This window comes from Leptosomus discolor, chromosome 24 (genome assembly GCF_034619465.1).
Source record: "Leptosomus discolor isolate bLepDis1 chromosome 24, bLepDis1.hap2, whole genome shotgun sequence".
NCBI lineage: Eukaryota > Metazoa > Chordata > Aves > Leptosomiformes > Leptosomidae > Leptosomus > Leptosomus discolor.
Window position 1 is genome coordinate 7,858,507 of NC_141414.1, and position 259,880 is coordinate 8,118,386.

Here is a 259,880-nt window from a genome sequence, read left to right on the forward strand (position 1 = left end):
CCAAACCAACAGCGACCAGCTCATCTCCCTCCGCACAACGGGATGTCCCACACGGCAGAAAGCTAGAGGCACCCAAAACCTCCAAGGGATGAGGGTCTGGCTTCGCTACTACGCGCCTGAGAAGCCTCTGAAAAGCAGCATGTTAAGAAAACCAAGCAATTACCTAAAAGGCCTCAAGTTTACTTACAGACTCAGTCTCAATATCAAGTTACTGACTTCTGTGGTCTACCACAAGCCAGCTTTCCTCCTGGTAGTAATCACCGCAGGCGTGCTTGTCCGGGGCAGTTTTACAAGAAGCCCACAGCTATAAACAAACCTGAAGGTTGTCAGTTTTCCCTCAAAAAACCCAAAACCCATTAAAGGTAATTCAGCACCTTAAAATAACTTCTTGCCTCACTTACAACAGAGAACCTATCTGAGAGAAGAACGCAGCTCTGTCACATTTGGGTTTTATTTAAGGCCACAGCTGATGGCAACGGCCCAGGACAGAGGTAAATCCCATTCACCTGCTCCAGCACTGCTGAAGAAAATGAGCTGCAGAGATGAGGTACCAGCTCCAGCTCCCAAAACGGGCCCGTGACACCTCCCAGTCCCTACGCACCTACACGGCCCACGTTTCCCTTCCTTAACCTCCTAAAGGACAACCGCCAGCACCTGGCTTTTCACTCCACACACCCCTACTTGGAAGCGAGGAGCAGGAGACAGATTTCTCTCTTTGTCTGCGGCACCCACTTATCTCCTCTACTCCGCTCTACCTCAATAATACAGAAAATCCAGAAACTGCAGCTACCCCTCCTTTACAGAACCTGCGCACTGGGATTCACTAATGCCCCCAAGGCAGTGCCCAGAGCCGGCAGGCTACCATTACTATCCTTCACCAGCCATCAGCTCCTCCAGCTGCTTTCCCCTTCTCTCCGCAACCTCTCTATACCAACCCGCTGTTAACTCACGCCCAGAAAAACCAAGCAGATTATGCGATATTAGACCTTCCGACAAGCTTCCCAACCTCCTTTTATACCCTGAAAGAGGGTCTAGACCCCTTCCCTGTCAAGTCAGCCAACTTCCAAAGCGAGCTGGCGCTGAACCGCGTCTCTCAGCGATTACAATTCCCCCCTCTCGCCTCCTCCACCCAAAAGCCTGAGATGCCCCTCACCATCTCGGCTCCAGCCACACACCCTGCTGCCCCCCAGGTCCGTCACGACAGCCCCTTCCACGTAACCCTCCCGCTGCAGCTCACCCAAAGACCTCAGGGACCCCAGCACAATCCAGCACAGACCCTCTCTGCATCCACCCCAACAGACACCCCCAGATCACCTCCTCACACTGATCCTCATGCAGAAATTATAGCCCCCGAGCCCACCACCACTCTCCGAGCCCCATCAGGTGCCCTCCCAGCTCCTCATCCCTGTCCTTCACCCCTCTACCACAAGCTCCAGCACCCCCAGGACTCTCCTTGCCCCTTCAGGGCCTCTAAACCCCCACCCCAGCCCACCCCCCTGCCCCCAGCCTCCCCCTCTGACCTGCCCAGGGGTTCCCCTTCTCCCAGCCCCATACCCCAGGACCCCAAGCACCTTCTTAACCCCAACTCACCCCTTGTACACCACGGGATTCCCAGCAGCACCTCCAGGACCTCCCAAACCCTCCACCTCCAGCCCCAGCCCCCCAAAGGGCCTCGAAAATCCGCTCTGAAGCCAGCCCCCTTCCCCGGCCCCCAGCACCCCCCTCTAACTGCCCAGGCGCCCCTCACCGCCAGCCCCAAACCCTCAGGACCCCAGCACCCCCTCACCCTCGCACCCCCGACCCCAGCCCCCCTTTGGCGCCCAGCCCCTGCCCTGGGACTCCCCCATCTCCTTCACCGGCAGCCCCAGGACCGCTCCCCCCCACCCCCCCGCCCCGCGGCCCCTCAGGACCCTCACCCCCACCCCCAGCGCTCCTCTCGCCCTGCCCAGGGCCCCCTCCCGAGCCGCCCCCGCCGATCCTCGCCCAGTCCCGCCGCCCGGGCCACAGCGGCCCTGAAGGGGCCCCGGACAGGGCCGGGCCGGGGGCTCCGCCAGGCCGCGGCCTGCGCCGGCTGTCCCCACCCGCTCGCCGGGAGCCGTGTCCCGGTCCCGTCCCCGTCCCCCCGCCCCTCCCGCCCCGGTCCCCGCGGTGCGGGCGGCTCCTCACCGGTCTCGGCGGGGCCGGGGCACGGAGGGGCGGAGGAGCGGGGCCGCCGCCTCAGACACCAGCGCCGCCGCGCAACGCACCCTGCTGCCCAGCCCCGGCCGGGCGCGGGCAGGGCCGACCCCGCCCCAACCGCCCTGACTGACAGCGCCACCCGCCAATGGGCGCTGGCACCGCTGGGCGCGCGCGAGGAGGGGGCGGGGGGGGGGGGCCCGCGGGGAGCGGCCCGGCGGGCGAGGCGGGGCTGAGTGAGGCCGCCAAGTTCGGTTGCGACGGCGGCTCGGTGGGAGGGCGGTGAAGGGGAGGGGGCCGGCTGCGGAGCGGCGGGGAGGGGTTAGCAGCCAATCGGGGCGCGGGGCGGTGAAAGGGGCGGTCTCATGTAAAGCAGCTCATGAATATTAATGAGGGCGCCGCTGGTAGGGGGTCGCCCAGCGGCGGCACGTGGCACCCGGGGCCCGAGGCACCGGCCCCCGCCGCAGCCCCGGGGCAGCGGGACGGGACCCCCGGATCCCCCCGGACCCCCCCGGATCCCCCAGCCTGGTCCCCCCCGGCCCGCCCCGAGCCCTGGCTGTGCCCCCGCGGGACCCTGGGGACCCCCAAAAACGCGGGGTGCAGCGGTGGCCGCTGTCCCCGCGGCCCTGCGCAGCCCCGGGGGGGGGACACACGGCGGGGTCGACGCCCCGCGGGCACCCCCGGGCATGGCGTTACCACCCTGCCGTGCAGCACGGCCGTCTGGGTGGGCTGCACTGGGCCTGCGGCGGGGGTCCCGGCCCGCGGCATGTCCCGGTGCTGCCAGGGCAGACCCCGATGCGGGACCTCGTCTCCTGGCCGGGGTCCGGAACCCCCGGGTCCCCCCCTGCCATCGCCTCCCGCACCCACCCAGGACCCCCGGTGGCCGTGTGGCCGCGGGTCCCCAGCAGGATGGGCTGCAGGACACCGGGTCCCCCCTGACGACTCTTGCTCTGAGTCGCCCATGGCTGTAGCCCCCCCCTTCCCCCCAGAGCGGGGGCACTGAACCTCCGGCTGGCCTGGAACTCCCCTGCACCCCTGCTGCGGGACTCAGGGCAACCCAAGCCCCCCCCCCCCCAGGCAGAGCCTTGCCAGCCTGGGGCTGCAGTGCCCGTGGGGTGGGGGCAAGGGGACATCCTCTTGCCCCTGGGCAGAGCCCCCCACCCCGCTGTGGCCCCCTGGGTCCCCTCCGTGCTCTGGCGCTGGGTGCAGCAGTCCTGGGGCTGCTCTAGGTTACACTGGGGTGGGCCGGGCTCTGCCCAGCCCTGTCTGCTGGCGGGGTGCAGCCCTGGTCTCCCCCCACCTTGGGCCCCGGCAGAGCAAGGGGAAAATCCTGGGGGGATGAATCAGCAGCGGGTGGGAGTCACGCTGGCGGCGCCGGGGGGAGAAGGACATCACGCTCGCCGGCCCGGCATGGCCGTTGAATCGAGGCTTTGATTCCCCCAGCTGCCGCCGGCACGGGGTGAGCGCGGCCGGCCACGTCCCGGTGGTGCCTGGCTCCCATCTGCGGTGCCAGCGGGGTGAGGGGGGCACAGGGTCCCCCACGGGGGGTCACCGTTGTGGGGGGACAGAGCCACGTCCCCAGGGCAGGAGGGGCTGCGGCCGTCGCTCGCCGGCGGTGCTTCCCAGCACATCCCAGTGCCGCGCCGGCCTGCAGCAGGGCCGCACCAGTATGCACCAGTTGCAGCTGCAATCCCAGTATGAACCAAGATGGAGAAACACCGCATCAGGACTGTCCCCACCAGCTTGACCATGCTGGGGGGGGGGGATGTGGCCCCGCTGCCAGGCGCACGCCAGCCCTCGCTGGCGGCTGTGCCGAGCTTGGGCTGAAAACCAGTAATCCTGTTAGTGGGAAGAAGGCTGATTTTTCCCCTAATCCAGTTTGCTCCCATATGCCCTCGCCCGCGGTGTTATAAGCCTCTTTGGCCGCAGATGGGGCCGCATCAGGCACACACCAGGGCACGGGGACACCCCCCTGGTTTCAGGCCAGAGCCTCGAGGGGCGCAAGGGCCACAAGTGCTGCCAGGAGCCTCCCCTGCCACCCTCCCTGGGGGGGGACAAGAGGGATGATGTCCTCCGCAGCCACTGGGTCACAGCGTGACACATGGTGCCAGGAGCTGGTTTGGGTCCCAAAGGCTGGGTTTGTGCTTTTAAGCGGTTTTACAGCCGCAGGGCCGCGGCGATGGCTCCTCAGGGAAGCGGCTGCGCCGCGGCTCGTCCCGGCGCTCGGTAATTAGCGCTCAGGAACAGCTTGTTCAAAGCCTGGAGCCGGGGGCAGCCCTGGGTGCCCTGCGAGGATCATCCATCTCAGTCCTGTGCCGCTGCCCGGCCTGGGTCCCAGCTGTGGGTTTCGGGGGGCTCAGGGTGCCCCCAGGCCAGGTGGTCTGATGGATACTGGGTGCCAGGCTCGGGCACGGGGCGGCTGCAGTGGCCAGAGCCACCCAGACCCCTCTGGGATCAAGTGGCCTTTGCTGACAGCAAGAGCATCCCTAGGGACATCCCAAGGGACATCCTGAGGGACATCCTAAGGGACACCCCACGCTGCAGCTGGACCGTGGTCCCCGAAGAGCCTGTCCTGCTCTGCGGTGACTCGACAGGCATGGGTCCCCATCTGCACTGGCCAGGGTGGGGGGACACAGAAGGGAGGGAACAGAGATGGGGGATGGGAGACCTGGGAATGGGGGGGGCAGAGATTTTCTGTCCCCAAGCTGAAGAGCCGCTGTAAGCACCGGGGGGTGGATCTTGGAGCAGGAAACCTGAGTTTTGGTGTGACAGTGCCCGAAAGGGCCACCCCCGCCCCAAATGCTTGTGAGAGCCCAGCCTTGCCTGAGCCTCCTCAGCCCCAGGGGGTCCTGGGGGGTCCCTGCACCCGTGTGTGCTCGTCCCACCCTCCTGCCTCCATGCCCACCGATATCCCTAGCCCAGGGGAGGGACATGGGGAGAGAAGCGGTTCCCATGGCCGGTGCCAGGGAGCGGTGATACCCTGTGGAGCCATGAGCATCCCCATGGAGCCGTGATGTCCCCGTGGAGCTGTGACCGGCCCCATGGAGCTGTGACTGTCCCCACGGACCTGTGGCCCTCCCCATGGAGCCATGACCACCCCTGCAGAACCATGACCGTCCCCGCGGAGCCGTGATGTCCCCGCGGAGCCGTGATGTCCCCGCGGAGCCGTGCCCTTGCCGAGCCCTCGCCGCCCGCAGCAGCCCCGCTCCCCCCCCACCCCCCCCACCCCCCGCCCGCACCCGCGGTGCCCACGCAGATCCCGCGCCCGGGGAAGCAGATGGTTTCCATGGCAACAGGCATGATGACGCACACCCCGCGCTCCCACCCCCTCCCCACGGGGCTTCCAGCCCGCGCTGGCAGCGAGGGGCGGGGGGCACCCACCGGTGACGGGGGGCTGCTGGGGCACGCGGGCGCACACGTGTGCGCCCGCCACGGCACGTGTGCGCGCGCGGCCCAGGCACGTGCCGGGGCGTCGGCGCAGGCGCTTGCACACGCGTGTGCGCGCTTGCACGTGCGCCGCACGTCCGCCCTGGCGCGTGCACCCCGACACGGGCGCGCAGGCCTGCACCCGCGCACGCGTGCACAGACGTGCCCACGCGCGCACACCCCCCGCACACACGTGCACCCCCAGGCCTCCTCCCACCCCCCCCCCCGGGCCCAGCCGTGGGTCCCCCGCGTGGGCCCGAGCCCCGTTTCTCACCGCTTTATTGAGGAAGACTATTCTAGAGTCAAGGCTACATCGTCCCGTCGTGTCACCTCCTCCCTGGGCGCTCGGGTCGTGTTGTAAAAAGCCGGGGGTGCGGGGAGCTGGGCGCAACGCGGGGGGGCCCAGCCTGCCCGGGGACACCCCCTCGGGGACACCCCCTTAGGGACACCCCGTCGGGGCCCCGGTGGAGGGTGAGCGGGGCCAGAGTGAGGGGACAAACCCCGCTGGGACGAGGGGCTGGTGACAGCGCGGGGGGGGACACGGACCCCGCTCCGGCCATGGGGGAACAAGCAGGGTTGTACCAGAGCTGGGGGTGGGGGGTGGGGGGGGGGTCCCCGGGGTGTGGGGCCAGGCCACCCCGCAGCAGGGACTCTGTGGGAGTGGGGGGTGGGACGCTGACCACCGGTGGGGCGCTGCGGCGAGGACTGGCAGCGCCCACCACCGTGGCGTCGCGGCCCAGCCAAGCGGCGGGGCTCATCCTGCGTGGGAAGGGGGGCTGCGGGGCTGGGGGGGGGGGGGCTGGGGGCGGTGGGGGTCGGGTCCTCCCGCCGGAGCTCACCAGGATTGTGCTGGGTCAGGACCTCCCTCGGACCCGATGCTTTGTGCTTGGGCTGGTGGCTCCGGGCTGCGGTACCGGGAGAGGGGCTGGGGGGGCTGGGGGGGCTGCGGGGGCAGGAGGGGGCCACGGTGCCAGGACAGGGCTGGGGGCTCGGGGGCAGTGGGCACCGCGCGGGGGGGGGGGGGGGGGGGTGTCACTCCCGCCCCAGGTCTCTGCCTGCAGGAGCAGAGCGCTATGGCGTGGGGACGGGGGCACGGGGAGGGCCTGGGATGCGTGGGACTGTCCCCAAGGGTGACACCGATGCCCCCACGTCGCACCGTCCTTCCCACCCACGAGGGCCGACGCGGGGTCCCCCACTGGGGAGGGGACGGGGACCAGCCAGTGCCACCGGTTGTGCTGTGGAGCGTGGGGGGGGACGCGCGCGTCCGTGGGGTCCCCGGCAGTGCCCGGCCGCGTGTCCCCGGTCCCGCCGTGGCGGGCGCGGGGTGGTCGAGCATCCCTCGGCTCGGCGGGACGCCCCGTCTTCGCCCCCAGCCCCGGGGCGAGCGCAGCCCACGCCGCCGCCGGTGCGCCGCGGCGTCCCCGCACAGTCACAGTGATGGCACCACGGAGGACGAGGGGACGGCCCCGCTGCTGCGATGCCACGTCCAGGCGTGGGGGGGGAGAGGGGGGGACCGGAGGGGGGGTGCGGGCCAGTCCGGGGCTCTACATGATGCTGCACTTCCCCTTGATTTTGTCTGTCCTCTTCTGCTTGCTGGAGCGCTTCCCGTCGATGGTGAGGCTCACGTTCCTCCTCTTCTCCAGGTTCAGCAGCTCCTGGAAGAGCTCCTTGACGTTGTAGTTCATCTTGGCCGAGGTCTCCATGAAGGCGCATTTCCACTCCTTGGCCATGGCCTCCCCCTCCCTGCTCTCCACCTCCCGCTGGGTCTCGTCGCACTTGTTGCCCACCAGCATGATGGGGATGCTCTCCACGCTGCCCTTGATCTGCACGATCTGCTGGTAGATGGGCTTCAGCTCCTCCAGGGACTGCTTGCTGGTGACGGAGAAGACCAGGATGAAGGCATGGCCCTTGGAGATGGAGAGGCGCTGCATGGCCGGGAACTGGTGGCTGCCGGTGGTGTCGGTGATCTGCAGGGTGCAGACGCTCTTGTCGCAGCTGATGACCTGGCGGTAGGTGTCCTCGATGGTGGGGATGTAGGTGTCCCGGAAGGTCCCCTTCACGAAGCGCAGCACCAGCGAGCTCTTGCCCACCCCGCCGGCGCCGAACACCACCACCCGGTAGTCGTTGCTCTGCTCCGGCATCTTGCCCCGGAGATTTTGCCGCCGCTGCAAAGGAGAGGGCAGGGGGAGGCGTCACGCCGGGAGCGGGGGCTTCGGGGTGGACCAGTCTCGGGGGCCGAACGGCGCAGCCCCCCGGCCCCAGCTCACAGCCCTCTTTGGGCTGCGGCCCCCCCCTGCTCCAACCAGGCTGATGCCACTGGGGGGGTCCTGGGCCCCCCTCCCCCACGCCCTTGAGACGCCCTTGCCGGGCGGCCGGGGCACGACGGCCCTCGCCCCCCGCCTGGGGTGCAGCAGCCTTTGCTATTTTTACCAGCCGCCCGCTGTGGCCATATGGCCGAGCCGTGGCCACCGGCACAGCAGCTGCGGCCGAGGCTGCCGGGATGGCGTGCTGGCGGTGGCGGGGGGGGCCACACCGGGCACCCGCGGGACCCCCGGAGCCCCCTGGCAGCAGAAGCAGCCCTGGGGGGGGCAGCCACGGGCTCAGCGAGGACCCAGTGGCACCCAGAGCCCCCAGTTGGGCTCTCCCACGTGCGGCTGCTGAGCACGGAGGTGCCATTTCACACACAGACCTCGGCACCTGCCACGCTGCCCTGCCACCCCCGTGCCACCCCACGCTGTGCCCTGCCACCCTGTGCCACCCCACGCTGTGCCCTGCCACCCCGCGCCACCCTGTCCCGCCCTGTGCCGTGCCGTCCCGTGCCATCCCTCTGCTCCGTTCCCGCCCCAGGGATGCAGTGGGGAGCGGAGAGACGTGGGCACCGGGGCAGAGCGTGGCACGCCTGGGGGCTCGTGGCCTGCTTGTGCCCCCCTGAGCATTGCAGCCCCCCCGAGGGGACATAAAGTGCCACCAACGCTGAGCCCCAGGCTGATCATTGCCTTGGTCTGGCCCTGCCTCAGTTTCCCTGCAGAAAGCACAGGACTGGCAGCACCAACTCCGTCCCTGAGGTGTCCCCAGTGCATGTGGGAGCGTCACGGAGCCTCGGGGATGTTAAACCCGTCGTGGGACAGGGTTCCCAAAGGCACCCCGCCAAGTGGGAGGGGAGGGAAGGGGCAGATGCTGGAGGGGCTCAGGTCTGTCCCCGGCTCCTGCCACCCTCCACCTCAATTCAGGGACCAACAGACCTGGGGGGGGGGACACAGTGAAGCGCCTCGGGCAGCCCCACGTTGGTGGCCGCCCTGGGCACCGCAGCAGCTCCCTCATCCCCAGGCACCTCCGGGGGAACCAGCCCCTTCCCACGGCTGCTGCCTCCCCAGCCCGTGGCACAAGGGGGTTGGGGGTCCCACAAGCGGCCCCAATACCCCGGCACATCCCCAAACTCCCGGGCAGGGGCTGGTGCCTGGAGAGCCAAGCGAGCTGGGGAAGGAGCCCGTCACCGTGGCCTCGGGCACCCAAGGAGCTCGTCTCATCGCAGGGTCCCCGGGCACCAGGGCAGAAAAACACCCCTTGGATCCCACCGTGGCGGAGTCGCCGGCACACGGGGGCCGGAGCTGGTGCGTGGGGACACCAGAGCTCAGCCGGGGCTGGCGAGGGTCCTGCCCGTCCCACCCGCCCGTGGCACAGCGTGGGGTGCCGGGGCCGAGGGGCTGCGCTGGATGGGGCCTTCGTGGCACCCCGGGGGGTGCCCAAAGGCCCCGTGGCCTGTGCCCAGCAGCGCCCCAACCCCAAGCACCCCCCTGTGCCTGCGGGTCCGGACCACGGCCTCCCCTCAGCTGCCGGGGATGGGGCCAGCCGGGGGTACAGCCCGGGCCTGATCCTGCCGGGGGGCTCTGCACCACCCCCCCCCAGCATCCTCCCACTCAACCCCCAGCGCTGGAGGAGAAAAACAGCTGGTGCAGGGGGTGGGGATGGGGTTTGGGATGGAGGGGCAGGGGGAGAGCAGGGGCAGGAGAAGGGGCAGGATGGAGACAGAGGAGCAGGATGAAGGAGCAGGATGGGGATGGAGGGGCAGGATGGGGATGGAGGGGCAGGAGAAGGGGCAGGATGAGGATGGAGGAGCAGGATGGGGTCAGAGGGGCAGGAGAAGGGCCAGGAGAAGGGGCAGGATGAGGATGGAGGGGCAGGATGAGGACAGAGGAGCAGGATGGGGTTGGAGGGGCAGGAGAAGGGGCAGGAGAAGGGGCAGGATGGTGATGGAGGGGCAGGATGGGGATGGAGGGGCAGGATGGGGATGGAGGGGCAGGATGGGGATGGAGGGGCAGGACGGAGGAGCAGGATGAGGATGGAGGGGCAGGACGGAGGAGCAGGATGGGGATGGAGGGGCAGGAGAAGGGGCAGGATGGGGATGGAGGGGCAGGACGGAGGAGCAGGATGGGGATGGAGGGGCAGGAGAAGGGGCAGGATGGGGATGGAGGGGCAGGATGGGGATGGAGGGGCAGGAGAAGGGGCAGGACGGAGCGGCCGGGGCAGGATGGCGGGCAGGGACAGGCACCAGGGTCCCAGCGCCCCGGGGCCCCGCTCCCCAGCCGTGCCCCAGCCCTCGCCGGGGGCTCCCCCCGGCCCCGGCCCCGCTCCCCCCGGCCCCCCGCCGCGCCGGTCGCATTGCGGTGCCCGCCGCCTCACCGTGTCCTGCCCGGGATCCGCCCTTGGCTGCGGGCTGCGCGGCGGCCTCAGCGCATGGCCCGGCCCGGGGCGGTCCCGGTGCGGCGGCTCCGGTCCCCTCCGGTCCGCCCGGCGCGGTGGGGGCTCGGCTCGGTGCGACGGGGGCTCGGCCCGGTGCGGCGGGGCCGGCTCGGCTCGGCACGGCTCGGCACGGCTCGGTGCGGCTCGGTGCGGTGCGGTGCGGCCGCCGCAGAGCCGATCCCGCCCCGCCGCCGGCCCCGCCCGCCGCGCCCGCCCCGCCCGGGGCCGCCGGACCCCCGGGCCCAGCCCCGAGCGGCTCCGGGACGGGCGGGAGGGGGACGGAGGGGATGGGGATGCGCGGGGAGGGATGGGGACGGGGACAGACGGACGGGGATGTAGGCAGGGACAGGGACACACAGAGAGGGACAGACGGACAGGGATGGGGACAGGGATGTGGGGACAGGGACACACGGACAGGGATAGGGACAGACAGACAGGGGTGGGGACAGGGATGTGGGGACAGGGACACGGGGACAGGGACAGACAGACAGGGATGGGGACAGATGGACAGGGATGGGGACAGGGACATGGGAACAGGGACACGGCGGCAGGGACACACGGACAGGGATGGGGACAGATGGACAGGGATGGGGACACACAGATGGGGACAGGGACAGACAGACAGAGATGGGGAGAGGGACACACAGAGAGGGGCAGACGGGCTGGGGATGCACGAATAGGGATGGGGACACATGGGGTTCGGGACGCATGAACAGGGATGGGACACATGGACAGGGACACAGGGGGATGAGGACACACGGACAGGCGGGTGGACACATGGACAGGGACCACACACGGACAGGGACACAGGTGGGGACACGGACACACCTGGAGAGGAACACGGACGCACAGCCCGGAGACCTGTGGATGGGGACAGAGACCCACCGATGGTGACAGGGGACACGGGGACACACGGACAGGACAGACGGATGCCAACACCCCACGCTGGCAGTGGCGGGGTGTCGGAAGGCCCGTGGCAGCTGGGGGTGGCCGGGGCAGCGGGCTCTGGCTTTGGGGACACAGCTTCCGTGCCACACCAGCACAGGACGGGGACCGCGTGTCCCCACACCCACGTGTGCACGGTGGCAGCGCCGTGGCTTTGTCACCAGCCGCAGTGTCCCCTCCCTGGGCAGGGCCAGGAGCCCCCAAACCCCAGGGGTGCCCCAGCTGGGGGCAGAGCTGCTCCTCGCAGCAGCACCAGTGCCACAAACCCCCATTTCCACCAGCACAGGGGACAGCGGGGCTGGAGCCCGAGGTGGCCACGGGCCCTGGGAGGTCGAGGGTCCCCGCCAAGGCCCGGGGCTGCTGGTGGCCACCAGGCCGGTGGCCGCGTGACTCCCGCTCCCTCCCGAGCGGCAGCAATTAAAACCCACAGCCACTATTAATCGCCGCCGGTGGCGGAGCGGGGCCACGCTGGCACCCACGGGGCCACCAGCACCGGCCCCTCGAGGGGCCACGCTGGGCCCAGCGGGAGCTGGCGGGGGGGCTGCGGCCACCTCTCCCCCCGGGGGACACACCAGCCTTCTCCTTTGGGGACAGGGCCGAGGCCACCAGCAGCCCGCGGGCCGGTGGGGGGGCTGCAGCCCCCCTCCTGCCGAACAGCCCCGCAGCCCCCCGTGCCCGCAGCCCCCCGCAGCCGCTACTACTCGGCGGAGGCGATGAATGAGGTTCCCGGATCATTCCGGCTCCTCCTCCGCTCCATTCAGCCCCGCTCCGGCCAAGCCTGACGCAACGGGGAGGCTGCGCACGCAGGGCTGCGTCACGCCGAGGCCCGAGGGGCTGCGAGAACAGGGGGGGGAACCAGGGGGTCCTGCCCCCGCGTTCCCCCTCCCAAGCTCAGCACAGCTCCGTGGGGGTCCCGCCGGGAGGCCCCTGGTGCCACCCACCCCGTCCCCTCGGTGGGTTTTGCCTCCCCAATGCAGGGGGGTCACGGCTCACCTCGGGGACGTGCACGTGGGCCCGGCGCGTGACGTGGGTGCCGAGGAGGCGGCGGGGCCGTGGGGGACCCCAAATAAACAAGGGACACGCAGGGGAGAAGGGCAGCGCCTTTATTGGGAGCAGCAGCTGGGGCACAGTCACCCCCGGAGCGCTGGGCCCCGCCATGACGACCCCCCCTCAGGCGCAGGGGAGCACCCCCAGGGTGGTAGGAAGAGGGGTGACAGCTCAGCAGCTCGCGGTGCTTTGTGACCCCCCCTCCCTGCTCCCAAACCCCACCAGAAGGGGTGTAGATGGCAGCTGACACCCCCCCCCACTGCCCCCATCACCCTGACCACAGCCGCGGGAGGGGGGGGATCCCCACCCCCCTCTCGCCTTCGGGGATTAAGAAATCTCCCACCGACAGCTCAGCCCCCGGTTTGGAGGTGGGGCCAGGCAGGAGGATGAGGAAGATCACCAGTACTCGGGGAGATCCTCACTTTGCCCAGATCCAGGGGGAAAAAAAAACCCCCAAACCCAAACCCAAGACCTACAAGAAAAGCATCAGCCAGAGGAACTGGGAGGCAGGGGCTGTGGGGCAGAAGGGACACTGGGGGCTGTGGGGCAGAAGGGACACTGGGGGCTGTGCTCCCCACCCTGGCCTCACCCCTCACCTCTCCCCCCTCGTCCCCCCTGCCCAGGACACCCACCAGCACGGAGAAGCCAACGCTGCCTGAGCTGCCTGCGAGCAGAGAAATAACACCCAGAGGTTCACCACGTGGAGGCAGATGACATTCTCATCAGGCCCCGCTAATTTGTGTCATCAGAGGCCTAAAATAACCCACACCCCACACCCCCCCCTCCCTTCCACTCCAGGTTTTTCAAAGCAAGATTAATTGACTTTGGGCCGTCGCAGCAATTAAAAGAGCGAGCGCCGGGAACCGGAATCAGATGATGCTCAGCAGCCTCCATCTGCTGCAGCCGGGCCAACCGCTGCCTCCAAGATGCTGCTTCACAGCCTCCCTCCTCCTCCTCCTCCCGCTCCCAGGGACTGCACCCGGCTTGGGCCCCGCTCCCCCGCCTTGGCCTCCCCTCGGCACCCCCCAAAACTCCGCTCTGCCCGCGGAAGCTGCCGCAGAAGCGACGGCCGCGTCTCCCTGCAGCGCAGCCCCCCCAGCTCGGTACCCCGCGGGGCTGTGGAGGGGGGAGCCGCTCCCTCATGTTGGAGCCGCAGGGAGGGCTTGTTCCCAGCTCCAGCCTCTGATCCTGGCTCCTCACTGGGAGGGTGAAGGATCACGACGGGATCCGCAGGGGCTGAGCTTCCCCGGGGGCCGCGCTCTGGAGACAGCCGAGCTCTGCTCCTGCGCAGTCAGGGCGCAAGGGCCTCTGCTCAGCCCTTCCACCACCTCACCCAGCCCCAGGGAAGAGGTTTCTCGCCCCTGAAAACACCGACAAAAGGCCCGGCGAAGCCTCGGGAAGGCGGGATGGCCCCGGGAGCCGGGCGATGGCAGGAGCAGAGGCTGCAGGAGCAGCCCTGAAGCTGCAGCTGACGGTGACGGCGAAACCCCTTCCACCACGGAGCACTGAAACGCAAACACTTCCCCGAAATATTGATGCTGGAACTTGCTGCTGCCCCTTTCCTGGGCATTAATGGCCCTGTGAGGGCTGGGGCAGGGCCCCGGGGCAGCACCGGGGGGTTGGCCAACGCCACATGAACACCCGGGCAGAGGTTTTCTCCAGGGAACGCTCCACCTACGGCTGAGAGGCAGAGAAGGCAGGCGGCTCGGCCTCATTTCTTCTGTTAATCACTGAGAAACAAAAGCTCCCCGAGCCACTGGTGGGTTAAAATGGAAGCTCTGCTGGGGGGGGGAAGCTGTGGCACCGTGGCCCCAGCAGGGAGGTTATTTTTGGCAGCTCTTACAAGCAGGTTTTGCTCAAAACTAAGCTCCCGAAAGCGGCTTAGGGCAGCTGCGCCCTCCCTGATCCCACCTGCTTTTGGTTTCGGTTCTGTCACTGTTTCCTCACCTTCCCGGAGCCCCAGAGCGAAGGTTTCTGCAGGGGGGGGTGAGGGGAGGGAGGGAGGGGGCTGGTGGGGCAGATGAGTGGGGAGCTCCGGGGAGGCAGCCTCAGGACCAGGTTCTTAACGCTCCTGGCGACTAATCTCGGCACAAGCTGCTGCACCCGCAGCTCCGAGGGGCAGGGACAGCACCTTGTCACACCTCCGCTGGGACACGCCTCGGTTTTATCTCGCTCCGAGCACAACAGGGAGAAATTCTCCTTCCTCAGGTCACTACGGAAATCCCACGGGGACCACGACGGTTCCCGCGGCCCTTGAGCTTCAGCGTCCCCCTCGGCCGAAGGGGCGGCTCGGCGCCGTCGGCCAGGGAAGGGGGGCGAGGTTGGCTTCCCACGGCCGCCAGGCTCACCACTTGAAGAAGACCAGCCCTGCCAGAGCCGTGTAGCCCAGCACCAGGAAGAGAACCTTCAAGAGCCGGTCGTTCTTGTCTTCCAGCTCCTTGGCGAGGATCTCGAAGAAGGTGATGAACAAGAAGGTGCCCCCGGCCATGCCCTGCAGCAGCAGGGACGTGACGGCGCTGGCTGCGTTCCGGCTGCTCTCGATCCCCATCCCAACGCCGATGCCCAGAGGGATCATCAGGCTCACGGCCACAGCCATCTTCACGGCGTCCTTCAGCGGCAACGAGGCCTTGGCCATGCTGACGCCCAGGGCCACGGCCACCAGGGTCTCGTGAACGGCGACTCCCAGGAACAAGCTCACGACTTTCCCGCCCTCCTCCTGCAGGCCCAGGGCCAGCCCCTCGAAGATGGAGTGCGTGCACAAAGCGAACACCAGCCCGACGAGCCGCAGGGGGCTGGAGCGGGAGAGCTGCTGGACGTTCAGGCCGTGGGAGTGGTGGCCACGGTCACCGTACGAGGGGCGCCCGTGGGACGAGGCGATGAAGGGGCTCTCGTATTCCGAGTCGCTCCCCACATCCGAGCCGGCGTTGAAGGTCTCCAGGTCAATGAAGGAGGGTTTTTCCTTCTGGAAGGTCAGGACGAGCTGCTCCACGAACACAGTCACGAAGAAGCCAACCATCATGATGGTCTCGGCCACCGGGTAGTCCGTGGTCACGTTCCCCTGCCGGAGAACGTCATCGAGCTGGAAGGAAGCAAACAAGCCCCAGTGAACCCATTTCCTCTGTCCCTCCCAAGAGAAATGTTCCCTTCGTGTTCACACAGCTCTGGACAGGCCCTAAGGTGCTCCCTGTTGCCGTCACACCCTTGTGCCCAAGGGAGCCCAGTGCCCTTCCAGCGGAAGGGTCGTGGATCTCGGAAAGTTCGGAACACCCACTAAGCGGCCGGAGTTCCGAGCCTCCCACCCCTGGTGACGCTCAGGCCCCTTCTGTTACAGTCAGGTTTGAATTTTGAATAGACAATTGCTTTTCATTGATGACTCATTGCTTTTAATGGACAACTTAATTGCTTTAGTGAATAACTAACATTTTGTATTAATTTCCCGATTTGATCAGTTTACATGACGGTAAGAAATACCCCCAACCTCCCCGACGCTCAGAGCCAGCAGACGCCTTACGAAGGTGGCCAAAGCCAGAGCTGCTGCGGGGCGTGAAACTGTGCAGAACAGGACAGGGGGGCAGGGAGACAGGTACAAGGGGTGAAAGGGTACGTTCTCAGCTCGTTCTCTTATGGGATGAAACCATAAAAACAAGGAGGAATGTTGCTGTGAAGACCCTCCCATCCTCCCCATCCTGATTTGTAGATCAGAGATTTTGATCAGTAAGATAACCCGTCACTATATTAGTTTAGGAATATTAATAAGTCATCTAATAGGGTGGGCTAATCATTGTAAATGTCAAGATTAACAGCGGCCATAACATGCACGCTTATGTTAAAAGAGGTTAAAGATCGTGACTTTGCAGAAAAAGGATAAAAAATGTTGAATTTTCAATGTAGCTTTGAAGCACGTCAGGTGGAGCCTCCCCCCGTGCTCCCCAGCGCTGCAGTAAAGCGCCGGCTTCTCCGCCACGGCGGGGATAAGTCTGTGGTGACAGCGACCCCCCGTCAAGGCTTCTGTGCCAAAACCCCCCCATGACTCCCCCCGCGCAGTCGGCAGCAGCCAAACTGGGGGGGGGGGGGTGGCGCAGCTGGCCCTGGCGAGCCTGAGCTCCCCAGGCCTTTCGGAGGCGGCTTCATGGGCCTGGGCCCTTCCCCGCCCCTTCCAGAGGGGCAGAGGTCTGGGGGCCTGGGCTCCTGCAGGGGGGACGGGGGGGGGGTCTCCCCTGCACCGGGGTCCCCCCGCACGCTCCGCAGTGGCGAGCAGGGGGCTGGCCAGCGGTTACCTTCTCTCTCACGGCCGGCAACAAGGCGTTGAAGCAGGTGGCCAGGAAGACCCCTCCCCCGAAAGAGTTGCAGAGGGCCAGAACCTTCCGGGAGCGATGGGCTTTCTCGTAATCGGCCTCGATGAGCTTCACGGGGAGGAGGGACCCGGCCAGCATGAGGAGGCAGATGCCCAGCAGACACAGCACCTTGGCCACCACGATCTTCATGGCGCTCCCCGCCCCCCAGCCGCCGTCAGGGCGGGCTCATGGGCCTCAAGGGGACGGTGCTCCCGGGCTCGGCACCTGCAGGCGGGATAAAACAAGGGAGATTTTTTTCGGCGTGTGCCAGGCAGAGCGGCGCCGCGCAGCCCCGACGGCGCGGCAGGCGCTGGGGAGCCATCGCCCGAGCTCCCCCGAGGCCACGGGTGGAGCTGGGAGCCGCGGCACCTCACCCACCGGGTGGGGAAACCGGCAGGGAACGGCTGAACCGCAGCCAGCGGGACCCCAACCCCCTTGCGGGCGCGGTACCGGCCACACAGCACTGGCACGGCCTCCGTTTTTAGAGGTTTCCTGTGAAACACCCACGCGGTGACAGACACAACACTTGACCGCGCAGCAAGACCCACCCGAGCCCAACCAGGGGATCGAGTCTTTGGTTTGCAGCCTCGAGCACGTGGACTTGAGCCGGGGGCAGCTGCCACCCAGAAACGACCTCAACGATCTCCCTCCAACGCCCACACAGGGGTCTGTGCCGCCCCTGAAACCCCCCGACTCGCTCCTGCTCAGTTTCCCGATCCGCCCGCGCCACCTCCCCGGGGGGACGGGGGTTTGACTGGAGCTCAACAGCACGTCTCTAGAGGGAAACTCTGTGGGGAAAGTCACTGCAAGGTCCTCTTGTCCACAGGGGATGAGAAAAGAGGCGGCAGACGCTGGCTTCCTACGAGAGAAACGCCAGGATTGGAGTTGCCTCGGTCACAAAAGTTGACTCAGTCTGAAACGTAAAAGCGTTTCCCTCCAGGTTACGCGCAGCAGCAGCAAAACTCCTTTTCCTAAAACCATTTTACAAGATCATGATGTTGAATCGACCTATAAAAATCCCCAAGCGTGGTCCGGGGTGTGTGTCCCCCCAAGGTGAACACGTCCCTCCCCGGCCGTTCGCTCCCGCAGCGGCACGGCCAGCACCCCGGAGGGTTTCCCTGCCCCCTTGCACCCAGTTGACTCCTGATGTCACATCAACAGCGCCTCGAGAAGGTTTTCCTGCGGGTCACCCAGGGGGTGCAGGGTAACGAGCTCAGGCCCAACGCTGACACCCGCCCCCGCGATGGACAAGGTGAATCACTGGGTACCCGTTTGGTGGAGCGGCAAATTAATGCCGATACAAGAGATTCCTGAGGCTAAAGCCTCCCCCGAGAATGACAGTGTCAATCACCGTCACCATGGCTGCCCAAACGCCGCTTCTGATAGAAGGCAAGGGGGAGACTCAAGGGCTCTGCGCTTGGCAAGGGGGTTTCAGGCCTTTTTCTGCATCCGCAGGTCAAGCAGGAGCGAGCAGAGAGAGGTCGGGGCGGCCAGGCCATCCCCAGGAGGTTGGTTGTCCGTCCACAGGTAGGGATTCATCGGAGGAAAACCCCGGTGACACCGACTGACTCAGCCGTGGGTGAAGCCAGCGGAGCCAGGTCCGAGCAAGCCCAGCAGCCCGACATGGCGGCGCACGTCGAGGCAGCCCGTCACCGCGGCCCACGAGCGGGCTCCCCCCTCCAGAGCCGGCGACTCCGGGGCTGCCAAAGCTCGTCAGCGCGGTGCTGGCACCGCTAACGAGCCAGGCGCCTCCGCAAGGCCCGCACCGCGGCTTCGGCGTCAGCGGGACGACAAGGATCCCACCCCCCGCCTCGTTACGCTGAGCTTCTCCAACGGAATTTCTCAGAAAACCAGCGTTAGCAGCAACGCCCTGGGGTCCCCCACCCAGGGGTGCGGAGGCACCACCCCTGGCGGCTGCGTGAGGCGGCCAGACAGCTCCCAGGACCGGGCTGAGGAACAAACCCCTCCTTTTTCCAGAATTCACCCCTCTGGAACACGCCTGGCTTCTGCTCAGACATTCAGAACCCCCTTAAACCTCATTTCCCCCCCCCCCCTTTCTTTTCTTTTTCTCGCCCAGCCACAGCCCCTCACCACGCGTTAAGGCCTCAAGCTCCTGACAGCAGGAGCAGCAGCCGCCCCTCGGTGCCCCCGGAGCCGGGGTGGGAAGCAGCGCAGGGAAGAGGGAAGAGCAGGGAAATACCTCGTGTTTCTTCTCGCCTGCTCCTCCCGACAGCCCAGCGCTCGGGAGCCAGCGCTGCCAACGCCTGGACTATTTCACCAGCCTGAAAACTTCTGTAATACCGAATTCCACAAGGAAACGGTGAGAAATACTGTGTGAAGCGGAAGCGCTCTGTGGAAGGGAGAAACAATCAAAAAAAAAAAAAGGTTTTCTTTTCTGTGATTCTTTAAATCTCTGTTTTTCCGTTAAAAACACGCGCTCACGATGCCCCCGACACACCGAAGATGCTGAAACCGGGCTGGGTCCCCCCCAGGGCCGCACTTGTCCCAGCACCTGAAGCCACCTGGTCACCCTGGAGAAGGGGGTGCTGGCGGGAGGGGGGGGGGCGCTCCTCCAGGCCCCCAGAGCAGGCCTAAACCTGCTTGAGGCCCCCACAAGGGTGCAGAGATGGGGGGGGGTGCGGCGGCTAAGGGGGCTGCTGGGAGAGGGGGTGTCGTGTCGTCGTCGTCCCCCCGCGGGGCCGGGGGCCCGGCCGGAGCCCTCCCGCGGGCCCTGTCACCCCAAACCCCGCCACCGACCCCCCCCCCCCCCCCCGTTACCTCGGAAACAGCCCCCCCCCCCAGTCCCGGTGTTACCCCGTAACGCCTCCCGCCCTCCTCCCCCCCCCCCCCCCCCCCCGCTCCGCCATTACCTCACGAAACCGCCCCCCCCTCCCGGTTACCCCGGCAACGGCCCCCTCCCCTCCGCACCCCCACTCACGCACCCGCCTGCCGCTCGCTCCCCGCGCAGGCAGCCCTCACAACAGTCCCCGCCCACGACGCCTTCCCATTGGTCGCGGTGAAGAAGAGCGGCTGCTCATTGGCCGCCTGGCTGCCCGTCAGCCCTGTAGGCGGTGTGGTGGTAGTGGGGGGTTCCTCCCCCCGGTGCGCCGGCGAATAGCGCCCGCGGGAAACGCGGGTCGCGGCGGCGGGTTCCGGGGCGGCTCCGGCCCCGCAGAGCTGTCCGGGGCGGCCGGTGCTGAGCGGGCGGGGGGAGGGGGGGCCCGACCGGCGGAGGAGACACACAGCCGGGGAAGAGCATCCTCCAGCCCCACAGTCCCTCTCCCCGCGGGGATTTGGCTGCTTCTAGTTAAAGAAACATGTCAATTCGGCTAAAATTGCCCCAGGGAGAGCTGAGATGAACCCAAAATTCCACTTTTTTTGGCTGTCAGCACACTCCCCAGCAGAGTTCAGAAATGGGGGAGTCTGGAAGGAAATCTGCTCTGCCAACAGCAGGCTGCCAGCTCTCCCCTCCGAGCCCAGCCGCAGGCACAGAGGGGCAGGTGGCACCTGGAGCTGCCGTCACCAAACCCGGGGTCCTGCTCCTGCTGCCTCCACCGAGGACGGGGCACAGCCCTGCAGTGGCAGGAGCACTTACCCAGAGAGCTGCATGTTGGACTCAGTGTAAAAAGAAAACCAGACAGGAGGAAAAAGATCTACAGCTACAAAAGAACAAGCAGGGTAAGGAAAGGAAACAGCACTGAAATGATCTGAAAAAGGAGGGGGAAAAAGTAATCCCTGCAGTTTCCTCCTTTTGGACAATCCTCAATATTTTTTTCCTTTCCACACTGTCCTACAGTCTAGAACTTCCCCTTTTGTTAGTGCACAAAAACCAGCTGGGAAGAACTTAGAGGGAGTAGGGGAAGCAGCAATGGAAAGAAAGGGTTCCCACTGGTGCTGCAGGAATACACAGGAGGGGCATTTCAGCAGGGAAAAAAAAAACACTAAAGAAAAGGGGAAGAGGGAGATAAAACCCATCTGTAGGCTGCACCTCAGCCCCGAGGGAGCAGAGCCCTGACCCCCCACCAGCCTCTGCAGAAACAGGCACCGCAGCCCAACGTGTCCCCGAGTCTCCCTTCAGTCACCCGGGCCAGAGGGATAACAAAGAAAGTGTCCAAATATTTTATTCTTCACAAGTTACATTAACCACATATTACTTTATGGAGCATTTACAAATCTGTGTTTTTCTTGATATTAATCTTCAGCTACACCTGCTCACTCACACCACCAGCTCTCCTGAAAGGGCCTTTTCCACCCCAGACCAGACACTTGTCGCCCAGCGGCCCGGCCCTGAACACGCCCTCCCCCACCACAACCCAGTAACTACCACCAAAACCATTCTGAGGTCGACATAAAACTCTCTGGCCTCCACCAGTGACTTCTAGAGGAACTGGCCAGAGCCCTCCATCGCCCAAGGAAGGGCACAGGTGACTCGAGGGGCAGAGCTGCCGCTCGCTCGAGCCTCTCCCCCACCTCACGCCGAGGCACAGCCGCCCCCCGCCCCGGAGCAGCAGCCCCTCCGTCACTTACAACCAAGAGGCATTTTTATTCCTTCCTCTCTACCCAGGCACCCCCTACTCCTACCAGTAGCACAGCCAACCAGGTTGATTACTTACATGCATAAAAGACAGGTTAAAAAAGCAGAAGAAAAACAAAAACCCGACCTTTTAAACACCAAAAAACACCATATCCTTCTTACTGTCCACCTGACTAGTTCACAGACTGGATCATTCCAACAACATAGCCATAGTTACTAAACACTAGACAAAAGTTGTGTCAGGACTGAGGCAAGAACCCCGAGCAGCACCCCGAGAAGCGGTGGCGGGTTCCTCCTGGCCAGGCCTGACCCCCCCCACCCCACCCCACCCCCCAACACATTTACACTGACCTTTGAGAGGTGAGCACCGAGCTCCCGGGTATTACCGGCGCTGGCAACGCTGCGACAGCCCTGGGTGAGAAATGCAGTCACTAAATCAACACAAACCCTGCTCCTGGGGGCAGGAAGATCCCGTGATCTCCTGCGCCTTCCAACGCTACCGTCCCGTAACGGGCAAGAAGATCCAGCGGGGCAGGACAGGGGTGAGGGAGGACGGGGACACTTCTCTGAAGTGGCACGTGGGCAGGGAGGTGAAGAACATCCCGTAGTGACGAGTGCATCGTTCTTCAAAAACGGGTTAAAAAATTCCCATGTAGCAAATCACATAGAAATGTAACAGTGTCGATAATTTTCTGAGTTTCTGTAGAAAGACGTCGCTGCTGGTTTGTGTTCAGCTCGCTGGATCCTCCAGAAGAAAAAAAAAAAACTAATGGAAAGGCTGAGGGGGAGGAGCAGGGACGAAGACTAGGGAAAGAAAGCGTGAATCTGTCTTTAACATGCAGGTCAGAGAAAGTATTTTGTTTTTCCATTATTTCTTTTTTTTCCCCCCTCTTGGACACTTCCAACTCAAGAAATGGCAACACGCACATGGCTTCCAGTTTTTAAAGCAAAGAACAGAGTTCCCAGGGACTGCGCTGCAGAGACAGGAAGACAAGACATTCGCAAATTCAATCTCTAAGAAAACAAAGTCTCCCTTTAACCGCCACGAACGCACGACCATGAAATTCCCCGTCAGTCACAGCGAGGGGAGCTCCTACTCGGCCCTCCTCAGGGCTGAGCCTGGCAGCCGAGGCACAGCGCCGAGGCAGACACCCCAGCCTGACAGCGGGGGAGACACCCCAAACCGCTAAACTGAGGCCACAAGACCGACCTCGCAGCCAAATCCATCAACTCCCCCTCGGCTGGCAGCGGCACAGCAGGCCTCGGCCTCACCTGGAGCGCTCATTCCTGCTGGTCTTCGTTACTGGCGCTTGGAGTTCGACTCCGGATCTGGCTCCGCAGCTGCTCTATTAGTTCAGGATTCTGCTGCTGCATCTGCTGGGCGAACTGCTGGCCCCTGAAGGACGACAAGCAACGGCCCATCAGGGCACCCACAGGCGCAGTCTGGTGCCAGGGAACTCCGCAGCCGGCTCCCAAAGCTCTACTCCGACAGGCAGGTCCCATCACCAAAGGAGCCAGTGCTTCGCCCAACATTTAAGCCCTCCTCAACCGTCAATTTAAGGTCTGCTTTTGGTCAGAAACACCCCAAATCCATTGAGTGACCGAGGCAACGGGAAACGCCCGGCTCTACTCACGCTTGTATGAGGCTGGCGAGATCGTTCGTGGAGGGGCTGGTGCCCGCTGCTCCCATGGTGTTGTGGCCACCAGAAATCATCCCAGACATGCTGCAGAAAGAACAGCCACCGCTCAAAGCAGGGGAAAAAAAACCCAAACCAAACCAACCCCACACAGAAATTGCTTGGTTTACACCAGGAAAGGAACATCAGCACAAGGGATGCACCTTCCCACGCAGATCATGAAGTTACCCGCCAGGGAATCTCCTGCAACAACTTTTTGTTCCTTAACTGCAGACATTAAACTGCACAATAGCTAGAAATTTAGTTTATAACAGTGTCAGCTACTGCATTCCCAGAGATCCCCCCTTCTGCAGGCGAGTTCTGCGTCATGTTTAGTTAAAACACCGCCCTTCCTCACACGAGCGGTTTGCTGGCTCCGCGTCCCACGAGCTCTACCGCCAGGACGGCCGAAACGCTGATCCACCCGTGGTGAAGAGCCCAGGGTCCCCAGCCCCCTCCCTCTGGCAGCCCCCAGGCACAGCCCCTCAGCAGTGGAAGGAGCAGGAAGAAGCAGATCAGGCCCTTCAGCCAAGTTGTCCCATGGGGGAATCAGAGGAGGAGCCCCAGCTCCCCAGCTCACTGCCCACCTGAGCTCTGAGAGGATGGTCAGGACAGGTACGTGCCTTAATTTTATGACTGCATATTAGCTAAGCATCTCTCAAACATTGGGAATTGATCCTCACAACCCTGCAGCACAAAGAAGGGAAATACCCTCGTTCTACCTCAGAAGGAGCTGTGAAATCCTGTCTCCAGGTCACCTAAACCCTGTGCAGCAGAGCCAAACTGACCCCCTCCACTGCCACGCTCCATCCTGCAGTCGTTTACACCAAGACCCCTCCCCCTCAGCACAGTCCAGAGCACTCGAAACCCACCTGGGCTCAGGGAGCTGGGCTGGTTTAGCGGCCACCCTCCACACTTCTGGCCCAAGCGCCCTCCCGCTCCCCCCAGTCCAGACCTACTGCAAATGCCAAGCACATCAAAGGAGCAACTCAAAGAGGAAACACAAGATGGGATCAAACTTACAGCTGTTGTACTTGTGGATTGTTCATTAGGTTAGATGCCTATTTAAAGAGGGGAGAAAAAAAAAACACGACACCCCATTTAGCGAGAAATGACCGGGTAGACCCGCAGATGTTGTGCCATTCAGCTGCAAAGCGAAGGCAGAAACACTTTGAAACAGATCAACGGGACAAAAATAGCAAAGAGAAGCCCAGGGCAAGACACCAGACACGGCTGGCCATGCAGAAGGGCATCCTTCCCACGCCCAGCAGGGCCCAAGGAGCAGCCTGTGAGTCAGTCACCGGCTCTTCGCGTGACCTTGAGGACAGACAAGCGCCGTTTCCGCACGGCAACACGAACACGAAGTGAGAACCAACCCGCCAGAGACACCCAGGCGCTCCCCGCGCCACGGAGCGCCACGTTTCGGCCCCGGAGAGGCCAGTGGCCGGACTCACCATGCTCATGAAGCCGGGGTTGTTCAGCAGGCCGGCCAGGTCGAACCCTCCCGGACCTCCAGTCTGCAAGGAGAACGCAGCCACACGCAGATGACGCCATCCTCCCGCTCCCCAGCGAACGGGACTTTAACACTTTTCTCCCAGCGCTATCAGAACCCAGCCCTCCCGCCCCCACCAAGGGAAGAGGCTCTGCCCACACCCCGTCTGCAGAGTCAGTCTGCACTTACTGACCCCCCCCTCTCCCCCCCAGCTGAGCGAGGTACTGCTGGAGCTCCTTACAGCTGCCACATGAATCATATCCACTTGGTCACCTTCGCACTGGGAAAGCCTTTAGACAATTAAAATCCCCTTCAAAACGACAAACTAACACCTTCCTGCTCCGAGCACGGCAGCAGTGCAGCCACCAGCTTTCTGGCTGGGGAACCCCCAGGTTCCTTTTCCTCAGAAAAGATTCTCTGTAAGAAAAGCAGCCGCCTAAAATGGCCCTTTTGGTATTGCGAACGGGTCACGGGGAATTAAAAGAAACAAACTGGATTTTAGGAGCAGGGACTTCAATTAAGAAAGGGGCTTAAGGCAACACTGCTGTTTCAAAGCACTGCCTTTACTCCGTCCAGCTCTTTCAGACAAGCCCAAGGTGGCTGTGCCCCAGCAGCGGTCGCCCTCTCTGGATTTCAGGGGAGATGCTCCCAGCAGGACTCCCTCCCGACCTCCCCTCTGGCTGCACCCAAGGTTTGTATCCAAACACAAGCCAGGGCAGCGGGGCTCGGCCAGGCAGCGCCTGTTCACACTCACGGCGAAGCTGCCTCCTCCTGCCCCTACCCACACGGAGCAGCATCAGTCTCACAACTTACCGGACTGGGAGTCTCCTTCATTTTCTGCTCAGCTATTTTGAGGTTCGATTTGTACGTGTCATTGTCTGGATCCAGCTCCAGGGCTTTCTTGTAGTAAACAACAGCTTCTGTGTGTTTATTCAAGCTGGAGAGGGCCAAGCTATCCCGGGGGAAACAAAAAGCAAAAGCCCCAGAGTTAGATAAGCCCCCGCAGTCTCCCTCCACCCCCAGCAGAGGTGAAGCACTGGGTATTCCTGCGTGGCATTCTAGGGCAGACCACCCCGGCAGCGTCACCACCGCTGGGCATTCCGAGACTCGAATTCCAGCCCAGAAAAACCTGCTCCTCCTTACCCCATCCTGCCATAAGCTTTGCTGTAGTTGGGATCGATGCCTATGGCTCTTTCACAGTCTCTCACCGCTCCGGCATAGTTTCCCAGTTTACTGTACGCAGCAGCTCTGGAGGGAAGGGAGAAAGATGGGCAGAAAAGACTTAGATCAGCTTGAATCCGCTGATGAGGGAACAGGGGTGACCTCCTCTGCAGTCTCCCGCTGTACAAGGCAAAGTCAAGCGTGAACTTGACATCAGGCCAGGCCGCAGCGGGGCGAGCAGGCTGCTATCCAAACACCCAGCTCCACGTCCTGCTCCTACTGCAAATAAACCCGGGCTCTTACTTCTCCTTATGAACCTCCCAAGAGGAGCCTGGGCCCTGGGGAGGCAGGCAAGCGTGGTGCAGGCTAGCTCAGACAACCCCTCTCAGCTTCCCTTCAGCCTCGATTTCTTGGTTGTAACGACTGGTTCATCCACACAAGAGGAGAAACTGTTCTGGGAGCCATAACAGGCCCGTTCAAGCCTCAACCTCCCAGCTCTTACCGAGGGGCACCTGCCCAAAACCTCGTGGGACAGACCCTAAAGGCACCAGCTGGAGCCCCCTGCCCCAGGAAACCCCTCACCACATCCCCAGCACGTGGGCAGACACGTTATTCACGGACCCAGCTGCACCCACGTACCCGCCAGAAGCAGACAACCAAAGCAAATCCCGATTCAAAGTCTGTTTTACTCAACAATTGTCTTCCCACCAACTTCCAAACGCTTTTGCTTAGAACTGAAAACCAGGAAATTCACTCACATGCCCTGTTTTGCACATGCACCCACACACACACACCCCCCAACCGCAAGAATTCTCAGTAACGAGCCTTCAGCTTGTCTCCTTTCACTCCTTTGTCTTTATCATCAACCTCTCAAGCCTGGGCTCTCTGTCCCTCCTGGAGTTCACTGCACGAGAGCAGACGGTATTTCTTGGCATCCCTATATCTCCTCAAATGCCTAATGGAGTTTCTTTCCACACCCACATCCTATCTGGAGATGCCAGGGCCCAGAGTTGGCAGGAGGCACAGGAAAGCAGGTCACTGGGAGCTTCAAAACACCCCACACGGAGCCAGCAACAGACCACGCAGCCTCCAGAGTCGTGGAAACGGGATGATGCTGACCCTTGATCCAAGAGCCTTGGATCCGAGCAGGGAGAACAGAACCAGCGCACGAGGGCGGGGACAGACCCTCAGTACCTGTTGCAGAAGTACACGGCATTGGCTGGGTTTAACTCAATCGCTTTTCCGTAGAAGGAGACGGCAGCTTCAAAGTTCTCTGCCTTCATTTGCTCGTTTCCTGCAGAGGTGGCAGAAAAGCTCGTTAAACAACTGAGAAACGGGGATGAGCAAAAGCAACAGCCCTGGGCCCGGGTTCTACCTCGGGAAACAGAACAGGAGGGAAACCAGGCGCTTGCTGGTTCTGCCGGTCGATCAAAGGGCTGCGGCACGTCCAGCAGCGAGGCGGGGGACCCGCGTCTTCGCCATTCCAGGTTGCCCGAGCCCCCTCCCCAGCTGTCCTCCCCCCTCAGGGCACACCCGAGGCCTCCTCTCCAACAGCACCCCGTCCCAAAAAGCGCCGCAGCGCTGGGCTCTGGCGCTCACCCCGCTCCGGTGACCCCGTTCCGGTGCTGACCCCGCTGCCTCCCCAGGCCCTGCAGCACCTAAATGACACCAACCCACGCGCCCCCCTGGAGCGGGAGCAGAGGAACGAGCAGCAGGGGAAGAGCTGAAGCCATTTGCTTTTCCCCTGATCGAGGTGCCGAGTGAATTAAGCCCCATTATCACCTCAACCTCCCCGCACCCCCCGCTCCAGAGGGGGTTACCTTCAGTTTTGAGTCTTTCAGCTTCCGCTATGTCATCTTCAGAGGGGGTGATGGGCTCCGAGTTAGTCCTGAGGTGTTCAGGCTCCTTCGAGGGAAAGCGAGAACACCGCCATCAGGACTCTCCCCTGCCCCCATGTGCGGCACCTCCCCCTTCCCGAGCGGCAGCCCAAAGCGTTTTGCTCCCACATGCCTCCGAGGGGGCAGCATCGGCCCAGAAATCAAGCAGAGCTCGTTGCTTGGGCTGCTCGAATGGCAACTCAACCCCCCCGCCCCCCCGTTTTGGGGCGCTCGCTCACCTTCCCCGTAGCAGCTTCAAATATTTCGGGAAGAGTCTGGGACACAGCCAGGCCTTGGTCTTCCATCGAGACCCCGAACGCTGTCTCCAGGCACTGGATGGCCACTAGACCAGAAGAGGCAGGCCATTAGCTTCCCCCACTCCATCTAAATACTGAGCCTCCCCCCACAGCACCTCAGTTTCTCAGTGCTGGAACGTACCAGGGGAAAAAAACCCAGCCTAAACCACACAACTCCCAAACCCGACTCGATATTTGGGCCACATCCTCAAATTCTGCCAAAACCTCAGAGCTCGGCAAGCCTCGGCTCTGGAGATCAAGCTCCTGGATTGAGTCAGTCACAGCTCCCGTCCCCTCAGGTGACTCCAGAGCAGGGGCTGGGGGTAGGAGTTCACCAAACTGGGGCTTTCTCACCTCCCCACAGCTGCAGGTGGCAAAGGGCAAGGAGAGATCTGCCAGAGGGCAGCCGCCCTGCCAAGTGCTGTGGCCACGCAGAGGTGTGCGGCCACCGACCGCCTCCCCCCTCCTCGGGCACCCGGTCGGGAAGCTGTTCCAGCCCCGAGGGGATCCCCAGGGATACAACAGAGCCCGGTTGTACAGAGCTCAGCTTTACAGAGCGCTCGTGCCATGTTTTACAGCCCAAAAGCAGCAGGACTAACCCCCTCCTTCCACCCAACACCCCCCTCCCGCACCCTCCCTCCGTTCCTGCCTCGCCCAGGAATGTACCCGCCGCTCTGCAGACGTGCCTGTGCTCCCTTCCAGGGGGACAAACGCACAAGCCAAAGACCAAAGCGTAAGCTCCTTAAGCAGATCTGTTCAGACCAGCGTGCTCTCGTGGCAGTGAAGCCCTCTGGAAAAGCCTGGATAAATACTCCAGGGCGTGTTGTGGGAAAGGGTTTCGATAACAGAACGGGAAAAGCCCTTCCACACAACGACAGAGTTCGCTGCTACGAGCTCCTGACCCCACCTCATTTGAGGTAAAACTCGTACGTGTCAAACCCAGAGAGGCTTTTGATCCCAGGTATATCCCTTCCCTGAGCTAATCTGCTTGTGAAAGATCAGCAGGCAGCACCCCCAATGCACTGGACACCGCCCCAAGGAGACAAATCCATTTCAAATCTTGAGCAAGGTTTGGTGTTCGGAGCAGCCCAGGCAAGTAAGAGGCAGGAGGGAGTAACAGTGTCCAAATTCCCCCCAGTGTTGGGCTGATAGGCCTGAAGGCACAAGCAGGGACACACACACCACCACCCACCTTCCAAACTCTCCTGAGCATCTGGAGACAGACCCCCATTTTGTAGCTGGTCATGCAGAAACTGGATGATGGAGTAGGCGAGGCGCTTCTGGTCTGCCATTCTGTCAGGCTGTGAGCAATTTATTTCAACTTCTTGTAACTTTAAAAAAAACCCTGAAGAGAGAGAGAAGTTACATGACTTGATGGACAAGAAGTCAAAGAGCTTTTCTGCTGCTCTCCCCCCCAGGTGTGAAGGCAGAGGATAAGGGAGTTGTTCCGCCCTGGCCAAGGCCTCCAGAGCCTTCATGAAACTCTGCTGTCACCACGACCCCCTTCACATGAATTCTCTGGGCCTCAATTCACCCTCTTCAGGGTGAGCCACACAGCCCAGTCCCTACAAGGCTCCTGCCAAGGGGGCACTGCAGGCGCTCTGACCAGCCAGGACTAGACAAACGGTGTGGTGAGGAGCTCACCACGAAGAACCCCCCAAGCCTTCTGCTTCCGAAGCATCAGTGGATTCTGCAACAAAGGCAAAGGCTGAAGCCATTTGCCACCGGTAGCAGAGCTGGGCGTCAGGGCTACCAACCCCCTACGCTGCTTGCCAGCCTACCCTGCCAGGACGCCGACAGTAAAGGAGAGAGAGGACCCAAAGCCAAGCGACCCCCAGGAGCAGACCCCGAGGCTGGGGCTTCCCAGGGCAGGTCCTGCAAGCACGACAGATGCGCTGAAGCACTCCGCCTCCTCAGAGCCCTGAGCCGGGTCTGGGGCACAGAAACCCACCCAGGGTGATTGAACAGAGAAACGGTTTCAATGCAAACCCGGTGGAAGAGCCCACCAGCGCTAAGCTGGGCCCAGCCCACTGGAAGCCACCAGAGGGGCCACCGGTGCCGGCCGCAGACAGGCACCGCGGTGGGTGCCGTGGGCGAAAGCCTGTGCCGGGCTCACAGTACCAAGTGAGGCCACAGAGCCCCCGTGAGACCCGCCCGGCCCCCCGGGGCAGGCAGAAAGGAGGGAGGCACCGCTCCTCCGCCGTACCCCCGGGCCCCTGCCCGCAGCCCCCACCGGGCAGGAGACGGAAGACGGGCCCGAGGGGCGCGGTGGGCCCTGGGCCGCCGCCCCGCTCCCGGCAAGGCAGCCCCGCTCGCACGCCGCTTCCTGAGGAAACGGGAGCACCGGCAGGGCCTTCCCGCCCGTAACGGGGAACGGGCCCGCAGCCTGCCACAGCCCCGGCCCACACCCGGACCCCGGGCGAGGGAAGGGCCAGGCCCCGCTGCGACCCCCGGCCCGGCCGCTGCCCCCGCCAGGACCGGAGACAGACGGGTCCCGGCGGGGAGCGGAGCCGAACACAGCACGGCCCGGCCCGGCCCCCCCCCTCCACCACCGCACCCCGGCACCGGCCCGGCCCCGCCCCGCTCACCGGGCGCCCCGACACTCGCCTCAGCCGGGGCGGGCTCAGCACTGCGCATGCGCTGCGCTACGCCCCGCCCACCGCGCCTGCGCACGACCTTCGCCTAGGGCGCGCCTACGCTGCCTCCAGGCCCCGCCCGCCCCGCTTTTATAAGGCCGAGAGGGAAGCGGTGACGTAGGCACGGAGTCCTCAACGCATGCGCAGTCTGCGAGGCGTCGGGGGCGGGGCCGGAGGCGCAGCTGTCGCTCCGCCCTAATTGTTACCATAGAGAGGGGGGTGTTGCCATGGGAACGGGCGGGCGGGAGCCCCGGGCCGGGGTGCCGCTCTCGGTGGGGTCCCGCTCCCGCTGCCGGGCCCGTGGCGCCGCCCCGCAGCCGCCGGGGCTGAGGGCCGGGGCAGGGCCGGGGCCCTACGCGTGCGGGCGGATGGGCCGCTCCCCCCCCACTGGCCCGGGGAAATGGAGAGCGGCCCAGTCCTCCACGCTCCCACAATCCCTCGGCGTGGCCGCTCTCTCCGCCCGCCTCTATGGTTGGGGCACATGCTCCGTGCGTGGGGCCGGCGCGGTCTCCTCCCGGCCTCGTCAGCAGAGCGGGGCCTCCCGGCACCCCCGGTACCCCCGGCATGGCCCCCCCGACAGGTACCGGGCGGCGGCGGCGGCGGCGGTGGGAGCACACACCGGGGGAGGGGGGAGGGGGGGCGGCGGGGACCGGAGATGAGGGCAAGGGCGAGGGGCTGGCGCGGCGTGGGGAGGGGCAGGTGGAGGAGAAGGGGACGGGGGGCAGGAGGAGGGACACCCCCCCCCCCAAGGGCTGTGCGGGGAGGCCGCGGTCTCCTGCTTGTCCCCGTGATCCCCTCTTTGCTTCCCGGGCCGGGCAGGGGCCAGCCGCGTTCCCGGGCGGGGGCAGCCGCCCCCCTTCCTCCCGTGGGCAGAGGCACCTGCCAGGGGCACGGCGGAGAGTCGGGTTTCCGTGAAGGGCTTGTCGTGACCGAGAGGGTAAACACTGCCCGGAAAATAATCTGGCTGCTGATTGCCGCCAGCGCCCTGGTGCCTCGGGCCGCTCATCGGGGCGGTTTGTTTGCTGGGCCTCTCCTTTAAGTGCTTTTATCGACCTTCACCTGGATTTGCTTTCCAGCCCGTGCGAGGCTGTAGCTCACAGACCCATCTCCTCCCCAGGGAACGTGGTGGACAGCCAGTCCCCCAGGCTGCTGGCAAACCAGCTCAGATGGGACCTGACTGCCGAACAGATAGAGAACATGGCTGCAGAGCTCACGGAGAGGACCAAGCTGGTGTACGACCGGGTGGGCTCCCAGGAGCAGGGCGAGGTGTCCTATGAAAACACTCTCAAGGCGCTGGCAGATGTGGAAGTGGAATATACGGGTACGTACCCCGAAAGGGAGTACTGCCTTTCTGGAAATCAACACGTTATTAAGATTTTTTTGGTGTTTTTTTTTTTTTAATCTGTCCTGACATCTTTTTTTTTTTTAATTTCCTTTGGCTCCCTCAGCCCTACGTTGGGTTTTTTTCCAGTTCATGTTTGTGCAGGTAGATGTAAATACAGAGACTAGAGTAGCTTTGGGAGGGAAGAGCGAGTCTAAAACAAAGCCGGCGCTTCGGCAGCAGAGTGCTCTGCGGGAGGAGCAGCCAGCTTTTCCCGGTTGTCTCCTGCTTTTGTGTGTCAAGGTGCGTTAGTGGGAGCCAATTGTGTGTCGGTTCGGATGATCTGAGGAATCTTCAGCTCTTTTCTAACGTTTTTCCTTAAGGCAGCAGCTCAGTGTCGCTCCGTGTGCCCTGTCTGCTCACTCCCATCGTTGTCGGGGTTGTGTGTGAAGCAGGTGACGTGGTGGCATCGGGCTGGCAAACGATGCGGGCTGCCAGAGATCTCTGGCTAATGACTTACAGCAGCAGAGTGCCAAAGTCCCGCAGCCCTCTGCCTCGTGGCATCTGCTGGCTGCCCTGACCCGCCGTGCTCCCAGGTGTCGCGCCTGTGTGAAGCAGAAGCCGGCCTGCGAGCCTCTCCTTTCTCCTCTCTGATTTCTTTTGCCCAAAATAAGAGGAAAAGCCCTGACTCAGCAGGGGTGATGTTCACTTCAGCAGAACCGTCAGCACTTTGCCTGGGCCGCAGAGAGCAGCTGCCTGCTCACCTGCTGCTGGGTGGAGAGCTCTCGTGCCTGGAGGGCAGCGCCTTCCCGCTGCAGTTGTGTCGTGGGAGGTTTTGCAGAGGTGGTGGCGGGGATTGTTCTCCCGAGAACGGGACCACGGCAGGACAGGGCACGCCTGGGATGTGGTGTGCCTGCGCTAAAGCTGTGTCCCTTTTAGCCCGGTCCTCTAAGGAGAGGAGTCCCGCAGCGGGGCTGCCCCTGTGTCTGCCAGCAAAGTCCTGTGGTTCTGGAAACTGGATACCAGCTGGAGTTGGGGCAAAGGCACTGGGATCTCACAGGGGTGGATCTGTGAGAAAGCTGGGTTGTCGGGGGGAAAAGCCAGTGGACGGATGGGCTCGGCAGCGAGGAAGGGGCGAAGGGGCGCTGCCGGTGAGCGAGGGCTGGGTTTGGCTGAGGGCACCAGCTTGCCTTGCTCTGCCTTGAGGCGGGGGCCCAGGTCAGGCCGTCAAACTGGCTCCCAGTTAACAAGCTGTCCGTGCCCACTCCCATCCTGGGATGTGAAGCCGTGGCCCTCGCCATCCTCCTCCTCCTGCCTTTCCAGTCCGCCGGAACATGCTGGACTTCCCCCAGCACGTCTCGCCCTGCAAAGCCATCCGGGCGGCGAGCACCGAGGCCGACAAGAAGCTCTCGGAGTTCGACGTGGAGATGAGCATGAGGCAGGACGTGTACCAGAGGATCGTCTGGCTCCAGGTGCGTGCTGGGGGGGCGATGCTCCGTCAGCGCCGCCCCTGAAACCTCCTGGAGTGACCACAAACCCTTTTCCCTTGTCCCCACGCTTGGAAGTGAATGATATCGAGTCAGGTCCGGAACTGAAGTGCTGTGTGATCGTGGCAGAACGGGGCAGCTGTTAGTGAGAGCTGGGGAGTTGGGGTTTGAGGGCTCTGCCCCCCCCCCCCCCCCAGGGCCTTGATTACCCCTGTGCTAAGGTGGTGTTAGCGAGCCCAGCCGGCCTCCGGCGGGGAAGGGGCTGGGTAGTGCCCTGCAAAGTGCTGTAATTCGGCATTAAGGTGATGGGTTCAGAGCAGTCTGGTAGGAACTGATGCCAAAGCCGCCCCGTGGGGTGTTTCCATCTGCTTCTGGGTCACTGGTGGCGCAATAACGCACAGCTCCTGCCAGGAACCGACTTGCTGCAACACCTGATCCTGCTCTTCCCCGTGCTCCTGGGTTTTGTTTTACAGGAGAAAGCAGAGAGCGCTTCGCTGAAGCCTGAAGCAAAGAGGTACCTAGAGAGGCTGATCAAACTGGGAAAGAGGAACGGGCTCCATCTCCCTGAGGAAACGCAGGAGGTGAGATCCCAGGGCTGAAAGTAAGAGGGCCGTGCAGGGCCAAGGGGGCAGAGAGGCGTTGGAGCAGAGGACTGAGGCAGACTCTTGAGTTTTGCCCCTGATTCCTGTGACTTTGGGTGCGCTGGGTGACGTCCCCGTGCCCCTTTTGTCCCTTCCCCTTGAAGGGGGTGGCATTGACCCAGCGGGGTCGACACTGGGAGTGGAGGGAATCCCGAGAAGCTGAAATTGGAGGTGGTGCCCTGCAGGTCGGGAGTGGAAGCAGCACCCGGTCCCCACACGCGAAGGGGCGGTCAGGGAAGGTGCCCCCCTGGAGCTGGGGTCGGGGAGAGGGGGCTGGGGGGGGAGCTGAGCTGCTCAGGGTCTCGCCACGCGCCAGCGGCTGAGTGAAGGAGCCGGGTTAAACACAGCAGAGAAGGTGAAATGAAACGAGGGCGGAGGAGGTGGTTGCGTCAACACCCGCAGCTCCTGAGCTGGCAGGAGGCAGCTGGGGCCTTGCTGAGGCGGTTGTTTTCCTCCCAGGCATGGGGCAGAGGGAGCCTGGTGCGGGCCGAGCGCTCAGCACCTGCCCTCGCTCCATCCTGCAGCGGCGCAGCGGCGCGAGAGCGCAGCGCCGGGCGGCTGGGCGGGCAGGCTGCTGCCTGGGGGCGGCCCACGGTGCCCTTGGGGCTGATTTTTCTCTGTTGGCCCGTGTTTTCCAGAAAATCAAAGCGATTAAGAAAAAGCTGAGCGTCCTTTGCATAGACTTCAACAAGAACCTCAACGAGGACACCACCTACCTGCCCTTCTCGAAGGAGGAGCTCGGTACGGAGCGCTCGGGCTTCTCCCTCGGCTGCTGCGGCCCTGGGGGCCTGGATTGCTCTGGGCGAGGAACGAGAGGCCTGTTGCTGTGCTGGGTCCCAGAGGTGGTATTTCTGCATCAGTCCTGTCTCCTCTTTTCTCAGGGGGGCTCCCTGAGGACTTCCTCAACTCCCTGGAGAAGACAGAGGATGGCAAGCTGAAAGTCACCTTGAAATACCCGCACTATTTCCCTCTCCTGAAGAAGTGCTACGTGCCCGAGACGAGGAGGAAGGTGGAGGAAATGTTCAACTCGAGGTGCAAAGAGGTAGGTGGGCCTTGCCGCGGGGCCGGCCGGGGTGCCAGGTCAGGGCTGGGCGCTCGAGGGGTCTCGTCGGAGGTTTGTGCTTCCTTTCTCACCGATTAGTGTTTCGAGCCTTAGTGTCTCATCTCGAGCCTTAATGTGTTGTTCCTTCATGTCCCGAGCCTTAAAGTCTTGAGCCTTAGTGTCTCAATGACCAATGTCTTGTCCCTTAAAGTCTTGAGTCTCACTGGCTCATCCCTTAAGGTCCAAGCCTTGCTGTCATGAGCCTTAATAGCTCATTCCTTAATATCCCGAGCCATAATGTCTTGATCCTTAGTGTCTCATCTCAAGCCTTAATAGCTCATTCCTTGATGTCCCGAGCCTTAATTTCTCGAGCCGTAGTGTCTCAAGCCGTAACGTCTCGTCCCTTAAAGTCCTGAGTCCCACTGGCTCATCCCTTGGTCTGGCTCTGCCTTGCAGGAGAATTGCTTGATCCTCAAGGAGCTGGTGGACTTGCGTGCTCAGAAGGCCGGCCTGCTGGGCTTCCACACCCACGCCGACTTCGTGCTGGAGATGAACATGGCGAAGAGCAGCAAGACGGTGGCCACCTTCCTGGGTACGGCGCTGGGCCGTGGCCGGGGGGGGGAAGAGCAGGGGCGAGAGCTGGGCTGCTCTCAGCCCCCGGAGCCCTGACCCTGCCTGCCTTGGGTGTTCTTAGACGAGCTGGCCCAGAAGCTGAAGCCCCTCGGGGAGAAGGAGCGGGCTGTGATCCTGGACCTGAAGAAGAAAGAGTGCGAGAAGCGCGGCCTGGAGTTCGACAACCGCATCAACGCCTGGGACATGCGCTACTACATGAACCAGGTGGAGGAGACCAAGTACAGCGTGGACCAGAACCTGCTGAAGGAGTACTTCCCCATGCAGGTGGTCACCGCAGGCCTGCTGGCCATTTACCAGGAGCTGCTGGGGCTCACCTTCCAGCTGGAGGAGAAGGCTCAGGTCTGGCACGAGGACGTGCAGCTCTACACGGTGAAGGACACCTCCTCCGGCGAGACCATCGGCAAATTCTACCTGGACCTGTACCCGCGGTGAGGCCTTGGGCGAGGGAGGAGGAGGCGGGCAAGGGGAGGGGGGGGCAGAGCCTGCCTGGGGAAGGGGAGAGGCCGTCCCAGCAGCGCGGGGTCGCCGGCGGCTTCGGCTCTGAGCCAGACCGCGGTGGCTTGTGGCTGGCCGTGGCGGAAGGGTCCCGGTAACGCTCTCCTCTTCCCGGCCTAGCGAAGGGAAGTACGGGCACGCCGCCTGCTTCGGCCTGCAGCCGGGCTGCCTCTTGCCAGACTCCAGCCGGCAGATCTCGGTGGCCGCCATGGTGGCCAACTTCACCAAGCCCACGCCGGACGCGCCTTCCCTGCTGCAGCACGACGAGGTGGAGACGTACTTCCACGAATTCGGGCACGTCATGCACCAGCTGTGCTCTCAGGTGAGGCCTGGCCGGGCTGGCAGGGGCTTGGTTTGTCACTTTTCCCCCCCCTCGTCCTGCTCTCCTGCGGGGTTAAACGACGCCGGGCTCCGAGCTGGCTGTGTCTCCCAGGCGGAATTCGCCATGTTCAGTGGGACGCACGTGGAGCGGGACTTTGTCGAGGCGCCGTCGCAGATGCTGGAGAACTGGGTGTGGGAGAAGGAGCCGCTGCTGCGCATGTCCAGGCACTACAAAACGGGGAGCCCCATCCCTGACGAGCTGCTGGAGAAGCTCATTAAATCCCGGCAGGCAAACACGGGTGGGTCCCTGCGGCAGGGGGAGCGCGGGCAGAGCCTCGCCGTGGTGTCCCCCGTGCGTGGAGAGGGGAAGGGGACCCTTTGGGACCTGGCTGGGTAGAGGAAAGGCTTTGTCTTACCCCCCCGTCGTGCTGTGGGGACCGAGGGGGCTGCGGGGAGGAACCACTGCTTGCTGTTAATCCGGGAAGGGCGAGGGGCGGCAGGCTGGGGGGCAGCGGGCTGGGGGGCGGCACAGGGAGGAGAGGTGCCGGGGAGGCGGGGGTTTACCCGCAGGCGGGCCTGAGCGGGCGCTGCTGAACTGGGCTGGGGAAGCAGATCAGAAGTTGGGGAGGGGGAGGATGAGGACTGTGGGAGCCCCCCCCCCCAGCCTCCAGTGGCCTCGAGACAGGCAGGGGCTCACTTTGACCCCCTCCTTTTGGGCCCAGGGCTCTTCAACCTGCGTCAGATCGTCCTGGCCAAGGTGGACCAGGCGCTGCACACCCAGACGAAGGCCGACCCCGTGGAGGTGTTCGCCCGGCTGTGTGAGGAGGTGCTGGGCGTCCCTGCCACCCCAGGTACGCAGGGGCTCGGGGCGGGGGGGGGGGGGTCTCGCTCTCGCTCGCTCTCTAGGCCTGGCCTGCACGCTTGGCTCAGCAGGTTCTTTTCAAGTCTGGGGCTTCAGGCGGGCTCAATGGGGACCATTTCTGCTGGCTCCAGGGAAAAAACGGGGCTGAAACCGTACGAAAATAACTGGAAAGTTCTTCCCTGTTTCCCCTGGGATTGCGAACCAGCTGAGCCAGGGCCTGCTCTGACACGTTGACGGCGCGGAGGGGTTTTTCCCGCGCCCGCTGCGGCTCCAGCGGCCTTTTCCCCTTAACGCCCCTTCCCTCCCTTCGCCGCCAAGGTACCAACATGCCCGCCACGTTCGGCCACTTGGCCGGAGGCTACGACGCCCAGTACTACGGCTACCTCTGGAGCGAGGTGTACTCCATGGACATGTTCCACACGCGGTTCAAGCAGGAGGGGATCATGAACTGTAAGGTGAGGGGGTGTCCCGCGCCGCTGGGCTCGCGGAGGTGGTGGGAAGCGGCGGCGGGTGTCCCTACGTGTACCCCCCACCGTCTCTCTCTCTCTTCTCGCAGGTGGGCATGGATTACAGGAATTGCATCCTCCATCCTGGCGGTTCCCTGGATGCCTGTGACATGTTGAGGAAGTTCCTGGGCCGTGAGCCCAAGCAGGACGCCTTCCTGGCCAGCAAAGGACTGAAGGTGGAGAGCAACTCGCTGCCTTCGGCCTGCTGAGAAGCTGCTCCAGCCCGTTGCGAGTCAAGCGAGCTCCTTTGTCGACGCACCAGTCCTCTCAGGCCGAGCGGTACCCGGTACTTCTGTCACCAAACGCATCCTGGGCCAGCCCCTGCCTGGAGCTGTTCCTCCAGGATCCTGCTCCGAGCTCACCCTGGGCTTCAGGAGCCGGGTTCGGCCCCGCTCCGGGGCTCTGCGGTGACAGCTCTGCAAAGGGCGTTGAATTGCCTTTGTCACCCCCCACCCCCACCCCCCGAGGGGGGATGGGGCTGTCGGTGGCCCACCCAAATTGAACCTGGTTTCTGCACGAGGGTGAGCCGGGCAGGAGGGTGAGAGGAGTTACCAAACTTGAGTCATTGTTTTAAAATCCCTTCGTTTTAAGCTGGGCTCGGCTTGTTCTGGGCCCCGGGACAGCCTCGCTGCTCGGAGCACAAAACGAGCGGCCTGAGAAGCCGCGGTGGGCGTCGTGCTCTCCCCGTCTTTGGGCAGCCAGCGGCTGTGAAATAAAGACAGGGAGACCCCAGAGCTTAAACCCCCTCGGCTTTTACTGCAGCGTCCTGCCCCGAGCCCCTCGAACGTTCCTGCCGGGGCAGCAGGGCTGGGAGGCGGCCAGAGACGGCCGGTACGGCTTCTCCCAGAACAGGGGGGGGCTGGGGAGGGCGGCCTGGCCCCCGTGTGCTGCCAGGCGTCCTCGGGAGGTTGTACCTTCCCCCAGGCCGTATGGGAGCTGCTGGGACCCTGCGCCCCGGGGCCACCTTAGGGCAGCTGATGCCTTCTGGGGGTGTTGCTGTTGCTGTCACCTCTAAGCCCGGGTGGGACGGGGGAGGGCTGTGGAGATGACAACAACAAAAAAAAGCTTCAAACAACGCCGGGGATAAAAATACCGAGCGGGCTTTGGGCCAGGCCTCGGGCGGCCGGGCTCTGGGTGCGGCGCCGCGCCAGGGGACGGCAGCCAGCCCTTTGCCCAGCCTTGGGAGCGGCCGGGCTGTGCCACCTGCCCCCCAGCTGTTCCCTTGTCCTCGGAGAAGGCCTAAAACCGGTGCCCGAGCAGGCAGGAGGGGCTGGGGGTCGGCGCTGCCCCAGGGGAGCGCCGACCCCCGGGGCCGAGGCTGGTGTGTGGTTTTCCTCGCGTAGGAATCGCGCGTGGGCTGGGAAGGGGGTTTGGCCGCGGGTGTGCGGGGCGGGCGGCTTCCTCGGGAGCCCTGGGCTCCCACCGGCGTGAGGGATTTGTGGCGGTGGGGTACGGAGGGCAGGTCGCGTTTTTTGGGGGGGTCCCACCTCGCTTCACGTGACGCCGTTTGAGGGCTGCGGGGTTGATCCCGGCAGCTCTTCCTCAGTTTGAGCGCAGGGAGGGTGGCGGGAAGAGGCCAAGCGCCTGCGCTGGCATCCGCCGTCCCGGCCAGGGCGGCTCCGGGGAGCTGCCGACCCCCCCGAGGGTCTCGCCCTGCGGCTCCTTCCACGGCCGGGCTGTGCCCGTGGCGTCTCCTCTCCCCTGGGGCTCTGGAAGAAAGCTCGCCCCAAGTGCAGACAAAGTCATTGCTGTCGCCTCCCTCCCCTCAGACCCCCCCCCCTCGGTGACACGGGAAGGCCGGTGACACCTTCCCTCGCCGGACCCCTCTTGCGCTGACGCGCGGACGGGTCGAAGCGGCTGCTCGGTGCTTGCTGGGGCCACGTTGAGCATCTTGTCCTTGTCCCCCCCCCTCTGTTTTAGGCATAGGCGAGTGTCCGTCCCGGGTGCCGGCTGCGCAGGGCCGGGCGCTCTCGAGTTGACGCTGTGTCCCGTTTTACTGAGCTTTCAGCGTTTTCTTTCGGCCCTCTCGAGGGAGAGAACTGAAGCCGAACAGGGAAACCACCGCGCACCTTCCTCCCTCCTTCCCGGGCCCCAACTAGCCCCGATCCTCCCTCCGGTAGCCCTTGGGGCTGGCGGGGCGGTGAGAGGCGCTGCCTGCGGCCAGCCAGAGCTGGGGGGGACCTGGTGCCTCTCCGAGCGCTGCCCTTCCCTGTGTGCGGGCGATGGGCACCGGGCTCCTTGGAGCTGCCCCTTCTCCCCCCACCCCAGCTCCTCCTCCTCCCCCTCTCATCCCAGGCTGGCGGGGAAGAAAGATCCATTTTGGGTTTGGGTGTTGGGTTTTTGTTGCTTTTTTTTTTTTTTTTTTTCCCCTGTTAACCTTTTCCAAGGGCAAACGGGGGTGTGTGTGGGGGGGTGTGTGTGTGTGTGCCGTCCGTAATGGTCACGTCCCACCCCGCTTGTTTCAATGACTGGATTTTAGATGGTTCCTGACACTAATAAAGGTTTTCCTTAAGCAGACGTTTGCCTCCGAGGAAGCTGCTCCTTCCTGGAGGGGGAGATGGCTGCCCTCCGGGGTGGCCGGCCGGCGGCGGGGGTCCCTGCGCTCCCCCCACAGCCCCCCAGCGCCGCGGCAGCCCCCCGCAGCAGCCTGCCGAGTGGGTCCTGTCCCACGAAGACGGGCACCGAGCGGCAGGCGCGGGGCGGCAGCCTGGCCGGCGTGAAGCCCTGGGGAGCGAGAGGCAGTGACCCCCCCTGTCCCCCGCCGTGTCCCTGGGGGCTGTGTCATGTGTTGTTTCCCCCCCCCCCGCCAGCCCCGCACCTGGGTGAAGAAGCTGTGGTCCAGCACGTCCCGCAGGCTGGGCCGTGCCGTGGGCTCGGGGGCCAGCAGGAGGGCGATGAGGGCCCGGGCGTGGGGCGAGAGGTGGGGGGACGGCGGGTACCCCACCGCCCGGATGCGCCGGTACAGCTCCTGCCGCCGAGCCGCCTCGAACGGGGGGCTGCCCGTCAGCGCCGTGTACCTGGGGGGGGGGGGGTCCGGCTGCTCAGCGGGGCTGGGGGCACCCCCTGCCCTCCCTCCGGCTCCCTCCTTACGTGGCGCACCCCAGGGCCCAGACATCCGAGGGCACCCCGTGTCCCTTGCGGTCCAAAACCTCCGGCGCCAGGTAGCTGGGCGTCCCGCAGAGCGCCCTGGGGAGACGGGCAGGGTGAGCCCCAGCCTTGGCAGGACCCCCCCCCCCCACACACACACACGGGCAGCCCCCACGCCCCCCACTCACCCCCAGCGCCGGCCAGCCGGTGCCTCCCGCTGTGCCAGCCCCAGGTCCCCGATCTTCACCCGCATCTTCTCGGTCACCAAGCAGTTACCTGCGGAGGGAGAGGGTCCTCACCCTTCTCCCGGCCTGGATCACCCTCCCGCCGCCCGGCTCTGCCCCACGCACTCAGCTTGAGGTCCCGGTGGACGATGCCCTCTCCGTGGAGGTAGCGCAGCCCCGAAATGATCTGCCGCAGGTAATACCGCACCTCCGGCTCCCTCAGCCTCCCCCGGGCCCGCAGGATGTCGGCGAGGGACTGGGGGACGGAGCGAGGTGGCAGCTCGAGGCCTGGCGAAACCCCCGGCGTGGGGGTGCTTGGGTTTTGGGGTGCGGGCGCTCGCTCACCCCCCGGCTGCAGAGCTCCAGCAGCAGGTAGACGTGGCTGCGGTCGGCGAAGTGCCCGTGGAGGTGGACGATGTGCCGGTGGCGCAGGCGGCTGTGCAGCTCCCGCTCCCGCTCCACCTGCAGCGGTGCCAACCCCACCCCCCCAGAGCCCCCGGGGAACCCTCTGGATCTGGGGACCCCCAGCGTGCCCCCTCGGGGAGACAGGGATGGGAACCCACCCAGCGAGCCGGGAAGGAGGGAGAAGGGGCAAGGGCAGGGCTGTGGGGCTCTGTGGGGTCCCCGTGGGTGTCACCCCCCAGACTCACCCTCTCCCTGATGCCCCTCCCGCGCCCCGGGGGAACCCTCTGGATCCGGGGACCCCCTCGGGGAGATGGGGATGGGAATCCACCCAGCGAGCCGGGAAGGAGGGGGAAGGGGCAAGGGCAGGGCTGTGGGGCTCTGTGGGGTCCCCGTGGGTGTCACCCCCCAGACTCACCCTCTCCCTGACGCCCACCGCGGCGAGCCGGGCTAGCGGGATGACCTTTGCCGCGTAGACCCTGCCGCTGGCCACCTCGGCCAGCTGGTAGCAGCACCCAAAGGCGCCCTGGGAGGGTGGTCCCGCAGGGGTGAGCAGCCCAGCACCCCGGGGTGCGAGGCTGCGGGGTCCCGGGTGTCGGGGTGCCGTGTGCCCTCCTCCCCCCGGGGGCCAAGGAGCCCAGCGGACCCAGCTGGCTCTACCTCGGTCCCAGCGTGTCCCCCCGCTGCCTCAGTTTCCCCTTCCCCAGAGAGTGTGTGGTGGGTCCCCCGCGGAGTGGGGAGGGGGTGCTGGCCAGGTGGAGGGGCTGTCTGGGGGTGCAGGGTGGGGGCGATGGGGGACTTACCTCCCCCAGGAGACGTCCCCGCTTGTAGAGCGTCCCGCTGCCCTCGATGTACCGGCCGGGGGGCTCGTCCCCTGCGCACCCCCGGGCCATCCTGCCCGCTCTGCTGTGCCCCGCGGGGGGGACACCCCAAGGGACGCCCCCGCCCCGGCACTGTAACCCCTTCGGCTCCGGGCTGCGGGTGCCTGGGGCTGCCCTGTGGAGCCCAAGGGTGCTGGGTGCGGGGGGGGGGGGGGGGACGCGGGACGCGGCACCCAGCACCCTGGGCTCTGGCACCCCAACCCCCACCCACAGCAGATCGATCGCTAAGCGGGGCCCCCTGGTGTGGTCAAAGCCCCCCTCCCCAACATCGGGGGGTACCGGGAGGGTCCCCGATCAGGACGGGACCGTGTGTGTGTGGAGTGGGGGGTCCCGTCTGCCCCTTCCCCTTTGCAACTGGGGCTGGTGGGGTCCCGGGGAGGGGGTGGGGAGTGAAGGGTGCGCGGATGCTGCGGAGCCCAGCACCCCCCTTCGGCCGCCGAAGCTCCGGGCCCCGAAGGGTTAACGGGCGGCCGGGGAGGGCTGGGCGCACCTTTGGGGCTGGATATTAATAACGCGGCGGGGAGGGACGGGAGGCGAGCGGGGCGGGGGGGGTTGTGTGTGGGGGGGTGGTGAAGCCTCGCCCGGCCCCCCCCCCCCCCCGGGAGCTGCGCAGGCGATGCCTGATCGTCCCGGGTCCCCCCTCCCCGCCACCGAGACGCCGAACCGGGACCGAACCGCCGGGACGCTCCGGACGAGGGAGCGGCATGAGCGGGTGGGGGTGTCGGGGAGGCCCCGTCCTCAGCGGGGGACCCCACGGTGCTGGGTAAGGTCCCGATTTTTGCTTAACCCTTCGCGGACCCCCGAGGTACACCCCCCCCCCCCCCCCGCCCGGGGTCAGCTCCGCGGGGAAACTGAGGCAGCCGGTACCCCCCGGCCGGCAGCGGGCTCTGGGCATCACCCGACCCCCCGCCCGGGACCCGGACCCCACCCCGGAGCGACGGCACCGCGATCACCCCCCATCCCCTGCCCAGCCGGGGGGGTCCCAGGCGTCCGGGGCTGGGGGTGGCCACTCGCGATCCCCCCCCCCCCCCCCCTCCCGGGTCCCCGTGGGAGCTGCGCGGTGGGAGGAAACCAGCTCGACCGGGGGATTCCCCGACATGGAGCTGGGACCCCGGGCCCCCCCTGAACCCCCCCTGCACCCCCCTGCACCCGCGGGTTGGGCAGATTTGGGTGCTGCAGGGTCAGGCACTCTGGGACCCGGGGGTGCCCCCCCCCCCCCCATCCTGCTCGCCCCACAGCGGGGCCAGATCCGGATCAGGGAGCGACACGGAGCCCCGGCCTCGCTGTACAGGTCTGGTCCTGTCCCGGCAGGCACCGATCCCGGCCCGGCTCCCCGCCGCGGGGCCGTGGGTGCGGCGGTGCCGTCGCCCTGTGCCCGCTGCCGCCCGGGCACGTGGGTGGGATGCGGCGTCGCCCGCTCGGCTGCGCCCACCCGCCTGGCCCCCAGGCCCCGGTGTTGCGGCACCGGACCCCCCATCCCCGGCGTGTCCCGGCTTGCCTCCACCTCGCCTCTTCCCCCCCTCGCTGGGGTCCCCGAGGAGGGGCATGGCGGTGGCTCTCCGCTCCGCAGCGCTGGCAGCACCAATGCTGGGGGCGGTGGGCTCAGGGGTCTCTGCTCCCGCAGGCGCCAGCGGCCGTGGTGGCTGCTGCTCCTGGCCTGGCTCAGCCTGGGCCGCGGCGTCGGCACGGCACAGGTGAGGGGTGCGGGGTGCGCGGTGGCACCCACGGGCTGCTTGAGCCCAGTCCTGGCGCTAACGTCACCTTCCCCCACGCAGGGCCCAGCCCTGGGGACACCAGCGCGGGACCCTGAGCCCCCAGCCCCTGTTCGGACCCGCCGGCAGCCGGCCTGGGGCGCCTGGGGACCCTGGGGACCCTGGAGCTCCTGCTCCAGCTCCTGCGGGGACGGCGTCGCCCTCCGCACCCGGAGGTGCCTGCGGTGAGTGGGGGAACGGGGTGGCATGCCCCCCCCCCCCCCCCCCCAGGAGAGTCCCCATTCTCCAACACCCCCCGGCAGCACCCAAACCCCATGGGGCACCCAAACCCCACGGCACAGCTCTGCCACCGCCCTCGCACGTGTGTCCGCAGGCCCTCGGCACCGCGCTACGCCCTGGCCAAATTCCAGCCTGATTTTGGAGGGGATGGGATTGGGGAGGGCAGGGGGGGCCAGATCCTGCTGCCTCCACCCTGGGGTGCAGCTCTTGCGTGGGACACCACGGTCTCCGCTCCTGCTGCCCCCGGGGGGATGCATCGCTCCCAGCCCGGCTGCAGCTCGGTGGCCTCAGAGATGGGGACAGTCCCCGTGGGGGACACAGGGGGCCGTGGCTTTGACCCCACCGTGCTGACGCTGTGGCTGCAGGTCCGGCGAGGAGGAGCCGTGCAAGGGTGACCCACGGCAGTACCGGCTCTGCCAGCTCCAGGTGAGCGTGCGAGGGCCATGGCACAGCATGGCCAGCCCCGGTCCTGGCCCCGCGGGGCTCCATCCTCCCCATCCCGCCGGGCTCCATCCTGCCGCTCCCGCAGGGCTGCCCCGGCGGCTCGGTGCCCTTCCGTGCCATGCAGTGCTCCCTCTATGACAACAAGCCTGTTCTGGGCACACCGGCCCGGTACCGTTGGGTGCCCTTCCATGGAGGTGAGTCCCGGGGCAGCGGGCGGCATCACCGTGATGTCGGGGGGACCATGGCTGCCACCGGCATCACCCCCTTCCCTTCCCGCCCGGCACCGGCAGCCCCCAACCTCTGCGACCTCAACTGCCTGGCCGTGGGGCACAACTTCTACTACACCTTTGGCCGGGTGCTGGACGGCACCCGCTGCGGCCCCGGCTCCCCGGACCTCTGCGTTGGCGGGCGCTGCCTGGTGGGTGTGCGTGGGGCTGGGACCCCCGGGACCCCCCGGGACCCCCAGCCCTGAGCCCCCAGCCTGAGGCCGCGTCTTGGCTCCTCGCAGAGCGTGGGCTGCGACGGGATCCTGGGCTCGGGCGCCCGGCCGGACGCCTGCGGCCAGTGCGGCGGCGGCGGCCACGACACGTGTCTCTTCGTGCACCGGCTCTTCCAGGGCGCGGACCCCTCCTCCGGTGAATGAACCATTGCCCCGGCCCCCTCCATGGGTGAATGCTTTGGCTCTTGGCTCCCCTGTCTTCCCGTCCCCCATCTGTGTCCCCAAGGCATCGCCTGGGTGCCCTGTCACCCCATCCCCTCCCCATCTGCCCCATCGCCACTGGGGCATCGTTCCTGTCCCCAACATGTGGGACAGCAGGCTTGGAGGGGACCCCTCACTGGGGTGATTTTGCCTCGTTGCAGAGGGTCTCGCTCCTCCAGGGGCTGAGTGAGGGATCTCTGGGGCACCCCTGAGGTCCATGGGGTCCCCAAGGGTGTCCATGGGGTCCCTAGGGGTGTTCAGGGGTCCTTGGGGGCACCCAGGGTCCGTGTGTCTGTACCCAGTGTCCATGGGGTGCCTGGCGAGGCTGCAGGGACGATGATGCCCGTGAGGGCGGGCAGCCCCGGGTGGCATCCCAGGGCCCCCCAGGGTCATTGTTGGGTGCCCCCAATGTCCCAGCGCGCGGGACCAGGCTGGGTCAACGCCGCTGGTGCCTGGGACGGGGCTGGGGCGGCCCCAGACCTCTGTGCCCAGTCCCCCCCTGCCCTGTCCCCCTTGTCCTCACGCTGTCCCCCCGGGCTGTCCCCCGGCTCTGCCCTGACATTCCCCCCCGCCCCCCCAGGTTATTTTGGGTACATGAACGTGACCAAGATCCCAGCCGGGGCCACCCACATCAAGGTGACGGACAAGAGCCGCAACTACCTCGGTAGGACGTGTCCTGTCTCCGACCCAGTCAGTCCCAGTCCATCCCAGCTGGCGCTGGTTGGTGCCGCCCATGGGTGCGGGCAGGGCAGGGCAGGGGGTGGCCGTGCTGTGCCATGCCGTGCCGTGCCGTGCCGTGCCGTGCCGTGCCGTGCCGGTTCCCCCGCTCAGATGCTGTTTTGAGCATCGCGGGTTCAGTGAACTCGCTCGGGGACATTTTCCAGAGGCCGTGGCCGTGGGTTTCGGGAAGGGCTGAGCTGGAGCGGGGCCAAACCGGCCACTGCGGGACCAGGACCAGGACCCCCCTCCCCAGACCCCCCCCAGTTGTCACCCCCGATGCAGTTGGGGCCCCGTCCCCTGCTGGGACCAGGACTTGTGGGCTTGGCGGGGGGGGGGTTGTTTTGCACACCAGGGTTTGGCTCCGGTTTGGGATCGAAGCCAAGATGTTCCAAGAAAGCAGATTTCTCCCGAGCCCCGACCGCAGCTCTCCCAGCCCACGCTGCCCTCCCCGCTCGGGGAGAGGCCTCCGGTGGGGAGCCAGGCGTCCGGGCCACCCCCAGCCCATGCCAGCGTGGGGGTCCCGGGGACCCTGGGGTGCTCGGCCCTGGGACGCGCTCCCTCCCGCAGCCCTGATGACGAGCGACGGGCGCTACGTGCTCAACGGGGACTGGTCCATCGCCTGGCCGGGGCCATACGAGGTGGCCGGCACCCGGCTGCACTATACCCGGGCCCCCGACGGCACGGAGAGCCTGGAGGCACCCGGGCCCACCACCGAGGATCTGCACCTGATGGTGAGGGCAGGGGCGGCGCGGGGACGGGGGGCAGCCGGCCCCCGGCCCCCATCGCTCCCCTTAGCTCTGCCCCTGCCCGCGCAGGTCCTGCTGCAGGAGCCCAACCCTGGCATCGAGTACGAGTTCTGGCTGCCCCGCGGGCACCCCCAGCCCAGCCGTGGTGACACCAGCCCCCTGCGGCAACCCCAGCCCCGGGGGGCCGGCAGCCCCCCGCCACAGGAGCCCCCGGTCACCCCGACCCCTGTGCCACCATCCCAGCCCAAGGGCTCTGCCACGGAGCCGCCACCGAGAAGCCCCCCTGGCCGCAGCGGGGCCGGGGCAGCTGCAGGTGCCTGCTCCCCCACGGGGGTCCCCACAGCCCCCCACACCCCTGGGCTCTCTGCTATGGGGAGGGTCCTGGAGAGCCCCATGGGCTCGCCGTGAGATGGGGACCCTAAAAACGGGCCCCCTGTCTTGACTCTCCATGGGACCCTGGGGAGGCCGGCATGTCCCCTCTCTCCTTATGGGGTGTAGACCCCCAATGCCCCCTTGCACTGCTGCAGGATGGGGTTTTGGGGGTGCCGTGTCCCCTCTCCCCCCCCTCAACTGCTGCAGCTTTGCCCCCGCAGGGCGATGCGGGAGATGCCGCCCGGCCAAGGGACGCTCCCAGCGCATCTGGCACTTCTGCCAGAGCGACTTCGGTGAGCGCCGGGGATGGGAAGGGGCTCGGGGGTGACGCCGGGGGGGGGGCCGTGCCCAGCTTAGGGTGCCCCCCTACCCCCCGCTCGCCCCGCAGTCTTCCAGGGCCGGATCCTGGCGCAGCGCTTGGTGGGGCAGGAGACGCGCTACGAGGTGGAGGTGAAGACGCCGTATCGGCACCGCTTCCCGCTGGTGTCCCGGGAGTACGTGTGGGTGCCCAACACCTGCGGGTGCCCCCCGCTCCGGGAGGGCGGCGAGTACCTGCTCATGGCCCGGCGACACGTCAACTACGAGCGGACCCTCAACCGGCTCCTGCTGCGGGACGACGGCTACGCCCGGCCATGGACGCCCCGCGAGGAGCGGCTGGTGCGGGAGGCAGCCCGGCACTGCCCCCAGCCCCGGCCACCCTGAGCCCCTCCTGGGGCTCCATCGCCCGGGGAGGGGGTGGCCAGCGGGACCCCCAGGAGCTGGCAATGCTCCTGCCGCGCGCCGAACCCTTCCCACGGCCGTGGAGGGCCTGGGGTCCGCGGGGACCCCCGTCCTGCCCTCTGCCCCGCGCCGGGCATCTCGCCATCCTTGGGGTCAGCGTGGGGCGGGGGGGCGGGGGGTGTGGAGGAGGGTGGTAATTTATTTTTTTTGCAGAAAATAAACCCGTATATCCCCTCGCTCGCTGCGTGCCCCTTCCTGGCTGGAGCTGGCCCAGGGTGTCCCATGCCCTCCCCACCTCAGGGTGCCCGGGCAGGGGGTGGGGGGGTGTCCCCTCTTCGTGTCCCCACGCTGAGCCCCCGCAGCAAAGCACCCGCCCAGCAGCGTGTCCCTGTCCCTGTCCTCGAGATGGACGCCCGCCAAGCTCTGCCTTTCGGGGTCAGGGACCTGCTGCTTATCTCCTTTCCGGCGGAGGCCGGCGGGTCCCTCCCTGTGCCGGAGCCCCCTCGCCCGTAACCCAACCCGCGGGGCGGCGGGTGCAACCGTGGGGCCCACGTGAGGACGGGACGTGCCCGGGGGTGCTGCGGGGATGGTCACCCCGGGAGCGCAGTGCTGGGCTCCCCGGGCTGCGTCGCCTGCTCGGGGCTCCCGGGGTGGTCTCGCAGCCATCGGAGGGTGGGTTTGGAGCTGGTGCTGGGGAAGGGCTGAGCCCTCCCAGTTCGTGTCACTGGTGACTGTTCCCAAACTGGGCACGGGGCTGGTACCCAGGGTGGGTTCCCCGGGGTGCCCCCAGGGGCAGCTGCCAGCCCAGGAGGTTCCTTAGAAAAACGGGTAATTAATCACCAGGAGGCAGAGATGAGCCCTGGGGGCAGCTGGGGCTCTGTACTGGGCTCCCCAGCTGATCCCAGTAAGGCCTGGGTAACCTCAGGTGCTCTGGAGGCTGCGCAGGCAGAGGCACCTTGGGGTGATTAGGGCTGCAGTGATGCCTCCACCCTATAAAAGTGCCCCCTCCCACCCCCCCCATGGCTAGTTTGGGGCTGTGGGGGGTTATCTCTGGGTGGGGTGGGTGTCCTGCCTGCTGTGCCCTTTGGGGTGTCCCTGGAGTGGCACCCCCAGTTCCAGCAGCTCTTTTGGAGCGAGCGATGCCTGGCAGCCCCAGGGCTGGGGCTCTGTGCTGTCACCTTTGGGCACCCTGTGTTTGGGGTCTCCCCATCTGGCTGTCCCAGCCATGGCAGGTTTGGGGACAGTGACCCCACGAGCAAAGAGACCCCGCAGGGAGACCAGCAGGGACCTGGGGCGCTCAGCCCCCAGGGCTGGGGCTCACCGGCGGGCCAAGAGCCGGCAGAGAGAAGGGGACTGGGGGGAGCATCACCCACCGCGGGGCTGGGACCCCTGGGAGCGTGTCCCGTGTCCCCCCTTGGTGGCTGTGACCCCCGGGAAGGGCCGGCTGGCGAAGCTGCGTCTGGAAGGGGAGTGTCGCAGGCTGGCGTCTGCTCCCCCCTGCCCTGGGGGAAGGGGTGAGTGTGTGTGTGTGTCCCCCCCTGGGGCAATCCCTGCCTGGGGAAGGGGGGGTTGCTGTGCTGACAGGACCCCTCTGTCCCACAGAGCCTGTGACCCCCTGCTACAAAGGCACCTACTTCTCGGGGCTCCCCACGGATGAGTGCCAGGACCTTGGTGCCCCCAACCTGTGAGTATGTGGGAGGGGGTCCCCATGCCCGCCCCCCCCAGCACCGCTGACCCTCTGCCTTCCTCTGGCCAGGCTGGTCCCTGCGGTCCCGACACCCGGCAGGGGAGGTCCCCGGAAAACCCGCAGCACCCCGGAGTGCACCCTCGTCCTGGAGCTGGTGAGCTTGGGGGGGGTGTGGGGGGGTGGGGGTTTGGCCCCGGGGCTGGGGTCTGACTCTGCCCCCTCGCCTACAGGAGGGGACCCTGGTCTGCTCCTCCATGCTCGCCGGCTGGCGGCGGGGTGCCACGGCCACCTTCACCACCACCTTCCAGGGAGACTCCTATGAGGTGGGTGCCCGTGTGCTGGGGTTGGGACAGTGGGGTGCTGGGTCCCTGGGCGGGGGGGGGACACATCGGGGGCTGTGACTTGGGGCCATGAAGGGCCACGTTGTCCACGTGGCCTCTGTGCCCATGCCTATGCCTTCCCTTTGTAGCCAAAGGGGACCCCAGGGGAGAGGGTGGCTGAGGGGTCCCTTGGGATCCTGCTTAGGGTGCTGATCCCCCTCTTGGGGGGCACCTTGGTGTTGGAACGTGGGTGCTGGTGGTTTTCTGGGGCTGCCTGGTGATGCTGTTCCCTTCCAGGTCCACGTGAAGCTGCGTCCCCACGTGCAGCAGTTCCTGGAGAGCCTTTCCAAGACCTATGAGGTACCTGGAGCCCCCATGTTCCCCGGGGTCTGCAGGGAGCTACTGGGGTGCTGCTGGGGTGGGGGGCTCAGGCAGCCTGTGCAGGGACCTTTGCCTGCTCCCCCAGATCTTCATCTTCACAACCATGAAGCAGGACTATGCCGAGAAGGTCCTGGATGTGCTGGACCCCAAGAAGAAGCTGATCAGGTGATGGTCTTGGTGAAACCCTGCTGGGGACCTCCCCTGTGACAGGGGCTGGTCCCCACGGGCTCTGCCTCCCCCCTCCAGGCACTGCCTCTCCCAGCAGGACTGCCTCTGCGCCCAGGGCTGCTACTGGAAGGACCTGACCCGCCTGGGCAGGGACCTGGCCAAGACGGTGGCCCTGGACCACACCATCCAGGGCTTCCCCGCCCAGGTACCAGCAAGGATGGAGCTCGGGAGGGGGGGTTGCTTCCACCGGGCCACCCCCTGATTTCACCCTCTCTTCCCCAGGCCGCCAACTGGATCCCAGTGCTGAGGTGGGAAGGGGACCCATGGGACGAGGAACTGCTGCGCCTCACCCCGCTGCTGGGACAGATCGGCCGGGCGGTGAGGACCGGAGGGGGCTGGGAAGGGGCTGGGAAGGGGCTGGGAGCCCTGGGCTCCCAGGGCAGGGCGGTGTGAGCTGCCCTGGACCCCTACCCCCCGTCTCTCCCCATGCAGGACGACGTGCGCACCGAGATCCAGCGGCAGTTCCCGCACCGCAGGCTGCCCGCCGAGGACTAGGCCAGCCCGGGCAGGGGGGAGCGGGATGGAGAAGCCCCCTCGGAGGGGCTCAAAGCCGTGGCTCTAGAGCATCCGGGCTCTAACTCATCCTGCGGTTGAGGCAGAGGGCGTTTTGGCAAAGCCCAAGGCTCTCCCTTGGGGCTTGCAGCCGCATTCGTCTCACCTCCCCCCGGCAGGCTGTGGGCGCGGATCCCAGCCCGTCCTGGAGCTGGGGGGTCCCACCGGGGAGAGCCCCTGGCTCTCAGCTGCCCTTTGAGGAAAAGCTCCGTCCCGGCTCCCCTCCTGTCGGTGCTCTGTAAGGTCCATCCAAGGGCTCTTTCATGGGTGATTTACACGCTTGGACAAAGGTCTCGCTCTCTTCTGTGCCTCCTCAGCCGTGCCAACGCGCCGCGCTCGGGGGTGGCACAGCCGGCGGCGGGGACAAGCCGCCTCCACCCTGCCGCGGCCACGGGTCCCGCGGGCAGCTGGGGTCCTGCGGTTGGGAGGCCGAGCCCGACGTGGTGCCGATGTCCCTGGGAGGGCCCCAGCTGGCAGCTCTCCCCGTGCCCGTCCCAGCCCTGCCTGGTGCCGCGCTGCGTGCCGGGACGCAGCTGCCACCGCGCCGCTGCCAGCCCTGGCGGGACGGCGAGGGCCGAGGGGGTTTGCCGCGGCCGGCGGGGGGAGAGCAGGGCGGCCCTGGGGTGTAGCAACCCTGGGACCCCTTATTGAAGGACGGGTAAAGAAGAACCGGGCACGGCGCCGAGCTCCGCGCCGCACGGCGCGGGTCCAGGCTGTCGCCCCCAAGCAGCGGTTCGGAGTCCGGCTGCTCTGGCGCTGCCAAAAGCTGCGTGGGCTCGTGGCTGAGGAGGAGCTGGCCGCGGTCACCCGGGTGCAGCTGCTTGCAGAGGAGTCCCATCGCCTCCTCGCCGCGGCCCTCGGCGCCTGGGAAAGGGCACAGGGCTCCCGGCCGCGCAGCCCGGCCCTTCTGGAAATAGTTCCCTCGCAGCAGCGCGCCGGGCAGGGCCCCCCGGCGTGGCTCGGGTCCCCGGGGGGGTGTCAGGGAGGGAAGCCACGACCCGACCTGCGCCTCTGCTGGTGCACAGAGCTGGACGTGGCATGGGATCAGCGCAGGCGCTGCGGGGAAGGGAAGTCCCCCTTTGGAGAAGGCCGGCCAGAAAGGCAACAACTGGTTTATTTTGGAAGCCAGGCGCGGGCGGCTCTGTCCCAGGCTGGGATCCAACCGCTTGTGTCCGTGCAGCCCGGGCTGGTGTCACACCATCCTTCCAGCCCGGGGACAGCGGGAGCCACCTTTGGCAACGCAACAGGCCACACAGTGCGTGACGCAGAGGGCGGCTGGGAGCATCAGGCTCCCGCAGATGAGGATGGGGAGAAGGTCCCTCTGCGGCCGCCCCTCGGGGGCGAAGCCCCGCGGAGGGGAGCACGAGCGGGCGAGCTCGTCGAAGGCGTGGGCGGCGGGGCAGGAGGTGCAGTTGTTGGCCGAAGCGCCCTGGCACGTGTAGCAGGAGGGGTGGCAGCGGGCGCAGGCGCGGGCTGCGCTGGCGGTGGTGGCTCTGCGGGTCCGGCCGTAGTAGCGGGGAGGGCAGTAGGACAGGCAGGAGCGCCGGTGGGCGAACAGGGAGCCGCCGCACTCTGCGGAGGGAGGGAGGGTGGCGTGAGCGGGGCTGCGGGGGCCGAGAGCCCTGTCCCCTCCCGCCCGGAGACGCACCCTCGCACGCTCCCTGCGCGTCCCGCCGGATGCATCTGTCCGTGGCAGGGGGTGGGAAGTGCCTGGCCGTCATGTCCTCGTCTGTGCCGTGGAGGTGCAGGGTGAAGCTGGTCAGCAGGCCTGGGGGCGGGAGGGAGAGGACTCGGTGCTGGTGGCGGCCGCGTTCCCACCCTCCAGCGTTCGGGATCTGGAAGCTGTGGGGTCACGTGGAGGAGAACAAGCCACGTCCCCTTCCCGGCGACGTGCTGGCCAGAGAGACCCTCAAAACACAAGCACGTCCGTGCAGAAGCGAGGGCTCTGGCCAGACCCTGTGCCCAGGAGGAGCAGGAAGGGGACAAGCCAACAAGTTGCTAATCGAGGAGGAGGAAGGAAGAAGCAGCAAGAATGACCGGGCTCTGGGTGACCCTGGTAAAGGGGGTTCAGACCCCCGGGGCCCTGGCCACCCACCTGTGTTGTAGGCATCACCCTTGTTCTCCAGCTGGAGCGTCCAGGTCCCGTTGGGGTTCTCGTCCCAGAAGTGCGTGGACATGAAGGTCCAGTTCTTGTAGCCCTCCTGGCTGGTGTCGTAGGGGCTGGAGGAGGAGAGCCGGGAGTGACGGCCCCGGGGCTGGAGCGGGGGGATGCAGCCCGAGGAGGCCCTGGAGTCACCCTGTCCTGGGTGTAAGGGGGCATTGCCAAGGCGCGGCAGGGGCCACAGTGGGGTTTTGGGCACGGTGAGCCCGTTCCCTGCGGGGGCCAGAAGCAGCTGCTTCAGCGTGGGGGAGAGTGTCCCGGCCCCAGGAGAGGCTGTGGGAGGAGGAGCCCCCCAGCAGCTGGTGAGGCGCATGGCAGCGAGCTCGCAGAGCGCCCTTACCGCACCGTCACCAGCGTGGACGTGGTCCCCATCGGGCTGGTCAGAGCGATCGCCAGGTCCCCCCTGCGGCTGTAGCTGAGAGCGAGCTGGACCTGGACGTGCTCCAGCGAGCGGATGCACTTGGTCCTCCCCGAGCAGGAGGAGACGTCTGCGGAGACGGTGAGCTTGGAGCCGATGCTCCTGCCGAGTACGAGACGGAGGTGAGGGCATCTCTGACGCCCACCGTGGGCCACCCCGACCTCGAAGCACAGCCCCGTGGCACAGACCGCTTTCTGCCGCTGCGAGGGGCACAGCACGGCTTTGCTACGAGGAGGTCCCTGTGGGAGCTCGTGGGAGGACGGACCCGGGGGTGGGGGGGGGGGATCGTCCCTTACCGGGGGGCGTGAAGAGCCTTGACCGAGCATCTCCGCTGGGGCCGAGTGCCCGTCCACGCCGCGGCCATCTCCACCAGCAGACCGGCGTCCAGGAGCCCGTAGCCGTAGTGGTGGCTCACTGAAAAGCACCCAAGAGAGGACGCGTGACCCCCTCTGTGCTGAGAGAGCACCGGGGGCTCCCGCCCCAGGTCTGCTGGCGGGGGTTTGAGGGGCAGCACGGTGGCCCCTCAGCCAGGGGAGGGAAGCGGGAGCAGGCAGGGGCTGAGCCCTGAGCTCACCTCGGCGTCCAGCCCCGTTCACAGCCCAGTCTTCTGCCTGCAAGTGAGCGGGCTTGGAGCTCCTGACGACGAGATGCTGCAGGTCACGCCAGGTCAGTGCTGGGCTGGAAGCAAGGAGGGTTTGGGGACAGAGGTCTCTGCTTTGGGTCAGATTTTGAGGGTGCATTTGGCTCTTCTAACTTCTGATGTAGCGGTTTGGGTCCAAGCTGGCCCCTCCACAGCCTCCTCCTCTGCCAAAATGGGAGCAACAGAGACCTCCAGAGGACATCCCCCCTCCTGCCTCTGGCTGCTCTCCCGCAGTGTCCTGGGAGAAGAAGCTGCCCCACCAGAGCCCCCAGGAGACCTCAGCTCTGTCCCCCCCAAACCTCCCTGCTAGCAAAGTCCCCCTCCTTTGTCCCTGCAGGGTCCTGGCGAGGCACCAGGCTCTCCCCGGGGACGGTCCCGCTGCTGCAACGTCACCTACTTGGCCTCCAGCGCCAGGGCGATCATCCCCGCGGCCAGCGGGGCCGCGGCGGAGGTGCCCGTGTGCTTGTCGGTGCAGCGGTGGTGCAGGTCGGTGGTCACCTGTGGGGGAGGGGAGGGGGATGTCTCGGCACCGTTGCCTGCTGCGGGAGGGTCCCTTCCTGCTTTTTTTGGGGTCTAACACAGATGTTTTAATAAACGCCCCTCTCCCTCCCCAGGTAAGGGGCGGGGGGGGCTCGGAGGAGAACCGGTGTCTGCCCAGGGGTTGCCGCGCTGGCAGCGCCGCCGTGGCACTCACGATCTGCACCTCGCTCGCCGTCCTGCCGCTGTAGGTGGTGGTGAGGATGGCGGAGCAGCCCTCGCCGTACCGGGGCCTCCTGCCGCCCGCCAGCACGCTGCCCACCGCCAGGGTGTAGACGCTGTTGGCGTACCCGTCGCAGTTGCAGTTGTCGTAGTTGGTCCCGCCGTTGCCCGAGGCCCAGACGAAGACGGAGCCGAGGCCACCCCGTCCCTGGCGGCGGGGAGGCAGGGTCAGCAGGGAGTCCTCGCGCCGGCGGGGTCCCCGAGGCCAGCACCCTGCTTACTTTGGTGGCCCCTCTGCGGAAGGCCTCCGTAGCCAGCGCGCCCGGCCCGTCCACGGTCTTGCCGTCGTCCTCGGGGCCCCAGCTGGCGCTGTAGATGTGGATGTGCTGGGGCTGCAGGCTGAGCGACTGGGCCTCCACCAGGTCCGTGATGGGACCATCCAGCATCCGCACACCTGCAGGGCCGGGATGGGGAGCAGCGGCGCCCGAGAGGCGGCAGCACCCGGGAGGCCACGCCGGCTCCGGGGGGACGGAAGGGCCAAGGGGCCCCTCGCCAGCCCCCGCTTCACCCTCGCCCCCCGGTTGCTTTGAGCGCTTTCCACGTGGCGCTGCCCTAAGGAGATCCAGCTCGTGGCAGCAGCCCGGACCCGCTGGATCTGGAAGCTGTGGGGTCACGTGGAGGAGAACATGGTGGGCACGAGCTGGTGCCCAAAGCTCCTCGTTAAGCCCTTTGCAATTAAGCCCGGGGAGTTCTCCCAGCTTTTAATCCCATTTGCCCCACTGGCTTCTGCAGGGCAGCCTCAGCCTGCACAGTACTGGCGCTGCCCGGCGGTGCGGTGGGCACTAAACCCCCCAGGGAAGCGCCGATCCCCGCACCGTGGCTGGGTGTGCGGTGACCCCGCAGCACCCCCCGCTCCCCCGCAAGCCCCCAGCGCTGGTTTGCGGCTTTCCCCCCACCAGCGGGCCGGGGCAAACGGCTCACCTCCGACTTTGGCGTTGTACGCCACGCCGGCGCCGCAGATGCCGTTGTTGGCTGCAGCCGCCACTTCTCCTGCGCAGCGTGTCCCGTGCCTGGGGGGGGGGGGGGGGGGGCAGAGTCGGCCTGTGAGACCCCCCCCTCTGTGAGGGGTGGAGGGGCCTGGGGCAGAGCCAAAGCGCCCAGCGCGGGGTGCTGGGCGACACTCACCCGTTCTCGTCCCCAGCGGTGCGCCTGGGCTGCGGGTCGGGGTCGTTGCTGTTGAAGTCGTAACTCGCCAGGGGGTCCTGGGGCGAGAAGAGGCACCGGCGTGAGCAAACCGCCTTCGCCCGGTGCCCGGCAGCGGGGATCGCCCTGCCTGCCCGTGGGCTCGCTGCCTGCCCAGCCCGGAGAGGGCGGAGGGGGGACCCTTCGCACCCAGCGGCGGCGCTGGGTTAACCTGGAGTTGTTGGGGAACGGGGTTTTGCTAAAGGAGCAGAACTCTGCAGGTCGCTGCGCTGCTCCGTCGTGCCCAGGCTCACGTTTGGGGGTGAGTTAGCCAAGGGTGAGCCTCACCGGCCGCGCACTTAGAGGGGAGGAAGTAAAAACCGCCAAAACCACATTGTTAGGAACAGCAGCTGGGATTTACCCAGCCTTTCCTCTCGGAGCACACGAGGGTTTACCAGCTTTACTGGCTTTGCAGCTTGCTGTAATTACAACTGTTCTGGGGGCTTGAGCGCGCGCAAGTTCTAACGTTTCCTTGATGTGAGAATTCGCTGTGGGAGACACCAAAACTTTTGATCCAGCCACGGAGAGGCTGAGCTCCCACTACAGAGTCCCACGGTGGGGGATGAAGGCACCAGCTCCCACCCTCCCCTGGAGACAACACGCCCTGAAGGAGCCGGTTCCTGCAGCCTGCGCTGCTCAGCCCCCCGCAGTTACGTAGTTGGCAGACAGGTCCGGGTGGTCCTTCTCGATCCCATCGTCCAGGATGGTCAGCACAACCCCCAGCCCGGTGTACCCTTTGCTCCAAGCAGTAAGGATGTTTAGGTCAGGATTGATGTCATTGTTCTGGAAAACAGATTAAATTTGATCAGCTCCTGGGCAGCGGGCTGCGGGTGACCTTCAAGGACTCCTCTGCTGCCTCATCACTATCAGCATTAGTCGTGTTTACGCGCCGGGGAGGTGATTTACTTGAGGCTTAGAAGAGAGAGCGGCAAAATCTCACCATGTACCACTGCTTGTGGAACCAGGGATCTGTCGGCACCACGCTGACGCTTCTCCTCGCGCGCCTCTTTACACTTTGCTGCTCAAACCAGAGGACCTGGGTGGGAAGCAGCGTTGTTGGTGGCAGGTAAAGCCTGCTCGGCGCAGCCTGGGTCCCCGCAACCGCCTCCTCCCTACCTTTGGCTCTTTCGCCAGGCGCATATTCCAGCCCCAGTGTCTGCTCAAGGCTTTCTGCCTGGTGCCGCGGTGTTTGAAATGGTAATAAGGCTCGCCCTCCATCACCTGCGGGGGCAAAGAGCTGTGGTAAGAGCTCGTTTCTGGACAAGCAGCCGGGCTGCGGACGCGCGTGCCAGCTCTGCGTGGGCCGTCGGGATCAGAAAGGCGCGTGCGGTGCGAGCTGTAGGCGGCAGGACGAGGAGAGCGGCGCTGGGAGGGGGAGCGGGCTCCCGGGGAAGGGCTGGGTGAGCCCCTCGGGTTTCCTCGCTCGCCCGCGCCTGCGCCGCGGCCATCAGCGGCGCGCCCCGCCGCCGCGCTCGCATCCACATCCGATGGTTTCGAACCGCTGGAGGGAATAATCGAACGCCTTATTTTAAAGGGAAACGCGCCTCCCGCTCCGAGGCACGTGGAGGGGACAAGGGCTGGGGACAAGCGGAGGCGGACGAGCGAAGGGGGACACCGGGTGGGACGAGGGGGCGTGGGTGGGAGGTGCTGAGCTCGCCCGGGCCCCCGCCTGCCCCGTCGCCCTCCCCGCGGCAGCACCTGGCCCAGGCAGAGCAGGCCGTGCCGGCGGGCCACGCCCTCGGCCTCCCGCAGCCCCGCTGCCGCCACCCGCACGGCCCAGCTGCTCAGGTAGACGCGGGGCTCGGCGGAGCCCGGTGGGGCGGCGGCGACCACCGCCCCCAGCGCCAGGAGCAGCCCCGGCCCCAGCAGCGCCCGCGCGGGCCGCGCCGCCATCGAGGCCGCGGAGGGATTGAGCGGGTGTTGCCATGGCGACGGCATCGCCCCCCCCCCCCCCCCCCCCTCCCCGCCCCGCCCGGCCCCGCCTCCACCGGGGCGGGGTTGAGCAGCTGTTACCGTGGCGACGGCATCGCCCCGCCCCTCCCGGCCACGCTCCGCCTCCATCGAGCGGAGTGTTGCCATGGCGACTGCATCGGGCCCCGCCCCTCCCGGCCACGCCACGCCCCTCCCGGCCCCGCCCCCGCCTCCGCATTGGCCCGGGGCGCCGGGAGGCCGTTGGGCACCGGTGCGTGGGGGGGAGGGGGGGGTCGGACCGGTCCCGCCGCCGCCGCCGCCATCGCCATGGGCACGGTGCCGCAGCGCCTGCAGCGCCTCCTCGATCGCCCCGGGCCGCTCGGGGACCTGCTGGGTCGCCTGGAGGCCCGCACCGGCGTCCGGCGGCTCTACCTGGCCACAGGTGCGACCGGGAATCCCGGGACCCTCCCCCTCCCCCCCCCCCAGCAGTGTCGGCTCCGCTCCCGGCCCCGCTCCCCTCCTGGTTGGGGGGGATGTGTGTGTGTGTGTGTGTCTCCGAGGGTCCCTCCTCTTTCCTGGGGTGTCCTGGCAGCCCCTCACCGTGCCTCTGGGCTCTGCCGGGGGCAGGGGATGGGCAGGGGGAGGGCAGAGCCCGCAGCCATTTGGGGGCTCCCGGGTGCTCTTGCAACGTGGGGCGGGGGCCGGGGGGGGTTGGCCGGCCGTCCTCGCCGTCGGCAGGCGTGAAATCCCGCACGCCGACCCGAGGGGAGCCGCACCCCGAAACCCACGGGGTCTGCCTGTCGGGAGGCGTCGGCCGGACCCTCAAGACCCCTGAGCAGCCTGGCCCCGATGGAGGGGGGGTCCCCACTCCCTGGTGGGTGAGCCCTGAAATCACAGCGGGTCAGAAACGGGGGTGCCCGTCCCCGCATCCCGCCGGGCCGCCGGGAGGGCAGACGTGTCCGGCTGTTCACCGGATCCTGTTTGCTCATTAATGAGAAACCAGCCGCCATCTCCCCGGGGAGCCTCCTCCTGGCACGACCTGACCCCTCTCCTCCGCCCCGCGCCGCGCTCTGCTCATTTACAACTTGCCCGTCCGCATTTTCCCATTCGGTATTTTATATAAATCCCCCCCAGGAGGGGCTTGGGGCTTCCCGCCGGGGGCTCTCCCCTGCCTTTTGCCTCCCAGTGCCATTTCCTGGCCCTTTGCCTGCTGCAGGGCTCGCTTTCCTGCTCCGAGGGGGAAAGGGGTCCCTGAAGGGGCACGTGCCGCTGGGAGCAGGCTGGGTTGGGATGTGGTGCGTGGCAGCCAGGCGTTTTCCGAGCAAAACGGTTCCCGGGGCTTTGGTCGTGCTCAGGTGTGAAGGACTTTTGGGGGTAGGGCAAGAGCAGAGGCACCGCTTCCACCAAGCAGCGACGGTCCCCCATGTTCTCAGTCCCTGTCCTGGAAAGCAGAAGGTGCTGCTCAACTAAAAATACCCAATTTCTCCCTCCTCCGGCTCTGGAACAATCCCTGATTTGTGTTTGAACCCAGCAGGGTCGGTTCTGCATCTCTAGAGGCTGCGGTTTGGAGCCCAGCTTGCCCGGCCTCTGGGCAGCACAGCCGTGCGGTGGCTTCGACTGGGTGAAAATCACCCCGGGGGAGGACGGTGTCCCCTTCCCAAGGCACGGGGCCGGCTGGGCTGGCTGTCACACCGGCTGCTCACCCTCCTTGCCGGGCCAGGCACCGTGGGGTGGCTCCGGCCGCCCCCCTCAGCAGCTCTTTGTAAGCGAAACCTTTCACTCGTTTTTTTTGCTGTTACATAAATTTCTCTAGGGGCTAAACTTAGCCCGTGAAATCCCTTCTAAGGCTCTTGGAGGAATGAAACCCAGCGCTGCCTGAACCTGCCGGTTCGTTTTCCTTGAAGGGAGCTTTGCGATTGCTCCAAAGCTGCCTCGTTCCTGCCCGGCTCCTGGGAAAGACCCGGAGCCCGTGTTCGCCCCCGGAGCCGTGGCCGCCCTGCGCCGGGGGACAGGGCAAGGCGCAGAAATGCTGCCGTGAGCAGCGCGGGGATAATCCGTCCTCCCAGCCCGAGCAAGGGCTTTCCTCTCGTTCACCGGCACGGCCCGGTTAAGTCCTGGCTCTCCTGCCCGCCGCAGGGCGAGGCGCTCACGTCGACGGAGGAGTTTGGACGCAGGGTAGGGGAGACGCCGCTGGGCTGGGACAGTAAATGCCCTCGACTCCGGCTCGGCGTGTCCCGGGGCTGCCTTCCTGCCCCCTGCCCCTCCGGGGTCTGTGTTCCAGCTGCCTTGGGCAGGTTGGGGGGGAGCTGCTCGGTGCCGGCACCTCCAGGCCCTCTGAGCAAGGGCTCTTCGCCGTGGCCGTGATTTTGGCAGCAAGAGCTCCTTGCCCCGGCTTCCCCCACCCGCCAGCTCCCCAAACCCTGCTGATCCTGCCCCCTGCGAGCGTCTGAGGGCTGGGCGGGCTCCGACCGACCCAAGCCTTGGCTTGCATTTAATTTTAACGATTTAATTTAATGACAGGGAAGCGGGATCAGATTGCCGGCTCTCAGGGGGCCGAATCCTTAACGACCAGCGGCTGCTGCTCCGCGCAAGCACGTGTAGGAGGCGCGGAGAGGGAGCAGAAAGGAGGCGCGGGCTCGGGCAGCCGGGCTGCTCCTGGCGCTCGGCGCTGGTCGCAAGGCTTGTCCTTGAACGGGCGTTATCAAAAGGCCAAGTGGCTCCGAGCCCCGCGCGCAGAGGGGAAGCTCAGTGCTTCGACTTTGGACTGCAGGTGTGGGCTAAAAGTCTCCGTTTCCGATGTCTCTGCAGCCTTGGCCCGGGTCCCGGCTGGCGACGGGTCCAAAGCCCTGCGAGTTGGTGGTGGAAAAGCCCCTTCCAGGCCAGGGAGAGGACAAAGGGTGACAGGAGCAGGCCGTGGCTCCCTCGGGGAGGAGCGAGCGCCCGCCCTCCGCGACAGACTCTGCCACGTGCCGTGGCTCAGCGCGGCTGCGCAGGCGGCGTGTCGAGCACCTCCACGGTCTGGTGTGGGGAGGGTCGTGCTGGAATTAATTGGGGGTGGTCGTTAGTCCCAAGTGGAGAGTCCCGGTGTGCGCCTCTTCTCACTGCCAGGATGAGAGACTTGCTCAGCGGACCGAGCTGGGGGTCTCTCCTCGCCGTCTCAGTGTCGGCAGGGACATGACCGTCCTCTCTGTGTCCCCCGGCAGGTTCGGTGGCGTTCCTGGGGCTGTACCTCGTGTTCGGCTACGGCGCCTCGCTGCTCTGCAACCTCATCGGCTTCGCCTACCCCGCCTACGTCTCGTGAGTACCCGTGTCCCAGCCCAGCCCCCCTGCAGCGGCTGGAGAGCGTTCCCTGCCCTCAGCTGAGGGTCTCCCTGGTAAACGACGGGTTTGGGAAGCTCTCGAGACCTTCCTGAAAACGCTGGGACCTGGTATGGTCCCAGCCTGAGGCAGCAGCCCCCCCGGTAGGCAGGTTTGCTCCAGGGTTTGGAGGCCTTGGGAAGGAGGCGCCCACCCTGGCAGCAGGACTGCAGCGGCAGCGCCCTTCCCCTCTCCCGCCGCAGCATCAAAGCCATCGAGAGCTCCAGCAAGGAGGACGACACCACGTGGCTGACCTACTGGGTGGTCTACGGCGTCTTCAGCGTAGCCGAGTTCTTCTCCGACATCTTCCTCTACTGGTTCCCCTTCTACTACGCTGGGAAGGTAACGGCTTTGCCGGGGGCTGCCGGGGCCAGAGTCCTCTCGCCCGATGGCTGAACGTGGAGGAGCCAAGCGTGGCGGGCTCTGCCGCTCTTGGGCAGTGGTGGGGGCTGTGGTGGGGCTGCAGCCCAGTGCGGAGCTCCCCGCAGTTGGCTGAGGTCCTGGTACCTCCAGTGAGCTCCAGCCTTCAGGCCAGGCTCCGGGGGGGGGAAGTGGAGCAGCTCAGCGGCTGCCCCGCTCGGCCCCTGCCATCTTCCAGCTCTGGAGCGTCTCCCCTCCCCGCAGTGCATGTTCCTGGTGTGGTGCATGGCCCCCGTGTCCTGGAACGGGTCGCAAGTGCTCTACCAGAACGTCATCCGGCCCTGCTTCCTCAGGCACCATCAGACCGTGGACAACGTGCTGGGCAACCTCAGCACCAAAGCCCTGGACGTGGCTTCCAGCGTCGCCCGAGAAGGTAATGCAGGTTCCCCCCCGGTCCCCACCATCCCGCTCCCTGGCTGGGGCAGGTGGTTTTCTCTGGAGCACGGCCTGGCTCTGCCGGCACCTCTCGGCGAGCAGCCGTCTCTCTGTGACCGCGGGCCGTGCTCTCGCAGCCGTAGCCCCCCGTGGTGGCAGGAGCCAAGCGGGGAGGGTCTCGCTCTCCCCTCCCTGTAATTCTCTCTCTTCTCTTTGCGCCGCGTGGTCCAGTCCTGCAGACTCTGGTCAGCAGCAGAGCCCGGCTGGCGGCCGAGGTGGCCCCGCAGCTCAGCTTGTCTGTATGTAAAGAGCCGCGGTTCCCGCTGCCGCCGAAGGGAGAAGGGGCCGTTGTGCGCGAATCGCCCCCCCCCACGCTACCACCGGCCGCTTGGCCGGATCCTGGCGACCTTGGCGCTGGCCAAACCGAGCTCCTGCTCTTGCAGCCGCCGCCGTGGCTCACGTACAACCCTCCCTTTCTCCCTCGGCGGGGGTAGAGCAGGCGCTTCCCCTCCTGCTTCTCCGTAGACAGACCCCAACCCGTGCGTCCTCCCTCAGCCATGTTCCTCCGCGCTGCCGCCAACTTGGGGCTCCCATTCCAAGCTTTGCTCCATACCGGGGTGCAGGCAGGGCAGGCAGCTGCCTGCCAGCCCCCCCCCCCCGCTCCCCGCCCCGGGTAGGGCAGGAGCTGGCTGTGCTTCGGCGAGAGAGGGAGGGAAACGGGATGGCGACGCGTGGTCGGCCCTGGGCCACCATTGGGGTTGGCCGCTGGTCCAGGGACGGGCCTTAACGCCGTCCTCGTCTCTCCCGCAGCCTCCAGAGCAGCCCTGAACCTGGAAGCAGAGAAGAGCAAGTGAGAGGAGCCTCCGGTACCGGCACCGTGACCCTGCGTTCGGGGCCTGGGCTTGGGCCTGGGCCCCGCTCGGCCGAATGGCCGAGCGGGGCCCAGGCCCAAGCCCAGGCCCCACCGCTCCCGTCCCAAATAAACCCCCGGGCGCCCCCCCGCGGTGCTCCGCCAACCGCCTCTCCCGTGTGTGTTCGCTGGGAACGGCAGCGCCGTGATACCGCGCGGCTCCTTTAAGAACCGGGGAAAAGGGAGCGGGGTGTGCGGTGCCTTTAAGAGAAGTGGGCGGGGCGCCGGCGAGGGGGGAGGTGGGCGGGGCGCGCCGTGATGACGTGGGCGGGGCGCGACCGAAGTGAGGGACTGGGGAGAGGAGGTGGCGCTACGGTGGCCGGGAGGAGGGCGGCGGGTGAGGAGTGGTGTCCGTCCGTCCGTCCGTCTGCAGTAAACGGGGCCGGAGGGTCGGTCTGTCCGTCCCGGGGGGCCGGAGGGTCGGTCTGTCCGTCCCGGGGGGGCGGAGGGTCGGTCTGTCCGTCCCCGGGGGGCCGGAGGGTCGGTCTGTCCGTCCCGGAAGGCGGAGGGTCGGTCTGTCCGTCCCCGGGGGGGCGGAGGGGGGTCGGTCTGTTCGTCCCCGGGGGGGCGGAGGGGGGTCGGTCTGTCCGTCCCGGTCGGGGGCGGGGTGGGGGTGGGGGTCTGTCAGCGTTGGGGAAGCGCGAGGGGGCAAGGAGAGGGTCTGTCCGTCGTGGGGCGGGGCGGGGCGGGGCGGGGGGGGGGGAGGTCCGTCTGTCCGTCTGACAGCAAGGAGAGGGCAGCTGGGTGTCGTGGGGCAGCGATGGGGGTCGGTCTGTCTGTCCGTCTGGGGGTGCGGGGGGGGGGGGGGGCGGGGAAGGGAGGCGGTCTGTCCGGGGTGGGCAGCAAAGGGGTCTGTCCGTCTGTCCGAGGGAGGACAGGGAGGGGGGTCTGCTTGCGGCGGGCGGGGACAGGGCAGGGGCTGGCTGGCCGAGGTGGGGGCAGCGCAGCCCCCTCACCCCGCCCCCCCTGTCCCCCCCAAGCCAGCTCCCCCTCCCCCCCCCCCCCCTCCACCGCGCATGAGGCCCCCCCGTGATGAGCTCCAAGGCCAAGCGGGTGCTGCCCACCCGCCCTGACCCCCCCAGCGTGGAGCAGATCCTGGACGACGTGCGGGGCACCCACCCGGCCGACCCCGTCTTCCTCCTCCCCGCCGAGCCCCACCGGGACCACCACGGCCCTGCCCCAGGTGAGCCCCGGCGTGGGGAGCAAGGGGGGGGGGGCCCTTCAGCAGCCCCTCGCTGAGCCCCCCCGCACCCCCGCTCTGCCCCCCAGCAGGCCCCAGCGGGCAGGAGGCCGCGGCGGAGGAGCGGGAGCGGCTGTACCGGCAGAGCCGCTCCTACGTGGGGATGAACCAGCGGCTGCAGGAATCCCGGGAGCGGCTGCGGGAGCGACGCGAGGAGCTGCGGCGGGTGGGAGCGGCGTTGGAGCGCGGCGTCTCCGAGATGCGGCAGAAAGCGTGCTGAGGGCCGGCGTTGGCGCTCGGGACGCCTCTGCACCGGCACCCTGGACTGCTCGGGGTGCCCCCGGGTGGCGGTTTCACCGGGGGGTAGAACCCTTGGCGTTGGAATTACGGGAGGATCTGGCATTGCCGCGGTTTGCCGGCACCTCGCCGGCGTGCGATCAGGCCTCGGCAGCGTGAGGTTTTCCCCGAGGTGCTGCCCGTACCGGGGAGGGGGTGCAGCGGCGGTGGCGGCAGGTTCCCGGTGCGGGAGGAAGGGCTCGGCCCCCGCGTTTGGTCGCTGCCGTCGGTGAACTCGATGCCCTCGGCGGCGGCGGGCGGCCATGTCGTCCGCGCCCTCGCGCCGCGGCTTCACCTACGACTTCTCCATCTGGTACTGCCCCGAGGACGACCCCGTCGCCTCCCGCATCTCGGAGCGCTTGAAGCAAGAGGGTTTTCGGGGCTACGCGGAGCACCAGGACCAGGTAGCCGGGACGTCCGTCGTCCTGACCGCCATCGAGGTCATCGAGGCCAGCCGGGTGGCCATCCTCCTCTTCTCCGCCAAGTCCCTCGGGGACCCCTGGTGCCAGCGCGTTTCCCAGTGGAACCTGTGCCACAACATCCTCTGCCACGGCACCAAGATGATCCCCGTCTGCGTGGGCGTGACGAAAGCCGAGGTGCCCCCCTTCCTGCAGCACCTCAACGAGCTCGAATACCCGACCGAGTTCTTCTTCGACAGGCTGGTGAGCAGCCTGAGGACGTCCCGCTCGGCCGCGGGCAAAGCCAGGCCGGCCCCGTCGTCCTCCGCAGCGAAGAGCTGAGGGACCCGGGGGTGGTGGGGGGCCGGTTTTGCAGCCTGTTCGGGGGCCGGTGGCCCTGCGGCGACGGGGGCGGGAGCAGAGTGCTCCTGGGCTGCTGATAAAGGTGGTGGGAACGTGTCACCGCGGGGTGATTGTCACAAATCTCATTAAAACCCTTTCTCGGAGAACCCAAGATGCGACTTTCTCTTGTCCCCGTCGCTTGGGGGAAAGTCAAAAGTCGAACCCCGGGGAGCACCGGGGTCGCGGCGGGTGGTTTTCCGCCCCTGCAGGTGTCACCCTGTGGGTGCCTCTTCCCCTTCCTGCCCACCCCCCCCACCCCCCCGCCCCCTTGGCGAGGGTCCCTGCCCCGCTGCCACCCTGCGCTGCGCCCACACGTGGCGTGGCTCGGCGCGGAGCAGGCGGGCGCTGCCACCCCGCAGCGGGCGAGGGATGGGGGCGAGGGGCACGGTCCTGCTGCTGCTGCTGAGCCTCCCTTCGGCCGGGCTGGGTGAGCGCCGGGGCGGGGGGGTCTGGTGGCAGGGGGGGTGGCAGGGAGGGGGTTGCTGGATGCGCTGGGGGGATGGGGGGTCATGGCTGGGGACCCCCAGCCTTCCCCTCCCAGGGAGGGGCAGCCAACTGGCAGTGGCAGGACTGGGAGAGGGTCTCCTCTCCGCAGCAGCGGGAGGACTGGGAGGGGGGGTCTCCTCTCCCCGGCAGTGGGAGGACTGGGAGGGGGTCTCCTCTCCCCGGCAGTGGGAGGACTGGGAGAGGGTCTCCTCTCCACGGCAGCGGGAGGACTGGGAGGGGGGGTCTCCTCTCCCTGGCAGCGGGAGGACTGGGAGGGGGGGTCTCCTCTCCCCAGCAGTGGGAGGACTGGGAGGGGGGGTCTCCTCTCCCCAGCAGTGGCAGGACTGGGAGGGGGGTCTCCTCTCCCTGTCAGCGCGGGGCTGGCTCCAGCCGTCGGTCATTGGGGGGCACGAGGCCAAACCCCACTCCAGGCCCTACGTGGTGTCCATCCAGTTCGGGGGGGTTCACGCCTGTGGGGGAGCGCTGCTGCACAAGCGGTGGGTGCTGACGGCCGCCCACTGCTTCCCTCGGCGGTGAGTCTGGAGCGGCCAAATCCTGCCCGGCGCAGGGATGGGGGGTCTCGGTGGGGCTCCGTGTGGCCGGCACCGGGCTGTGGCCGGCACCGGGCTCCCACCAACCCCGTCTCTCCCGCTGTGGGGCAGGACGAGGGCCGTCGGGACGGTGGTGGTGGGGCTGCACAACCTGCGGGAGCGCGGGGCGGCCACGCAGACCTTCCCCATCCGGACGACGTGTCCCCACCCCGGCTACAACCACCAGACGATGGAAAACGACCTTCTCCTGCTCCAGGTGGGGCTTGCGCCGGCCGCGGGGAAGGGTTTGCCGTGGGGCTGGAGGAGCATCACCGCCAGCGGTGCCGGGAAGCGCTGCCGGAGATGGGGCCGAGGGGGTTCACACCGCGCCGGTGCAGCCGCGCTCGCAGCCAGGGTGAAGGGCTGGGTGACATTTCCTCTTCTCACCCCCGAGCGCTGTCACCGCTCGGTGACATCTCCCCGCTCTTGCGGGCGCTGCGCCGGCTCGGTCCTGCCCCTCGGCCACCCACGCACCGCGGTGGGGGGCTCCCTGCCAGCCCCCCACGGCCGCGCTGGGGGTCTGACGCCTCTGCCCGCAGCTGGAGGGGACGGTGACGCTGAGCAGGACGCGGCGGCTCATCGGGCTGCTGGGGCGGGAGCCGGCGGCCGGGGCGGCGTGCAGCGTGGCGGGCTGGGGGGCCCGCGGGCGCGGTGGGCTCTCGCCCACCCTGCAGGAGCTGGAGGTCACGGTGCTGGACGCGCGGATGTGCAACAACAGCCGCTTCTGGCACGGGGAACTCGCCGCCACCATGATCTGCTTCCAGGGGCGCCGCGAGGGCTCGGCACCCTCCAAGGTGAGGAGCTGGGGTGGGGGGCAAAGGGCTTTGCCAGGGGACCAACCCACCGGCTGCGAAGCTCTGCGTCCCCCACCCCGAGCCACCCGTCCTGGGTGCGCGGGGACTGCGGGGAGGATGCTCACCCCGAGCAGAGAGGGGAGATCCCCCACCCCAGCCACCGGGGGGTCCCTGGCCCCCGGTTGGGGTCTCCTCCCCACTGTCATCTCCACCCAGGGTGACTCCGGAGGTCCCTTGGTGTGCGGGAAGCGGGGGGCGGTGGCCGGCGTGCTGTCCTTCACCGGCCCAGGCTTCACCAACCCCTTCAAGCCGCCGGTCGCCACCTCGGCCGTGAAGCACAAGAAATGGATCCAGAAAACGCTGCGGGGCGGCTGCGGCTCCCCCCAGCCCGGGCGCGCGGGACAGACAGACCACCCCTTCCTATTTACACAGGTTGGCTTTTAATTCTGAATACTGTCCAGAGTCCCGGTAAAATATCATCCTTAGTACATACATACAGCGACGGGGGGAGCAGGGCACGGCGGAGCCCGGCGGGATTGTCCGCAGGGCAGGGATGAAGCCGATGGGCACGCGTGGAGGGGAGACGGGCGAGCGCGGGGAGGGCAGTGGGGCTGGGACCCAGGGCAGCAGCCAAGTGCGCGGGGCGACGCTGGCCCCCCCAGCACCCCCCACGCTCGGTTATGGCACGTGGGAGCGGGGACGCGTGGGGTGGCTTTGGCCCCTTCTCTTTCAGCGCCGGCCCCGGGTCCCGCTGTGCCGGCTGCAGCCGCTGCCGGAGCCCAGGTCTCCAGCGGGCACCGGGGTGTGCGCACCCCCATGACCCCGGTGCATGTCCCTGGGGACCCCCCGCGTGTCCCCCCAGCCTTGGTGTCCCCCTGGCCTCCCCCTACGGCCCCATCGCGCGTCCCCACAGCCCCCGTGCAACCCCTCGCAGCCCCTCGCTCTGTCCCCCCAGCCCCCCGGCTGCATCCCCTGCACGTGTCCCCACAGCCCCGCGTCTGTCCCTGCAGCCCCCCCTGGCACTTGTGGGGAGGGGGGGCCATAGGTCACCCCATCCAAAGCGGGCAGCCAGCCATAGGGTGGGAGGACCAGGAGACACCCGAGGGGCTGGGGAGCAGCCGGGGGGGGGGGTTGCTGAGGACCACCCGGATCAGGGGGTCCCTCCGCAGCCCATCCCACTCTCTGGGGCCGAGGCGCTTTCCACGCACCCCAATCTTGGGGCCGGCTGGCAGCAGGAGCGGGGGCGTCCCCGGTGCTTTGGGGCTGGGAGCCCCCTGTGTTGTGGGCGTAATCCAGTCCTGGGTGGACTCGTGTCCACAGCCCGCAGGGACGCCCCGGGATCGTGGCCGCCAGCCGGGATGGGGCTCTTCTACCCCGGGGGTGGGAGCTTGGGGGGCTGCAGATGGCGGTGAGGGGCCCCAGACCCTTCCCTGGGGGTTGGGCACCCCGGTGCCAGCTCAGCACCCCGTCCCCTCCCAGGGCAGCCCCCCAGCTCAGTGACACAACTCCCCCAGGGACGAGCCCGTCGGGACCCCGGCTGCCCACCAGCGAGCCCCTGCCCAGCTCCTCCCGCGCCTTTTCCACCTGCCGCCGCCTTGACCCAGCGCAAGCACCGCGGCGGCCGGTTACCTGTTAGTAATCAGCAGCGCACCCTAATTAGGAGCACAAACGGGGGGTCCTGGCCCCCCCGTCTCCCCACGGCCACGCGCTCCCCTCCCACGAAGCCTCTCCCTGCGTGGATCCAGCCGGGCGGCCCCTTTCCCCCCCCAATAAACGGGCCGTGATGGCTGGCAGCGCCGGGCGCCGGTGCCGAGACGAGCTGCAGCACGCGGCGGAGACCTGGCGTCGGGGTGCGGCGCGCCGTCTTCCCGGCGTGCAGGATCAGGCCCCGGTTCAGCCTCTGCCCGAGCGGGATGTCCTGGGATGTCCGTCAGCGGGAGGAGATGGCCACCAGCCCCGGTCCTGGTTCCCAGCGGGTCCCCCCCGGCTCTGTCCTGTCCTCAGCACTGGGAACCGCGATGCTCTGGCACAGCAACCCCCCAGCCGGGGCAGGCAGCGGGTTGGGGCGACTCGCCGGTCCCCAGCCATCCCATGTCGCTGTCCCCTCCTCCCCAGCACAGTCCTGGCCGGCTCCCGTGGGGCAGGGGGTGTCGTGGGACCCTCGCCGGGGCTTCATCCGCGGCAGCTGCTCAAGCTTGGATTTTCTCCACCGCCTTGTCGGCCACCGCTGTCACCACCATGGGGCTGGGGACGTAGTTGAAGGGGGTGACGCGGGCGGCTCTGCTCGGGGAGCCGTGCCGGCTGGCGGGGAAGGTGCCGGCGGGCGCCTCGTGGCCGAAGATGGGCAGAGCGGCCTTGGCGGGGGCCGGGGCTTCGCCGTCGCAGGCGGCGCGGGCGCGCGGCGGCCCCTCGCGGGTCTCCAGCGTGGGCGAGGTGCTGGAGTTGGTCTTGGTGGTGGAGAAGTCCTCGGTCTGCACCACGGCGTCGCTGGTCTTTCTGGGGCTGGGGGTGCTGGGGCGCTCCTCCTCGCCGGCACTCGCCAGCGGCAGGGCGGAGGAGGGCAGCGTGCTCTTGAGGATGTGGGGGATGTCTTCGTCCCGAATCCTCCGCCACGTGCCCTTCATCACCACCACCGGCGGCTTCGCCGGCTGCCCGCTGGGTGCCGGCTGCCCGCTGGGTGCCGGCTGCCCGCTGGGTGCCGCCTCGGTCTGCCGCCGCCGCGACGAAGCCTCGGAGCGGGCGGAGAGGACGGAGGAAGGGCTGCCCGTCCTCCGTGCCACGCTGATGTTGGGCGAGGACGAGTACCTCTTGAAGGGCTCGGGGGCGGGGATGCTGGTCTTCACCGGCAGCCGGGACGGGCTCTCAGAGCTCGTCCTCCGCGGCGGCTTGACCCCGGCAGGGACTTTGCCGCCAGGCTGGGCTCTGGGGACGAGGGGCCGTGGGCTGGGGGCCGCCGGCTTGGCCGCCTTGAGCTCCTCGCAGCGGGAGGAGCAGAGGAAGACGGCCGGCAGGGCGGCGCGGCTGCGCTGCGGGGAAGCGCGGCGAGGCAGCGAGGCCGCCGGCTGCGCCGGGGAGAGCTCGGCACGGTGCCGCAGCAGCAGGCTGGAGGACTCCTTGATGAAGGTGAGCTGGCGAAGGAAGCCGGAGCGGTCCGAGTCGCTCCCGCTGGAACGGGCGGACGACATCCTCACCAGGTTGAGCCGGCTGCCCCCCGGCGCGCCGCCCCGTGCTTTGCCGCCGTCCTCTTGCTCCTCCAGCACCGGCATGGCCCCCCGGCCCGGCAGCACCTTCCTGCTGGGCTTCTGCATGAAGGGGATGCGGACGGGCGACTTCTGCGTCTTGGACTGCTTGGGGGCCGGGGACTTGGGGGCTGGGGATCTGGTCGGGGGTCCCGGCGGGGAGGGTGAGCCGCCCGCCTTGCCCGCGGCCGGAGGACCCTGCTTGGCGAGCTGGGAGGGCGACGGCAGCTTCTTGGGGGCGTGCTGGGAGGGGGTGGAGGTGCGGGAGGAGCCCGAGGAGGGGGGTCCCTTGCCGATGCGGGCGGGCGGTGTCGTGCTCCTCTTGGGCAGCGCCAGTTCCCCGGTTTCGGGGGGTTTGCCCAGCCGGTGCAGGCTCCGGGAGCGCTGCTGGCTCAGGGAGAGGTTCTTGGCCGGCGGCGCCTCGGGCTTCGCCGTGGGGCTTTTCTTCGGGGTGGCCCGTGGGCTGGGGGCGTCCTTGGCCAGGCTGGGCATGTAGATGACGGTCCTGCCACGGAAGACCACGGGCAGGTTGGGCACCGGCTTGGTGGGTGCCGGGCTCCGCTCCACCCTGGTGCTGCCGCGGCCGACGGGACGGGCCCCCGGCGCCTCCTTCCTCTCCGGGCGGCTTTTGCTGTGCTCCCTCCTCGCCGCATCCCGGCCGGCCACGCTGCTGGCTCGCTGCTTCTCCGGCCTGCCCAGGGAGAGCTGCAGGGTGGACCCGACCGAGAGCCCCGACACGAAGGAGAGGATGGAGTCGGACTCGGAGGAAGGCTCCCGCGAGAGGGAGGCAGCAGCCTGGTGCAGCCAGGTGACGATGGAGTTGGCGCCCTCCTGGATGGCTTGCCACTCCACGCTGTCCAGGTCCGAGCCCCGGTCGGAGCCGGTGTCCTCAGCGGGGCGATGCCTCGCCTCCGCTTTCCGCTCCTTCCCGCCGGCACCCGGTGCCTTCTGCTTGCGCTCCGCCAGCCTCCAGCGAGCCGAGGGCCGCCGGCGCTTGGGCATGGCCGAGCCGATGCACTTCTGCAGCAGGTCGTCCTCCGAGTTGAGGCTGGGGGAGCTGGGGGAGCCCCCCTGCGCCTGCCCCGCCACCGTGGCCGACCGCGGCCGGGGGGCTTTGCCGCAGGGCTGGCCCTGCTCCTCACCGTCGGAGAGGTTGGCCTCGCTCAGGGAGCTCATGGAGGAGCTGAGGGAGTAGCACGGCGGCGTCTCGTCGGCGATGAGGTTGTTCTGCGGCTGCAGCTTCGCCTTCGCCGCCCGGGGACCGGGCTCGGGCTCCCTCCGGGGCACGGAGCCGCCCCAGCGCTCCCTCCTGGGTGCGCGGCCGGGCTGGGCTCTGCTGCCAGACACCTCCCTGCCCGCCTCGGGCAGCTCGTCCGAGTCCTTCTCGTAGAAGCAGTAGACGGCTTCCTCCGTCGGGGTGGTGTGGCACAGCGACTGGAAGGCCACCCCGTCCTCCCGGGGAGCGTCCTTCCTCCCGGGGGGACCACCAGTCCTCCCCACCTCCAGCTCCAGGCCGGGTCCGCTCTTCGGGGGGGGCTGACCCCGCTTCCCCTCCCCGCCTTGGCCACGGCTCGACCCCCCTTTGCCCTTGCAGGCTGAGCTCAGCCGGGCGGGCGCCGAGCTGCCGGAGGCGGCTCTCCTGGCCGGGATGGTGCCGGTGCCGCCCGCCTCGCGGTGCCCCTCCGGTAGGACCCCCGCGGGGCGCCCCGTCCCCGGGCCACGGGGGTGCTCGGCCTCCTCGGCAGCCGGGTAGCGCAGGGTCTCGTCGCTCAGCGAGGCGGCGCTGGAGAAGTTGACGGGGGTCCCGTCGGCCGAGTCGGTGAAGGAGTCGTCGTCCTTGAAGAGGTCGCGGGCGGCGGCACGCAGGTGCTTGGGGACGGCGGGGTGCGCGTGGGCCGGCACCAGCATGTAGACGGGGACGTGCACCGGCTTCTTCGTCTGGGGGTGCAGGACCTGGCCGGAGAGCAGGGAGGTCTTCACCTTGCGGAAGCGGGAGGGCATGGCGGAGCTGATGCACTCCTTGAGGATCTCGATGTCGTCGTCGGAGGGGGGCTCGGGGCGGTCGGCCCGCCGCCGGCCCTCCAGGTACCGCTCCTCCCGCCGCTCCTCCCGCTTCTCGTGAGCCACGAAATTCAGGCTGTTCTTCTCCGGGAAGGTGGGCATCAGCTTGAGCTCCACGTCCTTCTGGACGTAGTGCTCGTGGAGGGGCAGGGCGCTCAGGCTGGAGGCGCAGGAGAAGTTCTCGTTGGGTTTCTCCACCGTGAAGTAGACCATGGAGTCCAGGTCCTGGGGCAGCTGGAAGCGTTCCTTGAAGTCAGTGATCTCCATGAACTTCTTGACGTTGTTCTCCCACTGGATGTTGAACTGGCTGGTCTCCTTCTCGGGTTGGCAGCCCAGCTCGAAGAGGGGCGTCTTGCTGCGGCTGGGCGGCATGGTCTGCCCGGGGCTGTCGGGCAGCTCGCTGGGACTGATGGTGCCGCTGATCATCTCGCTGCAAGGGTCGCTCTGGATGGAGCTGGCGATGGAGGGGCTCTCGAAGCTGCCCAGGGAGCTGACGGAGCTGCAGCGGCTCATCACCAGCGGCGTCTCCTGGATGTAGTTCTCCGAGGAGCTCGAGGGCGTGAGGTCCTCCTGGCGCGATGGGGATGACTCCCGCAGGAAGACCTTGTCGCGCTTCGGGAAGGGGATGGTGATGGGCTGGGAAATCCCCGCCAGCGCGGCCGGACCCGGATCTGCCGCCTTCTCCTTCTCCTGCCTCCCGTCCTCGTCTTCCCCGTCCCCTTCCTCCATCTCCAGGATCTCCAGGGAGGAGTCACTGTCCAGCTCGTTCTCGCTGTGGCTCTGCCCGTCCAGCACGTTGTCTGCCGAGGAGAGGGAGGAGAGGGAGCTGCACCGGGAGAAGCAGATGGGGGTGTCCTCCACGGAGTACTTCTGCACCGACTCCTGCTCCGCTGAGGCCGGCGGGTGGGCGGGCAGCTTCTCCGGGATCTTGCTCAAGGTCTCGGCCGTCTGCAGCAGCGCGGGGGGGAGCCAGGCTTGCTTTCTGCCCAGGAGGGAGGCAGGGTGGCCGGCACCGGCGGCCGTGCTGCTCTTGGCCAGGCTCTCGAGCAGGGGGACGTGCTGGTAGGACGGGGAGAGCTTGATGGTGCGGACCTGGGGGTCGGGGGAGAGCTTGCTGCCCGCCTCCTTCTGCCACTCGGGCTCCTTCTCCAGCGCTTTGGGGCTGGGGAAAGTCACCGTCTTCTTGGCCCGTTCGGGCAGGTCTCGCTGCTCCGGCTTGTCTGGCTCGGCCGAGTCTCTGCCCTTGAGCGTGGGGGGTTCGACCCGCTCTGGCTTGCCACCCAGGATGCTCTTGAGGTCGAGCCGGCTTGGCCGCTTCTGGTAGCGCTGCAGCTCGTCCCGGTAGTCGAGGAAGGGGGCCCTGGTGCAGGGCTTCATGTGCTCCTTGGTGCAGTAGCCGTCGCTGGTGCTGCCGCTGTTGAGGCTGTCGTTGGACAGGCTGGTGTAGGCGGTCTTGAGCCGCAGCAGCGTGTGCGCCCGGCTCAGGCTCTCCCGCTTGGCAAAGCCGCCGGCATCCGAGAGGCGGCACGGCGAGCAGGACTGGGCGCGCGCCTCGTGCCCCTCCTCGGGGCCGTACTGCCAGTCCAGGCAGTGGTCCTCCGAGCTGAGGCTGAAGCTGTCGTCTGACGACGTGTGCATGGTAGAGATGTCCTCCACCAGCTTGTCAATCTTGGCCACCGTGCTGGAGATCTTGTTGGCCAACTTCTCGGCGGCCAGCGAGACGTCGTCCTCCGGCAGCGGCAGCTTCTTGGCCTCGGCCGGTTTGCCGCTGCCGTCCTTCTCCGGCTCGGGACATCGCCTCTGCGCCAGCGCCCGGGGCAGCGCCTGCCCCTGGAGGAAGGAGGAGTTGAGGAACATGGAGAGGACGGAGGCGCTGGCCGTCTCCACGCCGGTGGAGACGTTGGGCACATCGTCATCGTCGAAGCAGCCGGAGTCGGAGGCGTAGTCCTTCACCAGGCTCTCCATGTGCCGCGTGGGCTTCTTCGCGCTCTGGCTCTTCAGGCTCTGCTTCTCCATGGTGTCGAAGGTCTCGGCCAAGTGCTTGGCATCCAGCTCGGCCTCCAGCGCCTTCTGCTTGCGCACGTAGAGCGAGGGCATGCAGGAGCCCGGCGAGACGACGGCGGCGTCCTTGTACTTGGGGGGCCGGTTGGTGAGGAGGTTGCGGAGGGCGGCCGCGCTGCCCATGGCGATCATCTTGTGCTTGGAGTGGATGAGGTTGCGCAGCATGCTGACCGCCCCCAGGTCCCAGAGCAGCTCCTGGTCGCGGGGGCTGCGGGCGGACAGGTTCCAGAGGGTGCCGCAGGCGTTGCTGACGATGGTGAGGCTGTGCGAGCGCAGGTGCTGCAGCAGCGTCTGCAGGCAGTTGTGGTCCCGGAGCACCTGCCTGCGGGGCAAGGGGGGACCCCCGGCCGTCAGGATGGTCCCTGACCCCCCCTGTTCCCCACCGCTCTCCCCACCCCACGGCGACCCTCACCTGTAGTCCTCCCGCGTGGCGACGAGGCTGGAGACGTTCCTGAGGATGCCGCCGCCACTCTCGATGATGGCCAGCGAGTTGCTCTGGCACTTGTAGGTGAGGGTGCTCACCAGGAAGCCCAGGGCTCCCTCCACCCCGCAGATGGCGGCTTTGTTCTCCGTGCTGTGCGCCGACAGGTTCCACAGCGCGCTCAGGACGCTCTTCAGCGTGGACTCCTGTCCCGGGGAGGGGGGACACACACACACACACATCCCCCTCCGTCAGCCCCCATCCGGCTGCCCCAGCACCCGCTCCCCCCCCCCCATCCCAGCGCTCACCTTGCCGGCGTGCAGCGCGCACCGTGTCAGCCCGGTCACGCTGCCCACCTCCCGCAGCACCTTCTTGCTGTTGATGTCAGCCCTCCAGGAGAGGTTCCTCAGGATGCTGGAGACCACCTTGGGGGGGCAGAGAGGGGTAGGTGGGCGCGGGGACCCTCCTTCCCGAGGGGAGCCCCCCCCTCCCACCACCACCAGTACCCACCTGGTGCAGCTCCTCGCTGTCGGAGCCCAGCTGAGCCACGATGGCCTCCATGCAGCCCCGGCGGGAGCACAGCGTCGCCTGCGGGGAGGATGAGGGTGGTGAGGGCGACGCCGCAGCCCTCCCCCCCCGGGCCCCGCTCCCCACCCCGCAGCCTCCCCGGCGCCCCCCCCCGACCTTGTTGACCACGTCGCCAAAGGTGAGGTTGGTGAGGGCCATCCCCGCGTAGCGCCGCAGCGCCAGGTTCAGGTGGTCGCTCGTCATCTTGTGCATCTCGTAGTCCACCTGCAGCAGCTCGGCCACCGCCTGCAGCCCGCCTGCGGGGTGGGAGAGGGGGATGATTTGGGCAAGGGACACCCCCCGCCCCCGCCGCCCCAGTCCCGGGCACCCCTTCCCCAGCGCTGCTGCCGTTGCACCGGGGAACAGGGTGGGCAGGGGTGCCTGCGGCGCCACAGGGATGGAGCCCCCCACCCTGCGCTCACCCAGCTCGTTCATGGCCCGCCGGTACTCCTCGTCGAAGGAGAGCTTCATGATGGCGCAGGTGGCCTGGCAGATCTGGGGCTCGATGGGCACCGGCGCTGCGGGGAGAAGAGGAGGAGGGGGGGGGGGGGTCAGCCCTGGGGTCGGGCACCGACGGTCCATCCCCTCGCCATCACCCGCAGGGCACAGGTGCTCACACACATGGATGTGCACACACACACACCCCCACCCACCCACGGGCGCCCCGCTCGCCCCCGTACCCGTGCCACCCTCGGGGCCTCTGCCCCCGTCCCTGCTCTGCATCTGCAGCCAGTCCCAGCACGTCTCCGAGTAGGAGCGGATCTGCTCCAGCACGTGCAGCACCCGCATCTCCTTCTTGGCCTGGCCCTCGTCGGGCTGGGAGAAGACGATGTTGTGGAGGGCGGCGTTGGCACGCATGCGGGCGTCCTTGGCGCCGGAGGGGCTTTCGGGGGGCCCCGGCTCGCCGTCCGAGTCGTGGAGGATCTGGATGAGCAGGGGCAGGCAGCCCGACTTGCGCATGGCCAGGCAGCTCTCCTGCGAGCTGGACATGGCCAGCAGCGTGCGGGACATGTCGTCCTTGTCCCGCGTGGCCAGCATGGACAGGAGCCAGAAGACCACCTCGACCTGCGGGACGGGACGGGGGACGACTCGGGGTTACAACGCGGCCGCCCCCTCCCTGCCTGCGCAGCCCACCCCAGCCGGGCTGCCCCTCACCTTGCTGCTGCCCAGGCTGCTGCCCCCCTCCTCGGGGTGGGTCGGGGGGTCCAGGCTGCCGTCCCCCTCCATGCCCAGCACCTTCCCGCAGAGCTGCAGAGGAGGGGGCAGATGGGGGTGGGTTGCAATGTGCTGCCATCCTCACCCCCCATGCCCCCTGCCCAGCCCCTCCCCACTTTTCAGGACCCCACTGGTGCCGTCAAATCCAGCAGCATTTCCCAGCTTGTGCAATTGTTGCTCTCGTCAATGCTGGGGTTGTATTTTAAGCCAGAATCGGGGCTGATTGGTGCCGAGGTGGGGGTGGGGGGCGCTGGCACAGCAGCGGGCTGGGGAAAGGAAAATCTTGGGCAAGGCGAGCGGGACGGGCAGCGTGGACTGTGCCAGGGCCGAGGCAGCGGAGCTGCTTGTGCCGGTTGGCGATGGAGGGGCCGTGTGGGGTGTGGGGCTGGCTGGGGGTGATGGAGGGGCCAGGGATGATGGAGGGGCTGGGGGTGATGGAGGGGCTGGGGGTGATGGAGGGGCCAAAGATGAAGGAGGGGCTGGGGGTGATGGAGGGGCTAGAGGTGGTGGAGAGGCTGGGGATGATGGAGGGGCTGGGGGTGATGGAGGGGCCGGGGGTGATGGAGGGGCTGGGGGTGATGGAGGGGCCGGGGATGATGGAGGGTCTGGGGGTGATGGAGGGTCTGGGGGTGATGGAGGGGCTGGGGGTGATGGAGGGGCCGGGGATGATGGAGGGGCTGGGGGTGATGGAGGGGCTGGGGGTGATGGAGGGGCCAGAGATGATGGAGGGGCTGGGGGTGATGGAGAGGCTGGGGGTGATGGAGGGGCCGGGGATGATGGAGGGGCCGGGGATGATGGAGGGGCTGGGGGTGATGGAGGGGCCGGGGATGATGGAGGGGCTGGGGGTGATGGAGGGGCTGGGGGTGATGGAGGGGCTGGGGGATTACAGCGGGGCTGGAGAGGACGGCGGGGCCGTGGTGCTGGCGCTGGCGCTGGCGAGGTGCCCGCCCTGGCTGGCAGATGCCGCGGGAGCCATCGCGCCCGCCCGCCGCGCGCCGTGGCCTACTTCTGGTCTCCATGGCAACTGCCCATTTCACGGTGCCCGAGCCACACAAAGCCCTGGCTGTGCGACCGGGACAGGATGGGGACAATGGCGGGGGGCGGGGGGGCTGCGCCTGGCCCCCTCCTCCAGCCTCCCCAGGCTCAGCCCGTCCGGGTACCTGCGGCTCCGGCTGCTGCACCTTGTCCTGCGCCTCCATCAGCTCTTTGTCGATCTGCTCCAGCCGGGATGCCCGGATCTGGGAGGGCAGAGGGGGCGTCAGCGAGGGCTGGGGCCCCCCACCCCTTCCCCATCGGGGACCCCCAGCACCGCCAGAGCCAGGCGTGAGGGTGCCTGGGGCTGGGGGCAACATGCCAGGGTGCACAGGGCTGGGAGGTGATGCAAGCGTGCAAGGAGCTGGGTGCAAGCGTGCAAGGAGCTGGGTGCAAGCGTGCAAGGAGCTGGTGCAAGGGTGCAAGGAGGTGGGAGTTAGGGTGCAGGTAGCTGGGTGCAAGGAAGTCACATGCAAGGAGCTGGTGCAAGGGTGCAAGGTGCTGGGTGTCAGGGTGCAGGTAGCTGGGTGCAAGGGTGCAAGGAAGTCTGGTGCAGGGGTGCAAGGAGGTGGGAGTTAGGGTACAAGGAGCTGGGTGTCAGGGTGCAGGTAGCTGGGTGCAAGGGTGCAAGGAAGTTGCACGCAAGGGCGCAAGGAGGTGGGTGTGAGGGTGCGTGGCGCTGGGTGCAAGGGCGCACAGGGCTGGAGATGGCAGGATGGGGTGGGACGGCAGCTGGAGCTCCCCCCCTCGCTCCGAGTGGAGGATGGGGGCAGCGAGGAGGGGAAGGGACTACTCCCCCCCCACAGACACCCCCCCCGACCTGCGCCCGCTGCACCATCTCGTCCGCCGTGCCGAAGCGCTCCTCCATCAGCGAGCGGATGTGCTGGGCCTCGAACTCCAGCTGCTGCCGGATGAGATCCATCTGCATGGAGAACTGGGGACAGGGGGGACAGCGTGAGGCCAGGAGAGGGGGGAGACAGGGTCCTGCCTGCACCCCAGGGCCGGGGCAGGGGGGGGGGGCCGGGGTACCCCCTCTCACCGTCTCTACGTGGGGCAGCTCGTCCAGGCGCGTGGCCAGGCTCTGCAGCTGGGCGTAGTACCACACCTTCTCCTTCTCCTCCTTCTCGATCTCGCCCAGCAAGAAGCACCTGGGGAGGGAGTGGGGAGCCCCGTCAGCGCAGCCCCCCAGACCCCCCCCGGCCCCGTGCATCCCCCACCCTCAGCCATCACCTCTCCCGGTCGAGCTCCTCCAGCACCCGGAGGGTGGCTCTGCCCAGGTCCCCGGCGCCGTCCCGGTGGGGCGCAGGTGGCGGTGGGCTGTCCTCGACACTGCGCCCGGCTCCGGCCACCTCCGGGGGGAACTTGAGGTTGTAGAGGCTGGTGATGTCCATCTGCAGGGCTGGGGACGGGGACAGAGGCGTGAGGGTGGGCTCGGCTGGGAAACCCCCTCCCCGCTCCCCACCCCTGCTTGGGCACCCACCTTTCAGCTGGTCCAGGACCTCCGTCTGCCCCGAGGACATCATGACCCGCGCCTCCTGCTCCAGCTTGCCCTGGAGGTGCTTCAGGACCTCCTAAACCAGGGATGGAGCCGTCGGGTGGGGGTGGGACGCAGAGGGAAGCCCCCCCACCCGCGGCCTTCCCGCAGCCCCAGCGTGGGGTCCGTGCCCTCCCGTCCCTGGGCTCGTCCTCACCTTCATGTCCGAGGTCTCATTCTCCAGCTTGGAGAGGTGGTTGGAGTTGTCCTCCAGCTCCCGCCGGAGGTGGCTGTTCTCCTTCTTCAGCGCCTCCACCTGCCGCACCAGCTGGTCGTACGAGGCGATGGAGCCGGACATCTTCACCCCTTCCAGCGCCTGCGGGGTGTGGGGAGGTGGGCAGCACCCCCGGGTGCTCCCTGCAGCCTTCCCCCCCCCCGCCCCAGCACCCTCGCTGCCCCCCCCACCCCCCCCAGCACCTCCCCACCCACGCCAGACTGCAGCACAGCCTGGGGACCCCCACCACCCACACCCCCGCCTCAAGAAGGGACGGGCTGCCCCGGCAAGAGCTGGTTCCCCCCTCAAAGCCTCCCAGCAGGGACATCCCCGGCACAGGGTGGGCTCCAGCCCCGGCCCCCCCGGCCCCCCGCCAGCCCCTGCCTGGTTTCCATCCTCCGCAGCAGCTCAGCCCTCCGCTCCCTTCCCCCTTTGTCTCGCTTTTGTCTTCTCCTTCTCTGAACCATCTCCCGCTTCGCCCCCCTCCCGCAGCAGGGCCAGACCCGGCCCCCCCCCCCGCTCGGCAGAGCCCCCCCGGCCCCCCTCTGCCCCCCCCCAGCCCCCCCTGTCTGTGTCCCCCCCCAGGAGCCCCGGCCCCCCCAAACCTCCTCCTTGCCGCAGCGCCCGCGGCCGCCCCTCGCACCTGCTGGGGGGGGACACACGGCACCGGCACATGGCGGGGGACACACACACACGACGCAGATGGGGACCCCCCCCTTGTCACCCCCTCGGTGGGTCAAGCTGGTGGCCGAGAGCGAGACGGCCCCATTGCCGCCTTCGTCAGCACCACGTGTGTGCACGAGTGTGCGTGCAACGGGTGTGCACAGAGTGGGGGGGGTGCACAGATTTGGGGGTCCCCTTCTACCCCCCCTTCACCCCACTGCACCCCCCCTGCTTATCCCTGCAGTGCTGGGGCAGGATCGAGCCCGTCCGCTCGCCACAGTGGGGTCAGGGACAGCGGCTGCCTGGTTGATCTCCACCCAAATCCCAACACCCCCCCCCCCTCCGGGACCCCTCTGCCTCCATGAGCCCTTTGGGGGCTGGGGGGGCTCCAGCACACCACCCCCCCCTCCAGCACAGAGGCCCCACTAGGCGGCAGTGGGACCCAGCACCCTCCCCAAGGCCCCACCGATGTCCTTCCCACCCCAGGAGCCACCCTGGCCCCCACCCCAAACTGCTCCCTCACCCCTGCACCCCACATCGGCTGAGGGACCCCCCCCCAATCCTGCCCCGACCCGGGTCCTGCTGCGGTGTGTGCCCCCCCCCCGGCTTTGCCCACGCCGCGGCCAGCCACGCTTCGGAGGGAGACAAAGACCCCACGGTGCAAATCCCCCCCCTCGTCACCGCTGCCCAGGTGGAAAATACCCCCCCCAGGAGAGAAATAACCCCCGGGAGGGCTGGGGAGGGGGCTGCGGGGGGGCAAGGGGTGGGAGGAGGCGGAAGGACGGGGGGGGCGGGATGGGGGATGCAGGATGAGGCCACAGGCTGCGGGTCTGGGATGCGGGATGGACAATGAGGGATGCGGGAGGGAGGATGCGGGATGCGGGAGGATGGGGGAGGGATGGGGGATGCGGGATGGGGGATGAGACGCGGGAGGGAGGATGCAGGATGAGGGATGGGGGATGCGGGATGAGGGATGCGGGATGGGCACGGCCTCCCGTTGCTACAGCGATCGCGGATGGGGCAGCGCGGGCGGGTCCGTGGCCCTTCCCGAGCACCCACAGGACACGGGGGGGGGTGTCAGCACTGCGGTGAGGGTGAAACCCGGGGGGGGGGGTCCCACGCCCGCAGGGGAACACGTCCTTCACCCCAAACCCGCCTCCCGGGGCACCCCAAACCTCTCAGCGCCGACCGAACTGCTCCGAGTCAGGATTTCCCCCCCTCCCGCCGGCTTAGAGGGGGGTGGGTGCTGCTGGAGCCCCCTCCCCCGGCGCTGCCCACGGGGTGCCCCCGCCCTGCGCGATGTCGGGGTGCCCCGGCTGCCCCCCCCTCCCCCCCCCCCCCCCCCGGTGCTGTGTCACCCTGCAGCAGGTCGGGGGGGGACATTCGGCTGCTGGACACCCCTCGCAGCGCGTGGCACCGGCCCCATTGCACGGGGGGGGGGACACTAAGGCACAAAGCCCTGTGTGTGTGTGTGTCCCCCTCAGCACCCCCCATCCCCCCAGCTCTGCGGTGACAGCTTTGCTTTGCAGGGGGTGGGATGCTGCCGGGGCAGACAGCGGCTGGAAGAGTCTGGGGGCTGCTGCAGCCCCTCAGTGGGGCGGTGCCCAGTCTGGGGGGGATCCCCCCCCTCCCCAGCTCTGTTGGGGGCTGTCAATGCAGGGCTGGGGCACCCTACACCCCCACTCCCCATCAGCCTCACCTCAGCTCCTGCCCCTCTCTTGCCCTGGCTGGGGGAGCCTGGGGGGGGGCTGGGGGTTGGGGGGGTGGGGGGGTCTGAGCTCTGCCCCCCGCCCGGTCCCCTGGCAGGGGTGGCCCAGTGCAGCGGCCCGCAGCAGCGCTGGGATCTGCAGCCCGTGGGGAGGGGCTGGCGCGGCAGCACCTGCATTTGCGAAGCGTCTAGACACAACGGGGAAAGGGGGGGCCAGGGCTGCGGAAAGGGGGGGGCCAGGGCTGCAGCTCGGCTCCCGCAGCCCTCGCTCCGGCACCGTGACGGTCACTGTCCCCCAGGACCTGGTGTCCCCCACGCGGGGGTCCGCGGTGTGGGGCTGGATCCCAGGCAGGGCCGTGGGCTGCCATGGGTACACTCTGGGGGGATGCAATGGCTCGGGGGGCTCTGGGGACACCCAACAGCTGCCCTCCCCCCTCTGCTCAGGGTACCCCGGGACTGGCCGAGGCCACTGGTGAGGCCTGGATCCATCCAGAAAAGTCCCGGTGGGGCAGATGCTGGAGCGGATCAACGGGTGGAGAAGCAGCATCTGCGCTGCCCCCCGCACCCACTGCCCCCGCACCCACTGCCCCCGCGCTGCCCGGTCCTCCCCTGCACTGCCCGACCCACTGCAGCAGCCTTTTGCACCACACACCACACCACACACCAGTCCACACCACACCAGACCGCACCACATTGCACCACGACACCTCAGCCGCCACCGCCTTGGCCTGGGCAGAGCAGAGCAAGGGCCAGGGGACCCCCGCACCCCACGCACCCCATGCTCCCCGCACCCCTCGGCTCCCTCCAGCCCGGCGGCAGCACTGGGGATGGGGACAGGGATGGGGACAAGGACCACTCGGCCCCAGCGCTGCAGCATCAGCCAAGCGCCGCCGCCTCCGACAGAAGCCACATCTGAGCCCCCTCGACCGGCTGCGGCCCCCAGAGCCCCCCGGGGACGTTAAACAAACAGCGTGTTGTCACCAGCTCCCGCTGATCGACCCGGCCGTGCGCGGTGGCCCCGGGGGACCCCCGACCACAGCAAACCCACCCCAGGGAGCACCAGGCCGGCCTCGCACATGCAGCACCCCCCATCTCCCCTCGCACACGCGGGGACGTACATGGGGGTGCACGCAGGGACCCGCTCCCTCCCCACGCGCAGCATCCGACCCCCCGCAGCACCCCCGTCCCTCCGACGCCCCCGCACAGCGGCTGCTCCCACGCACACGCGTGCACACGCGCACGTCTGCTGCATGCACACGCGTGCACACGCACGGCACGGCCTTTGGACAGACACGGAGCCCCGACAGGGCCCCGTTGGGGTGAGCACTGGGGTCCCCGGTGCCCCCAGCAGAGACACCCCCATGCAGGGACACCCCCCCGCACAGGGCCACCCCCCCCCGCCTGCCCCACACCCCGGCCCACAGGGCCAGGGGCCAGGAATGTCGCCAGCCCGTGCCAGGGGCAGCACCCACCTCGCACCCCAAATCCAGGGGGGGCTGGGGGCACCCCCACCCGGGGACACGGCACTGGGAGCCACGGGATCCCCCACCCCTGGGTGGGGCTGAGGTGCTGCTTTAGAGGCCAAGATTTTTGAGGGCCAGGGTTGGGGGTTTTTTTTGGGGGGGGAGGTTGGGATGCGGATTTGGGGTGCGGGTTTGGGGGTCCAGGTCCAGGGCTCAGCCCTAATACCCCCCGGAGCAGCCCCGCCGGGGGAGCGGTTTGGGCGAGGAGCATCGGGGGGGGCTCCGCGGGGAGCCGAGCCCGCACCGGGGTGGGGTGGAGGGGGGGGAGATGCTGCCACCCCAGCAGGGACCCCCTCCCCGGCCGCGGGCCCCGCTGCCCCCCATCGCCCCGCCCGCAGGATGAGGATGAGGATGGGGATGAGGATGGGGACGATCGGTGCCACCCCCCCGCCCCCGGGGAGCTCCCGGCATTGTCCGGCCTTTGTCCCCGCGGTCGGGGATGGGGGACGCGGGGGCTAAATGCTGCCGACACCCCCCACTCCACCCCACCCCCGGCCCCTGCACCCCCCGATTTCCCCCCGATCCCCCGGGACGAAGCCGCGCCCGCCGCATCCCGGCAGATTCAGCGCACCCAGGGCCGGGGGGGCGCACATCGGGGGTCCGTGTCCCCCCCCCCGTCCGCATCCAGCCTCCCCGCAACGCGGCACCGCACCCCGGCACCGCACCCCGATATCCCGCCCCTCCCCGCCACCGTTCGGGTGTGTCCGTCCCCCCCCCCCCCCCGTACCCCCCTCCGGTTCCCCCCCATCTCCAGCGGCTGCAGCGGTCGGAGCCGCCGGGACCCCCCGGGGGGGGGGGGATCTGGGGGTGCTGGGGGGGTGCCAGGGGGTGCGGGGGGGGGCAGGTGCGGCCGTACCTCATCCCCGGCGGCGGCGGCGTTGCGGAGCTGGGCGAGGAGCCGGCGCGGCCCCGAGCAGCCGCATCCCGCCCCCGCCCCCCCCCGCCCCCCCCCCGCCGCTCCCGCCCGGGATTTTCCAGCGCCGCTGCCGTTAGATGGCGACAGCCCGGGGGGGGGTCCCCCCGCCCCCCCCCTCCGGTTTGTGCTGGGGAGAACGTGCCCCCCCCCCTCCGCTGGTGGGTGCCGCCCCCACCCTGGAGGTGTCCATCCCCCCCCCCCCCCTTTTTTTCCAGCCCCCCCCCCCCCCAAGCGCTGGGGGGTGCAGGATCCGCTCCGTTCCCCCCGCCCTGGGGGTAAAGCCGCCCCCCCGCGGCTGTCGCTGCGCCCGGGGGGGGTCACCCCGGTGCAGGGCTGAGCCCCCGCGTCACCCCGGGCCGAGCGGGACCCCCGACCCCCCCCCCCCCCCCCCAGGCAGGAGCATCGAGCGGGACCGCACCCAGCCCCGGGCCCGATCCTGCTGCTCCGTGTGTCCGTCCCCCCCGCCCCCAGCCCCACCGTGTGCCCCCCCCGCACGGCGATGGGGACCTGAGGACCCTCAAGGTCACGTTGCTGGGACGAAAGGGACCCGGACCCCGGTGACAGGAGACCCTCCCCGAAGGTCAAACGGCCCCGGTGTCAGCAGGGAGGAGGGGAGGGGCTGGTTGGTGCCAGGCCCCCAGACCCCCTCACGCACCCAGGGCCGGGGGCTGGCAGGGGGAAGGCGCCGCCGTTGGGTCCCGGTAAAACCGTCGGGGCGTCGAGCACCGGCTCCAGGAGGCTGCGGCCACGTGCCCGCGTCACCGCCCGCCGGAGGGTCGCGAGGTTTTCGGCAGCTGGTGCCAACACCCGTCACCGCGACGCTCGAGACGTGCCAGGGCAGGGTGCTGGTGCCAGGGCAGGGTGCTGGTGCCGGGGCAGGGTGCTGGTGCCGGGGCAGGGTGCTGGTGCCAGTGCCAGGGCAGGGTGCTGGTGCCAGGGCAGGGTGCTGGTGCCGGGGCAGGGTGCTGGTGCCGGGGCAGGGTGCTGGTGCCGGTGCCAGGGCAGGGTGCTGGTACCAGGGCAGGGTGCTGGTGCCAGGGCAGGGTGCTGGTGCCGGTGCTGGTGCTGACAGGGCAGCCGTGGTGACGGCAGGGAGCAAAACCGGAGGACAGGCGCACCGGGAGCAGCGGGGACGGTGACAAAGGGCCCTTCCAGGGAAGGGGCTGGGGGCTCCTCGGAGCGGGGGACAACGCCTCGGGTGGCCACCCCTGTCCCTGTCCCCACTCCCTGGCACTGCCAGCGGCTCCACTCGGGGCTCGGGCGCTGGCCGGGGTCCCTGCAGCAGCTCCTGGGGCAGAGCGGATCCTCCAAGCCCCTCCTGCATCCTGGATCCTCCACCTCCATCCAAGATCCTCCAACTGGATCCCCCACCTCCCTCCTCCTCCTCGCCCTGAGGAGCAGCTTCTCCCACCCAGGGATACGCCCCTCCCCAGGTGCGAAGCCCCAGCCCACCCCCCCTCCCCAGCCCCCACCGCTCCAAGCCAACACCAAAACCCTTCGGAATCCCAAATTTTAAGAGAAAATAATTATTCGGGATCTCGGCGTCCTGCGCCCCGTCCCTGGCAGCTTCCCCCCAAGAGCGGGGCCGGTTCCGAAGCGCCAGGGGAACCCCCCCTGCCGCTCAATTCGCTGGACACACGCTGCGGTGCCGGGGCGACCCGAGCGGCGCTGGAAATGCCCCCAGTAACGTTCCAACAGACGGAACCTCCCCCATCCACCAAACCCCCTCGAGGCTGCGTGTGCTGTCCAAAAATGAAAAAAAAAGGGGGGAAATCTCCAGGAAAAGATGAGATCGTGGTTAAGAGCGAGGGGTTTGGCTCGCCGGTGCCTCGGCCCCCGCCCAGCCAGGGCAGAGGCAGCCCCGGAGAAAAAAATCTCTTTATTTACACGTGGGAAAGGGCCCCCAAAGCGCCTCGTTACTTCAGCGGGATGAAGCGGGAGGAGTGGGTGGCGCCGATGCCCGGCCGGCCGTGCTTCACCGGCTTGTACGTGATGGAGAACTCCCCCAGGTAGTGACCGATCATCTCGGGCTGCAAGAGAGAGGAGAGACCCGTGTTGGGGGCAGCACCTGGGGCTGGCGGGCACCGCCAGCTTCCCGTGGAGCCCCAGGGGCTTCTCGGAGCACTTTCAGGTTGGATTTAACACCAGGAAACGCCATTTAATCCCGCCAGTGGTACTGGGTCACCACGCTCTCAGGAAACCTCCTGGATCTGTTTCACCTCGACACCAGCGGCGGGCAGGGAGCGAGGGTTGGGAAAGCTCATGGATCCGTTCCGCTCTGGGCAGGGAGCGAGGGCAGAGCGCAGTCAGCACATGCCCCTGGCCCTCCCGACACGGCGGCGGCCGCACGCTCACACCCACTGCAGTTATCTCCTCGCTTCTGAGCCACCCCGAAGCCTCAAGCCCCCTCTGGGAGCAGCCTGGCCCCCAGACGGACCCTTTGGGGTGTCCCTCCAGGCCGGCGTTGCTCCAAGCCTCGAGCAACTGCTCAGCCCAAAGCGTCGAGAGATTTATTGCAGACGCGTCCAGGCGGCAGAAGCGACACCGAGAGCGAGCGCTCGGGGAGGACGCTGTCGTGACGCCTCACCTTGATCTCCACCTGGTTGAAGGTCTTGCCGTTGTAGACGCCCACCATGCTGCCCACCATCTCCGGGAGGATGATCATGTCCCTCAAGTGGGTCTTCACCACCTCCGGCTTCTCCATGGGCGGCGCCTCCTTCTTGGCCTTCCGCAGGCGCTTCAGCAGCGAGTGCTGCTTGCGGCGCAGCCCCCGGTTGAGACGCCGGCGCTGCCGGGCGCTGTACAGCTGCATCAGCTGCTCGCTGGAAAGGACGGACAGACCGAGCCTGCAGGGGAGCTCCCCGGGGGACCCCGCGCCGCCAGCCTCTCAAAAACCCGCCCAACCACCCCAAAACACCGCTCGCTGCAGCCCCCCCCCTCCCCGACCCCGCAGACAGGCAGCCCCGGCAGCTCTTACTAGGACATGTCGAGGAGCTGGTCCAGGTCCACCCCCCTGTAGGTGAATTTTCGGAAGGTTCGTTTCTTCTTCTGCTCCACCTCCGCCTGCAGCCGGGAGCACCGAGGGGAGGGGGGTCAGGGCCGCCCAGACCCGCCGTTACCTCCCAACGCACCCGGCAAGGCCGCAAGCACGGAGCTCCGCAGGGCGCCTCGCCGCAGCCCCCCGCCCCGCAGGCGGCTGCCCCCCACGGCCAGCGCCCCGCCACCCTCGGCTCGGCCGGGCCCAGCCCCGGGGAGCCGCGCTCCCGCCGCGCTGAGGCCTAGCCCGGCCGGGGCCGCCATGGCCCCCCGAAGGGCCGTGAACGCCAAACACCCGCCCCCCAGGGAAGAGGCCGAGCCGCCCTCGGCAGCGGTGGCGCCCCCGGCCCCGGGCGGCCGCCCCCCGCGGAGGATGGAGCCTGATTGGAGCCCCCGACGCCCCGGCCCGCACCCACCATCTTGGCCGGGTCTCCTCGGAAAAGGCCTCGCTTGGGCCGGAAGTGGCGGATCTCGCGAGAACGGCGACAGGGCGAGAAGCCCCGCCCCCCACGGCGTCTGGCAGCGCTTCCGCCCTCACTTCCCTTAAAGGGGCCGCGCCCCGCAGGAAGGTGGGGGACCAGGTGTAACGAGGGGGTGGAGAACCGCTACATCGTAGAGCAGGAACCCGCTGCTTTCGGACAGGGGTGTGTTGGACGGACAGACTCTCCTCTTCCTCCCTACACCGGCTGCTCCTCGTCCAGGGCAGAGGGTGGGCACTGTTGGAAAGCCGGGGGCAGAGGAGGGTGAGGAACTGGAGGCAGAACACCAGGAGGACACGAGCCACCCAGGAGCAGCATCAAAGGCTCAAAGTCATCTCCACAGCACGGCTACCCCGTGCTGCAGCCACATGCTGGCCTCGCTGCCACACCAGGCCGGCCCCGAGCGTCCGCCACCCAGCCCTGCCCTGGTCTTCCATGACGGACCTTCATCTTCCAGCGACGGACCTTCATCTTCTGCTGCCTTCCTGCTTCACACGAGCCCAGCAGTTTCCGCAGCTCAGGCTCTAAGCCGAGGTTTGAAGCCAGGAGGGACATTACAGCACCGACACCACCACCCTGCGGAGCCTCCTCCGTCCCAGCCCGAGGTCACTCTCCAGCAGCCTCCGAGCCGCTCCTGCTCAGCTCCTGGCACAGGCTGGTTCGGGGTGTCCTTGGGCAGAGGTGAGTTTCCAGGGGATGTCAGGGCCCGCACTAAGCTGGTTCTGCGCAGAAGGTATCCGTCCGCCAGACCTTTTAGCCAAGAAGAGCTCGAAAGGCGTCAGAGCAGCAACGACTTCCAGTCTCCTTCCATTCCACGCGCTGTTCAAGTGCCACGGTTTGGCATTACACCCTTTTCCACGGTGTATTTGATGTAGCAATGAATTACAAACCAACCTCAGGTCAGAGCGGTCGCACCACACGGAAGGCAGAGCAGGGGAGTTACAGCCGCGCCAACAGAAGGCGAGAGGAGCAGCTCCCACTCCAGCAGGGAAGCACCTCGTGCTCCTGGAAGTAACTGAGCGAGGAGCAGAGCCAAGAGGATTCGCGGCGAGCGGAACGGGTACGATCCAGACAAACCACACAAAAAGAGAAAACTTTTTTCTCCAAAAGAGCTGATCAAAGTCCTTTGGAGAGAAACCCAGCGACCTCCAGCGCCCCGGATCCATCCCAGCACATCCTGAAGTTCAAGTCGTGCTGAGCAAGGCCCCGGCTCCTCCTGCAACGAGGCTCTTGGAAACGCGCAGCAGCTCCTGAAGAGCGAAGCCCCTTAACAGCGACGAAGGAGAGCGGAGAGGACCCCGCAGCCCCTGGGAGGAGGTCGGGTTTGGCACAGGTCACCTCACACTCACGGATGAAGGACGGACACGGACGCGTCGTGCTGCTGCCTGTGAGCCCGTTTCACTGCGCAGGGCTCGACCCAGGTCAAGCAGTTACAGACACGGATCTACACAGCAAGATGCTCAAAAATCCACGTTTTACCCCTTTTTTGCTGCTCTTGGCAGTTACAGAGAACCCCTCCCTGCAATAAAAGGAGGTACACAGCAACCAGACCACCCATCCGAGGCAGCGAGACGCTCACTGCAGCAGGACAGCAAGGAAGAACGTGACCCTCGAGGAAGCACCAGCAGGTCACGTCACCAGCAAGCCCACCTCTGGGATTCAAAAGCAGGGAAAGAGACGAGGGGGCACGCTCCTGGAGGCACACAACCCCCCGGGGTCTCCACCCGTGCTCCTCTGGCGCCCAAGAACGCGTCTCCCAGGGTGCCGAAGCCTCAGGGCGGGATGAAGCGCTGCCCTCGGTCGCCGCCATCAACACGCCAATGACCCAAGGCACAGACCCGCCGGCAGGTTTGGGACTCGGAGCCCTTCACCTCCCCAAATCCTCTCCAGGTCAGAGCCACCCACGGCCACGGTGGCTCTTCAGCCTCTGCAAAGCGACTGCGCCGGGGCCGGCGCCAGCCCAGCTCGGCCTCTCGGCAGGAGGGCAGCGGCCACGAACCGCTGAACCGCTGCCCGAACGCCACCGCCAGCGGCCCCACGGCCCGCGGAGGAACAGCGTAAGCCTGTTCGCTGCTGTTAAGACATGATTTTTCAAGGCTGCCAATTGATTTCTCATAAAAAAACCCCACAAAGTCACAAGAAGCTTTTTTTGTCAAAAGGAAAAAAAAAAAAAAAATAAAATGGAGACAGGCTTGTGTTTCTAGTCCAAATGTACTTCTCTTTATTCAAACCAGGGGTAATCACTGGTTAGTGCAAAATGCACCTAAACCTTTTGCCTGAGGGAAATCTACATCTTAACAAGGCCTCCGTTAACCCCTAACGAAATCCACAGAGGATTTGAAAGCGTGTGAAGCGCAGATCTAACGCTGCGCTTCCGAAGTGACTCTGTGCGTCGACAAGTCTGCACCTGCCTTGTTACCAGTTCTACACCACCAGGTAACAACAGCAAAATACACTCAGTAGATTTCTTTTAACTCCCAGAGTTTCTGAACCATCCGCCCCACCACTAATGTCAGGAGTAAGGGGGTTGCAGCTTACCCTCACTTCCAACAGTGCTAACGGAAACCCTGTTTTAAATTAAAAAATAAGCCAGCATACATAGTAGAAAATTTCTCTTAAAAATTTCACAATCTGTAAATGTATATATTTTTTTTTTCTTTTAAACATAAAAGTTTACAATATACGGTAAAACAAAGGCTCAGGAAAAATAATTTCAAAAAAAAAAAAAAAAGAAACCTGAAGTTTTGAATTAAAGCTGAAGACATTTTTAAAACCCTGTAATTTGAACCAGTGACATTTTCTTTATTTGTGCTGATGGGTTAGAGAAAGGAAAATATTTAAAAACTGCAGTCCAAACACCCACAGCTTTGCCTTCAGAAGCCATCTTCCCCCACCCCCCGAAAAAAAAAAAAAAAATATTGTTGTTAGGTTTTTCTTCCATCAAGTATGTGATTGTCACAAGTTCAGAAGTCTGGGGTTCCTGGGTTCGGCTGGTACCAGACCTCCCCGTGTGGACAGAATTCCCTGATTGCCAGCCCCCGCTAGCGCCGGTAGGGGTGAAATCCTTGCACGTTATGGTTCTGTCCTCGTCCAAAACCACTTCCTCCTGCAGGTGGGCCACTGGAGGGTTGCACCGAGGGGCCTCCGTAGGGAGGGGGTTGCTGGCTGGGATCAGAGAAACCTTGTCCAAACCCACTCAAGTCTTGTCCATACCCTGGGGAGAAGGGAAAAGGCGGCAGTCAGCTCCCGGCGGCGGCCGCAGGCGCGCCAACCCCAAACCCGACCCCGCTCCCTCCCGCCCCGCGCGGCCTCAGGACCAACCCCTCCGCCTGCCCTGCTCAGAGCAGCAGCTGCTCTCGGCTCTTGCCACGATTCGCCTTCGCTGCAGCAGAAACAGGCAAAAAGCAGCAGCGAGGGGTGGGCAGCGAGGGCCCCTCTCCCTGCCGGGGGGACCCTGCCCAGGCTGGCGTCACAGCCGCCACGGCGGCTCAGGAGCCGGAGGCGGCTCGCAGGGGACGAGCTGGCAGCAAACGAGTAGTTTTGGTTTGGTTGAGGTTGGGGTTGTCGACTGGCTCAAGACTAACGCTGTCGGGTTCGGCCGAGATGAAGACGCAGCGAGGAAGCTCCTCCTGCCATCTCACAGCTGCTCTACTGACTGCGCGGAGCTGCGGGACTCTGGCTGCGGACACTGGGCTTCACCACCTCCCCCGGCCAGCCAAAAGGCCTCCTCCGCTGGAAAGACGCGCTGGAGAAGCCGACCCCCGATATCCTTTCAAAAAACAGCGCACTGCTGCCCGAGTGCTTCTTTTAATGAACTAACCAGCCTTTCTTTCAAGGAATACTCAACTCAAAAAACATCAACTGAAACACGAGGGGGGCAAAGTTGGCAAAGCAGAATCCAGAAGGTCGCGACCGCTGCACCGTTACGTGCCTTGTAGCGGAACCCCTGGTCCACAGTGGCCCCTAGAAGGAACGAACATCCTGCCCCGAAAACTCGCTGCAGGGGCAGCTGAAGGTATTTGTGGCAAGTTCCAAAAACAAAGCTCCCTTTTCAGAACCGGACACCCCGTTGCTGCTGCAGGTGGTGGTGAACGCTTCTGCCTCGGCTGGAGAGCAGCAGCAGCCAGCGAGCCACCGCCAAGCCCTTCTCCCACGTCCCCTACACCATCAGCAGCGAGTTTTCAGCCTGAACGGGTGCTGACTCTCAACTCAAGATTACACTAATGCGTGCCCCCCGTTAACATTTATCTTCCTTTTTTCCTCAAGCCGAGGAACTCAACGCTTCTCTCCTGCCACGCTGCCCTTCTGCCTGCTCTGAGGCTGCGCCCGCCGCTCGGCAACGCGAGCCGTGCCAAGGACCGGGTTCAGAATGGGCTTAGAGCGAGAAGAATTTGGGGACAGGGAGAAAGGGTGAAGACGAAAGACTTGCTGGAATTCTTCCTGCCAACAGGAAAGGCAACTAGATGTAAATGGAGAACACTGAGAACTTGAGAAATTTAATATAAGTTCCCGTAATTAAATACGACTCTTAATCATACTAGTGGCATCAGTGCAAGTCTCTACTATGACAGACGGAATTAAGAACCCTAATTACTAAGCACATTTCTGCAGCTCTGCTTCTCTCTATGCAGGCTTAAAGCAGGTTTAACTCTCTTAATCCAAAACAAAGTCTCTTAGCATGTCTCCAGTATTTCAATTTCAAGCTCCGCCTGTCTCTCAGGACTTGCTACTACTAATGAGCCTTAAAACACATCTATCACAGGCCTCTACGAGCTCAAAATGCTAATCCAGTCATTTTTTCAGACAGAGATAAGCAGGCAACCAAAAGTACAATTTGATTTTTGCCAAGGGGTGAGGCTCAGATTAGGGAAAAAAAAAAATAAAAAAAATGAAGTTACTCTCCCTGTACACAGGATTGGGGAAACCACAGTTCTGCTTGTCTATCACAAAGGAGACCTACAGCTGAACCTGCCCAGCCAGACCTTTCCTCCCCTGCTTGCTTAATTCCTGCTGCAGCTCTCGGCTGGCACCGGCACCTCTGCTCTCCGCGGGAGCCGGGCCTGCCAGGACGGTTTTACCGTCTCGCTGAAGAACCTGAGCTCCGCTGGGTCACGCAGGACAAAGCCTCGCCAGTGCAGCAGCCCGGGAAGCGAAGAGCAGCTTCGTCATTCGCGCTTCAGTCGTGACTTCCCCCTTCAGCCAGCTACTGAACATCAACTGCATTGCCCTGCCTCGCCCGGGGACACATCGGAGCCGCATCGTTCCCCCCCCCCCCACCCTCTCGCAAGAGACCCTGCAAGAAACACACGTTATTTCCCCAAGGCAGACACATCAAGAGCATTGGTTGTAAAGAGGCACCACCTACCTAGGCTCCTCACTGCTCAGCCTGACCATAAGAGTGTAAACAAAGTATTGGCGCGTAGCCTGAAGGGTCTTGAGAATAGGTACCCAGCCCTAGTAAGAAATGAGGAGACCAGGGTGACGAACCCCAAGAGAGCCCTGTACAGAGATAATTTTTCAGGGTGAGGGAGACACACCCACGTTAGTGTTTCATTTACTAGTGTTCACATTCAGCCTGGCTGTAAACAGAGCAGCATTTAAGATGCTGTCGAGCCAGGACAAACCTTACAACGCCGCAACGATTAGATAACTCAGTGCCTCTTCCAAGCCCGTCAGCTTTGTGCATTTAGGTAAAGACATGCAGAGCAGCCGGCCTGCCCCGGGGCACAGCAATGCTGCCAGCCAGTTTGCCATCCCATGAAGTGCTGAAGCTCTTTAAAGAAGTTTAAGGGACGTTCCACATCGCTTTCTGAACAGGTGGATGATTCTGTGGTACTGTAGCGTATCAAACACCTCTAACCTTGTCAGCACTCGTAACGGCTTTCAGGCTAGAAAGGCGAGAGACTAACTGCAGTTGAGGTTTAAACAACTGACCTTCGTAGCCTTCTTCCTCAAAATGCAGCACTACACACCTCTTCCTCCCTCCTCCCTCCCTACCCAGCACTCTTAAACTAAAGACACCTGAAGTATTTCACTGGCAAAGAGGTTTCCTAGAATACACAAGAGGCAAGGGGTACTAGACACACCCCAAGTATTGGAATCCCCCCTCCCCAGGTTGAAAACAGAGTCTTCCTGAACTTCCCCCACATCCCAGATACTGGTTGCCCACTGATACAATGACTGTGCACGGATTTTGTACTTTCTGTAGTAGGGTCCACCCCCCCCCCAAAAAGAGTCTGCACAGAGACAACTTCTGGCAAGGCAAGAAAAACCTCCTCTTGAGTCACAAGGGCAATGCTATCTATGGAGGCAACTGTGTTTACAGCAAACAAATTGAAAAACATTTCAAATTCACCAGCACAAGAACACAAGCTTGCTTTAGAAACAGATCCGAAAGGCTGATCTTCCTTCAGAGCCTGGCTCACCTTTTTGGAACTTCAGACCCTAACTTCACGAAGCGTTCGCTTCCGAACAGCTTCTGCAGGCACTAACGCGCATGGAGAACTCGTTCAAGCAAGGAACAGTCTCAATCCATGGGCCTACTGTGTGCAAAAAGTTCACTTCGGAAGTAAAAAAGTGACCAATTACAACGCCTTCCAAAACAAAAAAACCAAAAAAAAAGGCAGTAGGCCACAAGTGGCACTTTGGGGAACACTGCTCAAAACCAGGGCTGAGAGGAAGAGCGAGAGGAGAACTCCCTCCCAGCTCCCCCAGGGAGGAGCAGAAATTTTACTGGGGAGCACAAGCACTTGTCTGCTTTTTTTTTTTGTGGCTGTTTTTAGGACTGTCTGCCTGGCTTAAAGCTTGTTCCATCAATGTCTTCTCTCAGCTACCTGAAACAGGTATCTGCAGAGCACAATTAGGCTTTACCCACTTCTGAGAACTCTAACCTGAGAGAGGCAGGAAAGGAATGGGGGGAAGGGAGGAAAAGGCTCTCAGCTTGGATTCTGATACCCTGCACGGCTTGCCTTGCCTCTCGAGGCTGTTCTCACTCTCGAAGCCTGTTCTCCAGGCTGATCAAAGTCAGTTGCACAAAAAAGTTGACTACAAGCCCCGTGAAGCTCTTGGAAAAACAAGTTTTAACTACAGATTCGGGGAGAGTGCTTATCCTACCAGTGCACGAGTCTGAAGGCTATTTCACAGCATACGAGTAATGCTTTCGAGTCGATTAAACACCCTCTGGCTAGAACACTGCCTGATTTAAGGATGGCTGGAGAGCTGGTGGCTGGCACTCCCGTCCTGGAGAGAAGTGCCCTCAGTGCTCGCAAACTGTTTCTGAACGCTGACTTCCTACCCAAGTGTAAAAGAAAAGCAGGAAGGGGAGAAAGATCAAGCTGAACGTAGTTTATACACAGTTACTTACCAAACTGACTATAAGGGAATTCTGGCTGAGCAGTTGGGGGTTTGCTCATGTCCTGAGTTGCCTGAGATGGTGGTGGTGGTGGTGGAAAAGCTAGTGGTGCTGCCCCTGGAGTGGCAGGTGGAGGGGGTACTCCAGGTGGGGCAAACTGGTCAGGTGGAGGAGGTGGAGCACCATAACCAAAACCTGAAACAGGAGGAAAGCACAAGACATGTGTAAACACCACGCTGACGTCCTGCTCGGCTGTAGTTTTTAAGAAACACTTGTAAGTCTGTTAAAACCAAAGCGTTTGTCACCTACAGCTGCCAGGCAGTAACTCCCTCCTACACTCTGGCAACCCCTGTGGCTAGAAGTCCCCAACAACAGACCTTCTAAGGCGAAAAACCTCACCCCAAAGGAAGACTGCAGCCCTGTCAGCAGCCAGCAAAGCCCAAGTGGTAAAGCAGAACTAGGGAGCAAACTGGGTGCGCTCTCAGGTGCGCGTGAGATGTGAGCAGGAAGCCGTATTATCCCAGATCTTAGCAGGAAAAAAAGATATCCCAAAGAAATGGTTTCCTCATAGCAGAACAAGCAACTCCAGATAACTGGGTGCTAGTTTCTGCCTTCTTTTCCAAACCAGGCTTGTGATGAGACTTTTCAAAAGGCGGCCTGAGGGGTAGGTGCTAAAATCCTATTTACATTTCCAGTGCCAGTTGTGACCTAATTCCCTAAGCTTCTCTGAAAAGCCCGGCCTGTGTCCAGCCCAGGTCACCACGCAGTGATCTCTAACTTTTCTCTCAGATGTTGTCACAGGGGTACACAGTAAATCCGAATTCATCGAGCAAGGCAGATTTAAACTAGAGAACAGAAATGAGCACCGCACCGAAGAAAAAGTGCTACCCAACACACACCGGTAAAAACACTTAATATAGTTAATTATCGCCCAGAATGTACAATCTAGGCAAAACATCTGAGGATAGACGGAGCGTAGGGGAAAAGAAATCCAAGTGCAGAGAGAGACGAGCAAAAGCTGCGAACTGAATCTGGCGAGGGACTGCAGCCGAGCTCCCGTCGGTCACTCACTGAACGGTGGAGGGGTGCCATAGCCCTGTGGAAATCCTTGCGGAGGGGGGAATCCTCCAGGAGGTGTGGAGACTATGTATGAGGTAAACGGCGGCGGTGGCGGAGGAGCTCCTCTTCCCGGGGGAGGTGGTCCGTATCCACCTAGAAAATGAAGAGAAACCAAGAACTAAAGCGGCTTAAGAATGAAAAATTGCTGCTTAAGTCAGCATCCTCTAGATGGGGTAACGCTGTTTGACAGATTTCAGACGCAGCCTCAGCTTTCTATGAATTCTTACTTTGGGAAATATTTGTCCTCCAAGCATCCCTACTGTAAATAACCGCAGTTCCGATAAAGAATTAGCACGGGGGGCAACAGCGGGATCTGTGTCAGCTCCCAGTACTGATTTGTTAAGAACACACTATCCTTCGTTCTTTCAGGACACAGTCAATCAAGCTTTTAAATGTAGGTTAAACACTACAGAAATCCCCAAATTACTGTGAATTCTTAAAGAAACTGCACCCTCGCTCAATAGGATTTTTCTTCTAGAATTGGTCCCACGTAACGTACTTACCAATTGCCTGTCCAGCTGGCACCCACATCCCTGAAACAGAACAAAAAAAGCAACTTATGTGTGCACTGAAACTGTACCCTATGCAAGAGGAATGATCTAAAAGAAAGTAAAGAAAGCCCAGTTGCCCTGGGGTCCTCTCCCAGCGGCCCTTACAGAACTATTTTTATGGTCCAAGAAACAGTCTTGGGCTATTTCCAAATAGGCAGCTCTGAGCAGACTCGGAATCGTTCAGCAGATTACGCAGTCTCCAAACTCAGATGGAGCGTTCAGGAGCTGCGAGCATACCAAGTGCGAGGAACTACACTAGTATGGAAGAACAAACCCACCGAGAATCACAGCCAGCTACACATCCAAAGCATTTTTCATGTACTACCTAGGTTTATCCTAGCTATTTTTGAAGTTTCTGAATGATAAAACCATCACCTTTCTGCATTCGCGGCAGCACTAAGATTGAAAGGTAAATGCGTTTATGTTTTACGTTAATCTTGCCAGCAGACCAGATATCATCTTCTCTACAAACAACCACACTGAAAATAATCTCGTTTCTCAGTTCGCGCCGGGGCAGATTAGCACATCTGTGCAGAACGTCAAAGCCTCCGCTGCAGCTTTCAAGTTAATAAGCACCACGGGGAAACCAGCAATCCCTCCGCCGAGCGACCATCCGCTGCAGCATGAGATGAAGCAGCGACGCTCCCTTTAGCCCCCCAGGTGAAAATTTCTCCTCTATCAGAGCAAGTTCTGTTCTGTCAAACGCTACTCAATTATAGCACCGTATTGCTCCGTAAGTTATCGAAATTGTCTTTGGATGAACTCAGCATATTTATCCTCTCTTCGAAATCTTGTGGGGGTTGTAGCCATCAAACCCAAACCACACGGCTGCTCCTTCCAGCCCTGAAGGGTTCAAGCTAAATCAAGAAAATTATATGCAGTAAGTGCTCCCCTGCACCGCTGCTAGCCCCATAGCTGCTTGTTATTTTTCCAGGCTACATTAAGCAATAAAACCCAAAGACCAGACCATCTGTTTTACTCTCATCCCTTTCAAATTTTACTTATAACTTCCTCTGAAACTGCCTCATCCTTGAAAACCCGCATTTCAACACCATTTTTCACCAGGGTCTCACGCAGGGCACAATCCCACCGCCGGAGCGATGGTTTGAGCTGCTGAGCCTTCTCAACGCCCTCTCCGCGTCACCAAAACCGTGCCGGTTCTACCCGGGGAGAGCCAACCAGAGCGGGTGAAGCGCTGCCGGGGACACTCGGCACAACCCACTGACTTCTGCCCTACGAAACACAGGTTTTGGGGAAAAGGAGCGAGGGCACAATCTCAGCGGACGTGGGAAGGAGCGATCCATGAAATTTCCGTTCCGCGCAGAGCGATGGCAGCGACAAACCTGGCACCACCGCCACTTGCCAGGAAACCAGGTCCCCAGGTAAGCTGGAAGGGCAAGACCCTGGCGACAAGGGCTCCGAGACGACTCAAGCGGTACCTTGGGGGCCGTATCCTTGCTGCCAGGTCGGAGGGGGCTGACCTGCCCAGCCGTTGGCAGCGCTCGGCATGATCCTGCTTCCCCACTGACTGGCACCGGGCGGCCCTGGAGTCTGGCTTTTGCTATCGCGGGGTTCTGCGCGTTTCACCTCCACCTAAACAAACAGAGGCACCACTTAGGAGAGATGGGGCAGGTCAAGATACCCCCCTTCCCTTCACACACACCCTTAATTACACTTAAGACTACACTTAGCATCTTATGACTTATGTCTAAATACTTAATTATTAAACTTAAGGCCAGTAATTTAAAATGTTTCTCAGGTACAATATATATGATGGTAAGACATTACGAGTCCTACTGTTGAGGTATTTCAAGTAAAACACAGCCTACAAATCACTTGGGTTTCATCATAGTACAGCATTCATCGGCTTTAACCTTAAAACAGCAGTACCCTCTTACAACGGCTCTTCACTTAAAAAAAAGCATCATCTGAAATTCTTTATATACTGATTTAACATTTACGGCAGGAGTTACAAAGACGACATTTTCAGTAAAAAAAACCAACCTCTGAGTAAAGAGCACGCCCTGAAAAAGGGTACTAATGCTTTAACCATTCAAACACGTTTGGGGTTCATTTGAAAGTTACAGTTTAAACCCACCCCATCTAACTGCAATTTCAGCTCTGCTCATACCTGAGAAACACACATTTGTTTGTTTGGTTTTTTGTTTGTTTGGTTTTAAACTTAAGATTTTATTAAAATGTCTAATGGAAGATAAAGACTTACCTTCCCCAGGCTAACGCTTAAAGAATCTCAATTAACTCAAACAATGTCAGAGGGAATGGATGTGATAAGAGAATCTTACATTACATCTAACAAAAAAGTAAACAAACATGCAAGTAATAAAAATGGACAGTTGAGTCAATAAGAAGCAAATCTTCATACTGTGTTAAGTCAGTGACAAAAGCCCTCCTGTTTTTAAAATTAGTAAGCCACAGTGCTTAACTTATTTTATTCAAAGATAAAATGTCCTAGTGTTCCAAGCCATCGAGTAAGTGCATTTGACCTACTTAAAATAAGCTGCACATTCAATATAAACCTCTCAAAAAAATCCAGTTTCTGATTTAATGAAACACTCTCAGCACTCATGCATGCTGAATTAAAAGTCTTTTTTATTTTATGATTAATTTTAATGGGTGCCAGAGTACAAAGAAAATAAATCTCAATCATCAATGGGCCTGAGTAGTATGGAAAATAAAGTATTCAGAATTCTTCCTGCCATGTCTTAAAAACCATTCATGTCAGAGAACAAACAGGAAACAGGCACAAGGCAAGGACAAAGCCCCCCGCCCCCACCCGCTGCAGATGCCCCAAGGACATGAGACATGACAGTAACCAAATCTCTGTCAGCTGAAGGCCCTTCCAGAGAGGAACCCAGGGAATTTTTCAAAGGACTCAAATTAATGAGTCTTAACACATTTGCCTCGAGGGAATTCAGTTATTGCTTACAAAAGCAGAGTCCTTCTTGCAATTTTAATTTTTTTTTTTTTCCTTTCAACAACATATGGATCCATTTCAGCAATACCTTTCTAATTACCGAAAGGAGAGAGATACCGTTTGTAAAGCGGGCATTATTAGTCAATGAGGAGAGCGGAGTGTGTGGAGTTCATTAATCTACGTGGAAGAATCCCATTAATTTTTCAGCGCAATTGGGAAGCGCTGAACTGCCAAACCGAGGACTGGAAAATCCCTGTGCAATATTCTCAGCACCGAGGTTAAAATTCTACCCCTGCCTAAAGCCCAGATTACACCAAGAAATGAGGCATCTCCGTTGCTCCTGGCTGAAAAAGCTCGGCACGTTTCTGCTCTTTATGTCATTGAAAGGAAAAAAAAAAAAAGGGAAGGGGGGTGGGCAAGAATAGCTGATTTCACTGGGGTACCGAGACTGTTTGGGAAACCACGGAGAACTCTGAGTTCGCACCGACGTGTCCCCAAAAGCGGCGACATTTCGGAGGCTCCCCCAGGGCGCCCCGTGCGTTCCCAGCCCCACCACCCTCTGCTCCTGCTCCTATCGAGTGAGCCGCTTCGTGCCACGACCTCTCGCTGAAGGGGTCCCTGTATGTCGAAGGCAATTCCCAGGGAAGCCAGAGGACGTGTGTAGGGCACGGACAGGTCACACATACCAACGGACTCTCACTGCTGGCAGTGCATCTGCTCCCAAACGGGGGTGCTCAACTGCTCACAAGAGGAAGACACCGGTAATCAAGAGCATACACTCGTGGTCTTGATTACACAAGGACATTTCTTCCGTTTGCTTCGTTTCCACTATTAGGAAAGCAGCCCACCCCTCAACCCCCAGACAAGTTCATGGGAATAAAAAGCATTATATACTGCATAATTAACCCAAATGCCACCGACAGGCAAGAATATATCCCCTGCTAGCTACATGAACGCTTATATGAGATACCAGCACACAGAAAAGACAATGCAAAATTACACAGTGCAATAACTGAAGGGAAGTGACAGCGTTTTTGCGCATCCTTGAGACCTGTTCACGCCGAGGTCAGCAGTTCTAACGCTTACTTTAAAAACTGTGGATATACTGTAAAGCCGCAAGGACTTCAAATATACCAGAATCTCCTGCGGTTCGTTTTTCTTTAAGAAGTCCTTATTCTGCCTGTATAAAACCTGGGTGTCCTGCAACAATTCACTTTGCTTTTAGCTTCTTCCACAGGTACGAGCATGTTCCTTGCCAAGTAACATCAAAGCAAGCCTAAAAAATTCCTCCCTATCAAACATCCATTTGCTGACAACACAGTATGAAGATGAAACAACCAGAGGTCACTTAACTGCATTGTGGTTAAATACTATATAGAGTACGTGGGTTTGTATCAAAGTTTCACAGTAAGTGACCCAATTTTTTAAAAAACCAATCCTTCACGATGTTTTTTTTCTTTTGCTTTTTAAGTTTGAAATTATATAAAGCAGACTGTCTCACACCACCTCAAAATTTGAGTATCAAACACACATCTGAAGGAGTGGTATCTTAAACCAAGCCTTGAACAACTCAGATTTCATTGGGATTCTGATTTTCAGACAGCTGGAAACAACTAACTTCTATCCTGACACCTAAGCCGTGCTCAAAACAAAGGGAGTCGTCACCGATTCGTTCCCAGGTAAGCCACGCTCAGCCAGAGCAACCCCCCAGGTCTGTAAGCACAAGGCCTTACCCAAACCAAAGCAGCCCACAGCCGAAGTTCTCAGGCTTTCCAGATCTCTCTCTCCTACGGGCTAAGCCACAAGCTCGCTGCCTTTCTCACCCGCTGAAGCAAACTCAGACTTTCCCCACCTTCATGGATAAAGCCTCGAATTTGGACTCGCATGCTCTCCCCCCTATCTGAATCAACTACGGAGTTTTGTTCACCAGTGAAATTGCTAGTTGCCCAAGACTTGGTTCTTTCTTAAGGTAAAATAAAACTACAACTACACACTTTTTTGCCCATGATGTCGTGAAAATGCATGTTGACAGCCTGGTCCACTGATTGTTCGTCCTCGAAAGTAATAAATCCAAAACCTAGCCAACGACGAAGAGTGAATCAAGGTAGCAGGGTGTTGTGACACAAAACAGGATGATGAACAGTATTAGGGGCGGACCAAGGGTTCAAGCAGGGGTTTCAGATAACCGAGACTTGTGTTAAATTCTCAAAAAAAGTCAATCCGAGAAAATTGCAATGGATACTTCCTGCAATTCGGCAATTAATGCCTCATCTTGGTTTCACACATGCAACCTACAAACGGAGCTTGTTAACTACCTTGCAGTTTTAGGTCATTCCTAACCCACCTACCAGGAAATGCAAAAAAAGTGCTAATGTCGTCATAAATGCAACTGTGCCACATGATTAAGAACAAAATACTTGTGGGACAGCAGATTAAAGTCAAGCAACTTTGCTGCTCCTATCTTGGACGCGGACCAGCTTCCCAAGGAGAATCTCTTGTCCCTGCTCCCCAAAGCTGCAAAGCAACTTCCTCCCATCCCTTATCCCGTCTTCCAATTAGGGAGTATTTTCCGTGGAAAATAAGAAAGTTGTCTTTGAAATGTAGCTGTTAAAGCATGAAAAATTTTACCACTCCATGGATGAATGAGAAGCTTCAGAAGCTAACAACCTAGATCAGAGGTTCTCAAGTTTTCCCCGCCTTACAAACACGGCTCCTCCCGAGCGCAGCAGCCCCTGCCAAGTGAGGAAGCGTTGCTCATACAGCACGGGGTACTCGCCGTCCCAAACTCCCATCTAGTTCGTTTCTTCTCTTTCCTGCTCTTGAACATCTGTGCACGACTTTCCAGTCCCTCTTTTTTGCCCAAGACATCGCTACCAACCGCTCCAGATCCCCCAGGGCAGCTCACTGCCTTTTATCCGACCAGAGCCCTCGCTGGTGGCAGCTCAGCCGAAGCCAGCAGCTTTTCAGAAGGCTGCAGGGGAGCGTCTGACGCCTGTAGAAGACGCTGGAAGAGAGGCAAAGCCCCAGGACCAGGCCGCTTTTTTGAGGTGACGCTTTGAGAACCTCTGCACTTAGGCTGTAGCTGCTGATACTGCCGAGAGAGTGGCAAAATCGTGGTTAATCTCACAGAACACGGAGGCTGGTTCATGCCATCAACCACTCGCTGCCGGTGGAACAACCAAACCCCGGGGAAGGTAAGAACACATGCAGTACAGAACTGTGCCATTCTTTAGATTAGCTAAGGGTAGAGCAATAAAAATTAGAAAGGAAAACGAGGTGCGGCATCAGAAGCATATGGAACATGGATGCATTTCTGCTTTTCTGAAACCCAAGATTTCCCCCTTGGTTTGCATTTTGCTTTGCAGCTAGTGCTGACAGCAGCCAGATATTGCTCTAAAGCGTTAAACAGAAATACAGTATCTATAACAGTCAGTGTCTCTCTGAGCTTATCCAACTGGGTTGGGTAAGCCCAAAGAGGCCTATTGTAGAGAAAGTTTATATATAAAAAAATACACAAAGATACAGGCCAAAATAGATTCCAGCAGGTCAAATTCTGCTGTCAGCAACAAGAGCAAAAGACATCACTAAAATAAACTTAAAATAAAAAGGAAAAAACTTAGCATTTCCCACACACAAGAGACTGGCAGTATAAACGAAGTTTTGTTGACCTGTGATGAAAGCAGCCTCGAAACTGAGAGCAGCATTTCATCACAATATATTTGTCTGACGTTAAGTAGAAATCTAGGTATTAGAGCCCAAAGAAAAGCGTTTGAATTTAAATCACACATTTAGTATTACAGCCTTTATCTAAAAAGACATGGGAAAGAAAAACGGTGGACACCACCTCCGTGTGAAGGCTGCTCGTTTAACTTGACTCCAAGAAGACCAAAGGAAGGGAACAGATTGTGGGACGGGGTTTGGAGGGGGAGAAGGAAGGAGAGTAAGAGGTCATTGAGGAAGCCAGTAAAAAGGAAAAAAAAAAGTATTTAAAAAAGGTCAAACACCACAAGATAAGGAACAATAAAGAAATCAGAGTACAATGCACAGCGAAATTCCAACAACATGGAATTTTAAACAGAGTAAAAGCGAAGAAGTCTCTCATCCAGTAGCTTTGTTTTCTGAAGGACAGGACTTTAGTGAAGACTTATGGCACTTAGCAGGAATCCAAGTGGACTCTGATTTGGACCGAACAGCGCAACGACGCTGGTTTGCAGCCAAGGGGAAGAAGAGAACAGCAAGAACCTGTAAATTACTTCAGTTGTGGGCTCAGCCAAGAACAGAGAGAAGGAGAAGCAGGGACTGCCACAAAGCCACTGTTCCCTTTAAGATGTAAGGAGGCTGGCTGCGTTTACACTGGGGGCTCTGAAGGGTTCTGGTGAAAGCACCGCTTGCAGGAGAGCGAGCGGAAGACGGTGGGGACTGGGAGCGAGCGAAGGCGAGCTGGGTACGGGCAGACCCACCGTCAGCGCCTCGAGGGCATCGCGGCAGCTCTGCCACTAACCGAGAACCTGGTTCCCAGCGGTCTCGTGAGAAGCTGAAGGAGGAGGAGTGCTACAGGGATGAGCAGCGGGGAGAGTATCGCCCTCCTCCTGCCAGCAAAGGAGTAAAATGCCTCGCACTGAGGGATCTGATCAAAACGCAGGGATGGCAGCGTTAATGGAAGAAGGCAAAATTCAAACTGGGACCAGCAGAAGACGGCAGTGAGTCGGCCGTTAGCTTTTATAGAGACACAGCCGTTCAGGCGTCGCGTTAAAAGGCCAAGTGCGCAGAGTGAGCAGCGCTCTGCGCAACAGCGTGCGGATCAGAAAGAGAAGGGAAGAGAAAACGTGTTCTGGGATCCATGGCCAGGAATTCCCAAGTGCAGACTACGAGGAATTTTCCCTAGCAACCCCCCCAGGGACTAGCAGGGCCGTTTTTGGAGATGACAGCTCGCTACCACGCTACGTGAAAGAATGTAACGGAACAAAAACGAAAGCCAGAGCGACAGGATTCGGGAACACGGTTTAACAAGCCCGATGCATGAAGGAGAAAGCATCCCGCTGCACGCTGGGCGGAGGCCGACGGGATTTCTCGCCCATGCGCATCTGTCCCTCCTGCTTTAAGCTACCACCCAGTCAGCGGACCCAAAGCCCTTTGGGTTTTTTTGGTTTAGTATAGCTTTAAGCAGAGAAGCCATTAATTGAGCCCAGGATTAATCCAGACCAGGCATGACGTTTTAGTACCTTTTGCTCTTTAGTACCCAGGCTGCAAGGCTGGGATTAAATATTACAAAGATATAGATGATACAATAATTACTGAGATATTTCAGAACTTCGGCCACAAATTATATTCAGATGCCCGTATCTTTGTCTCCACTGCCTCCTCTATTTAACATCAGATGCTCTAGAGCATTTAAATAGATGAATTTATGTTCTGCTTTACAAAAAGGTAACCGTTGAAAGAAGATTAAGATAGCTAAAGCAAGAAAACAAAAAAAAACAAATATATTGAAACTTCGTTTACACTCCAATAAAAGACAAAGCCCGTCCCTCCTCTGACTGTGGAACTGGCCTGTACCTCTGTGATAAATTATCACCTAGAGAGAAGAAATCTAAAGAGATATCGTTAATCACAGTCAAACAATTCACAGAGAGAAAAGAAAAGAAAAAAAAAAAAGAACTTACTTAACATTACCGTACTTTACTATGAAACACTTAAATATGTCACTAAGGATGTATGTCTAAATTAAAAATAAAACTAAGACTTAACAGCTTAATAAATATGAAGTGAGGAATATATTTCTTAATAATGAGTCAGAAGAGAAATGAAAGTTCAGATGGCAAACTATTCTCTAGCATGTAGAACATGCTACAGGTGGGCAGTGCAACTAAGCTTCACGTGTTTAAAATATTGCCTCTTAATTGTCAAACCCATGGCAGATGCGATGGAAGGTGGATGACATGAAACTTGCTTCATATTTTGACCAAAGGTTACCAACTTGGTTCAACAGCCTGGGGAAACTTCCAGGTTTTCGGTGGCTTCTTTTTTTGGGGGGGGTCTTAAAAAAAGCAGTCCAGCACACTGGGATTATATGTCCCAATCAAATTTATTTTTTTTTAGAATTATTTTGTGTAGTTTAAATGTTTTTCTTTAAGTGAAGCCATTTAACCAAAACAAAAAGCACATAATGGATGGATTCTGTTCTAATCTCATGTTCAGAAGCACTCTGAACCGGAGCACCCCCCCATGCACTGGCAGACGTCAACATACCTTTCGTGTGGAACAGGAGGAAAGTCTGCTCTTTCTTCCCCCCACCCCCCTGCCCCCCCATAATACCTTAAGCCACAGGAGCGGCTCGAGAATCCAATTTCATTCGACTAAAAAACTAGCAAAAAAAAGCATAAATGAACATGAAACATCTGACTTTAAATGCACAGATACCAACTAAAGCTGAAGATGAAGAGTCTAGACTTGAAGTGATATTTGCCCAGTGAATTATTCTTTTTCCTGAGGCAACACAGAAAAAAAAAAGTCTACCTTTTCTGATGGTGTGAAATAGTTTGCCATCTGACTATAGGAGAGTATGAAGAAATTTCAAGGACAAACTAGATCAGCCTTTACCTCGGGGCCTCTGTTTCTCTGCGTCATAGATCATTACAACTTCAGTGACCTGGAAGAGAGAAGGGAAATTCTACTAACGGTGCTGCCAGGGGAGCGTTATAAACAGTTACTCCCGGCTGCCTTCCCGCCCCCTACCCACAGAGCACCACCAAACGCCCGAGGTAACCATCGAGAGCACAGAGCAAACAAACCAGGAATATTGCTCTGCACGGGAGTTTGAGAAAAGCCTGAACTCATCGTCTGCTGGGAAGAGCTGCTACACCGTGGCTTCTTCAGGTCTCATTACACTTCAGCTCTTAATCCAGCATTAGGGTCGCTCTGCTGTTTATAGCCGACGACAAACCCAAAGGTTTCTGCTTTTCAACACCCTGTTCAGCGGTGCAGCTTCTTACAAGACGACTTTTTCCATTTCTGAACATTTGCACTCTCAACAGGAAAAGCAGCTTTAACTCCAAACCCGTTTAGGCATTTGCGTGGCTTCCCTGAATGACGTAGAGTCCCAGAACAGTTTGGGTTGGAAGGGACCTTTAAAGGTCACCTATAGTCCAACCCCCCTGCAGCGAGCAGGGACATCTTACTCCAGTATGGCTGTGGCACAGAGCACCGGTTATAAACTGATGCTTTAAATAGCATTACAAAAAACCCTAAGTTATGGGGGCTCAGCATCAGAGAGATTTTAACTTTAAAAAAAGGCAAAAAAAAAAAGGAAATGCAAGCTGTTTGAGGGCTTCAAGATTTTTTTTTTTTGGCAGAATAAGCACCACTGTGAGCTACAATTTAAACAAAAGCAGAGGTGTAACACTTGTGTCAAAGGCAACGTTAGAACAGCTGAGAGGAACTGCCTTTGAATTGCTCAGACGCAGAAAAGCAGTCACAAAAACGTGTGTGACCTCATGGAACCACGTCTTCACCTTCAAGTCAATCTTAGGGTATTTCTTCTAGAATCCCCTGAATTAGCTTAAAACCTGCCACAAATTCACCCTTTACTTACAGCTAGAAACCTTACTTTTCAGGTTATTACAGCATAGACACTCACTTGGACACAGCCCACTGGATGCTAACATCTGAGACCTATCCCCATGCGGGGATTATGCCGTGTGATGGTGGCAGATTTTCTCCCTTCTGGTCCGTTTGGATCCCCTCTTCCCCTCGGTCTCGGTTACCCAGCAACCTCCGTGCCTACGAGCCAGTGCCTGCTCTTGTCTCTTCACTCTGCGGCCTCAAAACGGGTGGAAGAGCCTCTGCTCCAGAGGTAACTCACGGAGAACGCTACATGGACTTCCCAATTTCTAGACTATTGTTAAAGTTCTACTACTTACTTTGAAAGGCACTTACACGTAAGGGCTGTTGCCTTCTATACTTGGTGGAACACAACCCTGTATCTCCCAAGCCATCCAGAGGTCAGAATTGGGAAGCCAAAAGTCTGTGAGGAAGAGCCTTTAGAAATCGCGCCCCACAGCTGTGGAACATGCTCCCCCATTTCTATTTACAAGTCTACTGCAGCCTTTCAAACTAAAGAAACCGCTGTTAGCCAGCGCCTTTCAGATTCTTTCAAAAATTATCTTAAACTGCGTTTTAAACACAATACTGTCGATAAACTCAGCCACTTGAGAAAGCACCAATAAATCCTTTGCTGCCCCTAAGAAAAGACCTTAGAGAAAGGTGATTAAAAAAAGGCATCAAAAGAACGCGCTAAACGCCACTCAAAGACGGCAAGTTCGCATCCACCGGCACAGTCTGGAATTGAACTCAGGCGACCTTTAACTTTCTCAAACTCATTCACAGCTAAATTTAGTTATTTAGCTCAATAATTCACCATCTTAAAGGGGCAACAGTTGGGATAAATGGGAATTAAAACTAAATGGGAAAAACCCCGCCCAAAGCAGAAGATAGAGTCATTTCACTGAATTACAAACGGGTGCATTACATGAGCCGTGGTTTGTCTCTAGAAGGGAGGTTCCAGGGACAACATAACTCAGCTGATTCCAGATGACGATTTAAAACCAAGTAATTACCAAAATAACGGCAGGAGGCTGCAAAACCTCACCTCTCTGAACACATACTCAAAGACGAGGATCTTAGACATAAGCTCACTGAAGTATTCGCTGTTCCCCACCACCACCTCCCCCAAAAAAAAAATCAACACAAATTTTTTAATTGCCAAGCTGTGAGTTATCAATTAAAAACAGAAAAAAAAAATATTGTTAAGCCACCTCCACACAGGAGGTTTTTTGCAAGAAGGAAGGAGAATCATGCATCAGACTTAAACAAGAGGAGACAGAAGCAGCAAAGTAAGTTACATATCACAGCAACAGATTTTGACAAACAGCAAGATACATTTCAAGATGATGAACATTTACTACAGTTTATCACAAAATGCTTCGATACATCCCTACAGCAGTTTGTCTAAATTAACCCAAAATTTGACAGCTTGACGAAATCTGAGAAAAGGCAGCGGGGAGGGAAAGCATCTTGCAACCAACTGATAACTGTCATCGTGCTGAATGACTCACCACTCCGAATTTCTTGAAGTATTCCCTGAGCTCTGTCTCGCCACAGTTATGAGGAATCCCACCAACAAAAATTTTATTTGATTTATTGTTATCGCTCCTGGATCCTTTCTGCTAAATCAAGGAGGAAAAAAAATCAGTCAGAAGGACAATAAAGTTGGCGACTTCTATCACTTTACACTGAAACATGAACAAGGGTCTCTCGCAGGTTGAGGGGGAGCCATCTCCAGGCTTGAAGTCTCCCGGTCATTAAATGCAAAGCAACTGCATGTTCAGAGCTCCAAAGTTTAGTGTTTGCTGCTATAACCCAGAAAACTAGGGACTGTGCTCTGAGGCCATTTACTCATTTTATAATGAAATGGTATTAACCTGCAGGGCGTGAAGTAGGCTGGAAAAGAGCATCAGTCCCGTGAGCGCACTTCCAGACACTTGTTTCAAGATTTGAAGACCTCCACTAAAAGCACTGCTAAGAGCTCGAGAAAACAGCTCACCCACAAACTGAGTTTGACACAACACAGTGTTCGTTAACGCTGTTTTGTACTCGGAGTCTCACCACGGAAATCGAATTAGAAGACACAAAATTTACACCCAAGGCCTGCAAACCGACTCCCGATTGTCAAACACGGATACAAGCCGAGTGAATCCAATTGAACTGCTAGAAGGTCAGCCAAAACTTGGAAAACAGGCAGGATACACCGAGTATCTTTCCTTACCCATCCTTCCTTCGGTCGTGTCCGTTCTGGTTGCATCCCCCTAGGTGTACATGGCTTTGGGTCAATCTGGAAGAAGTTCCAGTTTGGTCAGATCTCAGCGAGCAGAATATTGTTTTGTTTTAAAAGTTACGTTTACGGCAGCTGAACTGAGCGCTGCTGAAATCCAGCTCCTCAGACCAAAGCTACCGTCAATACATCGCTTCTACAACGCGACACAAATCACCGAGTTAAAGCTGTCTTACAATAAACAACGAAAACCCAGAAAGAACCAGGCAACTTTTACACTACCCAGTCTGCAAACAGGAAGCCAGAATTTAAAACAGAACTTCAAAGCAGGCTGGAGCAGAAAGTTCTGAGGCAGGAAAAAAACAAAACAGAAAAGCAACTTACATTTCGGCCATCTAACGTGTGAGGTCTACTGGCCAGTACTGTTCCCACACAGTTGGGATCTTTAAATTTGACAAATCCAAATCCTCGAGACTGGTTTGTTGTTTTGTCTTTCATTATTACACAGTCGACAACCTCTCCATACTGGGAGAAGTAGCTACGAAGAGTTTCTGTTAAAAAAAGAAAAGCACACGTTGAACAGAAGCAGTCACTCACTCCACCAGGCTGCGTTTGCAATTAGGAGACAAAAGATAAGCAAACAGCTAAGCAGGTTCGAACTACTCTTCAGAAAATGATTAACTTCCTCTAAACCAATGGTGTGCAACGGGTTATTGCCACTCGCAGAAAAGGGCAGCAGTATCGTAGCAAAGCGATGGTACAAAACCGTCACCTTCTGCGTTGGCAAAAACTGCAACGGCAAACACGGAGAGAAAACGAAACCAGAAGCGATGACCACCCGTCTGAACGTGCTCTCGCAGTAACAGACGAGAGCAGCACCGTCTCCCCCAGCCCTCCTACCCAGCCCTGGCTGTTCACAAAGGCCTGGCTTAACGGCTGCAGAATACACAGCTTACCTTGTGTTGTGCTCCAGTCCAAGCCACCCACAAACAGTTTTCTGCAAATGAAGCACACAGCAGTTTTAGGGCGCTACACGACAGATGCTCCATCTTATTGAACGCGGAAGTCAGCTGTTCTGAAGAAGTCTGGTGGCTCTGAGGCCTCCACAACCCGCTACAAAGCCTGTTCTTCACTAGAATTCACTATTCTTTGTGACAACGACCTTCTGTTTCGTGAAGGTTCACAAAAAATGAAGCATCCATTTTGTGTGCCACAAGCACGAACAGATTGTGAGCTCATCACAGGAATGCATTTTATTCTTTCACGCAAAGAGAAGACACAAGTAACAGAAAAGCCTAAGTTCCTCCAAACTTCTTATTTCCAGGTACTCGAGAAGGTCGTGCGGCTTTGGGAAATCATTGCAACAGCCAGAAGGAAAAACCCAACAGAGAACATGGCACTGAGTACATTTACCTGCTCTTCTGGGGCAGGAAGGAGCTCCAGCAGGGAACACTTCAAGTTCAGAAAAACATGTATAAACGTCACTGAAATTCGACAAGTGATCCAAGACCGCCGTTACAAGGTCATTCTGCCTGGTTAACCCCCACCCCCTAGTTAAAATGGGATGTCCGGGCTCCTGTCAAGGCTGGACCCTCGGCTCCAAGTTGCTGGCAGAACTTCTGCCAGCACCAGAAGAGAACAGCTGCAGGCTCCACGCGGGTCCACTTTACGGATGAGAACAAAACCCAAAACTTCTGAGACAAAGGCAACTGACAGAAAACCAGACATCCTGGTTTGAACACCCAAGGCCGCTCCATCAACAGCTTCACTCCCAGGTTAAGGCCCACGAGCTGTGCAGAGTCTTGCATTAGGCCCCCAAAACCGAGCCTGAAGCACAGCCGGGTTCATCCTGCGGCCATTTGCTAACGCTGAGTGTTACCCAAAAGGTAACGGACGAGGGAAATGGGTTCAAAAAGTTAATTCTACAAAAATACACGAGGCACAGCTGCTGCAGCCCTTCGGAACAGGTACCACAGCAAAAATAACACCCGACTCTGAACTCCACACACTCGATGTTACCATCTCCTACACCGAGAGGCATCGCACGTGAAAAACACTGCTGGCGGTTGAAGTCATTTAATACCCGCTTCGAAAGAAGGGGCAAGGGAAGGGCGTCTGCCCTGGGACGGTGCGGCCGACTTCCACCTTCCAGAAGGTTAAAGCCCAACGGGAATCACAGCTCAAAGGAACAGCTCCATGGGAGGGAACGCTGAGCTGGATTCCGGCACCACCTGAAATGTCTACACTTGCTCTCTACTTGCACAACGGGGTGAAACAGGAAGCGAAGAGTTTTTCTTCCATCCTCAGATCAAAAAAGCTCAAGTCGGCCCTCGGGCTTCCTTGCCCCTGCGTTCTCAAAGCACTGTCCTGGTAAAGTCAAGTCCTTAAACTGCTGATTAAAACAAACAAAAAACCCTCATCCATTCCTTTTACGTGCTACTCCCTTGCTCACCTAGAAAAACCAGTCAGAATCACTTTTGTCCACCATTATCTTCTAGTTAAATGAAATCAAAAGCAGAAGTTCCAAGTTCAAGCCTAAGACAGAAGGCAAACTTGGGAGGCAAGTACTAAATAACAGAGCAGCACTAATTCAGCAATTAGTTGTGAAACCATTTTACAATCTAGTTGAGAGGTATCTCCAAATAGATGGGAAAGTCATGGCTAAAACCCAAACTAAACTCCATGCTTGAAACTTAAGAGCAGTCTGAATCAACTCATCTTCTGAGAGGAGCACCCAGATCCGCGCCACGTCGTGTCAGAGCACGCCGAAGTACCTGGGCGAGTGCACCGGGAGGAGCGGGGAGATGCCAGCCTGCCTGCTCTGCAGCTCTTTATCAGCTGCGGGGTGTGACAGAACTTCCGCGGTAATTTACTCCATAATTAAAGGTTAGTTCAAAGCCACCTCCACGCTAAGCACCACCAACTCTAAAGCTCTTCTGTTAACAGTTCCCCAGCTCTGCACTGACAAGTGCTGGGATAGTTTATCTTCGGAGGACGCCCTCTATTTCTCTTATTGCTCCTCAAAGGGAGGAACCGTATCTGCTTTGTCTTCTGCTCACCCTCAGATACATCCAAGCATAGCTGGGGCTGAGCTGAGGTTGGGAGCTCACAAACCTGCACTTACATACAGAAAGCTGAAGTTCTCCTAACAAAAAAAAAAAAAATATATAAACTTCCTCCCATCTGCTTTTTTCAGAAGCAGCAAAGTGCAGCAAGAATTGGGCCACCCCCAGCCTGAGAGCTGCTGGTGCAGCGGGAGCACCAGGGAGGGACAGCGTGTGACCAAGGGCCCTGTGCAGCAGGGCAGCCTGCCGACGGAGCCAGCGGTCCCCTCTCAGTTCCCTGCCACACGGCATCATGTCACCACCCTCACGCAACGGCCAACAGCGACTAAACCAGCACGTGAGAGCGCAGAGACGCCGCGCACGGAAACACGGGGGGACTAAATTCTGCATTACACGGTTCCCCCAAGCCTTGCTCCACCGAGGCAAGTTTTATTTCCAAGTCACTAGTTGAGAGGTGACATCAGCCTTGCCTCTCAAAAAAACAACCCCAACCGTTAAGCCCAGACCGAAGCACGTTCTTAGGCAGGGCAGAGAACAACCGCACCGGCAACAGGCAGAGAGAGCACAGCCCTCGCAGCGTCACACAGGCCAGCGGCCGCATCTGCTCTCGCGCTGTCACGGCGCATCTGCCAACAGCACCAGCAGGACATTTCGTCCGTGACCAGCCCGCGCTGAGAGCAGGCCTGTCTTCTGCCGGCGGGTTTCGGGATGACGGAGTTCTGCTCAAGGGCAGGACAGCCCCCCCCCACACACACACCTCCCTCTACTGGCAAAGGCCCGGCTGGGGCACTGCTGCCACCAGCCTGTTCAACAGCAGCCTGGGCCCAGGGACGGCTCATCTGGTGGCAGCCAAACTTCACCGCTCACCACATGCAGACGCCCCGGTGGCTTCAGCTGCCCCTTCGCTGCCTTTCCTCTCCGCATGCAGGAGACACACACAACTCCGTGTGCTCCTCCTCCTCCTGCCATTGTTTTCAGGGAAAGTAAGTTCCATAAGGAAATTATTTCTTAACAGCAAAGGAAAAAACACCCAAACGGTCTAATGTAGGTTCAGATTAAAGTTTTGCTGCAGCCCATGACTCGTGCGTTCGCTACACGTACACGGGGATTGCTTCTTGTCGGGTTTGGGGGTTTTTTTGAACTCAATTTGATAGCTTGGGATATCAGACCAATCTAAAAATACCAGCTGCATTCTGACAGAACATCAAGTTGTCTGCAGGGACCGAGGACTCCCCGCAGCTACTGGTCACTGAAACCTCCGATTCCATTAATTATTTGTAGTCACCCTACACACACTTAAACAAACAAAAAAGCTGGGTTGCCTCAGGTCACCACCAGCAGCTGTATGTAAATACTCGGCTTCTGTTTAGACGCCCACTGTGGAGTGCCCGAAGCCAGGGCTACCCGGCTGCTCCCGGACCGAGCCCACCGGGCGAACACGAGGCCGACGCAGAAACCAGCCGCGGGATGGCACAGGAGCCGCCCGCAGCAACGCCGGGCGAGGGCCGGTTTCCCCGCGCTCAGCTCGCCTCGCCAGCCCGCTCGGAAGGCCCGGCGCACGCTGCCTCCTCGCCAGAACTTCTTGTTGAGACCGTTCTTAACATTACGCCACCAGCGTGAGCCTCTGACGTCACTGGCCTCGTCCCCCCGCGCTGCAGAGCCACCGGCGGGCACAGCGGCGTTCCTCGCCGCGCTGGGTTCGGGCAGGAAGCGGAATAACGACTCTGCAGAAGCTGCAGTGCGGATCGTAAGTTTTAACCAAGTTTCACGAACCCACGTGTTCCGCTTCAACTGTTTCCTGACAAAATTCTACTTGCTAATTTATCTTTTTCTGCCACAAAGGTGTCTGTCACCGAAGCAGACGATCCCAGAATTAGCAAGAAAGCATGCACAGGTATTTTAAAAGTGCCAAAACTCAACAAAAGCGCAAACTCTTTGCGTATGTAAAACAATCTGGCAGTTTGATCATCCTCCATCATTTCTCCCAGGGCAGCCCCAATCAGCTACGCCCTGTAGGCCAGGAGGATCTCAAGATCAGCACTTTCCTTTCATCCAAAAGAGTCCCAAGTGCTAATTACAACAAATAACGCTCACAAGGCGCTACCTACTCCCATCAACACAACTGCAAGGCCTACAGTGTTCCCACGAGTCTTTCCTTAACTTAAAATCTCGGCCTAGAGAAGCACTAAACTGGCGTTAACTCCTGTGACGGCTCGCAGCTCACCCCGGCTCTCAACGCAGAACTTCCTTCGCACAACTACAGGCACCCGCTAAAACTGCAGTTTATTCAACGCCTTCACCTTCCCGTTTGGGCACTTTCGGGGGTAGGAGAGGAAAAGAAAATTACCATCTCTGATTAAAACTCAACCTTTCGATCACAACTCAGGAGGATCAAAACCTAAGCAGTCGGTGAGCTCTGGGGCAGCCGGGCCTGTTCAGGATGGAAGTCGACAATATTTCACCGAGTCACTCACAGCCTGCGCACACCTACAGGTCCAGAGCAGCGGCACACAGAAGTCAGCTCATGGGGTCTCTCCTAAGGCACTAGAGAGCAATTAGGGCCCAGGACTAAATAAGAATCATTTCAGAGCGAGACCTATGCACTTAAAACACGCCTCGTGCGATACGTGTGGTCGGTAGCGACGTGCTCCCTCCAAAGCCCCTGTCCTGCCTCCCGTGTTTGTAAGGCCGAACAAATTAAGGACCCACAGAGTAAATCAGCAGCTCGCTGCGCCCCGGAGCCCGCGCGGGTACGTGTCCACCGTTGTTTCGAAAAAGGTGACCAGTTATGACGTGCGTACTCTGTGCCAAAACTTGTCGTGAAAGCTCAGCAGCCCATCTTTTTATCATTATCATTGTTTTATTTTTGCTATGTTCAGTTCTAACGTGCCAAGGCTACGGAATGGAAGCCCCGCGGTGGAATAACGCTAAAAACGCCGCAGAACAACCTGACCCGCGTCAGCCCCCCCAAAAAAACCACAAAAATCTCTGGGAAGCCTTTTAAACCCAAAGCGCCGTTTTTTCTGCCCGAAATGCAGCTGGCGCCCAGGGCCGGGGGGCAGCTGTCAGCGGCGGAGGGGCAGCCCCCGGGGGGTGGGGGAGCAGGGGAGGCTCCCGCCGGCCGCCTTTGTCCCGCCGTTCCGCCCCCCGCCCCGGTACAGAGCCAAGCTCCCGGCCCCGCCGCGGGGCAGCCCCGATGAGTCACCGGTGGGGTTTTTACAGCCCCCTCCCCTCGTTAACAACGGACAAGGGGGAAAACAAACCGCCCCCCCCCGCCAGGGCCGGGCCGGGGCTCCCGGGAAGCGCCGCGGGTGACCTTGGGCCGCGCGCACCTGCCGCCGCAGCCCGGCGCGGGCCGGTCACGTGGGGGGGGGGGGGGGGGGGGGGGGGGCGCCCACACTCCCGGTCCGCAGGGGCCCAGCATGGCGGACGGGCCCGGCGGCGGACGGCGGGGACGGAGAGGGCGCTCCCCCCCCCCCCCCCCCCTCCCCCCTGCCGGCGCGGCCCTCGCCTCATGGCGCAGGAAAAAGGGAGGGGGGAAGGCCCGGACACCCCCCGCCCCCCCTCTCCCGGTGCTTCCTCACCCCCCTCCGCCGCCCTCACCCGATCTCGTCGGCGCCTCCCACGCTGTTCATGGCGGCGGCTCCTCGGCGGTATCCGGGGCCGCGCCCGGCTCTTCCCTCCGGCGGCGGTGGCGGCGGCACCAGGGCAGGTCGCGCGCTGGCGGGCGGGCTCTCCTCGCCGTCCGGCCGTCCGTTCCCCCCCCCCCCCCCCCGGTTACCCCCCCCCCCCCCGGGGCGCTCACTTCGAGCTGCGCAAACTGCGGCCGCCCCCGGCCCGGCCCCCCCCCCCGCGCCGCGCGCTCGCGCTCCCTCAGCGCCGCCAACCGCCGTTGCGCGCGCACCTGCCCTCGCTACGGGGTCTCCGGGACCGCGCCCAAGGAGGGGCGGGGCGGGGCGGAGCGGCGCGCAGGGGCCGACGGGAAGGACAGTCCGCCCGCCCCACGTGCGGCCGCGGTGCTGGGGGGGGGCGGGTCCACCGGGCGCCCCCCCGCTCCCCCCCGGCCCGCTGCCCCCCCGGCCCGCTGCCCCCCCCCCGGAGCGGCTCGGCTCTGCCGTAGGGGTCCCGGTCACCCCGGCCGCACACAGCGAGGAGCGTGGGACAGGGCCCCTGTGCACGGCCCCGGTGCGGGGCACAGCGTGGGGCACGGCACCGTGCAGAGCCCCGGAGCACGGCACAGCCCCGGTGCATGGCACGGCGTGGCACAGGGCCCCGGTGCAGAGCCCTGGAGCATGGCACAGCGTGGGTCACGGCACCGTGCGCGGCCCCGGTGCATGGCACGGCCCCAGTGCAGCACCACAGAGCACGGCACAGCGTGGGGCACCGTCCCGGGGCACGGCACAGCGTGGGGCACGGTGCCGGTGCATGGCACAGCGTGGGGCAGAGCCATGTGCGTGGCCCCGGAGCACGGCACAGCCCCGGTGCATGGCACGGCGTGGCACATGGCGCCGGTGCAGAGCCCTGGAGCACGGCACAGCGTGGGGCAGAGCCCCGCGCACAGCCCCGGTGCATGGCCCAGCAGCGGGCACGGCCCCGTAGCACGGCACAACGTGGGGGACAGTCCCCGGGGAAAAGCCCTTCCTCCGTGGCCCCCCCAGTTGCCCAGCTCCGGCCCAGCTCCAGCCCGCAGCGGTGCTGGTCCTTCCCGCCCCGGCCACGCACAGCGCGGCGCACGGTGCCCCCCGCCACCCAGGAGCAGGGGTCCATCCCCTGCACCCCCCCAGCCCTGCTCCAACGGGGGGCACCGGTGGCTCCCACCCGCCCGGGCCTGTGCAGGCAGCCATGCTCGGGCCTGGCAGCCCCTGCCTGCCCCCCGCCTGCCCCCCCAGCTCCCGATAAGGGATCCCTTTCACCCAGAAGGGCCCCAGCCCGCCGCGCACACTCAGCACTTTGCCAGCCCCGGCTATTTAAAGCCGGCCAAGAGCCGAGCGGCCCCTTCCCTCCCCCAGCACCGGTGGACTTTCCTCCCCACGGCGGCACGGCCATGAGCGCCCGGGCGGCAGCGGGGCCGATCTTCGTGGAGGGCGAGGATTGCCGGGCGGGCTGGCGGGAGGCGGCAGCCGGTTACGATGCACCGGACGCCCACCTGGAGATCCTGGGGAAGCCGGTGATGGAGCGCTGGGAGACGCCCTACATGCACTCGCTGGCAGCTGTGGCCGCCTCGAGGGGTAACGGGGGTCCTGCGGGGCTGAGGCCATGCTGTGGGGTGCAGCTTGGGGGGGGAGGGGAGCAGGGGGTGGGATGTTGCTGTTGGGGTCCCCGCTGCGTGCGCCGCGCTCGCCGCTGGTGCTCCCCACGCAGTGAGGGTGGCAGCGGGGCCGCGGTGGCACTTGTGCTCTCGTGTCAGAGTGACACATTCCCAAAAGGGGCTGGGGCCATGGGGAAGGGGGGGTGCAGCCCCCCACGGGGGGCAGAGGAGAGCCTGGCTGGGACCTGCCGCTTTTTGGGCTGCGTTTCCCACGTGCCGGCGGAGGGAGGGTTTCGCCAGCGCCGCTGCCAGAGGTTGCTTGTTCCCGCTGCAACCAACCGGGGGGGGGGGGTGTGTGTGTTTGGTGGGGGCAAAGGGCCTCTGCGGGGTCCAGCCGGGGAGGCAGAGGGTGAGGGGGGCCCAGGGCTGCTCCCGGTTTCCCACCCCAGCGCAGGCAGCACCGCGCTTCCCCAACCCACGCCAAAAAAAGCCCAATTCAGGGAAAGAGCGGGGCAGCGTTTGGGGCTGGGGGGGCTCCAAGGTGGAGGAAAACCAGGGCTCTGCGTTGGCTGGGCTTGCACCGGCCACCCGGCGTCCCCGGGGAGGCACAGCATCCCCCCAGAGCCACCCTCTGGTCCCCAGGCGGCCGCGTGCTGGAGGTGGGCTTCGGCATGGCCATCGCCGCCACCAAGGTGGAGGAGTTCGACATCGAGGAGCACTGGATCATCGAGTGCAACGAGGGGGTTTTCCGGCGGCTGGAGGAGTGGGCCAAGACGCAGCCGCACAAGGTCCGGAGGGGCTGTGCCGGCGCGCGGTGCCGGTGGGCGCCTGCGGCCGGGGCTCACCGCTGCCGTCCCACCCGCAGGTTGTGGCCCTGAAGGGGCTGTGGGAGGACGTGGTGCCGACGCTGCCGGACGGGCACTTCAGGGGTGAGACGCCGCGGAGCCCAGCAGCTCGGCGGGGCCGGGGAGGGGGCAGCGGGGTGGGGGTCCCCACGGCAGAGCCTGGCGTGCAGGCGAGCACCCAGCCCGGCTCCCTCCCGCGGTGGCGGGGACGGTGTCCCCGGGGAGCAGCACTTTGTCCTGGGGAGCAGCACCTTGTCCTGGGGAGCAGCACGTTGCTGCCTTCCAGGGGTTGCAGACACGAGGGTGCAAATTTAAATAGGAAAAATATAATAACAGGCCATGAAGGGGGATCTTCCCCCCGGCACGTGAGCCCCAGCGGCGCCTCGGTGGTCCCTCCCGGCTAACGGGTGGTCTCTGGTGTTCCCGGGCAGGGATCCTGTACGACACCTACCCGCTGTCGGAGGAAACCTGGCACACGCATCAGTTCACCTTCATCAAGGTAACATGGGGGGGTGCAGCACCCGCACCCTGGCCCCGCAGCACCCACGCCTCCTGTCGCCCTTGGCGAGGAGCCCCCGGCTCAGGTGGATTTGGGCGGCACATGGAGCAGGGAGGAGAATTCGGGAGCTCAGGAGTCAAAGGCAGAGTCGGGTGCTGGTCTGCAGCCCCCACCATCCCCGCACCCTCCCTGCTGCCCGGGACTGAGTGTCCTCTGGAAAACCCCAGTGGCCCCGTGATGTCCCCAGCACGACGGTGGCATCGGCAGCACTTTTGGTCCACGTGGTCGCTGGAGGGAGCAGCGGGAGGGTGCGAAGGGCCGGGGCGATGTCCGCCTCTGGGGGAGACGCGAGAGCCTGGAGGGGGGCAAAGCGGGGGCCGGGTCCTGAGCGGGGGGGTGCTGTGGGAGGCGAGGGCAGGGTGCTGGGTGCTGAGCCAGACCCCCCGTGGTCCCCGTTGCAGGACCATGCCTTCCGCTTGCTGCAGCCCGGCGGGGTCCTCACCTACTGCAACCTGACCTCCTGGGGGGAGCTGCTGAAGACCAAGTACACCGACATCGAGAAGATGTTTGAGGTGAGCCTGGCACCCCCCAGCCCAGCCTGGGGTCCCCAAAGCCACCCCGTCAGCCCGTGCACCCCCTGCATCCCCGGGCACTCGCCTGATGCCGTGGCCGTGGAGCAGCAGGAGCCAGAGCCCTCCACGGAGCTCGCCCGTGTTGGCCGGGGCTCGGCAGGGACCATCCGAGGGAGGGTCAGAGGGTTTTGGCCCCCGGCAGCCCCAGACGGGGCTCCCTGCGCCCGGCTGCTCGCGCTGTCCCGTGTCCCCAGGGCTCAGCAGCGTCTCCGCTCGCACCCGGGCAGCTCACACCGTGGCTGCTCCCTCCCAGCCCTGCTCTCCCGCAGGAGACCCAGGTCGGGCACCTGGTGGAGGCCGGGTTCAAGAAGGAGAACATCAGCACGACGGTGATGGACCTGGTCCCCCCCGCGGACTGCAGGTACTACTCCTTCCACAAGATGATCACACCCGCAGTCCTGAAGCACTGAGGGAGCCCCGAGGCCGCAGGAAGCAACCGCTGAGGAGGGGAGGCTGATGATGCGGGCTGTGAGGAGGAGGAGGAGGAGGAGGAAAGCTCTTATCTCCTTCGATGCTAATGAGGAAAGGTTGAAGCTGATTTATCTGGAGGCAGGGGATGGCTGGAGGCTTGGGAGGGAAGTCCTGGGGCTCCAGGGGACCTCCTGGATAAAAGGCCGATGTCACCCAGCCCTGGAGGGGTCTTCTGGGCTCTGCGGGTGGAAGGTCCCACCCTGGGTCTGTCCCAGGGGCCAGTTTCCACTCAAGACTCGCCCTTGTCTCCAAATACCTCAATTAAGCTGCAATTCAGGAGCCCGGCCCGGAGCCTTTAGCCAAAGGGGTTCAAGGATGAGACATTTCCTCTGAAACGGGATCATTTTTAGACATCTTGGTGTGGCTTTTCCACACACAACAATCTAAACCAGGCGGGAGAAATGGGGAAGAGGGGGCAGCTGGAGGCGTTTTGGCTGCTCCTGGAGCAACTCCCCGGCAAAGTTCCCCAATACCTTTGGCTAAAGCCCCTCACAGCAAGTCCTGACCCCCACAACCTCCTTGCAGTTCAGCAGCGCATCAATGACGTTTCCTTTCTCTACCCAGAAGGGCTAAAAGCCATTAAAAAGGAATGAAATGCACAACTGCTGTTTCAGAGCGATTCGTTTGTCTTTCCAAAGCGTGTGTCTCTGCCGTGACTGTTCTGAGCTGCCGGAGAAGCCCACGCCCGGGCCGCATCCAGCAGCAAAGCCCACCCCGGGCTGCTTTACTCCTGCTGCGCTCGGGGGTGCTGCAGCGTTCACCTCTATGGGTCATATTCTGATTTAAAGCACGAAGATTTTACTCACATTATAGAACCGTAATGCATTTCTGTGCACCAGATATAAAGGATTTATTAGATCCTCGGTAGGAATTATAACCAAAAAGCTGGGGGCGAGGAAGAGACGAGCTCGGGGAGGCCTCGGGGTTCACCTGGGTGTGCGCTGGTCTCAAAACTTCCTCACAAAGCCGGAGAGCAAGTCCCACGTGTCTGGCAAGGCACTTATGTCACGACGGATGACATCGAACATTCTCCTTCCCTCACAGGCTATTCAGGCCAGAACGCGCCGCGCTGAACGTTCCCAAACGCGGCTCCTGCTTTTTAATGCGGTTTTTAGGCAAGTTAAAACACTTGAGGGATACAGGAAAGACAGAAGAGCATCTTAACCAGGTAGAGTTTTATTGGAAGGCTTGTGAGAACCCCGATTCGTTGTGCGTACGAGTGCAAGCAGGTGCCCCCGGGGGGCGGCGAGTGGGTCATAAATAAGGGCTATTTCCTGTACCAGATCTGAATCCTCTTCTCCCGTTTGATCTTCTTCTGAAGCTGCAGGATGCCATAGAGCAAAGCTTCAGCGGTAGGTGGGCAACCTGGGAGAGAGAAAGAGGAAGCCCGTGGGGCTGCCAGCTGCACCGCAACGTGCCGGCAGGAGGAGGCCGACAAGCCCCGGGCTCTGCCCCACAGCAGGCTGTGCCGCCCCTGGGGCTCTGGGGACATCCCAGGCCGCAGAGTTCACAAAAGCAAGAGGCTGCTTTAGTTCAAAGAAACGAAAGCGGCCGTGTTTTCCAAAAAGGTCTTTAGGAAAGGCAGAAACGCTCGGCTTTCAAGCGGGGGGGTCTCTCACCGGAGAGGCTGTGGTTGGCGGAACTACAGCCCGCGCTTTACACGACAGTTACCGGCGGGTAACGGCACCAGAACAACCCCCCTCCCAGGCAGATCTCACCGGAGCATCTTCAGCAACACGGCTGGAAGCGGAAAGCTCCTCAGGAGCTGCACCAAGCACCACAGGTACAACACCCCCTCCACCCCGGCCTGCCGCCGGCCAGCGCCGCGGCACGCGCAGGTCGGCTTCCCTACCCGGCACGTAGATGTCCACGGGCACGATGCGGTCGCAGCCCCTCACCACGGAGTAGGAGTAGTGGTAGTAACCGCCGCCGTTGGCGCAGCTGCAAGAGACGGGCGGGATTCAGCGCGCGGGGGAAGGCGGCTCGGCAGCCCCCGGGAAGGATGAGCGGGCGGCGAAGGAGAAGGTGAAGCTGGTGCCCGAGCGCCGCCAGGCAAGGAGCCACCGGAGGGGTTTTAGGGAGCGAGCGGCTGCCCAGGTTTACGCCGTGGCCACCCAGCCCCTCCACAAGCCCTGGCTGGGAGGCGGAGGCTGCGCTCGCGGGCCGTTACGTTCCCAGCTGGATCAAACCGAACCGTTCTCGTGGCTCTCCCGAAGCGGGAGCTCAGAGGGTCCTTTTTGGTGCCGCCACCTCCGCAGAGAGCGTTTCTAGAACTCGTTCCATCCCCTCCAGGCCCTGGCGAAACGGCCCAACAGCTCCAGGAGACGAAGGAGCTGTCAGTTCCACCGTGCCAGAGCTCAGATTTCGTGCTGCACAGCAGAATCCTGCTGAAAGCTTTGGTCTAAATGCAAATTCTGAGATTCTGGACGTAGAAAGTCCCCAGGCTCTGACAGCTGCCAAACCCCCCCCGAATCTTTTGCTGGGAAGACTTTGCAGTTCACAGCGACTTGACAGACGTCGTTCTCCTCACCCCAGTCAAAGGGAGCCTTTATGTTCCGCTCGTAACAAGGCCTCTTTATACAGTTTAAGGGGTTGGAAATACAAATGGATCCCCCTCCCTTCCCCTCCCCACTCAAGCAGAGACACCACATTTCTCCCAGGGAGCGTACAGCGATTAAGGGTGTCCCGGCACTTACCTCCCCATGGAGACGACGTAGCGAGGCTCCGGCATCTGGTCGTAGACCTGCGGAACACAGACGTTTCAGGGCGCTTCCCAGCGCACCCAGCACACGCGCCGGGCATCTCCCCAGTCCGCACCTTTCGGAGCGCCGGAGCCATTTTGTTCGTCAGGGTGCCGGCCACAATCATGACATCAGCTTGCCGGGGGCTGGCTCGGAACACCACCCCGAAGCGGTCCATGTCGTAGCGAGGAGCCGCCATGTGCATCATCTCCACGGCGCAGCACGCCAGGCCAAACGTCATCGGCCACAAGGAGCTCTGGGCAGGAGAGAGGCGGGTGATGGGCAGGAAAACGCTGAAAGCAGGAGCTGAGACCCTGGGCGGGCGACTCCCAGAACAAGAGTTGGTCAGACAGCAAAGGAAACCGAACCAGAAAAGCTTCAAGGTCTGTTGAGTCACAGCACCACGAACGAAACCGGTGTTTGCCGTCGCACAGGAGAGCAAAACCCCCGGCTCCGGGGAGACGTCAGCGTGGGGATCTGCGCGCCTGCAGCCCCAGCGCTGCTGAGCGCCCCCAGAGCTGCCGACGCGCCCCTCAGGAGCCCCGCTCACGGGCAGCGGGGGCTGGAGGAGGCAAAACTCAGCGAAGCCAGAGCACGCGGGGGGCAGGGCGGCGCCACCCGTGCAGGCTTCTCCGCGCGCGGGGCAGCTGCTCGTCGCGAGGACGACGTAAAACCAGCCAGCGCCTCTCGCCCGTCACTGAGGGGCAGCTCCGTTCAGGCCGGCAGCCCCCGCTGCCTCGCGCCGCCCGCACGCGAAGCGCCTCTCTCCCGCTCCCACACCGCGCCCCAGGGGCCACCTCCGGCCAAGAAACTTGGCTGCTTCCCCGAGGAGAATCTCGAACCTATTTTTACCCCGAGGAGGAGACGGCTCAAACCCGTTTCCCACCAGCACTCAAAGCAGCCGATAGCATTTCTCCCCGGCGAGCACGACGGTTTCAGCGACTCACCCTTCGCGCCCAGTTGATCAGGTCATCGAGTTTGGTGACAATATATTCGCCCTTGCTAGCGGGGACGTAGGATTTTCTCTGGACAATGGCCGAGCCCTTTTGCTGGACTTGGACAGAGCTGAAGGCAAGCGGTGCAGTAGAATCAGTCTCAAGTAATTAAGCGTAACTGCAGAACACAATCATTAGCCTCGAGGAGCTGCGATCCCGTACAGACCCTGCGGTACGCACACGGACAATCTCACACCTTCTGCTACTGCTGGAAACTGTCTATAACAGGGTTTTTCCCCCCAACACTGCGGGGAGATCTGGGGTTTGTTGCTCGGGCAGAGCCTCTCTGTTCACCACACCCAAATTACGGGGGGTGCCCGGCGGGCTCGTCTCCAGGCTCACAGACTGACAGCAGCCTGCCAGTCAGCCCTGGCTTTTAAGAAGCGGAGTGAGGAAGAGATTGTCACACGTACGCGGGCAGAGCTACAGCAACGAGGAGGTTTCTCCCCCCGGACCACTCGGGATCCCCCACCCGCGGGAGGAAGGACGCAGCTGAGGAACGTGCCCTGAAGCGCCGGCGTTACCTGTCAGCACCGTCAGCCACCGGCGTCTGATGGAGCAGCTGAGTGGGAGCAGATGTCACAGCACCGGGCCTGGGAAAAAGCAAAGCCACTGCACCTCCGTGTGACGGGGTCACACAGCCCGCTGTCCCCCCCGCTGTCCCCCCGCTGCTCTCCCCGCGGGGAGCAGAGCAGCCCCAGGAACGGAGGAACCAAATGCTCTGATCCAACCCAGCGGGAGGAGAGAACACCCGGCCCGGCCCGGCCTGCTCGGGGCTCCCCGGCACGGGGGGAGCCGCTGTCAGGGGGGTTCAGGGGTGCCACCGCCCCGGCCCCCCCGCCACGCCAGTGCCCCCCAGCCCCGGCCCTCACCGCCAGGCCAGCACGCCGCGCCGAGGGAGGCGAAGACCTGCAAGGAGAGAGCACGGCAGAGCTCAGCCCCGGCCGGAGCCCCTGACCGGGGGAAAAGGGAACGGCCCGAACCCGGGAGAGAGCTCAGCGTGGGACCCGCACCCTGGGGACGAGCCCTGGGCTGCCCCGGAGGGGACAGGGACCCCCCCCGGCGCCCGTCCGCTCCCCGGGGCGCTCAGCCCCCTGGACAAGAGTCACCCCCGAGGAGAGCTGCGCTCCCTGCCCGGCCCGGTCCCCCCTCAGGCCCCCCGGGGCCTCCTGCCCGGCCCGGTCCCCCCTCAGGCCTCCCTCCCGGCTCCGTCCCTCCGCAGAGCACCAAGGCTTCCCCCCGCTCCCCGTCCCGGCCCCCCGGCCCCGCTCACAGCCCAGCGCCGCCATCTCGCCCGCAGCCCTTCAGGCAACCTCTGGGCGCGGTGCACCCGCTCAGCGGCCCGGCGCGGCCCCGGTGCGTCGCCTCAGCGCTCCGGCTGGGAACGCGGGGCGGTGCCGGGGGGGTTCCGTGGGCAACGGCCGGACTCTGCCCCGGTGCCCCGGACAAAACGGTGGACGGGAAGCAGCGGCGAACGGGCCCGGTGCCGCGGGGGGGTGGGGGCCAGGGCCCGGAGGAGCGGCCGCGCAAGAAAAACAAGGCCCCGTCCCTGGGTGGGCTCGAACCACCAACCTTTCGGTTAACAGCCGAACGCGCTAACCGATTGCGCCACAGAGACCGCGCTGTCGCCGCCGCCGCCGCGCCCGCTGCTGTGGGTCGCGGCACCGCGCCGGTGCTCGCCCCCGCCGCCCCCGCCCCGTGTCCCCTGTCCCGTCCCCCTCCTCCGCCCCCGCCGGGCCCTCCCGCCGCCCTCCCCGCCCCGCTCAGCGCCGCCGGGCCCGGCCCCACCGGGGGGTGACGGGAGGGGGTGGGGGGGGGCGAAGGGCTCCCGCGCAGCCGAAATAGCTCAGTTGGGAGAGCGTTAGACTGAAGATCTAAAGGTCCCTGGTTCGATCCCGGGTTTCGGCAGCTGCTCTTTTCCTGCCGGGCCTGGGGCTGTGGACCCGCCGCGTTAACCCCCAAAATCCGCCAGCCCCCCCACCCCGGGGGGCTTCCAGGCGACAGTGAACGCGTCATCCCCACCCCAAACCGCGCTCTGAGGTGTTTTAACATTCTTTAACCCGCACAGGAGGTGGCTCAGGGGAAGGAGCATCAATTAAAACTGGACAAGCCTAAAAAAAAAAAAAACCCCAAAAAAAAAGGGCAAACCCCCCCCCCAATAAGGCAACTTGCTCTTGTTTTAAATAAAGCACAAGAAAGGAAAGAATGATTTTGCTTTTCGTTGCTTCTGTTTACTAATGCGAAGCAGTGACACTGAACCATGATACTGTGGTTTGATTCGATACACAAAAATAACCTTCACCTGATGCAAAATCCCGGTGGAAGCCTCTGCCTCCGGGTGTGACCACGGCTTAAACCGGGTGTGAAACAAACCAGCCCATTCCAACAAAATAAGGACAAACCCTTAACGATTCACATCATCCATCTTTAATCAACTTAAGACCCCGCAGTTCTGTGCAAGACTGGACTTGGTCGGGAGGCACAACTGGTCCTGCCGGGGACCTCCACCGGCCGGTACGGCAGTTGAAAGCGGTTTTATGGGTGTAAACACAACGTACACTCTCAGTCATCCTCAGGCAGAAGAACCCCGTCTGGTTTTTCAGATGAGAACTTGTCCATGGTGGGTCAAAGCAGCATCAGCCAAAGGGTACGAGGGGGGCTGGGATCAAGGCAAGGCGGGCGGGGAGGGCGGCCGCAGTTCGAAGAAGGATCCGAGCAGGAATGGCCACCGAGACGTGCCCTCGCGGTCACGTTTTGAAGGAGGGGGAAGCCGAGGATCCGCCGATCTCTGCGTGGCCACAGGCGGCACCCGGGTTCGTGGGCTGGAAGCTTCTGCGTCCCGAAACGACCTGCTCCCAACTCCAGGCCCTGGTCACGAAATTCCTATGCTATCACAGAAAGTGCGTTATCCCTTCTCACAGGATTTAATGGAAAATAAATAACAATCCAGTTAAGGACCTGTTAGTTTCCTACAATTCAGGTATTGAATGTCCCTTCAATAACGTGAACAAGGAATCCAAATGCACACGGGAACTCATCATAGAGTAACTAAAACACATTCAGATGACGACCGATCACCAGAACACACATCTGCAATGCCAGTTTACATTTAAACTTCTTCATTTCCAATCTCTTACTTTGGACAAGCAGCCAGGTCGCATTTTCATTATAACACAAAGACCAGTCACTGGGCTTTTATCATTAACTGGTTCCCAGTATCACCCCGAGTCTGCCAAAGGTGGTTTGCAACGGCCACACCTGTAGCAAAAGCTAAACTGCAGGAACCACACCTGATTAAAGCCGGTATTTAAATCAGAGAACTGGAAGAGCTCTTAAAACCACGGCATCAGCACCCAGCGAAACCAGCGTTAAAGTGGTTCCACTTTTAAGTGGGAAAGCGGGTGGGTTTTGGCTCTCAAGCAAACACTGGATTCCTTTTCCACGGAATTTTAGCCTTCCTATGAACAAAACCAAAGCCTTTGCTCCTCGGGTTGCATCACCAGGAACCGATTTCATTCCCCGCACTTTGAGACCCGTAAGGCACGAACGGCCGCCCCGCCGGGAGCGCTCCGCCAGCCACCCGCAGGCGCTCAGCGCCGCAAGGCCACCAGCCAGCCCTCGGCTACAGGACCGACCAGGACACCTCTTTGAGGGCAACAGCCTTTCCTTGGGTCAGACGTTTGGCCAAACCACCTCCTGCGGAACCTCTCAGGCAGCAGCTCCGCAGAGCGCCCGCCGGCTTCGCCCCGTCTGCGCCATCACAGGCAGCCGAGCGCGGCAGCGGGGGCAGAGCGCGGCGCCAGGACCGACGCCACGGCTGCACCTGACAGCGGGACAGCGGGACAGCAGCTACAGCTTTTATACACACACAGATTTTTTAAGCAGAATTACATATTTTATACACATAAACCACTTTATTACGCACGTTAGTGCCAGCGTAACGTGGGAAAACCTGTACCCCTGCTCAGCTGCTGTCTGACGGCGCAGGCTCAGCCTTCCGCTTCTTTCGTTCTAGAATTTCTTCGTCAAATATTTCTCTCTCCCTGAAAAGAAATAAATTGAAGTCCTGCGGTAAAAATAACCTTAACGTACGAAGCAGCCTGCAGCGTCGCTCAGCGAGGACGTTCCCGCGTTCGGTCCCTCCGTCACCGGGACGAGGGGGAAGCTCGTCTGCAGGCGGGAGGAGCTGAACTCTCCTGCCCCAACGCTTTCCCCTGAACAGCGAACGAGTGAGGAACACGCAGAGAGCACTGAAAATAGAGAGATACCTTTTGCTCACGGATGGTCCTTTTATGAACTTCTCTTCCGCTTTCTTGTAATCTATGTCATCGACAGCAGAAATGGCGTAAATGATGGCCTAGGAAAGCAGGCAGGCAACTTACACTCACGAAACCACAGAGGAATTACAACCAAGGATCTGAAAAACTGCCTCATTTCTAGAATAAGGTTCCTCAATCCCTTAGGAAACTTGGACGAAAGTGCTTATTGTGAAGTTCCTCGGTAAGGAATACCACTTGTCCTGTATCACTCCCAGGAGAGTATTTTCACACCCAGATTAAACCATTCACAGCCATTTTCTTTCTACAGAAGTTACTGATGTTCTCCCAGGGACGCTCCTAGGAAGAACAGCAAGTATCTAAACGCACAACTGTGAGAAGCGGCAACCCACCCCCCAACCCGCACAGAGAACCCGAGACAACCCAGAGGTAACTTGCCAAATGAAAGCTTTGAAGAGCTTCAGAAGCAATCAAAACGCACAGAAAGGAGCCATTCTGCCTTCAAAACCATCACACCACCCACAGCTCCCCCGTTCTGGGACAATGGCGCCCAGAACGCCACCGGTTCGCACCTCACCAGCCCACCGCCCGCAGCGACCTGCCGGGGCTTCACTGCTCTGTTGTCTCCAACTCGTCCCCCAAACGGGGTCGTTCCCCGACGACCAGCCCACAAACAGGCCTCAAGAGCCTCCCGCACCGATTTTAACGTCCTTCACCCGGGACACACGCGGGAACCAGCTCAGCTCCGCGCCCCTGGAGCTGAAGGGAGCGTGGCCCGGGCTGGCAGGGGGGCGGGAGCGAGTGGAGCCGCCCAGCTCCGGGGGACACTCCGCCACCACGACACTCGAGTCTCCTCACCCCAGCGTTACCGACCGAAACACCCACTGTTCCCAGGGCTCCACGGTTACTTACTTCAGGCAGAAGGACGTCCGAAATCAGTTTTATCCCGTCTCCACCGATTTGCCGCAGGCTTTCGGCATCTATCTCGCAGTACACGTCCTTCAGGTAGTTCACCACAAGGTCTAACTGATCCTCGTCCTCCAAGTACGTTTCAATGCAGGTCACGCACTGATTTGAGTTCAGGAATTCCTTCAGCCACCGGGACTGTTTCCTGCTTTTCAAAATGGCCAGAAGATGCTCCTCAGCCCCCTTGGCCTTCACGATGAACTCCACTATCTTTTTGTTCGCTCTGTCTCTGGCGGCTCTCGTTCTGTCAGGAAGGAGTTTCTTGGAGGGCTTCTGAGGGGAAGTTTCTGATGAAGACCCTTCAACATCTTCCTCCGCCTCGACTGGAAAGGTCATTGGGGTGAAACTTTGATAACTTTCCTTTCGAACTGGGTAGCCTGAAAGAAAAGCCACAATCATTCATACTGAGATACACAGAACAAGGGTTTTTCTCACACACGTACTTAGACATACAACTATAAAATCAGGGACTGTCTTGATAAAAGAGAAGTTTCTCTTCCTCCCCTACCACAGAGGGTGAAAACCCACCAAAATCTTAATTTTGCCTTAAAAAAACCCAAGAAGATTAGCGAGTTGAAACTCTGACAGGAGCTCTGAAGTGAGCTCTCTACAGCATGAGGTAACCAGTTACCCCATCGCCTTTACAATCGATATTTAACTTCTGCTGTGGGACTGAAAAACCTTAGAGCACATTCACGGTAATTTTAATGGTTCCCCCTCACTGGGTCTGAGGCCAAACTCCACACACGGGTGTAAACACCAGAGCTGAACTCCCCTCCCAGGAGGAGAGTGCAAAAGATCACGAATTCACTTACTGATATCGGCAGCAAAATATTCCAGGAAGGATCCCGTAAAAGAACGACAACCTAAAAAGCCCAAAACGAGGTTATTTGTCAGTTCTGTTAACTGATGAAACAGAGCTGACCGTTCTGCTGTGATCTTTTTCTGACGTCTATCAGAATGGGTGACATCACCCAACTCGTCTGCTTACCGACTCGAATGCGATAGTCCGAGATCAAGCGGATGCACCACTCCACTTCCTTGCGATAATCCTTTTTGGCTTGTTCCTGCAAAACAGGAGCCGTTCACGGCCCCGGAGAAGGAGCAGCCGGGTGAAGGGGCTGGGCCCAGGACACTAACCAGGCAGTAGAGCAGCTCAGGGTAACGAGTCACGGTTTACTTGCAGTTTTCTGCGTTCTCCTCAAAGTCAGCCGCTGCCACCGCTGCCAGGCAGCGAGAGCAGCTTGGGTGCGCGGAGAAAACCCACAAGGGGAAACCCAGGAGTCGCCCTGAGCAGCCGCCTGCTTCCACACACAGAGGTGTTCGTAGCAGCAGCCCCACCGAGACGGAGGAAGGTGTCAGGGCACCCCCTTCCCGTGTTACTCTCCATCTTGCGGAGCACAAATGACGTTTAATTCCTTTGTGGAACAGAGCGAGGGGGAACAGAGAACCCTGAACAAGGCCAGACCGGCCAGCGGCACCACGCGCCTCCCGCGGGGCCAGGGACGTGTACGAGCCGCCTCCCCCCAACACACACACACACACACGCTCCCGGTTCCGTGTTACTGGTGGTACTCACAATGAGCTCCTGCCTTTCTTCACAATCAAAGTGCTTCAGATTCTTAAGAGACACCGAGAAACTTGATGAAACAAAAAGGCACAGTCAAAGAGAGGCACTTGAGTTGCACCTCTACTTATTTACTGCGAGTCTACAGCTCCCTGGAAATCCCATTTCATAAGGAATTCAGGTTTTACTCGTTTTCGTCTTTGTAATGAGCTAAAACTACGGAATCTTCTAACAAATGAGAAGTACCTGGTTTTAAAGCAAAACTAAAGGCAGGCCTGTGTTCCCAGGAAGTCTGGGCACCACGTGTGCAGAACACCAGCTGGGTCCCCAGCCCTTTGTTATTCCTGACGGGAGCGTCAGCCCACAAACACCAGCCTCTCTCCGCTGGCAGCAGGATAAAGCAGCCGCCCCCACCTGCGAGTCCTCCCCTCGGTCCCTCCCTCCCAGACCAACCTCTGGCTGGCAGCGCAATCGCCCTGTACCAGGAAAAGAGCACAGGACACCGCCCAGAAGAACCCCAAGGTTCACAACCTGATCAGAAGCCACAACATTTACCCCTTTTTCTTGTAATTCATGTTCTCTTCTATTAACAGCACACAGGCCTTCCTGTGCTTCCGCTTCACGGTTTTCACCTGGGGAAAGGACAGAGTCTCACGAGCAGCCCAAAGGCCTAAACCCTCACCAGCAGGAACATTCGACAGCCCACACTGAAAGGAAGTTACACAAATACCAAAAATTCCGTTTAAAGGGGCACGAAGAGCAAGTTACCCCAAGGGAGCAGTTTTGTTAGCGCACCGGGACCCACCCCCTTCCTTTTGTTAGGTGGGCACAACCCTGCTAAGACAGAAAGGCTCAGCAGCAACCCATGATGGCACAAGACAGAAAGGCTCAGCAGCAATCCTCTGCTCCAGCAGAAACATGGGGGAACGAACCACATTTAGTTTTTACACTTTTGTCACAGGTGACTTTACTTCTACTCTCTTTGGAACGCTTCAGCTGGCAGATCTTTAACACCTCCAGCTCTGCAGCAGTCGAGAAGCACAGAAGACACTCGACAGCTCGGGCAGCTGCTCCTTGTCAGACCCCTTGCAGCATCGTGCTAAGGCAGCAGCGAGCTGGTCTTACCACTGCTGGCCAGTAAGGATACTTCCGCAGCTTGCACCAGACCAAGATCCCTTCTTCAATTTGTGGCGGTTCTGTGACGAAAAATAAAAGTCATTTTTCTTTACGAAAGCCAAGCCAAGCCGGTTAGCTCGCCCTCTCTCACCGGCCCCCTCTCAGGAGTGCCACTTCAGCGCCTTCACGGGTTTCACCACAGTGACAGGGCACCCCCCACCCCCAAAACACGCCACAGGGAGTTCTGAACGCGGGAACTCGGAAGCTTCTGCCCTTCCGCACTTCCACAGCGATTTGCATTTCGTTCTGTCGCCAGAGCATCCAAGAAACACATTTTATTCCAAGCTTGACCAGAGCTGGGTTCGCTGTCTGGAGCGGCCAGGGGTCACCCCAGGGCCTGGCAGCAAGCTGGGAGCACAACCCCCCCGAAAAGCGCACGCCACACGTCTCACCTTGAAGTGATAAAATACTGGGAAGCTCTTCATCCTCCTCCTCGTCATCTGCCAGGGCTGAGAGGCCAGGGAGATTCTGGGAGGGAACCGTCTCTGATGACAGGTCAGGCAATTCCCGTCCTGCCAACAGCAGCGAGCAGCCGCGTGGGTGAGGGGTCCGAGCAGGACCAGCCGGGCCGGTGAGCCCACAGCCGCGCCGGTCGCCGCCACACAAGGGTCTGTCACCCCCCACCCCCCTCAGCTCTGCCTGGGCAAAGGCTGAATCATGGGGGTAAAAGTGGGAAAAGGGGAAGGAGGAACAGGCTGGCTTCAGGCGGCTGCACCGGCTGTTCCTTCACGTAACAGCATTTCACCTCAGCACAAACCACAGCAGGAGACAAAGAACACCCAGGTGGGAAACGAGCAGGTCCTCTAGCAAAAAGAATCACCCCCACGTGGCCCCATGCAACCCCCTGAACCACTCCAGGCCACCCGAACGCCACGCCAGCTTTTAGCCAGGATTAAAGCGACGCATCTCGCGCTTCTCCGAAACTTAAACCAAAATTAAACCCAGCAACTTCAGACCCTCCTCCGCAGAAGCCACGCACCGTTCCAGCGCTCGGCCACCCAACGGGGGCGAGGCTTCCCCTGCCCCAAGCGACATGCCCACCTTCATCTTCCTCAGACAGCTGAAACGGCTGTCCTTCATCCGCGGCCGCACGTGGAACAGTCCCGTTCTCCTCCTCTTCGCCCGGCGAGGGGAAGCCGCCCGAAAGCCGCCCGGCGTCGGAGCGCCCGGGGGAGGAGCCAGGCCCACGGCTGCGTTTGCTCCGCGAGGACACGGTTGTGCCGATCTCCTGCCGCCCACCGACCTGGTTCAAACGCTCTGCCCCTCCGGCACTTCCACCAGAGGAATCCAGGAACGCCTTTCCAGGTTGGCCTCTGGCTGCAGGTCCCCACCCGGCGTCAGACTTGCAGGGGTCCGGCTGAGGAGACCCTTCCCCGGGAAGGGGCTGTGCTGGACCCTTGGGGAAACCTTTCCTATGTGATACGGGTGATCCTGCACCTCTTGGTCTTTTCCTTCCTTGCTTACTTTGCTCCCCCTTCGGCTTAAGGGAGGCTTTATTTCCTCGTTTGGACTTTGGCACCAGTTTGGGCTCGATTTTTTTCTGGCTTGGTAGTGATTTCACTTTTGGTATTTTGTCTGAGCCTGATGCATTACCCAGGTCCCCAGTGCCCCGTTTGGCAGGGCTGGCTCCGCTCCCACACGCTGCAGTGCTCTCCTCCAACGTGACAGACCCTTTCTGCTTTCGTTTTTCTTTACCAGTCTTCAGGCTGGGATTATTTTTTTGTTTTCTTTTTTTTTTGGAAGTCTCAAGCTCCAGCTTTTCTTCAGAGCGAAAGACCGACCGACATCTCCGCAGGGGGGTAGATGAGAGAGATCCTGCGCTCCTCTCCCGGGACAGTGGAGCGACTGGTCCTTCTTCTGAAGGTGGCACTTGTCCGGCCGAGCCATTTTGAGTCAAAATATCCAAGGCAATTTTAAGAGAGCAGCGATACTTCAGTTCTTCCACAGCCTCGCTCAAATCATTCTTTTGATCTGATGAAGAAGAACAGGCAGTAGATGCAATAAGCTTTCTCTGTATATCAGAGATAAGAAATTTTATTGCTATCTTCTGTTTAAAATGCAACACTTAAACAGTCTGTGATTCTTAAGGCCAAGCCTACAGGGACACACAAAGCACAAGCTCCCAGCGCCTTATCTGGATACAGGCACCCAAGTCCCTTCACCAGCCCTTCCAACACACATGGGGGAAGAGCAAAAGCAGCTGTGACCGTGTTCAGTCGATTTTCAAACTTTATGGGCGGGACGGAAAGAGGGGAGCAGACACATGAAAAACCCCTCAGTAAATACTCAGCTGCTGTCCCCCAGGCTGAGTTTTTGGGGACATTCTACATCCAGAACCGATACGAGGCAGCGAACGTGTCGACATCTCCTCACCCAAGCCACCGGCGATGCTTTCTACGCGCTCTTCCGTCAGCGGGACGGCATCTGCACAGCTCACGCTGACCCTGAAAGTACAACCAAGCTGACTGAAAACGTCACGTACTAACGCCTGACCCGGCTTCCACCTGGCAATAGACTCGCAGTCTTTCTTCCCCCAAACCCATATTTGTCAGCAGCAGTTAAGGAAAAAACCCCACGACACGAAGGATGCCCGAGGCAACAGCCAGGACGTTGTTTACGGCCGTTCCACGAGACAACTGCAGGGCCAGCTCTGAAAAGGCGACGGGTTTCGGGTCAGCCGGCCCAGCCTGCTGTAAATCAGTGATTTCATTTCACAGGTACCTTCCCATAAAGGGATTACTTTTTTTTTTTTTAGTGACCAAGAGCACAAACACACGCCAGTAACAAGGACACTTAACTGCTCTTTCAAGCCAAGTATTTCAACTCCAAACGAAGTTCCCTTCGCGTCAGTAGCAGACGTTTCCCCAGCGACTCCAGTTTTGCACAAAACCTACATTCAAGAGAAAAACACACGTTTAAAATCCCTGACCAAGTCTGTCCGACTAGAGGACAGATCTGACACCCAGCCATTTTCAACGCGAGCAGCACAGGACGGACCGACATTCCACGGCATCAGGGGCTTTAGAGATTAGCGCTTTTTTCAAGCACGTACACGTTTCCTGGGAGCTCTTACTACTCTGTTCCAGCCATTCCTAAGTTACACCCACAAACCTTTCCTCATCTGTACATCTGCTTTACCTTTGCTGGCCATAAACGCTTCTTCCACAGGCAAAGAACATACTCTGGGTCTGTCATGACTGTGCTTCACATAGAAAAGGAAAATTCCAGCGTGCTCTGAAGAAAAAGGGAATAAAAGTTACCCAATGCTTGGTCTGGTTTTGCTTCCCTTTTTTAAAAGAAATAGAGGACTTAAATAAACCACGTTATCACAGTCACGTATCGTTTTACCTTTGAGATCACCGAACCAGGATTACTTTGCACACGTTCTCCAAAAATTAAGTCCTAAGAGTGTATCTTTCTACAGCTCTGCACCACAAGAAGGTCTTATTAAACATGAAGGTGCAGAAAATACCGTCACAAAGAAATTAAAAAACGCTGCTGCGGGCCTGCCCGCTCTGCAGCTCCCCGCTACCACATCCAGATAATGGAGGCCACTTGTCACAGCCGACAGGTTACACCGCGCTGCGCCCGTTTTTACCCGGAGTTCACAAGCGCAACCCGAGCGGAGCAGCCACGGAGCTCTCACGCGTTTCTCCGACTCGGAAGGCTTCAAGACCCGTCGAGAACCAGAAAAATCGCCCTGTTCTTACAACGCCGAAGGCTGCCGACTCCTCGGCGCAGCAGAACGCGGTCCTGCCCCCCCAACAGAGCGCGGAGCGGGCGGTACCGCTGCGCTGAAGCGCCCCGCGGGCCCCGGGCAGGGACACAAAGCCCGTGACCGCCGCGCCGCTGGCGGCAACTACGAGGCTCCCAAAGCTCCACCCCAGCCGGCTGCCCCTGCCCTGCTGCCCGCCGGCTCCCACCGCTGCCCCGCGCCGCCCAGCGCCGGGCCCCGGGTGGCCCCAGCCAGGGGGGCTCCCGCCGCGCTGAGGGGACGGGCCGCCGCTCCCCGCCCCAGGCCCCACCGTGAGGGAAGGGAGGGGACGGGCCGCCGCCCTCCCGCCGCTCCCGGTGCGAGGCCCCGGGCCGCCCCCCTCCGCCGCGCCCCCCTCAGGGCCCCGGGGGGGGGGGGGGAGCGTTACCGTGCGCGACCCCGACGCGGAGAGCGGCGCTGCGCCGCCTCCCGCCACATGAGGCCGCCCGCTTCGCCCGGGCCTGCGCATCCGCCTTCCAACTCCCGGCGACGCGGCAGCCAATCAGCGACCCCCGCCCGCGAGTAGGACACCGCCTTCCCGCCTTCAAAACACGCTACGCTCCAGCCAGTCAGAGCGCCCGCTCCTCCCGTTGTTCCGCCCCATGCTGCGGAGCTTCTGCTTCTATTGGACAGTTCGGGGCTCGACCCGCCCCCGCTGCGGAGCGTCCTTTGCCACCGGCGTCTCTTCCCCCCCGCCGCCCTCCGAACCACGTGACGTCAGGGCGCGGGGCGTCTTGTGTTCCCTTAGCGCGTCCCAGGCGACCACGGGCAGCGGGCGCCATGGCAACGGGGCCCATGGTAGTGACGTACACGTAGGAGGGCTGCGTCGTGACGTCAGTGTGCGGAAGCTGAGCACCCCCCCACGCCCGGGCCTACCGCCATGGCAGGCCCCAGCAGGCCCCGGCCGCCCCGGCAGGCCCCGTGGCCTGTAAGGCCCCCCCCCCCCCGGGCCCCGCAGCCCCCGCGCTCATCCCGGCCTGTCCGTCTGCCGGTTACCGCACGGCGCTGCTTCTAACTCCGCACGACGCGGGATTTTTTTCCCCCCAGGTTGAATTGCTTTGCCGGCCCAAGTGTCCTTGGAAAAGTATTTACCCCAAGAGACAAAGGGCCAAAGGGGCGGGAGATCCCTGTCAGCCCTGGGGTGCTCAGGCCACGGAAATCCCCGTGGCCAGGGCGAGTGTTCAGTTGTCCAGAGCCTGAACGTAAACTGTCGTATGAAAACGGGTTAGAAAAATCAGAGGAAAAAAGGCCTGCAGCAATTTTCACTTGTATTGTGAGAGTAGCAGTGAAAACAGAGTCAAATTAACGATGTTTGATACTTTATTGGCTGTCTATACTTCTTTGTAAATACCTGCAATACCGTAAATGTCACCACTACACTGAAGTAGTAAATTATTAAAACACATTCTGAAAACAGCATACAGACCCAAACGGCACCTCCTATCAGCTTTACTCCCGGGAGTACGATTTTTTTCTACCTTTAAGTACCGATATTTGTGGAATAATACTTCACTGACACACCTTCAGAGGCCAAACTCCTTTTCCTTTCAGTTTTCCCTGAGTGCCTTCCATCACTGAAGACACTTTGTCACTCGCTGTGACCCAACTGATGTGCTATTTCCCGTCGTGCCGCAGGGTCAGGAGCGGGCTGGGCACAGGGCAACCTTTCGCCCAGCCACGGGCCCTGCTGCGCAGGCTCTGGGTGCGCTGAGCGCTCTGGCCTGGTCCTGCAAGGCGTTTGGGTTAAGAATTTCGCATCAAAGGATATCAAACTGTCTTTCAAGACCCGGGTTAGTAAAGAACACGGTTCAAGTTGGAGTTCTGGCCCTGCTGGAGCAAATGGGGACACATCACGGCGCCTGAAGGACAGAGGGTGTCACCCTACGCACAGGACAAAGACCGGAGCTCAGCACGCTGCGAGGTTCAGCCCTCCGTATTAAAAAAACCACGAGAGAACATCATCGCCCCCTCCTGCCAACCGCCGAGAAAAAGAAATAACTTCCCCCTCGCCGAAGCCTTCTCCCGTGTTACCAGCGTTGGCTCGCTCCAACCTGAGACCTTGCATCTGCTTCCCCGTTGACTGTCAGTTAAAAAAAAAAAAAAAAAAGCCCCTTTCTGGTCGAAACCTCATGTTTTTCCAATTAAAACCCCCCCTTGAACGCCCGACCTCTCCTCTGCATTCGGCTTTACAAGCGCCCTGCGCGTCAACGAGCTCCGTACGGTCTGGCTCAGCCCTCCAGGAGCAGCTTTTCTGATCTCTGCTTGTGCCGGACACGAACCCGAAGGTCGCCGCGCTACGGCCGCCGTCCCGCCGCCCTGGTTCCAGCCCTGACCTGCTGACCCACGCCCTGCGCCCAGCCGGGCGCCTGTAACGGCGCCTTTCGCCTTCAGCGCCTCGTCAGGGTTGGTTTGCAGCCCCGCCTCGCTCAACCGCTGCCTTCTACAGCCCCGGCCTGGAAAAAGGAACCTCGAGGATAAATTTAGTTCTTCTCCAGTTGAGATTTTTTTTTTCCCAAACACGCTGTGTACGGCCCAAACCGTGAGGGGTGGAGGTCCCGGGCGTTGCCTGGGGTTAGGAGACCTCGCGCCAGCTGGGCCTGCGGAGCAGCCGCCCGGCTTTCTGTAATCCCCCCGTGTCATATGGCTTTTCCTCTCTGATTATTTGTTCTGTATTAAAATCCCCAAACGCTTACCCTGTGGCTTGGAAAACAACCGCCTAAAAAATTTCTTTTCCCGTTGTTTGTTGACTGATTTCATTAGTATTAAAAAAAACCCCACCCCAAATATGTATAAACTCGTTGTCCTCCCTCAGGAAACAACAGCACCGTTACACGTCACGGAGTCCTACAGCGCGCCGTAGGAAGAGTGGCTTGTTCTTCCTCAAAACTCCTCGTGTGAATCGTGACCTGGAACGCCGGCGCCGAGGCCAGGCCCGCCGGCATTCCCGGGGCGTCACGACCCCGCCACCATCACGACTCCACAGCACGACCGCGCGGGGGAACAAAGGAGACGGGAGCGGAACCCAAGCACAAACCAGAGGCCGCCGACCGCCGCGAGGTGAGGAAGGAACCGCTGGCAGACACTGTTTCTGCGGATCGGCTCAAACCGCGGGTTCACAGGCTCCTGCAAACCCCGTCTCGTGCCACAGACCTGCGGCCGGGCCTCGTGTCAGCGACCGGCGACGTAACGCCGAGGCTCCGCGGCAATGCGGGCGCACCCCCTCCCCTGAGCAGATCAACCCCGAAGGACTATTTACAGGAACATAGAAAACGCTGCCGAAAAGACAAGTTACTGCCTTTGGAGGGGAGGTGAAAGGAATCCTTTTTCTGCTGTTTGCTCCTCGTTTTTAAGCCACTCGGGATCTTTTCAAGCCACAGCGGCCAAAAGTGTTGATTTGTTGGAAGACCGAGTCACCAGCCGGGTCCGTACAGACACACACTCACAGCGACCAGGTACGACTGCACCGGCAACAGGACACGGAATAAGGGTGCTCCACGCGACAGACCACGGGCTCCCGGCACACCCCCCCGCTCGGGGCGCTCCTGTCCCCCCCCGCCTCTCCCCGCCCCAGCGTCCGAGCGTCAGCGGGGCGCTGCTGGCCAAAGCCGTGGCGAGCCGGCGGCAGCGCCGAGCGGGTTAGCTCCGGCAGCCGGCGCCGGTCACGGGAACCTTGGCCACGTCGCTGCAGTCGCTCCGGAAAGCGCCGAGGTCCTCGGTGGCGGTGGCTTCGGGGCCGGCGGTCCCTGTCGCCTGGGGCAGGCGGGCGCCTCGGGGACCCCCCTGGCTGCGCCCGCTGCGGGAGCAGTCGTGGTGCCCGTGGTTGCCCAAGCGGCTGGAAGCCACCACGGCTTTCATGGCGGCCTGTTGCAAAGGCACAGCGGCGGGGGCGGCCGTCAGCCTGCGCTCGGCACAATTGTCCCCTTCGACGCCGTTCCCCGGGCGCTCGAGCCCCCCGGAGCGTGGGGAAGGGGAGACGGCGCCCGCTCCTGCAGCCACGCCGAGCTGGGAAGCGCAGCGCTTCGCCTCGGGCACGGCTTTTCTCGGCACCAGCTGCCGCTCCCCGGGGACGCAGCGGCACAAGGAGCCGCTCCATCGCCCTTCACCCCCTCCCCGAGCCAGCCAGCCCCCCGAGCCGCCGCGTGTCACCCGACATTGAGCTGCTCGGGGCAGGGGATCCTTAAAACCCCAGCGACAGCAGCTCGGAGCGGCCCCAGCTGTTTGCACGAGGGGACACGAACACGAGCCGCCCCCGGGGGTTAACGGGGCTTTTTCACCCTACCTTCAGCTTCCGCCTGGCGTTAAATTCCTGCAGTTTCTTCTGCGTGCTGTCCATGTGAGCAAATTTAGCGGCTTTCCCGGTGACCCAGGGATGCTCCAGAGCCTGGTAGACGGTCAGTCTCTTCTGAGGGTCCAGGACGATCAATTTTCTGACCTGTAACCAATTTCAGACGCAGGGAAAGGCTTAATTTGTTAAACGCCCCTGGCTTTGCTGTCTTTCCAAGCATCGGTCCGAAGGCTTCGCGCTCAGCAGCCCCGAGCACCGGCGCTCACCAGGTCCTTGGCGTTGAGGGAAACCTCGTCCCACCACGGGGACACGAACTCGTAGTCGCAGGTGAGGATGCGGCTGTACATGTACTGGTCCCCCCGCGGGTCAAAGAAGGGCTCGAAGCCGCAGAGCCTGTGAGCACGGCAGAGGGGAGCTACACGCCGCCGCCCGCGCCCCGCCGCGCAGCCGTGCCGGCGTTGGCCGCCGGCTCGCGGTAGGCCGCGGTGGAGCACCCCGCCTCGGCGCCGCCGTTTCACCCGGGACCCCGGCAGCGCTACTCACAGGATGTAGGTGATGACGCCCACGGACCACATATCCACTTCGGGGCCGTACGGGCACCCGTGGAGGATTTCGGGGGCTGGAAGCAGAGTTTGGGGTTCGAGTTGGTGGGGGGAGCGCCCGGCAGCGCAGCCGTGGCGGGAACCTCACAGCAGAGGAAACCCGTCCCGGGCACCGGCGGCGTCTCCCGAGCTCGGTGCAGCCGTCGGCCATCCCTGCACCGAGCTGTGCGTGGCCTCGGGCAGGGCGCAGCCTCCCCAGGTCTCCCTCCCGGCCCCTCCAGCTCTTCCCTCCCGCTCACCGCAGTACCCCGGCGTCCCGCAGACGGTTTTCATGGTGTCCTGTTCATCCACAATCTTGGAGAGCCCGAAGTCACCTTGGAGGGACACAAGAGGGGAGCGGCGCTGCCGTCAGGGACAGGCACCAGTAACCCCCCCTTGTGCCACAAACCTCCCCCGCGGGGTCCCCGGCAAACCCACCGATTTTAAGGGGAGCGTCGGGGGACAGGTCTGCGTAGAGCAGGTTCTCTGGCTTCAGGTCGCGATGGACGACTCCGTTTTCATGCAAATACTACAGAGCAAGAGAAAGCGGGGCTGGGGGCGGGAAGGGAAGGGGCAGGGAAGCCCCCGCCGCTGCGCACGGAACGCGGGAGGAGGCAGCAGCGATCCGGGACCCGGCAGAGACACGGCACCAACCGGCCCGACTAGCCCTTTGGAAGCGGTGCCGGAGCTGCCGGCGGGGGCACGGTAAGGACATTTTCCACTACGAGTTTCCAGTTTTAACCCCCCCCGTTGCCATAGAAACCCCATCTCCGGCAGACCTGTGATGCAGAGCAGCGCTGACCTTCCTCCCTCCTCTCCTTCATCCCCCCCAAATGCAGATCGGAAGAGGCACCTCCACCAGCGACGCCTTCGGAGGGCCAAGGGCGAGCGGGCAAACACCCTTCCCAGGGATATTTGGGGGGGGTGCAGCTCTGGGTGCCTCTCCCCAAGGATATTTGGGGTGAGTGCAGCTCTGGGTTCCTCTCCCCAAGGATATTTGGGGTGAGTGCAGCTCTGGGTGCCTCTCCTCAGGGGTATTTGGGGTGGGTGCAGCTCTGGGTGCCTCTCCCCAAGGATATTTGGGGTGGTGCAGCTCTGGGTGCCTCTCCCCAAGGATATTTGGGGGGGGTGCAGCTCTGGGTGCCTCTCCTCTCCCTGAACCGCACACGGGACCTTCTCGCTGGGCTGTCCCCAGGGGCGGTGGGGCAGGGGACACGCACGGGGGGCCCCTTACCGAAACGGCTTCCAGGATCTGCTTGACGACGTGGGCCGCGTCCCGCTCGCTGTAGAAACCCCTCTCCACGATCCTGCGGGCACATGGGATCAGCGCGGCAGCGCCCTGCCCCACACCGACCCCCTTCGCCCCCCAACCATGGCGTGCGTCAGCTCCCCGCCATCCTCACCCTCCCCCCTCATCAGGAGCCGGGATGGGGGTCGCGGGGCCGGGCGTACCTGTCGAAGAGCTCCCCTCCCGTCACCAGCTCCAGGACGAGCGCGATCTCCGAAGGCGTCTCGAAAATCTCCTTCAGCTTGATCTGAAAGGGGCGACAGGAGGGATGTGGGGGCCGGCGGTGCCGGGAGGAGCCCGCGGCTGCCGGGGTGTCAGGGGTTCGCCGGGGCAGCCGGCACATCTCCCTCCTCGCCGTTGGGTTGGTCTGAACGTGATTTTTTTCTTTTTTAACAGTTGGCAACAGCCCTGCTCGCATCCTGCGTGGAGGGTGGTGCTGGGAAGGGGAAGAGACGGGCAGGCGGCGCCTTTATCCTCTCGGCGTCTCCACGCTCGTTAGCCACAAGAGGAGCACGCTCGCCAAAAGCTTTTTTAACCTGACTGGCACCTCCATCCAGCCCCGCGGCGTGGGAGCGACCCCCGGCAAAGCCCTGCCCTTGTCCCGCCCGGGACGGATCCCACGCGTCTGCGCTCGCCGGGATGCAGGAGAGGTGCACGGAGCCCCGAGGGGCCAAAGCCACCGCTGGGACCGGGGCCCTGGGACCCCGCGGGTGCTTTTGGAAACGTCCCTTGGACCATTTTGCAGCAGAAGAGGCACTAAAGAAACTGAGTTTTTTCCTCCTGATTTTGGGTTTTTTTTTAGCTCCCACACGAGGTGAGCTTGTCTGCACGAGACCTTTGTGCCACTGCAGCAAATCTGGAATTAACAGGTCTCTCTTAAAACTACGTCAAAATGCAGGGTTTTTTTTACTTTTTAATGGAAAACAGAGCATTTCATGCTTCTTAAGACTTTTGTGACACTGCGAATTTCATGGGGCTTTAATCATTACCTTCACAGGCTGGGTGACAAGCCGTGATACCCCGCGGGGTGAGAGACACTATGTGGCAGCTTATTGCATTATAATAATACACGGAAGCACTATAATTTTCCTATTAACTTCAAAAGTTTACAATCCTATTATCATCCGCTGCCGAGGTTGGTGCTGAACGATAGCGAGCGCCTCGACGGCACCAGCGTAAGTAACGAAACGGAGCATCTCTTCTGCGGAACTCACTGGACTGGGCAGTGAGCAGAACCCTGCAGAAACCTCAGTGAGATTTCAATATTAAAACTGTCCGGCTGGTTCCTCCTCCACGTCTCCGTGGTGCATCTGCCTGCGGAGTGAAGCAGGGGTTGAATTTTCTGCTGTGTTTCTGAGAACCATTCGGAGGAGCCTCTCCCCGTCCACGGCCGATATCACCCGAGCAGCCTCCCGGGCTGCTCCGAGCGGGCGAGCCCCATCCCGGCCGTTGTCCCTGCGGCTGCCCAAATGTCCTGGGGCGGGGGAAGCGGCTCTGGAAAAGCCTGAAGCGCCCCAAAACGCTGAAACACCCCAAGGCAGGCCCACGCCGAGCTGGCTGAGGGGCTTAGGGACGCCCCAGCTCTGGCGTGTTTGCCCCCGTCACCCCTGTTTTTAGGATGGTTGGGCCGCCTCTTGGCTTTGTCTGTTTGCATTGAGGTTTTGGCGAGGGGGCAGGACGTCCCCGCCAGGGCTCCTCCAGAGAGCAAAGCCCTGTTGCTCCAAGGATGGTTGAGGTGGGCTGGGCTGGAAGCAGCCGTGCCCGGGGTTTTGAGCCATGCTGGAAAAAACCCCAGCAGCTTGGGCAGCAGCAGCCCGCAGCGAGGCCGCGTCCCGGCCACAGAATCCATCGGGGCGGGCTCCGTGGCACCCCTGCGACACCTCAGCACCGCGGCCGCGGCAGCTGCCCGGTGGCTTTGGCGATACTTCCTTAACTCGGCTCGTCCCCGAGACGCTTTTGCAATTTGCCGCTGGAACTAAGCAGCCGGGAATAAGCCTTTTTGGCAGGTGGAGGGACGGGGTGGGGGCGCGGAGCCCCCGAGCCCCCCCTGCCATTGTCGAAGGGCCGACACGGCGGCCCCGGCTCTGCTGACACCGGCGGTGATTAGATCCGCTCCTGGGCGTTGCGAATCGTTCCAGCCGAGCTGCCGTGATCCCCCAAGCGCTGAGCAAGAGAAACGGCGCCCGGCCACACCGGGACGCGGCACCCAGCACCCGCGGTCCCGGCCTCCCCTTTTATCTCCCCTTGCAGGACTCATTACAGACGGGCAATTTTCTGTGGCATTCATTTGATCTCCTCGATGGAAATTGCTTACCGAATGGAAATCTCAGGCCAGGGGACCGGGGGGGGGGGTGGGGAGGACAGGGAGGGGGGCCCTGGCCCTCGATATCGGAGCTGGGAAGCTCCAAGGCACTTGCAAGGACCAGGAGTTTCACGCGGCAGCGAGCGGGGAGTCACCGCGCCACAGGGAGGACCGGGCACCCGTGTGCCCAGCTGCCAGGTGGGGGGGGACACACACGACATGGGGTGCAGGCAGGGTGTCCCGTGGGGGGGTCGTACTCACGATATTGGGGTGCGAGAGCCGCAGCAGGACCCCGATCTCCGTCCTCACGATCTTTTTGTCGATCTGGAAAGCAGAGCCCCCACGGAAGCGGCGTTACCTCTGCTGCCCGGGCTGGGTCTGGCCCCCCGCCCCCCGCCATGCAGAGACCCCTCTCATGCACCCAGTACCCACCGCTGCTGCACCCCAGCCCAAACCCCGGTGCTTTTGTCCATCGGGGACCCCTGGAGCGCGGGAGCAACGCCTGGCCAACAGCCCCTTGCCCATCCCAGTGCCCCACCAGTGCCAAGGTGCTTTGGGAACACAGGAGAGCCCCCCCCCCGCCACCCTGCAGCCCCCCACCCACCAACACTCACCGTCTTCTTCAGTATCTTGGCAGCGTACGGGGTGCCCGTGCCCTTCTCCTCGCAGCTGTACACCACCGAGGTGGCTCCCCTGCGGGAGGGCGGGGGGGTGTGAGTTGGCCTGGATGCGGCCAGGACGGAGCTGGGGGGGTCCCCACTCACCCTATCCCCCCCCCGCAATGACCTTTACCAGCGCCAGGCCCTGGGAGCTCAGCACACACCCCCCTCCCCGCCTCATTTCCAGCTTTCCTGGGTAAAGCCATTTTAATTAAAACCGGGTCCTACGGGGGGTTTAAGTCCTTAAGCAGCTTTCATGACAGGACGGAGCCTCCCCCTCTCCCCGCTCGCGGCCGCAAGGACAACCTCAGCGGGGACCGCGGGGACGCTGCGAGCGTCCCCATCCCAGCCGCACCCCGTGCCGCCGCCAAACCTCCCCGCCGGGTTAAACCGCTCCACGTTGCGGGAGGGATCGCTCCCGCGAAACCCCCAGCGGTGCCCCTCCGGTGCCAGCGATTTTCAGATCTGGTTAATAACGTTTTCTAACCACTGGACGGTGAAATCAACCCATTGCTTCAGGCCATTACGGGGCTCGTTTGCAATTTCATCTTTGCTGCCTGGCTCCTCAGAGCAGATTAATTCTCGCCCCCGAGTAATCGACCATGTTTTATTGCTCTTTGGCTTCGCCGCCTTCTGGGACCGAGTTCAGGCTCCGCGTCGAGGCGCACGGCCTGCCCGCCCGCCCTTGCCCTCAGCCCAGGCACCAAAAGTCCAGCCCCGTGTGCCCAGACACCCCCTTTTGCACCAAAATCCCCCCTCCCGAGACCACGACCAACCCGCAGCGCGGCTGCGAGCGACCTTTGCTGCAGCCCCACGTGCTGCTTGCCCCGGCGCCGTTGGTGCTCCCCGGGGTGCTCTCGTGAAAGAAAGAGAGATTTGCTTGAAAAACGAGAGCGGATTTTGCAACTCATCCGGCTGAACTTGGGAATCGTGTTCCCATGGCAACGGCAGAGCCGGGTACCAGGTACTGCAGGGTGAGCAAAACCCAGCGATTCTAGACCTTGGCCATTTTCAAAACAGTTCTCTTCCTTTTGCTCAACATTTTCTGCGGAATTTCGTGTTGCAAATAAAAACCAATTTGGAAGCAAATTGCTCAGGCTTGGAGGGGAGAGGTGGCCGTCACCTTCTCCAGCTCAGGAAAACGGGCAGAAGGCTCCGATTTCAACCCAAAATGGCATCGCTGCTGCTGCCACCGCAGCAATAACGGGCAGAAAAAGCCACGAGCATCTCCCCGGGCTGCGGCAGCTCCCCCAGAGCCCTCCCGCTCCCGGCAGGCAGGGCTTCCCAACGCGCCGGGGGGGGCTGCAGCAAACCAGCAGCGCTCTGCCCTGCCGCCGCCTTTCCATCCTCATTTCCCAGCCAGCCTGGGAGCGGGGACAGGACCCGGCAGCCCCCGCTCATCGTCCCTCTGCCCCCTCGCCGCAGCCCAATCCTAGCCGGATCCGGCACCTCTTGCCCTCCTGTCAGATTTTCCCGCACGGACAATTTGCAGCCCGGCTGCTGCTGCTAACAGGATCGCTCAGAAGCCCTCGCCTCGGCGTTTCGGGGTTTACTCCTCGCACGCCGCGGCACCGCCGGCCCCTCGCACGTTCCCAACTACGGCAGCGGCTGGATTCGCGCTCGCTGCACCCCGGCCCCTCGCCCCGCCGGCCGCCGCCGCTCGCTGCTGCTTAAGGCCTCGAATAAATCCCCGCCATCAACCTCGACTGCGACAGGAGATAATTGCGTTTGCTTTACAGATGAACTGGAAAATGTCGAACAACGGGATTTGCTGAGAGCGCCTGGGCCAGCGGCGGGGCCGGCCCGGCGGGAGGACGGTGCGAACCCGCCGCCGAGGCACCGCCCTGGCCAAACGCTGCTGCCCACGGCCGCGCCGAGAGCGGCCCCCGCGCTGCTCCGAGCCACCCCCGGGGCACCTCAGGCTGGGTCCTCCCCGCGGCACGGCTGGTGGGACGGCCACCCTGCGCTCCCTCCAACCATCCCTCCCTCCATCCCTCCCTCCATCCATCCCCTGCTCCCTGCGGCTTCTAAAGCCAGAGCAGGATCCGACCTCGCAGCCCGGCGCGGCGGCTCGGGCAGCATCGGCGCGCAGCGGCGGGGAGGCACCAAGTGAAAGCCGCACACGGTGAGGGGGCTCCCACCGCCCCGGGTCCCACCGCACGCCGACGTGCCAGGCATGCGGCTGCAAGCAGACGTCTCCGAGGCTGAGACCAGTTTGATTTAAACCTGGGTGCTGAAACTGGAAGGATGGATGATGGTTGGCGGAAAGGGGCTCCAGGGGCTCAGAGCCCGTCCCTCTGTCCTACATCCGTCTCTGCAGGGCCACGTGCTGCTGAGCCCTGGGCTGACACTGGCCACACCTCGATAAGAAGCCTTAAATCCCTGCTTTTACCAAAGCTGCTGTTTTTCAGGCTCAAAGGCTCCTCCACTGATGGAAACCCCGCGGATGGCTGGGGCTGGCCCAGCCTGAACCACTGCCAAAACATCTGCTGCAGAGCCAGGGCTCGGCGGGCGGCACTGCCTCCTCTCAGCCGGCACAGCCCGGCGTCCCCCTCAAACAGGACGGTCAAACTTGCCGCACGCAGGCTCCCAGCACCCCCTTGCACCCCCCTGCCCCGGGGGCACTGGGACACCGGCTGCTCCTTGTCACCCACCCTCCGGTTGGGAGCATTCCCAGCACGGGAGCGCTTTGGTGCCAGCGCTGCCGCTCTCCTCCATGGGACACGGGAGCTGGATCTGGGCATCTCCGGGATGTGCCGTGGCCCCCGGGGTACCAGCAGCCTCCCGGGCCCGCGGGCGCTTGGCACTGGCCATGGGCTCCTCCAGATGCCGCATCCCGAGGGGTCCCATGAGGGCTGGGAAGCGGCTGAGCTGCCGCGGAGGACGGCAGTGCCGGAGTGGCACACGCCAGCGGCGAGGGCAAACCCACGGGGAATCTTGGGGCAGGTTTAAAACACGCATCTCCTGGCGGCCCCGGGAAACGGCACCCGGCACCCGCAGGACCTGGCCTGCCAACCCCAGTGTCCCCTGTCCGTGAGGATTTGGGGTAGGACCATGTGCAGCTGGTGACTCCCCTCCGAGCCACCGCACACGGGGACGCAGCCAGTGCCCTCGGTGGGGCCTTCTGACCCGGGTGGGACAAATCCAGACCCGGGGCTGTGTCCCTGCGCTGGCGCTCGCACTGCCTGTCCTTTGCAGGGGGCTGCTGCAGGAGGGACCCACCGCAGCCCCACGCCGTGCCAGGCTCAGCGCCCACCTCCCCAAAGCCTCGGGCTGCTCAGAGGGGAGACGGGTCTCGCCACGAGCCCGCTCCCCACCGCGGGGGTGAGGAACGCGCAGCTCCACGTGCGTGAGGATCCCGGGCCCCGTCCTGCAAACCCTCCGTGAGCGCTCCCGAAACCATGGCTGCAGCAGCACGGCACAACCCAAGCCCCAGCTTGCATGTGAGGGCAGGGTCTCCCTCCATCCCCCCCTTATCCATTCCTCCACACACACCCCCCTCATCCACCCCTCCATCCCCCTTCATCCATCCCCTCATCCCCTCCACCCACCCCTCCATCCCCCTTCATCCATCCATCCCCTTCACCCACCCCTCCTCCACTTCACCCACCCCTCCATCCCTTCCTCTCCCCACCAGGCCAGTCCCTGCCCCGACTGGCACATGCTCCCGTGCCAGGTGGGCTCCTGCCCCCCCTGCCGACCCCCCCGGGCAGCCGGTACCGTCCCAGCTCGGGGCCCACGACGTAGAAATCTTCCAGGGCTGTCTCACGGTGGGACCCATCGATCCAGTACTCGCTGCCGGTCTTGGAGGATGGCATGGTGGGCCGGGGGCGGCGAGCTCCCGCCAGCTGCTCGGAAGAGGGGACCCAGACATCGCCGCGGCCCCCCCGCCTCGCTGCCCCCACGCGTGCGAGCGCCCAGATGGCCCAGCAAAAAGCAGCGCTCGGGATTATCGAGCGCGATGAAGCCGCGGCCACAAATCTCCTTCCCACCAGGCACGTACGCTGCCTTTTTTCAGATAATACCCCACCGCCTACGTCGTGTCCCCCCCCAGCTTTTCACGCCAGGCCCCTCCGCGCTCCCCCCCTGTTTCCCACCCCATCCCCACCTCTCTGGGGCTCTATCAGCTTTTTGCAGCCCGGCCGCTGCACCGGAGCCCAGGCTGTGCCCCACGGATGGGCATGTTGGGGTGTTTGCACCTCGATTCCTGCAGTGACCCCCGAAACCACCCCGGCATCCAGCGCACCCGCCGAGGCGGGGAGCACGCACCCCTGGCTCTTTGCAACCCCGTTAATATTTGGGGTGGGATTTGGGGGGGACCCAGCACGTACCATTAGCCGCGGCGTCTCTGCGTGGCGGAACCGTGTCCCCCTCGGCGCTGCCTCATCCCCGGCCGTGGAGGGTGGGTGCTGGGTGCGGGGGGGGGGGGGAACACCCTCAGCCCCCCGCAACGCCTCGGTGCTGGTGCTGTGCCCGGCCGCAGCGCCCCCCGCCCCGGGCCTGTGCTGCCAACAGGCGGGCAGGGACCCCCCGAGCGGGGCAGGGGGGTGTTAGAGGCTCCGCTCCTTGGTGCTGAGCGGCGCTGGGGTGCGGGGGTGGAGGGACGGCGGGATGCGGGGTCGAGGGATGGAGGGACGCGGGATGGAGGGATGGAGGGATGCGGGCTGCAGGATCCAGGGGTGGAGGGACGGGAGGATGTGCGGGTGCGGGACCGCGGGGATGCCGGGATGCGGGAACGCGGGGATGCCGGGAGAGAGGAAGGTGGGGATGCGGGGCCGGGGCTGCGGTGCACGGGGGGGGGGACCCTCCCAGGCAGCATCAGCGTTCCCGGCTGGCTCGGCCGTGCCACCCCACGGCCCGCCGCCGCCACTGCACCGCGCCCGGGGGGGGGGCTGCGGGCTGGGCTCGGGGCGGGGGCGGCGCAGGGCGACCCCAGCCCCCCCCGCCCCGCGCTGCAGCCGCCCCCCATCCCTCGCAACCCGCCCTCCGCATCCCACCCCGCGGCCGGGCCAGGCTTAGGGGGGGACAGGGACCCCGCTCCCCGGGGAGCGTCCAGCACCCCCCCCCCCCCCCCCGCCTCGTGTGCCGAGGGACCGATCCTGACCCGCAGCCCTGCACCCAACCCCGGGGGGCCTGGTCCTGCCCCGTCCCGGAGAGCGCCCGGAGCCCCGGTATCGCCCCCCCGGGTCCCGGGGGCCGCATCCTGCCCTGCCCCGGGAGGGTGCGGGCGCTGCCGGGCGCGGCCGCACGGTGACGCCGTCGCCCACCGGATGGGAACCGGGGGGGGGGGTGGGGGAGGGGCAGGGCGGGGCTGAGATTGGGATTGGGGCGGGATTGGGTGGAGGGGATGGGCGGGGGGGGCACGGTAGGAGCGGGGCGGGGGGGAGGGTTTGGGAGAGGGCCGGGGTGAGGTGGGGGCCAAGGGTAGGGTGGGGTTGGGGTGGGGGCTGGGGCCGGGAACAGGGTGGGAATGGAGGTGGGATTGGGGATGGGATTGGGGATGGGGTTGGGAGGGGGCAGGGCTGGGGTGGGAGTGGGGAGGGGGTTGGGATGGAGATTGGGACTGGGGATGGGGTGCGGGGATGGAGTTGGGATGGGGACAGGGCTGGGCTGGGGGTGGGGATGGGGTTGGAATGGGGTCAGAGATGGGATGGGAATGGGGATGGGGTTGGGATGGAGCCAGAGATGGGATGGGGTCAGAGACGGGATGGGAATGGGGACAGGGCTGGGGTGCAGCTGGCCCCGTCACTGGGGCCGCCTGCGCTGTCAGGGACCCCCGTGGGGTTTTGTGTTTCCCACAGCAAGGGGACCCGAGCGGGAGGTTTCTCCCGGCCGAGCCCGGGGCCGGGGGTCCCACCGCACGGGCAGGGTCAGCTCTGACAGGGCACATGCAGGAGGCGTGCGGGGGTCTTCGCAGCACGCTCCATTCCCCCTCCTCGTCAGCCGTGGCCGGGTACCGGGGCTGCCCCAAGCGAGAGGGGCTCCTTTTCTGCCCCGCTCCCCCAAGCTGCGAGCCAGGAGCACGTTTTTATGTTTTGCTCTTAAAAACTGGAAATAGGGACAGAGCATCCCGTGGGGCAGCGACCCTCCGCGTGGGCCCGACGGGCGGTGGGGCCCCGGGGATGCTGCAGGGCCCCCCCGCTGCCGCGGCTCGGATGGGAGCCCTGCATGAAAGGCCCCGCTGCGAAGGTCTCGCCGGCACGGAACGTTCTCCTTGTAATGGGCTTCCCAAGTATTTATTAGAATATTTTATCATATCTGAGCGAGGCAAACTCAGCCCTGCTTGATCTAGTCTAGTTGCAACTCTCTTTTGAAAGGGATGTTCTTAAAGGGAGTGACCTGCTAAGTGAATAAATTGACTCTGTCTCCATTTCTGCCCGTCCTGGAATGTTGTGGAGACAAGGGTGGGCTGGCAGAGGCCGGTTTGCATAATTAATGTTTATCGCTTCATCCAGAACAAGCACAATCCCCCCTGTTCATCCCCAGCCCCAGAAGAGCGAGGGCTGCGTTTGAAGAGCAGAGGCAGCCCCTTCCCCTTGGAAAGCCGGGAATTCGCCCCTTGGCGAGGGGACTGCAAACCCCCGCCGACCCCCGCTCTGCCATCCATGGGTGGGCGCTGGGTGGAGCGTGGGGCTGGACCCAGCCTGGGCGGTGGGAGATGGGATGGGGCTGTGACGGCAGCCGGGCGGCCCCGGTCCCCTGCACACCCCGGCGCCCCACAAGCCGGGCAGCCCCGAGAAGAGGGGGCTGCCCTGTGCAGCACCCCATCCCCAGCCGGGACGCCTTCCCGGGGTGCAGACCCGGCCCCAGCCTGCGGGAGAGGGCCAGGCTGCCCCTCCAGGATCTGGCCCTGGCACCGAGCAAGCTGCTGCAGGAACCAGCCCATCCTCCCGATGGCTTGGTGGGAAGATGGGGCCGGAGGAAAGCCTCTAGCCTTTTGTCTGTGGGAGAGGAATTAATTATTTTGTTCTCTCATTACACTGGAATAAAATCCATTTTAGAGCAGCATAAATTTAGGTGCCTGAAGTCGCTTTTTTTAACATCCCAGGAAACATTTCTCTCCCTCTCTCGCCCTTTCCCAGATCGTTTCTGTCTCATTGCTCAGCCATCCACGCTCCGGATGAAGCACAAGATGGAGGGGCATTAGCCCAAGGACGGCGAAGGGGCTGCGCGGGGCGCGGACCCGTCCCCAGGTGAAGGACGGGAAGGTGATGCTGAAGTGGGGACCCCTGAGGTCCCCTCGAACCCCGCAAACCACCAGCGCTGGGCTGGGTTTCGCCCGCAAAGCTCAGCCCGGGCAGAGCGGCGGCTGGGAACGGTCCCCGCGAGGGGGTCTGGCTGCCGCCTCCCGCCGCCGAGCGATGCTCAATTGTTTGGAACATAAAATGGAAATTAATACATACTGTTAAACTCCCCCCGGCATCCCCCCCCCCCTCCCCGGCACCGCTCGCCTTGTTAATTGAACGGCACGAAGCAAATGAGGTCAGAGCTCACTTAAGCCAGACAAGGACACAGAAACACATCGCGCCGCCTGCCAGCGAGGCAGGTCTGTCTACCTAGTGATGTTTAGCATTCCTGCCAGGAGCCGCTCATTAAAAACCTAAAAGATGGCTTAAGCATCCCATTAGAGACTCTCGTGGTCGGTCGGTCCTTCCCTCGCAGCGGCGGTTGCGGTGAGAGGCCGGCGTGCAGGGGCAGCGGGGATCAGAGCCGGGCAGAGCGATGGGGTTTGCCCGCCGGCTGCGGGGCCGCATCCTTCCCCAGCGCCAGCAGCGCCGGCCCCTGGAGCCGCGGGGCCCTTCGGGGTGCGGCGGCAGCGTGTGGGGGTCCCTCGTGCACCCAGGGCGGGAGAGGCAGGGGGAGAGGCGGCCGGCCGGGATGCCGCCGGAGCAGAGCAAACCGCATTCCTGGGATGGGCTGCCGGGCCTGAGCTCCTGCTGCTGGCGGCGCCCAGGCTCCCCATCACCCCACCGCCTCCCTCGCCCTCTCCCCTCTCTCCAAAGAGATCCCCTCGGCCGGGATGGCGGGAAGCATGGCCCACGCCGTGCCTCAGCTTCCCCAGCTCTGGCAGGGCAGCACAGCCCACCCTTTGGAGGGCCAGGGGTGCTGAACGTCCCCATGTTCACGGCGTCCCCCGGGGTGCTCCTGGCTCTGTTTCGGGCATCGACCCCTGCTCTCGGGCCAGACCCGGCGGCTCTCGGTGGTCCAGACGTGCCGCTCCAGCGGCGCCCCGCCGGCAGCAGGAGGTGACCCGGCCGTGGTGCACCAAGACCCTGGGCAGAGGCGCCGTGTGGGGACCTGCCGCCCCCCCAAATCCCTGCAGGACCCAGACCCTCCTCAGCTCCGCTCCAGAGAGGCTTCAGCCCGGAAAACCCAACGGGCTCCGTGCCGGGGTGGCGGGTGCCCGTCCCCACGGGACACACCGTCCCTCCAGCCCCGGCTGCCACCAGCGCGGCGGGCTGCGCGCCGAGGTGCCGGGGGGGGGTCCCTGCTCCCCACATCCCCCCGCAGCGGGACCCCGGGGCAGGCGGGTGGCAGCGCTCGGAGCCACCCCGGGGCTGCTCGACGCCTCAGCCACGAGCACCCGCGCTTCGAGGCCTCGCTCGGGCGGGAGCTCGTTGTGCCGCTCCCTCGAGGCTTCGGCTTCCCCGCACCCCCCGTCCTGTCCCTGGCGAGCGCCGGGTGCCGGGGCAGAGCCCACCCGGCCTCTCCCTTCTCCCGGAGGAGGCTCAAGCATCCGGCATTTCCCTCTTTAAACAAAGGCAGCGTCTCCCTGCGCCGCCGCTCGTCCTCCTCCCGCTCCTCCAGTTCCTCTTTCTTCCCTTTCTCCCTCTCTTCCTTTTTTTTTTTTTTTTTTTTTTAAAAGACAAGAAATGAGTTGTCTTCCCGCAGATGTGACTAAAAGCACTCTGGAAATGTCAGCCACTGCTGGAAAGGGACCCAGATAACATTTAGCTTTAGGTAAGAGAGTAGATTTTCTCTGCACTAATTCATATTTATAAGCTCTCCTGTTCCCAGGGAGAGCGCGGCACTGATAGCACTTGCTGATTGCTAGCGAGCGGAGCAGGGAATTGTTTTCATATCTGAGATTAAAGAGTGGTTTCTGCTCCCAGTGGCACCTGTGTATTTACGCTGGTCATTCTCAATTCATTCTTATAAGATTAAGACTGGAAATGGGAAATGGTTATATAGTGCCGAGCCCAGGAGAGGCCGGGGGCTGCGGGGGGACGAGCAGTGCCGGCTCGGTGGTCCCGGCACACGGAAGCTCAAGGCAGGGATAGCAGAGCCTGGACCCCACGCCGGGGACAGCCCGGTGCTTTGCCGGGGGCTCTGCACCCCTTTGGGGGCTCCTGGTGGAAACACTTTGCCGGGATGGAGAGTCCTCGGCCGGATCCTGCGGGACGGTCCCTCCGCAAGGCCCCAGCGGGGATGGATGGGTGAGGGATGGGTGAGGGATGGGTGAGGGACGGTCGAGGGATGGGTGAGGGACGGTCGAGGGATGGCTGGAGCGGAGCAGGCAGCGGGACGGACGCAAGCACGCGATAGATTAGGTGAAAGATTTATTTCTATTATTATTTTTCAACACATCATGGGGTTTGTATCAGCCGATTAAAAGCAAACAAGTAAAGCCCTTCTTCTCCATGGTGGATCAAGGATTTGGGAACTTTTAGAGCTTTATTTAGTTTTTCTCTTTTTTTTTTTTTTTTTTATTTTTTTTTTTTTAAATCATGTTTGCGAACCGGCTGAGCAGCTCCAGAGAGTCAGAGCGTAAACATGGGGGGAAAGAAAAAACCAACCGGGTCGTGTTAGGGATTGTAGGGCCTGGAATTGGGGGGAGGAAGGGGAAAAAAAAGGGGGGAGGAGGCGGCGGGGGAGGCGGGAGGGGTTCGGGGTGGAAAGGGAAAAAGGCGAAAGGAGAAACAAGACAATGGCAGAAGGCACCCCGGGGACTTCCTGAGAGGTTTTAGAAATTCAAAATACGCCTTAGAGCCTCAAAGCTGTGTCAGTCACAGCCCCGGTGCAGGGATCACTAAGGCTGCGGCCAAACAATACCAGATTGTCTGAGGAAGGTGGGAAAATAGGGGGTCTCAGCGGCTCCCGCTCACACCAGCGGTTCCGCTCGTCAAGCACGCGTTCCACATGAATCAATTCTGGACAGAGCCTCGGCATAATCCCCGCCAGCCTCGCTATGACAACTTGAAGGAGAATTCGGCGGCTGAGTGACAGCAGACGGAGAACTGACAAGGCAAAAGACTGCAGGACTTTCCTTTGCTTTTTTTTTTTTTTCCTTTTTTTCCTCTCCCTTTCCCCCCCCAGTAACTTTTTTTGGGCCGCTCGGTCGGGCGCGCACGCGTCCACGCGCTCGTGCGCTCCCGCTGCCCCGCGCCGCCGGAGAGGGCAGGGGGCCTTTGCTCTCTCCTTGCAGCCCAAAAGACCCCCCTGACCTCGCCCCGCTCCTGGGGACCCCAGTGATGCTCGGGGGTCCGGCCAGCTCGCCCACCCAGCTGCGTTTGGGGGAAGGTGCAGGGGGGGGAGAGCGGCGAGTGCACGAGGGGCTGGGGGTGCCACGGGGGGCTGGGGGTGCCACAGGGCCTGGGGGTGCCACGGGGGGCTGGGGGCTTCCTCCGGCCGGGAGCACCATGAGGGTCCTCCATCCAGGGCTCTGGGGAGGGAGGACATGTGGCGCTGGCACCTCACCTGCACGGCCACGGCGCTCTGTGGCTTTGGCGCGGCCCCTCGGGGGGGCACAGGGCGGCTGTGGGCCCCCCCAGAGCTGGGGGCTCACAGCGAGGCCGTGCGGGCGGGGGGCTGGCAGGGGCAGGACTCAGCCCACCGGCCATTAAGGCTCTAACAATCCCGGGCTCGTTACCGGGGGGTGTGAGGGGCAGCGTGGCCCCTTCAATCAGCCCTTTGCCGGCACCAGCCGCGTGTGTCCGCACGTTGCCATCGAGGGGCTCCTGACAAACCCCCCCCTCCCCATCTCCCGCCCTGCCCGGGGGGTTGCCACCTTTGCCAGGCTCCTGGCCACGAAGGACGAAGGACGGGGATGGAACCAAGCGGGGCCGGGACGGGCAGCTCAGCCTCACGCCGTGCCGGGGTGGCGACGGGCAGAGCGGGGCTGGTCTGGGTGCGGGTGGGCGCTTGTGGGGAGGGGGTCGGGCGGCGAGGAGCTGCTCCGGGAGAATGTTTGAGGATTGTGGCGGTTAAGGATGCTCCTGCAGCCCGGCAGCTAGAAGATGTGCCCATCGCCTCCCCGCGCCTGGTGCCGCTCACCCCTGCCCTCCCGCGCTCCTGCCTCGTTAGGTAAACGGCGTCTGGTATTAATAATCATATCAAGAATAAAAAATGCTTTTGTCACCTCTAGATCCTGCTCCTTTTCGGGCTCCCCTGTTCCGGTTCCACATGCCTGCTCGGGGAGGCAAGAGGTATAAAGGAAACTAATTAAAAATTGCCAGTGTCTTATGTTGGAGCATTTGGGCGCGTTCAGTAGTGAAAGACAAGCGTCTTGTTGCAAGAAAATCAATTTTACAGTTACAGGAGCAGAATAAATAGAGGTGGTGCGTTAAAGCAGGAGGATGAGCCGGGGCTCTGAGGGTGCCAGCTCTGCGCCTGCCGCAGGGACGCAGGACGAGCCGTCCCGGGGATGCTCCGGGTACCCCTGTGTTGGCACCCTGCGCCCGTCCCGGGGCGGTGGCTGCCGCCGAGCCGCGGCCGCTCTCCGCCAGCAGCCGGTTCTGCTCAGAATATGGGTTTTTCACCCAAAGCAGCTCTGCAAATCAGGCTCAGCGCTGCAGCCCGGGCTGGCCGGCTCTGTGGGGCCGTTTCCAGTAAAGCCAGAATCGGGCCCCAAAAAGCCACCCCGAGCGTCACCGCGAGGCGCACCCGGGGCCGGGGGGTCATCCCATCCCGACCCCCAGGCAACCCCGGCACGTCCCGGCTCACGCTATGAATCCATTACCCGTCCCCGCCGCACGAGTCCCTGTCTGTATTTTATTTATGTCGCCTCTCTCTGCAGGCATGTGGCTAAAATCTATTGGTTTCATGCACAATTTCATTGTCTTTTTGGGGTCAGGGAAATGGTAAACAAGCCAATTATCCTTGGCAGAGGGGGTTAAACGCTCCTCACCCCGCACAGCTCTCCATCCCCAGCCGGTGGGTTTCCCTGGCGCTCAGGACAGTTATCAGCCGCCTGGAAATGAGGGAGCAGCAGACGGGGGGCCCGAACCAAAATGACTTTTATGCTAAACTGGATGCAGGCGGGTGGGGGGCGCGGCAGGAGCACGGGCGGCTGTGGGGGACCCCCCCTTTGCCAGCACCGGGGTCTCTCCGCTGCTTCTTCCGTAGCCACCGCTGCCGCAGTGACCCCCCCTCCTGCTCCACCGCCCCAGCTGGACACGGCGTCCCCTTCCCGGTCCCGGCAGGATTTTCTTTTCTTTGCTCATCACACCAGGACAGCGCCGATCCCTAATCCTCAAATCGTCCCTTGCCGGTTTTACATACATCTCTAAGCTCCTCATAATAGATTTATTTAAAAAAAATAAAAAAGGGAAGGAAATAATAATAAAAAAAAAAACCCTCTGTGGGTTATTACAGGATATTTTTGTTTTAATTGAAAACTGCTCCGACCACAGAGGGCCGGATCCTCGCCGGTGTCACCCTGCACAGTCAGCACCATTGGAGGGACGAGAGCACTTGATGCGGGTGCAGGATCTGTCCCGTCCTGCCTGATCCCAGCCACGAGCGTCCCTCAGCCCCTCCGAGGAGCTCGGCATCCCCGGGACACGGGTCGAGCACGGCCAAGGGGGACGAGGGGCTGCGGCAGGACCAGCCTGGCGAGGGACCCCCAGCGTTCCCCTACCCTAGTGAAACACCCCCAGGGTGGGCTGCAGCCTGGCACCCACCGTGACCCTCACACCACCCAGCGCTGTGCCCACAGGAGCAGCCCCCTGCAAAGACCCCCCCATCCCCGCACCCCGTGGGCCGCTCACCGAGGATGGCCACTGATGGCAGGGGTGACTGTCGGGCCGAGCGGCGGCGAGAGCCGGGTGAGCTCAGCCGGGATTGTCTTGCTTCTCCGCACGGATTGAAAATCGATGGGGGAGAAAATGGAAAAATACATATTTGGGGGGACAGGGAGGGGGACGGGGGGCACCCGGTAAAGCCGGGGCTGTGGTAACGGGCTCTGCCTGCCCGGCGGGTGGGTCAGTCCTCCCTGGTGTGTGCCGGGGACGGGAGTCGTTCCCTGGCACCACGGAGCCAGGAGCAGAGGGCTGAAGGCCGAGGGGCTCCGTGGTGGACCCCCCAGTGCTCCGGCCCTGCAGCCCGTCGATGGGGTTTGCTGCGGCATCGCTGGTGCCCGGGCAGCCCGGCGGAGGGGAGCTGCTGCGTTGCTAAACCAACTTAATTAAGTGGCTGAGATGGTTTCTTGGAGTTTGCTTGGCCAGGGGTTTGGGTTTTTTTTGGAGAGAAGTTGCCTTGAAACGTCGGTTCTCTGCAGTCTGGGGAGAGAGGAAGGTCTCCGGGTGAATTAGCATTTATAGAGCTGTGCCTTGCATTTCAAAACCCCCTTTATCTCTATTAGCACCTAATAAAGACAGAGCTTTGCTCTAATTCATAATTATAGCACTGGATGGAAATATTTGTGTTTCTATTCCCTGGGAGTTTGCCTCCAAACCCCTCAGCCAATTTGGCGTGGAAGATGGCCGCGTTCGCCCCCAGCCCCGCGCTGCGTCCGTCCCGATGGCCGGCGAGGGGCTGCTGGGGCAGAGCCGGGGTCACCCAGAACCCCGGGGGTCACCCAGAACCCCGGGGGTCACCCAGAACCCCAGGGGCCGCAACCGCTTGCACGAGGGCACGACCGCCCGAGGGACGCTTGCACGAGGGATGCGTGCACTGGAGGTGTCTGGGCGAGGGCCAGCAGAGGTGCCAAGACAGGCAGGGGGGGCGGCCGCTGCCTGCGCCTCCCTCGTGGCCCCTGCCCAGCCGGCCGCCGGGGACACAGCGGTGGCCGTGGCGCACGCAAACCCCTGGCTCTTTTGGGCTCCAGAAGCACCCCCTGGGCTTCAGGGGCCACCATTCCCCCACTGGCTACGGCCACCCAGGGCTGGATTTGGCCGGCAGCCGTGCGGGCAGCTGCCAGGCTGGCACCCACCGTGCCGCCCCGCCGGGCTCTGCCTCAGCCGCGCGAGGAGCTCGTTGAGGATTCACGGCACTCCCCGGCACAAATGGGTTTAAACTACCTTAAGTGTTTCAGCAGGGAACTGGCGCTGGCGGTGTAACACTGTATTACCACAGCATTAGGAGTGAAGTATTGATCCTAATCCCCTGGTTCAAAAATAGGATTATCAGAAGGGGAGGGGAGGGAGGGGGTGCGGGAGGATGCCCCAGCCCCGGCAGCCCTGGTCCCTGCGGCGGAGGAAGAAGGTCGGGGACCACGAGGGTACCTGGGTGCCCCTCGCCCCAGGGTGGCTGCGTCCCAGCCCCTCGGGGATTCGGCCGCCCCGGGCTCTGCGGGAAGGGACCGCAGCGGCGTTTGGGTGAGGGCGAGCTGTGGGCGCAGGGTTTCTCCTCCTGCAAACCAGGTCGGCGTCTCCTCGTGGCAGTGACCGCGGCAGTGGCAGTTCCCTCTGACTGTCTCCAGATGCATATTTCCATTACCCGGCCCTGAAAAGCCATCTTCCCCGATCGATACCCACGCCTTTATTCCTGATTGATTGACTGACCGATAGAGCAAACCACCGCCTGCTCAGCCACCGCTTTCCCCGGCCTGGGGGGGCTTCGCTGGGTTTCTGCTACGTTCCCCTCTTGCTGTTACTCTTGCTTTTACCCTTTGCTGCCAGGCCAGGGCGGAGCAGACCCCGCCGGCTCCTAAGGGGGTTGGCTGCCATGTGCCCCACGAGGATGGGGCTGGGGGCGCCGCAAAGCCTGGGAGAAATGGGGGTGCCCGGAGGAGCAGGTTGCACCAAGAGCAGGTTACACTGAGGAGTGGGTTGCACCAGGGAGCTGCAATGTGCCCTGGTCCCCCCCCCGCTGTGCCCTCAGCCCCGCTCCAGGAGCCCCCCGGGCCGATGGCAAAGGTTCGTGGGTCGTGAAGGGGGCAAATGGGTTCACTCGAGCGCCCCGGTGCGCGTCTTGCTGCCTGCGACACCACGCTGGGCGGCTGCTCGTTATTGCAGATTAACGCATATGATCGAGGCTGCGGGTGGATTCGGGGCTTTTCTGTGCAGGAAAAGAAGGGGGGGGGGGGGTGTCTCCAAAGCCCCCCTACACCCTGCCCACCACCCTGCCTCCTCCATCCCAGCCCTGGGGCTTTCTCCCACCGGCTTGGCCCTGGCGTAGGATCCAGCTGCCGGGCTGAGCCCCCGCGGCACGGCCGTCCCCTCCTCGGCTATTTGCTTCTCCCTGCCTGGCTGACTCTGAATACAGTTCACATTTCACTCCTAATCTCCTCTCCTTAGTTTTTAATCCCCTCTCTCCTCCCGGACTGCTTTTCCCTCTCCTCCCTCTCCTCCTCTCCTTCCCTCTCTCCCTTCGCCCTCCCCCTCCCCGCAAGACAAATTACCCTTAATGATATGCTGAAGGCCATGACACCCATGTTGTCTCTTTGTCATCCTTCGCGGTGCAGCGTGAAAAGATAATACAAAATGCGGCACTTATCTACAATTGAGCGCCAAGACAACTTGCTAATCCCTTAATAACGCGGCGGCCAGGGCCCCGTCGGCTGGTGGCTCCCGCCGCCGCATGCCAAATCGCTGCCGCCGCTGCCAGAGCCCGGCCGTGCCCCTCGCCGGCGCGGTGCGTGCCGTCTGCCGGGGCCGTGGGTCCCCCCAGTTCCCGTTGGGGAGATGGCGGCGGCGGACTGGTCTGTGGCGGGTAGGAAAAAAAAAAAAAATCAATAAACGGACCCAAAAGGACGCAGTGAGGGGGAACGGGGCAACGGGCGCGTCGAGCGGCAGCGTGGAGGGGGCGGATGCCGGCGCCGAAGCTCGAAGGGCCGGATCCCCGCGGGCCTGATCCTGACTCCGCTGGTGCCCACGGACAACCCACCCTTGCTGGTGCTGCGGGGCCAGCTCGGAGCGGGGCAAGGCCTCCTGCACCAACCCACTGCACATCAGCGTGGCCCGGGGCACCCCAGGGGGGGTTTGCACCCTCTGCCCACCCCCCCCCCCCAGGGATCCCGCTGGGGGACGAGCGTCGCTGCACCCAGAGCACGACCGCCCGGGATGGGGACACCGGGGCCCCCCGAGTCCGGCATCCCCCTGCGCCGCCGTGACGGACAGAAATTGCCACTTAATTTCCGGCTTCCTTTCCCCTTCCCACCCCCGCCGTGATTTACCTCTCCCCAGAGGAGCCCAAAAGCTGTAAACACACTTTTATTTGTCAGTTGTATCCCTGCAGCCGGCGAGGCTGTTGAAAAGGTAATATATGATTTCAGTCCTCTTTGCTTGATGATGTCGGGATTAGGAGCCCTACATATTTTATAGAAACCTCTACATGATCTTCCTTTATAAATCATTTAAATAGGAGTGTCTTTTCTTGGTGTGTGATATAAAATATTTACTGGAGTGGATGAAGGCTATTCATCCGTGTTTACCCACCCGCTTTCCAGCCCGGCTGCATTTACAAACAGCTCAGCCCGGCACAGCCCTGCCTGCGAGGAGCCGCCTCGACGGCAGCTCGGCCGTGGCACAGGGAGGGAGACAGCCGGGACGGGCTCCCTGGGGATGGCAGCTCCCGCCAAGGGGAATTTTGGGGGCTGGTGCGTTGCCCCAGCTCTGCTTTGCTGCAAAACCTGATGCTTTTGGCACAACACCCCAGAGCATCCTCCCCATCGCACCCACCAGCGCCGTGCCGCAGTGTGCCGCCTGGCCGGCTCCAACCTGCCAAACCGGGGTTCCTCCCGGCAGCTCCCGCGTTCCCGGGGCTGGACGCCCCCCGTTCCCGCTCCCCCCAGCGCCTGCCCAGCCCCGGCTCCAGCCCCGGCAGCCTCCGCAGCATCCCGCTCCCCACCCCATTAGCATTCATTGCCATTCTTTTCATCTGTTACCTGGCAGGGGAATGAAAACACGTTGTTCCCCCCAGCAGGGTGTTTCCTACGGCGAGCCCCAACTTTTCAATCATTTCTTGGCACCGCCGTGGCAGAGAGCGGCCCCCCCGCCCCCCGGGCAGGAGCCGTTGCTATTAAAAGGCTCACCCAGGGGCATGTATTTTACATAAGACGCCGTGTACACGCTGTGCAACATTCAGGAGGATCATGCTGGAGCAATTGGTCCGGATATAATGCCGGTTACCTTGCGAGAGAGCAGCTCGCCGAGGGGAACGGCTGCTCGCTCCGTGCCTGGGGGAGCAATCGCCGCCCGGCAAAGCCGGCGGGGCTGGCAGAGGGCAGGGACGCGGCCGCTCGGCGCTGGCTTCACCTCTCCCACGGCCAAGCTGGGGGCGAAGGGGCAGGGAAGGCGCTCTGGGCGCCGGCGAGATGCTCTGACCTCCCGAGCTGCTCTCACCCATCGCTCCCTACGGACGCTCCCGCGCCCGGGAGGGCGGCAGCAGCCCCCAGCCCACCCTCCATCGCCCTCCCTGCGAGGCGGCCCCCGGCCCCCTCCTCTCCCCAGGGCGGGGGGAACTAAAAGCTGAAGGAAACTCAATGTCTAGTGGCCTGAAAAGTTTCATTTCCTGCGAGCAGGGCCCCGCCGAACGGCATGTAAAGGAGGCGGCCGTCGCTGTGCGCAATTACACACCCGGCTGGCTCGTTTCATGGCAATCAATGGCCGCAAAGGGACAACGCGGGGGCTCCACGCACCCGCCTCCCACCCCCCCTCTGTGCCGCCCCTTCCAGCGCCAGGCACAGCCCCGCATCCAGATCAGCCGGGGAGCAAAGGTGCCGGTGACGCCCGCGGCAGCCGGCATCCCTCACCGCGTGCGGCTCGTCCCTGCCGCGGCTCAGCAAAGCCCTCGGCCTCCTCGCTCGCGCTGTTTTCATAAATCACCCCCACTCCCCCCCCCCCCGGGTCTGGTGGTCTCCTGGGGGCTCAGCAGCCGGCAGCTTGTTCCAGGGACGTTCCCGGTTGTATCGCGTGTACCTATCAGGAGATAAGGCTGGGGAGAGGGATGGCGGGAGGGAAGGCAGGGCGTGAAGCGCGGATGTGACAGCCGGGTAGCGGCAGACAAGCGGCAGGGACGGCGGGTCCCCCCGTGCTGCTTCACCAGCGCCTTCCCCCCGCCAGCCCGGCCGCCTCTCACGGTGATGGATGCACACTCTTACCGGGGCCGTGCCGAAACCGGGAAGGAGGCTGCGCTGGGAGCTGCCGGAGAGAAGTGACGGAGCCTGGGAGGTGCCGGTGAGGCCGCGGTGAGCACAGGGTGCTGCAGGGTGCTGCGGTCCCCTGCGTGGGGTGGGACCAGGGGACGCAGGGATGAGTTGTGTGTCCCCCCCGAGCCCTGCTGTGGCTGGGTCTGTGCTCTGCTCTGCACGGCTGCTGGGGAACCGCGGGGGTAGAGGGAGCCGGATGGCACCGTGCGAACCTTGGGGGCCACCATGAGAGCCTCGGTGGCCACCACACGAGCCTTGGGGACCACCACGGGAGCTGGTGCATCCAGGAGCCTGAGCTCTGCAGCATCCACAAGCCACAGGCAAAGGCCCGAGGCCAGGGGGGACACGGGGAGGTGAGGGGACAGCGAGGGGACAGCGAGGGCACAGCGAGGGCACAGCGAGGGCACAGCGAGGGCACAGCGAGGGCACAGCCCGGCCTCTGGGAATTCATTGAAAAGGAGCCAGTTGAAGCCAGACGCTGGGGAGGGGACGTGGGGCAGGTGGCAGGGAGGGAGCCCCGAGCACATGGTGGGGAGCGGGGACAGAATTTCAGGGGGGTGGGCTGGACAGAGGTGGGGTCGGGGTGCCAGCAAGTTTGGGGAATGAAGCGGCCTTTGCAGAAAGGACCATTTTTAGCCCGGGGTGCTCCCAGCCCCCTGCTCTGCCTCGAGCAGCCCCGGGCAGAGCTCAGCTCAGCTGCCAGCGCTTCCCTCGGCACACGGTGCCCAGGGCTGCCCCCGGCGCTGCCGCAGGAGCCGAGGCGACACCCCTGCCCCAGCAGGTGCCGGGCTGGCCCCTCCGTGGTGCAAATGGGGAAAATTCTGCTGCAAGGCACGGCAGGGATTGGACCTGCCCGGCTGAGCATCCCTCCTCCGGCTACGTTTCACCTGCGGGCTTCAGAATCCAGAGCAAGAACACGAGGAGAGAAGCCAGAGGTGCCAGGGGAACTGCTGAGCTGCTGGCTGGATCCAGAGCCTCACCGAGGTGTAAACCTGGATGATACCACGGGGGGGGGGGTGGCAGGGGGCTACACCCTCCTGAGCAAGCCGAGGATGGGGCTCCCGCGCTGTCGGCAGCCGTGACTTCGCACCAGGAGGGATATTCCACGGGCCAGTGGAGCAAGGGGAGCCCGCTGCCTTCACGGGATTAAACAGAAAAAAAAAAAAAAACTATTAAAGCCGAAATGCTGAAATGGAGCCAGGAGCGGCGTGTCGGCGGGGACGCCCAGGAGCTGCTCTCCTCGGAGAGGCGCACGCCACGACCGGGCAGCTGCCGCCGCGGGGGCTCAGGACCCCTGAGCTGCCTTTGCACCGGAGGGCTGGGAGGTGCAAGGGGGCTGTCACCTCCCAGAGGTGCCCTTGGGGCTGCAGCTGGGGTGACCCAGCCGTGCCCGTGGCCACCAGCACCCCAGCAGCCACCCTGCATGGACACGAGCTTCATCTCCCCGGGATTAGTGGGGGGCAGCTCTCCCCATCATCTCTGTGGCCAGATATGGGTCGGGGAGAGATGGAGCTGGCCTCTCAGGCTGGGAGGAGGAGGAGGAGGAGGGTGCAGAGGGGAGAGGGTGTGCTGGAGCAGGGCAGTGCCACGAGAGCTCCTCCTCAGCAGAGGAGTTATGGCACACGGGGAACGCCGAGGTCCACGAGCTGCCCTTATCCCGCCCCATGCCTGCACATCTGGAAGAAGGACACGGCCCCAGCCCCCAGCCCTGGGGGTCCGGATTAATCGGCGCAGCCGTACCCCGCAGCAAATCGGCCCTTAGCGCAGCGTGCGGGGCTGCAGCCACGTCTCCATCGGCCCTGAAACCCCCAACACCGGCGTCACAACGGGGCCGTTGACCCCAGACGCCGCCGGTGCCCACGCGGCCGGAAAGCCCTGGCAGCCGCCACGTCAAATTGGTGCTGGAGGAGACTCAGGCCCGTAAAAACCCATTTCAGACACCGCCGGCCATACGTGACGTCCCTCCCCGCGGTGCCGGCCGCGTTCAGGGGCATCGCTCCGGCAGCTGCTCTGGCTGCAGTTTCGGCCCCCCCAACCCGATGGCACCCCATGGCAAGGGGGTCCTAGGGGTGCCCTTTCCCATCCCTCAACCCTTGTCCCCCTGCTCCAGCCACTTCCCTGGGGGTACCCAGACCCCTGCTCGTCCCTGCGCCCCATCCTGCCCCCTCTCCCCCCTGGCTGCCGGCAAAGCCGCGATTGCAGCTGGGACTGAGGATGTTCAGGGGGTCATGGGGCTGGGGGGAAGGTCCCATCAGGGGCTGGGGAGCCCCCTTGGGGCTGGGGGCAGTTTCCTTCCACTTCCTTCACACACGCCACCACGTTTAAAGAGAAGAAGAGGTTTAAGACATGTCTTATTTCCCCGGGTCAGCGTGCAGAGGAAATCTTTGCTTTCCAGCAGTGCCAGACACGTCAAACAAGGAGAGAGATGGGAAACCCCTTCCCGTCCCCGACGGCCCATCTGCTGTGGCGGGTTATTCCCTGTGGCGGGTTATTCCCCCCGGCGTCGCCGCAGCCTCCAGCCGGGCAGGGAGCCCCCGTTCCCCGCGCGGTGACGCAGACGCTGCCGACGGGGTTCGGGCGACAGCGGGAGGGTGGTGAGAAACGGCGATGCCCGGGGAGGGGATGACCCCGGCCCCGCTCGATGCGGGGTCGAGGGAAGCTCGAGGTTCATGACCCGGCTCCAACGACCCTTGTGGCAGCATTTGCAGGTCCCCACGGCCCCTCTCCCCTTTGCGCGGGGCTGGCGAGGCCCCCGAGCTGCGGGGACCCCCGTGCACGAGGCAGGTGGGACGTGCTGGGCCCCAGCCCCTCGCCCGCAGCCCCGGCCCCGTGAGCCCCCATCCAGCCCCACGTCAAACACAATAAAGGCCGGAACGACGGGCACTACCCGGGGGCACTGCGTGGTGGTGCCCGCAGCAGGAGGAGCACCCAGGGCTGGACCGGCTCCCCCTCACCACCTTCCTTCAATCAAACCTCGACACCTCCAAGAGACGGGCTGCCTGAGCTAAATGATCCCTTTCAGGCCTTAAAAATCCATGACTTTATTAATTAATTACCGACGATGATCCGTCTCAGCCTTGCGCCTGCCAGCTTGCTATTTTTAACTCCGTCTTTCCAACCCCCAGTGTTAAAAAAATCATGAGTCAGCCCTCAAAAAAAATGACCGAGTGGGTCTAAAAAATTACCTTTTTTTTTGGTGAGTCCCTGCCAGCCTCGTTCCCCGGCACTTGGCACTGCCCGAGCCCACCGCTGGCAGAGCCGACAGCGACCACAGAGCCCGACGCAGCACCACCTCCCCGGCTGTGGGTGCTGGTATTTCTCCCTGCTCCTGGCACACCGGCGGCCCGTATTCAAAAGCAAAATGAGTCTTTGGTGGCAAACTTCAGAGCCCCGGATCAGCTGTAGGAGCTCCAATTAATTAACACCAGATTGTTCCTATTCTGCTAATTATGCTGAAATAGGCATTAAACGCTGGGAACGAGCACGGGCCACACAAAAAAGTTATTTAGTATTTAAGGAAAAAAAAAAGAGCAGGTGGGGGGTTCCCTCCCTCCCTCCCCCCCCCGGCTGGGTCTGCTCATTCAGGGGCTGGGAGATGCGATGAGCGCGTTGGCAAAGGATCCTTGTGATGCCACATACGAGCAGCCTGTCCCGGCTTCGGTGGCCTCCCGGGATGTCACCTGTCAGTGGCCCGACACCGCCCCAGCATGGGGGAAACTGAGGCAGGGGCGGGCAAGCAGCCGGGGCTGCGACAGCGCCCGGGGAGACGCCGGAGCAGCCCAGCCCCGAGCACCCACCCGCCAGGCTGCATCTCCTCCAATAATTAAGTACTATCAACAATTGCATATTAATTAATTTAATATCCATTATTATTCATTAACGCGGTAATTAAATCCTTCCCGTAATTAACACACCACCCAGCAGAGCGGTCTGGCTTCACGGCCCCGTCGCACCGGGGGAGAGGGCTGAGCGGGGACGGAGCTGAGCGTGGCCACCCCGGGGCCGGCGTTGGCCGCTCCAGCTCCGCCCGGCCGGCGGCTCCTGGTGCCCACGGCGGGGCCGGACACCCCCCACCCGGCGACACGGCACCGAAGCGTTGGGAGGGAAAGTCATTCCTCGAAAGCAAGGGCCTCACACGACATTTATTTTTATTTTATTATAAAAAAATACAGAATCCAAATGGGGCGGTGATCCGGTTACCATCAGCACGACGTCGAGGACGAAAGCGGCGTGTCGAAGGACGAAGCGAGGCGGGACGGAGACCAACACGCAGAACCAGCGCCGACGATGGGCCGCCCCCGAGGGACAGCCCGGCCACAGCGAAGCCCCCCCAGCCCTCACCACCCCCTCGCCGCGGCTGCCGGCCCCTGCCAGCCCCGCCGCCGCAGTCGCTTTTCCACTCTCCCACAGTCGCTGTACACAATATAGATATTTATATATATAATCTATATATATATAAAACACAGACCGAAGGCCAGGTTTCGCTGTCACCGCTCCCCCGCGAGCCGGCACCGCGGCAGGTGGGTGCTGCCGGCTCCTCGCCGGAGCCCGGCGGGTGCTCAGCGCCCGGCTGGGTGGGTGCCCTCCCTCATCCCCTGCAGAAACACGATGCTTTCGCTCGCCTTCGAGAACCACGACCTGGTCTGGACACACGGGGACAGGGACGGGACGGCGGGGAATGTGACTTTTTTTTTTAATTGGGTGGTTGTTTTTTTTTTGTGGGGTTTTTTTTTTTTTAGTATTTTTTTGGATGGTCGAGATGAGCTTATTGCGAGATTTCAGCTTCCTAGTCTAAAAAATAAAAATAAAATAAGATAAACCCTTCCATAAAATCCATTCTCAACAATACATAAAAAAAACCGCTCACAGTATAGCGCTGTATGTACAGGGACGGGGCCCGCCGGCCCCCGCCGCCGCCAGGGTCTGGGGTGCGCTCGGAAAAGGCGCCCGCAGGAGGGGCTGCGGCCGGGTCCGAGCCCATCGCCGTCATCCCCCGGGACCACCGAGCCCCTGGGGGGGGGGGGTGGGGGACACACCACACGCTCTGCGGGACGGGCGCAGGACATATCCCCCCCCCCGCCCCGGGTGGGACAGCCCCAGATTTAAGGCGAGGAGGGGTCGGGCCCCGGGGCTGTGGGGGACCCCTCCTTGGGGACCTGCCACCCCTGGGGTCAGGCCAACCTCGGATCGGGGGTGTCGTGGGCTTTTCTTTATTAATGCAAAGAAGGAAAAGGAAGGAATCCCCACGCCGAGCCTCGGAACGCCGGGCACGCCGGCAGCAGCCGGGGGACGAAGGGGTGACCACGGGGAACGCCACGACGGCCCCGCACGTGGCCACCGGCCCCCGCCATGGGGGCTCCGGCACCCCCGAGGCATCGGGGGGACGCGGCGCAGAGCAGAAGGGTGCGGAGGAGGAGAACCCGCCGCACGGGCAGCGCCGGGCCGGCACGCTCCTCCTGCCCCGGCGAGACCAGCCCCGCTGCGGACGGGGGCTCCGTCCCCGGCTCCAGCCAAGGGCCCTCGGCGCGATCCCAGCTGCTGGGCGAGCCCGGCCCGCCGGCTCCCAGCGCCCGGCGGTGCTCCCCGTGCCGGCCAGCCATCCCCGGTGCTCCTGGTGCTCCCAGTGCCGGCCATCCTTGGTGCTCCCCGTGCCGGCCGGCCAACCCCAGTGCTCCCGGTGCTCCCAGTGCTGGCCATCCTTGGTGCTCCCTGTGCCAGCCGGCCAACCCCAGTGCTCCCAGTGCTCCCAGCGCCGGCCATCCTTGATGCTCCCCATGCCGGCCGGCCATCTCCGGTGCTCCCGGCGCCGGCCACCCTTGGTGCTCCTCATGCCCGCCAGCCAACCCCAGTGCTCCCGGCGCCGGCCACCCTTGGTGCTCCCCGTGCCGGCCGGCCATCCCCGGTGCTCCCCTCGGTACGTCCAGTTTGCTTTTTGCGGAGCTGCCCCAGGGTCCCATGGGGACAGCGGTGACATCTGTGGCACGAGTGGTGGGGCCGGGGTCACCCCACCAGCCGCTCAGCGGGGGCTCGTGTCCGTCCAGGCCCCCCGTCCCTGCGCCCCCGTGGCAGGGGGGTGGCAGGGGAAGCGCGGCGGGGCCGGCGCCGTGACGTCCTGCTGCCGGAGCGATGGCCGGGCTGGAAAGGAGTCTGCGACGACGGAGCCGTCGGCACCATCGCTGGCGTCGGTCTCTCCCGGTGTCCCGGCGCTGCCCGCGGCTCTGCCCGTGGCCGGGCGAAGGAAGGGTGCCGCCGCAGCCGCCCCGGCGAGGGGCTCAGCGGGAGGGGGCTGAGCCCGGCCCCGTGCGGGTCAGTCTGACACGGAGAAGCCCGGACTGAAACAACCCAACAAATAAAAATAAAAATCTTTTTTCTTTTTTTTTTTAAAAAAAAAACCAAACAAAAACCCCAACGAGGACTCTCTATTTGGTCTAGAAATGTAAAAAGCGACATCCGACAGGGAGGGATGGAGCCCAGCGAGCCGCAGCGCAGGGACGGGAGCTCTGGGCGCGCGCAGCCAGGATCCGTCCCGCCGCGCAGCCCTTCCCCGTTGCCGGCGCGAAGGCGGCGGCTTCACGCGGCGGCAGGATCCGGGCGAGCTTCTTGCCGGCAGCACCGACCCTCCGCACCGGCGGCCTCCGTCTCGCTGCCGCAGGAGCCGCGGCTTGAAGGCGACCCGGGGTGGCCAGGCCCCGTCCCCAGGCTGCTCCTTCCCCGCGGAGCCGCTCCCCGGCACGTCGGCGTCGCCGCTACGAGGCCAGGAGCGTCCAGACGACCGGCACCACCACGAGCACGGCGTGCGGGACCCTGAGGCTGCAGCAGGAGTTGTTGCTGGTGAAAATGGGCTCCGGGGACTCGTAGAGGGAATCGTCTGCGGGAGGGAAGAGAGGGAGGCGTGAGCCGGCGGCGGGACGGCCGCGCTGTGGGGCAGACCCTGCCCTGGCAGAAGGGGGGTGATGCTCGGCCCCCTGGGGGTTGGCGTCCCCCGTGGCAAGGAGCTGGGTGCCGGTGTCCCCCCCAAATCCCAGCGTCCCCACAGGCACTGCTGCCAGGCTGCCCTGCGCCACCCCCGACGTGCCGCGCCGGCAGCCCGGTGCCCCACGGATGGGAGGCACAGGGACACCATGGATGCCCCCCCGGGGCTGGAGGGTGGGCGAGGGCACGGGGGGCTCCGGTTCCTGCCCTCTAGGTGGGACTGGGCAGCGTTGTGTCCCGTCCCCTCCCAAGCCCTGTGTGCCAGAGGCGGGTGGCACTGGGCGAGGGGGATCAGCTGCCGTGCCCGGGGTGGCTCAGACGTGGCGGGGACGGACCAGCCGTGCGGGGCAGGGGCACCCACTCACCCACAGCCCGGTGGTCCCACAGGCAAACCCCGGCCGGGGGCAGCCCAGAGCACGTGGGAGAACACGTTAAATGACGGCTGAAGCTGTTAACGCGCTCCCCGGGCTCGGCTCGCTCATGTTTGTTACTGGATTAAGGATTTTTACGGACCTTGAGCCAGGAAAAGCAGAGCCTGCTCCTGTCCGGGGACGCTCCATCCCCCCCCCACCCTGGTCCCCACATCCCCCGTGTCCTGGAGTGTGGGGTCACCCGAGACCGGGGTCTCCCTGTGCTGGGCGTTTGCAATCGAGAAGGTTTCAAGGACTGGGGGCCAGACCCAAGCGAGCGGTGCCCAGCCCGGGACGGCCCTCGGGGAGCCCCCGCAGCCCCCGGGGCAAAGCCCCTCTCCCCGAGCAGCACAAAGGCAGCCCTTCCTCGCTGCGAGGCATCGGCGTAATAAAATACCAATATTACTAAAATACTAAAAAATACTATCGGGAGAGATTTTTTCCCCCCTGTTATGCCCTAGTCCTGAACAAAACCGAATGATTTTTTACAGACGGTTTCATTATATTGGGTTTTATTTTAAAGCCATGCAAATAAAAAAAGAGAAAGACATCCTTTTAAATGGTGACATTTCGCAGGCACTCTTCCCCAGGGAGAGCTGCTGCCATTTGCTAATTACATGTTAACAGGAGAAGAAAATTATTAATTTGTTTTTTTAAATGGCTGAGTTATTTGATTCTGAAAAGTAGCCACTGTGCAGCGAATATTGTATTTTTTTTTTCCCCCCATCTGAAACTCGGCGGCGAATGCCCACCATGAATGCCCACCATGAATGCCCACCATGAATGCCCACCACGAACACCCACCACGAACACCCACCACGAACGCCCACCATGAATGCCCACCACGAATGCCCACCACGAATGCCCACCACGAATGCCCACCACGCAGGCGACGTGCCCACCACAGCCCAGACACCGCCGGGGTGGCTCTGGCAGGTCCGTGGGCACCGTCCCCATCCCCATCCCCATCCAGCCGGTGCTCAGGTGGGACCCGGGGCATCCCATCCCCCTCCACGGTCCCCACTCGCCCCGGACCACCGGCCCCGTGGGGCAGGACCGCTCCCCCCGGCTCCCCCCGGCTCCCCCCACTCACTTACTCGTTGGCCGAACATAAACCTTCAGCTTCAGGCAGTGCTTGTCCACCGGGTTCGGGGGGGACGCGGCTGCAGGGGAGCAAAGGGGAGAGAAGGGGGTGGGTCAGGGGGGGCAGCGGCTCAGCCCCCCCGTGGGGACGCAGCAGAGCCCGGCTCAGGGCAGGGACCCACCTCAGGGACCCCCCGAGGGTCCACGCGCGCCGCGACCCGCCGCGGCACCGCCAAGACGCCCCGGGGTGGGGGGACGGGCGGCCACATCCACCCCGCCGCACAGGACCGGGGATGGGGGGCCCGAGCCGGGAGGGGGGCAGCCCCCCACGGGGCTTTCCAGCTCATGGCACCACCAAACCTTAAAAGCCACCGCAGGGGCTGCCCTGCTCCAGTGCAGCTCCAGCGGCAAACTGGCCCAGTAAAGGGTCCCTGCTGGTCCCAGCACAGCTGGAGCTTCCCGCCGGGGGCAGGGGACGAGGACGGCTCGTGTGGCCTTTGTCCCCGTTGTGGGGAGCACAGGCAGGGCTGCGCGGCTCTCCCCGAACGGGCAAAATGAGGATAAAGGCACAGAAAAAGAATAATAATACTCATTGGGAGAGAGAAAGGGAGTAACTGGAATAATTATCCTGGTGGAAGTCCCCTCTCAATATGAGAAAATGTGATTTTTATATATATATGTATTTAAAGAAATTCAATTTTCTTTCCTCTTTTTGTTTCTTTGAATTAAAGAAGGGGAGAGGGCACGATTCGCAATGAAGTTTCATTTCAGCCGGAGGAAAGGGGGAATTGAGATGCCGCTCGCAGGAGAGGGGCCAGCCCTGCCCCGGCACACGCCGTCCCCTCCGGCAGCACCAGGCCACCACCGTCACTCCCCTCCAGCGCTGCGGGAGGGACACGGCGGGGTCCTGGTACGGATGGGGACGCGGGCACCGCTCCCCGCTGCTCCGCAGGACCCCTCTGATTTCTTTTAACCAAATCAAACCGTGGCAGAGCCGCAGAGGCGCCGCCGGCTCGGCCGGGTCCCCGGTGCCCCCAGGCTCCACCCCGCTCCTCTCTGCACCCCAGAGCCGCACACCCGCCTCGGGCACCCCAGCACCCCCCCGCCGTGGGGGCCGTGCACCCCCAGACCCGTCGGCCGTCGCATCCAGCCCCGGCTCAGCATCCTTGCCGCTCCGCTGGCACGGGCACAGCCCCGGCACCCCCGGGCACGGCCCTTTCGGGGCGATGCCGCAGAGCCTCCACGGGCCGGTTTTATTCCTGCCCTTCCCTCTGCTCTTCCTCCCTGGCGCGACACTCCACGTGGGGAAGGAGAGGGTCACGCCGCGCCGCGCCGTGCCGTGCCGAGCCGAGCCGAGCCGCGGGCATCCCGCGGCAGCCCCGTCCGCCGGCTCCATCCCCAGGGCCAGCCCATGCCCTTGACCCGGCACCGGGAGCACCAGCGCGTCCCCGTGCCCGCGAGGTTAATGGCGTTCCAATTTGCGAGCTCGAGGAGGAGGTAATTTCTTTTCTTTCATGTCTGCTAAATACGGCTCCTCAAAGAGGCATAATTTCTAATGTTCCGCATGACATGAATTCTAACCGGTTTAGCAATGATCAGCTTCACCATTTACTTCTGTGTAATCTCTCCCTAACGACATTAAAAATAAAAAATAAAATAAAATAAAATAAAGCGGGGCGGGCGGGGGGGGGGGGAGGGAGAGAGTTGTAGATGCAGTTATTCCGCGAGTGACATTTTACAGGGGCAGAGGGAGAGGGGGGAAAAAATGGTAATTTAATATAGATAAAAGGAACAAATTAAGTGGGCTGAAAACAGATGCTTTAGGAAAAAGGGGGAGAAATAATAAGGAAGATAAGCGTGCCGGCTGGCTCCGGCGTGAGAAGAGAGGCGTCCCTGTCTCCCTGTGACACCGCTGAGTGCTTGGGGGTCACGGCTCCTCATTTTTTTATTTTTTTCCCTACCCTTTATTGATTGCCAGACTCCCAGCGCCTCAGCCGAGCCCCATTAGCTTATTTTTCCACGGCTCCAGCAGGCTCCGAGGAAGCGGGTCTGGCTGCTCTCCCCCTCCTCTGCCCTGGCTGCTCCAGAGGGGCCGGATCGGCTCCATCCTGCGGGCCCCAATCCTGCAACCGGCACCCAGGCGCTGGCAGGGAAGTTTCCCCCAGAGCGGGCCAGGCAGTTTGGGCTTCATCTGTTGGGTGAGGAAGAGGAGCGCGGCCCCGGGAGAGCACGGGAACACACGGGAGCGTGCGGGGCGCTGCCTGGGGCCGGCACGGCTGTGCCACCGCGCCGGTGCGGCACCTTTACCGGTGCCCGGTGGTGGTTCCACAGGGATGGGATCATGTCCCCGTCACCCTGCGGTCCCTGGAAAGCCCCGGCCGCTCTCGTGGCCACCTCGCGGCCACGGCTGTGGCTCAGCCCCGGCGAAGGCTTTCGGCAGAGCGTGCGCCCGCCTCGAGCTGGACGCGCCGGCGCTGCCGGCACAAGGGCCTGGCTGGGTCTGGGGGGCTCTGCAGCGTTTCGGGTCACCAAACCGCGCCACGTGCGGCTCAGCCTCCGGGTCCGCTCTGCACCGCGGGGCGACGCTGGGGACGTCCCCGGGCCGGGCTCGCCAGACCCCCGCGCGTGCCCTCCCCGCGGCGACCCCCACTCACAGATGTAGTAGTACTCGTGGCCGGGTCGGAACTCGAAGCCCAGCGAGAAGGGGGTGAAGAGCTGGAACTTCTCCGAAAACTTGAGGGGCCCGTTGGGGGAGTCGGGCCGGTTGCACTCCCAGCGCTTGAAGCCCCTCTGCCGGTGGTCGCAGGAGGCGTGCCCCTCGTAGTTGACCATGTAGAGGACGTAGCGCTCCATCGGCTCGGGCAGCGGCTCCTCGTAGTGCGGGCAGTAGATGTCCAGGTAGTCGTTGATGCTCACCTCCACCGTGTAGTCCCCGCGGTGAAACCTGCGGGAGGAGCCGGCGTCAGCGGGACCGCGTTTCACCGGATCTCACCACGGGCGTGCCGACGGCACAGGGCACACCGAAACCTTGCTTTGACCACGACCCAGGGCCCGGTCCAGCCCAGCCTGGCCTTGCGCCGCTCTCCTCTCCCCATCGCCCCCTCCCAGGCACCCCAGCCCCCTGCCCACCCCAACACCCCCCTCCACCTACAAGATTAACCCGGAGCCTCTTTGTTTTACCCCGATAAACCGGCCCCACTCGGTAGGAAGTCACCAAAAAATCGCTATTCACGGCCACACGGCCGCAGCGTTGGCACCGCCGCAGCTGTGCGCTGCAATCCCGGGGTAATTTGCGTTTCTGGCACTGATTATCGGAGAGATTAAGGGATTAGCGGCGCTGGAGAACGCCGTGGCGCACGCCAGCAGCTCCTGTCCAGCAGCCACACCCCCCCCCCAGTTCCTTGGGGTGACCCCCGCGACCCCCCATCCCCAAACTGCACCCGGTGCGGAGGGACGTGGCAGACCCCCGGTGCTACCGGCACCGATGAAGCTCGCCGGCCAAACTCGCCGGCTCCCCCAGGAGCCAACCCGGCAGCCTGGCTTCCCCCCGCCCATGGCGAGCGCGTTCTCTTCGCTAATTAATTTGAGGCCCCTGCGGCGCAGCGCACCCCCCTGCCAGCAGAACCCCCCCCCCACCTTGGCACGACCAGGGACAGGGGACGCCCCACGGCTCCAGGACCCCAGGAGCAGCTCCACGTGCAGCCCCGCGGCTCGGCCCTGGGGCGGTCAGCGGCCGGAGGGATCGGCGCTGGCCTGGGTGGGATGGGGACTGCGGCCACGGCCCCCCCGACCGACCCAAAGCAGCATCTCGGGGCTCCCCGCCACCCCCTGCGCCCACCGGAGTCTCCAGCAGCCGCGAGCAGGGCTGAGACTGGCTCGAACTCATCGCACAGGACACCCCACGCGGGCACCGCTGCAGAGCCGGGGACGGCAGCGAAGCGCCGGCGGTGACGGAGAGCGACCCAAAAGGCACCCAGCGCCCCAAAAAGGGAAGGGGGGGACAGAAGGAGGGTGGCGGGGGGGGGGGTTGGTCCTCCAGCCTCGCCGGAGCAGCCGAGCGGCGGCGGCCACCCCCCATCCAGCTCATTACCTGCTCATAAGCACTCTGATCACACAGGGAAACGCGCTAATTAAGGAGAAGGGTTTTTCTCTCTCTCCTTCTCTCTCCTTTCCCGAGTCAGTTGTGCCAACCCTGCCCCTGGCAAGGTAACATTTGAAAATGTAAAATTAATACAAAGGGCCAAGATTTACTGGGAAACAATTTTCAAACGCATACAAAACAATAAAAAAAAAAATTTCAAAATCCCTCTTCTCTGTCTTTTATTTTAAAAAAATTATTTATTTTAATGATCGTTATTAAAGCCCAAGCAAAGGCGATTGTAACGGGAGGGCCCACGCTTACCAGGGGAATAATAATAATTATTATTTTTTATTTTTTTTAAAAAAAAATCAACTCCACGGGCCTTCGCCGGGCTGACAAATTGCCGAATTAAAGCTGATTAGCTCTGATAAATGGCACAGACGGAGACAGGCGCTGGCGGGGGCTGCGAGGAGGGGGTCACCCTCTGCGGAGAGGGGGGGCGGTGGGTGCGGGGGAGCCACAGGGTACCCCAGCACGGTGCACCCCAGCCTGAGATGGGTCCCAGGCTCCCCCTGGCCCCACCGAGCACGGGAGACCCCCGTGCCCACCCAGCACCCCCACCCCTGAGCCCGCCTTCCCGCCCAGCCCAGCGCTTTTAGGGTCACAAGGCACAAAGTCGGGTTCAAGGCTAAGAGCAGGTTTGGGGGGATGGATGTGGGGCGGGGGGCTCCAGCCTTGGAGGCGCTCGCAGCCCCCCCACCCCGCAGCAGGGCTGGCTGAGGGACGGTGGCACCCGCCACATGGGCTGCAGGGCCCGTGCCCTGTCCCCATCCCTGTCCCCATCCCCGCAGACCCCTCGCTGGGGCTGGCACAAGGCGTTAACTGGTCCGGGGGGACGCTGCGCTGGAGTCAAGGCCAAGGCTGGACGGGGCGTCCCTGCCATCGCACCACGACACAGACAGACCCCAGTGGGATGGGGACATCGCCGTCTGCCATCGCGGGACCCCCACGGGCTGCCCGGACCCCACGTTTGGCAGGTGGGCAGGGGACAGGGCGCTGCCACCCTGGGGGCCTTGTGTCCCCAGGCACCGGTGACTTTGTCTTGGCTCTGTCCTGGCTTTTCCTTGCCGGCAAATTCTTCATTTCTGTCCCCGTTCCCCCCTCCTGATTCACCCCCCTAGAAATGTCACATCTCTGCCTGGTCAGACTGTCCCTCCCGGCAGCTCTGCCGAACGCTGCGACACGTGTGACCTGGGGGCCCAAAGCAGCCGCTCGGCGGGACCGTGGCTGTGCCACAGCACCGGGCGCCGCTGCCCCGGCACACCGGGCAAAGCCCAGCACCGGTGGCTCGGGGAGGAGGCAGCCGGGCAGCCGGCACGGGGCAGGGGCTTATTCGGAGGTGCCCCAGGGACGGCCTTGGGAGGGGGCTGCAGGGATGGGGGGACATGGGGATGGGGGTCTGCGCCACTGTGCCAGGCATGGGGCACCCCACGGCTGGGCAGAGCGCCTGGTGCGGGGACAGGGGCTGACGGAGCTGCTCTGTGCTTGTTCCACCCCATCCCGGGCACCGGCCCCCCGGAGCCACCACCGACCTCTGCTCAGCGCCGGACCGGAGCTGCCGCCGCCTCGTCCCGGCACCATCGAGCCGGTAACGGCCCCCACAGCCTGGGGCTGGGGGTTACCGGGATGTGTCTGTGTAACGGGGTGCTCCAGCGCTCGCACCGAGCCCCCGTTCCCCCGGCGGTCACCAGCTCCGGCAGAGCACCCAGCTCCGCGGTGCCGCCGGGACCCCAACGCCGGCGCAGCAAGGAGGGAGGACGGACCCAGTACCCAGCGCCCCGAAAACCACCCCCAAGCAGCGGCGCCCGTGCAGAGACCCGAGCACAGGCACCTCGGCGCGGGGAGAGGTGCCGGTGCCCGGACACGCTCCGATAACCGAATTTGCTCACAGAGGCGCGTGGCGGAGGCTCATGCCGAGCCAGCCCCGCACGCACGCACGGAGCCGTCTGTTAATTTGTTATCGTTTAAGTCATTCAGTTTGCAAAATGTCAACAGCATTTTAAAAACCCGCCACCTGGAAAGCGCGCTGTCGCCCCGTGTAATACCCGCAGCAGGGCTGCCAGGCCGCGCTAATTAAAACGAGTGGGGTTTGAACTGTCTGAACGAGGCACACCGCTAATTCGTCTGCTTCAAAACAGAAAAAATAAGATACGGCTTTCGGCGGGGCAGGGAAGGGCGAGGGGCCGGGGCCAAGCGGGTGCCAGCAGCCCCTCTCGTGCCCCCCGGGTCCGGCCGTGAGCAGCGCTTGCAGGAGCCGCAGCTTCACAAACCGCAGCCGGGGACCCTCCGGGAGCTGGACCCCGGCAGAGCCCCGTGCCCGGCACAGCCCGCTCCGCGCTGGCACACCCTGCTCCGTGCCGGGCACGGACCACTTGGGCTGGCAGACACGGCAGTCCCCGCACCCACATCTCGGAGAGGTGAGTGGGACAAGCAGCCCTGTCCCCTCCTCCGCTGAGCCCTCGAGTCCCCAGGACGCGGGGACACCGGCTCAGGGAAAAAAACCCCGGCTCTTTGGTCCACTGGGAATTGCCATTGGTGAGAGGAGCAACCCCCCTTTGGCCAACGGGTGCCAATTCACAACATCCTCGAGGCGAAGAAAACGCTCAGCTTGGAGCGAATCCAGGTTCACCCCACCTGGAAACAGCCCCGGCCCCTCTCGGCAGCAGGGACCCCACGTCCCCCCGCCCGCAGAGCCAGGCTGGGTCCCCCCGCCACGGTGCCGGGGCTGCGGTGGCAGCCGGGTGATTCTCCACCCAGCAGCTATGGCGTCATTCCCGTCCCCTCGGCAGCTCGTGCTTAACCCCGGGGCTCCCCACGGCCACTCGGGCACCACCAGCAGCACCCACCACACTGTGCCGCCGCCGGCTGCAGGCGTCCGGCACCGAGCGGCCCCTCGCCGCGGGGCGGCTGGGCTGGGGGGTCCCCCTGCTCCCCAGCCAGCCCCCGCCCGGTGCCGGAGAGCTCAGCAGGGACGAGGTGGTTTTGCCCGTGGCGGTGGGAGCTTCGGCTGCCTCGGCTTCATGCCCTGCAACACACGGGAGGGGGCTGGGTGCGTGGGGCTGGTGGGGTGCCCGGGGGTCGCGCCAGACTGGGCGCGGGGCAGCCGCCACCCCTCTAGGATAGACGCTGGGTCGATGCCATGGTCAGGGAGATGCACACCACGGGACGGGGCTGATGCCACCACCGGGGCTGCTGCCGTGGCGTGGGGATGATGCCGTCATCAGGGGTGACGCCACGGGAGGGCACTGATGCCCATCACCAGGGCTGACGCCGTGGGACGGGGTTGACGTCATCACCACGGACGAGCCACGGGATGAGGCCGATGCCATCACCGGGGATGATGCCACGGGGCTGACGCCATCACTGGGGCCAACGCCATCGCTGGGGCTCACACCACGGTCCACCGCGGCCACCGGAGCGCCGCCGCCGGGCGCAGAGCTCGCCCACCGCCAAAGGGGTTAACGCGGGAGCGTTGTTTTTCCCTGACAGAGACGGATGGAGCAGCCTCCCCGCCTCACCCCGGCGGGATGTTACACTTGACAATTGACTACTCGCAGCTTTCAGCTCTGTCAGCTACCATTAAGGCTGGGATCCTGGCTAATTGGGTGCTTCATTAGGGGCATTCGTTACTGTTAGCGCTGCCTGACAGCCGGGCCTGCTCTGCCGGCAGGGCAGGGGACAGGCAGGCTGCTCGGTGGGCTCGCTCGCCCCGTGGCCCCTCCGTGGCCTCTGAAAACCCCCCAGGGGACAACCCACGGCCTGGCCAGCACACCCTCCTTGGGACGGCCATGGCAGCACGGCAGAGCCGGGGGCGGCTGTGCCACGCTCCCACCTGCCGGCACCCCGCGGTCCTGGTGCCGGGATCCACCACCCGTCGAGCCCGGCGCTGCCGGCAGCCGCCCCGCTCTCCCCTGGCTCCATTTTGGTTGGCGTTTAATTGATAACTTTCCCGGCGCTGTCACGTGCCTGCCCCTTTGCATGACAAGAGCGGGAATCCATTGGAGTGAAATTGCCTGGAATAAAATATTGGAGCTGGTGAAGCGGCTCTGCCGCCCTCCCCTCCTCCCGCGCCGCGGCGGCACCCGAACCCTGGCCGTGCCCCCATACCACACGGTGGCATCTCCGGGCTGTTGGCTTCCCAAGTTTTCACCTCTTGGGTGTTCACCGCGGAGGGGAAAAACCCTTCCGAGAGCCCGTCCTGCCAACCCCCGCGCCGGCAGCATCCGCAGCCTCAGAACCCCCGGCCCCGGCACGGCGGGAGAGCAAACCCTGCCCGTGCCCAAACCCCCGCGGCTCTCCCAGCCCCGGGTCTGGGTGTTGTGAGCCCTCGACCCTGGTCCCAGCCCCGCCTAGCACAGGCAGTGCCTCAGTTTCCCCTCTGGGTAGCGGCAGCATCGCCCCCCTAAAACTCCCAAACAAGGGCAGCGACCCGGAGTGGGAACAAAGAGTATTTGTGTCTCGGTCTCGCTACACCCTGCAAGACCAGCCAGTGTCCCAAGGGTTAAATAATTCAGATTTTTCTTTCCTGAACAGCTTGAAAAGAGATATGATTGCTCTCACTGAAATACGGGGGGGGCGGGGGGGGAGATATTATGGATGGAAAAGAGCTATTTAAGCTGAAGAACAGTGTTGGCTCATAAACAAATGGGTATAAACCGGCCATGAATAAATTGAGGCTGGAAATTAGGAGGTTTGTAACCATCAGAGGAGCGAGGGGCTGGAAGGGGCTCGCGGCGGTGGGGGCAGCGAGGCGAGGAGGGGGTTTGGGGCAGGGTGCTGCCGGTGCCGGGGTCCCAGGCGCGGGGGTCCCTGGGCTCCAAGGGCACCCGTCCTTGCGCTGAGATACTTAAATCTCCCTTACGCTTTCATCTCCTGAAATCTCCTTCATTCAAATAGTCACAGCGTGATCAGGAGTAATAAGCCTATTACAGAGGAAAATAAAACACAGCAGCCCCCCCCCCCCCCCCGCCCCGAAACCAGCCCCCAACCTCGCCTGCCGCCCTCTCGCTGTCTTTTAAACGCAACCTGATGAAAATTCAGCTGCGGAGCGGCCAACGCCAGCCCCCCCGCCAGCCTCCGTCGTGGGGGGGGGGGGTGTGTGCGTGTGTCCCCGGGGAAACAGGCACAAAGCGGCTCCTTGGTGCTGGGGGGGCGGCGGGGAATGGCCCCCGCGGGGGGAGCCGCCCGCCCGGCTGCTTTCAGCGGCGTTACGGCTCTTTTCTCCATTAATCCTGTCGCTCGGCTGGTTCCTGGCGTGGCCATGGCCAGCGACGGACTTCACGCCGGGAATGCCGAAGCTGGTTTTTCCATCTGTTTCTCTTTTTCCTTGGGCAGGCGGCACCGCCGCGCCGCAGAGCCGAACGCCGTCCCGCGGGATGCCGGAGGCAGCGCCGGGCACGAGCGGCGGGAGCCAGACGGGGTCGTCGGGGGATTTCGGCCACGTGTTGGTCCCGGTGTCCTGGAGGCAGATTCGTTTCCCCGCTCAAGAGCAGTCGCCGCGCTCAGGGTGAAAGAGGCAAAAGCCGCCCAGAGGGGACGGAGCCGGAGCCGGAGGCGCCCGGACACCTGGGTCCATCCAGCGTCGGTCCAGCAGGGTCAGGCAACCCCCCTGCCCCATCCCACCGCCCCGCCAGGGCCACGGTTTACTTTAACCCTGTTGGTAAAATGTTTGGCACGGCCGGAGAGCGAGCGTGGCCACCCTGGCAGCGGCACCAGCACCCGCTGCCTCCCAAACCTCCGCCGGGCTGTGCCGGAGCACGCCAGCATCCCAACCCGGCCAAGCCCTGGTGCTTGCAGGAATGAGACGACGCTCCGGGTTACGGCAGGAGCCGCCCATCCCCGGCCTCGTCTCTCCCAGCCCCGCAGAACGGAGGCGGCGATGAGCCCCGGTCCCGGCGGGGCCGTGCAGCGCCGTGCGCGCTCCGGCAGCGTCCCCAGCGCCACGGCGGCGGGGCAGAGCGGGGAAGCGCGTCTCGGGCTGCGGCTCATGGTGCGCCTGTAATGTGGTCCTGAGGGACCCGCCGTACACACACCACCTAAATTATTTAATTTCTCCAAACTGCTGCACCTTTATAAATCATTAAAAGCTCCTTTTGATCTGTGTTAATGAGGTTTCCTGAGCGCGGTGGTTGGAAACACACTTCGGCGCCAGATAGCGAATCGGCTAATTAAAAAAATAAAGAAGGAGCGAGCCGGAGCGCGGCGGGGCGGGAGGAGGGACGGGCACCGGCACGGGGCGATGGGCACGAGGGCTCCCCGTGAGCCAGCTGGGGGTGGAGGGGCAGAGGGTGCCTTAGGGATGCCCGTTACGGTTTTTCCCTTTTCCCAGGGGCGGGAGGGTCCGCGCTCAGCTCTCGCCGCCCGGCCCCACCTCGCCGTGCACCCCGACGGGTGAGCAGCCAGCCCGGCAGAGCGGGAATGGTGGCGTCAAGTGAACTCCAGCAGGAACAAACCGAAAGGCAGGGGCAGCAGCAGCAGAACTAAGATTTACTTTTGAATTTCCCCAACGTCTCAGCTCCGTCCCCACCGGCCGCTGCTTTGCTGGGCCAGCCGGGCTAAGGAGGGAAAAGCCAATCAGCTCCGTCCCGGCCAAAACCAGGACACACGTCACGGGCTGCAGCACCCATCGCCCGCTGCTCCCCCACCCAGGGACCCTGTTCTTCCCTCAGCAATAAACCACGAGCTCTCCAGGAGGTTTCCAGCCGGGGAGCCCCGGGAACGTGCCGGTCCCGGCTGCAACCTCATCACCTGGAAATGCCCGTGGTGGCCAAACCACGGGCAGGGCGGGGGTTGTTGGTCCTCCTGATCACCGCCGCGGGGTGTGCGGGAGCTTGCCGAACCCCCAGGGCTGGCGCTGGTGTGGGGAGAGGGACGTGGGGACCGTTTCGGTTGGGGACCACGGGTGCCACCCAAGAGGCTGAGCCCGGGGTTGTCCCTTTGCTTTGGCCAGCAGTGCTGAGCCGTCAACCTGGCCGGTGCTCCGGGAAATGGTTCCCCCTCTTTGGGAAGCAGCGGGACACGGTGAGCCCCGGCGAGGCGGCCGGTGGGACCCGGCACCGTGCAGAGCCGCGGCCGGTGGGAGCTGATGGGTCAGGCAGTGAGATACCGGCGGAGTGGGTGTCAGTGTCACTTCGCCAGCCCTGACAGCTTTAATATCAATATTTATCTCAACTACAAAACTCGGAGCCCAGCTACATATTCAGCAGCTCGATTACAGTTATCTGGAATGACGGTGACGGCTCCCACGGACGGGAGGTTAGTTTGGGCTTAATGCCGTTTGACAGCCCCGGCGCAGCCCCGGCCGGCAGCTGCCTGGCGAGGACGGGGACAGGGACGAGCAGCACCGCCTGCCCCCTTCGCCCCAACCACGGAGACCGAACCGCGCCGGGAGCTGCCAGGCCGGCGGCGGGACACGCGACCGGCTTAGCGCGGGGTGAGCCCCAAGGGCCCCCCTGGCAGCCCACCGAGCCCCCTCGGCACCCGTTCTCCCCGGCGGCCGCCGGCACAGGGCAGCGCGCACAGGCTGCCCGCTCCGACATGCCCCCGTGAGCCGCTCCCGACACACGCTCGCCTCCTTAGTCACCGGGGCCAGCCCGGCGTGCCCCGGCTTGGCTTCGGCATCAGCCTCCCTGAGTCACCCCCGGCCGCACCCGGTGCAGCCGCAGGGACAAATCGTTAACGGACTCGTCGTTAGTGTGTTTTTCCACCCAGCGTCTGAAGGACGCGCACCCTGGTGGGGGAGGACCCTGAGAAACCAGCGCTCTGTTATCTTTTCATCCTTAAAATCCCGGTAACTGTGGGCTGTGAGCACCGGCACCGGGCGCCGGTTTGAAGCACCGAGCAGCGGTTTCACCGACCGGCAGTTTCATGGCAAGGGCGGTTCCCCGGCGGGCACCGTTGGCACAGGGCCGGCTCTGCTGTGAACCCCAAGCTTGCTCCTTCTAAAAACTCCTTTTTTCCAACTTTGCGGGGGTGCCGCAGAGGCCACCAGCTCACCTGCACCGGCACCACGCGGCGACGGCGAGCCGGAGCACGTGGAGGGAGGACGAGCCGGCACATGCAGCCTCCCAGGCGGACTGGGGAGGGCAGGGCATTGTGGGTAACGTTTGCAAATTCCCATGCAGAACCGCTGCTCACCAGCCGGTGAGCACTATCCCCAGCCCCGACACCCCCTGAGCCGGTGCGGGCCCGCACCGGCAATGCCACCGGTCAAGGACCGGTGCTGGCCCAGCCGGGACCAGGGAGCAGCAGCCCCTGAGGCTGTTCAGCCTGGCGCTCCTGAGCCTCACTCCGTCATTTATGGATATTTCCCTTTCCCTCCTTTTAATGTAAATGACAGAAAATCCCACAGCGGCGATCAGGTGCAGGAGAGCGGGGGTAACCTCGTCCCAGCTCGGCTGCGCTCCCACAGGAGACAACGGCTCCTGTTACCTGGGGCAACGGCGGGGAAATTACGGCTGGCATCTAAATTGCCATCATTATGCTCCAGAGCCAACACTCCCCATTTACACTTTATTGTCATCTTTTGCTTTAGGGAGATGCTGAGATATTAGAGGACGGGGTGACAGAGCGGGATGAGCCGGGCTGCACGAGGAGACAGACACCGAGATAAATGGGCACACCCGGAGCTGTGATTGCAGCCTGTTCGCAGATCTAGAGAAAGCGCAGCCGTCCCCACACCCCGGGGCTAAGGGTAGGCTTCATAACAGAGAAGAAAACAAAATTTGCTTAAATGCAAGCACCAGCCTGCCGAACCGGCGGCGCTCGGCGGCAAAGTGCTGGCACCACGTCCCGCAGCCGCTCCCTGGACACGCGGCACGTCGGAGGAGGCGTTCGCCACCAAACCGGTGCCGAAAACGCAGCCGAAGCAGCCCCGGCCTCCCTCGCGGCGGTGAGCGGCGATACGCCAGAGCCCGCCCTGTCGCCCTTCGGCAAGGAAGGACGCAGCCACTGTCCCCTCTCGAGCACCCTCCCGCCGACACACCGATCTTACACGACGTGCCCTCAGCCGCACGGATTAACTGGGAGGCAGAATCACGCCGGGCGGCTCTGGGCGCGCCAGGCAAGTGGTAAAGCGACTCGGGTGGGATAATTCTTCTCATGGGCTTTCGGGCACAAATCCAGCCTCGCCGACACCCGCGGGCAGCCGGTACCGGGCTGGGGCCAGCACCCCACTGCGGGGCTGGTAGCCCATCTGCAGGGCCAGTAGCCCATCTGCAGGGTCAGCCCCAAGGGTACCCCGGGGCACACTGCTCTTGCTACCTGAAAACACCGAGTTCGTTCTCCCCCGCACTTCTGGCAAAGTTGCAGAGAGCAAAGGAAAAGCCGAACTTGGGCAGCATTCCTCCCCCTGCACGGCACGGGGACCTCGGAGTAACAGGGCCAGGGGGGCAGAGTAAGGGAGAGCCGCTAGAAAAAGTGGAAGAAACACGGTCTTTCAAGTATTTTCAAGGAAAAAAAGAAAAAAGCAAGAGAGTTCAAAAAATGGGAAGCTTTTCAGGGAAGAGTCAGGGCTGCTTCGCCTCCCCAGCCCCACGCCGGGCTCCAGGCTGCGTTTCACCGTGCACAGGATTGGGAACCTGCCGCAGGTTTTGCCTTCTGCCTTGGAGATCCCTTCCCTCGTTACAAGGGAAGCCAGAGCTTGCAGCACCACACGTGTTTGGGAGCAAATCTGAGCAGACAAGGCAGAGCTTTTAACACAAGCGCTGATTAGATGGGAGCTGGCTGCTCCGTGATGACCACGAACAAGCCCGGTGGACGGATCCTGCACGCTGCTCCCGTGACGCCAGCACAGACCAGACAGGTTTTTTCCTCGGGCTCACAAGGTTACCCAGTTGTCCGGAAAAAACTACAGGTGTCAATTGGAAATATGTCTTTTTGGCACACAAATACTCCATTTTCCCTGTGCCAGAGCCTATCCCGGGGGTCAAACCCGCTCCCTGGCCAGGCGAAGCCAGTCCTTGCAGCAGCAGCCCCTTTTGGGGGGCTCTCCCCTCACCCCCCAACCAAAGCTCCCTGGAACCGCACCAGCTGCTGCAATTCACACCACTCACCCCTCATTAACATGGATGCTTGTTAGCCCAGCACTGAGACTAATCAATACTGCCATTAACGGACCATCCTGAATTAATGCATTTTAACCTGGCAGGCCTTAGGATATTGGTCATTTTTCCACTTAACCTGGCAGGAAGAGTTTTTCCCTTTGCTGGTGCCCGGCGAGCGCGGCAGGGGCTTGGGGAGGGACGCGGGGACAGTTTATCCCAACCAGACCCGTCCCCCGAGATGCTGCCAAAGGGGAGCAGGACTCAGGAGTGGATGGAGCCAACCGTACCGGGAGCCCTTCTGCTGCCGAGGGCAGAGCTTCGCCGCCCGCTTTTGGCTTCGCCGCCCGCTTTTGGCTTCGCCGCCCGCTTTTGGCCAGCCCGTGGCTGCCGGATGCTCCCGCACCTCCGGGAGCGTCACCAGCACCAGGGCAGGGCAGCCCCTGCCCCACAGCCACGGGGCTGGGGACCCCTGAGCGGCCTCTGGGGTCTCCGCCCCAGCACGGGGACCCCTGGGGCCCGGCTCTCCGGTGCCGCCCTGGCCCCGCAGCCTGCCCAGGCTGGTCCATCACCGCTGCCACAGGGGATGGACCACAGGCCCCTGACCCTGTGCCCTGCCCGGACCCCAGGCGGCAGCAGCCGGGCTGTTTTCCCCCAGGCACCCCAGAGCCACCCTCCCCTGCTGCTCCCGCCTGCCTCGCAGCGCCTCTGGCTAAACAGAGATCAGAAATGTTAGATCTTTCTTAACATCTCCTGCCAGCACTGTCAGTGGCCCTCTCCAGAGTACCAGGGCCCTCTGTTATGTAAACACAGCACATTCTCTGTCAAAGATTAAAAAAAAAAAAAGCTCATTTGCACATAAAAGCAGCCTCTGCACTAGTTACGGGCACTGTGGCATGTAAGGAAGACTGTAGGTTAAACTCAATAATAAAGCGAGGCGGGGCAGAGGTCCCCGCTCCAGCTCGCCCACCTTCAGCCCAGCCCCGTCTGCTCCTGCGGCCACCCAGCGACGCCGGCCACCAGCCCACGGGCCAGGGACCAGCACGGTATAGAGATCCTGAGGGGTAAGAATGGGTGAACGGCCCCCGATGACCCTCGCTGCACCGTGCTGGGCCACCCTGGGGCCCCCACCCTGCCCTCCCTGCCCTGATGTTCCCCTGTGCCCCCCCTGATACCAGCCCGCAGCACCCCCAGAGCCCGCCAGATCCGCAGCCCAGCCCCGTCCCCACCTTCTCCACTCGGCATCCCGGCCGGACCGGGGCACGCTGCCCTGCACCCCTATCCCGCACGCTTTCGGGAGCGCCGCGCACGCCTGCAGGGCTGCGGCCACGGGCGAGGCCGACCACTGCCCTCACGCCCCGGCACGGCACGGCACGGCACAGCACGGCACGGCACGGCACCAGGCATCGCCGCAGGAGCCGCTCCTGCCTAACGAGGCGCAAGGAGCCGCTCGCCCCTTGCATCGTGAGTGCAACGACATCCCTCGCTGCCAGCCCTCGGCGCAGAGGGGACGCGGTGCCCGCTCCGCGCCTCTCCGGTGGGACGGCGCTGGGGGGGGTCTCTGGCTGCGGCTGCCCCTCGCCCTCCCCGGGGAGCGCCCGCGCCGGCCCGGCTCCAGCGATGGCGGCAGACAGCCGGGCCTGCAGCCGAGGGCCGCGCAAATTTAATCACATCAGAAATTCATTGTCGGAGAGACGACGGCTGGAAAGTGTAACGGTAATTGTGTTAGTGCCGGCAGTCCTGCGGCCTCGGCTCGCCACGCGGCTCCCGGAGAGCTGCGGTGGGCACGGCGCGGTGGGCATGGCAACGCCGGGGCAGGGGGCTCGCGGGGCGCCCAAAGGCCGTCCCGGTGCCAGCGGGGAGCAGGGAGAGAGGACTGAGGGTCCTGGAGGGAGGGAGGGAGCAGGGAGAGGGCCAGGGGAGAGCAAGCGGAGCTCTGCGAGAGCAGGCGGCCAGATGGCTCCGGAGAGGGCAGAGCCGCGGCGGCAGAAGGTGTTGACGGTGGCGGCTGACAGCAAAGGTGAGAGGGGCACCGGGCTCCGGCGGGGAGGCGACGGGAGGAGAGGCCACCCGTGCTCTCCAGGTCGTGCCACGGTCCAGCATGTGTGTGCCCACGCACACCCAGCCCGGTATCGTGTGCCCATGCACACCCAGCCCCATGCTCACCCAGCCCTGCACACACCCTGTCCTGTGCACACTCAGCCCCGTGCACACCCAGCTCCATGCTCACCCAGCCCCGTGCACACCCAGCCCCATGCTCACCCAGCCCCATGCACACTCAGCCCCATGCTCACCCAGCCCCGTGCACGCCCAGCCCCGTGCACGCCCAGCCCCATGCTCACCCAGCCCTGCACACACCCAGCCCCGTGCACACCCAGCCCCATGCTCACCCAGCCCTGCACACACCCAGCCCTGCACACACCCTGTCCCGTGCACACCCAGCCCCGTGCACACCCTGTCCCATGCACACCCAGCCCCTTGCACACCCAGCCCCTCGCACACCCTGTCCCGCACACACCCAGCCCCGCACACACCCAGCCCCGTGCACACCCGCGCCTGCGCCCCGCTCCCGTCCCCGGAGCCGTTGCAGGAGCTCCTGCAGCCATCGGGCCCTGCACGTCGCTCCCAGTCGGACACCAGACACGTGCCAGCCCGTGCACGAGGCCACGCGTGCTCATACGTGCTCCGGCTGCTCACGCTGAGCGCCCTAATTAACACGTCTGGCAAAGCGGGCGGGCGCTGATAACGGGCACGGGACGGGAGCTGCTGGGGGTTATCTGCCGGCGGCAGCCAGGCCCCCCGCCGACCGACCGCGCCGGCTCTGCGCCGCAGCCCGCTGGGACAGCCAGATCAAGGCGCCCATTTGGGGGTCTCCCGCAGGGGGATGGGGTAAACAGCCCCCGGGACTGACCTCGTTAGCAGTGCCAAGCCCCAACGCTCGTTAAGGCCGGCCCTGGCACGCTGCGGGCAGAGCCCCAGGCTGCAGAGCCCCCAGCACCACGGCCATCAGCGCTGGGCCCCGCGGCGCGGGCGGCGGCACCGTGCCAACCTCTCGTCCCACCCGCGTCGCCGCCGTCCCGCAGCGCTGTCGCAGGGGTGAGCGACAGCCCTTCCTCGGGGCGCCCACCCCGCCTGCCCCACCGCTGCCAGGCCGGAGGGAGATGCTGAGAGTGGCCCGTCGGTCCCTGCCGGGTGACAGCCACCATCTTGCCTTTCCCTGACGGCCACCACTGCCCTCATCCGCGAGCCCCATCTGGCACTCGGCGCGCAGCACGCACCCGCGCCCGCCTCGTGCCGAGCGGCTCACGGACCGGCGGCCAGGGCGCAGCCGGGAGCAGCGCGGGCCGGGTGCGGGGACGGGCGGTGGCAGTGGCTCAAGCCACCCAGCTGCGAAGGACACCGGGGAGGTCAGCGTCACCCTTGGGTCCCTGAGCAGAACCAGCCGCTGCCCTGGTGCTCCTCACCGCCGTTTCCATTGGTCTCACTCCAGAGCCACTACTTGGCACCGACCTGCCGCAACGCCGGAGCAGCAGCCACCGGGGCTGGACTATCCTGCGCCGTGCGGGTCCAGCAGCACGAGCAACACGCAAGGAGCACTTTCCCCACCCCACTTTGTTTAAGACACACGAATTAACACGGATAAACACGTATTATTGCATTATCTCGGTCGTCGGCCACTTTATTTTCTGGCAGCGTCTCGGTCCCAGGCGGTGGCAGGGGCCGGGGGGGCAGCGGGGCGCACGGGCGACTCTTTAACCTTGCACCGCTTTAATTCGCAGGGAATTTCACGCGAGCGGCGGGAGCGATGGCTGAGCGCGTTTGCCGGCGAGCGCAGCCGCGGTAATTTGATCGGCGGGAGCCGGGGAGATCGCCGGCCCCGCAATCACTGCAAAAACGCCGACGAGGTGGAAATCGGCCGCCCGATGCGCCGCCGGCCGCCCAGCGGGACACCACGGCGGGGCCAGGCGGGTGCTCCGAGTGTAGACAGAGGGACGCAGCTCAGAAGGACGGACGCAGCGGGCACCACCACGGCACGGGGCAGGGACCTGCCTGCTTGTCCCCCAGCCCCGCGGCCCCTGCCTGCCCCGTGCCACCCCAGCATCCCCAGGGGATGCCAGGCGGGATCTGGACCCGTGGTGACCCCCAATCAAAAGGACAACGCGGGACTTTTCCCCCCCGCCCTGACGGTGACGGGCTGCGGAGCCGACGGAGCCATAATTTATCACACCAGCCCCTGACAGCTCCCTTTGACGGGGTCCCCGGGGGGCCGAGCGATGCCTTTTGTCTGCCCAACAATTAATTATTTCCTGGCTAATGATGAACTCCAACTTGCAAAGCAGGTAGCGGCTGTGCGCAGGAATGAGAGCCGTTCCCTTCGCTCCTCTCCCTCACCCCACCGTGCCCCCTCCCCACCACGGGACCCCCACCACCTCCCCCACGGCAGGCCGGGGCAGGGGGCCGGCGGGGTACCTGGGGCTAAGGCTGGGCTTCGCAACCCCCCTGCACCCCGCCATCCTTCCCACGGGCACGCCGCCCCCCCAAAAAGGGCACCCCGCCACCAAACGGCCCCCTAAGCGCGAAGGAAGGAGCCAGCGCAAAGGCGCACAGGGAGCGTGCCGGGGCGAGGGCGCCGGGCCGGCAGGATGGAGCCCGCTTCGGCGGTGCCGGCGGGTGGGTGCCGCGCTGCGGCAGCAGATGTTGACCGCCGCCGCGGCGGAGGAGGAGGAGGAGGAGGAGGAGGAGAGCACTTTAAGTGCCGGCCGCTGCGACCGCAGCCCCAGAGCGCCCTGCGCCGAGGAGCTGATAACCGGCTGATGGGCCCGTGTTAATGGAGAAAACCCATTTAGGTTCACTCGATACCCTCCCCCAGGCTTTCATTACACCTCAGGGGGCCGCGGCGCGCGGGGCCCCTGATACGGCCGAGCTGCGAGCCCAGATCTCATCGCGGCCGTGTGTCTGCCTCGCGGCAGAGGCTCTGGTGGGATGCGGGGAAGGGATGCGGGGAGGGATGCGAGGAGGGATGCGGGCACGAGGTCTTCAGCTCCGAGCTCATGGCTGCAGGCGGCGAGAACGACACCAGCATCCCGCTGCCCGGCGAGGGACAGGCAGCAGCAGGCGGGGACAAACTCTGGGGGTGCAGTGGGGACCCTGCCGTGGAGCCCCGCGTGGCTCGGCGCTGCGGCACAGGCAGCGTGGGCAGGGCAGCGGGCGCAGGCGGGCGCAGGGACCCCCGGGGCTGCCGGCAGGGGGGAGGCACACTCGGGCCGGCTGCCCGCAATGGAAAAAGCGACAGAGCCGTGAAAAGAAGTAAAATAATTATCGGGAGCTCCCAGCTCGGCCTCCCCGCCTGGTGCTTTCTGTTTAAGGCTAGTTAATAGCTAGTGTTCTCTGGTTAGGCCTGAATGACATTTCCAGAGTTATAATAACTGAGCTATTACTTGCCGTATTGATGCATTCCCCCTGCCGGCAGCCTGCTCATCCCGCGCCGCGCCGCCCGGCCGCCGAAAGCTCCTTTAGTCAATAGCACTTCTATTTTTCATTACTCCCTGGAAATGTGGCTCTTGGAAGCTCATCCGTCATTCAATTACGCCCTGGTTCAGTCCTATCATACACGTGTCATAAAGTTCCTCAGATCTGAACTGCTGTTAATTTTCTGCGCCATCCCAAGGGGATGCCCGGGACGTGCCTGGAAAGCAACCAGGCAGCCGAGGGCATGCCGGGTATCCGGGCGCACCGGGGAGCGGGGGCTGCGGCAGTGCCGCCGGGTGCCCGGGCGCGGGGGGCTCTTGGCCGGCCGGGTCACCGCGGAGCTCGGACGTTGCCCCCTCCCCGCGCGGCGGCAGCAGGACCGGCAGCGCACGACCTTGGCAGCGCAGGCAATTTATTCCTCCGGCTGGTTTATTCTTTTATCAGGTGTTGGTTTAACAGGGTGAGCTCCCCCCCTTCCCCTTTAATCCTATCGGCATCTGTGTTCAGCACGTCCGTACACAGAATAATCACCTGCCTGGCAGATTTGTCACTTCACCAGATGTAATCGGGGAACTTTTTCTTTTTTTTTTTTTTTCCGAAACCCTCCTTATTTTCTGTTTCTTAGAAGCTGCAGCTCCCGGGCAGAGGCAGCTGTCGCAGGCAGTACCTGCTCCAGGTCATTTCTCCTCTAACCCAAGGGTTTGCTTTGCTCGGCTTCGCTCTCCAGCCGCGCTGAGGCCGAAGCGCGCGGGGAGGTTGGCAGGGCAGCGGCACGAAGGGCGGATGTCAAACGCCGTGCGGTGCTGCTCCCTCCACCCTCTGCTGCCGGCGAGCGCTCCTGCCCAGGCACAAACCCACGAGCCGGGGGGGAGAAATGGGCACAGGACCAGGCTGGGGGGGTACTGGGTCGGGAGGGTTGCTGGGTTGGGGGGATGCCGGGGGCAGAGGGTCTCGGTCCAGACAATGTCCAGGTCCCCTCTGGTCCCCCAGGGTCGCTGCTTGGCGAGCTGCTGGAGAAGGGATGGCCGCTGTGCCGTGCCAGTGCTGCCCCGGGGGACCGGCTGCCGGGCATCCCACGGGCACCGGGATGAGACAGCTGAGGGCGGCGGGAGGCACTCCCGGCGCTGCGGGAGCACGTGCCGTCTCCGGGGGGTTGCAGAGGTTGCTCAGACGTGGAGGAACCGCAGGCAGCCCTGCCCGACGCGTCCCTGCACGGATGACAAGGACCTGCTGGTCCTTCACAGGCTTAAAAACGCAAGACGTGAGGCTGGTCCTGCTCCCCTCCACAAACCCCCAGGGCATCGCTGCTCCTGCTTCCCCAACCGCCGCACCCTGGGGCTGCTGCGGCTCTCCCGTCCCCCGGGGCCGAGCAGAGGGTCCCATCCAGCCCCCGCATCGCTGCCTGGGTGGCCTCGGCCACGCCGCTCTGCCTCGCGCGCCTCCCGGCAGAAGGACAATGACTTCGCCAACGCCGGTCCCCGCGGGGCCTCCCACGGGCCGTTTGCCCCGTGCCGGGATGGACACACGCCTGGGAGTTTGCAAACACCCCACATCACTTGTCAGCTCCTGGGACAGCCTCACGGTGCCCCCGGCCACGCTCCTCCCCGGCCCCTTCCCGCTCCTCGGGGCAGCTCTGGCCACGCCAACGGCCTCCGAAGCGCTTTACAAACAAACATTCCCAGGCAGGAGGATGCTGCTGCCTCACAGCCAGGGCCAACGCCGGCCACGGGGCTGCCACAAGGCTCTCGCAGCCCCTGGGACCACCACCAGCCCCTCGGTCCTGCTGGAGAGAGCCTCTGTCCCGGCTGCTGATCCAGGAGACTGATGTGCAGAGGGATCTGTGCGTGCTCGGGGTGAGATGCGTGTGCTTGGCAGCTCCCGAAGCATCAGGGTGCCGGCAAGCTGCCGGGATGTCCCTGCTCCCACGGGAAGGTGGTGACCTGGGGGACCCTCCCTGGTGGCTCCAGCCCCGCTCAGCACCTCAGGAGAGCAGCGGTGCTGGGTGGGCACCTCCTCCCAGCCTGGCATTTCCCCGGCTCTCCTTCCAGCTCACCACCCAGACTCACGCTTCGCTCTGGGGCATGGCTAATGACTGGCCTAATTGATCTCTGACGAGGCTCTGCTCCTCACCGGGAGATCGATGCTGGAACCCGCTCAAGGCTCTGCGAAAAGCCATTTCTCCCTGCCTGCCTGCCCAGCCGGGCAGCACCGCCCCTCGCCCGCAGGGAAGCGCCCATCGATCGGGGCAAGGATCGATCGGATGGAGAAAAGGATGGAGGGGAGGGCGGCCACCCCTGCGGAGGGGACTGGGGGGAGCAAGACCCCGGGCAGCCTTTGCTCCCACTTGGTCCAACCCCGAAGCACCGCAGGCGAAGTCGGCGATGGTGCCTGAGACTGGGGTGACCCTCCCGGCCACGCCGACGGGGTCTCCCGTCTTTCCCGAGCCTCCTCCCAAGCAGCAGGGCAGCTGCCAGGCTCCTCCTGCACAAGGACGTGCTTGTGCTGCTGCTGATGGCGACTGGCACGGCCAGCGCCGGCTGCGCGAGCCCGCGGCACACGCGCGCGGCAGCAGCCGCAACCGCCCGCCCCGCAACACGCCGCGCTTTGCTGGGTTTGCCCACCGTGGCTCCATTGCCCCCTCCCAAAAAAACCCCAGGCGCAGCCCCCATGCAAAATGATGTTCAGGTCACAACCCGTCCGGAGGCGCCGCGGGCGCCGGCCGCGGAGGGGGCGCGGGGTGCCACGTCCTGACCCGGCACGTGCCGGGAGCTGGATGGATGGGAGGGCAGAGCCCGGTTTGGCACAGCCCTGCCCAGGCTGGTGCCCCTGCCTCGCTGCAGCCTGGCACCTCCACCCCTCTGGCTCCTCTCCGGCACAGCCCGGCCCTGCCGGTGAGCCCCACGGGCTGTGCCTGGGCAGCGCGGCTCCCCGGCGAGCAGAAGCGATCGATGGGCAGTGACCGGAGATCCGGCGGGTTTTACCGGCACAGGGGTGCCTGAGCCGCGCGAGGGGCTGCCACCAGCACCCTGGCACCAGGAGCTCCCCTTGCACCCAGCTCGGCGGCACCCCGGCAAGGGGCCCGGGGAAGCCCCTCGTCTCCATCCAAGGAGCCGGGTGACCACTGGGCACAGGCAGCAGCGAGGGGGGCTCCCCCCCCCGGCACCACCGCGCCGGGCTGGAGGGGAGCGGGGGGTCCAGGCCCCCTGGGCAGGAGAGGGGGTGACACCCATGGCAGGGGGGCCAGCAGTCGCCTTCACGAGCCCGGGGGAGGTCACAAGGCCAACAGAACCACACTTAGGTCTTCGCCTGGTTCTTCCCCCCCTTATTCCTTCCCCTGGCCAAATTTGACCTAATTTGGCGAGATCGGCCGGGGTTTCCACTTCTCAGGGCACAACGGCCCCCCCGCCCCTCCCCGCTCCTTTCACTGGGGTTTAAGCCTTTTCGCTTTGTCCATTCACTCCAAGACTAATCAGATTAAAGCCTTGCCCGGGGTGCTCCCTCCCGTCCTCACCCCGCTTCACCCCCTCGTCCCTCGGCAGGTTTTGGCAGCTGACGTCAAGGTCCGGGCACCGCCATGCCGGGGGCCAGCGGTGGCACCGGGACGCCGAGGTGCCCCTGGGGAAGGGCGCAGGGTGTGGGGGCTGCGGGGGGCGAGGGAGCGCCGGGGGGCAGCAGGACAGGGACGGAGGATGAAGGCAGCGGGGCGGCAGCAGCTCTCCCTGCCGAAGCCATCGCGCTCTTTGGGGAATCCCTCCCCCTCCTCAGCCATGCCTCACATCTCAAGTCAGGCTAAAGAAGCATCTAAGAACAGAAGAAATTTCGATAAAAGGGTATTTTTTTTCTTTTTTTTTTCCCCTCCTTTCGCCCAGGAGCCACACGCACCAGCGCTGCTCGGCACCAGCTGCCCTTCACCGATGTCCGGGCAGCGCAGTGGGTGCCTGCGGGCAGCGACGGGCAAAGCCGGGACCACGGCTCCGGCCCCAGAGCCCCTCGGACGCACACGAGACCTGGACCCAACGCCCAGGCCCTGGGGACAGCCAGCAGCACCCGTGTCCCATCCCCGTCCCTCGGGACCCCCCCGCTCCACCGGCAGCACCCCGCAGCCCAGCCTTGCTCCTCACTTTGGAAAGGGAGTAATTCCCCCACCAGAAACTTTCAGGCCCCGTCCCACTCGCCTCCCCACGTGCTCCAGCCCCCACCCCAGCCCCAGAATCACCAACTGCCCCCCCCAAACCTTAAAAATTGATTTCAATTCACTTTGGCCCAGCTCTGCACACAAATGCATTCGACACGGGTACTCTCCCCCAGCCAGGATTGTATGCAAAGGCAGTTAGGGGTCAATGAATAATTCATTCTCCGCTGTCTTTCAGAATTATACTGTGGAAAAATAAATCTGAGACTATATATAAAAAAAAAAAGGAAGAAAAAAGAGGCTGGGGGGTGCGGGAGGCAGCTCTCACCCCTTCACCCCCTTGGCCAAACTCGGGTGCGGGGATGAAAGCGTTGGCGCGTCGGCATCTCCTCTTCCATTGAGCAACTCGACATTCAGGTCGGTGCGGAAACCACCTAAAATCCTTCCTGTGCTTTGTTCTGCTGCCTTTTCACCCGAGTCTTACGGAGAGACGGCGAGAGGGCGGCGGGGAGGGGGGCAGAGAGATCTTGAAGGGGGGGGGCGTCCCTTTGAAGAAACCCACTCATCCGTTCGGCTGGTTGAGTTCAAGGGGCAGCGTGCTGGGGCGAGCGGGGGGGCTGTCCTGGCCATGGGGCCGGCGGGCGGGTGGCGCGCCCCTGCCCCGGCTCCAGCAGGACCCCCCGGCACCCCCCAGCACCGCCCTGCTGGGGCCACCCATGCCCCCCCACCAACGGACTCTGCAAGCCCAGGGAGAAGGACGGAGGCTCTGCCCATCCCAGAGGGGTCCCGCGGGGCCAGGTTGGGGTTTTGGGGTGCCCACACCCCCCACCCATCCCCAGAGCACCCAGCCCAGTGCCCGGTGTGGGACCAGCTGTGCCCATCGGCCACAGGCCCCCCCGGCAGCCGGCGGGGGCCACGTGCTCGCCGCACAATGTGCTAACGGGGAGGAAGGGAAGCGGGAGTCACTTTAATTTGGCTATTTAAAAATAAAGAAATAACACAGGCTTTGAAAGCCCGGAGGGGTCCCAGCGGAGAGACCTCCATCTCCCCCTTCAAAGGCCGCCTCTGCTTTCTTCCCCCCGTTAGCAGCGCACAAAGGTGCACGAGCACTTTCGTCTCTGTGGAAAGACCTTTTTAATTGGTTCCAGGCAGAAGGTTAAAATCTCTCCCCTTCCCTGCACGCTTTTCTAAGAGGGGAAAGGGGGGAAAAAAAAAAGAGGCAGAGGGGAGGAGGCAGGGAGGAGGGTTTGCATCAAGGCAAGGCAGCTCTGCCCGGCGTGGGGTGGCCGAGCTGGGGGGCACCCAGGGCCAATGTCCCCCCCACCCATGGAGTCCAGGGTGACCGAGGGTGATGGGGATCCCTGGCGAGAGCAGGGGCGGCCGAGGGGGCTGTGCCAGGGACACTAAGGGGGCTGTGCTGGGCTCTGGAGCTGGAGAAGCTCATGGGGAAAAGGGAGATGCTCCGTGCAAGGATGCTCAGCGCAAGGACGCTCGGTGCTCCCGCAGGAACGCAGGTTTCGAGGGGTTTTGCAGGGATTCCCAAAAAAGAGTGGGTGGAGACGTGCTGTCCAGGGCCTCCCCGCAGGGAGGACACCGGGCAGAGCAGGAGGGCACCCACGGGCCCACCCTGACCCCCACGGATGTCCCTGAGCTGCAGATCACCCTCGGCCCATCCCCACCCGCCCCCATCCCCGGCGAGGAGCGCGGTGGCCCCACGCCGCCGTCCCGGAGCACCACGCGTGGCACCTCGGCCCCTCGCTGCTCTCCCCGTCCCCACCCCGCCGGAGCTGCCGTCCGTCCTCCCGGCATTTGGGTTTCCTTTCACGGAAGGGGGAGCTGAGAAAAACGCATCAATTATTGAGCCGGGGCGCCGTGAGCCCGACGCGTCCCCCTTGCTAATGCCGCTCAGGTAGAGCCGCGCGGAGCCGCAGTCAGACACCTCCTAACACGATTAGCTGCAGGGCTCTTCCAGCGCGCTTCAAGGTCAATTTTTCTGAGGCTGACAAAAGGCACGGGCGGGCAGCGGCTCCCCCCGCCACGGCCCGGGACAGGGCGGCAGGACGCTGGGGACGGGCGCCGGCAGCCCCAAGTGATGCCACCCAACCAAGCGGCCTCCTCCAGGGCAGGACGGCGGGGCTCCCGGCGGGGTGGGGACACGGTGGGATTCCTGGTAGGATGGGGACACGGCGAGGGGCTGCCGGCCGTGGGGTGGGGACCCGGCAGGTCCCTCCACAGCAAAGCGACTCCCGTCGCGCCGCGCAGGAGCGGGCCCGGCCCGGCCGCCTGCACACGGAGCAGCAATTGGATCCAGATGTTTCCCCCGGCAGCCGGAAACCGCTTCCCCCATCCGGAAAGTGCTCGGCAGCCCCTTCCACCGCCCTGCGCCGGCGTTGGTGGGGACGGGCAGCGCGGCAAGCCCTGCCGGCACAGCTGTGCGCCGCCGGTGCCGGGGGTTATCCCGGCGGGACGAGGCCGGGCAGAGGGAACGGGCAGCCCAGCAGGGCACCCGCGCGGCAACACCAGCTCCGCCACGGCGCTCCTGCTCTCGAGGTTTTGGGACTCGCAGTGACGGGACCCCCGCTCAGGCTGCGCACCCAGTCCCCTCCAGCCGCGCTGGCTCACGGGTGCCCGGCCGGCCGCCGCGCTTCACCCCCTGCTCGTCCGCACGTGCCTCCCTTCCAAAACCACCCGGGTCTCGTGCACGGCCAAGGAGGGAGCTGCCGCGGCAGGGCTGGAGGACACCGTGTCCCCTCCGCCATCGCCTGCTCCCTTGCAGCCAAAGGAAAATGGGAGATGGGCAGCCAGGGCTCCCCGAAGGGGCAGGAGCCCAGCGACGGCTGCTGCGGTGGAGCTGCTCTGCCTGAGGAGAGCCACCGCCCTGCCCCAGAGCTCCCTCCTCGGCAGGCCCCGTGGCGCCCTGCAGGCAGGAGGTTTGCTCCCGCACTCCCCTGCCCTGCGGCAGAAGCAGGGCTGGCTGCCCACCAGGCTGGCTGCCCACCAGGCTGGGTGCCCATCGTGCCAGGCAGACGGTAGCAAAGCCGAACAAAACCCACAAATCTCGGTCTGGGAGGACCCAGCTCCAACGTCCGGGCGTGAGCGGGTTGGAAAGGGCTGGCAGGCAGCTCCAGGCAATGCTGGACGCAGGTCACCACCAAAGCCATTCCCGAGAGGTCTCCTGAAGGACACCATGCTCCACGGGTCCCTGTCTTCCCCCTAAGTCACATCCTGCTTTGGGAAGGGTGTCCAGGGATGCATGTCCCTGCACAGGGACAGGGACGCGCCTTTCTGGCCCCTCCAACCTCAGAGCAGAGCGAGGAGAACCACAAGAAACCCGCCTGAAGAGCCAGAACCCGAATGCACCCACTTGCACGTTATTTAAAGCCCATCGCAGCTTCCAAGTCCTGTAATGATGCGAGAATCTCAATTACCATTAAAAGAACGCGCTCCTGCTCTTTGCATGATGGAGAAAAGCCTGAAAACCAACCCCTGGGGATTAAACAACTCCAGAAAGGAAAACAAAAATTCATGTCATTTATGTTCTTTAAAACCTGGCACTTGGCAAACCAGTCTCTCGACTGGAGGGAACGTGGGGCCGTTCACACCTTGCAGAGGGCGGGGAGGGCGTCAGGGCTGGAAGCCAGGATCCCAGCCCCACGGCCAGGCGGAGCCCAGTGCCAGCCCCTCCGCACCCCGCGCCGGTTTGACGGCAGGATCTGGCTTTAAATGGGTTTTTAAACACCTCTGAGCTTGTGGGATGCAGCACGCTGCAGAAGGACAGCGTGTTATTTTTATCGTTGCATTAGCTCCGGTTTAATTGCCGGGATGTTATTAACTGCACGGAGCAGGGTCCGGGCAGCGGGGACGCTGCTGTCAGTCTGTCCTGCCTCAAACCCCCCGGACACCCTCGGCAGAGCGGGGTTTGAGACCCAGCACGCTCGCTGCGCACCAGCACGTGCCTCTCCTCCGCACCGCCGCGGCTCTGCGCGGCGTTTGGTGACAACCAGGGACAGGAGCCACCGACCAGCGCCAGAGCCTCCCGGCTCGTCCTCTCCCACCTCCTCCAGCCCGGACGCTCCTTCTCCTCCATCTCCGTTCAGCAGCACCGGGGGGGCAGGAGGGTGGCTCCCCACAGACCTCCCTCCTCCTCCTCCTTGCTCCACCACAGCTCCCAGTCCCCTCCAGTGCTCTGCAACTGGGGATGTGCCCATTATCACCAATTCTCCAGCCCTGGGGCTCCACTGCACCCCATTCCGCCCGGGATGGCACCACCCTCCCGCCGTCTCCCTCTCACCAGCCCCTCTCAGAAACTGCCCGTCTCCAACGTGGCAAAAAGCCCCCGGTTCGTGCCAGCGCTGGTGCTGGGCTCCCTCCGGCCATCCGGAGCCGGGAAGCAGGCTCGGCGCTCGCCTTGGCTGCTCCCATGCGGGAACCCTCCCACCAGCAACAGCCCAGAGATGCCCGATACTCTCCCAGCCCTGGAGCTGAGCTGATCCCGGGTTTCCCACCTGGCACCTCAAAGGGCCCGCGGGGACGGCCCCGCTATCGCAGGGACCCCTCCGCCGTCCCCGGCCCCAGCAGCTCCGTCCCCGCGGCGGAGCAGGAGGGAGGCGGGAGAGCACGGCGGCGCAGAGCCGCTGCTGAGAAATCATCTCGGAGGAAACAAAACCCGCCAGTCAGCGATCCGACTAATGGCCTACGGGAATTAAGACACCAGAACATGCCCTCCCGCGCCTGCCAGCGGCTTCCCAGGCAGGTGTGTTCGCAAGGACTCGTTTTCCCGGGGAAAGCCGGGCCCGTGCCTGCGCAGCGCCGCCGACGTGTGCTCAGCGCTTTGGCTCCCACCTCTCCCAGCGCCGCATCCCCGGCCCTCCCGGGACCGAGCACACCCTCCCAGCCCGGCCCCACAGCCCCCCTCCCAGCCCAGCAGCCCCCGAGACGCTGGATGGGATCGGACCTGGGGTGTGGGACGTGCTGGGGGCCGTTTCCCACAGCACCAGTGGGGACAGAATCGTCCGAGCAGGTCGAGCCCGCTGGGGATGGGGGATGCCAGAGGTGCCCGAGCAGGTGACAGTGGCATAATCCCAACACACAAACCGCTTCCAGCAGGGAAAGCCTGGCAAAGGAGAAGGATCAGGCCCAGGAGGATGCACCGAGGCTCGGGGCTGTGCCTGGGACAGCCCTGGTGGGACGGCCACCATGGAGGGCACCGACCCTGAGGCCTCCTGCTCTCTCTCCCATACCAGTGGTCTCCCAGTTCAGCACTGGGGAGATGATACCTGCCAGGGACGGGGCCGCTCAGCTCCTGCGGAGACGGGCGACGTCCCCGGGTAGATCTGCTTTATAGGGTCACAGAGGAAGGTACCAGCGTGGAGATATTTAAGCGGCGTTTTACCATCGGAAAAAATTAGAGTCACAATATTAATTAATCCTCAAAGCACTTTACGAACATTAACTAATTAAGCCTCCCAACCCCTCTGCAAGGTGGGAAAGGTATCATTGTCCTCGTTTTACAGCTGCGGAAAATGAAGCGCGCGGAGGTGACGTGACTCACCCAAGGTCACTGCGAGCCGGGTGAAGGTGGGAAGGGGACCCCAAAATCTCCCCCATGCACCCCTTGCCCCTCTTCCCGTCCCTAAGCAGGACAGAACCCAGCATCCCACCGCCCTCCCCTGCAGCCCGCGGGCATCCCACCGCCCCCAGCTGGGTCCCAGCACCCCGGTCCCCACCCAGGGCAAACCTTGAGTCGGAGGGGCAGGAGACGGGACCTGCCGCGTCCACGCACCCACCGCGGCGGGCAGAGCCCCCGGAACGCAGCCCCGGGGGAAAACCCCACCAGAGCCTGGGGCAGAGAGTTAAAATAGAAAATGCTGAGGGGTTTTATCGAAAGCACAAACGACCCTGTGCGGTTTAAAAGCGATTAGAGGCCCCGGCTGGGTTATCAACCGGTGTCTCAATCACGCAGCATCGATCCAGATAATAGCCAGCAATTGTTCAGATACAATATCATAAAGTCACTTTAACTACAGCCATAAAGCTTCCCCCGCCTGCAGCACTGCCGGGCGCTCCCCGCGCCGCGCCGGGGCACGCACCGGGGCGGGGGGACGGATGGCAAAGCCTCGGCCCCGCCAAGCGCCACAAACACGTGCTCGGGCCTGAGCGCGGCAGAAGATGCCGGGGGCCGTCGCCAGCCCGTGGCTCCGTGCCGGGGTGCGAGGGAGCAGCCCTCCCCGCGGCCACCGACCTTCGCAGGGACGAGGCCGCCCAGCGGGGTCCCCACCCCACGGCATCCCCCAGGGATCGCCCCTCGCTGCGCTGGGAGCCGAGGGGACCGGGAGGGGACGTGAAGCCCCCCAAGGGCTCCCCTCGATGCCCCTCCTGGGAACCAGCGGCGCCGGGGTCAGGGGAGCTCAAAGGCAGCCGCTGAGATTCGCCGTTTCAAGATTTAATCCGCGGGATTTGCGGCGGTTAGCACAAAACACCCAGCCCCCCGTACGGCAACCGTGAACCCCCCTGCGCCCCGGCTTTGCTCTCGTCCCCAACAAACAGGGGGCTCTCGGCTGCGCGGCGCCGGGACCGGGACCCCGCTCCTCTGCTCCCCGCGGCACACCGGGTGCGGGGCTCCTCACCGCCAGCCCCACAACGCCGTCCCGTGCCGTGGGTCCTGCCCCGGTTCTCAGCCGGCAATCGCCGGCTCCACTTTCCAGCCGGAGGTCGGTGGGGTTTTGGTCGCTGGCAGCCCCCGGGGACACTGCTGGCAGCCCCTGCCCGTGCTGGAGAACGCCGCTACCTCACCCGCCGCTTCCCACTGCTTAATGAGCACAAAATATTTCCATGTTGCCAATTACTTGGTTCGTTTGTGCTGCTGCGGGCAGCGCTGGTGCGGGAAAAATCCCGCTGGAGCTGCCCCAGCCCCCGGGGAGCGCAGGGAGCCCCGGCAGGATCCCCATAGCCCTTCCAGGGCCGAGCATCCCCATCCTCACCACGCCCCCCCACCGCCCCCCCAGCCCCCTTGCCCCCAGAGTCACGTTCGTTAGCAGCAGGCTAATGGCCTTCCCGCGTCCCCAGCGTGACACCGATCTGGTTGCGGCGGGAAAGTGAGACCTTCCCGGGATTTAAACCGGCCTTCGAGGGACTTGGTGAAACCCCCCGGTTTGCACCGGCTGCAAGCCCTGGCTCAGCCCCAGTCAGGCTCCTCGAGTGTCCCCACGCCGAGCGGGGGGCCGGGGCCGCTGCCACGCCGGTGTGACGGGGCCCCGAAGGGCAGAGCCGCCGTGTCCAGCTCTGGACCGGGCTGAGGTGTGAAAGCCAAGTGCAGCTGAACTCGCCAAGACGCCCCTTTCGCCCCTCGGAGGCTGGTGGGGCCGCTCGCCCTGGGGGTGCTGGTGCTCCCTACGCACCACAGCGGGGTCTGGCCCCACCAGCCCCCGTACGGGGCACAAGAGCGGGTCCAAGTCTGAGCTGGCCCAGGGCCCCCACCAGCACCTCGGGCGGCTCCATCCCTTGGCAGCGACACCGGGAACAGCTCAGCGGGGCTGCTGGACCTGCACCCACCCCCCAGGCTTCAGAAACCCCCTTTTTGGCTTCTCCCCCAAGTTTCACCCTGCCGATATACACCGGCGGAAGAGGGTTTGGAGTCCAACGTGCCGCTGTGCCGGCACTGCAACCCCTTCCAGCACGGAAAAAACCCCAAGCGGCACCGCAGACGTGTGCCGGACCTCACGCCATCCCGGCCGGGTCCGTCCTGCCCTGGGGACCGATCAACCCTCCCAGCACAGCCCCGGCAGCGCCGCCCGGGCAGGATTTACAGCCGGGCGAGACCTCTCCCCTCCGCGGGCTCGCTGCTGCGGCGCCATCATTACAAAAACATTAAACCGGGCCGGTCCCCAGGAACAGCGTTCCTCTCGCTGCAGCTACACCTGCGCCCATAAATCCTCCCTCTACGAGGCAGCCCGGCGGGGTGATTTATAAGGTGAAACAAATATTACAATGTTTAAGGAAAAAAAAAAAAAAAACAAACCCAAAAAACCGAAACCCCATCCAGCTGGGCTCCCCTCCCGCCAGGGACGGCACTGCTGGCGTGAACCGGGGGCTCTTGGTGACACCAGGTTTCTGCCCACTCCTGGGGCAGTGAGGGACCCCCCGGCAAAGCGCCACGCCTGCAAGAAGCCGTCGTGAAGTTGGGCTTCGGCCCGGTCAAGCGCACTCGGCCGTGCGGTGCACGAGGAGCCAGCCGTGGCTCGGAGCCACTGCGTCCCCGCTGCGGGGGAGCCACGTCCCCACCGGGGCCCCAAACCCGCCTGGAAGGAGCCGGGAGCTGCAGCCCCTCCTCGTGCCCCGGGCTCTGCGGGCGCGAAGGGGAAGGGGCTTCGCAGCCAACGCCACCGGCACCGTGTTCGTGGAGCGGCCGGGGACGCTCCGGCTCCCAGCCGAAATTCCTGGGTCTGGCCGCGGCGCAGGAGGACACAGTGTGCAGCGGGGCACAGCGCTGGGAAAGCGATGTCCTTCTCAGGCTCTCCATTCACTCTGCAAATATTAATTGCTTAATTTAGCCTCTGGCAGCGATCCTCACCTTAACAGCGGAGAAACTGAGGCCGGGAGGGGGGAAGCCATTTGTCTCCGCGTAACGAGCTGGAAACCGGATCCAGAACTCACACCCCAGCTCGCTGCCTGAACGACGAGAGTAGCCCTCCACCTTATCCAAAAGCTTTCTATTTCAAAAGACAGCATTATGAGTTATTATTATTATTAATCAGCTTTGAAATGCTTTTTGGAGTCCAAATTCCCGCTGCCGTACGCCCACGCCGGCCCCCAACACCCCCGGCTGCCGCCCAGCCCCGCCGGCGCTTCGCATCCCGACCCCGGAGCGAGCTCCGGGAAAGGAGCCGAGGCAGAAAATGAACAACTGTAAATGGCGACGGGGATGAGCCCGGCCAGAGAGATGGCGGTTGGGCAACCGGACCTCAGAGCCACCGACCCCAGGACCGGCACGGACAGGGACGGCAGGCAGGGAAAGCCGGGAACCGCAGGCAGGGAAAGCCGGGAACCGCAGGCAGGGAAAGCCGGGAGCCCGGCCCTGGTCAGAGGCGAAGGCAATTTCTGGCGATGACCATTAGGCACGATGCCACCTTGGGAGCACACGTCCCGCGGCAGAGGGTGATGATCCCCCTTCCCCGTTCCCGTCCCTCGTTTTACCCTTGGATTCCACCTCACGGGGCCGGGCAGGGCGGGAGCGACGCCGGTGTTTCACAGGACTCGGCACCCCGTGCGCCCGCCCGGCTCCAGCCAAACCAAGACCCATGAACCCAAGGCAATCCAAGGGAGATGACGTTGGCCAGGGACTGGAGCCAAAAGCCATTTCTATTCTGGACAGCGGTTTGGATTCTCTGTTGGAAACCAAACCGGGAGCACCATCTTGACCGGCGTCTGCGGCTGGAGCAGGTGCCAGAATTGCCGTGTGCCGGTGCCACATCCGACAGCGGTTGTACAACCGCAACGCGGCGCCGGCGGCGGCAGGACAGCCTCCCCGCAGCCCCGGGGATGGGGCAGGGCCACGGCTCCATCCCGAGTCCCGCAGTGGTGCCGGAGCCGGGGGGACGAGGGGGCTGGAGGAGCGGGTCCTCCTGACCACCCTGCATGAAGGATCTTGGAAAACCCAAGGAGAGAGTTCGGAGGGTCTCCAAGACGGACACCATGTCCTGAAGCACGAGGCTGCTCCAGAGAGAAGAACCTTGCCGGGTTCAGGATGAAAATAATTTCCCCAAATAAAGGCTTTTGCCCTGTTCTCACCGCTCTCCCAAACAGCCCCCCGCACGGGGAGGGGATGGGGACAGCTGGCACCCCAAAACAGGGAGCAGGGAGCTCACCCGCCGGCAGGAGAGCGGCCGAGCAGACGCCACGGGGTGAAGGAAACGCAGTTACGGGTTTTGTGCGGTTTTTTGAAACGAAAGAAAATGGTGGCAGGGCGCGAGAAAGAGGAGCCGGGAGCAAAACCTCTCCCTGCGTGGGACCGGTGCCGCACCGGGCACTCAGCCACTCGGGGGACCCTGGGACATTTCTGCCCCCAGCAGAAAGCCCAGCGGGGCGATTCCCCGCCAGCACCCGCCCCAAAGGCAGCGGGTCCCATTTTAGGTGACGCCGGGAGGGCAGCGAGGGGCCGACCGCAGCCCCCCGAGAGGCTCCGTCGGGATTTGATGCCCCAACGCTCAGCACCCGGCTCCAAGTTTTCCGGCAAAGGGAAATTTCGGTGAACACCCAAGTGCCGAACACCAGGAGGGAAACCCTTCGGGAGAGCCTCTTCTCTGGCAGCACCTCCAGCCCCGCTCGGCAGCACCGCGGCCGTGCCGAGAATCGGGCTGAGATTGGTGAGAAGCCCCTTCCCGAGGGCCGGCTCAGGCACGGGCAGCTCCGGCGCTGGGTCCGGCAAATTGTCTTGGTAAAGATAAAACAAAATTTGCAGAAGGAATGCAAGAGGAAGCGTCGGTTTGCAAAGCCCTGAGGAAGGTTTGTGTGATGGGAAGCAGGGGAATTCAAGCTGGAAGGCCCCAATATAGAAAAAGCTGATAGTCCTGGTGGGAAGGGCGAGACGAGGCTGATCAAGGCTCCCTTTAATTTCAGAACAAGGGGAAAAGGACAACTATTCAGCCAAGATTTATAAATTTATATATATTTTTTCAAAACACCTACCATTTCAAAATAAGGCTGAGACAAAAGCGCCCATCCCAGAACGGGGGTCCTTCCACCACGCGCAGCCACGACAGCCGCCCACCCCAGACGAGGAGGGGGGACGGACAGACGGACACGACCCAGCCACCCGCGCCACCAACCCGGCCCTCTGCCAGCACGCAGGGATGGGGCAGACGCCCCACAGCATCGCTCCCGGGGCCTGAAGCCGTTTGGGGCCGGACCAGCACCCACCGGCACTTCAGAGGCCGCGTCCCCCAAGCCCCGCCGTCCCAGGGGGCTCTGTCCCGTGCTTTTCCACTCAATTTCCTTCCCGAGTCGGCAGGAGCTAAATCCCTCTGCCGAGGCAGGCGGCCGGAACGGCAAAGCCAGCGGTGCCAAGTTTAATAAGCAACCCTGATCAAGAAACCAGATAATAATTGGGATTATTGAGCTGGCTGGAAAAGAGCTTCCCCGGCTCCTGACGGCCCCTGGCAGCCGCTCGGGCTGCTCCCGCCCGCCCCGGCACCCAACGTGGGGTGGCAACGACACCCACGGAGCCACCAGCAGGACTGGGACGGCTGGTGGGCACAGCGAGGCCAGGACACTGCCAGGGAGCAGCAAAAACTGATTCAGAATTTTAAAAAGAAGGAAAAAAAGAAAAGAAAAAAAAAAAAAAAAAAGGCAAAACAATAAACCCCTTTTTGGCTGCACCACGCACAGTCGGTACCTGCAGCAGAAGGGGCCCGGCTGCCGCCCTCGCCCTGCGCCCCCCAGGGCCCACAGGAGCGCCCGGGGACCCCAGGTCCCTCCCCAGCTCCGCAAGAGCATCCTCACATCCCGGCTCGGGGGGGGCCGACGGTGCCGCCGCCGTCCCAGCTCCCGCGGCTGCAGCCAGCTCAGCCGCCGAAATAATCCCGTCGCGGTTGGATTTTGTGCAGGGCGCGAGGTCCAGGCGCTTTTTTTCTCAGTGGAAACAGGATTGGAAAAAGGAAGAATTGGGATTTTTCGAGTTCTCTACAGGGTCAGGCTTGGCTGATTTTATTTTACTGCAAATATAAATAGCGCTTTTTAAAAATAAATAAAAAAAAAAAAAATCAAGCCAGTCTAAATAAAAACCCACTAGAAGACACAGTAAGAAATCCTGCTGGAGGACAGGCAGAAATATCTGTAGCCAGGCTGAGTGCTCAGAAATATTTGTATTTGCTGTCTAAACACTTTATCTGTTTCCTAGCACATGGGAGAGTTTTGCTCTCCGTGTAATGCTGAAGAAAAAATAAACCGATACAAATAATTTCTCCTCTTCTGCAGAAAAAAAATCCTACAAAACTTGGTTGCGGACGCACCAGGGGAAACAGCAAATATTTCCACTGAAATTAGGGCTGAACGCCACGCTAATCAAATAGACGGAGGAGACAATTCAGATGCACCGGGAGGAGGAAGAGGCTGGGGGATCGAACGGGTCTTTCCCACCTCCAGTCGTTACAAACCCCCTTTGCAATTTATTCGCCTTTTCGCCAAAGCCGGCGGCCCTGGGGAACGGAGCCAGGGGAGATTTACCTTTTGTACAAAAGATCTGAAATACCAAGTTTAATTCTTTGGGGGCACTTCAGGGTTGCGTGGGGAAGGAGCTCAAATAAAAGCACGTTCCTGTATTGAAATAAAAAGTCTGGAGTGACGGGTTTAAACTCCGCGGATCCCGGGAAGGCTTCCGCAGCGCGGTGGGAACGCCGGCGGCGGCGATGCCTGCAGACTCGCTGCCGCATCTCGGGGGACCCGCGGCAGCAGGTCCAGCGCCAGGCTGGCGTTTGGCAGGACGGGCAGCCCCCGGGCGGGCGGCGTTCGCACCGACACACGCGTGTGCACGGAGGTCGCGGCTGCAGGGCTGGGGCGGGGGGGAGGAAAAAAATGCAAAGCAAGGCTGGGCAGGGGGGGAAAAATGCCAAGAAAAGCAGAAAATCGAGAGGTCAGGAAGAGCTCGCACGCCGAGGGAGCCCACGGCTGCATCCCGCGGGATCCCACCACGGGCACAGCCCCACCGGGACGCGGGTCGGCTCCGTGGACGTCGCTCGCCCAGCGGTGGCATCGCTCGCTGCTCCTCTCCTCTAACGGCCGGGTCTTGGAAAGCAAAGATGGGATGTAGGGAAACATTTAAAAGGGGGAGGAAGAACAATTTAAAAAATAATAATAAAACCCAAGAAGTCTTTATCCCCGTTAGATTGCATCCCTCTGCCTCCGCTAACAACCCGGAGGAAAACGTCGAACGGATCTGAGCAGGGCTCGGAAACGGGAGCGCGGGTCTCACCGGCCCCAGCGCTGATTGGCTTCACCAGAGGCCGGGAGACGTCGATCGCCACGCTCCGTGGCATTTAAATCACTGCCAGGGATCGATATGGCAGAGCGCCGCGGGCCGCCACCGCCATCACCAGCCTCACCGGGCGGGCGAGTCGCCGGCAAGCTGGGCAGCCGGGGCCGCTTCTGGACAGTGTGGAAGCCGGGGAGCCCCCGCCTCACCCCCAACCCTCTCGGCCCCAGGACCCCCAGATCCAGCACCGGCTGCCCAGCTGAGTCCCCACCAAGGCGCTACGTGTGAGAGACCCACGGGTCCCCCCCGGCACCCCGCAGAGCCAGACCCTCTGTCCCGGGGCCAGACCGAGCCCTGGCTTGCAGCCCCAGAGGGCTGGGCAGGACAGGGGGGGATCACCCCAAAGCTCCCACCCGCCCAGGCTGGGGCTTGGCTCCAGCATCTCACGTGCCTTTGCACTTCCATCGGCTCAGACGGGCTTGCTCCCCTCTTGGGGGGCTGCGAGCGCTGGTGGGGTCAGACCCTTTGCTGCCCCAGGAGCTCCCCAAGGGCCCAAGGGGAGGGGAAGCCGTTCCCCATCTTCGTTATTATTCTAGGGAGCAAATTTTCCTCCTTTGTTTTATTTTTCCCCCAATTTTTTTGCTTTGACCACCTCATCCCCCTCTGAAGTTTGGGATCCTCCCACCCACCCCCGGCGTGGGGGGACAAAGCCCAGCTTCAATCAGAGCGGGGCGGCTGGGCAGGGCGGAGGCGGGCGCTTTCCCAATCCCCTTGGCGAAGGAGCCTCTTTTTCTCTCCCCCCCCCCCCATCAAGTCCGCAGCATCGCCATCCGGCACACGGAGGAGCCGCAGGAGCCGCCACAGCCTCGTGCCCACGGTGCCGCTCCAGCCCCGCCGGCCTGAGGGACACACACGGCTTGGGGGGCAGAGCCCTGATCTGGCAAGCGGCGACCAAACTCCTGCTCCTCATCCCAGGGGGGCTGAGGACCCTCCACCCCCACTGCCCAGCTCCTCCGGCCAAAGCTCGTGAACCCCGTCAGGGGCGAGGGCTCACGCCAGCTCCCACCGAGGGACGGGGTAAGGTCAGGGGGAGACAGGCGAAGCAGGGCAGGATTTGTCCCGCCAAGGGCGGACCCAGGCGAGGGATAAGCTGAGAGGAACCCTGGTTTCAGCACCCACCGCCAAAACGAAAGACGTGCCCTGAAGGTCACGCACGCCCCTGCAGACGGGGCTGGTGGGGAAGCGTCACACCGGAGGAGACGCTGGGAACCTGCTCCCGGGCTCTGTGCTGAGCACCAGCACAGCCCCACGCCCCGGCAAACCCCACGGGGTTTTCATTTCTCCCCGGCGGTTACCACGTTTGGGGCTCAACATGGGACTTTGGGCAAAGCCATTCCCCGGCCACCCTTTGGGACGAAGGCCGGCGGCTCCACCGCCACCAACCAAGGAAGCCCCAATTTCACACCGTTGGTGCGGCAGAGCCAAACCCAACCGCTGCCCCCAGGGAGGGTCCGGTGACCCCAGCCCTCCCACCACCCAACGCCCTGCCAGGCAGCCCGCCTTCACCCGCCTGAGAAGCAGCCCACCCCACAGCCTCCCCTCTCTGCCTGGCTTTTGAGCAAGGAGCCTCATTAAGAGGTAATTAGCTCTCGAACAATGGGAAGCTATTTAGCAGCCCAGCCACAGCAGCATCAACAAGCAAAGGGGGAGAGGAGGGAGGAGAAATAAATAAATAACAACACTCTGACCGCCCAGGATCAAGCTGGGACCGTGCGGGGTGGCAGCACCCTCCCGGACCGCGGCACAGCCGAACGGGCTCCATCCCGGCTGCCCCGCTCCCATCCTCATCCCTTCCCAGCCCTCCTGCTGGGGCCAAAACAGCCCCGGCGCATCGCCCCATGGGCGCTGCCACCCCAACACAGCTCCCACCCAGCCCGGCAGCGCGGTGGGGACCCCAACGGGGACCCCCCAAGCCCGGTGGCCAGGGGATAAGGGCTTCCCGAGCTGCTGGCAAAAGAGTTTGCGCCCACAGCAAACACCCCAGTGAAACACAAGCCCTGTTTTTGGGGTGTCCCTGGCTTCAGGGACGCCTCCTGAGTTCATTTGGCAAAGACCACGGCGTCAGCCGCGGCCGCCTGCCTGCGCCGGCGCTTCTCGGGCTTCGGACCCGTTCGCCGCCGCAGCTCGGGCCGCGGTGTCGGCGCTGCTGGAAGCGCCGCTGACCCCCGCGCTCGCAGAGGCAAAGCCGGGGCTGGTCTTGGTTTCGTGAGGGTGCTCTCAGCGCAGGAAAATGGCCGGACTTTGGGCTGGAGCCCATCGGCCTCAGACGGGTCGCGATGGAGGGGAAAAAAAACCCCAATTCAAACTCTTCTTCGGGGCTGAAGGTAACAACGCCAAGATCGGCTTGCCTTCCGTAAATCCCATTAAAACCAGCGAAGCAGGGCAAGATCTCTGCCCCCGATGGGGGAAAAACATCTAGGATAAAAATGAAGCCTCTAAACCCATGATTAATATCTAACACAAAAGAACTGAAATTTTCACCATCAGGAACGAGGAGCTATTTAAAGAACAATTGCCGCAATTTTACAGACAACCCGACAGCTGAACCTTGTCAGACGTACGCGGGGAGGGACGCAGGTAGCCGCCGGCACGTGGGGCGGCCGTGCGTGCGCAGCGAGACAGACGGACAGCTGGGCGAGGGCAGCCCCGGCCGCCGAGGTCTGCGCTGGGAGACACCGAACCCCGCGACGTCCCACAGGGAGCTGCGACACGCGCCTGTAACGCAGGGACGGCTCCAGGCGTGCAGCCCTTCCCACGCACGGGGACACCCCGGGTGGGGTGTTTGGGCCTCTGTGCCCCTCGTGTGTGTGTGTGTGTGCGCGCCAAGTGTACGTACACACGTGCCTGCGCACACACACACAGCTGGATCGGGAAGAGCACGTTCAGAGCTTTCTGGGGGTACCTGAAGGCACCCCTCACCCATCTCGCCCCCATCCCCTCTGTGTCTCCCCGCACTGGGCCAACCCTGGGGACGCCGGGGAGCGGCTGACCCACCAGCAGCACCGTGCCCACACACCCCCCCCCCCCCCCAAGCCCGTCCTCGCATTAGGATGCGGCGCATGGCCGGCATTTGGATACCAAATGTGCGACCAGCAGGGAATGTAATTGCGGTCCCTCGAAGGGGCCAGGCAGAGAGACAGAGACGGGCAGAGAGAGAAAATCTTGTCAGAGACGCTGGACCTGTTTGTATCTGCTCTCCATTAACCGCGCTCGCCGCAGACCTGGGCTGGTGAAGAATAGCTAACACGGCTTAACGGGCTGGAAAAGAGGGGTGGGAAGGGCTGCGAATGATCTCGGCACAAAGGGAAAACGAATCAGAAGAAAACTAAAGGAGCAGGGATAGTGCAGGGTGCAGGACGCGGCCGAGCGCCGGCACCCCCAACCACCCTGGCACCGCTCCTGACACCCCGAGCCCGGCGAGCGGGCTTGGCCTGACGGCGACACGGGAACCACCCAACCGCCGGAGTTAAAATTCCCATTAAACCCGCTCCGAGGGGGGAACGGGGTGTGTTTCTCGCAGAGGCTGGTGCAGACCCCGGCGCGACGCCCACGGGAGCGGGGAGGGGCGGCACGCCGGGCTGGGAGCCGACCCCGGAGTTCCCAGCCCCAGGCAGGGCCAGGGCACGGAGGTTTTGGGAACCAGCCCCACGGCGGGGCTGACACCAAACCCGCCCCAGCGGGCATGTCCAGCGCTGTGAACGTTCCCCCGAGCCAAGCCCTCCTGCTCCGCTGCCCCTCTCCAGCACCAAATTCCCCTGGAAAAAACAAACCGCGGATGGTCTTCGCTCCCTCGAAGGAGAGCGGGCACACGCGGGCTGCCGCCGTCCTGGCCGCGACCCTCGTGACCCGCGGGCGGGCAAGTTCGCTCGGGCTCGGGCAGTTAACGGGGCACGGCCCCAGCCCCGGCTGCTGCGCCCCGAGCTCTCGGACAAAGCACCAGCAGCAACCGGCGGTGCCGGGGCTGCGGCTCTGGGAGACGGCGACGCAGGAGAAAAGGGGCACAAAAGCCGATGGGCTGGGGAGCATAATCCAGACGCACACACCCACCCCCCACCCCCCCCCAAGATGTGCCCCCTTCACCCCAAGTCCATCGTCCCTGCAGCACGGACCCCTCTCCCGCTCGCGAAGGGGAGGGCGCACAAAAGGATCCCCCAAAAGTCCTGCTCTGCCGTCACCGCTGTCCCTGAGCATCACCCGGGCTCCTGCCAGCCGCGGCAAATCCCCCTGCTAGAAACCTTTTCTGCGGCTTCCCGATCCCGGGATTGGGGAGTGCAGGGGAGCAGAACAGAAATCCCAGCTGCGCTCACAAATCCAAAAAAATAAAAAAAAGAGGGGGGGAAAAAAAAAAAGGAATCAGAAAATAAGCCTTCCAAGGCAGAGAAATGACCTCACAGTTAAATATAGGCCACGGGTAAAATCTAGACCATTTACAGCATTTGTGTCTGTACTGTAAACAGAGAGAGGAAAATACCGAATACTTTGCCCATTTCCCCCTGTGTAGCTACAGAAACACACGCCGCGGATGTGGGAATTGCATTTGGCTGCAGGAACATCATCGTTCCGGAGCCACTGTAACCTGCCCGCGACTGAGCTGCAGGTAGAGCGGGGGACGAAAACAAACCTCAAACCCTCTGTCCTTCCGTGGCCTTCGAGAGGTTTCCAGTCGCAGCCCCGAGGCCACAGGTTGGAGGGTCCCAGGCTCAGGGACCCTCCAAGGACGGGTCGCCCCTTCCCACAGACCTTCCCCACCCCCCCCCGTAGCACGGAGGTTGCCCAGACCCCCGATTTTTCGCCGCACGACGCTCTGTAGCGCACCCGTGACTTTCATCCTAACCCCTGCTGCAGCACGGGGGGGGGGGGGTGAGCGAGGGGGGGGCGAGGCTGGAGACCCCCACCCACCCGGGCGATGCCGTCCCACCGGCGGACGCCCCGGGACGCCCGGCTCGACCCGCTGCGCCTCTCGCCGGGTCCCAAGGCTGCAAATCCACCCAAGGACCCTACGGGCGAGCGGCTCCCGCGCCACCGGCCACGCCGGCTGGGAAACACGGAGAGACCACGCGGCCCCCGAGACCCCGCGGAGGGAAGAGCCCGGCCCTGGCCGGACCCCTGCCCGCGACGCCAGAGCCGGCCAGAGCCCCGCTGAGGCTCTCGTGCCCCGCGGTCCCCTCGGCAGGAGCATCGCCCCGACACGCAGCCCCTGCGCCCACGACCGGCCCTGGCCCTGCTGCCGCCCGGGCACGGCCAACACACCCCACACCGGGGGGAGAAACGGCCCCAGCGCGGCGAGAGCGAGACCCCACCGCTCCCCGGGGGTGTCGGAACGGCGCGTTATTCTATAAAGACACGTTCTTCCTCCTGCAGCTATTTCCAGGATAACCTGGGAGTTACATCCAGCAAAACCCAGGCACCCTTCTCCAAACGCCGGCTTACAAAATCATTTAAACAAAAAAAAATAAAATAATAAACCCGTAAATCCACAGCGAGTGGCTGAATATCTCCACAGAACAGGCAAATTGCAGCATCCTGAGGTACCACTTATTTTTAATTTAGACTCAATTATGAAATATAGAATTATTCTAATCTGGGCAAATCATATTGACCGTGAGATTTATTACTGTCTTTTATAAAATATGGATTGCAATATAAACCTCAAGAAAAATATTTATCGCCAGATCAGGTCTGTGGGTTCAAGCAAGCACCGGGCATTTTAACCTTTTGGGGTTTTTTCCCTTTTTTTTTTTTTAATCCCTTCTGATTGCCCCCTAATTAAATGAGATTGTAGGGGGGGAAAAAGAAGGAAAACAAGGGACGAGGAAAAGCACGTATACGTCGTTCTTCGTTTTTTAAGGATGAGAGAGTCTTCTAGGAACTCCGGAGACAGGCAAAATAAAAACACCGCTGGGTTCAAAAAGGAAATAAGCAGAAAACTCAACGACAATTTCTGTATTTGCAACATCTAATAAATCGCTTTGAATCCCGAGACCTGAACGGAGACGCAGGGAGCGCACAGCGCCTCGGCCGATGGCGACACGGGGCGCTCCCACATTGGGGAAATTTGGGTCACATCCCGGCGCCAGGCGCTGCGGACGTGCCTGCTGAAACCCACCAGCCATTGTCTGCTCTTCCCTCCCATCCCTTCGCACTTCCTTTGCCCTATTTTATTTTCCCCCCTCGAAAATATTTTCCCTGTCAACACCAGATTTAGGGAAAAAGAAAAAAAAAAAAAACAAAAAAAGAATATATATCTGTAATAACGAGCCACCACCTATTTTCGAGGACAGATCCCCCGCGGCGCCCATCCCGGTGCGTACGAGGGGGCGATGGGGACGCGGGCGGCTCGCGGCGCTGAGCCGAAGCCACCACCGACGCCAGGTCCCGCGGCGGCTCCCGGGACGCCCGTCACCCAAGGACCAGGGGCTCCTTTTGGCCCTCGGCACCGCCGTAGGGACCCTTGGGTGCTCAATGTCAGCCACAGCCCCGACCGCTCGGCGATGCCGCCCTCGTCGCCAGCGGCCGGGACGCCGGAGTTGGACCGGGGGGGGGGGGGCCCTCACACATGTTTGGCATTTGGGAGAACAAAAGAAACGAGCCCAAAGTGTGGGAGCTGGGGAGGACCAGGAACTGTAACCGAAAACTTTGCAATGGGCAAAAAAAAAAAAAAAAAAAATTAAAAAAATAAAAAAATTCCCTGCCTCTTACAATCCCCCACAAAAATGTGAGGGAGATAATAAAATCCATATGCACCGCAGGCGGCCCGCGGCGAAGGCACCGCCGCGCACAAAGGGACGGGCTCGCCCCAATTTTGGGGCGGCGCGAGGGGCGAGGGCGCGAGGCCGGAGGGCGACGGTGCCCGGTCGGTGCCCCCGAGGGGACGCGCGGTGGCCGGACGGCGGCCGACGCTCCCGAGGGTCCTCGGCCCCACGCGCTGCCCAGGGGCTGCGGGTGCCCGCGGCCGCCCGCCGAAACGCAGCCGGGAACTTTAATCAACTGCGATGGTGCCACCAGGATGCAGCGGGGAGAGGAGAAGGTGCCACCGAGGGTCCCCTCCCAGCGAAGGGACAAAGAAAGACCCGTTTCACCCAGAAAACGGAACGGCCCAAACCCGAAGGCAGTAGCACCCGCCGCAGAAGGGAACCGAGCATCACCCCCCGCCCGGCTCGGGGGGCGATGCTGCCGGGGCCAGATGATGCTGCCGGGGCCAGATGAACTTTCACCAGTTGGGGGGGAGAACGTGGGTTTGGTGGCAGGTTTTTATGGTTGGTTTTTTTTTTTTCCTTGTCTTTTACAGGAGTCCCCACAAACCGGCCCACACAAAACGCCGTGGTTTGTATCTGAGGGGAAGGAGGGAGTGGGGGGGTCCCAGGGGTCCCAACCACCTGAGCCAGGAGCAGAATTCATCCGCACTTCAAACTCTCCAACAGGTTTTTGGGTTTTTTTGGTTCCAGAAAATTACGAACGAAAAAATGCGCCAGCAAGGAAACTCTACCGGGGGGAAAAAAAAAATAAAAATGGATGCTTGGAAAAAAAGAAATTTTAAGAAAAATAATATAAATTCAGAGACAGGCCAGGGAAACTAACCCGACGAGGCAGCGGTTTCTTCTGCAAGATGAAAACCAAAGGGGCAGCAGCGGGGCCGGGTTGCCCCCAGCCCCCCGCCCGGGCACCCCTCCGCCGGGCGCCCCCCACCCCCCACCAGCCCATTTGCCGCTTCACCCCCAAATCGTTATTTTAAACCCTCCCGCGGCCGCCACCGGCAGCACCGGGCGCCTTTTGTCGTATTTCGGGTGGGTTTTTCCGCAGGACCTCCGCCGGGCCGCCCCCCGGGAGAGGGACCGGGGCCGGGGGCGGGCACGGGGGGACACGGGACTGGCGAGGAGGAGAAACTTGAACTTGCCCGAAGTTGGGCGCAGAGGGGCCGGGGGGACCGAGCCGCAGCCCCCGAGGCCCCGCTCCCCCCTCCCCGCCCCCCCGGGGACCGGCAGCCGCCGCTGACTCCCCCCCCCCCGCCACCCCCGGGGAACGCGACCCGCCCGCGGTGATGCCCCCGGGGCTGCCGCAGCCCCCAGGGATTGCTTCCCCCCCGGGAGAACTTAGTGGGGGGGACCCGTGTCGACACCACCCCCCCCACCCCCCGGGGCCGCCCAGCCCGTTTACCGGAGCAAACCGGGGGCTGGAGGGGATCCCGACCCGCACGGCGGCGGCCGCCTGTCACCCACCGGGCGGGGGCTGCGGGCTCACCGGGGGGGGGGGGGGGGGGGGGGGGGGAGAACGACTAAAACTTGGGCGTCGCTGCAGCCCGGCCCCCGCCGCCCCGGGACCGGCCCCCGCCGCCGCCCCCGGCCTCACCTGGGGTTGCTCCGGTTCCAGTAAACGGCGTACCGGTCCGAGATAACTTTCCCGGTCTCGTCGGTCCAGACGCAGACACCGACGAGCGCGGCGAGCAGCGCGGCCGCCTCCCAGCGCACCATCGTCCCGGCCAGCGGCGGGCGCGGCTCCGGCCGCTTCAGGGGGCGGCGGGGCGGCGGCGGCGGCGGCGGGCGGCGGAGCCCTGGGGCCGGCCGGGGGCGGCGGGCGGGCGGCGGGCGGCGGCGGGCGGGCGGCCAGCCCTCACCATCGCCCGCGGCCCCGGGCGCCGTCAGCGGGGAAAGTTGGGGGCGGCCGCGGTGCGGCGGAACCGGGGCAGCCGCATCCCGCGCCCGGGACCGACCGGTTCCCGCGGTGCCCCGGGATCGGCCCCGGCACCGGGAACCTTCCCCCCTCCCCGCCGAACTTCAGCCAAGTTCCTCCGAGCCCCCCCCCCGCCGCCGCCGCCGCCGCCCGCCCGGTACCGAGCCCCCGGTGCTACCTCCGCACCTGCGGGACGGGAGCGGGACGGTGCGGGCTCAGCCCGCCCCAAGTCCCCCCCCCCGCCGCGCGGGCTCCTCCGCTCCGGTGACACCGGAGAGACAAAGGCCGGGCCGGGGAGGCCGCTGCTCCCTCAGTGCCGCCGCGCCATGCTGCGCCCGCCGCCCGCGCCCCCCGCCCGCCCCGCGCCGCTCCGCCCGCCGCCCCGCCCCGCCCCGCGCCGCCCCGCCCCGCCCCGCGCGGGGCTCGCGCTGCCGCCGCCGCCGCCTCTGACACATTGTTGCCACCGGCGGCGGCCGCCGAGCGCGCGCGCGCGCGCGCACGAGCGCGAGCGCGCGGACCCGGTCCCAGGGCGGGGCCCCCGCGCGGCGCGCGCGCGCGCGCCTCGGTCCGTGCTACCGCCGCGGCCCCACCTCTGCGGGGGGGGGGGACGGACACGACGGGGGGAACCGGGGAGGGGGGGGGCGGGCACCGGAGCGGGGGGGAAACCGGCACCGGGGGCGGGGAACGGGCAGCTGGGAGTGGGGGGGGCTCCTGCCGCGGTGCGGGGGGGGGGCGCAGTGCGGGGTCGGGGGGTGCTCTGCAAAGGGGAGGGTGACACCGGCAAGGCCTGGGGGTCCCTTTGCAAGGGGGGGGTGACACCGGGAGGGCCGGGGGTCCCTTTGCAAGGGGGGGGGCAGGATCTGCATTGCGGGGCGCAGCGCAGAGGGGGGGAGGTTTGGGGGTGCTTTACCTCGAGGGCCGGAAGGGCCCCCGGAGGGGCTGGGGTTGCTTTGGGGGGTACAGAGGGGGGCAGCCGGGGGCTCAGCCCGAAGGGCAGCCGGGGCACACGGCGGGGGCAGGGCCGGACCCCCCCCCCGTCCTGGCGCCGGGCGGGGGAGGAGCCCCCCCGGCACTCAGGGACGTTTCTTCACCTCTGATCCGGGGATAAAATTAACGGATAATTTGCATTAACGCGTCGCTCCCCTTTGTGGAGCCCTCGGAAAACGCTGACGTGAGGAACGCGGCACCTCGGGCAGGGCCAGCCCCGGCCTCGTGTCCTTGCCGGCCACGGCCACCGCGTGCCACGGCCCTCGCCCGCACACCGGGCACCGCGGTGAGCCGGGGCACCGGCGCGGTGGCGGGGCCGTGTCCGGCACCGGGGAGGATGGAGCTCGACTGCAGAAAACCAACGCCTGGGAAAAAAGCCTGGTGGGATTTCGGGTTGCGGGCGTGCCCCCCGGCTGTGCCGCAGGGAGCCACGTCCCCAAGCCACGACGCCCCTCTGGTGCCGCCGGGGAAGGCTGGTGCTGGCCGGGGCACGACCCGCTCCGCTCCCAGACCCACCCGGGTGTTGTGTGTCCCCCCCCAAGTTCAGAAAACTTCACCCATGACTCGTCTGCGGCTGCAGCAGGATGAGCAGACCTGGGCAAACTGGGAACCCTCCTCCCCGGGGACCCTGGCGTGTCCCCCCCGGGGTGTTTAGGGGATCCCCTGAGCTCCCCTCAGCTCCTCGGGTGCCTCCCGATGCAAACACGCATCCAGCCGGATTCACAACGGCAACGAGGTGCCCATCAAAATCACCGGGAGCGAGCAGCCGAGGCGCTCCCGCAAATCCCGCTCGCTGCCCGTCTTTGTGCTTCGGCATCCAAACATCCTCGTAAATCGGCCTCCATCTCGTGTGCTTTTAGTTCGGGTTTGTCACCTCGGAAAGGGAGAAAGGGGTCCGCTGTCGAACACCTCCAGCGCTGCATGTAGATATGTGGGGTATAAATAAAACATGGATCGTCGTCATTATTTATTTAGCAAATCTATTTTGAAAAACTCAATGAACTGTGGGGCTCTGCGTCCCCCCCCCTCTCCCCCCCCCCCCCCCCCCGCCCAAAAAGTAAAACAAATAAAGGCAGAATTATTTTTGAATAACGCTGCCGGAGCGTCCTCCCGTGCAGGCAACTCCTCATCCTCCGCCACCAAGGTTATACGTCTCTTTATCCAACTCCCATCAAGATATTTCTCTATCAAGGCACCGACAACCAATCTTTCTCCCTGTCAGCGGGAAGCTATCATAAAGCTGTCCACTTGTCTATCAAGTTTATTTGTTTTCATTTATCAAGCCAAGCCACTAAAAGCCTTCCCGGGCACGCCGAGAGGGCCAGCGGCGGTCCCTCCCCGGCACGTGGCCGCGGCCGGCACGGCGAAGGGAGCCCCAGCAGAGCCTGTCCGGAGAGCGCAGCCCCGGGGGGGACTTCGGGGGACACCTCCAGAGGGGACCCGCAGCTCGGCAAACACCGGAGCTGACGCCCCCCGCAGCGGGGACATTTCAGGGTTTGAAGCCCCTGCGGCCAGACCGCTGGGAGGCGGCTGCAGCCGATGGGAAAACCTTCTCACGGACGCTGGGAGAAGCTTTTCGGGGCGCGATCCAGCTGGAAGTTCCGCGCCGGGGTTGACGCGCGTTGTGGCGGCGTCGGGTTTGCCCACGGCGAGGGTTGTGCTGGGGCGGAACCGCTCCCAGGGCTTCAGCTGCCCCCGAAAACCCGGAGGCAAAGATCCCGCAGGAGTGACCCCGGGTACTCCCTAACAACCTGCCGGAGGTGCTCCTCCACCGCCCGCGGAGGTCTGCGGGCGGAGGGACGGTGCTCCTCGGGGTGCCAGCGGGGTGCCCAGCACCCAGGACGAGCAGGACCACCGGCGGAGCCAAACCACGCGTCCTCCACCGCCACACCGGTGCGGGAGCTGCTGGGGAGGGGGTTCCCACTCCCTAACGCTAAACCGCTGCGCAGGGGGACGGCGGCTGCCGGCGGGAGGCTCGAAGTGCCAGTTCAGACCAAAACCCCTGACATTTAAACCCAGCCAGGAAAGCCAGGAAGCGGGAAGGGAGCCCAGCTCCCGCATGCCGGCATGGAGGAGGCTGTGAGAGCTCCCAGACGGCCACCCCGCTCCTTGCCGGGCGTTGGAAAAACGAGAACAACGTCAGCAGGAAAACCCAGGAGGATCCAGGAGGGGACGGGAGTCCCGGCCTGGCTCAGGCCATGGCATTGAGGGGCTGAGCTGCATTCCCACCACCTCCAGGCCCAGTAACTCCAGGGGCTGGACTGGGACAGGCGGTTACTTTTCCTCCCCAGGAACGCGAGGCAGGTTCAGGGCTGGGCTCTCCCAGGCTCCAGATTTTGGCTACCCAGCCCCACGCCGGCTGCCAAACCCTTGGAGCGCTGGTGGCAGCAATGCTGGGGACACCCGTTCCCCCCAGCTCCGGCCAGCCAGCACGGACACAGCCCGCGGGACACCCCGCTGCCCCCCGGCTCCTCCGCCGAGCCCTCGCTCGGTTCGGGCTCCCAGCTGGACCGCGGGACGGCGGGGAGCTGCCACCCCTCGTGCCAGGCTCCGTGACCCTTCTCCCAGGCGCTGGGGCTGTTGAAAGAAACGGTCACTACAAGATTTTAACATACTTAAAAAAAAAAACCCAAACAAGTCTTTATGCCTGAGCCTCATTCTTGGAAATCACTAAACAAATTTGGCTGAAATTACCGGAAAAGACGCCTCGACTGAGAAATTCAGCCCAAACAGTGAAGTCAGGAGCAGCCAAAGCACCAGGTATCCCTTCGCAGGCTCTGCTCCAGCCCTCGGGCACGGCTCGCCGGGAGAGGCTCTGCCTTTTATTAGACCAACCGACAGGGCTGGAGAAAGCTGATGAGCTTCCAAGCACGCGAGACGCTTCCCAGGTCCCAGCTCCGAGGAACAGCACAGAGGAGGGGCAGCGGGGTGGGGGGCACATGGAGAGCCCCCCCGTGCACCGTGGAGGAGGTGGCCGGTGCAGGGCTCGGAGCTGCCCAAGCGCTGCAAAGGGCTTTGGATCAGGATCGGGCCCCTGTGGAGGGAAATACCTCGAGGTGACAATTGCTAAACGGATCGAGCTTCACCAAATCGCTCAAGACGACTCAATCCCATCGTTGTGTTGTGGGCGGAGGAACGGACACAACGAAAAGGCCGTCGCGCTGCCCTCGGGGGCGGCTCTCGGTTTTGGTCGGCCGCCGTCTGGGGTGCCGGCTCCCCTCCGGGCTCTCACCGGCCGGCGAATCCGCGGCCGTTCGGCAAAGCGTGGCTGCACGGAGAGGCCACAGCGGGCAGCGGGCAGTGCCGGCGAGTCCCGCTGCTCCCCCCGGTGCTCCCCAGGCTTTTCTCTGCCCGTGCGGGCAGGGCGGGGGAAGCTGCCGGGTTGCATGCAGGCAGCAAGCCCAGCTCAGCCCAGTTCAGCCCAGCTCAGCCCAGCGTAACCCAGCTCAGCCCAACGCACCAGCTCATGCCCCGCCAGAGCTGCAGGAGGTCACGGATCAGATTTGCTGGAAAACAGGGAGAGCCCGAGGAACCAGCCTGGTTAATCCTCGCCATCCACCTCCCCGACGGGCGTTTGCTTCCCAGCCCGGTCCCGGGTGAGTCTCTACACGTCTCTGCCCGGCGCAGAGCCCAGCACCAGCTTGGCATGGAAGGAATTTTTTCTTCCCCCCTTCTCGGTAACTGGAAGGAAAACATTTTCTATGGTTTTTCTTGCCTCCTTTCTAACAGCACCGCGTTGTTTTTCTTACCAAACAAAAACAACTATTTGCCTTAATTATTGCAAATCCTCCTATTTCCAGCCCCTAGCTACTCTAGGGGGGCGAGGCTGGTTGCAGGGAGGTATAATTTACGCCCGTCTTCTTTAGCTTTAATTGTATCAGCCTAGAAATTATGGGAAATATTTGCTACCGAAAGAAAAAACTTCCCACTTAAAAGGTGAAGAGTCGCAGCAGAAAGGCCTGGGAAGAGCCGGCGCAGCGGCAAGCCTGCCGCCTCCTTGCAGAGCCTGGTTATAATTTAGCTGCAACAGGAAAAAAAGGGGCCCAGGAGGGTCCCTCCGAGCTTTCCGAGCCTGAACACAAACCCTGGCGCAGGCGCAGGGTCTGAGCGTGGGGGGATCCCGGCCGAGAGCAGCGTCCCTCTGCACGGTACGGCGGGGTCGTGCCGATGTCCCGGCATCCCGGGCAGAGAGCCCTCGGCACCCACCAGCACCGACCCCCCCGAACACCCGGGCGGCCGGGCAGGGGGGAGTTGGTTGTTGGGTCTGTTTGAGCAAAGACACGTGTGAGGAATTAAGGGCTCGTTTACAGCTGGTCCTGGGCAGCCACCGGCAGGGAGGGGGAGGACGCGGGGCAGGGGGGGAAGAGACAAATCCATTAACTGCCCCAAATGTCCGAAACCCCAAAGTAACGAAGAGCCCCGAGCGCGTCACTGCTGGCTCGTTAGCGGCCGCTGCCAGCTTGGGCCTCTCTGCTCCCCCGAGCCGCGCCGGCGCTGATGGCAACGCTGCTGCCTGCGCCGGGGCACCGGGGAACGGCTGCTCCCCCGGGCACGGGGCCGGCGAGCGGGCGGGAGGTGGGCAGCCACACGGCGAGGGCGATGAGCCGCTGCGGCGAGCCGCCGGTGGTGGCTCCTCCATGGCCCGGGGTGGCCGGAGCCAAGCGCCGCGACGCCTGGCTGGGAGAGAGGCCTGGCTCTGCCCCAGCCCGCGGCTCGGAGGGAGCTCGCACGGGGATGCCGAAACTCGCTGCTGGCTTCAGCTCCAGCCCTCGGGCTGCCTGCGGTGGGGCAGCCTCGCATGAACCCCCCCCTGGTCCAGGAACCGTCCTGGTGGGAGCCGCACCGGAGCCTTTCGCTGACGTTGGCCGTGCCCAGAGCCCCCCGTCGCTTCGGGTCGAGGTGCCCCGGGAGGACGGCGGCTCCGGGCACACGCCGCTCGCCAGGGCAGGCACGGGAGTAGCGGCTGGGACCAGACGTGTCTGCACGGAGGGGCCCATCCCTCGGGGTCCCCCGTGGGGAGGGATGACCCCAAGTCCCTGAGGCTGGTGGTGCAGTGTGGAGGGGTTTCCATCAGCACCAGGAGGCACAGCTCGAGCACCTGGGGTTCATCAGCTGGGAGAAGCCCCTGGAGCCCCCCTGGGCTCCCTGAGCCCCCACCTTATCCAAGGAACCCCCTCCCCGACAAGCAGACGCAGTGGCACAAAACACTGCAGTGACAACCCCAAGCCGACTGCGCCCCTGAGGCCTGCGGGGATCCCCCCCCGGGACCCCAGGCACTGTGTCCCCTCCAGCAGGAAGGGTGGGAGAGCCCCAAACCGCAGCTCAGGGTGCAAACCCAGGGGAAGGAAACATCCAAACCTCTCCCGCACCGTTCCCGCACAGACACGCTCTGCCCGGGGCTGTCCCAGCGCAGGCACACGCCTTTCCCCCGGCAGACCCGGGCACGTTTTGCTGCCTCATCCGACGCTCATTAAAACACCCAGCCCCAAAATCCAGATCAAGCTTTCCCCCGGCTGCCGAGCCGTCCCATGCCAGAGCCGTGCCGGCACGGGCGAGCGTGCCCCCCCCTTGTCTCGGGGAGCGCGGGGGCATTTCGTGCCCGCCGCAGCCCCCCGCGGGACGCGAGCGCTCGGCTGTCGGCGACGTGGGCACCGCGAGCATCCGCGCGCCTCTCGCAGCAGCCGTCCTCAAAGCAATTTGCAAACATTAATTAAACCACAGCCCCTTCGCGAAGGGGGGTGGGAAACGATGCAGAATGTCACCTGGATACTGATGCAGCTGGCACCTCTAACACCCGCCCAGTAAAAGCCACCCTGCTGCAGCATGGGAAACTGAGGCAGGCGGGGATGTCTCTCAAGGTCAGGGGGAGGTGACCCTCGCAGGAGGAGGGAGCGGAGCTCGGGAGCCCCGACTCGCAGCCCAGTGTCGCTCAGACCAGGGACGCGCTCCCCCGGCAGGGCGGCAGCAGCATCTTCCCGGCTCTGCCCGGGGTGAGAGCTGGGGCTCTGCGCCGAGCACTGTCCCCTCGCTCCCACGGTCACCTCTGCCACCCTCCCGGCAGCACCGGGGGAACAGGGGTAGCTTACATGCTGCTGATTTTTGCAGCGAGGCGCGTCTGCCCTGCCCAGGGCTCAGGAAGCCCCCAAGCCCCGGTGGTGGGGGGTCTGTGCTCCCGCCTGCCCGCAGGGATTTCCCCGCCGTGCCAAAGCCCCAGCCCTGCTTCCCAGGGCACGGCGGTTTGCTCACGAATTCAGCCTCCGGCACAAACCTCACCCTGGTCGGGCAGACGGGGGGAATCGAGGCTGCAGGTGAGGCCCAGGGGATGGCCGGGCCCAGCCGTCGCTCCTCTGGAGCCCAGGGGTTTGTTTAAGTTTCCGGAGGAGCTGAGCTGACCTCACCGAAACACCAAAACCGGCTAAAAGCGGGAAAGGCAACGACGGATCTTTGCAAGAAGCCTCCAGCTCCCCACGTGTGCCCTGGCCATGAAGCTTTCCTCCTGCCCCTGCCCGAAACGCTCGCTGCAGCCCCAGCGTCTCGGTGAACAAACTCAGCTGGGGCTGTGCCAGCGCCAGCACCGACCCCAGCACCGAGCAGCCACCGCCGCCTGCCAAGGGCTTGGCAGGGGACAGCCGGCCGGCCAGCCAGCCCCTCCGGCAGGCGAACAGCATGGGGACAGACGGACGGCCCCGCGGTGCGTTGCGAAGCGAGGAACAGCTTGTGCAGGTCCTGTCTGCAGGCGCAGCGGCTGCGCCCCGTTAGCGAGCAGCGCGGTCCGTCCTCGGGCATGGCTGCACCACCCGGCTGCTGGTCTGCACAGGCACGGACAGCCATAGCACCGCCGGTTCCGGCACCAACCGCGGCTTTGCCAGCGCCGCGACACGGTGGGACACGAGCTCCAGCCTGGTTCGCCCAGCCCAGGGCGGCGCCCAAGCCGTCGGTCTCACGCTGGCAGTTCGGGGCTGTCCAAGTATTATTTTCCCATTATAACAGTCGTTTTCTAACGGCTGGTCGGGGTCAGAGCGTGGCAAGAGGGGGCCGGAGCCAGCACCACCCGGGAGCCCCGGGGTGGCCGTGGGCCCCCCGAGACCCCTCACCAGCCGCCCCCCTCCCCGTGCCCACGCCGGTGGGGATGCCTCCCACAGCCCACGGCCAACCCGCAGCGCACCGGGGACGTGCGACGGCTGCCCAGCCCCCGGCTGAAGCCCCAAAGTCCGTAATTCCAAAACCCGGTGGTTTTCACCCAAAGTTGAGGCCGGGTGTGCAGCCGCAGCAGCGGCAGCAGCGCGGAGCCGAGCGGCACCTCATTGCTTAGCCAACACCCCCCCCTAGTGCCGGTGCCCCTCCGCGGGCCGCCCGGGCCGGGGGCGGCGTCCTGCCGGTGCCCTGTGCCACGGCCCCCCCCGGGCAGGGGTGCGGCGGCCGTCACCGTGGACTCAGGCCGCCCCCAACAAGCGCCCTGCCCGGCCCCAGCCTTTCCCGACGCTGCTCTTTTATTCGGGGGAAATTTTATCGCCCGGGAAAACAAGCACAGACCCCCAGCCCCCCAGCCCCCAGCCCCGCAGCCCCCAGCCCCATAGCTCCCCAGCCCCGCAGACACCAGCTCCACAGCCCCCAGCCCCATAGCCCCCAGTCCCATAGCTCCCCAGCCCCGCAGCCCCCAGCCCCATAGCCCCCAGTCCCATAGCTCCCCAGCCCCACAGCCCCCAGCCCCGCAGCCCCCAGCCCCATAGCCCCCAGTCCCACAGCCCCCAGCCCCGCAGCCCCCAGCCCCGCAGCCCCCAGTCCCATAGCTCCTCAGCCCCGCAGCCCCCAGCCCCATAGCCCCCAGCCCCACAGCCCACAGCCCCATAGCCCCCAGCCCCCCAGCCCCCAGCCCCGCAGCCCCCAGCCCCATAGCTCCCCAGCCCTGCAGCCACCAGCTCCACAGCCCCCAGCCCCATAGCCCCCAGTCCCATAGCTCCCCAGCCCCGCAGCCCCCAGCCCCATAGCCCACAGCCCCATAGCCCACAGCCCCACAGCCCCCAGCCCCATAGCCCCCAGTCCCATAGCTCTCCAGCCCCACAGCCACCAGCTCCACAGCCCCCAGCCCCATAGCCCCCAGCCCCCCAGCCCCCAGCCCCATAGCTCCCCAGCAGCCTGGGAACAAGCAGCAGCAGCTCAGCTAAAGAGCCGGTGGCTTTGCGGGGGGTCTGCAGCCCTTCGCCCTTTCGGGTAGCGGGGGACCCTCCGTCCCTCCCAGGACAGCCCAAGCCGTTCCCAGACGCGCTCCGGTAACGGCTGTCACAAGGACACGGCGCGGTGCCACGGCCACACACGACCCCTCGCCCAGCGTCGCCACAGGCCCCGCACCAAGTCTCGAAACCCCCCCCCGGCACCGCGAGCGTCGTGCGGCCCCCGCTGCCACCCCGGCGAGCAGAGCTGCCCCACGGGCGCCCGACTGCGCTTCAGGAGCTTTTGAATATGGAAAGCGCAGGGGAAAAGCGTTTTCTGTTTGGCCTGAACCCACCCAAGTGGAATGGGAAGGGGAGGAGGGGAGGGCAGCCCAAAGAGTTAATCCACTTTGAATTGCAGCGTGGCTCCAGCCAACACGCCACCACATCAGGGCTGACAGCTTGACAGAGACGGATTGGCAGCTCCCGAGGTGAAACATCCCGGCCCGAGCCACGGAGCCGTATTAAAGCCCGTCTGGAAGGGGGCAGGTTTCATTAGGTTGTTTTCCACAGAGGAAAAAAGTAAATAAATAAAGGTGGGAAGAGAGGGTGAGCAAGGAGCTGGAACGGGCCTCGGTGGGGGGCACAGCTCCTGGGAACACCCGGCCACAGGGACCCCCAGGTGACTCCACAAGCACTTTCCCCCAAAATCCTGCCCCTGGGGTTTGCAGGGCTCCCCCCACGCAGCCCGGACCCTGGGACCACCAGAGCATCGTCCCCAAGCTCCCGTCCAGGGGCTGAGCTGCCCCGGGGTGCTGCGAGGCCAAGGCTGCCCCAGCTCCCGGCGGGACTCGCCGCGGGGTCTTCGCACCCTTGGCGGGACCCCCCAGGAGCCGCTGAAACGCAGATAAACAACGAACCGGGGCGCGACGGGAGCCGGCGCCGCCGAGCGATGCCCCGCGCGGGGTCACGCACCCGCTGGTGCGGGCGAACGCAGCCCCCAGCAGGCGTCAAACCCCCTCGCTGGGCAGGAAAAAGGCATTTTCCAGGCAGGAGCGAGCCGGGGAAGGCGAGGCCGGCTCTGCCCTCCCAGGACCGCCTGCCTGTCAGCAGGCAGGAATCACTGATCTACGACGGATGTCTCCGAGGGATGATAGGGCAGCGACCCTAATATTTTCTGCAGCGAGCGCTCCTGTAAGCTACCTTTGTGCCGGAATGATAGGAATTCATTACAGACCACCCCCCGCCGCGCACTGGCTCCCAGGGGAGGAATCCGTCAGCTCTCTCCCGGCCTAAATGGGATTAGGTTCTCTCCCAGCGCTGAAACCCAGACATGCGCACGCCGGGGAAGGCTCCAGCGCATCCAGCGCCGCGCCGGTGGGTTCTCACCGGAGGGTTTCCACCTCACCGAGACACGACGGCACCCGCGGAGGCATTGCCACTGGGCCCTTGGGGCAGGACGAGCCCCCCCAGACAAGGATCTGCTCCAAGACGGACACGGAGCAGAGATTTACTGGTGCTGCTGGTCCTGGACACGCTTAGCGCTGCTGCGCATTTTGGGCGAACGTCACCCCCGCTGTCCGGCAGCCACCGCGGGACCCTCGCCCCGCGCTCGCCCGCCTCGGCACAGCGGGGTGCGGGCTCTGCCGCGCACACGTTCCCCCCAGCTTTGGTCCCGACGCCGCCTTCCCGCGCTGGAGGAGGGGGGCGAGGGGAAAGGGGCGAGGGGGCGGCCTGGGCTTCGCCCGTGGCAGAGGTGGGGTGTAGCCGGCCGAACCGTGGCTCCGCCGTGCCAAGCCTTGGGGCGGTCAGCGCGGCGCTGCCCAGCCTCGGGACCGCAGGGTGTTCCCGGGAGGACCCACCACGGGCTGCTGCAGGTGCGGCAGCGCCCGGGCAGGGCTCTAACGGCTTCGACCGCCGGGAACTCCATCTCAGGCGCTTGCAGAAACACCCTGAGGTAGGAGCATCCTCCCTCTCCGGATGAGGCCGTGCCTTTCCCTTCCCTCTGCCCCGGCTCGCAGTCTGCAGCGGGGCACAGCCGTGCCGCTCCGGAGGCATCGCCGCCACCCGAAGACCACCGCGACGGTGGCCGTGCCCACGCAGATCCCGGCACGCCGCAGCCCCGCAGGGCCTGGATGGGGCATCCCCCCCCCCCCCCCCGAGCTCCCCCAGCACCCGCTCTTGGCGCAAGCAAACCGCCTGCCTGGGTTTGGTTTAAGCACTGCTGCGTTTGCAACCATTTTCCCTTCTCCCTGCGGCGGCTGGATTCCCTCTCAATCATGTCAAACAAATCCAGAGAAAAACATGTTTGACTGCATCAAAGTTCAAACCTCCACCTGTCTGTGTCCCCGAGCAGAGGGCCTTTAATGCTGCAAAGATGTAAACTCCCCCAGGTCTTCATTATGTCTTACAGGCCCGATATTATATCAGATTATGGAATCATTAAACAAAAAATTGTACTCCTCGCTGTCCAGAGGGGCCTCTAGTTACCTTGTCTAAATATAACAGCATCATTTTTAACCAAGGAGCTGGTACAGTCCCTTGGGCCTTCATTATATTTCATAGGCCTGGGCTGAAATACCATCTCGCTGACGCGTTGGAGAACTCATTCTGCGCTTGTGCTGAGGCCGAGGCGAGCGGCCCCGGACCCCCGGTCCACGGGGCACCATCTCGCACCGCACCAGCCGGAGAAAAGGCGTCGGCGCTGGCACCCGCTCCGAGAGGAGCCGGGCAGGGCGTTGAGTGACGGGCTGCGAGGATGGAACAAAAGATGGAAAAAAAGCAGCTGAAGAGAGAAAAGCGATGGGGGGGGGGGGGTGTGGTGTGTGTGAAATCAGAGCTAGGTACGCGCCCAATTATTTTAATTGCGTGTAGGTGCCGTTTAGGGCTCACTGATGCGTCGCACATCATTGTTTACTGCTCCGAGCAGAACCAATTATGTTTGAACATCGAGGGGCTGAGAGACGGCAAATAAACAAGCAGGCGTGCGGTGGGATCCACTGTACGTAGGTTTGCACCCGTCCGTCAGCGAGCAGCCAGGCATGGACCGGGGAAGGGGCGGGGGGGGGGGGGGGGGGGGGCGAGGGCAGCTCTGTCCCGCGCCCGTCGCAGCTCCCGGGACGGGGTCTGGGGCAGGGGAACCCCACGGCACCGCGCGTCTGCCGGCGGGAACGCGGCACCCGGAGGGGAGAGAAAATAGATGTGTTTAGGAAAAGAGGGGAAATAAATAAAGACGTAAAGATACAGTTTCTTGCGGGGTTTTGACACGAGTTGTCAGAGTTGGTGGTGCGTGTGCTCCTGTCTTTACAGTAAATAACTGTCAGCAATTAGGAAGTGTAGGTGTTGCGGCGGGGAGTCAGGCAGCTCCGGCACATCAATCACGGGCTGGCGGGGAGCGAGGGCAGCCCTGGGGCCACGTCCCGCAGGGGCAGAGCTGCCTTCGGGCCACCGCTTGCCCAGGGCCCAGCCCGACATCAAGGCTCCCAACTCCCCGGGGCTGCTCAAGCCCCCCGAGGGACTGACAGCGGGACCGACTGTGGCTACTGCAGCAGCGCCTGGGGCCAGCGTGGGGTGGGGGCTGCGGAGGTCCGTGGTTGAAGCTGCACCCAGAGGCTGCGCTGAAGATGCCCCTTTTTTGGGGGGGAAAAGGCGACCGTGCCCCATTGCTCATCACGGCCCCCCGTGCCGGGACGGCGCCGGCGCACGGCTGCCAGCGCCGGGTTGCTCTGCCGGCCGCGAGCAGGACGCTCCTCCAGCAGCTCCTCGCTGCCCTGCTCTGGGCCATCGGGGCTGCGGTGACACCGTCCGCATCCCGAGCGCACGGAGGCGTCTCGAGCGGAGACCCAGGGCTGCCCCGGGAGGTCCCGGAGCCCAGCCAGCTGCCTGCACGCCGCCCACCGCATCGGTGTTGAACAGAACCAGTTTGGTGCTGGGCTGGACACCCGTCAGCTCAGGTGCTGGAGCGGTCAGACCCACCGTGAGCCGCAGCACGGGCACGACCCTCCTGCTCTGGTCCAGGGGGTCCAGCAGGGCCGGAGCCCCGAGCTCGCCCCAGGAGCCTGCAGGCAGAACCAGCCGGAGCTGGGGAAGGGTCTCCACAGGAGATAAAGACTTGTTTGGGGCCCTCACCTGCCTGGGGTGCCTTCAGGAAAAGCAGCCACAAGGTAAGAACGGACGAAGGCCCTACAGAGAGTTTACGGCTCGAGAGCGCTGGCCGAGGGGTCGAGGGGGGACCCCGCCAGTCACCGCCCCTCTTCGCAGGTGGGAAGCCGGGGGCTGCAGCCAGGCTCCTGCAGCACAGCGGTGGCAGAGCCACGAACTGCGTGAGCCCCAGCCCACCCCATCCTCGCCACCCACCCTCCATCACAGACACCCCCGTCGCCTTCCTCCTCTTCCTCCCCGAACCGGCTCCAAGCCTGCGCCTTCCCCGCCGAAGCTCTCCCCTTCCCTCCTCCCCCCGCCCCCCGGTTTTGAACTCCCCCCTGCTCAGAGAAGCGTAATCGCAGTTTAGCCTCTCGATCTGCAAGTTCTTTGACACCAATAACCTCTGTCTTTGTGCTCCCCGGCTCAGACAAAAACTCCACCTTTCAGGTTCGCAGCAGCCTGCCGCGGAGCGCGCCGGCCTTGGGGGCCGTGTAGCCTGGCCTTGATAAGCCCGACTTCAGAGGCTCATTAGAGCGCAGCCCCAGGAGCTGGGCCCCGGGGGAGCGGGGCGCCGGGGACCCCCAGCTCCCGTTCCTATGGCGACCGAGGATGCCGATGTTGCAGCCCGAGGCGGTACTTTTGGTACTTACAGATCAAACAGGCAGGGCAAGCGGTGCCGGGGAGGAATACACGGAGTGCAGGAGATTTAATGACTTGAATTAACAACAGGAGAGCCGGCGACTCCCCTCGGTGCTGGTCAGGAGGAGACACAAACTTTGCCTCGTTGGGTTAAAACTTCGAAAACCTCTCTTCTCCCCCTGCCCTTGTCCTCCCCCTCGGTTTGGGAGACGCACACACGCCGAGGACAGCGAGCCAGGACCCACCGCGCGGGCGGCGAGGCACTTCGATGGACGCTGGCCCCATCGTGCACACCAGAGACCAAGCCAGAGGGCAGGACAAAGGGTGACAAAACCCAAACCTCTGACCCCCCCAGCACCCCTCCCAGGGTCCAAAGCAGAGCCACGGCCCGTGCCTCGCTCCAGCGGCCCGGGGACCAGCTTCTCCCCTCACAACGTGCCCAGCGGTGGTGGGACAGAGCCCGGGAAGGGCTGGGAGAGGGGGAGCAAAGCACAACTTGTCCCTGGAGGAGCAGCAGAAGCCAGGGGCGACCCTCAGCATCCAGCTGCCTTCACAGCAGCGAGGACCGGGTATGCGCAGAGAGAGAAAGGGAAATGGTGACTTCTCCCCGGTTTGTCTCTCCTCACAGCCTCTTTTCTTCTCTTTTTCCATCACCCTCCTTTCCCTCGCATGCTCTTTCCGCTCTAGAGCATTCTGTGCTTTACTGGGGCATTAAGAGGCAGCATCTCAAACTGTTTAGTGAAGCATTAAAGGGGCATGAAAACACTCACATTGCATCTGAGCGCTGAAAGCCCTGAAGCATCCTCAGGAAAAAAAGCAACCTACCAATTCTGTAAAATAAGACATATTTCTGCGCGCAGCAAACCCGCTCGCGGCGCCAGACAACATCCATATCTCAGCTATCACCAGCCTTTCCAGCCCCATTTCCAGCCGGGCCATCAGACATTTCACAGCTCCCAAAGTCGATCCCTCCCCGTTCCCGGCCGGGTCACTCGGGAGCGTTGGGGACATTAGCAGCAGCCGCCACTGCCATCTGCCACGACCCAGCCCCCGTGTCGGGCTTCCGAGGAAACAGCCTGCTTCGAAGAGTTCATCCCCAAAACCGGAGATTCCCATGGTTTTATACGTGTTAAAATCGTCACAGCTCGAGCACATGGCGACCCCTTCCTCCCCCTCCCCACCAAACCCGACCTGCGCACCCCTTGGGCCCTCCCAGGGCATTTTCTCTCCCCGCCCAGTTTCCCCAATGCCGCAGGGTCTGGTGAAGGGGTCGGAAGAACCCGAGTGGCGCAGGGCAGAGCACGGGTCCCCCCTCATCCCGTCCCGCCGTGCACGTGCCAGACCTGTTGGCAGCCGCCGAGGAGCTGGAAACCGGCCCAAAAACCAGCCGGTGCCTGGCTGCCCTGTGGCCGGCGAGAGGGGCTGCCCTTCTGGGCGAGTCCCTCGGCAACCGGCTGAGATGTCTTTAACCTCCTGACCGGACTCGTGGGCTCGGCTGCTCCTGTCCCGAAGCTCGCCGCGGGAGCGCTGCCCGTGCCCCGGCCACCGAGCTCCGCTCCTGCCCCAGGCGGGGGCGAGGACGCAGAGGGGGTGGCTCGGCGTCACGTAGCGAAGTGGCACAGGAGGAAGGGGAGGACCTGGGGCTTTCTCTGACAGACCCCCCTGCCCCTCCCCAAGCTCAGAAATCGACCCCAGGAGCCCCCGCTTCGCCTGTGGCTGCTGCGGACGCTGCCAGACCCGGCGATGGTCGGACTGGGGGACGGTTGCAGGTCCCTTCCAACCGACCTGCTCCACCCTCCGTCCCCGTACGGGCTCCCCAACGGGGCGTCCCTACGACAGACGGGCTTTGAGGCAAGAAAACGGAGACGCTGGAGAACCACCCCCCGGGAAGCTCCGTTCCCCCAGCCCGTGAAGGCAGCTGGGAGCCCACGGTCCCACACCGGCCCAGGCGGGAGCGTGCACCGGCACGATCCGGGGGCGCCGGCGGGTGCTGCCGGCTCGCCGAGGTGTCGGTGGGGTGCGGCAGGCAAAGGGGGGTGCGCGGGGCAGGGCTGTCCCTGGGGACCCCGGCCCAGGTGGGAGACGGGCCGGTGCAGCCCCCTGCCAGCGCCGCTCGCTCTGCTCCAGCCACCACTCCGGGAAACCAGCCTGGGCGACGGCCTGACCAGCTCTCCCAGTTAAGAGAAATGAGGTAGGACTGGTGCTGCTCCGAGATCCGTTTCCCCCCTCCCTTCTTCTCGCGGATTTGCATCTCTCTTTTGGGCAGCTCCCGTTTCCAGCACAGAAAGGGCTCTGTTCAGGTCTCCCCCCTCCTTTCCCGGCAATTGTTATGTTAAAATCCCCAGGACATGTTTCTGCAAAGAATTAAAAGAGGGTGAGGAAGAGATTGTTTTCGTCGGTGTCTCGCTAAGTCTCTGACCTTGAGCGTGAATAGAAAACAAGAAAAAAGGGACTTTATGCTAATATCACTCACTAAGCACAAGGGGGAAAAATAATAACGGCAAATGAAGATTATGAATGCAAATCAACTTAATAAAGAGACAGGGTCTGTGCAGGAGTCTTGTTTTGCTCTTGTGTAGACGACTCACATTGTCTGGTTGTGCTGCACCCCAGGTCTAATCATTACAAATTATATCAGGATAGGAAACGAAAAGAACAGGAAAGGTTTAATTCTCTAATTATGACATTGCTCATTTCCCCTGCTCACGGCTGTTCTTTTCAAGAGGCCTCTCACGCCGGCCCTTCGCAAGCGGCTCAGAACTCACCTCCCTCAAGTCAACTTCCAGCCATTTACTATCAGAACCCGGCCCATCGCCGCGCAGGTCCCGCTGTGCCGGAGCCGGATCCCGGGCTGGGGGACCCCGGTCCCGCGTCAGGGGGGTGCAGCTGCTCCTGCGGGTGCGAGGGGACGTCGCGTCCGCGCTGCTCGGAGCCCCGTCTCCTCCGCAGCAGGAGAAAGCCGTCGCCCCGGCCGGGTCCGGGAGCCGCGGGACCACCCTGCTCTCCAGCCAGCCCCTTCGCCAGCCTCTGCCTCACGCACGGCGGGGGTTTTTTTTCCTTTTTTTTTTTTTTCCACCCCTTCTCCATTCTCTCATCAGCCTTTTCAGCCGAGGCTGCCCCACCACGGCCTGGGGACCGGCCCTCCGCATCTGTGCGCGGAGCACCCAGCGTAACAAAGCCCTGATCCTGGCGGGGATCTCGGGCACGATCCTAACGCCATCATAACGGCTTCACAGCAGCGACAGCCCTGACAAAGCGCACCGTCACGCCCGCCGCGGCCGCATTCAGATCGAGAGCCGCCCTGGGGACCCGCCGGCTGCTTTTGGGTGGGTGTTTGTCTACACGCAGGGAAGCTGCGACGGAAACGGCCGGGGCTGGTCCTCGGCGTGGCATTGCCAAGGCCGCGTGAGCTCAAGCGCCTCTTGCGGGGCTCTAAACGCACCTTCGCCGCGGGCGCAACGCTCCGAGACAAAGCTCTGCTTGGTAAGAAAACCTGAGCCCACGCGTGAAGAAAGGTCACTGCGCCGGCTGGAAGATGCTGAAACCCCAGGCCCGCCACGAGAAGGGGATCCCGTAGCTGCTCTTGCGTCTTCCCAGGCGCTGTTAAATCCGGGGGTTACATTTGGGGCACAGAGGGTGCTGCCTTGCTGGAAGTTAGGAACAGCTTTCCTTTCTGCCACGAAAAGAAAAATCAAGGTCAATTCTATTTAAATGAGCCTTACACTGCCCTGGGAGATGAAATCAGGCCCCAATTCAATTTAAAACTGATGCCCTGCTCACTACAAATCCCACCGGGCCAGCTGATACCCAGGCAGAATTAAATCCAGAGCTGCTGGGGCCTCCAGCACCCCGCTCCCCCCCCACCTCGCTCCTCTCCGGGGACCCAGCGCGTCTCCAACTTCGGATAAACCAGGACGGTTCCCCCTGCCCCGCGGCCGCTCCCGGCTGCCTGCAGACGCAGGGCGGGCGCTGCCCTCGGGATCTGCTTTTAAACTTGGCCTAAACCGGCGAAGGAATTTGTGGAGTGTTGAAACGAGAGCAAACCCTCCGAAACTGCGTGACCCAGGGAGCAGGGACCTCCCCGAGGTCTGAAAACCATCCCTTCGGCTCCGGGTCACGCTTCTCCGTCGACGCCACGGCAGCGCAAGCCGTGGCTGGTGTTATCTTCATCCCACAAACACCCCCGCCTTCCCTCCCCTTCCAAACAACATCCACGAGAGAGTTTAGGCTGGGAACGCAGCTCTTTAATCTCCAGCAAGCCTTTGACAACCTGTCTCGTCCCGGCTTTTAGCTGCGTGAGAGCTGTTCGTTAATGGAGCATTAACCTTGGAGAGCTTCTGCAATTACTCCAACACTAATTCTGACAGTTTTTGGTGTATCTGTTTGTTCTTTTGACAGGCAAAAGGAATTTCTTTTTAAAAGCTGTTTGATACATTTGAGACCTTCTGTCCACATTTCCTTTTTTCCTGCTCGAGATGGGAAGGTGGGGGAGAGCGAGGGGAGGCAGAGACGGTACCTTCCCGCAGACACGTCGGTAGAGGCACAAGTCAAGATATTTCCCCTTTCCAAACCCCTCCCACCCCTGCTTTAAGTCACAGAAGCGTTTGGTCTCTCCTGACCTCATTAGGGTAATTAGTAAACCTTTTGAAGCTGGGAGAATGGCTGTGAGCTGTGGGAAAGTGAGGAGAGCAAAGAGCCTCTAAAAGGGAGCGCGTGTGGATGGAGAAAGGGGGAGGAAAACATCTTCAGCGTCGAGGAGGCGACCTGCCGAAACGGAGGGGAAGGGGAGGTGGATGAGGAGCACGCTGGCAGCTTTGCTCCCCTGGAAATCTCCTTAAATTGCCTCTTTTAAGAGGATGGAAATCCAAGTCCTGGTTATCCCGCCAGCCGCTGCGGGCAGCCAAAGAGCAGGGAAGAAGAACGGTGGCGGGTCAGGCGCGGGCTGAGAGCCGAGGATCAGGCTTTGGTTCTCTGATCTGCCACCGCTTCCCCCGATGCCCTTCGGCAAATCGGGTCTCGCTGTGCCTTAATCCTTCCTCCCTTTCAAAAAGGGTTCCCTACCCGCTATTTCCTATGGGGAAAACCTTCGCTCCGGAGGGAAAGGGCTGTCTCTGACCCCGCACGGCTCCCAGCGAAACCAGGCGTCTCTCGGGGATCTCACATGCACTGGGAGACGCGTCCAGCCTGGGGGAGGTGCGTAAGGAACACCTCGATCTGAGGTCTGGTCAGGCAACGGGGACGTTCCTGCCGCCTTCAGATGGAGGAAGATGGTTCGAGGGCCGCTTTCTAAAATGGCCTGAGCCACCGGTTAAGACCTGCACGCGCATGTGTGAAAGGAGTGGGAACCCTCATTAAGGACAGGCAGGCACTCCCTGCCTCTAACAAACACAGAGAACGTTTTCAGTGCGCTCATCCAGGCCAGTTGAGAAGCCGAAACGATGACTGTGGAGAAGCTAAAGTTATAACATGGATAAAAACCTCCACTTCTAAAAGAAAAAAGCAGCATCTCAAACCTTTGCTATATTTCACAGAGGGCACAAACCTAATACCTCTCTGCACTCGTCAGAAAGAGGGAGTTTGATGTGAGAGAAGAGCAGATTAAAATAACACCGGCCAAAAAAAAAAAACAAAGAGAGATCAGAATACACCGTGGTACCACGGGATTTGAACCGACGCGTCCCCAGGCCCCGCTGCGCCTTCAGCCGCACACAACGACTGCCGCCCCGCCGCGGCTCGGCCCGGCCTCTCTGAGATTCCCCATCACCCCATGGGGCTCCCCCGCCCGGTGCCACAGCCCCCCACCCCTCCAGGGAAACATCCCGTCGGGAGCCTCTCCGCGGGGATGCCCTCGGCCGCGGGAGCTGGGACAGAGGCGGCCCGGCCCCCCCCGGCACCGGGGATTTGGGCGAGATGCCCCCCACGCTTGGAACGGGGGCGGGAGGTTTAGATTTGGGGCACACCAAAGCCAAATGCAGGAGTTACGACCTCGCAGCCTCCGGGGCGCGCGCCGATGCTCCGGAGGTGGGTGACGGCGCCGGCAGCGCCCGACGGTGCCCACGGGCAGGGGACGGGCAGGGGCAGCTTTGCCAAACGCCCCGAGGAGGCACCGGGGCAGGCAGGCAGGCACGGGCACCGCCCGCGGGCAGCCGCTGGTTTAACGGACCACGTCGGTCACCGGCTGGATCGTCCTGGGCCGAGCACGCGCCGGCGGGGAGAGCCGCACGTGGCACCTGCTGGGGACGTCGACCTGAGCTGGGACCGCCGTAAGGTAGCGCCAGGGTGAAACCACTCCGCAGCCCTGCCCGGGGTTTTGGAGGTGAAGCGGCACCGTGTGTCCCCCCCAAAGGCTCCAAAGCCCCAACGGCTTGTTCACGGCGTTAAGGCCCATCAGGTTTTTCACTGCCAGAAACCCTGTTTACGCCGCTCCTGCCAGAGAGAGGGGGGCAGCGCTCAGCTCGGGTTGAACAATGAAACGATTACGATTATTTTAAGAACGTGAGGCTTTTTTTTCTTTAAAAGAGCAAGAGTAATTAACCGCCAGAACGTATTAGCAGCATATCAGGGATGCGGTGCATGCTCCAGCGCTCGGCTGTTTCAGAGGGAGGCTGGCATCCTTTCCCAGAGACACCTTCTAGTTTCACGGCACAGAAAAAAGAACAAACCAGCCGGTGCTCTGCGGGAGGCTGAGCACAACGAACACAATGGTCTCCTCTCGCTGCAAAACCTGCAAACCTCAACACTTCCATTTCCCGGCTGTCGTTCGCCAGCAGACGGGAGCGTTTCCCCGACGGCAAAGAGAGCAAGAGGAGCCCCGAGGGCCGAGCGCAACCGCGGCCGTGCGCGCAGCGCGGCGACGCGCCGAGATCGGGAGAAGCTCCGGACCGGCCGGCGAGGCGGCGAGGAGGCCCCAGCCGAGGCCGGCGCGCGTTCGCACGCACGTTCGACGCCGTTTCGGCTCGATCTGCCGGCGCTGGCAGCGGCAGCACGAACCTCTTCAGGCCCAGGAGCCGCGGCCACCGGCAGTCGGGTGACGGGCTCTGACACGTCGGCCCCCCTGTTTGCCGACAACCCGGAGACTGACGCTAACTAGAGCGGCTGGTAACGGTCTGCCAGCACCTCCGCACGGGCAGGGGGCTCGCGAGGAACCCGCTGACGATCCGCACAGAGCCCCAGCAATCCCACAGCCGAATCGGAGCCGCCATCCCTGCTTGCTGGCGAGTTCAGCTCGTCGGTGCCGCGGAGCTTCATCCTCTCAACAGGTACCCTTGGACGTGGGCTTTGCCTCGCGTCTTTGATCCGGCAACGTAAAGAAGAAAATGCTGGAGTGTAACATCTGAGATGTTCATCTCAGATTTAATTTTAGGGACATCTTCTCCCTTCCACGCACGCAGGCACATATTAGCATGCATCAGAAGTACAGCATCCCCTTTAATGTTTACTCATCCTTAGATTGCAAAAATTGTTGTGTGAATTCCTTCTTCAATTAGCTCTGGTACTCAAAAAAAAAAATATTGTTCCGTTGCCAGTACAGTTATGATCATTTCTTTCCTTTATACTTTTATTCCCCAGCGTCACTTAAAAAGAAAACGCTTCTCCGCTCTCCCCTGCAAAACCCCCTTTAAAATTTTTTGAAACAAAACCAACCATTTCTAAAGGAAAGGCTTTTGTGGCTGAAGTGCCACTTCCAGTCACCTTTCCATCATGTAAGGGAAAAAAATAAAGATCAGAAGCAGGATTTAGACGAAAAGCCAACTAAGTAAATCTAATTTTTTGTACAGAAGAATCCTGCTAGACGTGTAGAGGAGCCTTGCTGAGTGGAAAGAAAAGACATCAGAGGAGGCTCTACAGCAGGTTTTCAAACATTTCCAGCTGCCTTCCCGACGTGCAGCCTGTGTTCCACAACAACCACAGAGACACAATCTCAGAGCAGCTCCAGCACCCACGGAGCGCGGCAGGATGACGCCCATCATCTCGCTGTTCGCAGCATTCGGCGAGGAAAACTACCCCAGACCCTCCCGGCAAAGAGCCCCCGGGGCCGGAGGGACCCCGGCAGCGCCTTCGGGAACGCGGGAGCAAAGCTGCGAGTGCAGCTCAAAGCGCGCGCGAGGAAGTTCCGCTGCCAAGAGACGCGGTCGCCCCCGCAGCCCCTCGAGCCGCCCCGCGAGCGTCTTTCAGCCACCGGGTGCACAAAACGCTTGCGCCGTCTCCCCACGGCCACGCTCCTTTCCTCGCCCACCGGGGAGCTGCCTCCGGCCAGTCCCACCCCAGGTCTGGTGCCAAGCCCCGTTTGCCAGCCGGCCGGGAACAAGATTCCTCATTTTCTCCTCGTTTTACAGAGGTGAAACCCAAAGCAGGGGTGACCAGCGCGAAGCCGGACCCAACGCTCAACCTACAACGTGCCCTTCCACCGAAGGGGACCGAGAGCCCGGTGTGTTCGTGGTGACACCAGTGACAGAGGGTGCGCTGGAAGGTCCCTAGCCCAGGGGACGGAGATCTGCCCCTGCAGATAATAGAATTCACCCACTAACACCGAGCTGCTTTGCCCTACTAGAGGAATCTACACAATCATCGACAAAGAACTCTGAAATCCATGAACGAAACACCCTTCACCCACAGTGAAATGCTGTGTGTCTCTCTTTTTTTCCTCCCCGGGTGACTGGAGGGACTGGGACCATCTCTTCTTCCGTACAGAAAACTCAACACGCAGACCGTTGTCCACACCCCCCCCAAAAAATCCCACCCCAACTTTATACACGATCCCTCATTAAAAAAGAAGTCTGGGTACAGAGAGCAAGGAAAGTGCTTTTCTACGCCGGCAGACAGCCGAGAGGTGGTCCCTCCCCCCGCACGCTGCCGCAGAGGTTATTTTGCACTCCGCGGAGCGCGGCGGCGAGGTACGACGCTGCGGCAGCAAACAGGCTGGCGAAATCAAAAGAGCTCACCAGCGCTCGGCAAACGGCCCGCAGTTCCCATTTCAAGGAAGGAAATTTGCATCCAAAGCACCAAGAGCACTTTAACTCGAGTTCAAAATAAATTCAGAGCAGATCCATGCCGCCAGCTTGTGTTTGTGACTGGAATCCCAGCCAGCGCCAGCCGGAGCTTCTCCCCAGCTGGAGAGCTCAGCCAGAGCCTCTCCCGGGCAGAGGCGCCAGCTCCGGCTCGCAGCACGGGGCAGGCAGGAGAGCAGGGCCAGGGAAGTGGGGGGACACAGACCACCCCTGCAGCTGATGCAGCAGGCGCAGGCCACGGCCATCAGCGCTAACTGGGGCCGCCAGCCCCCTCGGCCTGCGCAGGAACCAGCGCTTGTCGGCGTCCCGCGGCGGCGGGGAGCGCGCTGCCGTCCTGCCCGGCCAAGGCTCCCCCCGAGTCCCGGGCACCCACCGACGGGTGCTGCGGCGGCGGGGTTGGGCTTTCGCCTGTCCGTGCCGGGCTGTGCCACGCTCACCGGTGGCACCCGGACTGGGAGACGCGACTTGAAGGAGAAAGGAGCGAACTCTGGGCTGGGCTTTAGCCCCGCGGGGGGTTATGCCAAGCCTTGGACCAGCCTAAGGCAACCCTGTGCTCTGCACAGACAAGCCTCTCCCTCCCGGCAGCGAGCCCACAGCTTGATTCAACCAAATTAGGGTCTCTTAAAAACGCGTCTGTCCCGAAAAGCCTTTGGAAACGAGCGCTGCGGGGCTGGGTTAGAGCCGTCCGAGGAAAAGCCGGGGCCGAGAGCACCACCCTCAGCGGGAGAAGCCCTCTCCAGGCAGACGGCTCCCAAAGAGCTGCCCCCAAACCTGCTGCTCCCCCACCGCGAAGCCAAGAGACACAGCCCCTGAGAGGGCACCTCCACCTCATGCCCAAGCAGCTGCTTGAGGGAAGATTCGCCTTTTTTAAGGCATCAGGACTGATTTTCAGCTTCACCAGGTGCTGCCAGTGCCCCACCAGCCGGCATGTTTGGTCTGTGAGTGCCATCTACAGGGTTCCCCTCTCCCCAGCCCCTCTCCTGCCAGCTCCCAGCCTGGCCCCGACACCGGCTGCCCTCTCACCGCAGAAGCCCGAGGTTAAACCACGGAGCCAACGGAAGGCTCCTGGCCGGGCCAGGCTCCAGGACGAGCGAGCAGCCACCCACCTCCTGGGCACAGAGCACGGGGACAGGACCGAGAGAGCGGGGTGGCAGAGCGGGCCTCGGGGAACTTGGCTTCACGTTCCTTCAGCGCCGCTAATTTACACCACCGCCATCTGGACGGGCACCCTCCTCTGCGAGGCGGGTGAAAAAGCCGCTGTACGTACCAGGGAACGCCCTTAGATCTGTTTGGGCTTTAATTCTCTGCACTGAGGAGCCAGGACATCTGCACCCGCGGGACAGCACCTCCTTGATCCCCAGACAGCAAAACGCAACTTGGTTCCGCTGTTGGGAGGAGGCTGGGATCACCCTTGCAGGGATTTTACTGAACTCTTCTGTAGGAGGAGAGGGGAAAGGAAAGGGAGGAGACTTTAGAAAACTGGAACAAGCCCCAGGATGACGGGTGAGGGCGAGCAGCAGGCAACGAGAGAGGCGTGGGTCTGACACACAAAAAGGCTCGACAGAGCCCACGGCCAAGCGGGGAGCCAGGCAATGCTCAGCGAGGGCAGCCGAGCAGCGCAAGGCTCCACGAAGCACCGGCCCGTCGGCGCAGCAGCCCGCCGGCCGCGTGAGGCGGCCCCGCAGAACGCCGCCGGCGGCCGAGCACAGGGCTGCGGAGGAACCGGGTGAAAGGGAATGTTTTATTTCATTTGTGGCAAGGTACAACGGAGGGGGGGTGCTGTAAACCCAAGGAAACCAATCAATCAATACAGGACTGGTTGCTGTTTAAAAATAAATCAACAGTTCAAGCAGGAGGGTGAAAGACTAGCTCCTCCATCTGCGAGAGCACAGGCAACACAATGCACTCAAGTGCTGTTTTATTGACTTCTTGGCAATCCGCTCAGACCACAGGGCCATCTCCCAGCACTCCAGCGCTGCGGATCCCGTTCCCGTCGCACGTACAGACGAAACAAAACAGAAGCACGATATTAACAATAACGAGCTGATGCTCCTATCGCTCTCAGTCAATCTCATTAACCTCAGCCGACGGCCCAGTCGATTTGCCTCGTAGTTCAATACCAACAGAAGAGGATTCGATACAGCCCTCCAAGATCAGAGAGGCAATTAGGTAAACTTCTGAAATTAGGCTTTGGCTTAAGCAACGGTGATTGTTTGGAGCGAACTCCGTAGCAGCCACTCGTGACACACACGGGCCGGCGGCTGCGCAGCATCGTGGGGAACCGCACGCTCCGCTCTCGGTCCCCATCGCCCTGCGCCCGGCAGCTCCGGCAGCCTTTCGGCAAGGACCGGCAGGAGCCGGCACAGGCCAGCTGGCCAAGGGCAGCCGGAGCGCGCGGAGCCTCCCACTAACACCCCGAGTCGCTCTGGGGAAAGAAAAGTGCAGCAGTGGCCGGTGAGGCCTCAGCCTGCCCAGGGACAGCCCCACGTTCCCCCGAGCGGCGGTGCGCACTCGTACAAGCGCAGCCCTGCCCCGGCGCAGAGCACACGGTTTGCATCCGAGTATTTAAATCCATGCTGGAAAACTCCCAGAAGATCTAACTGTGACCTACCAGGCTGCCAACGCGGGTACCAAACACACAGAAAGTAACTAAAACTACAGCTGCAGTAACTACTGCCCTGCTCTCCTACTGCGGAAACATAACGCAAGGCTTTAAAAAGCCACTTTTATCAGCAACATCCACCCCACCCGCCCCCCAAAAAGCCTGTGCTGGCCTGGCGCTGACTGCCCACGGGGGCCCTGTTCGGCCGCTGGGACAGCTCCAGTCTGCTCCTGCAGGAGAAGGGGGGTCGGGAACAGCTGTGCCGTGTCCTCGAAGGAGTCTCCGGTCCGTAATCAGCGGCTCTGGTTTCCCCTCCAGCAGCCGCCTTTACCAACGCTTTCGAACGGAGCGGGAACGGGACGTCTCGACCTGCGCAGAGCCGACCCAGCCTGCGGCCGCTTCCGAGGCACGGGGTGCTCCCGGGGAAGAGGGAAACACCCACCCAGGGGCATCGCCCACAGCTCAAACCCGTCTCCAGCCATAACCGGGATGAGAACAGAAGGGACGGCGATGCCCACCACAGCCCCACCAGCACCTTTCTGTTCTCCAGACGATGACACCCACCCCTTGACAGACGGCCAGCGGGAGGACCCTGCCAACCTGCACGTGGTGCCCAGACCCTGGGCCGGCACCCCCCGGCCTGCAACTGCACTAGTTTGCCTGCGAAGTACCAGAACAGGGACCTCGGTCTGTGCTCTGGCTGGTTCCCTCCACATCTTGCCCAGCTCAAATTCGAAGCACTACAGCAAAATCAAAGCCTATCAAAATCATTTTCACGGCAGGACCTACGGATCGAGGACCCCTCTTTGATCAAAATCATTCAAGTGTGAACGTTGGAAACATCATCCACTCCTGCGAGGTGAGGAAACTGCAAAACCCACCTGGCCAAGGAAGAGCAGGGCCTAAAGAATGATCGAGTGAATCGCCTCACGTAACGCGTCACTCACAACACCGACCCGGGGCGCGCCAGCGCACTGAAACACAGCCAGGCTCACCCGGCTTCGGCACAACGCTAGGAGCAGCTTCACAGCGGGAGCTGAAGCGCCAGAGAAAGCCACCGGCCTTGCACAGACCTGCCAGCCTGCGCAGGATCAAGGGAACGCTACCAGGAACCACACAAATCAGCTCTCTGCTCGCCCAAGGGGCAGCAACGGCCAGATTCAGCCACCGCCGCTCTCCTCACAGAGGAACGCAGCAAACGCTTTCATCTCCACATCAGCCAAACAAGCAGAAAAGGACCCAAAAAGAGGCATGAAAGGATACAAATGATATGAAATTAGGGCACATCCGAGTGCTGTGTTCACATGACAGCGTTACTAAAAATATATATATATATATTTTTAAAAATCTTTTGCACGTGTGCAAGACAGAGCTGCCAGCACCTGGGGTGGCATTTCTCCAGGAAACCTCACCCACGCCGCGCTGAGAACGGCTGCCCCTGGCAGGGGCGAGCACCGGGATGGCACCGCTCCCTCACCTGCCTCAGGAGGGGTTTCAGAGCTCCCAGGGGACTTGCAGCAAAACCCTTTGTCCTGGCTCCTTGATAAGGATATCCCTCCTGCTCTTCCTGTGAAGCTTCAGCTTTGTCCCCTTATCTACAGAGCACTTGCTAGCCAGAAGAAAGGGGCCATTACTCCAAAGACATTCTCCATCTTCATCTTAATTAAGGGCAAGCAGGGAACGCCCTGGCCTGCAGGGTAACTCCCTCAGATCTCCTAACAAGGCACTACCAGTTTTGGGTGGAAGTGGGACTCAAGGACACACGTCTGCAGCACCACCCATAGTTCTCACGGGAAGTCCTTCCCTTCAAGGCCCTGAGCAGGAGCACTTTGCAAGCAGTTTTCACCGGTTTAGCAGCAGATCCACCCAACAATCTAAGGCGTTCACGTTTAGGCCTACACAATAAGAACCCAAATATCAACACAAGGGGCTGCACGGAAACAGCTGGGCTGACAGCGGGACGCAGCTGAGTACCAGCAAACGGAGCAAAACTCCAGTACCCTCCAAGAAGAGACAATTTCTGAGCCAGCGCAGTTTCACAGCCACAGTTCAGGGGGCTTGGGTCCTCCTTCTCCAGTCACCAGCTGCTGAGAGGCAGGTCGCTCATCCCGCAGGCAGTTCAGGTTCCCCGACTCAAACCGCAGGGCTCCGGCTTTTCCTCGGGCAAACTCAGACAGAGCCAGCAGCTCCAAATCCAGGGGCTCGGCAGATGTCGCCCATTTCCCGGTGAACACGCCACCGGAGCTGGGCAGAGCGCTCTGAACGCAGCCGACGCGACCGACTGCTCGTCTGGAGAGACGCTCCTTCGGGCTCAGCAGCACCTTCCACCCGTAAACGTGTCTCTGCTCTAAACTCCCGTAACGACCTGCGCTACCACGTGTAACTGCTAACCCCGCAACCACAAGGAAAACTGATGGATTTAACTCATTCCCAAAGCTGTTCTGCCCGAGCCAACACAACATGATCCACACCCACCACCAGCGTAACGGGCAACAAGAGCTCTCCCAGCCCCGACCAGCTCAGGGCCGACTACAGAGACACTTCCTACAGAAGTAACCTGGCACTGCACGAAGGAAAGAGGGTCAGCCAAAGGAATCCACTCGCCTGGCACTTCCAGCCGACTGCCCCAGCCAGCAGAGAGGGAGATGAGCACCCACAAAATACCCACAGGCCAGCAGACACCGCTGCAGCACTTGAGTCCAGAGCAGAAAGATTTCAAATGCTGAGCGCCCACCCAGGAGCCACGCTCTCCTCAGCGCCTCCCTGTGCAGTTAACAGCACCCAACGCAGCGGCGTTGAGCTTGCGGCTCCACCTTTCCCCAAAAACGCACGTGAAGAAAACAGGTTTGGTCCCCTTTCCCCTGCCCCAGCTATGGAAGTGTTGGTACTGTTAATTAGTAGTCATTACAAGCAAATACAAAAAAATAACACTTGAGCACTGGTAAGGTGATTCCACTGGACTTGCACCCCCTTGGTCGGCCTGCGCAGTCGGTGCCGCTGGTCACAAATCATCTGGAAAAAAGAAGACACCCAGCATCAGAGCGAGCACAACGCGACAGATCACTACCCACCTCAAAACAGCTGGGGGAGCTGAAAGGCCAGTCAGCGAGCTCCGCCGAGGCAACGACGCTCCTCCTCAGCTTTAAAAAAACATCTTCCAGAGAAATCACACTCGCACGGTCCACGGGGTGAAAGCACATCGCTGCGAAAGCGGGAACGGACACCCCAATGGGACCGTTCCAGCTGCGATGCAACGTGGGGGCAATTCCTAAACTGAAAAAACCAGGAGTTTTTGTTTTCCTGTCTAACGCAGGGAGGGCTGTCTCTGCCTCCTACGGGCCTGCTAAACACACGGCACAAAGCAGCGCCCCAAACCAACCGGGGAACGTCCCTTTCTGCACGCTTGGTCAGAAGATGAAGAAAGGCAAGACGAAGTCGGCGTGCCAACGCAGAGAGACCACACACAGGAGCTTAATTTATGCAGATCTGGTTATAGGAACCGTGCCAAAGCTCCCGCATCTTCACAAAAGGAGCCTTAACCCGTCGTGAGGAAAAGAGAAACACACGAAACACCCGCTTACCGCCTCAGGTTTCTCGTTTCAAACACCGTGTCCTCGTCGCTGTCGAACGAGGCCATCTCGATGTTCTCATCGTAATTCGACAGCAGGCCGTACTTCTTCCGCTGAGGCTTCTTCAACCTGGAATGAGTTTTGCGCTCGTTTCTGGGTCCCTCTGACCTAGGGCTGAGGGACATAGAGCACAGGGTGAGTGGCCTGAAGAGAGACGGGGCCTTTACGAGCCAAAGGGCAAAACGAACTGGACCGGGAGACGATTTATCGCTGCTCGTTACCTTCGGTAATTAACAGCAGCATTTCACTGCCAGAGGGATGCACAGGGAAGCACAGCTCCGGCCTGGCGGGGGGGATATCCAGGGCAAACGGGGCGCAAGCCCAGGGCCCGGGGAGGGCGGACGGGACCGGGGAGGGAGGGGGGGGGGGGGGGTCAGGGGTACAGCCGGGGGGACCGGAGGGGCCCGCACTCACCGGAACGCCCGCAGGAGGAAATAGAGCGCGACCAGCGCCGAGAGGGCGCTCAGCACGTACACCGCCCGCTTCAGCACCGGCAGCCCCGAGCCCAGCGGCAGCCCCGAGCCCGGCGGTCGCCGCGATACCGGCGGCGGGTCCGTCCGCGTCTCGTTACCCGCGGCCGCCCGCGGCGCCTCCGTGCCGTTGAGCGGGCTCGGGGTGACCGGAGGAGCGGGGGAGGCGGCCCGACCGGCGTGCAGAAGGAGGAGGAGGAGGAGGCAGAGGGGCTCCGGCCGCAGCATGGCCGGGCCGGGCGGCGCGGAGCAGCGAGCGGCGCCTCGGCGGGGCGGGCGCAGGAAGGCGGCGGGACGGTGCCGCGCGGCGCAGGCACCGGCCGGGCCCGGCGGAGCCGCACGCCGCGTTCCGGGGCAGCGCCGTTCCGGGCCGGCCCAGGGCGTCCAGCCCGGCCTCGGCCCGCCGCCGCCGTCCCGCCTCTCAGGGCGGCGGGTTCCCCCTCGCAATCCCCGTCCTCCTCAGGGCCGCCATTCCACCCCCGCGGCTGCCGCGAGAGCCTCTCAGGGCCGCCCTTTCTCCCTCAGGGCCACCATTTCCCGCTCGGGGCCGCCGTTCCCCACCACCACAGCAAGACTCCCTCAGGGCCGCCATTTTCCCCTCAGGGTCGTCATTTCTCCTCAGGGCCATCGTTTCTCCCTCAGGGCCACCATTTTTTCCTCAGGGTCGTCATTTCTCCCTCAGGGCCGCCTTTCACCCGCCCCCCCCCCCCCCCCCCCCCAAGCACGACTCCCTCCCTCAAGGCCGCTGTTTTCCCCTCAGGGTCACCATTTCCCCCCTCAGGGCTGCTGTTCCCCTGCCACCAAGGCGATTTCCCAGCCAGAGGTGAGCAGTGCTTGAAACACGAGCATTTTGAGCATTTCTAACAACCGCCTTGTTTCTCCACAGGAGCTCCGGACAGACCCCAGGGGGTTTGGCAGCCACCCTGAAGCCCAGGTCCGCTCCCCACCCCACAAGCTGTCATCTCCATGAAGGGCCCGGAGCTGCCCAGGCTTGAAGAAAAGACCTTTTTGGCTGGAAATGGGTTCCCCCCCCAGCAGATGCCATGTCAGGTCCATCGCCCCAGAGCACCTTCCCGAGGATGCAGCTGGGTTTTGCACCCAGCCCCCGCAGCTAGCTGTTCCCTCAACAAATCATTAATGCAGCATCATAATTAGCAATGCTGAAATAACAGCACTGCAAACTAGGCCTCTATTTTTGCACCTATTAATTATTTCTGCCTGCATTTAAGCATCTAGGCATCCTATTTAGGAAGGTCTTTCAAATAATGCTTTGTAAGTATTTACGGTTTGAATTCGTTGCAACATCACCCAGCTGCGTTTCTATCAGCAAAGGTTCCTCACCCTCTCATGCCCCTGTATTTAATATCATCCTCCATAACCATGCAAAAATCCTCACTGGTGAATCGCTAGATACAGCCCCCCAAAAGGTGTCAGGTGATTTCTTTTTTTAAGCCCTGTTCGCTTTGGTAATTTGAAAAAGTTTAAAAAAGGAAGAAAAAGTAGGTTTCAGGAAGTAAGCTTGATCATCATTCCCATTCCGCAAGCACGAATGCCCCCCAGGGCTCTCGTTGCTGCACGGGGACATGGTGATGGCTCTTGGGCACCAAGCCCTGGGGAGCAGGCACCCTGCTTGCTGCCCGACTGAATTCCTTGGCACCTGGGACTCCCCAGCAAGAGAAAACTATTTCTTACTAAGAGCACACATTTTTACAGCTGGCTTTAGCTATTAATTTAGCTCATTTATACCCGCCAAGTGTCCGGCCTCCATCACACCTCTCTGCTCGGGAGAGCTGATTCAAGCCACCACAAGCACAAGGCTGGGGACAGCGGCTATGTCTCGTGGGCTGACAAGCCACCACAGCCTCCTTGGCAGCCAGGCCTCACAGCGTGGACTGGAGAACGCGCCATCACTTCTGCCCTTTGAACACGCCGCAGCAGCACGCGCTACTGGGCGCAATATCCACCGAATTTCTTCAAAGGCACTCGGGCTGCACGAGCAGACTTTTGTTTGTTGCGTATTACACCGCTCCTAAAAGACTGTCCTTCAAGTGGGGCATGGCCTGACCAGAGGCCAGAGAAGTATCAGTATGAAAAAGGGAGAGGGGAGCAGGACAAATCCATCGGCTGTGTTAACACAAAAAGGGCGGGCAGGAGCAGCAGGCACCAGCAGAAGCCCCCTGGCTGCCTCACGTCCATCGGCCTCTCCAGCACTCTGCCATCTGTACAGGGCACTCATCAGGTCAGCAAAACCAGTCACTATCCTACTCCCACCATCTCACCAGCCTTTTTTCTTTTTTTTTTTTTTTTTTTTAAAGTCTGAACAGCCTCACCCCCCTCCCGAAGCCTCTCGGGGCAGCACTCAGAAGCCGCTTGGCTCAGCACTGCCCCAACACTTGCCTTGTTCCACTTCTCTCCAAACACCCAACAGCTCTCACCTGATGAAGTTGCCCTACTAGAAAATTCCTGGACATGAAACCCCAACTTCCATCAGCAACACCATTTTAATTACTAACGTGTACAGAAAGAACCGGTCATGACCCAAGCTGAAAAAAGCTTTAGCATTTAAATGCAAATTAGACTTTTGTATTTGCCACTTCAACTGGCAGCAGCAGCAGCTCCTGTTCTGCACAAACACCGACTCCTTGTTCGTGCAACTGCTCACCCAACAGCTCCCCTCAGAGGCAGCTGCTTCACTACTCAAGTTCTGCAGATGCACAAACTTAAGGTAATTAGACCACTTAATTCAAGGTTACCATGATGCAATTTAGCTTCTTCCCCAACTCTGCCCTTACAGGCAGGTTACCCTCTCTGTCCACCCTCTCCAACCAGAACCCCACTGGTTTATTTTGCCCTTTTAACTGGGCGACACACCAGGTAACTGGATTTCTATTGTACCCCTTGGCCACGATCTAACCCTCTTATGTTTCCCCACAAAAGTACTACAGAGATTCTTTTTTTTTTTCCACATGCCAGTGTTTTATTCTAGCTTGACCCATTTCCTTGGTCAGTTGGCCTCTATAAACACCAGTAACAACACTGCTCAAAGCTCTTCATCACCACCACTCCAGTCAATGGCTGTCCTTGGTCTTCTCTGATGAATTTCATTGCTGAAATAAAATCAAGACCGTGAATTTAGAGGCAGAGAAAGTCTACGGGTATTTTCACCCCAAAACCACCGGTCAGACTTCACCGCCTGCAGCGCAGCAGGACAGCGAGAGCCAAACCCCCCCCGGCTCAGGGAAAGCGCCGGGGGCGAGGGGCAGCCTGCGGAGACCTTACCTGGTTGGCAACCCCGCGCCTTGGTCCTGCTTCCCCGCAACGAGCCCTCGCCCTCCTCAGGATCCCCGCTCGGGCCGCGCAGTCCCTCCGCTCTTCAGCCTGCCAAAGCAGAGGGGCATTAACAGAGGTGCCGAGCGGAGCCTTCGCAGCGCCACCCGCCTCCCCCCGCACAAGTCACATCGGATACGAGGGTTTCACAAGCCATTCGCTGAACCCATCACATCACAGAAGCACAGTCTGGGAACACTGTTCCAGGGCCGGCTGATGCCTTTGACACACCAGCCATGTATCTTTGGATCCCTAAGCAGAGAGTTAACCACTTTGACATGGCTGCTTAGGAAGTGTGGGCTATGGGAAAAAGTTAATGGCAACAAGTAGGATGGCAAAGAAAGCTACAATTAAAGTGAGCAACTTAATGAAGTCTAGGAAGATTCTCAATAGATGAACACATATCGAGTCAGGGAATTCGTTTCCCATCTTGCTTCCGTACCTACGAGCAAGACATGACTGCATGCCCAACTCTGATCTGTGGAACCGAAGTTGTGCCACAAGCCAAAGGGTGCGTACGGCATGGGTTAAAATTTTTCCATCGGTTGATCAAAATTGTCAAAGGAATATTTCACAGGTACATTAGACTTTCAAATGAGCTCTCAACAAGAGGAAGGATGCGGACATGAGCAAAAGGAGTTACCTCGAATTACAGGACTATTTCCACATATGAACTAGCCAAGAGAGCAGCTTTCGTCTCAGAGGTTTCTGTTGGAGGCACAACACTTCTTTTCTCCAAGGACACTGCAGTTTCCATATGCTAGCAAAGAATTCTTAGAACTTGTAAGGCAATGACAAAGCTAGCTAATCACGGCATTGACCTACCATTGCACACTCCTGTCACGCTAGGAACTAGCCCAGTTACCGAAGGCCTGATTCTCTGCTACAGCTCTTCCATGTAGGCTATTGCAGCATTTTAAGGACACATCAATTATCCTACCTAGCACCAGCGTTCCCTCCACTTCTGCTGACTTAGGCTTTGAGTGCTAGAACATCCTGAGGCGTACGCCCTCAGTCCTCTGCCTCTAGACAAGGCTGACTGTTCTTATGTGCAAGTATGTCGACGAATTCACATGTCAAGACCGATTCAGATTAAATTCTAGCACCTGGTCAGTAAATTTGGCTTGCTCTTAGACTATCGCTAGTCTTCTCCTCGCCTCTGGCATCCTCTATCACTTAGACTGTTCTTCATCTTCAAGGATTGTGTTGTGCAATGAAATGTAAATGTCAGGAGCAGAGTTCATTTCAGACGGTCTTTTAATAGGCTTCGTAAAGCCAAAGAAAACTGTATACAAGAATCCTTTACCACTTCAAATACAATATCAATGGAATATGCATATTTCTTCCAGTAAAAAAGGACAATATAAATAAACATTTTCAAGAACCTCTTTTATGGTAAGTTTGCAAGTCTATTTCTGGGTAATTTACATCATTACAACAGTAAAAATACCGTTATGCGGGTTGAACATACAAGCAAGTTTCTCTTTAGATATATCAAGGTGGTTTGCCTTCCAATTTGTACCCAGGCTGCATTCCTACCTTGCTACACTAAAGGAATGTTACAAAAGACGAAGGTAATGCACTTAAAAAAAAAGTCCACAGCTTGTTCAGCTTCCAGTGAACATTGAATTAAAGGTCCTTTCTATCTCAAAAGAAACTGAATTGGGGCCCCAACTTCACAACTTTAAAAAAAAACACCTTGGCTCATCATGAAGGATAAAATAAAATCTGAAGTGCTTTCAAAAAAGATTAAAAACACTTGAAAGCAGAGCTTTCTTAAAGAAAAGTCTAATTAGACCATCTTGTATCAGAAGCTGTCAGGCTGTGTTTGACAAGATTAGAACTGATAATACTACAAAAGTGAAAATACAAGTAGATGTACTACACAATAACGATTTCAGCGAAGCTCCAAAAATCTTTATAAATACAGCCATTGGAAGGACGATCTTGAGTCAGGAAGGATTTTTACTCGTTGTGTGTAGCTGAGGACAAGAAGCAGGCACAATTGTAAAGGCACTGAAGCATAGACAAGTTCCAGCATTTTACTCCCTTGCATTATTTCAGAAGCTAGTGCTAGTTTGCTACACCGTAAGAGAACTCCCCCACCCTTGATTAAGTTTGTTAGGGCATCCGAGTTTGGTCTTAGTCTCAAGCTCGAGGAACGTATTTTAAACACTTGCTCTGCCTTAGATCCAAGCAACTCCTACACATGCATTACAAATTAGAAACTTTTAACGGCACAACCACGTCCGAAGCCTGGCAGGTTGGTTCTTACGGGCAAGAACGGCAATAGCAGCACAGCCCAGCTGGGCCTTACAGGACTTCCAGACTCGAGGACAGGGTCAGCAGGTTTAGAGTCCCTACGGCACACGTACTGAGCGCTCCCATTTGAACCACGACTTACCGTAACTGTCATAGCTGTCTCTGTAGGATCCTCCTGAATTCCTGTCGCCATAGCCCCCTTGACTCCTGCTGTTAAAAACAGGCGCGTGCTTTAGATTTGCTCCACTCCTCCTGGAGCCCGCTGGCGCTTACGTCCAACAGGCAACGGGCTGGAAGGGCTTTGCAACAACCCCCTAGTGGCGGCGATGACTGTACCTGCTATTATAGTAGTCTCTGGAGCCGTTATACCCTCCACTTCTGGAATCAAATCTGCTGCCGCCATAGCCTCTGTCTCCACCCCCTTGAACAGACACCGGAGCACGGGGTTTTTAAGCATTCCAACCAACGCCGTTACCGCCTCGAGCACCGCACAGTCAGCCACGCACGCTCACCTCTAGAGAAGCCACGGCCCCGACCTCTGCCGCCACGGAAAAAGCCTCTGCCCCCAGAAGACCCCCCTCTGTAGCCACGAGATCTGTTCTCTGATGATTTTCCAGCTTGATCAACTCTGATCTGACGTCCATCTACAGACTAAGACAGAATAAACCAGCTTTAAACATTTAAATAGCAAAGCACACACATAGTGAGTTACACACCTTCGCTGTCAGTTAAGCAGTACGAGAATTTACTAGCTCTTACAAACAAAAGGTCTCATTCCATGTTGCAACTAAACCAACTATGCAAGTAAATTGAGGTTCCAACAGCAGGTACAGGTATTCCTACAAGGCATCGCTATTTTTCAGTTACATAGGTTAAATCGTAGAACTTTACAAGTTATACTCATTATTTATACAGTTTTGTTTTAAATCACCAGTATTTATCTGTTTTTCTACACCGCATCGAACAGAAGCACACCTTTCATGCTTCTCTTACTATGTTTGAGGAAATAAAGAAGCTGCTTCAAACCCTCCTTACCTTTCCATTCATGGCCATCATCGCATCTTTTGCATCATCTATGTTTTCAAAAGTAACAAAGCCAAAACCTCTGGATCTCTGAGTCTCTCTGTCTTTGACCACAACAACTATAAAAGGGGGGGAAAAAAAAAAGGGATCAGCACCTGCACAATCTAACAGATTCACGGGCAATCCTCCCAGCTCGGCACTGCAACCTTACCTTCAGAGATCTGCCCGTATTTAGAGAAGACTTGTTCCAATGACTGCTCATTGGTGTCAAAGCTCAGTCCACCGACAAAGAGCTTTCCCTCATCCGATGCCATTCTGACCTGCGAAGTCAACAGATCCCACGTCAGCATTTCAAGAAAATATTCCCACAAGGTCTTAAGTATGAAATAATAACGTCACCGGTGACCTCCCACTCTTATACGACGCGTACACTCGAAGCCTCGGTGAGCCGGGGCTTTGTACCGCACAGGAACAGGCCCCCCGGCTGCTGCCGGACCAGGAGCTCTGCCCCGGGCCGCGGCCCAAGGCCCGCAGCGGGACGCCGGCCGAGCCGCCCCAGCACAGCCCGGCCCCGCAGGCCGCTCCCTCCCCCGGGGCCCCGCAGGCCGCCGCCCCCCCCGCCGCTCCCTCCCCCGGGGCCCCGCAGGCCGGCGGCGAGTCCCGGCCCCGGCGGCTCCGAGCGGCCGCTGCCCCCGCTCCCTTCCCCCGGGGTGGCCAGTGCGCATGCGCGCCCCCGACCCCCGCCGGGACGCGAGACCCCAGCCCCTCCCTCACGTCCCGCCCACTTGGCGCAGGCGCACACCGACGCCCCTCCTCCCGCCCGCCGCCATTTTGCACGGTGGAGGCTCGTCGCCATTTTGTTTCCGAGGGCGCATTTCACCCCTCCCCGGCCCCTTTCCCCCCCCGCCAGCAGACAGCCGGGACAGCACCGGGGGGCTCCCCGCAGCCACGGAGGACACCCGTGCCGCGGGACGGGTGCTCCGTTCCGGACTCCCCAGGTACCCAGCCCGCCGCTCCCAAGGCACATCTCCGCGAGGTCCGGCGCCCCAAGCCCCCCCCGGCCCAGCCCGGCCGCAGCCCGCCCATGGCGGCGGGTGCCTTACCGGTGCCCTGGAGGTGCGAGGGTCCACACAGCACTTCAAAGCTTCAGCGCGATGTACGCTGAGGCTGGCGGGGCGGCGGCTTATAAACGCCCGCGCTGTGTGCCGCCCATCTCATGAATATGCATATTAGCCCCCGCTGCAAGGCGGAGCGACAACGTCACCAAAGCGCTGCCGCCGCCGCACTACCTGATTGGGCTGGGCGTTGTTAATATTCATGAGCCGCGAAGGGAGGGGCGAAGGGAGGAAGGAGCAAAAACAAAAACGCTGCGTTTCCCCCCTCAACACCGCCCCCTCCTCCGACCTGGGGGCGGGGCTCGGAGGACGGCGCGGATTGGCTGGGAGCGCGGAGACCGTTGGCCGGGAGAGCCCCTGTGAGAAGAAAGGAAGTGGAGGCAGCTGATTGGTCGTGGGGCTGCTGCCGCCCCGCCCTCCCTGGCGGCCGGCACGGCGGAGGGGGCGTGGCCACGCTGCCCCAGTTTCGCGCCCTTCTCGGCAATGCGGCGGCGGCTGCAGACAAAGGGGCCGCCTGAGGGGGCCGCCGCCATCTTGGGTAGGGAGCGCTGCCCGCCGCAGGCCTCGGCCTCGATGTTGTTCCCGGGCCGTCCTCCTACGGTCTGCCACCCGCACCGGGCAGGCCCGCTCCGCCGCCGCCCTGCGTGCCCCCGAGGTGCGGCCAGCCCGCTCCTCAGGACCTTGTCACTTCGTCCGAGAGCGGGCGGGCGGGCGGGGGGGGAACGGCCTATCCCCGGCGCACAGGGCTGCAGCCCCGCACCCTGCAGCGCCCTGCCTGTCTCCCGGCACTGGCGCTCGCCAGCAGTGTGGCTCCGTGGCATGGCGGTCACCTTGTCGCTGGCAGGCCCAGGGTCACGTCTTTTATCACCCCCAGGCACGCACGGCCTTCCAGCGAGCAGGCTGCCCCCAGAGCCGGCAGAGCCTCCCGGGCAGCCGCCGTCCGTCCCTTCCCCTCCCTGCCCCGCAGAGTCGGGCAGCCGTTCCGCCCGTCCTGTGGCACCACAGGGCGAATCATCCCTACGGCGAGGCAGCCTCCTCCTTTGAAGTGTTGCGCTGCTGCCTCCGCGCCCCCGCTCATGCTTGGGAGAGCGCGGCGCGAGTGTAAAAAGCAGCCCCGTCGCTGGTTCCAAAGCATAAACGGTTTTGTTTAAAAAAAGAAATGAAAAAAGGAGTTTGCTCAGCCTATTTTTTTTTTTTTTTGTCGAAATGTTGACAAGCCCAACCTGCGGTTTTTCTAAGGTAAGAATGTTTTCAGTGTTTAAAACTTCCTTATTGAAAGAGGAAACTCTCTGGCAAAGATAAACACGTGCAAGGGGCTACATTGCTTTAAAAAGCCCTGAAAATTTTCCAGCTTTTCATACAATAGCTGCAACCTCTTCTAGAAAACATAGACCGGTTATTTTAAAACATCTGGGAGGGAGAGACGCACAGGAGGAAAACAGCAGCGTGCGGACACGAGCTGGAAAGAAAGGGGGGAAGAAAACCAGGCGAGGAGAGGCCTCCGGAGGTCCCCTCTGCTGTGCCCCGGCCTGGAGGCAGGACCCGGCCGAAACAGCTCTGCCTCGGTGGCTTCCTCTGCAGTTCGCAGCCGGAGGAGCGTGCCCACGCCTGACACCCCCGGCCTCCCGCTGACCCCTCTGCAACGCTCGATTTCTGGCCGGAGCGGGGTTGCGCTGAGTAATAACTGGAGTTATTTAAATCAGGGCTGTTTGTTCGCAGGTAACGCGGTGGATTTCCTAACTGAGCGCTAAAAGAAACTGCAGTGAAATGCAAAGGAGTCTTCTGCCCGCTATTGTTCTGTCAAAGCAGCGAGTCCCCCTTCTCTGCCTCAGCGTAAGGAAACTGGGCTTTTCCTCTCTGGTTTGATATTACACCTTTCGGGACCTACACGAACAGGGTTGTTTTGTACACCGGCACGTGGAGTGATTATGAAATACAGAGGGGGTCTCGGTGTCGCGCTCTGCCCAAATCTCAGCTGCTGTACCCACAAAAATAGGTGTTTGGTTACTCCTCAGCACGGCTCTCACAACCGCACGCCGTCTGCGGGTTTCGTGTTGCGGTGCCACGGCATCGGCGGGTCTGCCCAGCGCCCGGGGACGGCAGGGACAGCACGCTGCAGCCTCGCGCTGCCGCCAAAGTGCTCAGGAGCCCCAAACCCCCCCAAAATCGATGAGGTACCAACCTAATTATTTCCTTACTGGGAAAAAACTTACTAACTTTCCAGTCCTGAGAGCAAATTACCGACACTGAACAACGATAATATACATTTATGTGCATATATAATTAAGTGTATCTGATATCTTTTGCAGTAAAAGGAGAAGAAAAGGTTCAACACTCAGCAAATGTTAGAACAATAGTTTAAAACTATGGATAGAAGGATAAAGTAGCACAATATTTTATGCAAATGAAAAAGCTGTTTCCCGATTTGTGGACGGTATTTAAATTTTAAACTGGGTTTGAATTACTGGATCAGCCTGGGTTATTTTTTTAATTCTACCTAATTTTGCGTGGGGCTGCATTGTCCATCAGGGCACCGGTCGTGGCCCGGAGGCTCGAGACTGCAGATCACTTTTTGCCCTTCAGGAGGGAAGAGGAGAGCCCAGCCCTGAGCTCATCTCCCCGGCATTTTGATTCAATTAGAGACACGTTAACGCGAGCGTTTCTGGCCCGTGACGAGGGCGGATAAAGTGACCTTGATGCGCGGAGCCATTTTCCGAGCGGAGCGAGCGACAGCCGCCCTGGGAGGCTGGAGGGGAGGAGCAGCGCTGCGCCGCCGGCCTCTTCCCGAGGCCCTCAGCACTGGAAACGTTCAGGGACAAACACCGGCTTTAATTGGGTTTTTAACTCCCTGCGCAAAGCCAGCGCAGGGCGGGTGTTTTGAAAAGAGCGCTGTTGTCCTTCCCCTGCTGCTTCAGGGGAATTTTAGTCCCGACAGGGCGAAGGGACCAGTGCAGCTGCTGTGACAGGGAATGGCGGTGGCAGCTCTGCCCAGATTTGTCCCCAGAAGCGTGATTTCGGTCTCACTTGGGCGTGCGTCGGTGCCTTTCCTTTGACACCGACGGCGTCGCCCTGTGAAACTAGGTGAGAGCCAGAGCGAATCGAGACCGCCCGTGCTGCCTCCGCTCCCGGCCCAGTTCCGCCGCTCCCGGGAGGTTTCCCGTGCTCCAGACCTGCTTCCCCCTCCCTGCCTCATCCCGCGCATGAGACGCAGCGCGCGGCGCTTCAGCCTGCAAACGGGCGGCTGCAGCAGCCCCGCATCCCCCCCACCTGGCGCAGTCAGGGGGTCCTGCCCTGCCCGGGGGGACTCTGGGACGGGGACATCGCCACATGTACTGCGGGGTTACGGCTGCAACCAGCACTGGGGGGTGGCCCAGCGGGTAGCTCCCCCGGCAGATTTCACAGGTCGTTATGGCGGTTAATTAACGAAACGTAAGGTGTGGGATTTGTGTCACCAGAGCAAACCTTCCTGCAGCGGTGGCTGGCCCTGACACAGCCCCTGGCCGGAGGGTCCCACGGCACCCGATGCCCAGGGCAGAGCTCGCAGAGTTCGCTTTGCGCCGCTCCCGCCAGCGGGCCGGGCGCCCGAACACCCCGCGGGAGTTTCAGGGCCGAGCCTCACCGTCCGGTTGCTCTGGCCAAAGCCCGTTTCCAGTCACCTGCAGCTGCCTGCGAGCGGGGACTGGGGCTGCGGCCACCTCATACGGTGAAAGCGCCGGCGCTTCGCCAGGGATCGCAAACAGCCGCCGCGAGCTGCGTGGGCTCCGCAGAGCCGAGCCGGGGGTGCCGCACGCGCAGGCTGCCCTGTGCACCGTCGTTCAATTGTGGATCGCGAGAGGCTGGGGGGATCTCGGGATCATCTTGGCTGCTCAATTGAGCAACCCCGTGCCTGACAGATGTTTTTCTCACCCGTTTTTTTTTTTTAAAACCTCCAGTGCCAGGGATTATGGCACATCCTATGAAACGAAGAGTTCCCCGTCCAGCAGCACGTCAGCGTTTCGTGCTACATCAAAATACGCTCGGGGAGCACCGATGCCACGCGGTGTGCCCAGCGCCCGCCCTCCTGCCCTTCGCCGCCGTTCCCAGGGCTCTGCAAGCCGCTCCGCTGCCTCCAAGGGGGTTTTGCCCCGGGTGCATCCTGCAGCCAAGCAGCCCTTCCCACAGCACCGTGGGTTTCTTTGGGGGGTCCCCCACTGGGCAAAACGTCCTGCCCGTGTGCGTGAGGAGCTTTTCCCAGTCCCCTGCCCTCCCAGCCCGGCACGCAGCGGTTTGGCGTTTGCCCAGAGCAGCCAAGTCCGAACCTGCTCGGGGAGCCGGAGCTGGGAGCCGAGGGCAGAGCCGAGGCGTCTGCCGCGGGCACCGCTCTGAGGAGGTTCCAAACCCCAGAGCAGCCCTGCGGGTGCTGCGGCCTCGGGCGAGGGCTGGGGAGAGGCGCTCCCAGGAGGGATGGGGGAAGAGCCGGTGGGACAAGCACGGGGGCGGCGGGCGGCGGGGTGACATGGGCACCCGAGTGCCTTGCGACAGCGCTGGTGGTCTCACGGTCGGCTCTGGGGGCTGTGGCTTGCACAGGCTGCGGGACAGCAGGGCTGGAGAGGGAACACGAGCATCCCCGCAGCCCGCATTTGCTCTGTGCTCCGGCATCGCGTCCTCCTGAGCCCAAGCGAAGCGCCCAGGACCACCCTTCCCGCAGCCGGGGCGGCAGAGGCGCAGCTGGAGGAGCGGCGGGGGCGAGCGTGGCGGGGGCGAGCATGGCCACCCAGCTGCTGCCGCAGAGACAACAGCACCAACCGCGCCGGCGGAAGAGCTGCCTCCTCCTCCTCGCCCTTTGTTTTCGTTGGGATCTCCAGGAAACAGGGAACACGAAGCCGGGCTGAACCAGGGCTCCCCGCGGGCCTCCATCCCGTCCCCCACCAAAGCCACTGCTCCTCCCTGATCGCCCTGCGAGCTCGGCCTACGCCGTGGGGCAGAGGGGCTTCCGCGGGCACGGGGGGGAGCATGTAGAGCAGTGTCCCCATGTCCCCAGCGAGTCTGCCCTGCGTGAGCCTCCACGGTCT

General features: G+C 62.9%; 21 protein-coding genes and 2 non-coding genes across 30 annotated transcripts; 8 read left to right on the plus strand and 15 right to left on the minus strand.

Annotated features, from left to right (window-relative positions):
- Positions 1–7,145: 7,145 nt before the first annotated feature.
- DIRAS1 (DIRAS family GTPase 1) lies at positions 7,146–7,742 on the minus strand. The gene has a single exon (XM_009960211.2). It carries the CDS (start codon positions 7,740–7,742, stop codon positions 7,146–7,148), a length of 597 nt encoding a protein of 198 aa, XP_009958513.2.
- A 6,912-nt stretch (positions 7,743–14,654) lies between these two features.
- SLC39A3 (solute carrier family 39 member 3) lies at positions 14,655–16,820 on the minus strand. Its single transcript, XM_086477576.1, has 2 exons — positions 16,611–16,820; positions 14,655–15,412 (listed from the first exon to the last, which is right to left on the minus strand). The coding sequence occupies exons 1-2, from the start codon at positions 16,815–16,817 to the stop codon at positions 14,678–14,680; spliced, it is 942 nt and encodes a 313-aa protein (XP_086333702.1). The 5' UTR covers positions 16,818–16,820; the 3' UTR covers positions 14,655–14,677.
- A 4,727-nt stretch (positions 16,821–21,547) lies between these two features.
- On the minus strand, positions 21,548–30,310 carry SGTA (small glutamine rich tetratricopeptide repeat co-chaperone alpha). Its single transcript, XM_086477364.1, has 12 exons — positions 30,292–30,310; positions 28,896–29,048; positions 27,647–27,750; positions 27,351–27,435; positions 26,725–26,824; positions 25,513–25,617; positions 25,183–25,321; positions 24,332–24,394; positions 23,901–23,938; positions 22,836–22,925; positions 22,474–22,597; positions 21,548–22,175 (listed from the first exon to the last, which is right to left on the minus strand). The coding sequence occupies exons 2-11, from the start codon at positions 28,993–28,995 to the stop codon at positions 22,483–22,485; spliced, it is 939 nt and encodes a 312-aa protein (XP_086333490.1). The 5' UTR covers positions 28,996–29,048; positions 30,292–30,310; the 3' UTR covers positions 21,548–22,175; positions 22,474–22,482.
- Positions 30,311–30,888: 578 nt separating this feature from the next.
- On the plus strand, positions 30,889–38,306 carry THOP1 (thimet oligopeptidase 1). Its single transcript, XM_086477363.1, has 13 exons — positions 30,889–30,919; positions 31,457–31,660; positions 32,984–33,132; positions 33,621–33,728; positions 34,427–34,529; positions 34,670–34,830; positions 35,287–35,422; positions 35,525–35,891; positions 36,079–36,280; positions 36,392–36,578; positions 37,002–37,130; positions 37,460–37,596; positions 37,698–38,306. Exons 1-13 carry the CDS (start codon positions 30,904–30,906, stop codon positions 37,854–37,856), a joined length of 2,058 nt encoding a protein of 685 aa, XP_086333489.1. The 5' UTR covers positions 30,889–30,903; the 3' UTR covers positions 37,857–38,306.
- Positions 38,307–40,155: 1,849 nt separating this feature from the next.
- On the minus strand, positions 40,156–42,253 carry LOC147413817 (inactive serine/threonine-protein kinase PLK5-like). The gene is made up of 8 exons (XM_086477454.1): positions 42,164–42,253; positions 41,609–41,886; positions 41,304–41,472; positions 41,085–41,214; positions 40,923–41,010; positions 40,738–40,833; positions 40,466–40,664; positions 40,156–40,371 (listed from the first exon to the last, which is right to left on the minus strand). Exons 1-8 carry the CDS (start codon positions 42,251–42,253, stop codon positions 40,156–40,158), a joined length of 1,266 nt encoding a protein of 421 aa, XP_086333580.1.
- A 604-nt stretch (positions 42,254–42,857) lies between these two features.
- ADAMTSL5 (ADAMTS like 5) lies at positions 42,858–47,916 on the plus strand. The gene is made up of 13 exons (XM_086477455.1): positions 42,858–43,004; positions 43,480–43,634; positions 43,866–43,935; positions 44,017–44,177; positions 44,598–44,658; positions 44,762–44,870; positions 44,967–45,094; positions 45,185–45,311; positions 45,957–46,040; positions 46,664–46,827; positions 46,912–47,155; positions 47,436–47,507; positions 47,603–47,916. Exons 1-13 carry the CDS (start codon positions 42,858–42,860, stop codon positions 47,914–47,916), a joined length of 1,836 nt encoding a protein of 611 aa, XP_086333581.1.
- A 1,243-nt stretch (positions 47,917–49,159) lies between these two features.
- LOC147413819 (CTD small phosphatase-like protein 3) lies at positions 49,160–51,045 on the plus strand. The gene is made up of 9 exons (XM_086477721.1): positions 49,160–49,448; positions 49,537–49,618; positions 49,691–49,775; positions 49,852–49,944; positions 50,239–50,301; positions 50,408–50,487; positions 50,569–50,695; positions 50,773–50,868; positions 50,983–51,045. The coding sequence occupies exons 1-9, from the start codon at positions 49,160–49,162 to the stop codon at positions 51,043–51,045; spliced, it is 978 nt and encodes a 325-aa protein (XP_086333847.1).
- Positions 51,046–52,294: 1,249 nt separating this feature from the next.
- Positions 52,295–58,155, minus strand: PCSK4 (proprotein convertase subtilisin/kexin type 4). Its single transcript, XM_086477457.1, has 15 exons — positions 57,961–58,155; positions 57,379–57,483; positions 57,203–57,298; positions 56,917–57,045; positions 56,206–56,282; positions 56,002–56,090; positions 55,302–55,474; positions 55,016–55,228; positions 54,719–54,819; positions 54,256–54,359; positions 53,978–54,095; positions 53,604–53,783; positions 53,198–53,322; positions 52,751–52,870; positions 52,295–52,674 (listed from the first exon to the last, which is right to left on the minus strand). Exons 1-15 carry the CDS (start codon positions 58,153–58,155, stop codon positions 52,295–52,297), a joined length of 2,205 nt encoding a protein of 734 aa, XP_086333583.1.
- A 345-nt stretch (positions 58,156–58,500) lies between these two features.
- Positions 58,501–63,179, plus strand: REEP6 (receptor accessory protein 6). Its single transcript, XM_086477458.1, has 5 exons — positions 58,501–58,615; positions 61,377–61,470; positions 61,734–61,872; positions 62,155–62,323; positions 63,136–63,179. Exons 1-5 carry the CDS (start codon positions 58,501–58,503, stop codon positions 63,177–63,179), a joined length of 561 nt encoding a protein of 186 aa, XP_086333584.1.
- Positions 63,180–64,267: 1,088 nt separating this feature from the next.
- On the plus strand, positions 64,268–64,695 carry C24H19orf25 (chromosome 24 C19orf25 homolog). The gene is made up of 2 exons (XM_086477662.1): positions 64,268–64,418; positions 64,508–64,695. The coding sequence occupies exons 1-2, from the start codon at positions 64,268–64,270 to the stop codon at positions 64,693–64,695; spliced, it is 339 nt and encodes a 112-aa protein (XP_086333788.1).
- A 1,225-nt stretch (positions 64,696–65,920) lies between these two features.
- GZMM (granzyme M) lies at positions 65,921–68,241 on the plus strand. Its single transcript, XM_086477459.1, has 6 exons — positions 65,921–65,978; positions 66,411–66,570; positions 66,700–66,844; positions 67,167–67,421; positions 67,638–67,853; positions 68,155–68,241. Exons 1-6 carry the CDS (start codon positions 65,921–65,923, stop codon positions 68,239–68,241), a joined length of 921 nt encoding a protein of 306 aa, XP_086333585.1.
- A 1,369-nt stretch (positions 68,242–69,610) lies between these two features.
- Positions 69,611–79,849, minus strand: APC2 (APC regulator of Wnt signaling pathway 2). Of its 2 annotated transcripts, XM_086477755.1 has the most exons (15): positions 79,709–79,849; positions 79,498–79,588; positions 79,248–79,416; positions 79,057–79,165; positions 78,838–78,951; positions 78,146–78,223; positions 76,926–77,018; positions 76,451–76,835; positions 76,193–76,288; positions 75,888–76,027; positions 75,714–75,791; positions 75,512–75,628; positions 75,195–75,409; positions 70,124–75,104; positions 69,611–70,087 (listed from the first exon to the last, which is right to left on the minus strand). In XM_086477755.1, the coding sequence occupies exons 1-15, from the start codon at positions 79,847–79,849 to the stop codon at positions 69,611–69,613; spliced, it is 7,284 nt and encodes a 2,427-aa protein (XP_086333881.1). The 2 variants fall into 2 exon arrangements, with proteins under 2 accessions (XP_086333881.1, XP_086333880.1); XM_086477754.1 differs by having other exon boundaries at positions 69,611–75,104.
- A 6,538-nt stretch (positions 79,850–86,387) lies between these two features.
- Positions 86,388–88,460, minus strand: RPS15 (ribosomal protein S15). The gene is made up of 5 exons (XM_086477460.1): positions 88,443–88,460; positions 88,028–88,081; positions 87,553–87,638; positions 87,163–87,397; positions 86,388–86,605 (listed from the first exon to the last, which is right to left on the minus strand). Exons 1-5 carry the CDS (start codon positions 88,458–88,460, stop codon positions 86,492–86,494), a joined length of 507 nt encoding a protein of 168 aa, XP_086333586.1. The 3' UTR covers positions 86,388–86,491.
- A 2,408-nt stretch (positions 88,461–90,868) lies between these two features.
- Positions 90,869–116,603, minus strand: DAZAP1 (DAZ associated protein 1). Of its 3 annotated transcripts, none has more exons than XM_086477689.1 (12): positions 116,544–116,603; positions 110,832–110,872; positions 110,260–110,426; positions 109,870–109,935; positions 109,160–109,267; positions 106,647–106,695; positions 102,041–102,123; positions 98,551–98,704; positions 97,064–97,093; positions 96,513–96,653; positions 95,454–95,636; positions 90,869–91,304 (listed from the first exon to the last, which is right to left on the minus strand). In XM_086477689.1, exons 1-12 carry the CDS (start codon positions 116,573–116,575, stop codon positions 91,132–91,134), a joined length of 1,227 nt encoding a protein of 408 aa, XP_086333815.1. In that variant the 5' UTR covers positions 116,576–116,603; the 3' UTR covers positions 90,869–91,131. The 3 variants fall into 3 exon arrangements, with proteins under 3 accessions (XP_086333815.1, XP_086333814.1, XP_086333816.1); XM_086477688.1 differs by having other exon boundaries at positions 109,160–109,270; XM_086477690.1 differs by lacking the exons at positions 102,041–102,123; positions 109,870–109,935; positions 110,260–110,426; positions 110,832–110,872; positions 116,544–116,603 and having other exon boundaries at positions 109,160–109,197.
- Positions 116,604–117,984: 1,381 nt separating this feature from the next.
- Positions 117,985–120,574, plus strand: GAMT (guanidinoacetate N-methyltransferase). Its single transcript, XM_086477691.1, has 6 exons — positions 117,985–118,168; positions 118,831–118,976; positions 119,054–119,117; positions 119,465–119,532; positions 119,994–120,104; positions 120,434–120,574. The coding sequence occupies exons 1-6, from the start codon at positions 117,985–117,987 to the stop codon at positions 120,572–120,574; spliced, it is 714 nt and encodes a 237-aa protein (XP_086333817.1).
- Positions 120,575–121,795: 1,221 nt separating this feature from the next.
- Positions 121,796–125,660, minus strand: NDUFS7 (NADH:ubiquinone oxidoreductase core subunit S7). Of its 2 annotated transcripts, none has more exons than XM_086477474.1 (8): positions 125,645–125,660; positions 125,244–125,280; positions 124,896–124,964; positions 124,324–124,441; positions 123,453–123,632; positions 123,332–123,378; positions 122,488–122,576; positions 121,796–122,000 (listed from the first exon to the last, which is right to left on the minus strand). In XM_086477474.1, exons 1-8 carry the CDS (start codon positions 125,658–125,660, stop codon positions 121,903–121,905), a joined length of 654 nt encoding a protein of 217 aa, XP_086333600.1. In that variant the 3' UTR covers positions 121,796–121,902. The 2 variants fall into 2 exon arrangements, with proteins under 2 accessions (XP_086333600.1, XP_086333601.1); XM_086477475.1 differs by lacking the exon at positions 121,796–122,000 and adding an exon at positions 122,012–122,375.
- A 255-nt stretch (positions 125,661–125,915) lies between these two features.
- Positions 125,916–125,989, minus strand: TRNAN-GUU (transfer RNA asparagine (anticodon GUU)). The gene has a single exon. It is a non-coding gene; the product is annotated as a tRNA-Asn (tRNA).
- A 217-nt stretch (positions 125,990–126,206) lies between these two features.
- On the plus strand, positions 126,207–126,279 carry TRNAF-GAA (transfer RNA phenylalanine (anticodon GAA)). Its single transcript has one exon. It is a non-coding gene; the product is annotated as a tRNA-Phe (tRNA).
- Positions 126,280–128,171: 1,892 nt separating this feature from the next.
- On the minus strand, positions 128,172–135,680 carry PWWP3A (PWWP domain containing 3A, DNA repair factor). Its single transcript, XM_009959300.2, has 13 exons — positions 135,496–135,680; positions 135,156–135,247; positions 134,731–134,801; positions 133,399–134,328; positions 132,750–132,869; positions 132,307–132,377; positions 131,737–131,813; positions 131,194–131,254; positions 130,606–130,681; positions 130,430–130,480; positions 129,561–129,991; positions 128,640–128,728; positions 128,172–128,414 (listed from the first exon to the last, which is right to left on the minus strand). The coding sequence occupies exons 1-13, from the start codon at positions 135,550–135,552 to the stop codon at positions 128,336–128,338; spliced, it is 2,205 nt and encodes a 734-aa protein (XP_009957602.2). The 5' UTR covers positions 135,553–135,680; the 3' UTR covers positions 128,172–128,335.
- A 4,067-nt stretch (positions 135,681–139,747) lies between these two features.
- Positions 139,748–149,044, minus strand: LOC147413826 (calcium/calmodulin-dependent protein kinase type IV-like). Its single transcript, XM_086477543.1, has 11 exons — positions 148,947–149,044; positions 145,182–145,260; positions 144,829–144,891; positions 142,430–142,512; positions 142,212–142,284; positions 141,416–141,506; positions 141,238–141,312; positions 140,940–141,015; positions 140,663–140,789; positions 140,391–140,543; positions 139,748–139,972 (listed from the first exon to the last, which is right to left on the minus strand). The coding sequence occupies exons 1-11, from the start codon at positions 149,042–149,044 to the stop codon at positions 139,748–139,750; spliced, it is 1,143 nt and encodes a 380-aa protein (XP_086333669.1).
- Positions 149,045–170,282: 21,238 nt separating this feature from the next.
- On the minus strand, positions 170,283–217,275 carry EFNA2 (ephrin A2). The gene is made up of 4 exons (XM_086477598.1): positions 217,154–217,275; positions 174,656–174,945; positions 172,016–172,081; positions 170,283–170,404 (listed from the first exon to the last, which is right to left on the minus strand). Exons 1-4 carry the CDS (start codon positions 217,273–217,275, stop codon positions 170,283–170,285), a joined length of 600 nt encoding a protein of 199 aa, XP_086333724.1.
- A 29,305-nt stretch (positions 217,276–246,580) lies between these two features.
- On the minus strand, positions 246,581–247,330 carry FAM174C (family with sequence similarity 174 member C). Its single transcript, XM_086477518.1, has 2 exons — positions 247,047–247,330; positions 246,581–246,746 (listed from the first exon to the last, which is right to left on the minus strand). Exons 1-2 carry the CDS (start codon positions 247,328–247,330, stop codon positions 246,581–246,583), a joined length of 450 nt encoding a protein of 149 aa, XP_086333644.1.
- Positions 247,331–250,059: 2,729 nt separating this feature from the next.
- On the minus strand, positions 250,060–254,964 carry CIRBP (cold inducible RNA binding protein). Of its 4 annotated transcripts, XR_015184016.1 has the most exons (8): positions 254,818–254,963; positions 253,926–254,034; positions 253,727–253,833; positions 253,204–253,342; positions 253,028–253,112; positions 252,834–252,901; positions 250,382–250,480; positions 250,060–250,209 (listed from the first exon to the last, which is right to left on the minus strand). XR_015184016.1 is itself a non-coding variant. In XM_086477321.1 (7 exons), exons 2-7 carry the CDS (start codon positions 254,026–254,028, stop codon positions 252,395–252,397), a joined length of 519 nt encoding a protein of 172 aa, XP_086333447.1. In that variant the 5' UTR covers positions 254,029–254,034; positions 254,818–254,964; the 3' UTR covers positions 251,669–252,394. The 4 variants fall into 4 exon arrangements, 3 of the variants coding, with proteins under 3 accessions (XP_086333447.1, XP_086333445.1, XP_086333444.1); XM_086477321.1 differs by lacking the exons at positions 250,060–250,209; positions 250,382–250,480 and adding an exon at positions 251,669–252,411 and having other exon boundaries at positions 254,818–254,964; XM_086477319.1 differs by lacking the exons at positions 250,060–250,209; positions 250,382–250,480 and having other exon boundaries at positions 251,669–252,898.
- Positions 254,965–259,880: the final 4,916 nt, after the last annotated feature.

Bases quoted from the DNA above. Each gene is read 5' to 3' on its own strand.
- SGTA (XM_086477364.1), bottom strand. From the start codon at position 28,995: ATGGCAGACCAGAAGCGCCTCGCCTACTCCATCATCCAGTTTCTGCAT. The intron at 27,436-27,646 runs GTGAGCGAGCGC...TTTCCCTCGAAG, and splicing joins TTGAAGCTGCTACGGGGAAG to GAGCCTGAACACCTCAGGAC. The intron at 23,939-24,331 runs GTGAGTCCGGCC...CTCTTTAAATAG, and splicing joins ACCCCGGCTTCATGAGCATG to GCATCTAACCTAATGAACAA.
- SLC39A3 (XM_086477576.1), bottom strand. From the start codon at position 16,817: ATGAAGATCGTGGTGGCCAAGGTGCTGTGTCTGCTGGGCATCTGCCTC. The intron at 15,413-16,610 runs GTAACCGCTGGC...GCTTCCTTCCAG, and splicing joins TGCCGGCCGTGAGAGAGAAG to CTCGATGACGTTCTCCGGCA.
- FAM174C (XM_086477518.1), bottom strand. From the start codon at position 247,330: ATGCTGCGGCCGGAGCCCCTCTGCCTCCTCCTCCTCCTCCTTCTGCAC. The intron at 246,747-247,046 runs GTGAGTGCGGGC...TATGTCCCTCAG, and splicing joins TTCCTCCTGCGGGCGTTCCG to CCCTAGGTCAGAGGGACCCA.
- PWWP3A (XM_009959300.2), bottom strand. From the start codon at position 135,552: ATGACAGACCCAGAGTATGTTCTTTGCCTGTGGAAGAAGCGTTTATGG. The intron at 134,802-135,155 runs GTTAAGTGTCCT...TTGTACTTTCAG, and splicing joins ATACTTGGCTTGAAAGAGCA to GGTCAGCGTGAGCTGTGCAG. The intron at 132,870-133,398 runs GTGGGCATGTCG...TGCTGTTGGCAG, and splicing joins GCTGTCTGAGGAAGATGAAG to GACGGGAATTGCCTGACCTG.
- ADAMTSL5 (XM_086477455.1), top strand. From the start codon at position 42,858: ATGCCTGATCGTCCCGGGTCCCCCCTCCCCGCCACCGAGACGCCGAAC. The intron at 45,312-45,956 runs GTGAATGAACCA...CCGCCCCCCCAG, and splicing joins GGGCGCGGACCCCTCCTCCG to GTTATTTTGGGTACATGAAC. The intron at 46,041-46,663 runs GTAGGACGTGTC...TCCCTCCCGCAG, and splicing joins CAAGAGCCGCAACTACCTCG to CCCTGATGACGAGCGACGGG.
- THOP1 (XM_086477363.1), top strand. The intron at 35,423-35,524 runs GTACGGCGCTGG...GGGTGTTCTTAG, and splicing joins GACGGTGGCCACCTTCCTGG to ACGAGCTGGCCCAGAAGCTG. The intron at 37,597-37,697 runs GTGAGGGGGTGT...CTCTTCTCGCAG, and splicing joins AGGGGATCATGAACTGTAAG to GTGGGCATGGATTACAGGAA.
- EFNA2 (XM_086477598.1), bottom strand. From the start codon at position 217,275: ATGGTGCGCTGGGAGGCGGCCGCGCTGCTCGCCGCGCTCGTCGGTGTC. The intron at 174,946-217,153 runs GTGAGGCCGGGG...CTCCTCCCGCAG, and splicing joins TGGAACCGGAGCAACCCCAG to GTTTCACCGCGGGGACTACA. The intron at 170,405-172,015 runs GTAAGTGAGTGG...TCCCTCCCGCAG, and splicing joins GGTTTATGTTCGGCCAACGA to ACGATTCCCTCTACGAGTCC.
- LOC147413819 (XM_086477721.1), top strand. From the start codon at position 49,160: ATGGCAGGTTTGGGGACAGTGACCCCACGAGCAAAGAGACCCCGCAGG. The intron at 49,776-49,851 runs GTGAGCTTGGGG...CCTCGCCTACAG, and splicing joins GCACCCTCGTCCTGGAGCTG to GAGGGGACCCTGGTCTGCTC. The intron at 50,302-50,407 runs GTACCTGGAGCC...CTGCTCCCCCAG, and splicing joins GCCTTTCCAAGACCTATGAG to ATCTTCATCTTCACAACCAT.
- REEP6 (XM_086477458.1), top strand. From the start codon at position 58,501: ATGGGCACGGTGCCGCAGCGCCTGCAGCGCCTCCTCGATCGCCCCGGG. The intron at 61,873-62,154 runs GTAACGGCTTTG...CCCTCCCCGCAG, and splicing joins CCTTCTACTACGCTGGGAAG to TGCATGTTCCTGGTGTGGTG. The intron at 62,324-63,135 runs GTAATGCAGGTT...TCTCTCCCGCAG, and splicing joins TTCCAGCGTCGCCCGAGAAG to CCTCCAGAGCAGCCCTGAAC.
- RPS15 (XM_086477460.1), bottom strand. The intron at 87,398-87,552 runs GTAAGAGCTGCC...CGTCCTTTCCAG, and splicing joins CAGCTCCTCGACATGTCCTA to CGAGCAGCTGATGCAGCTGT. The intron at 86,606-87,162 runs GTGAGGCGTCAC...TCTCTCTTGCAG, and splicing joins TCAACCAGGTGGAGATCAAG to CCCGAGATGATCGGTCACTA.
- GAMT (XM_086477691.1), top strand. From the start codon at position 117,985: ATGAGCGCCCGGGCGGCAGCGGGGCCGATCTTCGTGGAGGGCGAGGAT. The intron at 119,533-119,993 runs GTAACATGGGGG...TCCCCGTTGCAG, and splicing joins ATCAGTTCACCTTCATCAAG to GACCATGCCTTCCGCTTGCT. The intron at 120,105-120,433 runs GTGAGCCTGGCA...GCTCTCCCGCAG, and splicing joins ACATCGAGAAGATGTTTGAG to GAGACCCAGGTCGGGCACCT.
- DAZAP1 (XM_086477688.1), bottom strand. From the start codon at position 116,575: ATGAACAGCGTGGGAGGCGCCGACGAGATCGG. The intron at 110,873-116,543 runs GTGAGGGCGGCG...CTTCATTTGCAG, and splicing joins GGAGGCGCCGACGAGATCGG to AAAACTGTTTGTGGGTGGCT. The intron at 91,305-95,453 runs GTAAGTAACTGT...CCTTCTCCCCAG, and splicing joins ATTCCCTTATAGTCAGTTTG to GGTATGGACAAGACTTGAGT.
- DIRAS1 (XM_009960211.2), bottom strand. From the start codon at position 7,742: ATGCCGGAGCAGAGCAACGACTACCGGGTGGTGGTGTTCGGCGCCGGC.
- APC2 (XM_086477754.1), bottom strand. From the start codon at position 79,849: ATGTCCGGCTCCATCGCCTCGTACGACCAGCTGGTGCGGCAGGTGGAG. The intron at 78,952-79,056 runs GTGAGAGGGGGT...CCCTGTCCCCAG, and splicing joins AGCTGCCCCACGTAGAGACG to TTCTCCATGCAGATGGATCT. The intron at 75,792-75,887 runs GTCGGGGGGGGG...TCCTCCCCGCAG, and splicing joins TTGGCGACGTGGTCAACAAG to GCGACGCTGTGCTCCCGCCG.
- GZMM (XM_086477459.1), top strand. From the start codon at position 65,921: ATGGGGGCGAGGGGCACGGTCCTGCTGCTGCTGCTGAGCCTCCCTTCG. The intron at 65,979-66,410 runs GTGAGCGCCGGG...TCTCCCTGTCAG, and splicing joins CCTCCCTTCGGCCGGGCTGG to CGCGGGGCTGGCTCCAGCCG. The intron at 67,854-68,154 runs GTTGGCTTTTAA...CTTCTCTTTCAG, and splicing joins ACCCCTTCCTATTTACACAG to CGCCGGCCCCGGGTCCCGCT.
- CIRBP (XM_086477318.1), bottom strand. From the start codon at position 254,028: ATGGCATCGGATGAGGGAAAGCTCTTTGTCGGTGGACTGAGCTTTGAC. The intron at 253,834-253,925 runs GTAAGGTTGCAG...CCCCTTTTATAG, and splicing joins ATACGGGCAGATCTCTGAAG to TTGTTGTGGTCAAAGACAGA. The intron at 253,113-253,203 runs GTGAGCGTGCGT...TGTCTGTTCAAG, and splicing joins GGGCCGTGGCTTCTCTAGAG to GGGGTGGAGACAGAGGCTAT.
- NDUFS7 (XM_086477474.1), bottom strand. The intron at 124,965-125,243 runs GTGAGGGCCGGG...GCTTTTTCCCAG, and splicing joins CGCGGCGTGCTGGCCTGGCG to GCCCGGTGCTGTGACATCTG. The intron at 124,442-124,895 runs GTAACGCCGGCG...GCTTGCCTTCAG, and splicing joins GTGGCTGACGGTGCTGACAG to CTCTGTCCAAGTCCAGCAAA.
- LOC147413817 (XM_086477454.1), bottom strand. From the start codon at position 42,253: ATGGCCCGGGGGTGCGCAGGGGACGAGCCCCCCGGCCGGTACATCGAG. The intron at 41,887-42,163 runs GTAAGTCCCCCA...CCACCCTCCCAG, and splicing joins GGGGACGTCTCCTGGGGGAG to GGCGCCTTTGGGTGCTGCTA. The intron at 40,372-40,465 runs GTGCGGGGCTGG...CTCGCTCCCCAG, and splicing joins ACCACAGCTTCTTCACCCAG to GGCTTCACGCCGGCCAGGCT.
- PCSK4 (XM_086477457.1), bottom strand. From the start codon at position 58,155: ATGGCGGCGCGGCCCGCGCGGGCGCTGCTGGGGCCGGGGCTGCTCCTG. The intron at 55,475-56,001 runs GTGAGCCGTTTG...CCGGCCCTGCAG, and splicing joins GTACAACGCCAAAGTCGGAG to GTGTGCGGATGCTGGATGGT. The intron at 54,820-55,015 runs GTGAGTGCCACG...CCTCCCCCACAG, and splicing joins CGGCGAGCGAGGTGCAGATC to GTGACCACCGACCTGCACCA.
- LOC147413826 (XM_086477543.1), bottom strand. From the start codon at position 149,044: ATGCCATCCTCCAAGACCGGCAGCGAGTACTGGATCGATGGGTCCCAC. The intron at 145,261-148,946 runs GTACCGGCTGCC...GCCCTCCCGCAG, and splicing joins GTGGGCCCCGAGCTGGGACG to GGGAGCCACCTCGGTGGTGT. The intron at 142,513-144,828 runs GTGAGTACGACC...CGCCCCTTTCAG, and splicing joins GGCTCTCGCACCCCAATATC to ATCAAGCTGAAGGAGATTTT.
- C24H19orf25 (XM_086477662.1), top strand. From the start codon at position 64,268: ATGAGCTCCAAGGCCAAGCGGGTGCTGCCCACCCGCCCTGACCCCCCC. The intron at 64,419-64,507 runs GTGAGCCCCGGC...GCCCCCCAGCAG, and splicing joins CCACCACGGCCCTGCCCCAG to GCCCCAGCGGGCAGGAGGCC.